Source organism: Maniola jurtina, chromosome W (assembly GCF_905333055.1).
Source record: "Maniola jurtina chromosome W, ilManJurt1.1, whole genome shotgun sequence".
Taxonomy (NCBI): Eukaryota; Metazoa; Arthropoda; class Insecta; order Lepidoptera; family Nymphalidae; genus Maniola; species Maniola jurtina.
The window spans coordinates 766-250624 of NC_060057.1; the positions used below are offsets into that span (position 1 = coordinate 766).

At 40.8% G+C, this 249859-nt stretch overlaps 7 protein-coding genes, 1 long non-coding RNA gene and 2 pseudogenes across 9 annotated transcripts; 5 read left to right on the forward strand and 5 right to left on the reverse strand.

Annotated features, from left to right (window-relative positions):
- Positions 1-18203: 18203 nt before the first annotated feature.
- Positions 18204-20571, reverse strand: LOC123879780. Its single transcript, XM_045927678.1, has one exon. The coding sequence runs from the start codon at positions 20569-20571 to the stop codon at positions 18679-18681; it is 1893 nt and encodes a 630-aa protein (XP_045783634.1). The 3' UTR covers positions 18204-18678.
- A 4182-nt stretch (positions 20572-24753) lies between these two features.
- Positions 24754-26219, reverse strand: LOC123879872 (annotated as a pseudogene).
- Positions 26220-37548: 11329 nt separating this feature from the next.
- LOC123879781 (otoferlin-like) lies at positions 37549-96951 on the reverse strand. The gene is made up of 23 exons (XM_045927679.1): positions 96748-96951; positions 85023-85369; positions 84117-84374; positions 80095-80281; positions 71689-71751; positions 63009-63093; positions 59746-59902; positions 54639-54825; positions 53907-54093; positions 53179-53302; positions 52794-53065; positions 52100-52290; positions 51014-51211; positions 49719-49835; positions 45956-46156; positions 43885-45249; positions 43662-43796; positions 42997-43439; positions 41842-42128; positions 40358-40556; positions 39455-39693; positions 38075-38354; positions 37549-37776 (listed from the first exon to the last, which is right to left on the reverse strand). The coding sequence occupies exons 1-23, from the start codon at positions 96949-96951 to the stop codon at positions 37596-37598; spliced, it is 5907 nt and encodes a 1968-aa protein (XP_045783635.1). The 3' UTR covers positions 37549-37595.
- Positions 96952-96969: 18 nt separating this feature from the next.
- LOC123879782 lies at positions 96970-100024 on the forward strand (annotated as a pseudogene).
- A 15102-nt stretch (positions 100025-115126) lies between these two features.
- On the forward strand, positions 115127-125052 carry LOC123879883 (phytanoyl-CoA dioxygenase domain-containing protein 1-like). Its single transcript, XM_045927767.1, has 6 exons — positions 115127-115281; positions 121035-121181; positions 121883-121999; positions 122191-122341; positions 123038-123283; positions 123830-125052. The coding sequence occupies exons 1-6, from the start codon at positions 115258-115260 to the stop codon at positions 124015-124017; spliced, it is 873 nt and encodes a 290-aa protein (XP_045783723.1). The 5' UTR covers positions 115127-115257; the 3' UTR covers positions 124018-125052.
- A 4006-nt stretch (positions 125053-129058) lies between these two features.
- LOC123879885 (OCIA domain-containing protein 1-like) lies at positions 129059-133459 on the reverse strand. Of its 2 annotated transcripts, none has more exons than XM_045927771.1 (6): positions 133251-133459; positions 132638-132764; positions 131947-132121; positions 131703-131845; positions 131348-131459; positions 129059-130644 (listed from the first exon to the last, which is right to left on the reverse strand). In XM_045927771.1, the coding sequence occupies exons 1-6, from the start codon at positions 133314-133316 to the stop codon at positions 130551-130553; spliced, it is 717 nt and encodes a 238-aa protein (XP_045783727.1). In that variant the 5' UTR covers positions 133317-133459; the 3' UTR covers positions 129059-130550. The 2 variants fall into 2 exon arrangements, with proteins under 2 accessions (XP_045783727.1, XP_045783726.1); XM_045927770.1 differs by having other exon boundaries at positions 131348-131473.
- A 2526-nt stretch (positions 133460-135985) lies between these two features.
- On the reverse strand, positions 135986-138182 carry LOC123879888 (OCIA domain-containing protein 1-like). The gene is made up of 3 exons (XM_045927774.1): positions 138031-138182; positions 137710-137836; positions 135986-136316 (listed from the first exon to the last, which is right to left on the reverse strand). Exons 1-3 carry the CDS (start codon positions 138136-138138, stop codon positions 136120-136122), a joined length of 432 nt encoding a protein of 143 aa, XP_045783730.1. The 5' UTR covers positions 138139-138182; the 3' UTR covers positions 135986-136119.
- A 1254-nt stretch (positions 138183-139436) lies between these two features.
- On the forward strand, positions 139437-141631 carry LOC123879884. The gene is made up of 3 exons (XM_045927768.1): positions 139437-139528; positions 139802-140461; positions 141043-141631. Exons 2-3 carry the CDS (start codon positions 140194-140196, stop codon positions 141609-141611), a joined length of 837 nt encoding a protein of 278 aa, XP_045783724.1. The 5' UTR covers positions 139437-139528; positions 139802-140193; the 3' UTR covers positions 141612-141631.
- A 57561-nt stretch (positions 141632-199192) lies between these two features.
- Positions 199193-200016, forward strand: LOC123879891. The gene is made up of 2 exons (XR_006799085.1): positions 199193-199476; positions 199599-200016. It is a non-coding gene; the product is annotated as an uncharacterized LOC123879891 (long non-coding RNA).
- Positions 200017-234784: 34768 nt separating this feature from the next.
- LOC123879783 lies at positions 234785-237688 on the forward strand. The gene has a single exon (XM_045927680.1). It carries the CDS (start codon positions 234941-234943, stop codon positions 237686-237688), a length of 2748 nt encoding a protein of 915 aa, XP_045783636.1. The 5' UTR covers positions 234785-234940.
- The last annotated feature ends 12171 nt before the right edge of the window (positions 237689-249859 follow it).

Sequence of the window (249859 nt, forward strand, 5' to 3'; positions counted from 1 at the left end):
TAACCTAACCTAACCTAACCTAACCTAACCTAACCTAACCTAACCTAACCTAACCTAACCTAACCTAACCTAACCTAACCTAACCTAACCTAACCTAACCTAACCTAACCTAACCTAACCTAACCTAACCTAACCTAACCTAACCTAACCTAACCTAACCTAACCTAACCTAACCTAACCTAACCTAACCTAACCTAACCTAACCTAACCTAACCTAACCTAACCTAACCTAACCTAACCTAACCTAACCTAACCTAACCTAACCTAACGTAACCTAACCTAACCTAACCTAACCTAACCTCACCTAACCTAACCTAACCTAACCTAACCTAACCTAACCTAACCTAACCTAACCTAACCTAACCTAACCTAACCTAACCTAACCTAACCTAACCTAACCTAACCTAACCTAACCTAACCTAACCTAACCTAACCTAACCTAACCTAACCTAACCTAACCTAACCTAACCTAACCTAACCTAACCTAACCTAACCTAACCTAACCTAACCTAACCTAACCTAACCTAACCTAACCTAACCTAACCTAACCTAACCTAACCTAACCTAACCTAACCTAACCTAACCTAACCTAACCTAACCTAACCTAACCTAACCTAACCTAACCTAACCTAACCTAACCTAACCTAACCTAACCTAACCTAACCTAACCTAACCTAACCTAACCTAACCTAACCTAACCTAACCTAACCTAACCTAACCTAACCTAACCTAACCTAACCTAACCTAACCTAACCTAACCTAACCTAACCTAACCTAACCTAACCTAACCTAACCTAACCTAACCTAACCTAACCTAACCTAACCTAACCTAACCTAACCTAACCTAACCTAACCTAACCTAACCTAACCTAACCTAACCTAACCTAACCTAACCTAACCTAACCTAACCTAACCTAACCTAACCTAACCTAACCTAACCTAACCTAACCTAACCTAACCTAACCTAACCTAACCTAACCTAACCTAACCTAACCTAATCTAACCTAACCTAACCTAACCTAACCTAACCTAACCTAACCTAACCTAACCTAACCTAACCTAACCTAACCTAACCTAACCTAACCTAACCTAACCTAACCTAACCTAACCTAACCTAACCTAACCTAACCTAACCTAACCTAACCTAACCTAACCTAACCTAACCTAACCTAACCTAACCTAACCTAACCTAACCTAACCTAACCTAACCTAACCTAACCTAACCTAACCTAACCTAACCTAACCTAACCTAACCTAACCTAACCTAACCTAACCTAACCTAACCTAACCTAACCTAACCTAACCTAACCTAACCTAACCTAACCTAACCTAACCTAACCTAACCTAACCTAACCTAACCTAACCTAACCTAACCTAACCTAACCTAACCTAACCTAACCTAACCTAACCTAACCTAACCTAACCTAACCTAACCTAACCTAACCTAACCTAACCTAACCTAACCTAACCTGACCTAACCTAACCTAACCTAACCTAACCTAACCTAACCTAACCTAACCTAACCTAACCTAACCTAACCTAACCTAACCTAACCTAACCTAACCTAACCTAACCTAACCTAACCTAACCTAACCTAACCTAACCTAACCTAACCTAACCTAACCTAACCTAACCTAACCTAACCTAACCTAACCTAACCTAACCTAACCTAACCTAACCTAACCTAACCTAACCTAACCTAACCTAACCTAACCTAACCTAACCTAACCTAACCTAACCTAACCTAACCTAACCTAACCTAACCTAACCTAACCTAACCTAACCTAACCTAACCTAACCTAACCTAACCTAACCTAACCTAACCTAACCTAACCTAACCTAACCTAACCTAACCTAACCTAACCTAACCTAACCTAACCTAACCTAACCTAACCTAACCTAACCTAACCTAACCTAACCTAACCTAACCTAGCCTAACCTAACCTAACCTAACCTAACCTAACCTAACCTAACCTAACCTAACCTAACCTAACCTAACCTAACCTAACCTAACCTAACCTAACCTAACCTAACCTAACCTAACCTAACCTAACCTAACCTAACCTAACCTAACCTAACCTAACCTAACCTAACCTAACCTAACCTAACCTAACCTAACCTAACCTAACCTAACCTAACCTAACCTAACCTAACCTAACCTAACCTAACCTAACCTAACCTAACCTAACCTAACCTAACCTAACCTAACCTAACCTAACCTAACCTAACCTAACCTAACCTAACCTAACCTAACCTAACCTAACCTAACCTAACCTAACCTAACCTAACCTAACCTAACCTAACCTAACCTAACCTAACCTAACCTAACCTAACCTAACCTAACCTAACCTAACCTAACCTAACCTAACCTAACCTAACCTAACCTAACCTAACCTAACCTAACCTAACCTAACCTAACCTAACCTAACCTAACCTAACCTAACCTAACCTAACCTAACCTAACCTAACCTAACCTAACCTAACCTAACCTAACCTAACCTAACCTAACCTAACCTAACCTAACCTAACCTAACCTAACCTAACCTAACCTAACCTAACCTAACCTAACCTAACCTAACCTAACCTAACCTAACCTAACCTAACCTAACCTAACCTAACCTAACCTAACCTAACCTAACCTAACCTAACCTAACCTAACCTAACCTAACCTAACCTAACCTAACCTAACCTAACCTAACCTAACCTAACCTAACCTAACCTAACCTAACCTAACCTAACCTAACCTAACCTAACCTAACCTAACCTAACCTAACCTAACCTAACCTAACCTAACCTAACCTAACCTAACCTAACCTAACCTAACCTAACCTAACCTAACCTAACCTAACCTAACCTAACCTAACCTAACCTAACCTAACCTAACCTAACCTAACCTAACCTAACCTAACCTAACCTAACCTAACCTAACCTAACCTAACCTAACCTAACCTAACCTAACCTAACCTAACCTAACCTAACCTAACCTAACCTAACCTAACCTAACCTAACCTAGCCTAACCTAACCTAACCTAACCTAACCTAACCTAACCTAACCTAACCTAACCTAACCTAACCTAACCTAACCTAACCTAACCTAACCTAACCTAACCTAACCTAACCTAACCTAACCTAACCTAACCTAACCTAACCTAACCTAACCTAACCTAACCTAACCTAACCTAACCTAACCTAACCTAACCTAACCTAACCTAACCTAACCTAACCTAACCTAACCTAACCTAACCTAACCTAACCTAACCTAACCTAACCTAACCTAACCTAACCTAACCTAACCTAACCTAACCTAACCTAACCTAACCTAACCTAACCTAACCTAACCTAACCTAACCTAACCTAACCTAACCTAACCTAACCTAACCTAACCTAACCTAACCTAACCTAACCTAACCTAACCTAACCTAACCTAACCTAACCTAACCTAACCTAACCTAACCTAACCTAACCTAACCTAACCTAACCTAACCTAACCTAACCTAACCTAACCTAACCTAACCTAACCTAACCTAACCTAACCTAACCTAACCTAACCTAACCTAACCTAACCTAACCTAACCTAACCTAACCTAACCTAACCTAACCTAACCTAACCTAACCTAACCTAACCTAACCTAACCTAACCTAACCTAACCTAACCTAACCTAACCTAACCTAACCTAACCTAACCTAACCTAACCTAACCTAACCTAACCTAACCTAACCTAACCTAACCTAACCTAACCTAACCTAACCTAACCTAACCTAACCTAACCTAACCTAACCTAACCTAACCTAACCTAACCTAACCTAACCTAACCTAACCTAACCTAACCTAACCTAACCTAACCTAACCTAACCTAACCTAACCTAACCTAACCTAACCTAACCTAACCTAACCTAACCTAACCTAACCTAACCTAACCTAACCTAACCTAACCTAACCTAACCTAACCTAACCTAACCTAACCTAACCTAACCTAACCTAACCTAACCTAACCTAACCTAACCTAACCTAACCTAACCTAACCTAACCTAACCTAACCTAACCTAACCTAACCTAACCTAACCTAACCTAACCTAACCTAACCTAACCTAACCTAACCTAACCTAACCTAACCTAACCTAACCTAACCTAACCTAACCTAACCTAACCTAACCTAACCTAACCTAACCTAACCTAACCTAACCTAACCTAACCTAACCTAACCTAACCTAACCTAACCTAACCTAATCTAACCTAACCTAACCTAACCTAACCTAACCTAACCTAACCTAACCTAACCTAACCTAACCTAACCTAACCTAACCTAACCTAACCTAACCTAACCTAACCTAACCTAACCTAACCTAACCTAACCTAACCTAACCTAACCTAACCTAACCTAACCTAACCTAACCTAACCTAACCTAACCTAACCTAACCTAACCTAACCTAACCTAACCTAACCTAACCTAACCTAACCTAACCTAACCTAACCTAACCTAACCTAACCTAACCTAACCTAACCTAACCTAACCTAACCTAACCTAACCTAACCTAACCTAACCTAACCTAACCTAACCTAACCTAACCTAACCTAACCTAACCTAACCTAACCTAACCTAACCTAACCTAACCTAACCTAACCTAACCTAACCTAACCTAACCTAACCTAACCTAACCTAACCTAACCTAACCTAACCTAACCTAACCTAACCTAACCTAACCTAACCTAACCTAACCTAACCTAACCTAACCTAACCTAACCTAACCTAACCTAACCTAACCTAACCTAACCTAACCTAACCTAACCTAACCTAACCTAACCTAACCTAACCTAACCTAACCTAACCTAACCTAACCTAACCTAACCTAACCTAACCTAACCTAACCTAACCTAACCTAACCTAACCTAACCTAACCTAACCTAACCTAACCTAACCTAACCTAACCTAACCTAACCTAACCTAACCTAACCTAACCTAACCTAACCTAACCTAACCTAACCTAACCTAACCTAACCTAACCTAACCTAACCTAACCTAACCTAACCTAACCTAACCTAACCTAACCTAACCTAACCTAACCTAACCTAACCTAACCTAACCTAACCTAACCTAACCTAACCTAACCTAACCTAACCTAACCTAACCTAACCTAACCTAACCTAACCTAACCTAACCTAACCTAACCTAACCTAACCTAACCTAACCTAACCTAACCTAACCTAACCTAACCTAACCTAACCTAACCTAACCTAACCTAACCTAACCTAACCTAACCTAACCTAACCTAACCTAACCTAACCTAACCTAACCTAACCTAACCTAACCTAACCTAACCTAACCTAACCTAACCTAACCTAACCTAACCTAACCTAACCTAACCTAACCTAACCTAACCTAACCTAACCTAACCTAACCTAACCTAACCTAACCTAACCTAACCTAACCTAACCTAACCTAACCTAACCTAACCTAACCTAACCTAACCTAACCTAACCTAACCTAACCTAACCTAACCTAACCTAACCTAACCTAACCTAACCTAACCTAACCTAACCTAACCTAACCTAACCTAACCTAACCTAACCTAACCTAACCTAACCTAACCTAACCTAACCTAACCTAACCTAACCTAACCTAACCTAACCTAACCTAACCTAACCTAACCTAACCTAACCTAACCTAACCTAACCTAACCTAACCTAACCTAACCTAACCTAACCTAACCTAACCTAACCTAACCTAACCTAACCTAACCTAACCTAACCTAACCTAACCTAACCTAACCTAACCTAACCTAACCTAACCTAACCTAACCTAACCTAACCTAACCTAACCTAACCTAACCTAACCTAACCTAACCTAACCTAACCTAACCTAACCTAACCTAACCTAACCTAACCTAACCTAACCTAACCTAACCTAACCTAACCTAACCTAACCTAACCTAACCTAACCTAACCTAACCTAACCTAACCTAACCTAACCTAACCTAACCTAACCTAACCTAACCTAACCTAACCTAACCTAACCTAACCTAACCTAACCTAACCTAACCTAACCTAACCTAACCTAACCTAACCTAACCTAACCTAACCTAACCTAACCTAACCTAACCTAACCTAACCTAACCTAACCTAACCTAACCTAACCTAACCTAACCTAACCTAACCTAACCTAACCTAACCTAACCTAACCTAACCTAACCTAACCTAACCTAACCTAACCTAACCTAACCTAACCTAACCTAACCTAACCTAACCTAACCTAACCTAACCTAACCTAACCTAACCTAACCTAACCTAACCTAACCTAACCTAACCTAACCTAACCTAACCTAACCTAACCTAACCTAACCTAACCTAACCTAACCTAACCTAACCTAACCTAACCTAACCTAACCTAACCTAACCTAACCTAACCTAACCTAACCTAACCTAACCTAACCTAACCTAACCTAACCTAACCTAACCTAACCTAACCTAACCTAACCTAACCTAACCTAACCTAACCTAACCTAACCTAACCTAACCTAACCTAACCTAACCTAACCTAACCTAACCTAACCTAACCTAACCTAACCTAACCTAACCTAACCTAACCTAACCTAACCTAACCTAACCTAACCTAACCTAACCTAACCTAACCTAACCTAACCTAACCTAACCTAACCTAACCTAACCTAACCTAACCTAACCTAACCTAACCTAACCTAACCTAACCTAACCTAACCTAACCTAACCTAACCTAACCTAACCTAACCTAACCTAACCTAACCTAACCTAACCTAACCTAACCTAACCTAACCTAACCTAACCTAACCTAACCTAACCTAACCTAACCTAACCTAACCTAACCTAACCTAACCTAACCTAACCTAACCTAACCTAACCTAACCTAACCTAACCTAACCTAACCTAACCTAACCTAACCTAACCTAACCTAACCTAACCTAACCTAACCTAACCTAACCTAACCTAACCTAACCTAACCTAACCTAACCTAACCTAACCTAACCTAACCTAACCTAACCTAACCTAACCTAACCTAACCTAACCTAACCTAACCTAACCTAACCTAACCTAACCTAACCTAACCTAACCTAACCTAACCTAACCTAACCTAACCTAACCTAACCTAACCTAACCTAACCTAACCTAACCTAACCTAACCTAACCTAACCTAACCTAACCTAACCTAACCTAACCTAACCTAACCTAACCTAACCTAACCTAACCTAACCTAACCTAACCTAACCTAACCTAACCTAACCTAACCTAACCTAACCTAGCCTAACCTAACCTAACCTAACCTAACCTAACCTAACCTAACCTAACCTAACCTAACCTAACCTAACCTAACCTAACCTAACCTAACCTAACCTAACCTAACCTAACCTAACCTAACCTAACCTAACCTAACCTAACCTAACCTAACCTAACCTAACCTAACCTAACCTAACCTAACCTAACCTAACCTAACCTAACCTAACCTAACCTAACCTAACCTAACCTAACCTAACCTAACCTAACCTAACCTAACCTAACCTAACCTAACCTAACCTAACCTAACCTAACCTAACCTAACCTAACCTAACCTAACCTAACCTAACCTAACCTAACCTAACCTAACCTAACCTAACCTAACCTAACCTAACCTAACCTAACCTAACCTAACCTAACCTAACCTAACCTAACCTAACCTAACCTAACCTAACCTAACCTAACCTAACCTAACCTAACCTAACCTAACCTAACCTAACCTAACCTAACCTAACCTAACCTAACCTAACCTAACCTAACCGGGAGTGCCGCCGTTGCCCACAGCAGGAATCGCGCGCGTTTTAAGTGCTCCAACGCCCGCTCCGCAAAGTTTTAATCTTTGGAAAATAGAAAAAGTGGTTTTTTCTTATCAGATTGTGAAGTGTTATGCATCAAAAGTTGCGCCTCGTTTAGGCCTTCAATCTGGCGGAAAGTGCATAGAAATAAGTTGAAAATTGGACGGGCAGTGGCCAAAAAACCAAAAAGTTTGAAAATTTTCGAACTTAAACGGCGTGCGCCGCAAAAACCAGATCGACGACATACCTTTTTTGTTGCTGGAGTCGACGAGCCTCACGGAGCCCTACAAGGCGACACCTCTGCTGGATTTTTCCTGCACCGCTAAGTGGGGGAAATACAGGAAAAACCACCGACCACGTGGCCACGTGGTCCAGGATCGAGACGACTTGGGTTGCTCCGGGAGGCCGCATTTAAAAGAAGAAATCAAGCCCCGCACGGCGACACTTAGATTTTAAAAATCGGTTAAGTATTCGCAGAGTTATTGAAAATTTTAAAAATTTCAAAATTTCAAAATTTTATTTTAAAAAATATAGATCGAGAACCCCTATTTATTTTTATTAGAATTTGTAGATCTCAATTAGTTGTACACACATTTTAAATTTCAAAATTTTCGGCCTAATAGTTTATTAGATATTAAATTTTTAAAAAATTCGGGGTTCTCACGACACTCCAAAAAAACGGTGCAATAACTCTGTAATACACCGGACCTACCGCGTGCATAGGCCTTTAGATTGTGCAGTGGTAGTTAATTAGACTGTTAGTTAATTAGTATAGGTTCTTGACAGTAGGAGGCCCCATACACCTCCAACTTTTTAACTTTTAAAACTTGTATATAGCAAAATACGTACTAACAGTGGACACTAAATTCTATTAATTTTAAGTTATTTAACTGAGTAGACTGCACACTGCTAGTTAGTCAGTACTTTAAATAAGTTAGAAATAGGTTTTAAATTTAGTTAGTTATAAGTATCTTAGGCTATCTTTTGACTGTTGGGCCTTTTACACCCAAAAATATCTCTGTCAAAACCAATTCCGACTACACAAAATTTTTTCATTGTGTAAAGGACGATTCTTTTTGATGTACAAACCTTATGGAGGCTAGTTTGTGTTGACCATTAACAAGACTCATTGGACCAGATTGATTGTACACTGATAGTTAGTACTTTAAATAAGTTAGTAATAGGTTTTTGACAGCTGGAGGCTTTTTACACCTCTAACTTTTTCAAATCTGGTTTAATTTGTTAAAAGTAGCTTTAAGTTTTAAGTTTAATTTTAATTTTGACTACAGGCCCTATACACCACTTATTCATTGGAACCTTTATTAAGCTTATTGACTTAACTATTGTAAGCGACTATTAAATATTCAATTATCAAATTTATACATTTAAATACATTGACTGGGGTACCTTTACACTACCCCGTTGACGTTGTACTAGCGGATACTATACCAGTAGTAAAGATGTTAGGAATACGCACCCCGACCAAGAACGCGTCAATGGCAAAATCACCCGAAGGGAACCCGCCGAAGCCACTGGAGGAGGCTGGATCTTCTTCGCAATCCAGCATAAGGAAAAGCGTAGGCGAATGGGAAGCGAGACTGGAAGACAAACAAAAGTCCATCTCTTCGCTCAAGAAGACAGCTAATGAGCCGACACAGAAAGCCAGCCCACCCGCCCAAAAAAGGCCAATCGCCTTCAAAATTGACAACCCTCCGGGCCCCAAAAATATCGTACGGAACCCAAGAGTGGTCGAGGCTAGAACATGCCTCGTGAAAGTCAAGAACGCCATGGCTCTTTCCAAAAACATAAAGAAAGAAATAAAAGAAGAAGTTACAAACCAAGTGGACAGACTTTACCGTCTGGTCAAAGAGGCAGAGGCGGACCACGAAGCAACCCCACCCATTAGTGCGGCTAAGCCAATTATAGAGGCAAATGACCCAGTGACTCCTCCTTCATCGTTCTCCCGCTCTGAGCGGGAGAGGGAGGTGGGGAGAGTCATTGAGTCTGAAACTGCAGCTCTCAAGAAGGTATTGGAAGAGCATAGCAAGAAACTTGCAGAAAATACCGAAAAAATGGACAGGCTGAAAGAGGCACTGCGGACTAGCCAAGAAAATATGCCAAATATCTCATATGCTAGTGCAGTGGCAAGACAGCCTACAAAATCACCACCTAGGCAAACAGTCCTCCACTCTATAGCCGTAACTACAGAGGATGAAGGAATAACGGGTGAAAAAGTACTCGATAAAATAAGGGAAGCAGTTGACGCTAAAGAAGAATGGATCAGAGTTGATAGGGTGAGAAAGGCGAAAAATAGGAAGATCATAATGAGTTTTGAAAAGAAGGAAGACAGAGACAAGGTAAAGGAAAGACTGAGGGTGAAGGGAACCGATCTCACCGTCGAGGAGGTGAAAAATAGGGACCCGCTTCTGGTCCTCAAGGGAGTCCTAACTGTAAACACTGATGAGGACATAACAAAAGCCTTGAGGAACCAGAATAGGGAAATTTTTGGAAACCTCAACGACGGGGACGACCGGATCTCAGTCAAGTACAGAAAAAGAACCCGCAATCCGCACATGGCCGATGTGGTACTGAGCGCCTCGCCTGCCATCTGGAGGCAGATCACGGTAAAGGGCAATGTCCACATAGATCTCCAGAGGGTCAGAGCGGAGGACCAGTCTCCACTGATCCAGTGCTCGAGATGCCTGGGCTACGGCCACAGTAAGAAATTTTGTAAGGAAACTGAGGATGGGTGCAGCCACTGCGGAGGACCGCACCTTAAGACCAAGTGTGCGGAGTGGGCCGCGGCCACCCCGCCCTCGTGCAGGAACTGCTTGAGAGCGAAGCTCGATAATAGAGAGCACAACGCTTTCAGCAGCGACTGCCCGATTAGGCGGAGATGGGACGAACTGGCCCGCTCCACAGTGGCGTATTGCTAAGGTTGCGCATGTGGATACGGTGGCACTTCATCTCCTCCAGGCGAATCTCCAGAGAAAGAAATTGGCGTTCACAGAGCTGCTACTCGAGTCGGGGAAATGCGGGGCGCACATAGCGCTAGTACAGGAGCCATATGTTGGTAGAGAAGGCAGGGTCTCGGGTCGGAGCGGGATCAGGGTCTTCCAGAACGTTGACAACGGGGAGGGTACGGTAAAGGCTGCAGTAATTGTTTTTAATGCGGACCTCCACGTCATACAGTACCCAAAACTCACCACGAACAACATCGCGGTGGTGGGGATCCGAACCAGCGCCTGGGAGATAGCCCTGGTATCGCTCTACTTCGAGCCTGACCTAGAGATGGACCTCTACCTGGCGCACCTCCGCAAAATCCGGCTTGAGTTGGGAGCACAAAAATGGATAGTCGCGGGTGACTGCAATGCCAAAAACATTTGGTGGGGTAGTCCCGTGACGGATCGCCGGGGAGAAGAACTGCATGGGACTCTGGAGGACCTGGGTCTTGTTATCCTTAACAAAGGGGAAATTCCCACGTTTGACGTCGTAAGAGGTGAGCGAAGATACACCAGCTTCGTCGATATCACAACGGCGTCACCCGACCTCCTGGACCTGGTGGACGGCTGGCGCGTGCGCGAAGACTTAACTACCTCGGACCACAACGGCATATCGTTTAAGTTACACCTAAAACGCACAAGACACAACTATATCAAGCACACAACACGATCATATAACACACGGAAAGCCAATTGGACCCAGTTTCGTGAGAAACTGGGTCAAATTTTGCAATCCCAAAACATTACAGTCACAAACATCCAAGACACTATCACAGCTACACAATTAGATTACATCATACACAAACTTATACAGGCGTTAACTGAAGCGAGTGAGTGTGCAATTCCCAAAATTAGGAAGAAGGACACACTCACGTTGCCGTGGTGGTCTGAGGAGCTGTCGACGCTGAAGCGCGAGGTGGCCACCAGGAAGAGGAGGATCCGGTGTGCGGCACCGATTCGACGGTCGAAAGTGGTCGAAGAATACCTGGAGGCCAGGACAAAGTACGAGACCAAAGAAAAAGAGGCTCAAACTAGGTCCTGGAAGGAATTTTGCGGGAAACAGGACCGAGAGTCTCTCTGGGGGGGTATATATAGGGTGTTGGGCAGGACGGCCAAGCGGGAGGAAGATCCACCGCTGGTGGTAGAAAACACGGAAATTGATGCCAAGAGCTCCGCCCGACTTATGGCCGAGACCTTTTACCCCAAGGACTCCGAAGAGCAAGACTCCGAGGAGCACCGACGGGTGAGGGCCCTGGCGGAGCTCACGGATAGCGAGACTCCCTCGGACCAGGGGGACCCCCCTTTCACTCATTTAGAGTTAAAGCTGGCGAGCCGTTCTTTCGACCCGAAGAAAGCCCCTGGAGCGGACGGCTTCACCGCCGACATATGCCTGCATGCGATAAACCTCAACCCGGACCTCTTCTTGTGCCTTTTCAACCGGTGCCTGGCAATCCACCACTTTCCCGGAGCCTGGAAGGAGGCCACAGTAATCTTCCTTCGGAAGCCCGGAAAGGCCACCTACACGACCCCAAAATCGTATCGTCCTATAGGCCTCCTTCCGGTACTTGGAAAGGTCTTGGAAAAGATGCTTGTCACTAGACTACAATTTCATATAGCGCCTAGGCTTAGCACACGCCAATTTGGCTTTATGCCCCAACGGAGCACCGAAGACGCCCTCTACACCTTAGTGAAACATATCAGACATAAACTAGACAGCAAGAAGATTGTCGTTCTGATATCACTGGATATAGAGGGCGCATTTGATAACGCTTGGTGGCCCAAAATAAAGGTCAGGCTGGCGGAGGAAAAATGCCCCATAAACATCCGACGGCTTTTGAGCAGCTATCTAAATGACAGGAGCGTCAAAGTCAGGTACTGTGGGGAGGAGTACGCAATAGCTACCGAGAAGGGTTGCGTGCAGGGATCTATTGGCGGACCAATATTATGGAACTTACTTTTAGACCCACTGCTCCGGGACTTGGAAACTAGTGGCGCGTACGTGCAGGCATTCGCTGACGATGTGGTGTTGGTGTTCGAGGGCGACACGGCCCTCGAAATCGAACGGCAGGCCAACGCCGCCCTTGAACGTGTGAGAATGTGGGGAGCGGCAAATAAACTTCGATTTGCGCCTCATAAGACCAATGCAATGGTTATGACGCGCAAATTAAAGTACGACGACCCGCGTCTACGCATGGGCGGGGTCGACGTTGCCTTGTCGAACGAAATCAAACTGTTGGGTGTTGTCATTGACCGAAAACTCACATTCAACGCCCACGTCGCGAGTGTCTGCAAGCGCGCGGTAGCCTTCTACCATCAGTTGGCACGAGCAGCTAAGGTCAGCTGGGGTCTCCACCCCGAAGTAATCCGTACTATCTATGTAGCGGTGGTCGAACCTGTAGTTCTGTATGCCGCCAGCGTATGGGCGCCTGCTGTGGACAGGCTCGGAATCCGGAAGCAGCTGAACGTGGTCCAGCGAGGCTTCGCACAGAAGCTCTGTAGGGCATATCGCACTGTCTCCCTGAACGCGGCCCTGTTGCTCGCTGGGATACTCCCACTCGACCTTCGCGTCCGCGAAGCCGCGGCGCTGTATGAGGCGAGGAAGGGGGTGCCCCAGCGAGAGATAGGGGATCGGGAGGTAGAGCGAATGTCCTCGGCCCTTCGGTCACCGCATCCCGCCAGTCATCTCGACCTCGAGTTCAAGTGCCTGATGGACCAGGAGCAACTTATGGCCAATAATGACAATGACTTCAATATCTATACGGACGGTAGCAAGATTGAGGGCAAGGTGGGGGCGGCGCTATCCATATGGAGTGACGCCGCCGAAACCAAAGCCCTCAAGCTTGCGTTACCGTCTTACTGCACGGTCTACCAGGCGGAGCTTCTGGCGATATGCCGGGCGGCACGGATGGCCGCAGCAAACTTGGCCGGATCTGTCGGAATTTACTCCGATTCATTGTCAGCATTGCAGACGCTGCAAAATCCAAAGGCTCTCCACCCCCTGGCGGTAGAAGCGCGAGGGTTCCTGCGAGACGCTTTGCTCCAGAACAAACGTATAAGCTTGTTCTGGATCAAAGCCCATGCAGGACTGGAGGGGAATGAGCGTGCCGACAATCTGGCCAAGGAGGCTGCTCTGAAGTCTAAACGCAAATTTGACTACGACAGCTGCCCCGTCTCATTCATCAAGCGAAGCATTCGTATGCGATCGCTTGATGAATGGAACGACCGGTACCGAGCCGGTGAAACGGCCGGCGTCACCAAAATATTTCTTCCTGATGCGGTGGCGGCCTACAGAGTTGTAAGTAAAATGGAGGTGGACGGACTCGTCACCCAGGTGTTGACGGGGCACGGCGGATTCTCCGAGTACTTGCATCGCTTCAAGTGCAAGGAGAGTCCGTCCTGCATCTGCGACCCCGGGGTGTCCGAGTCTGTTCCCCATCTCCTGTTTGACTGTCCAGTTCATGCGTATAAACGAATGAAGCTGGAACAAGAGATCGAAATTCAACTGTCGATAGGTAATATTGCGGATATCATACACGATAATAAAAAAAGGGATGTTTTCTTTAAATATTGTAAAGATATATGCACAGAAGTAAATAAGCGAAACAGTAACCTGATTGGGAACAGAGCGGACTAATGTAGACACAATGTTCCTTGTATATTATTGAATATAGTAACCAACATGTGTAAAAATTAGATCCGCTCTGTCCCCAATATCGTATTGTTAATTATTCATCATAAAATAGTATATATAAATAATAGTATATATAAATAGATGTAAATAGATATAAGAATGTAATTAGATTTGTGTAATAAAGAAATAAAATAAAAATAAAAGAAAAGAAAACACCCCCGAAAGTAGAAAGATGGATAGGAAGGGAACCCACCCATCGAGTGAAAGAAGATGCATGAAAGAAAGATCTAGTATGAAGAATGAAAGTACGAGCAGAATGTTAGCGAGAACTGGAATGAAAGAGTAGCCAAAAACAGAAAAGCAGTCACAGTCTCTGATAACGTCAGAGGTCAATGTATTTAACAATTAAAAAAAAAAAAAAAAAAAAAAAAAAAAACCTAACCTAACCTAACCTAACCTAACCTAACCTAACCTAACCTAACCTAACCTAACCTAACCTAACCTAACCTAACCTAACCTAACCTAACCTAACCTAACCTAACCTAACCTAACCTAACCTAACCTAACCTAACCTAACCTAACCTAACCTAACCTAACCTAACCTAACCTAACCTAACCTAACCTAACCTAACCTAACCTAACCTAACCTAACCTAACCTAACCTAACCTAACCTAACCTAACCTAACCTAACCTAACCTAACCTAACCTAACCTAACCTAACCTAACCTAACCTAACCTAACCTAACCTAACCTAACCTAACCTAACCTAACCTAACCTAACCTAACCTAACCTAACCTAACCTAACCTTTTTTTTTTTTTTTTTTTTTTATCGCTGGGAAATGCTTTTACGCATCCCTCCCGGAAGCAGAGCTGATCACGCTGCTTCCAGGGGGGTATGTGGGACTCGCTGACAACCAGAATACCCACTAAAACCCAGCGGGGCCGTCTGCGTCATGACGAGACGACACAGGAACGCAGTTTGCATACCACTGTGCCGTCTCAACGATACCGCCACATTACTGGACATCCCCATGGGATGCCGACGCCTTGTGTTTGTTTATGTCTTCATTTAGGGCACGAGGTGGCGCGCATATTGGCGCCTCCTTTGCCCCTGGCGTTTACGGCGTATGGGATGAGCGTTGGGATCCAGCTCTCTTTCCCTTTCAGCCGCCTCCTTCAATGCAATCACCTCCTCACAGAAGGACACCATTGCCGTCCAACAAGTCTCATTGGCGATCATCGCGTTTATCACGCTTGGGAGCGATAGATCGCTGCCCAAGATGAACGACAATGGATGCCTCTGCGGCGCCCAGGCTGTGCATTCCGCCAGTGTGTGCTGTGCCGTATCGGAGGGTGCACCGCATTCGTGGCAGGCCGGGGTCACTTCCCGCCTTGCAATCTGGTGCAGGTACTTACCGAAACACCCATGTCCTGTAAGCACCTGCACCAACCGATAGGTTAAGGTCCCGTGACGTCTTTTCAGCCAGTGCTCCAGGTGGGGCTGTATTGCCACGACAGTCAGGGTGCCCGCAATAGGGTTTTGCAAATCTTCCTTCCATCTGCTGATCAGGGCCGTTTGTGCAATGGCTCTGATCCTTTGAACTTCGTCCGGACTTGGCCTCTCACCCTGAGCCCTCAGATCCGCTCGGTACCGGTACACCTCCGCATGCACCTCGGCCTGGAGTTCCCACGGTGGGTCACCCGAAAGCAGCGTAGCAGCGGTCCATGACACTGTGCGGTACCCCCGGATATTTCGCACAGCTATTATTCTTTGCGGTCTCCGCAAAAGCATTTTGTTTTGCGGAGACAGAGCTTGCACCCACACAGGTGCCCCGTACAGTGCCATACTCCTCACAATTCCCGCGTACAGCCGTCTGCAAGTCGACTCAGGCCCTCCAATATTTGGCAGCAGTCTGCCGAGAGCTGCGGCGGCGTTGACAAGCCTGGGACCTAGCTGCTTAAAATGCGCTCCAAAATCCCAGCGTCCGTCCAAGGTTAGGCCCAGGTATTTCATAGAGGCTTTGACCTTCACGACTGTGCCCTGGACGTTGATTTGCGCATCCCGGGGTGGACCTCTGCGTGAACCATGGAATAGGAGGGCCTCAGTTTTGGAAATTGAGACCTTCAGGCCCAGCATCCTAATCCTGTCCACCACCATGGATGTGCCGACTTCTGCAAGGCGAGCCGCTGCCTCATAATTCTCCCCACGGGCAGTGACTAGGGTGTCATCAGCGTAGCACAATACCCTCATCCCCGGAAGCAGTGGACCCCGCAGGAGCCAATCGAAACCAACGTTCCAAAGGGTTGGCCCCAGTACCGAGCCCTGCGGGACTCCACTGCCTACACGGTGCCGGTACAATCGTCCATCGCTACCTTCCCAGATGACATCTCTCTCTTGAAGGTATGCCTCCAACAATCTCCTGAGATAGGGTGGCACTTCATGGTACCGAAGTGCCTCCCGTAACGTCTCAAAAGGAAGACTATTGAAAGCGTTTGCGACGTCGAGAGAGACCGCAAGGACCACGTCCCCTCTCTCTACCGCCTCCGTGGATAAGCTCTTCAGGGCATCTAGGGCATCTAACGTCGAGCGGCCCGCCCTGAAACCAAACTGCACCTCGGACAGACCCGGTCCCACCGTCTCAAGATGCGAATTGAGACGTGCGGCAAGAATCCTCTCGAAAAACTTGCCCGTCTCACTAAGCAACACAATCGGTCTATATGCCGCAGGGGAATCTAGCGGGCGGCCCTCCTTCCGCAGCAGGCACAACTTTCCATCCTTCCATGACTTCGGGAACTGTCCAGAGCGCAAGCACTTGTCAAACAGCTCTCGAAGCCGCTCCGCCAGGTATTCCAATGCTATGTGAACCACCTTACCCGGGACACCATCGGGCCCCGGTGCCGTCTTTTTGGTCCGTAAAGGCTCGCGGGCAAGGTCCATCTCCTCCTCCGTGATAAGAGGGACATCCAGAACTCTCGATTCACTCCTAGAAGGAGGGGCCATCACCGGAGGGACGTGACCCAGGGAGTTTGGAAACAACTCATCCACCAGCTGCACTAGAAGGTTCGGCTGCAGGGTTTCAGTGATCGGTGCACATTGGGCGCGAAGTTTGTTGCGCGCCATACGATAAGGGCGCCCCCACGGATCCCTGTCCAGCGTCCTCAACAGTTCATCGCGGGCCAGCTCCTTAGCCTGTTTTATGGCCAGTTGCAGCGCTTTTTTTGCTTGGCGATAGGCATCCTGAAGTCGGTTCTCTAAGTCCGGGTCTGGCCTGTTCCGCCTGCGGCTTCGGGTATACTCCCTACGGGCCCTAATACAGGCCGTGCGAAGGTCTGCAATTTCCGCCGACCACCAGTACACGCAGCGGCGGCGAGGCCGTCGCCGGGCTCTCGGCATAGCTGCGTCGCAGACATTCACAAGAGCATTGCGTACTAATCTCGCGAGTTCCTCTACACCAGTATCAGTATTATTGCCGGAAGTGGACCACCGCTGGACAATAGCCGCTTCTTTAGCCAACTCTCGGTCCAATTGGCTAAGGCACCACCGTGGGAAGTGACTTGGACTCCTGGGAATCCTTACCGATACAGATGTGTTGGAAATCCCAAAGCGGATATATCGATGGTCTGAGAGAGTCTCCACATTTTCCTCCACTTTCCAGTCGGTGACTCTTCCAGCAACTGCGGGCATAGCGAACGAGAGATCGACTATAGATCCACCCTGCTGCCGCACGCATGTATTCACCGCTCCTCTATTGAGTAGAGATAGGCCTGAAAGGAGAGCCCAGACCTGCACAGCCCGTCCTCTTTCGTCGGTGGAGGGACTCCCCCACGCCCGAGACTTGGCGTTAAGGTCACCGAGGACGATGACGCGCCCACCCGTTTGTCTGAGGACAGCTGCTCTGACTGAGTCAAGGTAGGCCTCAAACTCAGCCAGGCTACGATTGGGCGAGAAATACGTCCCTATAATGACGAATTCCCCCCATTTTGCCACCGCATAACCCGGGCCACTTTCTATCGCAGAGAGTGGGGTACTGGTATTGTTCCCGGTCACAACCACCACCGAGCCGTCTAAATCTCCCACCCAATGAGATTGGTTAGGGACGTAGTAGGGCTCGCATGCCACCGCCACATCTATTTGCCACTCTGCTATGGACTGCAGCAGAAGGTCCTGAGCCGCTGCACAGTGGTTCAGATTCGACTGGAGGAAGCTGATATGGGACAACTGGTTCATGATATCATATCAGATCCCTCCTGTGTTTGGTCACGTCCAGCGTTGACAGTGGTCTGATTTCCTGGAACTGGCCCACCCTTTGTGTGGGGAGGACTACAGTTCTTTCCTCCCATTATGTGGTTTGCAGGCAGCCCTGCATCCGCGCACACCGCACAACGTATCTCTCTCGAGCAAGCCAGAGATTTGTGGCCGTCACATCCGCACCGGAAGCACAGATTCCCCCGGTCCACCGTGGAAGGGCAGACCGGCCTTGTATGCCCAATACCAAGACATTTGTAGCAGCGCAGGGGGCGTCGCTCGAGCACGCGAACCTCAGCGGAGCTCCAGCCAACACGGAGTTTGCCGGCATCAGACAACACTTTGGCCGCCTCAACGGGACAATGCACGGTTACCCATCCCATCCCCCTGGGACCAGTCTGTACTTCCCCGACTCTTATTGATTGAGCAGCGCAATTCCCCACTCGCGCCACAGCGGAGGCCACCTTTTCCTTCGTGACTGAATCGTCGAGTCCGGTAACCCTAAGGGTCGCGGATTGGGAAGGACGAACGACGCTTGCAATACCGTCCAGAGCCGTCCGAAGTCTACTTGCCAACAATTCGGCCTGCTCTTGTGTCTGGTTTCTGGGAAGTTCCAGCAACCTGGCGCCAGTTGCAGCTCGGCTTATCCTCATGCCCTCAGCAATGCCAAACTCCTGCAGATCAACACTCTGCTCGGCCCGCTCCAAGACTTGGGAATAGGTAACACCCCTCTCCGCTGCCTCCGGCTGCAAGGTAATAACAACCGCAGCGGTCTTTGGGGAGGCCAGCCTTGGCTTAGCAGGCTTGGCAGAATTAGCCGCGGGAGTGGCTGTCGAGGCTACGGGGGCAGGGACTTTCTTTCTCTTCCCCCTTCTCTTTACAACTGTGGCCCAGTCATTGGCAGTCGGCTGAGAGTGGCTCGGACCCGCAGCAGACTCCGTGGTTCCAGCAGGAGATGGGTCAGTCATGGTGTCCCGGGTTTCTGGTTCATTCGGGGCTGCCACAGAGGAAGCGGCCGGCTGAGATGCCGACACCCTTGATCGTTTCCGGTCCGATGACAACGGCGGGCGATGCACCCTTTCGGGCAGAAGTCGCTCCTCAATTCCCGCAAACCGAGCGTCTAAAATGAGGCCCACCGAGGAAACAATGGAGGCCTTCAATTCCTCGATAAGGTCACCGCTTAGACTGGGCGCGGGAGTGCCCTTTGCAGCGGCAGCCATAGAGGCCCTCATGTCACTGAATTCCCGCCGATGAGCCTTCAGCTCGTTTTTGAGAGTCTCAACCTCACTACGTAAGCGATCGTTATCGGTTCTCAGCCGGCGGGTCTCCTCTGCAACGGTTCTGGCGGCCAGGGTGTCCACAACCTCTTGAAGCTTGTTGGCCGCGTCTTTCAGGCGCTTCACCCAGGTTCCTTTAAGGTTCCCCGACTTGGTAGCGACCTGGATTATATTCGCCACATTGTGGTCGCCGAGGGCCCGCAACTCGTCAGCACTGAGTTTGCTTGGGTCGTCTACATGGACCTGAGGTACCTCTTCGGGGTCCGATACTACCGCAGGCGTCTCCTTGCGGTACACGCGATCCCTCAGATATTGGTTGAACTGTACCTCTCGCGCTTCCTCTTTGGCCTCTCTCAATTCGGCTCTGGCTTTAGCAATGCCAGTGCTACGACCTCTGGCTGACGATCTACCGCGACTTGCAGCACCAGTCCTGGATGATGTCCTGGAGCCTTCTGAATCCGACTCTGATGCCAAGCCACTCGGGGCTCGAAAAAGCGGGCTCCGAGTCCGCGAGCCATCCCTCCTATCCTCCTCTCTACCTCTCTCACTTTTCTCTTCCTCCGACGTAAGTTTTGTTTTTGTTTTATTAGTCATATTTGTTCCCACGAGTACAGGGGAAATACGTGGTCCTTCCCTGGTGGTCCCCCTCCACCCGAGCAAGCCTTAGCGTAACTCGTCACGGGGGTCGGCCGGTACCCTGACGAGGTACGCACTAGCGACTGAACAACCCATCAGCCATGCATCCCCTCACGGTGCGCCGCCGCTTGGGATTCGGGGTGATTTTTTATAGAGGTTTTTTTCCTCGTGGTCCGGGCGACCAAGCCAAGACCCTCGGTCCCATTGTGAGGTCGTGAGACATGACCATGACCACTCCAATGGGATTACGATACGTGGCGAGGGCCGCGCAGGACTGGTACCCACACAGCCTTTTCAGAGGCAGGGTAAGTGCACACTGAGCTCGCCTTTCCCTCCGAGGGATTATCTCCCTCCACCCTCGCGTCCCATCCAATGTGCCCTCTGCTAGTCAGAGGGACACGTGGAGAAACCTCCCCCCCCTGCCAGGTCATTAGCCACAACTAACAATATCCCCGTAGAGAAATTGTTAACCATGTTACCGGGGCGCACCGGCCCGAATACTGCTCTTCCCCCCGGACGACTCCAAAAGGGACCAGCAGCACCCAGGCACACTGGGAGGTTACCTGGCTGGCGCCCCAACCTAACCTAACCTAACCTAACCTAACCTAACCTAACCTAACCTAACCTAATCTAACCTAACTCTGCCAAGGAAATTTTATCCTGAAAATATCAGCATTCTAGCAACAGAATTTACAGATTTGCTTTTCTCATAAGAGGCGTAGAGGGGGGAAATTTCCAAAGTCTTAATTTTCCTGTAGTTTGTATACAATTTTTAGTCTACACACCAAATTTCAGTCTTCTAGGACTTCGGGAAGTACCCTAGAATTACAGACTAGAAGTTTTGACTGTCAATAAATCTGAAACTATAAAAGCTAGACAATTGATACTCAATGCGTTTAATAAATCTGCCAAGGACATCTTATCCTGAAAATATCAGCGAATGCAGTCATATATACATCGATGTTTCTTATTACGAAATGTAGAAAAAGTAATATCAACAACTTCAATTTATTATAAACCAATTCAATTTATTATTTAACTACTATTATATTCAACTTATTATTATTCCAATTCAATTTCAATTTATTATTTCATAAGTCTTATAGATTACTACTTAGTACATATCTATGCTACTTAGTAATTATCATAGATATGTTAATTATTGTATTTCTCATTGAATAATATATATTATAAATCTGAGGTCTATGCAAGGTCTATGGGTCTATGGGTCTTGGGTATTTCCATGGTATCTCTATGATTTAAATAGTGTTATAAATATAAATAATAATCATAGAGGTAAGTATTATAAAATTGATCCATTTAAATAATACATCTTGGATCTTGGTACAGATCTTGACATGGATCTTGATCTTGACCTAATCTTGACAGTCAAGATTTTCTTTTTATATCTTTTTTCATACCATAATGTGCCGTACTCTAAGTTTTTATATAATATTTGAGAACATTATTATACCTAGTCCAAGATTCCAGGACCACCAGAGTTATTTATTTTCTCTGATACAAAATGTGTGGGATAATGTCACCTACTGCATATTATTTACTAGCTTGTGCCAATGCGACGACCAATATAAGATATCAGCTGCTAAAGATACGTAAAAACATTACTCACTTTTCTTAAAGTTTGAGCGCTAATTTTTAGGGTTCGTTACCTCAAAAGGAAAAATGGAACCGTTAGAGCATCACTTCGTTGTCTTTCGAGACGAGGAAACTAAACCTATAGTGTACTTCCCATTGACCGAGACATTTCTTTCATTGCCATTCCTTTCAATCATGAAACAGCACAAGTAAGGGGCCATCCATAAATAACCTCACATGAATTTCATGTTGTTATGTAGGTATGTTTCCCGAGTGTCTTAATACATATAAAAAATGTAACGAGTGATTAATTATTTTTGTGAGCTTTAAAGGTAGAAATTACCATCGACGGACAGTTTCTGGTAGTATTGAATCCCACCAAAAACATTTCATGTAAAATGTTGCCAAGACGCACAAGTTCATAATGTTTTCACTGTTAAAAAGTTATGAGATCTCTAGTAGAGCCAAGCCCCTAGCTGAGCTTAGATTTGTGCTGGCCATGGGAGCTATCCCAAGTCCAAAGTATATAGCTTTTAAATGCTCTTGACTATATCACATTTGTAACAATAAATAACAAATAACTCTACTTACAAGCTCTGATTCTACAAACCCTAAATCTTGGTTAAAAAAGTACGGCTTGGCCAAAAATAATTTACCACTGGTTCGGAATGCCGTTCCTACCGAGAAGAACCAGCAAGAAACTCGGCGGTTGCTCTTTTCAATTGTTCAATTTACAATAATATTCTATACTAAATAAGCAATTGCAGCCGTTATATGCCATATACGTACATACCCGGAACTGTTGATACGTAATAATGATAATTTGCCCGTCGCCACAATGTACCTAAATGTACATTCAAAGTACTCACTAATCACACACATTTCACACACAATCATTTTTGTTTCTCAGAAAATAGGCAAGTCTGGCGGTCCTGGAATCTTGCTCTTTTATCTGTGATCAAAATCGAGTGACGGTTAATTTCAATTGTTTTTCATTTGATGTAGAAATATTTTGGGCCCGACCACGAGGCATTTAAATTAAAGTAAAAATTACTACTTATTGTGTTACAACTAAATTAATTTACAGAAGGATGGCTAAAAATACTGAGACGCTGTGTCATGGCACCAGTAGACTTTTTCTAACGTAAGTATCCCCGTTATCTTGCAACCCTTATGTACTGAGGAGCTGCTGAGGAGTGTTTTCCTTTAGCTGTGGTTTTTGACTTTTAGAACTCTCGGCGACTTTTTGGAGCGATACAGCTGCAAAAAGATTGCGATACACTAATGATGTAAGTAATGTGAACGCCGGCCGCCTGCGGCTTCATCCACGTCGCCACGATTATATATCGCTACTATCGCGATACAGTAACGATGCGGTACCGATTCAGCATCGATGCAGTAATGACATCAAAATTCAACTTTATTTCTACTTTAATAGGTAAAGAAATGAAGATAAAAATAAATTAATAAGAATATGGTTTTATGTAGTAGGTACCACATACCTACTGTATTCAAACAACAAAAAAATCTCATGCACAATAATTAAAGTTAATTAAGTAAATAATCAAATCGATAGGTAGGTACTGCCAATTTGATATTTTCTTTTTCTTCAACGATATTATGTATAATACGTATAATATGTAATATCTTTAAAGGGAAGAATAATTCTTCCCTGACTGAAAGAGAGCAACATGATTTTCTTCAATTAGCTTCTTTGTCATTCTTTTCCCCTTACTCATCCTCATTTAAATCTTTCTCCCTCAACCGCATCCTCTTATCCCGGTATCTTTTGCAGTCCTGCATTCTTTTCCTCATCAACCCTAGTTATTAATAAACCCGCAGGCACCTAACAACAAGCAAAGAAGTAGCTACTGTTTCGGACGTCGCGAAGCATTTCAAAGACAAGCAAGCGGCTCTCCGCACCCTGCCGCTACCGGACGAGCTTGCGGGAATCGTGGAACCCGTTCTCATCGATGATTCCACGCTGGGGTTTCTGAAGAGGAGCGAGTCCAAGCTGGAGGATTTGCTGTCGAGAGGAATGTGCGGCGGGAGACGCCGCCGCCGCAGAAGTCGCTGCCGGCGACGTCGTCGGCGACGTCGCTCATGCCGTCGCCGCCGTCGCAGCTGCCGGCGTCGGCGACGTCGTCGACGTAGCTGCAAGTGTCGAAAACGGCGACGTACCTAAATCATGCGAATGATAACCGTTCCTTTATATATAACCCGGATTCGTCTTCTTACCTGTATTATTTTATTGTGTATTTTTTGTTGTAGGTATGACTTTTTTCTACTAACTAAATGATTTATTTTGAATTATTGATTTTTATGAAAACTTCTCAGTATTACTAATTCGTCTTTTATTTTAACTTGTCTGCATCAGAAGGAGAATGATGTTTTAGGGTGTATTTACGTACACAACCCCCGGCACATAAAATGGGTTTTTAAGTCGTGTGTGTCCGTCTGAGGTAATATAGCCATACGGATGTACCGATTTTGATTTAATTTTAGAAATTTGTTAGTTATGATCCAAGACCGTCTGTTTAATAATAATAATAATAAATCTTTATTAAGAGCAACCAGGACTCACTTTGTTAGTAGACAATTTTGATGCTTAAAAACTAATGTTAGTAATATAATGTTGTAGTGGAAAGAACAATTTACAATTATTGTTGCCTCACCAACACCTGAATCATGTGTTCAAGTATTGGTGAGGTCCAACTTATCTGCAAACATGTTCAGGATGCGGTTGGTACCTGAGCGCAGTCTTGTCAGTAGTGATGATGACTTGTTCCGCATTATGGCAAAGAAGTCATCAGTCCGCTCCTCTGCGAACATACCTGACGCTGAACAAAACCGCGGCAAGCCCAACAGCATCCTGAACCCGGTGTTATACTGCACCCTTAGGGTGTCTATGGCTTTCTTTGAGTAGTTGACCCACAGGCCTCCCGAGTAGAAATTTTGGCAATATGCTTTAAACAGCGTTATTTTTGCATCTTTACTACATCGGACAAACCTGCGGGCCAACATATGGCATTTTACTGCCAATGCCCTTCTCTCTCTTTCAATGTCAACATGATCCCTAAGGTCCTCCGTAACGTAGTGGCCCAAGTATTTGTATTGCGGCACTCGTGTGAGTGCAGCCCCGTTCAGGGAAATTCTTGGCTCGTATTGCACCTGCTTACGAGGGGCCTTAAAGATCATGTATTGGCTTTTGTTCACATTATAGATTTTATTTCAAGAGAGTTGGCGATCTACACAACAGGCTGACTAGACAACGTAACAGGCTTGCGACTCCTACGCTCCGCCTCAGGAAGGTCCAAAAGTCATTTGTGGGAATGGGTATAATCTTTTAACAAAATTCCTCAGCCAATTTTGAACTTGCCTTTACACAGGTTCAAAAATCTATTAAAAATATGCTCCTGAGAAAAGCATATTATACTATCGAAGATTATGTAAATGATAAAAAAGCGTGGATTTGACCTGCGATTCGCTCCAGCAATGCGCAGGACTTCAATTGCTTTTATACATGGCATAATATTGTATATCAAATATTTGAAAAGAGCAACCGCCGAGTTTCTTGCTGGTTCTTCTCGGTAGGAAAGGCATTCCGAACCAGTGGTAGATGCTTTTGACGATTCAAAAGAACTTGTAAAAGTCTAATTGAATAAAAATATTTTGAATTTGAAATTTGAATTGAATATATATTAAACCATGTTTGGCAGACTCCTGGCAGGAGGCATAGCTCCCTGATCGAACCAGCCGTGGGACCCAGCAACACCATATCATCGGCATAACTAAAGTTGTTTACACAAACGCCGTCTATCCAACACCTTACTGGCTTGCTGCTGAGTTCCATTATGAGCTCGTTCAAGTACAGGCTGAAGAGCTTCGGTGACGTCAACCCCCCCTGCCTCACCCCGCACTCCAGCCTGTATGAATCAGAGAGCTCCTTCCCCCACCTAACATTATTTGTTTGGTTTGCATACCAAAACTGCATGATTTTAAGCAACTCCCCTTGCACACATGCAGCCTCCATCTTTTGCCATAATATATCGTAAGAAACTAAATCAAAGGCTTTTGAGAGATCGAGGAAGCAGGCGTACACGGGTGTTTTTCTGCTCGTATAATATTGGGCAGTCTGTTTTAAAGTAAATATCGCGGTCTCAGTTGATAGTCCAGGACGAAAACCAAACTGAGCATCATGGATTTCAAGTGTTTCGCTCAACTTCCTGTCAAACAGACTGTCCAACACCTTAGCCATTATGGTAGCAAGCGATATGGGTCTATAGTTGGATTTATCAGAAAGGTCGCCCGTTTTATTTTTAGCGATAGGTGCCACTACAGTTTTCATCATGTTCGCCGGGATGTATGCATGACTGACGCAGAGCGAGTAAAACATTGCTAGCACCCTGGGTAGGTGGAAACCCGCGTACTTCAAATGTTCGACGCTTAGGCTGTCGTACCCAGGTGATTTTCCTCTGGTCATTCTCTAAATGGCCTCTAGTACTTGCTTAGTGGAGAAACGTAGCAATTCCTTATCCAGACTTACCTGAGCATCGAACACTCGAGTTGACGGCCCCAACGGCGATGACACCCTAAAGTGATCTCTAAACATATCGGTTATTTCTTTCTGGGTGCTACAACCAGCGACGCTCACTGGTAAGCTCGGTCGAACATTCAATTTGTTTGTCGCATTCCAAAATTTTGAATTTTTTTTAGCAGATCTGAGAGAAGCAATTATATCCATTCTTATTTGGTCTTGATGGTTTTGACACCATCTTAACCGACTTCTAAATATTTTACGGCTCTCACACATTTCATCCCACAACCTTTCTGACCTTGGTTTGTTATATAACAACCATAATTGATATTTCGACCGAGCCTCCCAGTGGGCGGCCCTGACGTGCTTGTTCCATCCAACTATAGGACCCTTCCTACCCTTTCTGCCCCTGTGGCCTGTACGTCTCAACCGCAGCATCAGAAAGAACGCTCACTATCTCTGTGTACATACTATCTAGGCCTTGTGTGACGCGCGGCGTCGCTACTATGGAATGGAAGGTGTCTCGGCTGCTGTCGGTGGCGATCGGACGGGGCGAGCGGTGACGCGGGTAACACGGGAGTGAGTGCAATTCTAGATGGTTACGCCTACTCTACTCGTAGATGTCTATGCACACTCCAGATGGCCAAGGAAATCTAGATGGCTATGCACTCTCAAGATGGCTACGCGCGAGAGGAGCAGTGTTTGTTTTTGTAAAATTCAGTTGGAACTTTTGGATAATTCTTGTACAAAGCAGACAGTGTGTGATTCAATAAATTATCGATTGTAAACCCTAAGCAGTGCGTGTTTTAATACTTGTCTGTGTTCGGCATTCGCACACATTTTTCCCCCACATGACACAAACATCTCAGAAAACACAAACCCTGCATTTAGCTGGAGGGCAAGGGTTTGCCAGGCCTGTCGTGCAGCCTGGTTCCCTAGAGGCCCTCCAGCGTATCGAGACATCGCGATATTGCGATGGGTCTCTGCAAACTCGACCAAGAGTTCGAATTGGCGCACAGAGACTTTTCTTCTTGGAGGCATCTAAATAGACAAAATATGCTTCATGATTTCGTTCAAATTGAGTGCTGAAGGAATAATTAGGTAGGTACACAATAAAAGCACTCAAGAATACTGTAATTCTATAGTCTTTCTATAGTCATAATTCAAAGTTAGGTACTACAAAACACTAATCTATGCAAAACACAAAACCGTTTAAATTCAAGTCAAAGTTCAAACTGATGTAATGTCAATGTCAAATGTCCATAGATAATAATTAAAAACTAGTCGAAGTCGTACAATTTAAAAAGTCTTACATTTCTACTACGCTACCTGTCAGGCAGAGATATTTAATTTGGCCATATAAAGTCGATATACGCTACTATATGTTAATGTTGGCCAACTGCCAAGTGTTAGATACTCGTAATTAGTTAGCCACGCATTCGATACGGAATAGAAAAACACGTATTTGACATAGGTACGTGACATATTAGGTTGGCAACATATAAACCCGCCATCTCAGATTACAAATCTTCTTTATTTTTTTGTATTGTTAAACAAAATTATTTTTCAATTATATAAGCACCATCATTATGAACAACTTGTCGCCAACGCGTTGGCAGAGATAGAATGCCTTCCTTGTAGAAGTCCTTGGGCTTTTGATTGAACAATGTTGTGAGAGCTCACTTTTCAGATGTTCTTCATCCATTAATTTTTTATTTTGTAAGTAATGTGATAGAGAACGAAACAGGTGGTAATCAGACGGCGAAAGGTCCGGTGAGTAGTGAGTACAGTGGGTGGGGAAGGACAGTCCAACCCAGTGAGATCATTTGTTCACGAGTTACTCCAGAGTAACTCTGTCTGTGCGGGGTCGGGCGTTGTCGTGTAAAAAGTAAACTTTACTTTGATGTTTTGGTAATGCAGCTGCAACATGATCTAGTTGTTCACAGTAAATAGCGGCTGTAATTAGTTGGCAAAAGCTCTCAATAAATAATCCCGTTTATTCCCCACCATATATACACTTATATAGCGCATATATTGAAAGTCGCCTGGGTCGCTTTCCGACCTAAACTAAATTCCTGAAGTAACAGCAGTCGTGGTTCCCTACGAGAAGTTTGCATGATTTGAGTCATTACATGATTGTGGCGGCCAACTCACGCTCTATTTATGTACTGTATGACGTTATTCCACAAGTTCCCGTAACAGCCTACAAGTCGGTCGAAATAATGTGGCGGGTTAATAATAAGTTGCCAACCTAATATTTTGGAACTAAATCATTTGTTTTAAATATCTTGGGCACATCCTGACAGAGCATCTAAAAGATGACAATGACATTGAGAGAGAAAGGAGGGCACTCTCGATCCGTTCCAATATGCTGGCGCGTAGATTTGGCAAATGCAGCAAGGAAGTTAAAATAACCTTATTTAACGCCTACTGCCAATGCTTTTATACGTGCCAGCTATGGACTAACTTTCTTAAAAAGTCGTTCACTGCAATACGAGTACAATATAACGACGCATTCCGAATACTCATGGGTTTGCCGAGGTATTGCAGTGCTTCTACTATGTTTGCCGAAGCGAGAGTGCCCGACTTCTATTGTATTGTTAGAGCTCGTGTGGCATCCTTTTGGGAAAGACTTCGGAGCTCTAACAATACGATACTCAAAGTTGTTTGTGAAGGGACGCCCAGCCCTATTTTTAATTATTGGTTATCTGTACACCAGGATAAGAACAGAAAATAATACCTGTGACCTGTGACATCTGAAATGAGTTTTTTAACCATTTCAGTTAGTCTTAAGTTAATCTAATGTATTAGGTATGTGAATGCTTTTAATGTACCGTATATTCTGTTGCAATTTTTATTTGTATATGGGTTTTTTTTTATGCCTGTCAATAAAAACTATTATTATTATTATTATTATATTTGTTTTAAAAGCAGGTAGGTAGTCGCCGCGACTTCGTGCGCATACACACGATTTCCATAATGTAAATTACAGATTCTACTGCTACGGCGACTTAGTGGCCGGGCGACAAGTTGAGCGTGCGTAATGGATCTACATAGTTTCATTGAGTTGGATTCATTAATATTCAAATGAGAGCCCAATTACGTTTGTGTGGAGTGATTTGACGGAGAAACCGCCGTCAAATCCTACTAATATTATAAACGCGAAAGTTTGTATGTATGGATGTATGGATGTTTGTTACTCTTTCAAGCAAAAACTACGGACTAAAGGACGGATTTGGCTGAGATTTGGAATGGAGACAGATTAAACCTTGAATTAACACATGGCTACCTTTTATCCCGGAAAATCAAAGAGTTCCCTCGGGATTTTTAAAAAGCTATATCCACGGGAACGAAGACGCGGGCATCAGGTAGTTCTAAAATATTTTGATGTTTGAAAAATAAAACAAAATTCCTTTATTAATTTATTTGAATACATCGAATGATACATTAATCGACGGTGCTACGTGCAGACACTGGATGCAACCGGCCAAAATAAGAAACCCACTTTTTATTATGAAACTCCTTAAAATTACCCATGTTACATGTAGTTCTAAACTAAAATATCGAACAATGTCAGAGATAAAAAGATCTATTTTTTTTTCTTTCGTCTGGCTTTAGAAAAATTAGCCAATGTCAAGTTTGTAGTTATTTACAATTTAGGAAAACTATATATGTATAAGTATGGACTTCGTCTGTGCCGGCGCTCGCCGACACACGCACGGCACCTCAGAGCGTTTCCCAGTCAGTTCCACCACCATCACTAAACACCAGCAAAACTCAAAACCCGGCACTTTTAACAAAAAAAACACTCCAAAAAGGCAAATCACGCGCGCCAGCAAACGCCAACACAGACGAAGTCCTAAAAAAGATCTAAACAAGTGCAAGTAATATCATTTTTAGGGTTCCGTACCCAAAGGGTAAAAACGGAGCCCCATTGATGTCACTCTGCTGTCTGTCTGTTTGTCTCTCCGTCCGTTCGTCTGTCCGGACCATGTCACAGGTCTCTAGCTCGTAGACGAAATGGGTAAACAAATCCCAAATTTTGGTATTTGGTGTAACAACGTTGACCCGAACCCAAATATTGAATGATAAATCCAAATAAATTATTTTTCAGTGTGGGCTCCCGCCTCCCATACATGAAAAGAAGCTGGAAATTATTTTTTTCTTATCCTAGCATGTGGGTTATCATTGTTTAGAGCTCACAGAGTAAAGTAGAAATATATTTTATTTATTTTTTATCTTAAAAAAATAAAGAAATTGGGAGGCATCAAAATTGTCAGTTTTAGACCATTTTTGCGACGGGGGCTCTCTCAAAAACTAAACTAGTTAGGAATATGAAATTTCGGTATATTATGTACCATTTATTACTGTATTTAAATAACAAATACTAAAAACAAGGATTTATAAAATAGTTTGTACGTTGTGACTAAAACAAACGAACATTTTTTGGGGTTTTAAGTCACGGGAAGGTCACGGGTTATTGCGACGTTCTAGCTCGGAAAAGAAATAATGTTTTCACACAAAATATGACGTACATAATTATGTAGAGACTACAGAACCCTCAGCGAGTCTGAACTCGCACTTGACCCGATTTTATTTATTTTATATTTTTAATTCGTATACATAGGTAATATTATTTACATTATACTGGTGGGCCAGTTTATCGAATTTGGGCATTTGCACTGGTCTGCGTGACGCGTCAAATTTTAATAAAATTGATTGGGGGAAAGTTGGCTAAGTTGGAGCATTTGTTATTAAATATGTTGAAAAATATTTTTAAGGTTTACATATCAATAATTTTGGGTAAGGTTTATGCATTATTTACATGTTGCTGTTTGGTGAAACTTCTCCTTACAATAATAAGTACTTATAGTGTAATATACGGGTAAATGATTGATTAAATTGATTAATAACATATATTGATTAAATATTGACGGTAAATTGACGAATAACAATATCAGGAAATGTAACTCTGCTACAATGGTGGCTTGTTGGGTCACATACTGACATGCAGCAATACAATTATTATTAACCACTCTTCAGTCTAAAGTCTGATCGCATAACATTGAGAATTGTCGTCGTTTCAAAATCATATTGGCATTGCTTAAAGGTGCCACCTCCGCGGACGAGAGAATTGTGCCGATAGTCTCGCCGCGTTACAAAATTCTGTAAGACTAACAATGAGAAATGTTTATTTTGCTAGAATATGGCAGGTACATGAATATTATTTACATTAGTCTTAAAGATAAGGTAAAATCGTATATTGCCAAGCATGGCGTGCAAAATTTATTGAATGTAGTCCAGCATCATATCTCACCTTCTTAACATAATATTGTCATCATGCAAAAATTATTTATTATTATTAGTAGACGATTCCCGCGACTTCATCCGCGTGGATTTAGGTTTTTTAAATCCCGTGGGGACTCTTTTACTTTCTGGGTAAAGTAGCATATGTCCCTCCCCGGGATGAAAGCTAACTCTGTACCAAATTTCATCAAAATCGGTCAAACTGTTAGGCCGTAAAAAGCTAGCAGATAGACATACTTTTGCATTTATAATTAGTATGGATTATTGTATATGTCGCCGCGGAGGCTTGCCCAGCTTCCAATCAACTCATCTTTATTATAAATCCCTTAAATAATGACCAAAACCACATACATTCTGATCAAATTGTGAAATTTTAAATTCAATTGTGAAAGAAGAGTTTTTGAAATAAGTAGGTACCCACTTGTTTGTTCCTAAAGTAATTTTTATGTAAAGATTAATTAATCACCAGGAAACCTATGCTAAAATATTATGATAATTTTAGGAATTGTTTTAATTTGTTTAATCTTAGTTAGTCTATTAGTTAATAAATAGCATTTAAAAATGTTTCTAAACAATGTCCTTGTATGCTTTGAAGTAAGCACTCGTTTTGTTTCCTATTTATTTTTGTGTAAATATTATTCTGTTCAAATTGCTGGAGAATCTATGTTAAAATATTGAGATAATTTTAGAAGCTATTTAAATTAGTTCTAAGCTCAGTTTACCTATTTGTTATTAAGTAAGGATTTAAATTGTTTGTTACTATCTGAACAAGATCCAATCCAAACGCATGCAATGCGATCCGACCAATAGGAGCCAATTATGGCTGTCGTTAGGAACAGCGAAAAAGAGTGGGGCGCGGTCGACTTGGATGCGTTTGGAATCATGAAATAAATTCATTAATTTTTCGAGACGCGCGAGCGACGGTTGGTAAGGGGAAACTCTGTCCAACCGTAATAAGAAATCTAGTGTTTTAGTTAGGTCTTATTATTATTAGTCTAATTTGAAACATCATACGAGTTGTAAATTAATAAATCAGTGCTAAAATATTATCAACCAAGTTGTGAATTAATATTAGTGATTTCTTACAAATTATTATAAACTAACATCTAAATTTAAATAGTGCGTTTTCTTGATTAGTAAATTAGAATGTTACATACTATGAGCTTAGTTCAGTGTTAGTTTTCTTGAGTAATTATAATCGTAATAAAATGTTCGATTGTAAATAAACCTTCGGTGCTAAATTTAATTTACTACCTACCTACATTATTGCTGTTTTAAAATAATTTATGGAGAAAGTTAATTTAATAAAATGTTTTGATTAAACCTACGGTGTTGGATAGATTTTCTACCTACCCTCATTAAATTAGGTTGAGATATTTAGATCAGTTTATTCTGATTAGCTGTTGCTGCCAGTTTCTATAATGGATAGTGATAGCAGAGCCGGTGACCCAAGTGGGGTCGACGGTTCTGCCCTTTTTAAAAATAATAATGAGACTGCTTCTGCGTCATATACATTATTTAAAATGTGTCATTAGGCAATGGCAATGGCGTGCATTGTACAACACCAGCGCGATACAATCTCCACAGGGCGATACTCGCGGTGATAGTTTGCATCGGATGTTGTCTCGGGAGACTGTCCCGCGACTCTCTCGTCCGTGGAGATAGCACCTTCACGTTCAAAAGGATGCATGGAGTATGTGAAAAAGTAAAGTATCGAGCTTGTTTATTTTTATTACAATTATTACTTTTTCACACAATATTTGAAATCAGTAGAATAACGAATATGTTTACAAGTAGCCCGGCAAAAACGAAGACATGGAGCTAAAGTTCAATTTTCAAGGTTCATGTTGCATTCATGTTGCTCAGTTTCCAGATTTGTTGAGTATGGGTTTTCAAAATGTTTATTTTCTCACGTTGGAAAGTAATTCCAGTATTCTTCAGATCCGTGTGGCGTGTGTACTTGTCCGGTTTTTGAGCTTGAATTACATTTCCGTATATTATATTGTTATTCGTAGCAGTTAATATGAAAATTGAACATTAAACATTAACAATAATAATAAATGACAACATTTCAAAAATATAAGCCCGCCTAAAAGGTTACTGATTTAAAAATACACTTTTCGTCTCATTATCTCGAAATGGCTCTTTTGTCGTTCGAAATCTGCGTGGCAAAGTCCATTGTAAGTCATTCAGAATTGGAATAAGGCAAACTATATGTATCAGGGGGCACGGCAGTGCCCGCGCCAAGACGCCGAGACGAGCCAAACTAAACAACGGGACACGAGCTAACTTTTTTGGAAGCGTTTCGTCGTATTTCAGAACTGTCATAGCTTCGGTGGTAGATGCTTTTGACGATTCAAAACAACTTGTAAAAGGACCAGTCTTATTCATAAAAATCTCTTAATATAGGTTTAAAACGTTCATTAGCTAAAATACTCATTAGGCCTATTAAACGTTTCATAACTTTCTTTATTCATAACGGTTCAATAAACCTCTCACAACTAAAGTCTCGCTAGAGGCTAGTTTCGCTTTGTTATGTTGTCGTTCTGATGAATTCATAGACAAAATTGCAAAAAAACTGGGCTCTACATAGAAAAGTGACTCAGGTGTGACATTTGTTTTCGAATTTCGGTCAATTGTCTGAGTTCTGGAGGATAGTTAGGTATTATCGTTCGGAGTTTTGTTCCGATTTATTTAATTAAAAATGGAAACAGGAAGGAATTTAGAAATTAACGTTAGATTTTATTATACTATTAAAAAAAAAACATGTATTAGGTAAAAGTACTATGTATTAGATACAGTACCTGGACATTCATGGAATAAAATCCTTTTTTTTAATTGAAAATATTACAATAAAACTTAAAGCTAACCTTATCTAATTACTATTCAAATCATGCCCATGTGGAATGGTGCCAAGAATACTGGCTGCATTTCCACGCTTGACAGCCAGGCTGATCCGTTGCGCTAAAAATGAGCCAGCCCTTTTTTTATCCAAATCCTTCTCGGTTTATGTAGTTAGGTATTGAGCTGCATCACCGCCATAATTCTTACGTTAGAAGAAATCACATACCTATGTAAAAGAATGATTACATGAAAAGAAACTTCGAAATTAAGTAGGAACTTTTAGGTACCTACTTCACGACGTCCGTCCTTAGCATCTTATGGCAGTTAAAACTTGCAACTCTAGTTAATTGCCACAACCTTTCGAATCCAGAATAAATAACGTACGAATAATAATTACAATGCAATGCACTAGAATCAACCAAAACAAAATAACCTCACTTCAATCTTGCATATCAAACAAATTATCAGCTGTTAAGACAAGACGGCGGCCATGTTGTTCTTTAATAAGGGTTTATAGTAGGGTTTAGCCTGTTATAAGTTATGGAGCCGTTATTGAACACTTTTAGCACTATTGAACGTTTATGAATAATGTTTTTGAGAACTTTGCTTATAACAAGCAAATACGAAATACAAATTTTTAGGAATAAGACTGTAATTGAATAAAAATATTTTGAATTTGAATTTGAATTCGGTTTAAATGACGCTAAAAGCTGAAATTTTCAGCTTAAGGTATCCTCAACAAAATTAAACATGTTGAGTATCAATTATCTAGCTTTTATGGTTTCAGATTTATTGATATCTGAAATACGGCGATTTCGACCTTCACTGATAATCATAAAAACCTCTTGTCGAAAAACTTCCTGAAGTCCTAGAAGACTGAAAGTTGGTATGTAGGCTAGGTATCGTGTATAATCTATGGGAAAATAATAATAAATTATGAAATTAGAAAGTTTTCCTCTCAAATCTGACTCATAATATTTAATTAAAGTTCATTTATATAGCCTTTTGACCTGTATAATTTAGTCATAGGCAATTTTATCAGTAAGCCTGTAGGCTTACCTAATATAATTAAGAAATGTTGTCAAAGTAATAGCTTATATATTTTTTTTTCATTATAATTTGCCTATTTTTAATAAATTTTCTCATTACAGTAATTATTCTATGGTTAATAATAATTAACTCTTTAAAATGAATTGTCTATCTGTCGCAGGCAAAGCGTGGAATTATACCCTTTATAAATAACCTAACTTTATTACTTGCAAACGAAACCGGAGCCATACCGAATAGTGAGAATGACAGAGAAATCTTGTAAGGTGGGAAAGAGGAGATGCGGGAAAGGCCATCCATGGGGGCCTTTCTCACTTCATATGCTCATGATCGAACTGCATACGTACTTATAGCTCTAGGCTGAGAGTGTACTTTGACTTTGCTCAGACTTAAGTTTCGGTTAAAACGAGACAGATGCCAGCGATATAGCGCTGTTTCGTTTTAACAGTATCTGAAGTCTGAGCAAAGTTTAGAGTTTGCTCAGACTTAAGATACGCTCGATAGATTACTCGGTCAGGATGTCCTTGGAGTCGGTCGCGGAGACCGCCGGAAGTATACAATGTGCCCAATCGTTAAGTGTACAAACAAAGGGGCTCTTTATATTATATCGTTAAAAAAATAGTTTATTATATTTATAATTTTTAATAACAGTATTTTTAATTTTCATTTTCGTTACACGTCACATTCTAAGTATGATTATTTTTGTATTTATTTCAACTCGGTTTTGGTTTATATCGGTATGGAAAAAATGAAGATACAAGTAAGTCTAACCTGGCCGGCGTTTTCGGCTTGCAAGAGTACAATCTTATTATTTGTGTTCGGCATATTGGTATCACATCTACTGCTACGTTTTATTTTCGTTTGTAAACACCGTTTGTAAAGGGCGAAATTCTACGATATGCCTGCGACGTATATACTATAATATTTACAATTTGTCTATCTATCATAAGTAAGTTCGTGATATGTGTAACCGTGATAAATTTCCGTCTACCCGTCAAATATAATATCTATCCTTAATATTGTTTCGTTTATATCCGTGAAAATATTAATTAGGTAGTCAATCTGTGCTTTAGTTTCGTCTATTCGAGGCGCGTCGTATATTTAAATAATAATTATGTGTCTATCCGTGAAATTTTTGTATCCGTGAGAATTTTTCATCTGTCATGTGAGGTTTTCTTTTTTTAATTACATTTTTACTATACGTGGTAATTAGTTATATTAATGTTAAAATATTAAATCCATCCTTAATATTTTTTCATTTATATCCGTGAAAATATTGGTTAGTCGATCTGTGCTTTTGTTTCGTCTGTTCGAGGTGCGTCGTCATATTATGTGATAATAATAATTATGTGTCGGGTATGAAGTCGGGCGAGCTTCACTCTTGGATTTCTAATTTTGTTTTAATATGCTCGCTCGACTTCATACCTAGGTGCATTACACGTGTAGCTAAACAAAAGTTATTTTTTACTTTTTAGTGTTTGTCGTTTTTGAAGTCGGTTTTATTTTTCTTTTGAAAATTTTTTGTGTCCGTGAAAATTTTTCGTCTGCCCATAGTTTTCTTTTTTTTTATTGCATTTTTACTATTGGTGGTAATTAGGTATGTTTAATTATAAAACTAATCGTACGAGTAAGCGATCGTCAGTACTAAGTGTTAAGCTCCGAGGAATCTCTTGATGGTGTATCCGGGAATGTTGTACACCAGCAGGAAGATGAAGATGGCCACGATGAGGACGACGGAGTACTTCACGATGGCCCACTTGTAGTTGTGCCACACGATGTAGCGGATCGACTTCAGGGGGTTCAGGAACCACATGAATGAAGCGTCCGGCCGACTGCAAAACAAGGTTCATTATTATTTGTTGATAAAATACACGACTAAGCCGTGATAGCCTAGTGGTTAAGACGTTCACCTCCTACTTGGGAGATCGGAGATTCGACGCATCTCTAATTTTTCGGAGTAACTTGCGTTATAAGCAAAAATGGACGTTCATCCACAGGTTGATGATGATGATGATGATGATAATAATTTAAAAATTTCTTCGAAACCTTGAAGACTAGGTAAAAAAACTGATCACTGAAAAAACACTATCATGAAAACTACTGATAAATTGTTATATATTTTGTCCTTACTTCGGTTTATCCAAGGGATCCGGCTCGCTCCGTCCCAGCCCAGCTGGCACTTTCTCGGCCTCCTCTATGGTCAGCAAATGGATCTCCGCCTCCACTTTGCCCGTCAGTTCCATCTCTTCAGTGTCCCGCTTGATATAGAAAGGCCACCAGCCCTTCACACGCTTCTGCTTGAAAATGTTCACCATCGGGACCGAACCATCACTGCGCAGCATGTCCAGCGTACACAGTTTTGAAGACTTGGCCCCGCGTGGGAACCGATTAAGGTCTAGAGTTACTGCCCCTTAAAAGAATATAATGAGTCAATCAACAAGTCCTAATTTAAAAAATTTAGTGTATATACCAAACGATTCTTTGCGAGTGTTCTCGCTCGCACGCTATTTAGCGTCTTTGCTTAGGTCGTTTGCGTGCACGCACGAAATACAAACAACAAACCGGGATTAAATGTAATAATTTTCAAACTTTGTGGGATTTTTCTTCGTGATTTTAACCCGACTGCGGCAAAGCCCAAAAGGAGGGTTATAATATGTTTGACATGTATGTATATCCGTTCCTATGTCTGCTTGTAACTTCTCAACGGCACATCTGATTTTGATAAATGATGCGTCATTAGATTCCTCTTGACTATAATTATTATTTATAATAGAAACATTTTTCGCCGATGCGTCTATATCAGAAATCTAAGAACAGAAGAAGAAGCGAGCTAGGAGACTTATAGGCGAAGACTCTCCTTTGATGGCGAAACTTCAAAGTCTCGATCACCGCCGTAAGGTGTCGGCTTATCGGTGTTTTATAGGATATATTTCGGAGAGTGTGCACAGGAACTTTTCGATCTTGTCCCCCCTTCATTTTACCACCGAACCGCAAGACGTCGGGCTAGTTTCCATCCTTATGTCGTCGACATTCCATCTACACGCACGAAACGTTTTGCGTCTTCATTCCTCATACGCATGGCTAAGGTTTGGAATACTCTCCCGCGATCTGTGTTTCCTACCAATTATAATCCGGGTATCTTTAAAACAAGAGTGAATAGGCACCTTCTAGGTAAACGCGTCCCATCTTAGACCACATCATCACTTTCCATCAGATGTGATTGTGGTCAAGCGCTTGCCTATAGTGAATAAAAAAAAAAATCAGAAGTGCTTCGAGTTTTCCAAATGTTTGTCCAATCTGTTATCGAACTGGTTAACAGAGATCGACATAACCACATCCTTGGGCAATATAGCGCGAAAATTGATGGCGCGAGTATCACTGGGTAGGTGCATATAAAATATTCTTAAAATATAAAAATAGCGGATTTTATGGGCTTTGAAGTGCGGGCTGAAAAAGATGCAGTGCAAATCGCAGTCGGGGCTCTTTTTGCAAACTTTTGTTACCACTTACCTAAGAAGTCATCGGCGGAAAAATGGTCCGCGTCCCAAACTTGCAGCTCGAGCCGCGCCGGTATCTTACACTCCGTCTCGTCCCACGAGAACACCGACTCCTTGCGAGAGATCACGATGCGCTCTTCGGCCTCCAGGTAGTCGAACGGGTATACGAAGCGCCAGTTGAAGTTGCCCTCCCCGGTCAGAGAGCGGTAGTGGATGTCCGTGCTTTGACAGTCTTCAGGGCCTTTCACCCACCTTCGAAATGTAAAACAACTAGTCGAATGCGAGTCGGACTCGTACAAAAAGGGCTCTTTATTAGCTTTCTTTTAAATCAGATACCGGTTAGCCCTTGACTACGATCTCACCTGGTAAGTGATGATGCAATCTAATATGGAAGCGGGCTAACCTACAAGGGGTATAGCAGTTTTCATTAAACCCAGTACGGGTTTAATGAAAACTGCTTTGAAACCTTTGGTTTCTACACGGCATCGTACCGGAACGCTAAGTCACTTGGCGGCACGGCTTTGCCGGTAGGTACCGAAGCCTCCTACCAGACCAGACCAGAAATTTAGAAATAATAAAATTCCAGATTCCAAATTCCACTGCCAGGAATTGCCAGAATTGCCAGGATTGCTTTACTTGTGCTACAAGACATTGCTACCTACCAAATTTCATGATTCTAGGTCAACGGCAAATACTCTATAGGCTTTGCTTCCCTCGGTTAGACTATACGCGGCTCATACGACCTTGTTACCGTGAACTGACAATGCACACATGATACATGTGAAAAATCTAACCGCAGTAGGTCTAAAGCGCTTGGTAAATTACTTGTTTCTCCTAGAAGGTTTCTGCGATTTGTTCAAAGTTGATTTCTTTTAAGCGAATTAAGAAAAAACTAACTTAATCATTAAACACTTGCCCTTTCACGTAAATATCCGACATCTTCTCTCCAGTGAAGAACTCATCGTCTTCCAGCACTACGTCGTCAGTGTTCCACACGATGACTCTCATTTCGTACGACTTGGGCTTGCGAGCTGAAATATCTAGCGGAGGGCCGGGCAGGGGCATGTCCATTGGAAACATGTCCACCCACATTTCAAGTCGACCCTGTTCGATTCCTGAAATGAGTTTGAAGGTCAAGGTTAGTTCCATGGTATAGATCACATTGTAGATGTTCTGTTGCACGACGACCGCTCAAACTTGCTTGCAGCAGTGAATGCACCGATAAGTCTTATTGCATTTAAGACATGTGTACGAGTGCACTCACTCAAACATAGCGAAACGGTCTTCGTCAAATAGAACATCAGCTGTAACATGCTTTTCAAGAAGTTGGCGTGGCGTTGACTGACATATTCAACATGCCATCGGGAAACGCACGTAGGTTCTCTTCATAACCTAGACCGCTACAAAGAAAGGATTTTGCAGTAATTCCAGCTGAGTTGGTTCTAAATATTTTAATGGTCTGAGAATGTCGCTTCTCAGAACTGAGTAGAAATGCATATCTGAAATGTTGTCACTCGCAGTAAGTAAACAGTGGCCCGATGGTCAAACGCTCTCGTGATATCAGAAGAGAAGAAGGTTCAAATGTTCCGATTTTTTTAACCCCCGACCCAAAAAGAGGGGTGTTATAAGTTTGACGTGTGTATCTGTGTATCTGTGTGTCTGTGTATCTGTGTATCTGTGTATCTGTCTGTGGCATCGTAGCGCCTAAACGAATGAACCGATTTTAATTTAGTTTTTTTTGTTTGAAAGGTGGCTTGATCGAGAGTGTTCTTAGCAATAATCTAAAAAAATTGGTTCAGCTGTTTAAGAGTTATCAGCTCTTTTCTAGTTTTCTTGTAGAAAAGAAGGTTAGATAACCGTTAGGTTCATAATAAATTATGTCAATAGACAAATGTCAAGCTGTCAAGATGGACGTTGCCTAAATACATAATTATTTATTTGAAAATGATGTTTTGGAAAACTCAGATACTTTGGATCGTCGGGGGTGTTATAAATTTTTAATTTACACTTGTCGCAATTTTAGATGTGTATTTGAAATTGTTTAGAACTTTCTGTAAGTGTAGGTAACTACCTTATTGAAAAGAATCAAAAGCTTAATTTGCTATAATCCGCTAAAAAAGGCAAATCTCTATGATACAATATCCAGCATGCGACATGCACCACCCGCCCTCCCACCACTAAGCATGCAGGAAAAGCCAGCCACCAAGCAAGCCCAAGTACCTCGTCGCACGTTTCGCTCCGACACCGGAGCATCCTCAGGAGATGTGCAATTGTGCATTGTAAGGTCTGTACTGGCTGGCTTTTCCTCGTTGTACATACAGTTTAGCGGACCGTAGCTACTTAAGCTTTACATTCTCTGTATATCATGGGTTCAGCTTGTATACAACACTATCATAATACCCGGTTTGCTCGGATTGTACAAGGATCGGGTCTCTATGTGCTCAGTGACGAGATGACAGCCCACGCGCGGCACCTCCTGCCATCGCCGAAGTACATTCAGAGCCATCTGCTCCTCCGCGGTTTCCGGGTTGGAGAGCAACTCGTCATCCATCGACATGTTGAACACGGCGCGGCCGACCCTGACGCGTCCGTATTCGTAGACCGGCGGATCCAGCTTGCCGTCCTTGCAGAGCTTAGCCAGGATTTGTGTGGGCTTCATAGCGTCGCGCCAGCGGTTGTAGCCTTGCCTGCAAACCAGTCAAGTGCGAGTCGGACACGCATACGAAGCGTTCCGTACCATCATACAAGAATAACACTCTTGTGAAGTAACCACAAAATGCTTGTTTTCCAATTTTTCCTATTACCTGTGCTACTGGCTGCCTTTCACGATTCTAGGTCAACGGGGAGTTTGTTATAGGTTTTGATTCCCTTGACGCGTCTGGACAGACAGACAGACAACGAAGTGATTTAATAAGACTCCTTTTATTTTGGAGAGATACGAGACCCTAAAACTAATCTAATCTAATCATTTATTCAAATTTTTGCTATTTTTACCATATTTTTTGATTATCAATAGTGAAATTTGCAAGATAATTATGTAATAAAGATAAATAATAAAGCTACGAAGGTTCCAAACACGGTGTAGGCTGAGAAGAAACACACAACAAAATTAGCCGGCTAGAATAGAAATTTTACTGACATTATTTCACAATCACTTAAACTATTTATCAAAGCATCATTAATATTTTAATGAATGCCCTAAGAGACAAGCTCTTCTAGTTCAGCCCTGGGTCAGGATGGCAGTCGTACTGTACCTACCTACTGAGTTTCACTAATAACGATGTTCTAATTTCTAGACACCGATAACAGTCGATGGTCGAAAGTTCGATGACGGGCACACACCTGTAACTTTTCGGAGCTATGTGCGTTTTAAGCAATAGAATAACACTTATTTTAAGGACGAAGGAAAACATCGCGAGGAAACCTGCGTGCCTAAGAGTTCCCCATAATGTTTTTCAAGGTGTATGAAGTCCGCCTATTGGCACTAGGCCAGCGCGGCAAACCTTGTTCACTGTGAGAGGAGGAGGAGGAGGAGGAGGTAGATTGAGTACTCACTCCTCATATTTGATGGGTAGTCCGCACGTGGCCCGGTGGCGGCTGTAGAACCGGTTCTCGAGATCGATCTTGGTCTCACCGATCAGGTCGTCAGCTCCCAGCAAGTCCCAATCGTAGACCTGGATCGTCAGCATGGAATCTTGTGGGAAAGTCGCCTCGATTTCAAAGCACTTGCCGAAAACTGGGTTGAGCTGCTTCGAGACATAGTTCTCCTTGTCGCTTATCTTTTTAGACCCTAGATGCAGAACTATATAGGGATCAGCTTTGCCGTTCAAGTCCATCGGGTGAATACCCGTAGCCTTAACGATGTAAACACGTACTAAAACATGTATGGGATCGTTATTCGGGACACCTTGGAAAAATCCATGGTTGGGATCGAAGCCCATGACTGTATGGTCATCGATTCCTCTTGGTAGTGGCCATTTGTAAACTTTAATGGCGCCCTAAAACAAGAGTTTTCCCTTTTAAAGAAGAAGGACAATTCGAGTTTAGAGAGTACGTGGAGCGTGAGTAGAGAAACGACAGGAACACAAGCAAGGGGTGAGGGTACACCAAAAGGAATCAACGAACAAGAAAACACAGAAGAGAACAAATCATAATAAGTATCGTGCAAGACGGAACGTGTCACGTCGCTGTCTGTTTATAGAATGAATACGAGAGATTACCTTAAATACGCCGACCACTCGGTTATCATCTTCGGGCTCGTCGTTGGTCTTTTTGCCGCGATACAACTCGAACGAGTGAAGCCACTCCTTGAACTCCTCGAACTCCGGTACGGCTTCGAGTTCGTGTGGGTATATCTAGATGTTAATGAAAAACAATCATTTTTTTTACCAAATTTTACCAATTTCTAACTCTAAATATTTGCTTTACGAGTAATAACCTTACCTTAGTCAAAGCCGACTTAGGAATTTCATTCTTTTTCACGAGCGTATGTGTCAAATTAGCGGTGAGTACGCGCGAAGGCCGCCGCTTGGGACGGTCGGCCTCCTGGTGCAGGCCGGGAGCTTCCTCACGCGGGGAGCCTACTTCACCGATAAACGCCTCTTGCAAATAGCCTTGGCGTTCTTTCTTATTTTCCTTCTCTCCTTCGATCATCAGCTCGACAGAGGCAAAATATTTGGTCCACCAATCCTTCGTAGTTTCATCATCATCGATAGCTGAATCCGCACTGGCCTTCCTTTTGGCGCCTTCTCCCTTCGCACTGTGCTGTTTCCGCACGGGCTTGGCTCCGGAGCCGTACGCCTGTCGTCCTTCCCGAGCCAGCAGCGGACAGCTTTCCCTTTCATTCTCCACAGCATATACATCATCTTGAATGATGCAATTAGCGCGCAAGTCCACATTTTCCAGTTGAATCAGTGACTTTTTACGTTCCTCTATTTCTCTTTCGCGTTTGCTCATCGGCGTGTAGATGTATTTGTGAATGGAGTTGATAGTGTGCGTCCCGACGAGCGTGATCCTTCCGAAGCTGCGGCAGTCTACGACGCGGATAGTGAGAGGGGGCCGGTACAGGTCCTGATCGGGGAGTTCTACGTCCATGTACTTGACCGGGTAAGCAAAGTTCGGATTACGCTTTGCATTCTGGATCACCGTTGAATATATAATGTTTCCAGCGCACTCGATGTCCACCCGAGGCTTGTCCACAGTGAGCAAATGGATGCGTTTTAGATCTCGTAAGCCCCAAAATAGCACTTCCAGTCTATATTTCGAGAGAGTTGGGCGAATCCCCATCGGCACTGGATAAACTATATCTTTTTTAACATCAGTCGGAGCTTTTCCGGTAATTTCTTTAGGTGGTGGTAGTTCGGGCAATACCGATGCGTCTTGTTTCTTAGGTATTTCTAAAAGCTCGAATGCTGCTAAAAGTTCACCAGCCTTAGAATCGCCTCTGGAGACTTCGAACCATTCGAGAGAAGGTGGGAACTGTTTGCTGTCGCATACTTCTTCGTAAGATTTTATGACGGGCCTAGCTAGAGTTCGGCCTATGTATTCGGACTTGCCCACTTTGTCTTGATCAAATATTTCCACCACTACAGTCGGTGGATTAGCTTTGATGTAGGTGACCGTGCTGTACAAGAGCACGTCGTTGAACACGATGAGCTCGTCCCACGTGGGGCTCAAGGTCTCGTCGATCACTTGAGTAGTGCCGGAGCAGTCTCCAATCATTATTCTTGCAAAAGGATCAGACAGACCCGATGAATCTGAGCCTATTAAGGACCTCGCTTGGTAAATGTAGGCCCTCATTTGAAAACTCTATAAAAACAAATACCATGTAATGACAGCTATTCTGAAATACAGTAGAGCCTCGATAATCCGTACTCTGAATAATCCGAACGCCGCTGTAATCCGAACTGCCGACTGCCCCTCTTTCTCCCTTACCGTGACCGCTGATCTTATATTTTGTTACGCAAGAGACTGACGAGTCTGGGAATGACGAGTCTTTTGTTGACAATACTTCAGCTTTAAACGTCAAGAAAATTCCTCATTCACAAGCTATATCAGCACTGAACACTTGTTTAGATTGGGCTGATGAAAATGACTTGTCTTTATCCGAAAAGATGATGCTCCGTAATTTGAGGGACAAAGCCTTTTTTTGGTCAATAAATAGAACCCGCCAAACTAAAATTGATGACTTTATGAATAAGTAACGTATTTTGTGGTTTAAATATGTGTTTTATAGTACCTGAATAAATATTTTTTGTCAAAATATATTTGCATTTTTTTTAACATACTGTAATCCGAACGCTCCGTGAGTCCGAACAGGGGTTATTTTTTGGTAGTTCGGATTATCGAGGCTCTACTGTAATGGTGTAAAGGTGCGATTCGGTGCCACGTGACAGACAGTGAGTGCAGCGGCAGACGGCGGCATGTGCGCGCACATGTCGTCGCCGTCTGCCGCTGCGGTCTGCCCTCTGCTGCTGGCACGGTATCGCGCCTTTACGTGTTGTGTAATACTCACATGTCTCTCTGCATAGAATAGCACTGACGGGGGGTGCGCCCTTAACTTTTCAGCATTTTTAATTTCTGAGCTATGTTCGTATCCTATGGGAAGGTTGTCAATAAAATGCCGCTTGTCTTGGAGGACACCGAGCCATGCGTACATGCTGATCTTGGCCGGTATGGCCCAGCCACTCGGTAAGCTTGCTTTTTTCCCGGGCCACTACGGAAGATAGGTGCATTTTGTAGTAGAAACTGCCTCATTGAGTGGTTAGCATATCGAGTGTGCACGATGAGGCTTTCATTTTTCATGGCTATGTGCATTTTATAATCCACTAATTTTGTATTACTCCAATAATTAACAGCTAATTATGTCACAGAAAATTATTGAAAGACCTTTAACAAAGCTAAGTTTGAAAGCTAATGTGATGATCGCAATCACGTCTGATTTATAGTCGCAAAGGTAAGTGTGAAGTATCAGGGGGCACGGCAGTGCTCCCGCCAAGACGAGCCAAACGGCGGCCGGGGCGCTACATACCTTTTTCTCGAAGTGTTTCGCCGTATTTTCGACCCGTCATAACTTCGGTCTGGATGACGCTAGAAAGCTGAAATTTTTAGTATAAGGTGTCCTCAGCAAATTTACCAAATATACCAAGTATCAAATATCTAGCTTTTATGGTTACAGATATATTGATACCTAAAATACGCCGATTTCGTCCCTCACTGATGATCATCAAAACCTCTAAGGTACTTCCCGAAGTCCTAGAAGACTGAAATTTGGTATGTAGACTAGAAATTGCATACAAACTACAGGAAAATTAAGAAATTGGAAATTTCCTCCCTCTACGCCTCTTATGGGAAAAGCAAATCTGTAAATTCTGTTGCTAGAATGCTGATATTTTCAGGATAAGATTTCCTTGGCAGATTTATTAAACGCACTGAGTATCAATTGTCTAGCTTTTAGAGTTTCAGATTTATTGACAGTCAAAACTTCTAGTCTGTAATTCTAGGGTACTTCCCAAAGTCCTAGAAGATTGAATATTAAACGTTAAATGTGATTAACTGAATATTCAAACTTGCCAAGTTATATGTATTTAATAACATAAAAAATATTTGAAAGCAATCAAAGCTCCTTGTACATTCTTGTAGGAACTATACAAAGACCTTATATATAACTTGGCACCTATCTAGATATCAATGCTTTTATCGGCGAAGCTTAAACCCCTCGCGGTTTAGAGAATTTGGCTTCTTTTTCACATTTATGTTTTTGGTGGGATATCATAATTTTTTGTGAAGTTGACTTTTCTTCATGTATTAAAATTATCAAACAAATATTTGTGAATCACAATCTAAGCATATAAATGAAAAGGTGACTGACTAACTGACTGATCTATCAACGCTCAAGTCATACTACTGAATGAGTCGGGCTAAATGGCATACAGGTAAATAATATTATAACGCAGCCAGCTCAGAAATATTTTTTGAAAATTCAACCCCTGAGAGGTAAAATAGAGGTTTAAAATTTGTGTAGTACACATGGGCGAGGTCTCAGACATAAGCAAGTCACAGAATAAAACTTTGAAACAACATGATGATGGAACAAACCACGAAAAGAACTACTTACATATATCTAAAAGCCCAAAAATTAAGCCCAAAAGCGATTAAAAAAATAGTAAGCCCTATCACTTGGCTGGATTTATTACGCGATAATACTCAGAATACGGAGTGAAATACAAGCCAAAATCACACGTAAGAGCTGTCAGAACTTAATGACAGTACTTTTCCATATTTACAAAGTATTCTGTGGGTGGACCGTACTGTCTTAACTGTCAAGTAATAAGATCGCCCGCGACGGGTCGGCTACCTGCTCAAGTCTTTTACGATGGGCTACTACCCCCCGCACCCCGAGCATCTAAACCTTTTGACTGACTAACATATCTAACTGTACATTTCTAATTTCAAAGGCGCTTTAAAAACCGGTCAAGTGCCAGTCAGATTTGCATACGAAGGGTTCCGTACCATCGTACTATGGTACATACGGTATAATACTATGTACTTTTTAATTTTTTTAATTTTCATAGAGATTAGCTAGGCTTTTGTTATTATAATGGCAATAGAAATATTAACTCTGACACTTTTAACTCTTTACCTATTGCAATTCATGAGAAACGTCGATAGACAGACGTGGATGTGCGAACAGACGGATGGACAGCGAAGGCCTAGTAATAGGGTGCCGTAGGTACCCTTCGAGTACGGAACCCTAAAATATGTATGATATCTATGCCGTCTCCATTTCCTTTCAAAATATTTTTTTTAAGGGTCCGTACTAAATGGTAAAAAATAATTATGGTTAATAAAGGTTTATGTATGTTTTACAGGAAAAATAAAACCAATGCTCTAGCTAGTATAGTTTTTGGTATTAACGATAAACCTGTATAAACAAAGTTAGTTTTGCGGTTTGATAACAAAAGTGATTCTTACCGTTTTACTTCTGTACTACGGAACCCTCGGTGCGCGAGTCTGACTCTCACTTAGCCGGTTTTTTCTGTACTGTCATGGGAGTGCAACATGTGCACTATTCTGATTCAAATTCCTGGTTTTTTATTACCTGTAATATGTCTGACTGCTCATTTAAATGGTGTGGTTTCACTTTCAATACGAGTATTACTTACTACCTTTAGGTAGGTACATAACTTTTATCTTCTGAGAGTTCCCTTACAAAAACATACAACCGAAATTCAATTCTGTGAATAGTTCGTATATTCTTATTATTCTACCTGTCGAAGCCGAGCAAAACTGAGGCAGGTCGTCAGTCGTCAGTATATTATAATATTATGTAGTTATAATATTATGTTATTTCCTTTCGAAGTAAATCACCCATCACTACCCATGTTAAAAAGCGATTTTTTTTTTGTTGGTTTGTCCTTCAATCACGTCGCAATGGAGCAACGGATCAATGTGATGTTTTACATGGGTATAGTTGGACCTATAGAGTGATATAGGCTACTTTTTGCCCCGGAAAATCAAAGTTCCCACGGGATTTTTAAAAATTTAAATCCACGTGGACGAAGTCACGGGCATCAGCTAGTATATATTAGATAACACATACCTGTGATATGGTCTATTATTGTTTGTTTTCAAGTAGGTAGGTACAATATGAAATAACTTTGCCTTCAATACCGATTAATTCATAATTTCTGGATTCGAACCTGCGACCAAAGCACTTATGGCTTTGGTCTAAGGTTAAGGATCTATAAAGATGAGCATAAACAAATGCGTTATTATTCATTGTGAAAGTAGATAATTACACAGTTTTACAAAGTTAAAATGTGCACCTCACCCATACTTGCTGTTCTCTACCAGCTCCACCAATAACTTTGTCGTATAATATATGACATATTAAAACATAATTTGCTATTTTCTGATTTTTTCCTTTGTATACACCTAATTACCTATCACTATACCAAATTTCAAGTTTCTAACTCACCTGGAAGTAGGTTAGGTTTTTGATGAGTGAGTGAGTGAGTGTTAAAAATGGCAGTTTTCAGACCTTAATAACTCATTAACTACAAAAGATTTTGTCATGAAATTTGGTATTCTAAGCGTTCAAATGGATCTTAATAGATATGCAAAATCACAAATGTTTAGGTTTAATAGTTTCTGAGTTATGGGGGGGTCAAAAGTGGCTTGAGATGGTTCGTGTAATATACACACTGGCCGTCTGTCGCCGTTCTTATAAGATTCTTATACGAACTTGGCTTCGACACACGACCGTGTGTCTTGACATCTTCGCACAAATGTTTGAGTCGGCTCAAGTAGGTGAAGGCGGTGCGCAGTCTGTCCTTCAGAGAATTTTTGGTTACTAGAGCTTTGAGGCTGCGCGTCAGAGCGCTGATTTGTTCCTGTTGCACAAAAGTTACAGTAATAAAAAATATAAAAAATTGAAAAATATAATCATTTTAAGCTTATTTCGTGGTTTAACGAAACTTTATACTAAGTTCCGTCAAAAGTGACGGTCTAACAGTTTAACCGATTTTGATGTTTGGTACAGAGTTAGCTTATATCCCTGGGACGGACATATGCTACTTTTTATTACGGAAAATTAAATAGTTCTTACATTAGATAAAAGTCGATATGACGGATGGACGGAATTAAAAATAAATCTAAATCACCAGTCTCTTCGGAGGCGTGGGCTCGTATCCCACCGCTGTCACCATGTTGCGTTAATGAAACGCGTTTCGGATGACTACTGCCTTTATTGTTAGACTAGCTGATGCCCGCAGCTTCGCCCGCGTGGATTTAGGTTTCTAAAAATCCCGTGGGAACTTTTGATTTCTCAGGACAACAATAGCCTATCCCTAATAGCCCGTCCCCGGGAAACAACGTGTTTCTGTACCAAGAAAAACATTTAAACGGATGATCCTTTAAAAATCCCGAGGGATCACCAGGATTAAGAAATGCGATTCCTTACAGCATCAGGGTTGAGGAGTTGGAACCTCGAGGTCAACGACAAGCTGTTTACTTGGTATAGATACCTTCAATATCAATCAATTTATAACCGATAGTTACTAAATTCTGACAGTTTTGGTGGTCAGGTTCCCTGCAGCATCAGGAATGAAGAGTTGGAATCCAAATTTTTTACGAAACAATGTCGCAAAGTTCTTCTATCGATTAAAAAAATTACGCAAATCGGTTCAGAAATCTCGGAGATTTCTATGTACATAGGTAGAAAAACACAACTCCCTTTTTGAAAGTCGGTTAAAAAAGTAGCCTATGTTACTCCCTGGTCAATCCTTTATTTGTCTGTGAAAATCCCGTCAAAATCCGTTCAGCCGTTCCGAAGATTAGCCTATTCAAACAGACAGACAGACAGACAAACAAAAATTTTAAAACCGGGTGATTCGGTTATGGTATCGTTCAAATAACCATATGAGGTTAATATGAGGTCGTTATTTCGAAATTACAGACAGACACTCCAATTTTATTTATTAAAAAATATATATATATTATAGTACAGATGGCCACAACAACGCGGACGAAGTCACGGGTATCATCTAGTAATGAATAAAGAAAAGCTTACTATTTCCGATATGCACAGCTTGAGCCGCTCCCGGTCGAGCTTGGTGTTGCCGATGGGCGGCGCGCTGGACATGCGCGCGACGTACTTGGCGCACGCCACGCTCACGGCCTCCATCATGGCCTTGGCGGCCGCCACGCAAGTGCTGTCCGGCCCTCCGTCCTGCTCGGCTGCGCTCTGAGCGTCGCACAGGCCCTCCTCCTGCGTACAACAAAGTTTTCGAAACAAAAACTGATTCTAGTAGGTATCACTACTCATATTATAATTAATAATGTGAAAGCGTCTTTGTTTGTTTATCGATTTGTTAATTTGTCCTACAATCACGTCGCAACCGAGCAACGAATCGATTTTTTGCATGGGTATAATGTTAAAGACCTGTACGGTGACACGTGCTAATTTTTATCCCGGAAATTCATAGAGTTCCAAAAGGATTTTTCAAAGAAGTTTTCACTTCAAAATTAGTGACGGTAACCATCCCTGGATAAAACCCGGGATAGGATTTTTTCTTTTAATTTATAAACTAGCGCTTGGCTGCAGACAGTCCTGACAAGTGATTATGCAGCCCAAAATGGAGCAAGCGCTTGCCTTGAAGGTGCCTATTCACTCTTGACTTGAAGGTGCCCACATTAAAAGTGGAGGGCAAAACTTATGCTGGAAGAGCTTTCCATATCCTAGCGGTTCAAATTAAAAACGGACAGACAAATCGCTTCGTACATGTCCGTGGAATCTCGACTACATACGGGGGCAGACCTCAGAAAGGTACAAATACAATCGCCTAGGGCAGATAGTGCTGATTTGCTATTTCCGAATTGACATCAATAATAAATTGTCAGTCAGCAATATGGGGCCTATGAAAACAGCACATATTTACCAAATCAGTCAGTTCTAAATTTTTTGTCTCATCTGCACCAACTTCGGACCTGGTTATTGCCTGCCGGTTAGACCTCGGAGAAGGACTGAAGGGGGGAAACTCCTGACCGGATGAACCCGTCACTAGGGTTCCGCTAGTGGTGTAATCCAAGTACCCCGTGACTCAATGTTCGCGTTTGGTTTGACGAGCAGCAGACACTTCCACTGAACAATACGTACAAAGAGGTCGATGATGTTAGCGATCAGGTTGGAGTTGTACATGCGCCGGCGGTGGTCGGGCCAGATGCTGCGCACGTGCATGCACTGCTTGTTGTCCCAGTAGGGCAGGTAGTAGTACGCCTTGTCGCTGGACGTCGCCTTCACCGCCTGCGTCGTACTCTGCCAGTACCCGATGTCAGAGGTCACCTCGTCTACAACAGATACAATACAATAACTACTCGCAAAGTGTAAGTGCATAACATCAGCTTTGTCGGTCTACAAATGTATTTATAGGCAAATTAATACTCGTGAGTATAAAAACAAAATAACTACAGTGAATCATAAAACTACACTTGTGCGTGTACTACTTTCTATACATTACACATTTTAATAAAATTTTGATTTTTGAGGGCGCCATTGTAGCACCTTGGATCCCAATGTTTATCAGTTTTTCTAATTATGTATCTTGCCTATTGTCACATCAGCTTCGCAACTCATTAAGTTATGTCGGTTACTCTGGTTCTGTAACGGATCTCCTAATTTCTGATCTGACCACGTAAAACTCCAAGCTCTCTCGAGCAAGAACTCTCTTATGAAGCCCATAGTGAGTCCGTTGGACTCGGAGCCATATATCATCACGCTCTGTTCGAAGGCTTTGGTCTTCGAGCACTGAAGAATTTTGGACCACAAGACATTACACATACAGATAAATTACCTAGATTGACCGCCAAGTCCTGGGGTCTCCTAACCGATTCGTGGTGTCCGTCTAATGAATTTCCAGCGTTACCGATACTCAGCTCGAACTGTATAGGCTTCTCCGTCAACCTCTTGTCTATCATGTTGACGTCGAACATGGCCGCGAACAGGAAGAATTCCTCGTTCTTCTCGAACGCTTGTTCGTTTATGGGAGTCACAGGTTCGATTTCAACCTGAGAAGCCGGTATCGCGACGGTGTCCATGATTTCTGTGCGAATCGATATGAGCATTCTGAAAGTTTTAAAATAAGTTAATACGATGACCTTTATATACTATATCGCACTAGATTGAGAAAATTTTTATGCGAGTTTGAGCCTTTGCTTCTTACTTGAGGGACACATTACCTCGCTCGATAGGACACTCCTTCTCCGATCCCCATGTTGAGGTCGGCATGCTGGTCCAGCAGACTGTAGTCGCGTGTGGAGCCATAGAAGAAGATATAGGCCGGTCCAAATGTTGGCAGGAAACCTGGATCAAGGTCGCATACAAACAGGCTTTACTTTGCGGAAGTGCATGATACACATTATCTTGCTGTACTTCAGCAAGATAATCTGCCAAAACAGACAAACCTGTTTGGTACAGTGCCCGGTGAATAACTTGAACATTGAAGTGCTTGGCTGCCAAATGGCGGGTCCATACCATTGGTTGATCAGTTGGCGCAGGTGCACGCAATTTGTTGATAAGTCGACTTTTCCCACTACGCCGCTTAAGATTCAAGTTTTTTGCTGAGCACTGTACAAGCGCTGATAGCCTACTCGGCGGTTCGTCATGGGTGCCTGGTATGTACTTTTAACTTTTCGGAGTTATATGGATTTAAGCAATTAAATGTTATTCGCGTTAGCGGTGAAGGAAAACAACGCAAGGAAACCTGTATGCCTGATAGTTCTCCATAATGATCTCAGAGGTCGGTGAAGTCTGCCAGTCCGCTCTTCATTAGCGTGGTAGACTATGGCCAAACCCTTCTCATTCTGAGAGAAGACCCGTGCTCAGCAGTGACCAGCGATGAGTTGATCATAATGATAAAATTATCGACTGAAGGAGCTTACCACCTATCGTGTGCGGGATGTCGTACCTCTCTCGCCGTCGTGTGAGATGGTCTTCAGGTCGATGAAGTGCGTGCCGATGGTGTTGGGGTGCACGGGGTCGTCATCGCGCAGCTGGATCTTGATGCGCTGGCAGAGCGGGGGGAACATCTCCGTGAACACCACCTGCTCGTTCCACAGCGGGTTGTTGCTGTTCTTCTTGACTGTTGTACAGCCCTGGGCACAGTTCACGACAGTTATGGAACTTGCAGTAAAACTGCAGCTTCATCTGTCAAATGTAGGCTTTGAAACGATTAGGTGGGTGACATACGTGACATCGTGAAAAAGAGACCATCTTTAATTTCACGTCACCCAGTTAGTGCTCAAGTGCCTAATATTCGATAGATGTAGATCCAGGATCAAACAGAGAGCTCCCTCTAGTTTATGGGGAATGATGGCGCGAAACGTTTCTTACATGTGGATGGAATATTGACAAGATAACGATGGAAACTCGCCCGATATCTTGCAGTTCAGTGGTAAAATGGTGAAGAGGGACAAGGATCGAAAGTTCCCGAGTAAGTAGACTCAGATTAAATATATCCTATGAAATACCGATAAGCTGGCGACCTTACGGCGGTGATGGAGACTGAAGTTCCGCCAATAAAGGAAAGTCTTCACCTATGAGTCTCCTAGTTCGACGATAGAAGGCATCCAGAGTCTCTAGTTGGTACTCAGCGGGGACATCATAAAGGACTGTAGTACTCCATGCACGCCTGTCTCACCTTCATTCCAGCGAACGAAACTTGTACGAAAGGGTCGACGAGGTCATGACTCTCGCCAGTGAATGCTCTCTTGACATTGGCTAGGATTGAGTAGTTCATCTTGGGCAGGCCGTCTGCACGGTGGATCCTGACGATGAACCGGCAACGCTGCCGCTCGATGGACACTCCGTCAGGGAGAAGCAGGTTTCTGTGGCAAGATGGCGGTATTACGCCACACAAAGCAATAAAGATACATGACGCGCAAATTCAGACCTAATATATCGACTGAGAGCGCTATACTGTGCCTCAAGCAAACTGTACGGTATTAACGGTAAAAACGCAGGTGTATGCCTGCTTTTTGGATCTGTCTAAAGCATTTGACTTGGTCTCATAACGTTCTATGGCACAAACTCAACTATGAAACCGGCTCTAGGTCGGAACTGCTGTCCTTGTTAAAGTATAGTATAATTGGTATAGTAATCAATTAAATGTGGTTAAATGGGGTAACTCTTTTAGTGACCCATATGGGTTGAGTTGTGGAGTGAGGCAGGGGGGGCTGTCGTCACCGAGGCTGTTCAATCTCTATATATAAACCAGCTACTCGAGAGGCTCAGCAAAGCGGGTGTTGGCTTATTTGGTTATTATTATATCATTATTATATTATTACTCAGTAATACTGACAGACAGTACTCGTATTTCCCCGGTTTTAAATGTCTACAATATTTAAGTAATATCGATTAGTTAGTATTCAAATGGGAAACCAATCTATAGTTCGCGACAGGTCGACATGGCAATCGGGCTATGAGGCGGAAGGACACCCCGCACACCTGTTATACCTCACCCGCGCTATTCCGCAGCAGGTTAGGTCGGGGGCTGTGCGCGGCGTCCCCGGACCCCGCCCCGATCGCCTCCTCGACTTGTCGCGAACTGTACGTTCGCATGGAGCGCACTAGGCTCACTTGATTACTTCTGATAACAAAACCTGTCTTTTTGCTTTGAAACATTAACGTTATTGTAAATTTTCTTAAACTTTCAGGAGACTGGCAGCATTACTTTCAGGAGCTGGCATACAAAGCATAATGAATAAAACATGAAATAATAAAAATTTAATGTGAAACGAAAGAAAATAGTCTTCTGAACTAGGAGAAGTATTCTCGATGTTTGAGTACTCGTAGTTGAGTTCGCTGTCGAAGCTCTGAAATAATCTATCTATACATATAATTAAAAGAAGTAGCTGGACAATTTCTGTACATAATATATTTATTTTGAAAATTGTGACTTTGTGATTGTGTCACATTGTGACATATATTTATTTTATAATTGTGACTCTACGAGTACCTACCTACTAATGTTTAATTTTCTTTGAATATGACTGTAAGTTCTTTTGCTAATTTATATATTGAATTGTTAAATTTTCTATTGATTAAAAATGATATTTTATGTACTCATTGAAAATGTATTGAAAATGTATATAAAGATAGTTAATTTTGCACGCCATGTCATGGCAGATTGTGATACGTACCTACCTACTTAAAATTTATGTAACATCTTTTTTACTTACAATCTTGCAATAAAGGAATTGAATTGAAATTTTAATCGCCGTAAACATCTTTATCGATATAGACCTCAAAATTTTTTTTTTGGAATTTTTGTCTGTCTGTCTGTATGCGCGCAGCATCACGCGAAAACTATTGAATGGATTCAAAAGAAATTCAGTAGCTGTACCATTTTAACATTATAGTTAACCAGTAGTACCTATAAGCTAGTAACTAGGGTAGTTTTTATCCCGAACATTTTATTCCATAACTCCGTCAAAGAATCGATTTTCACAAAAAAAAATTTAATAGAGGTTGTAACCTAAAAAAAAAACTTAATTTATGTTAGTCTAAACTTAAAGAGCCTCGTCATCAGTATGAAACTGTCCAGAAATTTCCATTACATTATTATTTTACTCTTGTATTCTATTCTATTTTATTTTATTTTATATTTAAGAAATGGGTGTAAAAAAAAAATTGCCTGAAAATAAACTATTATTATATTATTATTATTATTACAGTCCTCTTGGAAATTGCTGGCGTGCGGCCAGTAAAGACCCGAATACAGTCCTCTCTAACGAAAACCTTTCTTGAGTAAAGTAGCAATTTTCGAGCAAGTGGGAGAAAAATGTTTTTTCGTAGAAATGGTTCAATGGATTAAAAATAAATGTCTAATAAGTCAATGGCTATCATTCATCGTTGAACATTGAGTTAGCGAATAACCCCGCAGGTCTGCCCGCATGTGAGCTGTGTACGAGATAACTTCATGCTTCTCCGACTTTTTCTATTCTATCACAATATTTTTAGACGACGAAACCTGTTTTCACGTGTCGCTTGGCTTTGATGGTACTGTGGTAACTAACCTCGGCCGAAACCTCCCACTAGGCCAATAGGAAAACTTTCTCCCTGCGTTGCATTTCTCATTGCTGAGTATCTTGACTACTTTTCACTAAATGGTGAGAAATTTGTTGGGATAATAACGCGATGAAATCCCATATCCTTGTACGTGCAAATGAAATAATGGTTTTTTTTTTATTCAGATACAAGTTACCCCTTGACTGCAGTCACCTGGTGGTATGTGATGATGCTGTCTAAGACGGAAGCGGGCTAACCCGCAAGGGGTAGTTTTTACTTAAACCATATCCCTTTGGTTTCTACACGGTATCGTACCGGAACGCTATATTGCTTGGCGGCATGGCTTTGCCGGTAGGATGGTAACTAGCCATGGCCGAAGCCTCCCACCAGACCAGATTAGAGACTAATAAGACTACAGCGCTTACCACTGCGCCAGGAAGGTCGTCTCAAATCAACAATATATTTTTATGAAATGAATTTATTTCTTTCATGTAGGACAGCTTCAGGACAGGACGCACCGTTTGGGGAAGCAGGGTCGCTATTGCAGGCCATGCGAATCATGACTAATGCTCCCCTTTCCCCTCCAATTAAGCGTAAAGCTTGTGCCGAGAGTGGGTATGACAATAGTGCAACGGGTGGGGTTCGAACCGCCGACCTTTCGGAAGTCCGCTCCTCAACCGTTGAGCTGTCGAGGCAATCTCTCTCCACGGCTAGAGTAGGTATACTGAGGTGTAGCTTTGAGACAATCCCACAATATCTAGTTACCGAGCGCGGCCGGAGGGCTGTAAACTTGTGACAGAAGGCGATGCGACGCGCGACGCCGCGGTGACGTTTATGGAGACGTATGAACACGTGTGTTATTGATTTGCTTTTTATGTGTTTTCTACATAGATATGGTTTTCTACGTACTATTTTTTATGGTGTACATTAAATAAGTCCTCAAAAGCAAAAGTTTTTGCTTTCCAAGTTACGGAACCCTCGGTGGGCAAGTCTGATTCGCACTTGGGCGGTTTTTAGCCCAGCGCTGAGTATGCATGCATTTTGCTTTCCCTAACCCCGGTAAAAAAAATTTGCGTCTTTAAAAGTACAGAACGTTAAGCTTAAAAGCGCTTGTTCGTAACAAACTAACGGAGGCGAATGATATCGCTCAGTGACCCGTCGCATCTGGGTTGAAGCAAAACGTACAGTGAGACGACGCCCAGCATGTTTGCGGACAAAATACCGATAAAGCCGAACCGCCAAGCAATTTAGCGTTCCGGTTCGATGCCAAGTGGAAACCAAAGCGGTGTAAGTTTTAATAAAAACTGCCACAGCCTTTCTAAATTAGCCCTTAAATCTTAGACTGCATCTTCACCAAAGTAGCCCAGTCCGTCCGTTGGAGCAATCCGTCCCCGGGATGTAAACTAACTCTGTACCAAATTTCATCAAAATCGGTTAAACTGTTGGCCCGTGAGAAGCAGATAAACAGACAATCAGACAGACAGATAAGTCCCGCCTCCTGTGAGCCGGTAGGACTGCTTCGTCGACCGACTGTAGGAAGTGTGTCTTTAGGCTGTGCCGCAAGACCAGTAAACGTACAAAACGACGAGGATAATGTCAAAACCATATTGTTTACGTTTCTGTCCCTTTGAGACATCTCTACTTGCGCCCGAGCGTGTTTGTATACATTTCAACTGAGAAGAGTATCGCCAAGGACTTCTTTCTTACATTTTAAATGGAACTGTATTTATTTTGAAGGAGAACCAAGAAAATAAACATACTTAGCAATAAAACGTTTCGAGATCTTATTAGTTGTTGTAAGGGAGCGCCACTACTCCCTATCCTCCGCCTTCTTCATCCAGCCACTTCTCAACGCCCCCTTTCATCAGCCCATCACACCTGAGAACGCTTCACTAGCACGCGGTCTCGAACACTTTATAGCTCCAACTGCTTTGAGAGTTACTACTAATTTTGACATTGTTCTACTTGACTAATTATTGTATTAATTATTATATTTGCATGCCAGAAATGGTTGAATACACTGGACTCATTATATGCTATTTGTACCACCTTTTGTCAGTATTCAGCAAATAAAGAATTTGATTGATTGATTGATTGATTGATTGATTACTATAAATCGATGTACAACAAGATCGCCCCTCCGATAAGCTAAAACTTGCCTAATTCCTTCCCAGCTTGATAATTGTTTAGGCTATGTTAGTGTCTTAATTATCAATGGATATACAGCCCTAAATCTATCATTAAGTAAGGTCGGAAAAGGGATGGAAAGTTTCCTGTCCCTTTCAGTCAATACTAAATGGATAGATCAGAGAAAAAAACCGGCAAAGTTTTACCACTTTGGAAATGTCTCTCGCGCAAACTAGTTTAGAAAAAAATGATATTAGAAACCTTAATATCATTTTTGAAGACCTATTCATAGATACCCCCACACGTATGGGTTTGATAAAAAAAAATTTTTGGGTTTCAGTTGTATGTATGGGGAACCCCAAAATTTATTGTTTGTTTTCTATTTTTGTATGAAAATCTTAATGCGGTTCACAGAATACATCTACTTACCAAGTTTCAACAGTATAGTTCTTATATTTTCGGAAAAAAGTGGCTGTGACATACGGACGGACGGACAGACAGACAGACAGACAGACATGACGAATCTATAAGGGTTCCGTTTATTGCCATTTGGCTACGGAACCCTAAAAAAAAGGGTGTCTGTTATTGTCGGTCGAGGACATTCAACTCACGCTTCGATATCGTCTTCATCTTTTTCGCTCTTAGGCGGCACCTTGATGGTGTCTCCCTTGCCTATCACGCTGATGTCGCACTTGAGGTAGCCCTTGGGGCCGCCGCCCACGTCGTCGGGGTCCGTGAGCAGCGCCCACTTGTGGTAGAACTGTCGATCTGGAACAGAACAGATGGTAAACTATTCCTCATAAGCAGGGATTGCAATGTTGCATCCAGGACGTTCTTTGCTTGCTGGATCCCGCGGCGCCAACCTGCCAAGTGCGAGTCAGACTCGCGCACACGTTCCGTACTCGGGTATACAAAAACTATTATGCGTAAACATAAATAAAAAACTTTTTTAGAATGTAAAGGTATTTCCTTTCATATTATACCCCGCTTGGTATAGTTATCTTATTTTGAAAATTTAAACACATTATTTTTTTTAATGATGTTACTACAAATGTACGGTTTTCAGATTTATTCCTTTACTTGTGCTGTAAGAGCTACCTTTCATGATTCTAGCTCAACGGGATGTACCCTATAGGTTTTCTTGACAGACACGACGGACGGAGGGACAGACAGACAGTCAACAAAGTGATCCTACAAGTTTTCCGTTTTTCCTTTTGAGGTACGAAACCCTAAAACAACCGCAAAACTAACTTTTGTTTGTACAGGTTTACGGTTAATTTCATAAATACTATGTAAGTTTGAGCCTTGGTTTTATTTTTCCTGTAAAATATACATATTCGTAAATCTCTGTTGATCATAACTATTTTAGATTTTGCAATTGGTAAACTTCGAGGAAAAAGGGGGGGGGGGGAGCATTTTTAATTAACCGTCCAAAGTTAACAAACGTCTCTCGGCGTGATAATAATTTGAGGGGGTAAAGTAATTGCGCTCTGTTTTCACTGTATTATTATGAAATTGGAATGAATACCTAGCTAAGCAATGGAAACAGTTATCTGTTGCTTTAATAATATTAGTGCTATTAAAGCAAGTTTTATGCAGAAAACTAAAGTTAGTATACTAGAAGGAACTATGCCCGACATTGCAATGTTCCGGTCATTTTGAACTGGCTTTCAAAAAAGGAGGAAGTCCTCAATTCGGTGCATTTGTTTCCTATGTAGGTAGCTCCTCCACAAATACAATTGTTTGTAGTATGTCCTACATCAATTAGCCCAAGATTTCTGAAAGTTTTGCGTTTATTTTTAAGAGTAGATAAGATAAGACTTTTGACTTCTTTCAATCGATGCTCAGGTATGCATGCATATGCATCGATGTTCAGAGCAATGCATTGGAAAACGTTTAAGGGCTCTAGCTACAGAAATGATGTAAACCAGCGATCATTTGCAAAATTGCTTTTCAGCTCGGGTACTGGGATCTCAGACTAAACTATCTGGAAAATACATAACTACTGGAACGTATACTTCACTAGAAAATGACTCGTAGCTTAGAATCCGTCCAGAACAAGTCTATTATTACTGTATGTATCCGCCTACTTGCGTCTATTCTCCCGTTGTTGAGTGTAACGAGGGCTCTCTCCTTCACTCATCATCATCATCATCATCATCAGCCTGTGGACGTCCACTGTTGGACATAGGCCTTCCCTAAAGAGCGCCACCACACCCGGTCCTCAGCCTTCCTCATCCAGCCACTTCCCGCCAGCCGCTTTATATCGTCGGTCCATCGTGCTGGAGGGCGTCCCACACTACGTTTGCTTAAACGCGGTCTCCACTCAAGGACTTTCCGGCTCCAACGGCCAACGCCTCTCTCCTTCACTCGCTCCATTCAAACCAAACGTAGTTCGTCTCTCATTGGAATACTAAGCAATGGAACTTTGTAGAAACGTTCCGGGAACTAATATCTATGCCTGCGGTCTTCCAGATTTCCGTTAAAATATTCGGTTTCAAAGTTACGCGGTCTTAAAAAGTCACATACAAATCTTTGAGCCCCTGTAATTTTAAAACTACATATTTTTAGAAAAATCTAAAACACCACAGGCACAGATATTAGTTTCTAAAATATGTCTGCAAAATTTCATGGACTTTGGTTGCTTAATATTCACATGAAATTGGGGCTACGATTGTATGGAGTAAGTGACGGAGAGAGCCCTGTTGATCTGAACTTTAGTAGCCTTCTGGTGCAGTAGTGCGAGCTGTGGTCAAGTGGGAGTGGGGGTTTGATTCTTGACAGGGGTCATTTGGAAATTTCTAATTTTTAAATCGTCTTTAATCTGATCTGTGGGCTGTCGTTGTGTGCACACATACCAGGTTGGTTGACTATATGTATTGCTATGTATCGGCAATTCGCGGGTCGTAGTGCTGTTGTCGTTGTGTGCACACATACCAGGTTGGTTGACTATATGTATTGCTATGTATCGGCAATTCGCGGGTCGTAGTGCTGTTGTCGTTGTGTGCACACATACCAGGTTGGTTGACTATATGTATTGCTATGTATCGGCAATTCGCGGGTCGTAGTGCTGTTGTCGTTGTGTGCACACATACCAGGTTGGTTGACTATATGTATTGCTATGTATCGGCAATTCGTGGGTCGTAGTGCTGTTGTCGTTGTGTGCACACATACCAGGTTGGTTGACTATATGTATTGCTATGTATCGGCAATTCGCGGGTTGTAGTGCTGTTGTCGTTGTGTGCACACATACCAGGTTGGTTGACTATATGTATTGCTATGTATCGGCAATTCGTGGGTCGTAGTGCTGTTGTCGTTGTGTGCACACATACCAGGTTGGTTGACTATATGTATTGCTATGTATCGGCAATTCGCGGGTTGTAGTGCTGTTGTCGTTGTGTGCACACATACCAGGTTGGTTGACTATATGTATTGCTATGTATCGGCAATTCGCGGGTTGTAGTGCTGTTGTCGTTGTGTGCACACATACCAGGTTGGTTGACTATATGTATTGCTATGTATCGGCAATTCGCGGGTCGTAGTGCTGTTGTCGTTGTGTGCACACATACCAGGTTGGTTGACTATATGTATTGCTATGTATCGGCAATTCGCGGGTTGTAGTGCTGTTGTCGTTGTGTGCACACATACCAGGTTGGTTGACTATATGTATTGCTATGTATCGGCAATTCGCGGGTTGTAGTGCTGTTGTCGTTGTGTGCACACATACCAGGTTGGTTGACTATATGTATTGCTATGTATCGGCAATTCGCGGGTCGTAGTGCTGTTGTCGTTGTGTGCACACATACCAGGTTGGTTGACTATATGTATTGCTATGTATCGGCAATTCGCGGGTTGTCGTTGTGTGCACACATACCAGGTTGGTTCCACACGGTCGCCACGTCGAGTTTGAAGTTGCCCAGCAGCTTGTTGGCGCGCAGCAGGCGCCTGGAGTGCAGCACCTGCAACCAACAAGCAACAACGTAGTCCAAATGCCACGAAATCGCATGAAGCGATTCGCTTCCTCGTTTCTCATTCCGGCATTCCTTCCGATTTCAATATACCTTCAAGTCAAGAATGAATAGGCATCTTCTAGGCAAGCGCGCTCTATCTTAGGTTGCATCACTTGCCAGCAGGCCTGATAGTCTGATTGCAGCCAAACGCTAATCTATAAATTAAAAAAAACCAGCCAAGTGCGAGTCAGACACGTGTACCGAGGGTTCTGTAGTTCCGTTGATAGCTACCCTTTTACCTTTCATCCTAGGTGCTTTTCAATGTTAACTCTTGTAATTGGAAAAAGAATAATAATTCACAGAGCAAATGCGGTATCCATCGGGAAAACAACTTTTTTACACCTAATTGTTCATGCAATTATTTGTATTTGACTCATGCCAATGTCTAAAGTTGCCTGAATCTCGCGGTATGTCACATGTCGATCTTCCTCAATCAGCTTACGCACAGCATCAACGTTTTCTTGGGTGACTGCAGTTTTTGGACGACCTTGACGGGGATCATCACTGAGCTTGACACGTCCACGTTGAAATTGAGCAAACCAGCGATAAATTGTGGTTTTAGATGGGGCTTCATCACCAAATGCAGAAATCATCCGGTCGACACACTGTTTTTGTGTAACCACTTCGAAAGTCATAATAAATCATCGCTCTAAAATTTTCTCGAGTCAATTCCATTTTCTCAACGACTAAACAAGTTTGACAAGACCTTGTGACAAGACCGAGAATCTTTTTCTAAATAAATAAATGGTATTCGATTTTTAAAACCAAGGAGTTTTCAATTAAAAAGATTTTATTATAACAGGGACAGTGGAAATATTCCATTCCCGATACTTTTAGTGCAGCCTATGTATAAATTTCTCTCCTCGCACTTAAGACCGTGTGGCCTAATGGAAGGTGCCCACGCACTCGAACTAAACTGTAGCTGAAGTGAACGCGTACCGCGTAGCGCGTCACTGCCGCGCGTCGCGGCTGGAGAGAATATCGTGCGGGGCGCTGCCGCGACGCGCAGTTCAGTTGCAGTTCAGTTCAAATGCGTGGGCACCTTAAGGCGTCGGACTTCGGATCGATTTAGATCGTTTAGATTGCAGGTTCGAGTCCTGCCACGGTCTTCATGTTTTTCTTTTATTTTATACTTTTTGCTTTTCCGGGATAAAATTACTATTTGTTACATAAATTATAGTTGCCTATATTAATTTTCGGGACGCAAGCTATCTCTGCTCAAAATTTCATATAAATTGGTTTAACGGATGGGTTCTTAATAATCCCGTGGGAACGCTTTGATTTTTAGGGATAAAAGTCTATGTACTTCCCCAGGATGTAAGCTAACTCTGAACCTTTCATCAAAATCAGTTAATCTGTTGGGCTGTAAAAAGGTTGGGGGACAGACAGACAGACAGACACACTTTCACTATGGATGTAAGCATACGTAGCATGTAGCGCCCGCACTGTCTACGCCGCGCTACGCTGCACGTCATTTGCTTCTACTTACTACGGAATTCGTAGTCGTAGCGTGGTAGCTTGTAATTCAAAATCCGGTTTTTTATTTATTTTAATGTACGCACGTATAGTAAAATTATAATAATTACGTGTTACGGTGTTTTTGAAGTGAGAACTATAGCACGCGACAGGCCGAGATGGCAATCGGGCTCACCCGCAGCAGGCTAGCGCGGGGGACGTGCGAGTGTGCCACCTCAATCGGTCGAGCGGACAGGCCGCGACTATACAGAACAGACAACACGAAACAAAAAAACGACACTAAAACATGTAATATCGGATTTAAGTTATAGTGTTTCGTATTATTTTCACACTTTAGTCAGGCATAAGCCCTTCGTGTCATTTGTTGAAAGTGGAGTCTGTACAATGCATAGGTACAATGTAATAACAGCTGTAACAATGGAATGGAACGAGGCGGGTCGGGTTCCCCGTAAAGTTATTTGCTGAGTTAGTTTAAATTTCATGATATTATGTTAAAAGTTCAGTGTACAAAGGCTCCCCGTAGAAACATCCCCTTTCCCCCACAACAGCTAGATAGTTTGTTTGTTATTTAAAATAAAGCTGCTGTTAGTTGAGTGCTCGTGTTGCACTGATTAGTTGCGCATGATAGAGCTGACACCGCAACAATGCCAGTGTCAGTATTAATGCTAAACATATCTTCTCAGAACTGGGCGCGTTTGGAACCCTCGTAGCTTTTGCTTTAATTTCACGTACTATACTATATCATCTCTAACAAAAAGAGTACTATTGTATACCTAGTTTGAATAAATGATTGACTTTTAAAAGTTTGTTCTGGGTTTGCTTTGATAGTATAATTAAAAATGTAAAAAGTTAAACACTGAACCCGGCTAGTTGCCGCTAGATAGCGATACTTTTAGTAAAATTGATTTTCTGTCGCTTGGTGTATTATTTTAACATCGTACTATATTTATATATATTTTATCAACTCCGAACTTTTTCCTCTTTCATTTGATATCCCACTCGATACAATAGCAAAAAACATTTTTGGAGACCGTCACTTTTTTAGATGTACCTAACATCCGTCAGGTCGATTTTTTTCGTATAATATACAGTCTATGTCACCCGGACCGTAATGACGACTCGATTGACCTCATTCATCAGAATCGGCTCCGTAGTCCAGGCGTTACAGTGACAGACAGACAGACAGACAGACAACAAAGTGATCCTATAAGGGTTCCGTTTTTCCTTTTGAGGTACGCAACCCTAAAAATGAAGAAGTACCTTAGAAATTCCGGAAATTCCACCCTTTCACCGATTTTCATAAACTCTTGCGAGGCCGAGGCCAGCCAGTTTCACAACAAGGGGAAAACAAATCTTTCGCATAGTTACCGTCATTAGTTCAAGATCACTCACACTCGTAAGATTGCGCTGATGAGTGTCCACTCAGAGAGGGAACCGAGCGCGTCATATCACAACGCAACGTCAGAGTGAACTTCCATCGGGCTGGGGTTATTCAAGGGGCGGACCAACTAATTGCTAAAAGGCTGGCAACGCATCGGCGCTTCCTCTGGTGCTGCAAATGTTCTTGGGCGGCGGTAATCACTTAGCATAGAATAGAATATATTTTTATTCAAATAAACTTTTACAAGTGCTTTTGAATCGTCTAAATAACCTATCACTGGTTCGTGCTTACCATCAGATTCGTATTTAACATCTGGCGACCCGCCTACTCGTTTGCTCGCTATTTTTTATATAAGTGAAATAAAATCATAACCTTTCCTTTCGGCTTTGCCGTAGTCGGGTAAAAAGGAAACTCTCGGATTAGAACTGAATCGACATCTATCAAATATCTTAGTTGACTACAGAACCCTAAAAAGATTTCTTGTATACATTTCTCTCGCGTCGTGTTCCCCACAATCAGGGTGGGGCCGCCCCGCACATCCGCACAGCCCCCGCGCTGGCCCCTGTGCGGGATAGCGCGGGTGGCGTGCGGGCGTGCGGGGCGATTGCATACATTTTGAGAGGACAACTTAGGTTCAACGCGTAAAGGTTGTCGGGGTGGGGCCGCCCCGCACATCCGCACAGCCCCCGCGCTGGCCCCTGTGCGGGATAGCGCGGGTGGCGTGCGGGCGTGCGGGGCGATTGCATACATTTTGAGAGGACAACTTAGGTTCAACGCGTAAAGGTTGTCGGGGTGGGGCCGCCCCGCACATCCGCACAGCCCCCGCGCTGGCCCCTGTGCGGGATAGCGCGGGTGGCGTGCGGGCGTGCGGGGCGATTGCATACATTTTGAGAGGACAACTTAGGTTCAACGCGTAAAGGTTGTCGGGGTGGGGCCGCCCCGCACATCCGCACAGCCCCCGCGCTGGCCCGGTGCGGGATAGCGCGGGTGGCGTGCGGGCGTGCGGGGCGATTGCGTACATTTTGAGAGGACAACTTAGGTTCAACGCGTAAAGGTTCTCGGGGTGGGGCCGCCCCGCACATCCGCACAGCCCCCGCGCTGGCCCGGTGCGGGATAGCGCGGGTGGCGTGCGGGCGTGCGGGGCGATTGCGTACATTTTGAGAGGACAACTTAGGTTCAACGCGTAAAGGTTGTCGGGGTGGGGCCGCCCCGCACATCCGCACAGCCCCCGCGCTGGCCCGGTGCGGGATAGCGCGGGTGGCGTGCGGGCGTGCGGGGCGATTGCGTACATTTTGAGAGGACAACTTAGGTTCAACGCGTAAAGGTTGTCGGGGTGGGGCCGCCCCGCACATCCGCACAGCCCCCGCGCTGGCCCGGTGCGGGATAGCGCGGGTGGCGTGCGGGCGTGCGGGGCGATTGCGTACATTTTGAGAGGACAACTTAGGTTCAACGCGTAAAGGTTGTCGGGGTGGGGCCGCCCCGCACATCCGCACAGCCCCCGCGCTGGCCCGGTGCGGGATAGCGCGGGTGGCGTGCGGGCGTGCGGGGCGATTGCGTACATTTTGAGAGGACAACTTAGGTTCAACGCGTAAAGGTTGTCGGGGTGGGGCCGCCCCGCACATCCGCACAGCCCCCGCGCTGGCCCGGTGCGGGATAGCGCGGGTGGCGTGCGGGCGTGCGGGGCGATTGCGTACATTTTGAGAGGACAACTTAGGTTCAACGCGTAAAGGTTGTCGGGGTGGGGCCGCCCCGCACATCCGCACAGCCCCCGCGCTGGCCCGGTGCGGGATAGCGCGGGTGGCGTGCGGGCGTGCGGGGCGATTGCGTACATTTTGAGAGGACAACTTAGGTTCAACGCGTAAAGGTTGTCGGGGTGGGGCCGCCCCGCACATCCGCACAGCCCCCGCGCTGGCCCGGTGCGGGATAGCGCGGGTGGCGTGCGGGCGTGCGGGGCGATTGCGTACATTTTGAGAGGACAACTTAGGTTCAACGCGTAAAGGTTGTCGAGGTGGGGCCGCCCCGCACATCCGCACAGCCCCCGCGCTGGCCCGGTGCGGGATAGCGCGGGTGGCGTGCGGGCGTGCGGGGCGATTGCGTACATTTTGAGAGGACAACTTAGGTTCAACGCGTAAAGGTTGTCGGGGTGGGGCCGCCCCGCACATTCGCACAGCCCCCGCGCTGGCCCGGTGCGGGATAGCGCGGGTGGCGTGCGGGCGTGCGGGGCGATTGCGTACATTTTGAGAGGACAACTTAGGTTCAACGCGTAAAGGTTGTCGGGGTGGGGCCGCCCCGCACATCCGCACAGCCCCCGCGCTGGCCCGGTGCGGGATAGCGCGGGTGGCGTGCGGGCGTGCGGGGCGATTGCGTACATTTTGAGAGGACAACTTAGGTTCAACGCGTAAAGGTTGTCGGGGTGGGGCCGCCCCGCACATCCGCACAGCCCCCGCGCTGGCCCGGTGCGGGATAGCGCGGGTGGCGTGCGGGCGTGCGGGGCGATTGCGTACATTTTGAGAGGACAACTTAGGTTCAACGCGTAAAGGTTGTCGGGGTGGGGCCGCCCCGCACATCCGCACAGCCCCCGCGCTGGCCCGGTGCGGGATAGCGCGGGTGGCGTGCGGGCGTGCGGGGCGATTGCGTACATTTTGAGAGGACAACTTAGGTTCAACGCGTAAAGGTTGTCGGGGTGGGGCCGCCCCGCACATCCGCACAGCCCCCGCGCTGGCCCGGTGCGGGATAGCGCGGGTGGCGTGCGGGCGTGCGGGGCGATTGCGTACATTTTGAGAGGACAACTTAGGTTCAACGCGTAAAGGTTGTCGGGGTGGGGCCGCCCCGCACATCCGCACAGCCCCCGCGCTGGCCCGGTGCGGGATAGCGCGGGTGGCGTGCGGGCGTGCGGGGCGATTGCGTACATTTTGAGAGGACAACTTAGGTTCAACGCGTAAAGGTTGTCGGGGTGGGGCCGCCCCGCACATCCGCACAGCCCCCGCGCTGGCCCGGTGCGGGATAGCGCGGGTGGCGTGCGGGCGTGCGGGGCGATTGCGTACATTTTGAGAGGACAACTTAGGTTCAACGCGTAAAGGTTGTCGAGGTGGGGCCGCCCCGCACATCCGCACAGCCCCCGCGCTGGCCCGGTGCGGGATAGCGCGGGTGGCGTGCGGGCGTGCGGGGCGATTGCGTACATTTTGAGAGGACAACTTAGGTTCAACGCGTAAAGGTTGTCGGGGTGGGGCCGCCCCGCACATCCGCACAGCCCCCGCGCTGGCCCGGTGCGGGATAGCGCGGGTGGCGTGCGGGCGTGCGGGGCGATTGCGTACATTTTGAGAGGACAACTTAGGTTCAACGCGTAAAGGTTGTCGGGGTGGGGCCGCCCCGCACATCCGCACAGCCCCCGCGCTGGCCCGGTGCGGGATAGCGCGGGTGGCGTGCGGGCGTGCGGGGCGATTGCGTACATTTTGAGAGGACAACTTAGGTTCAACGCGTAAAGGTTGTCGGGGTGGGGCCGCCCCGCACATCCGCACAGCGCCCGCGCTGGCCCGGTGCGGGATAGCGCGGGTGGCGTGCGGGCGTGCGCGGCGATTGCGTACATTTTGAGAGGACAACTTAGGTTCAACGCGTAAAGGTTGTCCGAGAGCCGTATTTATACAAATTCACTCGAGGTAGCCTTCTAGCAACAGATCGTATGACATCGAATGAGCCAAATATCGAACTAAATATACACTAGATAAATTCATAATTTTTTACTCTTTTTGACGATTCTGATCAATTTTAAAAATAATTTGACATGATAGACTAGCGTTTGACTGCAGTCAGAGCCTGGACGATGCCTATCATTTCTGATTTGAAGGTACCGCAATTACAAATGGAGGGACAACTGATCCTCTTCATTAATCAAGATGAGTATTCACAAGTCTCCGGCATGCAAGCTCTCATACTTCTCATTAATCAAGATGAGTATTCACAAGTCTCCGGCATGCAAGCGAGACATACTTCTCATTAATCAAGATGAGTATTCACAAGTCTCCGGCATGCAAGCTCTCATACTTCTCATTAATCAAGATGAGTATTCACAAGTCTCCGGCATGCAAGCGAGACATACTTCTCATTAATCAAGATGAGTATTCACAAGTCTCCGGCATGCAAGCTCTCATACTTCTCATTAATCAAGATGAGTATTCACAAGTCTCCGGCATGCAAGCTCTCATACTTCTCATTAATCAAGATGAGTATTCACAAGTCTCCGGCATGCAAGCTCTCATACTTCTCATTAATCAAGATGAGTATTCACAAGTCTCCGGCATGCAAGCTCTCATACTTCTCCAAAATCAGTCCAATAAGAGGGGCCGTGAAAATATAAGACAGACAGATACACTTATAACACATATTACTAACCTAAGTTTGTCTATACTTGTTGATGTACACACAAGATGAATAAACTACTTTTCTTTCTTTCTTTCTATATTACCCGACAACGGCAAAGCCAAAAGGAAGGGTTATGATTTGTACAGTCTATGTACAGATATGTACCTATGTATTATGTTTCTATCAGATTCTTTGCATTCCGATGTAGCGGCTAAACTACTGGGCCGATTTCGATGGATGAAATGTCAATCGATTCTTTGTTGTGGTCCGGGTGACATATGTCTAGGCTACATTTCGACCATCGAATCGACCAGACGGAAATTCCATCCAAAAAAGTGAGGGTATCCAAAACATTTTTTTGCTATTGTATAGAATGTGGTGTCAAATTTAAGAGACAGTTTTGACTTCATACATAGTAAATATAGTACATGTTCAAATACACCGAGCGGAAGAAAAACGATTTCACTATATCTATCGCTGTCTATCGGCAGCAGTTCGCGGGTAGTAGTCTGGTTTTAGTACTGCTTATTATATTTATATGGAAGTATAGTTAGCCGCCATGCCGCCGCTGGGTAAACGTTGAATGAGCCGCGATATACCTCCTCAGGAGATCTATTGAGCGCACTTTGACTTTGCTCAGACTTAAGAGGGTTCTCTCCGTCACTCGCTCCATACAAACGTAGTTCGTCTCTCATTGGAATACTAACCAATCGTACTCAATGAATTTTTGTAGAAACGTTCCGGGAACTAATATCTATGCCTGCGGTTTTCCAGATTTCTGTTAAAATATTCGGTTTCAAAGTTACGCGGTTTTAAAAATTCACATACAAATCTTTGAGCCCCTGTAATTTTAAAACTACATATTTTTAGAAAAATCTAAAACACCAAAGACACAGATATTAGTTTCTAGAATATGTCTGCAAAATTTGATGGACTTGGGTTGCTTAATATTCAAATGAAATTGAAACTACGATTGTATGGAGTAAGTGACGGACAGAGCCCTGTTAAAACGAGACAGCGTTATACCGCCGCGCCGGCGGAAATCTGTCGCGTTATAACTGAAACTTAATTGTGAGCAACGTGAAAGTGCGCTGTATAGGTGTCAGCTTTAGTGGTGATAATGTGAGTGCACGTTCACTTATTAGTACATTAGCTTTATGGATTGCATGGCTCAGCAGATTCAAGGCAAATTTCGCATTGCGTATTTAATTAATATGAATACATTAGTTATAGGTTCAGGTAAGCATACCTACTGCCGACGTGCTACAAGGTAGGTACCTACATTAATTATTGATTTGATACGTATAATCATAATGTTATGTACTTACCGATAGTGTTATAATCTTGTCGAGAAGCATGATGGGCGGCATGTGGAAGTCGAAGACGAAATACTGTGGACAAGAGAACTAGTTAGTACCAGAAACGTATGGGGGTTTCTATACAGGAGTAGTGAGTAGCTATGATCCTACGAAGTAAGGTCTTTAAGTAAGGAAAATTATTACTAATGTGTGATAGTAATGTGTATACATATATTTAAACATTTTCAAATTAAAAATAAAACCGACTTCAAAAACCACAAGCACTAAAAAGTAATAAATATTTTTTTTTGTTTAGTTACACGTGTAATGTACCTAGGTATGAAGTCGAGCGAGCATAAAAAAACAAAAAAATTAGAAATCCAAAAGCTCGACCGACTTCATACCTAGGTACATTTACACGTGTAACTAAACAAAAAAAAATATTTATTACTTTTTAGTGTACATTACAAAAATAAAAGATTCCGACGAATTGAGAACCTCCTCCTTTTTTTGAAATCGGTTGAAAATGTAAATATAGAATAAGAAAATTAGTAAGTATGTAATTAAAAACTAGTGGTGATATAGAACAGTAAGTAAGTATAAAGTAGATATATAAACACACGTAAAATTAAGTATTGTAAATAGGATAAGTGTTTTAACTATGTATAGTGTTAAAAATGTAAGATGTAAAATAACTAGCAGTAAGATAAAATGTTATTGCATGAAATTTTCAGTAAATAAATGAAGGCTATATTATTATTTATGATTATTACACACGTGTATAGTCACGGAGTGGCCAAAGGTCAGTAATAATTGATGCATAATAACATCAGGAATACTGATCAATATGTCGATGTAAAAAGCGCTGATAGCCTGTAGTGAATAAAATGTCTGCCACCTAAATAGGAGTCTGGGTTTCGATCCCGGGCTCGACTGTAGCTAATAGGAGTTATGTGTTTCTAAGCAATTATAAAAAATATCGTAAGTAAATCTGCAGACCTGAGAGTTCTCCAATAATGCTATCAGTGGTGTGAAGTCTGGAAATCCGCACTTGGCCAACGCGGTGGACTATGCCCGAGCCCTTCTCATTCGTAGAAGAGTCCCGTACTCAGTAGTGAGCCGGCGTTTCGTTATTCCATGCAATTAACGTATGGATCAATCTGGAGCAATAAGTGGAGCAATGTGGAGCAATTATTTTGCATGTAACATAACTGAAAATTTTCAGTATTGCCGTAAATTGCTTCATGTGGTCGTGACGTCATAATTGACTAAATTGCCTGGAATTGTGGAATTCGAACCGTCAAAGAGATTCAGAAATCCTTGTGATGTGAAACAGGCGCGTCTTCATTGTAGACTGTAGAGTCTTAATTTGTAAATTGTTCGACAATTATAAAATCGCTCCGTTTCGAACTCCGCTGAAGTTTACCTTTCATCATAATAATTGCCTGTATTATTTGCCGATGGCTGGAATATAATAATGAACGTATACCGGTAGAGTCGCCGACCGACTTTCTCTCACTCACTAGCAATCCGCCCCGGCTTCGCATGGCTAGTACAAAATATGCCACAGGATTCATTTTCGGTAGCATTTTTGTATTTCACTAGCTGATGCCCGCGACTTCGTTCCCGTGGATGTAGGTTTTTAAAATTCCGTGGGAACTCATTGATTTTCCGGTATAAAAAGTAGCCTTTGTGTTAATCCAGGGTATAATCTATTTTCATTCCAAATCCATCCAGTGGGTTTTGCGTGAATAAGTAACAAACATCCATTCATATACAAACTTCTGTGTTTATAATATTAGTTATTAGTAGGATGTTTCGGTTGTGTTATACCTATTTAGTTTCGTCATCAGCATGATCAATCCCTCTCCAGCCCACTACTGAGCACGGTTCTCCTCTCAGAATGAGAAGGGTGTAGGCCATAGTCTGCCACGCTGGCTCAGTGCGCAGTGGCAGACTTGGCATACCTTACAAGGCATCTCAGGCATGCAGGTTTCCTTCGCCGGCAAAGTAAGTAATATTTCATTGCTTGAAACGCATATACTCGTACCTAACTCCAAAAAGTCAGAATTGCGTGCCCGGGATCGAATCCCGACCTCCCGAAAACAAGGGTGACGTCTTAACCCGTTCCGTACCCGATGTGTGCCCACCGGACCCTATTCTAAGTCCGTCCGTTCGTCCGTCTGTCTGTCTATCAGCGGCCTGTATCTCGAGGAAACTCTTTACATAGTTTAATTATGGCATTTAATTAAAGTTTTATACAGCTAGAAATTCTACATATAATATTGTCTTAGGATAACTATAACAAAACAAAACAATGGAGACAAAGCATTCTCCTTGTACCTAGTAGCTGTACTCTCATTGTCTGAAACGTAGCTTATTATTACTCTTAACAAGGTAGTCTGTAAAAGGTACCAGAGCTGAAGGCCTTCTCGGTATCAAAGATAAATAATGGCACATCATGAAAGAAATAACCTATTAGCCTTTGAGTTAGCTATTCTAGATCAAGGTAAAAAACCTACGAAGAGTAAATAAATAAAGAATAATTTAATTTATTATAGAATATAACACGGTATTATAGTCTATGTCAAAAATAAATTATGAAATAGAGGGTCTTCTAAAATACGTAAAATCTACGTCCTTTGTCACCGGAACATCCTTAGAAGATGTAGACTTTCACAATAAAATTGTGCACTGTGGTATTGTCACAGCTTGGATATCCAAAGGGGAAATTGCTGCCAGCATCTTTTTTTTCTAATAAAATCAAACGAGTAGGCGGATCACCCGATGTTAAGTGATTGCCACCGCCCATGAACATTTACAGCACCAGAGGAACCGCCAATGCGTTGCTGGCCTTTAAGGTATTCGATGGTCCATCACTTGAATTCCCCATGTTGTAATCTAGTGGGAACACACAACACCGCCTTTTGGATTTCGGAGCTATTGAGGCTTGAAGTGGGTAGATGAGAAAGGCGGAGGATTGTGTGTGGTGGCGCGTTCTTGGGAAGGCCTATGTCCAGAAGTGCACGCAAACAGGCTGATTGATTGAGATTTAAACCTATGAGCAGCAGTTGGTTGAAATTGCTACTTTTGCGGAGTGGAAAACACCCCGTGACATGCGATTTTTGAGTGTACCGTGTGCCTTAGAACATCAGTACAGGGAGCAAGTGAACGCCGAAAACTTGCTAACCCGTATGGTCAATGGTGTCAAGCGAAGAAGAGTGGCACAGATACGGTCAGATGCGGAGGGCATAGTGATGAGAAGGGAGGACCGAGAAAGACAAGAAAAAAGGGGAGAGAGGAACTAAAGGGTCAGCACGAAGTAACGTAATAGGTATGTCCATGCTGATCTCGTAGAGGGGGAGTAATGATGTAACCACAAATTCACGGTTTTCAGATTTATTCCCTTACTTGTGCTACTAGACCTACCTACCTGCCAACTTCTAGGTCAACGAGAAGTACTCTATAGGTTTTCTTCTTCTCTCTGGGCTGGTTTCCGCACTTAAACTCTCTCTAGGTTTTATTGACAGACACAACAAACGGACGGACAGACAGACAGACAACAAAGTGATCCTATAAGGGCTCTGTTTTTCCTTTTGAGGTACGGAATACAGTTGGTCGAGCGGCAGCTCTTACCTCGTTGTAGTAGGGGCAGTTGGTGCTCTCCTTGACGCTGGTGTAGTTGCGCACGTCGCCCACCTGCACGCACACCACGGGGTCCATGTTGAGGCCGGCCAGCTGCCGCGCCTCGATGATGGTGACGCACACCTGGAAGTCCGCCGCCTTCAGCGCCGACGTTCCCGCAGCGTCCACTATACTCATCCTGTAACTCTTACCTCGTTGTAGTAGGGGCAGTTGGTGCTCTCCTTGACGCTGGTGTAGTTGCGCACGTCGCCCACCTGCACGCACACCACGGGGTCCATGTTGAGGCCGGCCAGCTGCCGCGCCTCGATGATGGTGACGCACACCTGGAAGTCCGCCGCCTTCAGCGCCGACGTTCCCGCAGCGTCCACTATACTCATCCTGTAACTCTTACCTCGTTGTAGTAGGGGCAGTTGGTGCTCTCCTTGACGCTGGTGTAGTTGCGCACGTCGCCCACCTGCACGCACACCACGGGGTCCATGTTGAGGCCGGCCAGCTGCCGCGCCTCGATGATGGTGACGCACACCTGGAAGTCCGCCGCCTTCAGCGCCGACGTTCCCGCAGCGTCCACTATACTCATCCTGTAACTCTTACCTCGTTGTAGTAGGGGCAGTTGGTGCTCTCCTTGACGCTGGTGTAGTTGCGCACGTCGCCCACCTGCACGCACACCACGGGGTCCATGTTGAGGCCGGCCAGCTGCCGCGCCTCGATGATGGTGACGCACACCTGGAAGTCCGCCGCCTTCAGCGCCGACGTTCCCGCAGCGTCCACTATACTCATCCTGTAACTCTTACCTCGTTGTAGTAGGGGCAGTTGGTGCTCTCCTTGACGCTGGTGTAGTTGCGCACGTCGCCCACCTGCACGCACACCACGGGGTCCATGTTGAGGCCGGCCAGCTGCCGCGCCTCGATGATGGTGACGCACACCTGGAAGTCCGCCGCCTTCAGCGCCGACGTTCCCGCAGCGTCCACTATACTCATCCTGTAACTCTTACCTCGTTGTAGTAGGGGCAGTTGGTGCTCTCCTTGACGCTGGTGTAGTTGCGCACGTCGCCCACCTGCACGCACACCACGGGGTCCATGTTGAGGCCGGCCAGCTGCCGCGCCTCGATGATGGTGACGCACACCTGGAAGTCCGCCGCCTTCAGCGCCGACGTTCCCGCAGCGTCCACTATACTCATCCTGTAACTCTTACCTCGTTGTAGTAGGGGCAGTTGGTGCTCTCCTTGACGCTGGTGTAGTTGCGCACGTCGCCCACCTGCACGCACACCACGGGGTCCATGTTGAGGCCGGCCAGCTGCCGCGCCTCGATGATGGTGACGCACACCTGGAAGTCCGCCGCCTTCAGCGCCGACGTTCCCGCAGCGTCCACTATACTCATCCTGTAACTCTTACCTCGTTGTAGTAGGGGCAGTTGGTGCTCTCCTTGACGCTGGTGTAGTTGCGCACGTCGCCCACCTGCACGCACACCACGGGGTCCATGTTGAGGCCGGCCAGCTGCCGCGCCTCGATGATGGTGACGCACACCTGGAAGTCCGCCGCCTTCAGCGCCGACGTTCCCGCAGCGTCCACTATACTCATCCTGTAACTCTTACCTCGTTGTAGTAGGGGCAGTTGGTGCTCTCCTTGACGCTGGTGTAGTTGCGCACGTCGCCCACCTGCACGCACACCACGGGGTCCATGTTGAGGCCGGCCAGCTGCCGCGCCTCGATGATGGTGACGCACACCTGGAAGTCCGCCGCCTTCAGCGCCGACGTTCCCGCAGCGTCCACTATACTCATCCTGTAACTCTTACCTCGTTGTAGTAGGGGCAGTTGGTGCTCTCCTTGACGCTGGTGTAGTTGCGCACGTCGCCCACCTGCACGCACACCACGGGGTCCATGTTGAGGCCGGCCAGCTGCCGCGCCTCGATGATGGTGACGCACACCTGGAAGTCCGCCGCCTTCAGCGCCGACGTTCCCGCAGCGTCCACTATACTCATCCTGTAACTCTTACCTCGTTGTAGTAGGGGCAGTTGGTGCTCTCCTTGACGCTGGTGTAGTTGCGCACGTCGCCCACCTGCACGCACACCACGGGGTCCATGTTGAGGCCGGCCAGCTGCCGCGCCTCGATGATGGTGACGCACACCTGGAAGTCCGCCGCCTTCAGCGCCGACGTTCCCGCAGCGTCCACTATACTCATCCTGTAACTCTTACCTCGTTGTAGTAGGGGCAGTTGGTGCTCTCCTTGACGCTGGTGTAGTTGCGCACGTCGCCCACCTGCACGCACACCACGGGGTCCATGTTGAGGCCGGCCAGCTGCCGCGCCTCGATGATGGTGACGCACACCTGGAAGTCCGCCGCCTTCAGCGCCGACGTTCCCGCAGCGTCCACTATACTCATCCTGTAACTCTTACCTCGTTGTAGTAGGGGCAGTTGGTGCTCTCCTTGACGCTGGTGTAGTTGCGCACGTCGCCCACCTGCACGCACACCACGGGGTCCATGTTGAGGCCGGCCAGCTGCCGCGCCTCGATGATGGTGACGCACACCTGGAAGTCCGCCGCCTTCAGCGCCGACGTTCCCGCAGCGTCCACTATACTCATCCTGTAACTCTTACCTCGTTGTAGTAGGGGCAGTTGGTGCTCTCCTTGACGCTGGTGTAGTTGCGCACGTCGCCCACCTGCACGCACACCACGGGGTCCATGTTGAGGCCGGCCAGCTGCCGCGCCTCGATGATGGTGACGCACACCTGGAAGTCCGCCGCCTTCAGCGCCGACGTTCCCGCAGCGTCCACTATACTCATCCTGTAACTCTTACCTCGTTGTAGTAGGGGCAGTTGGTGCTCTCCTTGACGCTGGTGTAGTTGCGCACGTCGCCCACCTGCACGCACACCACGGGGTCCATGTTGAGGCCGGCCAGCTGCCGCGCCTCGATGATGGTGACGCACACCTGGAAGTCCGCCGCCTTCAGCGCCGACGTTCCCGCAGCGTCCACTATACTCATCCTGTAACTCTTACCTCGTTGTAGTAGGGGCAGTTGGTGCTCTCCTTGACGCTGGTGTAGTTGCGCACGTCGCCCACCTGCACGCACACCACGGGGTCCATGTTGAGGCCGGCCAGCTGCCGCGCCTCGATGATGGTGACGCACACCTGGAAGTCCGCCGCCTTCAGCGCCGACGTTCCCGCAGCGTCCACTATACTCATCCTGTAACTCTTACCTCGTTGTAGTAGGGGCAGTTGGTGCTCTCCTTGACGCTGGTGTAGTTGCGCACGTCGCCCACCTGCACGCACACCACGGGGTCCATGTTGAGGCCGGCCAGCTGCCGCGCCTCGATGATGGTGACGCACACCTGGAAGTCCGCCGCCTTCAGCGCCGACGTTCCCGCAGCGTCCACTATACTCATCCTGTAACTCTTACCTCGTTGTAGTAGGGGCAGTTGGTGCTCTCCTTGACGCTGGTGTAGTTGCGCACGTCGCCCACCTGCACGCACACCACGGGGTCCATGTTGAGGCCGGCCAGCTGCCGCGCCTCGATGATGGTGACGCACACCTGGAAGTCCGCCGCCTTCAGCGCCGACGTTCCCGCAGCGTCCACTATACTCATCCTGTAACTCTTACCTCGTTGTAGTAGGGGCAGTTGGTGCTCTCCTTGACGCTGGTGTAGTTGCGCACGTCGCCCACCTGCACGCACACCACGGGGTCCATGTTGAGGCCGGCCAGCTGCCGCGCCTCGATGATGGTGACGCACACCTGGAAGTCCGCCGCCTTCAGCGCCGACGTTCCCGCAGCGTCCACTATACTCATCCTGTAACTCTTACCTCGTTGTAGTAGGGGCAGTTGGTGCTCTCCTTGACGCTGGTGTAGTTGCGCACGTCGCCCACCTGCACGCACACCACGGGGTCCATGTTGAGGCCGGCCAGCTGCCGCGCCTCGATGATGGTGACGCACACCTGGAAGTCCGCCGCCTTCAGCGCCGACGTTCCCGCAGCGTCCACTATACTCATCCTGTAACTCTTACCTCGTTGTAGTAGGGGCAGTTGGTGCTCTCCTTGACGCTGGTGTAGTTGCGCACGTCGCCCACCTGCACGCACACCACGGGGTCCATGTTGAGGCCGGCCAGCTGCCGCGCCTCGATGATGGTGACGCACACCTGGAAGTCCGCCGCCTTCAGCGCCGACGTTCCCGCAGCGTCCACTATACTCATCCTGTAACTCTTACCTCGTTGTAGTAGGGGCAGTTGGTGCTCTCCTTGACGCTGGTGTAGTTGCGCACGTCGCCCACCTGCACGCACACCACGGGGTCCATGTTGAGGCCGGCCAGCTGCCGCGCCTCGATGATGGTGACGCACACCTGGAAGTCCGCCGCCTTCAGCGCCGACGTTCCCGCAGCGTCCACTATACTCATCCTGTAACTCTTACCTCGTTGTAGTAGGGGCAGTTGGTGCTCTCCTTGACGCTGGTGTAGTTGCGCACGTCGCCCACCTGCACGCACACCACGGGGTCCATGTTGAGGCCGGCCAGCTGCCGCGCCTCGATGATGGTGACGCACACCTGGAAGTCCGCCGCCTTCAGCGCCGACGTTCCCGCAGCGTCCACTATACTCATCCTGTAACTCTTACCTCGTTGTAGTAGGGGCAGTTGGTGCTCTCCTTGACGCTGGTGTAGTTGCGCACGTCGCCCACCTGCACGCACACCACGGGGTCCATGTTGAGGCCGGCCAGCTGCCGCGCCTCGATGATGGTGACGCACACCTGGAAGTCCGCCGCCTTCAGCGCCGACGTTCCCGCAGCGTCCACTATACTCATCCTGTAACTCTTACCTCGTTGTAGTAGGGGCAGTTGGTGCTCTCCTTGACGCTGGTGTAGTTGCGCACGTCGCCCACCTGCACGCACACCACGGGGTCCATGTTGAGGCCGGCCAGCTGCCGCGCCTCGATGATGGTGACGCACACCTGGAAGTCCGCCGCCTTCAGCGCCGACGTTCCCGCAGCGTCCACCACACTCGTCCTGTAACAAGTACCTTTGTTTAGCTTTATACGAGGCACTCCTCGACTGTGATCTCACGGTGATAAGTGATGCAGTCTTAGATGTTAGCGGGCTCACTTGCGAGGGCTATGGCAGTTTCACTGAACCCACACCCCTGATGCCTCTGTGAAAACAATACTTTTCTTAGTTATAATAATTAAATAGAAGGTTCTCGTCCACCCTTAGCTTTAAGATGTTCATGACGTCACATCTCATCATCACCGCACCGCACGCCACCGCAAGCAATTCCACCCTCACCCCCTGGGTGCCTGAAGCACTTCGACCGCCCGTTGTGCCAGACCCTTTTTTCCACGCACATGCAAACTGTGGAACCGACGCATTGGCGGTTCCTCTGGTGCTGCAAATGTAGGTATAATATGGGCGGCGGTAATCACTTAACATCAGGTGATCCGCCAGCTCGTTTGCTCGCTTTTTTATTTTTAGGGTTCCCATACCTCAAAACGGAACCCTTATGGGATCACTTTGTTGTCTGTCTGTCTGCTGTCAAGAAAACCTATACGGTACTTCCCGTTGACCTAGGGCAGTTAGGTAGGTCTTATAGCACAAATAAAAGATAAAATCCGAAAAGTGTGGTTAAATCACAAAAAAATATTAAAATGTGTTTCTTTACTATGTGTATTAAAACTTTTATGAAGGAAGGAAATGAAAAGGATTTTAAAGAACCTAAATCCACGCGGGTGAAGTTGTGGGCATTAGTTAGTTTTTAAATAAATACGCTTACATGTATGTAAGTAGCCTATCCGTAATAGCCCGTCACTGGGATGCAACGTGTTTCTGTACCACGTAAAAACATTTAAACGGATGATCCTTTTCAAATCCCGAGGGATCACCAGGATTTAGGAATGCAATTCCTTACAGCATCAGCGTTGAGAAGTTGTATCCTCGAGGTCAAAGACAAAGTGTTCACTTGGCATAGACACCTTCAATATCAATTTATAACCGACAGTTTCTAAATCCCATCAGCTTTGGTGGTCAGGTCCCCTGCAGCATTAGGATTGAGGAGTTGGAATACAAATTTTTATGGAACAATGTTGCAAAGTTCTTTTATCGATTAAAACAAAATTACGCAAATCGGTGCAGAGAACTCAGAGATATCGCTATACATAGGTAGACACCAAACACAACTCCTCCATTCTGAAAGTCGGTACCAACGTAGCCTATGTTACTCCTAGGCTAATCCTCTCTACTTGTCAGTGAAAGTCCCGTCAAAATAGGTCCAGCCGTCTGACAGACATTCACTCCAATTTAGATTTATGTGTAAGTATATAATTTCATTTTGATTTAATTTAAATTCTCCTTAAATTCCCATCACTATCTGAGTTCAACTAAGTATTTATTTCCACTAGTTCAACTCGTAAAAAAATAACGCAATTGAACTAGTGGGATAAGAGTCTCACTAGTTCAACGGTTGAACTAATGGGAACGAGTGCCTTTTTTGGATGTAAAACCCGTCGGGTCGATTTTTTTTTATGAAATGTAGTCTATGTCACCCGGACCATAATAACGAATCGATTGAGAACACTACATTCATCAAAATTGACTCAGCAGTTTAAACGCTACGGTGGAACACACATAAATACAAACCTACAAACCTACATACTTCAATATATACATACCAAGTAGGTATGTATTGAGGTGCGTGCTCTCGGGAACGCCAGCACGCTGATCGATTAGCTCATTGATTTCGAAATGGACTACAACAGTTTGACGACCTCCCTGGTGCAGTGGTAATGTTATTAGTCTCCCACTAGTCCCGGGGTCCCATTCCCGGCAGGGGTGTGGACTTCGGCCTTGGCTAGTTCCCACCCTACCGGCAAAGCCGTGCCGCCGAGCGTTTTATCGTTCCGGTATCGTACCGTGTTCATCCCAAAGAGGTAAGGATTTAATAAAAATTGCCATACCCCTTCCAGGTTAGAACGCTTCCATCTTAGTACGTGTTGAACTTTGTAATAATTACCAACATCTTTTGTAACACACATTATGCAAATAAAGAATTACTATTTCTATTTATTTAGACTATATCATCACTTACCACCAGGTGAGATTGCAGTCAAGGGCTAACTTGTATCTGAATTTAAAAAAAAAAGTTATAGTTAACAAAGCGCCGCTCGTCTGTAAACCCACTAAGAGATTTTATTTTATTCTTTACTTACGGCTTTTTACACTAACACATTAAAAATAGTGAGTACTTATTGTAAACATATTATTACTTAACTAAATATTTGGCGATTTACATAAACACAATATTACACGTTACAAGTTACAAATAAATATACAATGAAGCCGAAACAAACACGAAAACGACACGAAAAAAGTGTATCTAAGAAATATAAACATAAACTTTATAATTTTTCACACCACGATTCACATTCAATAAACGATTTGCTCCCAGATATTTCTAAAGAGAGATAGGTAGGTATATAAGCATACGAAGATTTTGATTTTGATTGCGAGGTGTGAAAAGCAAAGTATGCAACTTGGGGATAATGCTGTCTTAGTCTTGGGCACCCCTAAATCCCGCGCTTCACTCAGGATTCTAGATGTAACACCCTCTCTACGCTCGGGAGTTACTCTAAAATCCCTCGTTCGCTTGGGATTTATCCAGGTGCCCGTGACGTAAGACATTACATTATACCCATGTTGCATAATCTACTATTAAAATAAAGAGGTTAAAAAAAAGCCGTTGGATAGTTTCAAAGTCTGTTCAAATTCAAATTCAAAATATTTTGAATTTGAATTGGAAAAGAAAAACATGAAAAAAGTATTTCTTCACTATAAAGAGAAAGCTCAAGTAAAAAGTTTCATCGATATAATATCATGGATATATAACTTCAAAAATAAAGGACTTTTACCTATATAAACTTTCACCCCCTACTCAACCCTTTAGGATGGGATTTTTAAAAATTGTGCAACGCATATTTCTTTATTTTTAACCGAAAGCCGTAATACCAAGTTTCATAGATATAACTTGAACAATATCTCAAAAAACCGGCCAAGTGCGAGTCAGACTCGCACACGGAGGGTTCCGTACTCAAGTATTTTTTCCAACATTTTGCACGATAAATCAAAAACATACATAAAAATAAATAAAAATCTGTTTTAGGATGTACAGGTAAAGTCCTTTCTTATTTTGAAAATTGAAACACATTTTAATTTTTTTTTAAAAGATGTAACCACGAATTCGCGGTTTTTAGATTTATTCCTGTACTTGTGCTATAAGACCTACCTACCTGCCAAATTTCATGATTCTATGTCAACGCGAAGTACCCTATAGGTTTCTTGACAGACAGACAGACAGACGGACGGACGGACGGACGGACGGACGGACAGACAGACACAGAGACAGACAGACAGACAACAAAGTGATCCTATAAGGTTTTTCCTTTTCAGGTACGGAACCCTACTCCGGTTCCGTACTCGGGTATTTTTTTCGACATTATGCACAATAAATCAAAAATAAAAATAAAAACAAAATCTGTTTTAGAACGTACGTAAAACCCTTTCATATGATGGCGATGCCCCACTTGGTATACTTATGTTACTTTGAAAATTGTAACACATTTTTTTTTGTGATGTATAACCACGGAATTCACGGTTTTAGGATTGTTTCCTTTAATTGTACTATAAGACCTTTCATGATTCTAGGCCAACGGGAAGGACCCTATAGGTTTTCTTGGCAGGTACACGACAGACGGACGCACGGACCGACGAACAGACAGACAACGAAGTCATCTTATAAAGTTCCCTTGTTTCCTTTTGAGATACGTAACCCTAAAAATTGAGTATAGGTACTGACATTCGTTTCTTGTGCGGAGTGTCCGGGCAGCCGCGAGTGTCGACCAGCATCTCGTCGGAGGACGCGGAGGTCGGGCTCGCGGGGCGCCCGGAGGCCGCGCACGCGTCGGGCGCGGGCAGCAAGGCCTGCTCCTCGTCCGGGGTGACCTCCCGGCGCCGGCCCCGGCCCAGGCGGATGAAGCTGCGTACGCTCTTGAACGTTGTCCGTCTGCTTTCTGGAGGTTGAGGACCTTTTTCACTTGTCCCGGATAATCCACGGCTGTAGAAAAATATACCTATATTGTAGAGTTCCATTCGGCTTCGGTTAGTACCTAAAGGTGTCGATGGGGCCCTATTAATAGCCTCCGCTGTCCACCCGTGGATCCGTTTGAGTCTGATGAATGTTCTTCTGATCTGATGTTGTTCAGTGTCTGTGTTGAGATGGAGAACAGAACTCCTCAATGGATAAGAGCAAATTGCTCGTGATCAGTGTAATAGCTTAGTAAACAGTAGGGTTTTAACTGGGCATAGCATATTATAGTACAGTGGGGTCACTAAAAATTGTGAAATTAAAAAATTTTCAAAAGAAAAATAAAACCGACTTCAAAAACCACAAGCACTAAAAAGTAATAAATAATTTTTGTTTAGTTACACGTGTAATGTACCTAGGTATGAAGTCGGGCGAGCTTCACATTTGGATTTCTAATTTTGTTTTATTATGCTCGCTCGACTTCATGCTTAGGTACATTACACGTGTAACAAAACAAAAATTATTTATTACTTTTTAGTGTTTGTGGTTTTTGAAGTCGGTTTTATTTTTCTTTTGAAAATGTTGGTCAAATGAACTCGGTGGCTATCGTTCAGTACTGAGCACTGAGTTAGCGAATCACTCACCGTGCTTGACAGAATAAAGCAAAAGAAGACTAACCGCAGCAAGCGTTTGCCGGCAACTTTCAACTTGCGGGTACGCGATTCGTCTTCGGGTTCCATGTCAATCACGGTGTCCTTGTGCATAGAGCGTTCGATGTTAGCGATGTTCCGCTCGAGGTCGTCCAAAGGGTTCTCTTGGTCGGAGCTGACGCTGGAGCCGGCCGTGGACTCCTTGTTGGAGCTGCGGCGCGATGTGCTGGGGCGCGGCGCGTGCACGGCGGGCACGGCGGGCACGGCGGGCACGGCGGGCACGGCGGGCACGGCGGGCAGCTGCTTCCTGCTCGCGTCGTTGTCGCTAGCGATGAGATCTGGGTGCACATACAAAATGGCCATGTCTATGAACACCTGTGGACAAAATACACATATTAATAACTTTTTACTTCATTTCATTTATTTGTATAGATTGAGAAATACAACAGATTTTTTAAAGAATATAATCATGAGTGATGACTAATATCCCTCTTTTCCCTAAGCGTAAAACGTGTGCTAAGGCTAGGTATGACAATAGTCTTATGGGTGGAGTTTGAATCGCTTGCCTTTCGCATCTCAGTCATTGAGTTTTTCTCCTTCCTTAGTGGTGGTCTATGTTCTAACCTGCTCACTTTAGTGGTGGTATTATATTATTTCATAAACAGTAGATTTTTACAAATAAATGTTAAACAAACCTCATATTTATTTTAAAGTATATTTTTAACGAGGGACACGATACTTTGAAATCAATAGATATGGGGCCGCTAACGCTGAGCGTATTGCTCTCAGTATTTCAACAGGCGTGCGTCCGCGAGGTCTTAGTTCGGGGCGAAACACAATGTATTCAATACGAGTTTCATTTCCATTCAGGAAATTTCACGAGGTGTCATATATTATAATCTATGGTATTAATGAGTGTGTGATGGAACGTAGGCGGTCTATGCTCTATGGGCAGATCGTCCATGTTATAAGATATTGATTAAACCAAGCATGAACAATGGTTACCGAGTTTTATTTAATAATCTAAATCTAATACATGGCGCAGCCTATAAACATGGCAACAGGATATAATTTACCCGCAAAACTATCCTTAGTGGGAAATTTAAGTGAAAACTTTAGAAAATTCAAGCAATCTTTTGATATATATTTGGAGGCGGCGGGTTTGTCATCGGCAACGGAAGTAAGAAAAATAGCGATATTTTTAAATATTATAGGTGAAGATGCACTGAACGTGTACAATACTTTAAAAACGGATGATTTAAAGACATTAAAAGACGTACAAGAAATAATAGAGAAGTATTGTAACCCTAAAAAAAATGTGCTCCACTCGCGATACATTTTCTATAATAGGTGTCAAAAGCCTGGGGAAAGTTTTGATAGCTTCCTAACAGAAACAAAACAAATGTGCAATGACTGTGAATTTAAGAAAGGCAGAGAAGAGGCGCTCCGAGACAGGTTGGTGCTTGGGTCAAGTGACATTGATTGTCAAAAGAAAATGATTAAAAAAGGAGATCCAAACCTAGAAGAGGTTATCGAAGCCTTCAGAGTGGCTGAACTTACCAACTCTCATTTAAAAGAAATGAAGCAAGTAACAGAGATAGATGCGTTAACATTTAATAAAGTGAATAAAAAGAGGTGTTTACATTGTGGTACTAATCATCCATACGGTCAGTGCCCCGCATGGTCAAAAACCTGTGTAAAATGCAATAAGAAAAATCATTTTGCCCGGATGTGTCGTGCTAATAAAAGTATGAGTGAAGTAACTGTTGAAGAAGGGACAGAACATTACATAGAAACTGTAACTTGCAAGTCATCAGTGGACTCAGTAGCATGGTACCAAGAAGTAACGTTACCTGGACAAAATAAAATCAATTTTAAACTAGATCCGGGAGCCGATGTCAACATTTTGCCGGTGCATTTATTTGAAAAAATCACTTCAGATCACCCCATAGTATTGTCAAATACATGTGCAAAACTTGAGAGTTGGAATGGTTACAAGACACCAATTAAGGGATTGGCCACTATGGAGATAAAAGTAAATAACAAATTATATAAAGAGACATTTTGTGTAGCAGGTAATGCAAATTCTATGCCTATATTGTGTCGTGATGCATGTGTGCGTTTGAACTTAGTGAAACGAATATCATCTGTGGACACAAGTAATAAACTAAACAAAGAGGACCTAATTAAAGCTAATAGTGATCTATTTACTGGTATTGGTAAGTTTAATAAGCAGTATGACATTAAGTTGAAAAAAGACATTATTCCCACTTCAAAACCCCCATACAGAGTACCCCTTAAGCTAAGACCTAAACTGAAAGAAGAGTTGGCTAGTCTGGAGGGTTTAGGCATTATAAGCAAAGTTAATGAGCCTTCAGAATGGGTTAACAGATTAGTAATTATTGAAAAACCTGATAAAACTATTAGGATATGCCTAGACCCAAAAGACTTAAACAATGCAATTGTCAAAGATTATTGTTATATACCTACTGTTGAAGACTTGTCGACTAAGTTAACGAAATCAAAGTACTTTTCTGTTTTAGACCTTAAAGATTCCTTTTGGCATATTGTTTTGTCTGAAAAGAGCTCTAAGTATTGTACTTTTGCAACTATGTTTGGTACATACAAATTTAATCGTTTACCTTTTGGTATATGTATTGCCTCAGAAGTGTTTCAAAAATTTTTATCTGAAATATTTGGTTCTATAGATGGAGTTGTAAACTACATTGATGACATACTTTGTTATGCTGAAACGGAGGAGCAGATGAATAAAATCTTATCCCAGGTATTTAAAAGAGCAAGGGAATATAACATAAGATTTAATAAAAGTAAGTTTCAATATATGTTGAATCAAGTAAAATATTTGGGACAGATTTTTGAAAATGGTACAGTACGTCCAGATCCAGATTCAATTAAAGCTATAATGGAGTATGATATTCCGAAAGATAAGAATGATTTGCAAAGACTGCTTGGTCTTATAAACTATCTGCGCTCCTACATTCCCAATCTTGCTACTATAACTAGTCCTCTCAGAGATTTATTAAAGAAAAACACTATATTTGAGTGGCAAAAAATACACACAGACTCTTTTGAAAAAATAAAATCCATTTTATCTACTTACCCTGTTCTGCATACTTTTGACCCCAATAAAGAGATAACTATCCAGACTGATTCTAGTAAAACAGGGATAGGGTGTGTTCTGTTACAGGACAACAAGCCAATCTATTATGCTTCTAAATCTCTTACAGAGACTGAAATAAACTATGGACAGATAGAGAAAGAATTTTTAGCTGTTCTGTTCTCTTGTAAAAAATTTCATACATTCATATATGGGAGACAAATTGTTATACAAACAGATCACTTACCTCTCATTTCAATAATGAATAAGTCTCTATGTGACATTCCATCAACTAGATTGCAACGAATAAAATTGAAACTAAGCATTTACAGTATTACTTTAAAACATGTACCTGGCACTCAAATGCATATCGCTGATGCTTTGAGCAGAGCTTGTTCCACTGCTAGTGCACAACAAGACTGTGACAGTGACCTTAATGAAATAGTACACAGTGTGAATGTATCTGATGACATACTATGTCAGATTAGGCAAGAAATAGGTAAGGATCCTATAGCGTTGAATTTAATCAAATTTCATAAAAATGGTTGGCCAAATTCACACACTAAAATCCCTGCAGAGTTAAAATACTTATATAATTTAAAGAGTTTAATTTCTCTTGAAGATGGATTAATTTTTGTGGACAGTAGACTTTATATTCCAAAGTCATTACAAGACTTAATATTAAACAAACTTCATGGATGCCATTTTGGAATAACCAAAACAAAAGCAAGGGCAAAAATGTTATTCTATTGGAATAACATGAATTTGGACATTGAAAAATATATCACAAATTGCAAAACTTGTAAAAAATATTCAAATAATAACATAAAAGAGCCGATGGTCATTAGAGAGCAGCCAGAACTCCCATTTCAATTTGTCTCTATAGACATATTACAGTATGGCAACAATGACTATCTGACTCTAGTAGACCATTATTCTAAATGGATCGAGTTGCATAAATTAACAAGTAAGACAGCTGATGCTACAATTACCATCCTCAAGACCATATTTTCTACACATGGCATACCAGAAAAAATATATTCAGATAATATGCCATTTAACTCATTGGCATTTTTAGAGTTCAGTAAAGAATGGCAATTTAAACCTATTTTTTCAAGCCCTCATTACCATCAAAGTAATGGTGCTGCTGAAAGAGCAGTAGCAATTTGTAAAAATTTCTTGAAAAAATCAAATGAAACAAAGATAGACATAGAACATTTTTTATTAGAATATAGAAATACCCCAGTTCTTGGTCTCAATATATCACCAGCTCAATTATTGTTCAGTAGATTATGCCGCACAAAACTTCCAGCTAAAGATACTTTGTTAAAACCTAAAATAATTCCTGAAATTAAAGATAAATTAGTAGACAATGCATTAAAAAACAAAATGTACTATGACCGACACACAAGACCTAGGACAGACAGATTTAAGGAGGGACAAAAGGTAGTATTTAAAGAAAATGAGCATAGTAATATATGGAAGCCAGCCACCATTAGCAGAATAAATGAGAATCCCCGTTCTATAACCATAAAAGACAACATGGGAAATCTTAAAACCCGAAACACATGGTTTATTAAAACAGACAAGAGTCAAGATAGAACAGTTGACAAAGTGAGCACACAATCAGCATGGGCTCAAGTGGCTACACCAGAAGAACCAACTATATCTGTCATGACTCCTGCTGATCCTACTCCTCCAGTTCAGTTAAGAAGGTCTAACAGAAACGTTAGACCTCCTTCACATTTGTCGGATTTTGTAATGGATTAAAATTAAAATCATTTAAACCTATGTTATTATTATTACTGTCAATTACTTTACTATTAATAAGTATATATTTGTGTTAGTTATAGTATGTTAGTATGTAAGTCTAATATGTAGAATTTACTATTATAAAAAAGGGAGATGTCATATATTATAATCTATGGTATTAATGAGTGTGTGATGGAACGTAGGCGGTCTATGCTCTATGGGCAGATCGTCCATGTTATAAGATATTGATTAAACCAAGCATGAACAATGGTTACCGAGTTTTATTTAATAATCTAAATCTAATACACGAGGAAGGTTTGGTATTCTATTCTAGAATAACACATTCATACCACAAGTACATAATACTTGACCCTGAGGTCCACGAGTCTACTAGAGTGAAATTTTCTTTCTTCTGAAAAACTGATTAAACTTCTGAATTAATTAACATAATTACTTCAAATTTAAACATAATATATATTGTTTCATTTTGTTCATATATGTAAGCTTCCTTCAGCCGAATATTGCATACAAAATATAAAAAGCTTTCTTTCAGGGGACTCCCACACGAAATGGGGGGCATCAAAGTAGACTTTGAATTCGACGCTATATTATGTCAAAAATGGCTACATATTAGAAACTGAAACTTGTTTATATTTTCAATTAAATTGTACTTTAACGACAAATACTAAAATCAGATAATTATTATAAAGGAACAAAATCATTACATTTTTAATGGACATCAGATTTGTACACAATCTTACAGTAAATAATAGTGAAGTTAACTTCTTGCGTTATTGCTCTCAGCATTTCAACAGGCGAACATCCGCGATGTTTGATTCAACACAGGTTTCATTGCCATTTAGAACGAGGAAGGTTTGATATTCTATTGTAAAATAACACATTCATACCACAAGTACATCATATTAGTGTATGGAATAGGCAGGCTCCCCGGGAGACGCCGGAGTGGGTCAACTAGTGCTACATATGGGCTGTTGACCAGCGCTATGGTTTGCTGTGCTGTTACAACCAGCAGCACGTCCCGTATTGCTCCTGTTTATATATTTAGTGAATCTCGGCATGCACTCTGCAGCAGTGATTCACAGCTTTATTCCACGCCTGAATAATTGATAAACCTTGCCTTTGGGGCCGCGCGCCGGCCGTACGTTTGCCAGCCCTGAAAATACAAAAGCCGAACTCGACGCTATGTTATTGGGCCGGACTTTTGTAATAAAAACCAGACATCTACGTAAGTACTTTATAAAAGGCTTCTAGACATTATAGATTTATGGTCGTGACTGACTGACTGATGTTAAAACGCACAGCCTAAACCGCTGGTGTTCATCCTCATTATCATGATCAACCCATCGCTGGTCATCTATTGAGTACAGGCAGAGTGAACTAGAGTGAGGGAACTCTCAATTTGATCCTCGATCGACGATATGTCCGATATAAGGCTATAGAACGGGCTATACATAGCGTGAAATCAAAGAAAAATAGGCGATTCATATCTATCATATTTTGTTAAAAGTTGTTCTTGTTTATTTGCATTTATCTTTTACATGAAGCCCCGTCAGGGCGTTAGTTCCCTAACTTCTGAACTATGGTACAGGCCACTGTCCGCCACGCTGACTTCACAACACACCTTTGAGAACGCTATGGAGAACTCTCAGGCAAGCAGGTTTCCTCACGATATTTCCCTTCACCGTTAAAGCAAGCGATATTTAATTGCTTAGAGCGCTCATAGCTCATTGGACAAAAAGGTACCTAAACTTCTCAGTGCAATTCAATAGGGTTTTGTCTAAGCCCCGAAGTCGCGGGCATCATAATATAGTTAATTGTATAGGTATTAGGTACATGAATGCCCTCCCGTCCCGACCGAATTTCGGCCACGGCGACCAATTTCCATCGAGATTAGCCTACTGTGCGGGAGATATTATAGTGCGCAAGGGTGTGAGCAAACACAGGTGCTTCACGTGCTCTCCGGGGCACGGGGGTGACACGCGACCTACTTTCCTAACTCCCGGCTAGGAGGTACAGAGATTTTCTTAACAGAAAAATCCAATACCTAAAATTCTTCTAGTTATATACAGTATATACGCAGCATACGCTTGCTTGCGGATTGTCTGTGAGTCGCTAACAAAATGAAGACAGGACGGACACGACTCTACTAAGATGTCTGGAACCCGAGACATGACAATAGGGTATTACACCTTTTTTTGAAAACTGTTTTAAATTAATTCTGAGATCGTAATGAACCAGTAGAATTTTTATTTCAATTTTATAAAACCAAAAAATGCATTAAAAGCTATTTTTTATTTATGATTTTGAATTTTCGCGCGGAAACGCTCGCCGCCATGCTGTTCCGGCTCGTGACGTAACTCCGTCAGTAAACATGACACGACTGCAAAAGACCAAGTAACAAGATTTGTGAAAATAATGAGTTATAATGTTTATCATCGGTGTCTTGTGCCTGAATGAATAATACAAGTGTAAAAACGCCACAAAAAATTTGGATTCAATTGCCATGTGATATTAAAATGAGAAATATTAATATTAAAATGACAAAAAATAGGTAGGATTGTAAACACAGGTGTAACTATCGTGTTATGTATTATACTTACTGTTAGACAAAACTTGATACGATACTTACTTATTTTACTGTTTTAATATTTATCAATTCGGAAGAACAGAAATCGGGATATGATGAAAAAAATTCGCCACCATTTATGTATTTATCATTGGTAGATTTGTACTTTCTGCTTTCACAAAACCGTCTTCCATGATGCGATTTTAATAAATTAAAGGATAAAAGTCCATAAACGTGATAATATTATAATAGGTAGGTACCTTACATATCTATGGTACCTTATAACATTACAAAAGAACACAGAGCACTGAGCAGGACAAAAATCTAAATTGTTTGTTTACTATCGGAGTTACGTCACGTCGGAATCCAATATGGCGGATGGCGTTTGAGATATTTAAAAAACAGATTAAAAAAGACGATTTTTAAAATTGAATTATAAAATTCACATTGCATTTTTATAAATAAATATTGACGTTTCTCGTTTACTTTTTTTCAAAATCTGTCATAATAATGCATTTTATATTTTTCTTACATGATGTATTATAAAATACCCTATTGATGCATAAAATAGATGCTGCCTCGTTGTCAGAGCGAACTAGAGGTAAGAAGCCTTGAGTGTGTCGGTTGAGGATCCTGAGTCGATATCTTGCAAATATTAGGCTAGGGATGAATCAATGGATGAAATAAAAGAAATATAGAATGAAATACTATAATAAACCTATTATAGTACGCGACAGGTCGAGATTGCAATCCGGATATGAGGCAACACGTCACCCGCGCTACCCCGCACGGGTTAGCGCGTGGGCTGTGCGGATGTGCGATCGCCATCTCGACCTGTCGCGTCCTATAGTCGTTTCATAGCATAGTGGATATGATAAGATGTGTGTTGGATCATCGAATGAACGTTATGTTATTCTGCAGTTGGTATCGCGCCAGGGTCCATAGTTCGGAGAACCGATACACGTTGGGGTACCAGGGTGCTAGAATGCCGACCTCGCACAGTTTTTTCTGTAACACTGACTCCTAAAATTATTTTACTCTTGTCAGTGTGTTTTTTTGGAAGTCGGCTATATTTTTGGGGTTCCATTATACATACCTCAAAAGAAATAAAAGGAACCCTGATATGATCACTTCGTTTTTCTGTCAGTCTATCTGTCTGTCTTTCCATCTGTCCTTCTGGCGTGTTTGTTAAGAAAACCTATAGGATACATCCCGTTGATCTAGCATCATAAAATTTGACAGGTAGAAAGGTCTTAAAGTACAAGTAAAGGGAAAAATGTGGAAAAATGTGAAAACCGTGAATTTGTGGTTACATCACAAAAAAAAAATGTGTCCATGAACAAATTCTCATATTTTTGAAATTACTAATGTATTTTCAACGATATGAGATAACTATATCAAGTGGTGTATCGTATGTAAGCGCTGTAAAATGTAAAAGAACGGAACCCTCGGTGCGCGAGTCTGACCTGCATTTGGCCAGTTTTTTTTGTAAAAAGTTTTTATTTCTCACTCTATAGTAATTGTAAAACTAAAAAGTTAATCTCATTACAATTTCAAGTAGTCCAAGTTTCAACAAGTCCAAACACGGCTAGGATACAATATTGTCTTATTACGGAGTTCCGGTGCGATCCACGTTACTAAATGGTTCTTTCTTAGTGCAAATGCTGCACTTGTTGATGAAAACAGCTACTCGTATGTTATCTTTTCCTATTTTGAAGGTTTCCGCGGTTCCTCTAGGATCTTGTCATCAGATCCTGACATGATGCCCATGGGACCACATCAGGAGTATTATCGGATTTCAACAGTTGTATATCTACCTCAAAAGTACTTCTCTATTCAACTTCTACTACAATTTCAAGAATCCCAAACACTACCAAAATAGCTTTAAGTTTTCTATAAAATTTTAAGAGTTCCCTCGATTTCTCCAGGCTACCACCATCAGATCATGACTTGATGATCATGAAATCACTTGGGAAGTCTACTTTTAACAAAAAAAGAATTTTTCAAATCGGTCCAAGCATCTTCGATTAATCGGGGAACACACATTTAAAAAAAAAGATTCCGACGAATTGAGAACCTCCTCCTTTTTTGGAAGTCGGTTAAAAATAAATGGTTGCAATTGCGATATAAAGTATCTCAACCCTGCTTCAACAATAAAAAATAATACTTACAATCACACGATAATAAATAAAAATAATCATTGTATCGTGTAAATATCGACATCGGTGTACATCACTAGAGTATCGATAAAAATATGATCAAGTGCCACTTCCCTATTAGTGTACGTGTAAGCTTCACCGTCCCTCACCTCCAACCTGCCCCCGTAAACTGCGAAAGGGACAACTGCAGCTCAGGCTGATTTTACCTACAAAAACCTCGACCAAAACACGTTTCGTATTCGGCTGTTTCCTTCTTCAAAACTGGACAGCTATCTCGATGGTTGTTATACCATTTCGAGGAAAAGTACATCTTTGCTCCTATGTTTTGCTTTTTTGTTAAAATCTTATCAAATTTGTATAATAGTCGTCTGAACATGGCGGTAAAAACTGGCGATTTTTTCGGGTTTTCGGATTGTCATATTTATTTTCGTGATTATGTTTTGGAAAAAAGGAAAACATACAGGCACGCATTAATGAGTTCTAGATTTTTAAGAAAAAAATCATTGCTCTAGAGACATTATCCACGAAGGAAACAGCAGAATAGGTACGTTTGTATGGAGAAAAGCCCACTATCGTTCGCTCTTAACGCCGAAGTGTTTCAACTCTAAATTCTTGTAAAATCTATATGTTACTATCGTAGCCAAGATCTACGTCCCACCGCTCTACGCTGCTACGCGTCACTACGAATTGCTACGACTTTGATTGAATAATAATTTTACTATAAATAATTTTTAAAACACCGACAAAAGTTTTACACTTTTTCTTCACAAAGTATTCAAAGTCAAGTCAAAGTCAAAATTATTTATTCAAAGTAGGTACAATTGAACTAATTTTGATGGTCGGAATTGTTTTTATACGATATAGTGGTGATAATTATTAATTACGTCACCAATGTACGGGAGCTGTGGCTGTGTGCTCGACTGTAACAATAAGGTTTCCCAACCGAGCGGTGTTGTGCTCGGTAGCGCCAGCTGGGCCGACGATTGTGCGTCGAAACTTCTATATATAGTGCAATTTGGTAAACGCTCTGTCAATGCGATTGAAAGTTGCGCGTTTCTCCTTGAGTTTCCAATTAAGCTACCCGTGCTGCCATCTAGACCGCGGGTCGTGAGTTATCAGGCTGGGGTTCATGTATCGAGCGTTGTTGACTGATTGAATTTAGAAGCGACATCTTCTTGCGAATGTGGCAATCGCTACATCACTCCCCTCTGAGACGACGCCGTGGTGTGAAGCATCGAGGAGAGGTGGCGTTGTTGCGCATCCAAGGGGACTGGCGCCTGGCTTAGCCATCCAGAGAAGTGGCGTTGTAAGCTGACATCTGCTGGTGGAGTGCAGACCCATTGTACCCTGATGTGCGATGACGCTTGCTGCGCTTGCGCCGTGCGATCCCAAGGGTGTTGCGGTATGTGCGCAATAGCGTCCCTTGATCGCGTTGGTGTGCGCCGTGCGCTAGTGTGCGGTGTGCGTCCACTTTTGATCACGTCGGCTGTTGCGGTGGTGTGTGACCACGCTTGAGTTGGTTTGCGTTGATGTGTGATCCGTCTTCGATCACGTCGGCTGTTTGTGGTGGTGTGTGACCACGCTTGAGTCGGTTGCAGTGTGCGATCCGTCTTCGATCACGTCGGGCTCACCAATGTAGCGGTTGCCACCTTCACAAGATGTCGCTTCTAAAACTCAATCAATCAACAACGCTCGAAACATGAACCCCAGCCTGATAACTCACGACCTACGGCCTAGATGGCAGCACGGGTAGCTTAATTGGAAACTCAAGTAGAACACGCAACTTTCAATCGCATTGACAGAGCGTTTACCAAATTGCACTATATTATATAGAAGTTTTGACGCACAACCGTCGGTCCAGCTGGCGCTACCGAGAACAACATAGCTCGGTGGGAAATTTCCCTATTGCTACGGTCGAGCGCACAGACACACAGCTCCCGTACAAACTAAAGCTACGAGGGTTCCAAACGCGCCCAAGTCTGAGAGGTGATCCTATTAATAAAGGGGTTCCTTTTCCAAGTACTTTTAAATTCGTACGTTAGAGAAACTATGTCAAAAGCTATTGAGCCTTCCTTAATACACCGGTAAGTCGGACGAAGTGGCAGGCATCATGTATGTAGCAGTAGAGAGCACTCACCGGAACGGCGCGGTTGTTGTCGTCGACGAGCGAGTCGGTGAGCGCGAGCTGGCCGTCCGCCACGAGCACGTGCAGGCCCAGCCGGTACACGCCGAGCATGCGCGGCGCGCCCCAGCGCCCGCGCGCCAGCAGCTGCACCGTCACCACCTCGCCCGGCAGCAGCGGCGACGTCACCGGCCACTCGAACGTCTGCCGGGCACACATCATCGGCTGTGGTAAGCCATGGCCATCGCAGGATCGATGGAAGGGGCAGACGTGTTTTGGAGTGGAGACCACGTGTTGAGAAGTGCAGTATTAGCACGACCTCCGATCCGCGGGACCATGGACCTGACGAAAGGGCGGGAAGCTGATGGATGAGGAAGGCGGAGAACCGTGTTTGGTGACTCTCCGCTCTTGAAAAGATCTATGTTCAACTGTTGACATATACAGGTTGATGAACAAACAAACAAACCAACAAACAAAGACACTTTCGCATTTATAATATGGGTAGTCATTATTTTAAACAAAACCTTTATATTCGAAAGCTGTGTAATCGGCTTTTAGGAGTTTTAATTTTTAATCTGCGGTTAGAACTCACTCCATTTTGCTCACTCGTTTTTAATTTACGAGTCAAAGAATAATAAATTAAATTAATAATTCAAGACGAGACGACGAAATTCCACGTGACTTCGGCCGCGTAGGTTAAATAAAAATCCGTCTACTTATTTCTGTTTCTAATAAAATGTTTATTAGAAACAGAAATAAGTAGAAGGATTTTTATTCAAATAAATTGCAAGTAGTCATTAATCACAGTCCAGCATCGGTAATCACAAATACAGCGTCACGAGCGAACATTGGGGTTGCAAAATACTGTGCCATTATGCTAATCATGTTGAATGTTTAATAAATGTCGCAGGTCAGGCCAAAACAAAAAAGTGATTGGATTTTCGGCGGGTTCTTCTCCGTTTGGCCTAGGCCGAGCCGGGGCACGAGGGCCGGGGTCGCGTGGCGTTGCCTTCCTGCCCGGGTGCAGTGTGGGGAAGAACGCTTCCTCGACCGGGGTCTCGTGGTCGGGTGTTGGGTCCAGGGCGTCCACGCTGGGACACTACTGTTTTTCTGTCATGACTCATGAAATTTTCAGTAGCGGCCTGGAGTTGGGAAGTTAGGAAGGCAGCGATACTCCCGTGCCTCGGAAAGTATGTCGAATCGTCGGGTTTCGTACCGGGTTAGCGCGGGGGCCGTGCGGGTGTGCGGGGTGTTTCCACTCCGGTTGCCATATCGAGCTGTCGCGAACTTTACCTCGAATCCCAATTAGCTTGAATGAATCTAAAAGACTTTGAATTTGAAAATGGAATTATAAAGTTAGAACAGATATTTTCAAAGATAAAACAGGATTGAAAAACTTTTTAACCCCTGACCCAAAAAGAGGGTTGTTATAAGTTTGACGTGTGTATCTGTGTATCTGTCTGTGGCATCGTAGCTCCTAAACTAATGAACCGATTTTTTTATTTTTTTTTTGTTTGAAAGGTGGCTTGATCGAGCGAGAGTGTTCTTAGCTATAATCCAAGAAAATCGGTTCAGCCATTTGAAAGTTATCAGCTCTTTTCTAGTTCTTACTGTAACCTTCACTTGTCGGGGGTGTTATAAATTTTTAAATTACACTTGTTATTATGACTGATAAGAATAAATTACAAGTAAATTACAAAATAAAAATAATTACAAGAATAAATTTTCTCTGACGAAAATCCATGTGTCCAGGGGAGTCAGGTGTCCAATAAATCATCATGATATGTAATATTTAATATCATATGATGATTTAGAGCCTCGATAGCTCAACGGTTGAGGAGCGGACTGAATTCCGAAAGGTCGGCGGTTCAAACCCCACCCCGTTGCACTATTGTCATATACCCACTCCTGGCACAAGCTTTACTTATTAGTCATGGTTAATATCCTTTAAAAAAAAACTTGGTTGTTGACGTTGCATTCCGAACCAGAGGCATTTGACGATTTAAAAGTACTTGTAAAAGTTTAATTGAATATTTTTTAAGACCTAACTTAATATAATAATAGTATACTCGTATGTATACATGTTACGGGCAACGTGATTAACTGGGCATTATTAATAAGGACCGGCCATTATTAATAATGCCCAAGAGCGATGGGCAAAGTGATTAATTTATCACTTTGCCCGTGGTCCATGTAACAAGTCACTGTTTGAGATAGCTTGAATTTATCACTTGGACCGGGCAACCCTCCAACCACCCATGGCCCCTCCAACCTCTCGGTTATATGGGCCGAATCGCGGGAGAGCCCCCCGGTACTTGCTCTGGGCGTGTTTCCCAGGGGCGCATTCTTGACTCCCTACAAATTATTTATCTCTTCCTTGTCCCATTTGTCATTCTCCCCTTTCTGGGGCTGACGAACACAATACAAAGATCCCCGCGTGCCGCGCAGTCCGGATCCGTTCCTGTCCTTGCGCAGGTCCTCGATCACGGCTCCGAGCTGTTCCGCCTCTTGTGCCAGTGGTGCGCGAACTCCCGTAGCTTCCCGAAGTTTTCCGCCGTTGCAACGAGGTCCTGGTAGTAGACCGCGGACCCTCCTCCTCACGAACGATCCCGTCCAGCAGGGCGCGCCGGAGGTCCTCGTACTTGGACCGGGCAGTATGAATAATTCCCTACTTGTAGCCGGGCAATGTGATAAATTGGACCGCGGCCGTTGGCAGGGGCGCGTACTTGCGGGGGGAGGGCCTTAGGTTAGGTAAGGTTAGGTTAGGTTAGCTCCTCTTGGGGTGCCAGCCAAGTAACCTCCCAGTGTGCCTGGGCGCTGCTGGTCCCTTTTGGAGTCATCTGAGGGGAAGAGCAGTATTCGGGCCGGAAAAAAAAAGGTTAGCTCCTCTTCCATTGGCAAAGGAGGCTCGAGTCACCCACTGCTGGTCATAAGATTATCGATATCCATCTCATCCTCGAGGATTGGACGAAGAGGAAGCATGGAGCACTCACGTTTCACCTTGTACAGGTCCTTACGGGGCACGGGTGCTTTGGAAGATACCTGTGCAGGCTGGTGCGGAGAGCCCACAGAGGAATGCCACCAGTGCGGTAGTGTTTGAGACACAGGACAACATACGCTGGCTGAGTGCCCGGCGTGGGCGGAGCCTCGCCAGTCACTGGTGGATATTATGGGGCAGGACCTCTCATTGCCCGCCGTGACTAAATCCATGGTGGACAGTGAGAGGGCCTGGCAAGCGATGGTCTCCTTCAGCGAGGAAGTAATGACGCAGAAGGAGGCAGCGGAGCGGCTGAGAGAGGAAACCGAAAGCTCTCATCCCATGCGCCGCAGGAGAATCGGGCGCAGGCGAGCTGCACACGACCGTCGCTTGCCCCCTTGAGTAGGGCCTCCGGGTAATAGACACGGGGAGTCTGTTACCCGCGGGTGAGTAGGTCCTCGAGTTGGAAGGCAAGCCCTTGTTTCCGGCGAGCCTTAAACGGTGTTAGGGCCCCTTTTAGTCCCAGGGCTGGGCCTGCCTTGGCGGGCGCCGTTAGCTGAGTCGCAGTTGAATACGTTCGTGTCCCTGTGCCCAGCAACAACGATTGAGACGGTAAGCCGTGGGGTTTTAGTCGGTAAGAGTCCGACATATAACCACCTCGCCTCCCCGAGTGCGGTGGTATCCATGAGGATTTTCCCACGTATAAAAAAAAAACTTAGATTAGGTTCTTTCATTTAATAAACAAAAACACTACAGTTCACCTATTTTATTACTTTGACCAAGATAGGGTGTTTTAATCATATTGCCCAATTGAGTCGGGCATTATTAATACAGACCGGCCATTATTAATAGTGCCCGGACTTATCAAATTGCCCGTTACATATATAAATAAAAGTGACGAAAAGCATCACTTATAACAGTCATTGCTAAAAATAGTCTGATCGCTCAGTACAACGAGACGCTCACCTGATTCACGACGAGGATCTCATCGTCGTCCAGCAGTATGGCGGAGTACTTCACCAAACCTGCCAACAAACATACTTATTAGTTGGCCGAAATAACTCTGATCAGGTTCAAACTTTCATACTGTTCGCAAAATATAATCTGATCTTAAAACATAGACATATTATACGCGCACAAGCACTTCCACAACAACACACAAACACACACACACCTCGTAGTAGTAGCTACGTATAAAATCCCGAAGTCATTTTTATTTTTTCACCCTTAATTTCTCTTCCAATTTATTTTAAAATGTTGTACAGAGTTCATCGTTCCCACTCCAGCTGATGGAGCTAGGAAATTATTTTTTGCTTCCATTTTTCACGGAGTAAATATTAGTCGAACAAACTAGGAACCTTCGGGGAAGTAAGCAGCTTGCACTAAACAACTATTTCCTCGTTGCTGAAGTCAACAAGCTATAATTAATAATTAAAAAAGAGGCCAAGTGCGAGTCAGACTTGCCCATGAAGGGTTCCGTAGCAGCAAGTAACATCATATAAAAGTTCTTGTAGTTCGTTGTAACTTTGATCGATGTTTTAATAATAGTCTACTTACTAGATCTCGTTCAAACCAATTTTCGGTGGAAGTTTGCATGGTAATGCACAACATGTTTTTTTTATATTCATCATATTGTTTATTTATAATAAACAATAGTTATTTGTTCAACAAGATGGCAAAGTTTGTTTTTGTTGTGATTGCCTAGTTTAAATATCGATCGATAGATCTAAATATCGATTTTGAACGAAATCGGTCAATTTACAAAGAATTACAAAATGGTGCCAACTGTTTTAAATTTTGGTAACAGTTTCCTGTTTTGTGATCCTAGGGATCCTCAGATATTGATTTTGAACGAAATCGGTCAATTAACAAAGAATTTCAAAATGGCGTCGACTTTTTAAGTTTTGGTAACAGTTTCCTGTTTTGTGATCCTAGGGAGCTCTAAGTTCAAGAAAATAGATTTTAAACACTTTTTAAATTATTATCATTAACATTAAATTAAATGAAAACACGACGCGCGACGTGTACTGCAGCCCCTGAGCTTGAGCACAGGCCGAGCCGGTATAAACCGATTTCTCTCCGTACGCGACGTAGCGCCTGTGCTCACGCACACACGCGCCTCAAGCTTGTAGTAGTGTACCTATCGTAGCGCGCTTGTATGAAGCTTTGCCTCTGTTCGCTACTCTTGTGGTTGAGACTCCGGGCCTAGACAACTGTGTCGACACGACACCGCACACCGCTAAGGCGTAGGTACACCTGCCCGATTTCTATGACGTCAGTGGATATAATCGGGGGATATAATTTTTATCTACTGCCCATGCTAGCCGGGCTGATGTAGGCACCTCCCGGTACAGAATATATACTAGTACCTGTTTTTTTCTTTCGTCTGGCTTTACTCAGATTAGCCAATGTCAAGTTTGTAGTTATTTACAAGTTAGGGAAACTATATATGTACTTAGGGCTAGGTTTTCCCGGAACTTTAGGAATTTGCGGGCTGCCTCGCTCCCCAAAATTGTCGCGTACGTCCGCGCGGATATCAAGCGAAGCTAGAGCGCAGTGACCTCGTATTAGCACTCCTGATCACAGTATATAATACTACAGTAGGTACCAAGTTCAACTTTATAGATATTGTTTAAAATTATAATAGACCAAATTATAGGTAAGTCCTACTAGTACCTACTAAATATGTTTTCAAAAAAAAAAAACCCGGTCAAGTGCGAGTCAGACTCATGCACCGAGGGTTCCCTACTCGGGTATGTTTTTTTTTTCAAAATTTTGTGCGATAAATGAAAAACTAATATGCATAAAAATAAACAAATGTCTGTTTTAGAATGTACAGGTAAAACCCTTTCATGTTATATCCCACTTAGAATAGTTATCTTACTTTGAAAATCATACTAATTACTCCTTCATGAACACATTTTTAGGGTTCCGTACCTCAAAAGGAAAAACGGATCTTATACGATCACTTTGTTGTCTGTCTGCCTGTCTGTCCGTCCGTCCGTCGTGTCTGTCAAAAAAAGCTATAGGGTACTTCCTGTCGACCTATAATCATGAAATTTGGCAGGTAGGTAGGTCTTATAGAACAAGTAAAGGAATAAATCTGAAAACCGTGAATTTGTGGTAGCATCATAAAAAAAGTGTTTTAATTTTCCAAGTAAGATAACTATACAAGTCACGTATCACATTCAATTCAAAAAATGTTTTTATTCAATTAAACTTTTACAAGTGCTTTTGAATCGTCAAAAAAATCTACCACTGATAATATATATAAATTTTCAAAAGAAAAATAAAACGTATGTACGCATGGCTAAGGTTTGGAATACTCTCCCGCGATCGGTGTTTCCTACCAATTACAATCCGGGTATCTTTAAAACAAGAGTGAATAGGCACCTTCTAGGTAAACGCGTCCCATCTTAGACCACATCATCACTTTCCATCAGGTGTGATTGTGGTCAAGCGCTTGCCTAGAGTGAATAAAAATAAAAATAAATCCAAATCGGTCCAAAGGTCTTTGAGTAATCGGGGAACATACATAAAAAATAAAAAAAGATTCCGACGAATTGAGAACCTCCTCCTTTTTTAGAAGTCGGTTAAAAAGGGCTTTACTTGTACATTCTAAAACAGATTTTTGTTTATTTTTATACACAGTAGTTTTTGATTTATCGTGCAAAATGTCGGAAAAAATACCTGATGGAACCCTCGATGCGCGAGTTGGACTCGCACCTGGCCCGTTTTTTTTTTGTGATGTATTTCACAAATTCATGTATTTCGGATTTATTCCTTTACTTGTGCTATAAGACCTACCTACCTGCCAAATTTCATGATTCTAGGTCAACAGGAAGTAACTACCTACCCTATAGGTTTTGTTGACAGTCACGACAGATGGACAGATGGGCAGACGGACGGATGGACGGATGGACAGATGGGCAGACGGACGGATGGACAGATGGGCAGACGGACGGATGGACAGATGGGCAGACGGACGGATGGACGGATGGACAGATGGGCAGACGGACGGATGGACAGATGGGCAGACGGACGGATGGACCGATGGACAGATGGGCAGACGGACGGATGGGCAGACGGACAGATTTTGTCTTTATCATTTGTATAAGATTACGTAACAGAGAGGCCCATACTTACATCTCTACATGGACAGAGTATGGTAAGGACCCCCGCCTGGCCACGAGCTTCATATGGTTTGAACTTTGAATGTGCCACTGGACTTCCTTGCGTGATACTCATTTTTAGGGTTCCGAACCCAAATGGTAAAAACGGGGCCCTATTAATGTCACTCTGCTGTCCGTCTGTCTGTCTGTCTGACCGTCCGTCTGTCCGTCTATCTGTCCTGTGTGTTACAGGTCTCTAGCTCGTAGACCATAAATGAGTTAAAAACCTGAAATTTTGGGAATTTGGTGTAAAACGTTGACCCGAATCCAAATATTGAATTAGAAATTCAATTCAATTATATTGCAAGGAGTCTCCCATACACTTAAAAGCAGCAGGGAATAAGGCGCGAGTCCCGACTCGCACTTACCGGTTTTTACGTGATTCTCGAAGGCGGTAGCACGGTCATGCGGTAGCGTGCGAGACGCTACTTGACAAGGACGCTAGTAATTGTGTGCTTGAAATAACGCAATTATAACTAATCTTAACGAATTATACTTAATTATTAGGTGAGTGTAAGGTGGCAGTGACGTAATTAACGTTTTTTCAGGATTTATTTTTACTTTCCCATTAACTAATTGTTCAGTAATGTAGCGACATTAAACTTTGCGTGACCACCATTCTAAAATGAGAATAGCTCAAATACTACTATGCATTTCAACTGAGAAGAAAGATCATTGGCAACGTACCTACTTCGTACCTAACCGAAGGTCAAGCAGGTGAGAGCTGAATGAAGGAGCGATGGAGCGAGTCTTCTGGCGTAGCCCATTTAATCTACTTGGTCTTTACCTAGTTATTTTCATCATCCCCTACCTCTCCCTCCCTCTCCCTCCCACTTCCATCCACCTCACCTCACATCCCTCTCTCCATCTCTCCCCACCTCTCCCTCCAACTTCTCCACCTCCCCCTACCCAAGTTTTTAAATGGAATACTTTTCCACTTCATTGAGGTCACCTAATCAAACTTCTTCTCCCCGTCTCCTCCCATCTCTCCCGATGTCACCACGTACTTCCCCACCTACTACCCCATCACCTCCCAACCTCCTCCACCTTCTACCCACCTCCCCCCTTGTTAATCTTCCTGCCCCCACCACCCCGTGGCCCGTACCCTCCGTGTGCTGAAATATCTGACTCTAGAAAGATAACCTACGAACCTGCGTACCTACCTAAAGGACAACCGCAAAAATGGTACCAAACAATACTTGCTTTGTTGCACATTAAATTAAATGTAATTTTATTAGACATTTTTCAAGGGTTTTTAAAATATAAATAATTTAATTTTAAAATATGGGCAAACTATTTTAATATTTACCAAATAATCAGCCATAAATTGATGCTGGCGTATAATGAAACGTACATTCCTTCATTATAACTTGTTCCCTGGCATAACGTCATTGGCACCATTACAAATCACAGAAAAATAAACCTTATGGACTAAAAAATAAAGCAGACTACGCAATAGTACCAACATGACAAGTAAAGGCAGGGGCGCGGCGGTCCGTACAATAGGTAAAACTACGCAGGTCTGTACTCTGTGGCGATGTTTTGACAAATGTCAGATTGCCGTTGTCAATCTTCATTAGTCATTCGCTTGCGTACGCTAATTAATTACTGTGTATCTGTAAGACATCCGAAAAATCGTTCATACGAATCTCTCGCAGTTTTGATTTTTCTTTATAAACAATAAATTACCGAACTATTTGCTTGTCTATAACATTGACCAACGACCACAGAGTAAAGTAATCACTAATCATTGACATTGACAACTGACACTAGACAGTTGTCACATGAAGACTGAACAGTGACAATTCAACTTGAACAGACTAAATATGGTCGTTGAACGTCAAAAATAATCGATTTTCATGGTTTTTTAAAAATTAATATCTCGAGAACCCCATATTTTTGGGAAACAAAAAATATACTAAAAATTAAAGAAAAAATATATGTTCCAATAGGCCATATTTCGTTGCTTAACGCTCTAATTTATTTTAGGTACCAACCCTCTATAGAAAGCTGCGGTTGTCCTTTTACTTCCAAGCGTAACAAAACGCTGCTGCGCTGTATTAATTCGCATTGCATTACAATCAGAATTTTAGAAAATCAGTGTGCGTGCGTGCGTGCGTGCGTGTGGTAGTGCATGTGTGTACGTGTGCGTGTGCGCGTGTGTGTATGTGTGTGTGTACGCATGTATGTGTGTGTGTACGCGTGTATGTGTGTGTGTGTGTGTGTGTGTGTGTGTGTGTGTGTGTGTGTGTGTGAGAGAGTGAGTGAGTGTGCGTGCGTGTGTGAGGGAGAGAGAAAGAGAGAAAGCGCTCTTTGGGTATAGACGAGTTTGGGTACACGACAGTTAATGTTGGACATAAGTGAAAATAGCATTAGCTGTTGAAAAAAAAAAATATTTTAGCTGCATAAAATAATTACTGTTGCTGAAATATATATAGTAAAAATTCGCAAAACTGCAAGAATTTTACGTTTCTAACAATTACAACAATAAAAAAACCTTTTTTTTTTAACATATTTATGCGCAAGATAGGTACATTATTAATAACAAAAGAAATTGATAATAAACATATTACAATAATCATTTATAAAACAATAACTAAAACAAAGGAATTCGAAAATTATCGGAAACACGTGCAGCGTCGGGAACACAGAGCCAGGATTCTGCAAAATAACACGACTGAATGGCGGAATTCTACAAATACATTATAATAAAAATAAAGTAAGAAAATTTACCTTGCTTATTGTAAAATAAAGCGACAGGACTGTGCTAAAAATTGTGTAAATAACACAAAGGTATATACAAAATGATATGCACGGGAAAAATAGCAACACGCAACTTACCTCTGAAATCCAACCTCGCGAATTTCTCATTTTTACATTTCAATACTTTGAAACTGTTGATTTTCAAACTTAGCGTCATTTTGATCGGTTTAATATATCATTTTACAATTTAAAAGTCACTTTTTCACAAAAACTTTGTATCTGACCGTCATGGCGGTAAACCGCTCAAGTGTGCGCCGCCCACCGCGCCACGAGCGCTCTCCGAGACACTCCACGGTGGAATGAAGGGCGGCTTGCAGCCCAGGCACGGCTCCCCGCCCTACCCTGAGCTTGTCGTTATTCGTTACAGCTCTTTAAACGTTCCGACGCGATATCAAATGCTGATAATATCCAGCCTGGTAAGGTCATAGCCAGACTACGCTGCCAACAGTGAACCAGACTAACCAGTCCAACCAATCCACCCATCCCAAAGTCATCCTAAGCCGTGGTCCGAGCCTCACAGGAGGCGACCTTAGGAGGACGTTGACCCCGACCTCTCGAATTATTCCATCGAGTCCTAGGGCTCACCCCCAGGCGGAGCTTCGCACTCGCCACCCCTCCGGTGACGCCGTAGCGCCCAGTAGAGTTGCCTCAAAATATAATGTTATACCTCAAGACAGAGGCAACATAGCTATGATAAACAGTTGATAATGCAGAAACATTAACAGCATATAGAATTATAGAGTGCAAAATAGAATTGACCTAGCTTAGTGCAAATGCGCTCGACATTCATCATAATCGCTATATTGCATAACAAAATTGCGTTCATTATATTTCATTACTTTTGAATATCTGAGTTATACAATACGGACAGAACGCAACATAACATTTTTATGCGTTTTCTCTCTTTTGGCTTTGTTATACTTATATGAGCGCTCGATATCGCATCGGATAAGTGTGAGAAGCGTCCGTCCTGCCGGCTGCCGCATCGCACCCGGGTAAATACCTTCCCTGGGTTTCACCCAAAGCCACACGGATTTCGCAATTGTTGTTTTAATTTTACTTGTATCCATCTGTATCCGTTTAATGTAGTTTGATTGGTATGTGTAAAGGACGTGATTGAAATCGGGCTACTTTTGATTTTAGTTTGCCAGATCATTCATAGCACCAGTAGCTTATTGCAAAATGTTCATAAATTATAGCCAGTAACCTTCTGAAATATTTCCTCTTTGTATTGGTAAAACCGGAGGGAAATTCGTACATAAGTTTCTGAGATTATCTCCAAACAAAAATAAATTTTCAAAAGAAAAATAAAACCGACTTCAAAAACCACAAACACTAAAAAGTAAAAAATAATTTTTGTTTCTACACGTGTAATGTTCTTTTGAATTTTTTTTTATTTTACAATTTTTATTGGCCCCACTGTACTATAATATTCTATGATACCCAGTTAAAACCCTACTGTTTACTAAGCTATTACACTGTTCGCGATAGGGATTGCAATCCAGCGGCATTTTCAATCCAGCTGGATTTTTGCTGGATCGAAGCAAATCCAGCTGGATCCAGCGCGGATCCAGCACCTATCGATTTTTCAAAGAAATGCAATTTTTTTTAATGCTTTAACCGTAGAAACTTTAATAACTAACTACCTATATTTGTTTGTAGTTATATTGTGAGGTCCTTACCTATGAAAAAAGCGTTTTATATGGAAAAAAAAGAAAAACATTTTAAACATTTAGAAGTTAGATACTATGTATTTAATCAATCGAAGTATGTACCATTTATCTATACCTACACTTTCGCCATTTTATAGGTAATTCATTGATTCCATTGCTGAAATAATTGTGGGAGCGAGAATTAATTAAATCTTTGAATTCTTTTCAAAAAATTGTCTAAATTCCGAAAAAAAGTGTTTGTTGGAGCAAGTTTTGGGGAGTATGGCGATTGGCGGGTGTTTCCAATCACAGATCCTTAATTTAGCGACCGTTGGACGTGAAGTATGAGGTCTAGTGCTATCCTGAAGCAGCAGTGGGCTAGAGCAATTGACCAGGCTCCGTTGTTTAACGGCAAGCCATCCACCTTTTCCAACGTGGTTTGCAATTTTACACAATAGAAATCTATCGTAATCTTCGGGCTAGATCTTATGAAACTGTAGTGTATGATACGAGCACTGGCCTACTAAACACTCACCGATAGCTTTTTCTTTTCATTTAGGTACCTATTTTACTAACTTGGTAGGGCTCTCAGTTTCTCATTCTCACTAATTTTCGAAATAAAGTTACGTAGCCTATCCCAATTGTCACTTAATAGAAGTTAAAGTTATAATATAATTTCAGACTTGAGCTATGTTGTAGTTTTTTTTTTTTACTTTTAGGAATGACATTCAATGGTTTTTGCGCGAAAATAAACTTAGTTAGCTGACTTTAGCTGATTGCGGATCCGCACCGCTGGATCCAGCGACAGATGCTGGATCCAGCAAGCACCAAAAACGTGCTGGATCCAGCTGGATTGCTGGATTGCGGATCCAGCATTGCAATCCCTAGTTCGCGAGCAATTTGCTCTTATCCATTGAGGAGTTCTGTTCTCCATCTCCGAAGATATTCATCAGATCTTCACCAAATTTATATGGGACCATCTCCAAAGTATACCTTTTCAAACAAAAAAATACGTTCCAAATCGATCCAGGCGTCTTTGAGTAATCGGGGAACATACATTTAAAAAAAAAGAACCTCCTCCTTTTTTGAAGTCGGTTAAAAAGTAATTCAGCGTGGTGGCGCGGCGGGGGAATAATAATTAACTAGCTAGCGTGGACTACTACCCCTATTTTGCCCCCTTAGGGGTTGAATTTTCAAAAACCCTTCGTGTGGATCCGTCATCCGTCATCCGTCAGCTATAATCTGCATACCATAATAATTGTCAGGCCGACCGTCCAATAATTCGAGCTGCGCGTTGATGGATCAATTAGTCAGTTAGTCGGCCAGCTTTTCCCTTTTATACATAATATATTGTGTATTTGTGACAAGGAGATGTAACTTCGGACTATTAGTTAGAATTAATTCCTTGACAGGAAAAGCCCAGTGGCGGTCTTAGGGGGTGGCGAACGGGGCAATCGCCCGGGGCCTCGCTCTTGCAGGGGCCTCGCGCAACAACCCAAGCAAATTATAAAAAATATACATTTTTTAAACATATTTTTTAATTAAAACTTTTGATTCTGATCTTTAATTACTTATTAAGGTTATTAAATAACGGTAAATTAAAATAAAGTTAGGTAACTACTTCATCGCTCGGGCAATCCCCGTATTTTATTTCGTTCGTCAGTTCTTGTCACCTTAGAATTATTTTGCTTGTAGTATGAGTTACAAAATTGTTACTGGTAAGGTTTTGGTGGTTCAAACTCCCAGAAAAAGAAAGCTTAAAATAGACTAATTCTCGAATTCCTTCAGGCTTAAAATGTTGAATTCGTAAAATGTTGAATTTGCAAAATGTTGAATTTCGGAGTTGCTAAATGGTAAATCCCAAAATGTTGGATTCGCAAAATGTTGAATTTGAATTCCCAAAATTAAATGTTGAATCTTAAAAGTAAGCTTTTAATTCGCATATGCTTATACGTAATTCACAAAAAAAAAACCGGCCAATTGTGAGTCGGACTCGCGCACCGAGGCGAGGGTTCCATACTCGGGTATTTTTTTCTGACATTTTGCACGATAAATCAAATATTTCAACATTCACACAACAAATTCAACATTATAAGGATTCAACATTTTAGGAATTCAACATTTTGGACCGAGGCTCGAATTTACCATTCTCTTATTTAAATATATCGAAAATTTTGCGCTCGCTTCGCTCGCGCTTTTATATTGTATTAGTTGATGCCCGAAACTTCGTTCCCATCGATTCGGGTTTTAAAAAACGTCGTGGAAACTCGGGATAAAGTATCTGTGCGCAAGCTATCTCTGAATTATACCAAATTTTAGCTAAGAAGATGGGCCCTGAAAAGGACTTTGGCTAATATTAATATGGTTTTTTTTGTAAATAATATATCAAAAATTTCGCGCTCGCTTCGCTCGCGCTTTTATTGTATATTATTTGATACCCGGAACTTAATCCACATGGTAAGTTTTTGAAAATCCCCCTAGGAACTCTTTGTCTTTCCGGGATAAAAAACATGAGAAAAGTAGAGTGGGGTGCTTTGAAACATAAAATTTTGTTATGGCTGAGCTCGTTTATATTTCTCTTTTTTATCTGTATTAAACAAAAAAGTTGCGCTCGCTACATATCTTTCAATTTTATTGAATACTAGTTGACCGGCCCCAGCTTCGCACAGGGAGCCTATCTATTCCATAGACAAAATATGGGTGGTATTATGGAACAGGTAGACTCCCCGTGCGAAGCCGGGGCGGGTCAACTAGTTATGACTAAGAGTCTACTTTCTACTAAGCTATTATACTGATCGCGATCGTTATGCTGTTACCCGTTGAGGAGTTCCAGCCTCTATTTCCGAAACTGTTCATCAGATCTTCACCAACCTTACATGGTACCAACCTGACAGTACTATACCTTTGTAAAAAAAAGAATAAGAAGTTATTGAGTAAAATCGATAAAAAGTTTGATCCTGTATCTCGAAGAATCCTTAATTTTTTTGGAATGAAAACTACCCTATATATTAACCCGGAGCACTTTCAGTGCACCTTTCATTTAAATCCGTTCAGTAGTTTTCGCATGATGCGCGTACAGACAGATAGACTGACAGATAGACAGACAGACAAAAATTCTAAAAAAAATTGTTTTGGGATCTATATCACATCACATCACACTAATATTATAAAGGGGAAAGTTTGTATGTGTGTGTGTGTGTGTGTGTGTGTGTGTGTGTGTGTGTGTGTGTGTGTATGTTTGTATGTTTGTTACTCCTTCACGCAAAAACTACTGGACGGATTGGGCTGAAATTTAGAATGGAGATAGATTATACCCTGGATTAGCACATAGGCTACTTTTTATCCCGGAAAATCAAAGAGTTCCCGAGGGAATTCCAAAAAACCTACATCCACGCGAACGAAGTCGCGGGTATCAGCTAGTCAATAATAATACTTTCTGCGATTAAAATTTTCAAAATATATCAAATGTACAGAAATCGTCCAGTTACAGTTTTATTCTAAGTATCCAAGATTACGTTCTAGTATTGAGTGAGCTGGAAATGTGTAAATTAAAGTATTTGAAGTATTGAGTAAGGTAAAAGTAAAAAAAAACTGTGTGATACTTAAAAATTATTTCTGACTGTTTGTGCGAAACAAAACAAGATTCACGAAATGAGTTCGCGTGATCGTGATGCCGGCAGAAAAATTGAGTCAGGTAGTTCAAAAAGGAAACGAGGTATCAAAAGAAAGCAGGGAGAGCTACGTGGATCTTTCGTCTTATCATTCGTTAGATTATTGCGCTTTAATTAAAGATTTTAGTCTTAGGAAAAGCCACTTATATCAATTTTAAAATTTATCATCTCTGTATTTGTTAATTTTGTAAATCTTTTAATGTAAAATATTTTAAAACTCTATTTATTTGTATAACTTTAGCATTTCTCCTCAAACATGAAAAATACCTAAACAAACAAACAGACCTACTTTCGCATCACATACTTTTCACGAAGAACAAACTAGGGCCTCGCAAGACCTGCCGCCCGGAGCCTCGCAATGGCTAAGACCGCCTCTGGAAAAGCCTATAGGTAGACTAACCTAAACCTATTTTTTGCACAACCCGGGAATCGAACCCAGACCAAATTGAATCGAGTAGTAGTTAGTACCCAATCCACTGTTTTTGATTGGGAAAGCGTTTCACAATAAACCTTGATTTTATAAAGTGCACAGTAAAAACTATGAACCACATATATGCTTTTAAATTATGGCAGGCGTTTACAATACAGATATTATGTAGTACCTACCACCTACTGCGACCTTCAGAGACGTTCTTCAACTTAGTCGGATGAACGATGCGCGAACACACAGGTAAAATGGTTTAACAGAAACTAAGGGGTAGGTAAACATAATATTATTATGTATGTTTATGTAAATATACCTATGCTACTTTGTGCATTAACTTGTAGTATTTGCTAGCTTCATACGCTCGGTTGCCTTTACACGATCCCTTTAGTGATACGACGCCTTCTCTCTATATCTATACTCATGCCAAATTACCGCTTTCTAGTACTAAATTGTCTCTGAGCTAAGCAGACGGACGGACAAACTGACAAGTGACAACCCATCACTTCTTATGGCCCCACAAATCTCTCGGTTATAATAATGGTCGAGTCCTCGCTCCTCGCTCCTCCCAGGGGGACAGACGGACAGACAGACTGATTTAAAAAACGCACCGAATTGAGAACCTTCACGTTTTTGGGAGTCAGTTAATAAAACCAAACTCAGCCCGAGTTGGAGTTTTGTACTTATTAGGTAAGTACGTGGTTTAGCTGCAAATATATCTGTACAAATTAAACAAAGTCAAAAGTAATCATTCTACACTTAGGGTTGCCAACCCTACTAACCGTTCCAATGTCAAAAGCTAAATTTGGTACCTATCTATTTTATAATTTTTCATCTGTTGACAATAACGTTTCATCATGATTCATGATCATATTATTTTCAGCCTTGATCATAAGCCTTCGCTGAGCGCCCACACATCCGGTCCTCAGCCTTCCTTATCCAGCCTCCTCCAGCCACTGTCTTAGAGGCATTTTCATCAGTCCATCTTGCCGGAGGGCGCCTCACGCTAAGTTTACTAGCACTACACTAGCACGCGATTTCCACTGTAGGACCTTGGACTCCAACAGCCATCATCCCGAGACAAGTATGCCTTGCACTGGCGCCTGGACAGCTGATGGTTTTTTTAAAGAATATAAGCCATGCTAAGCACGACTAATACTCCCTTTTCCCCTCCAATTAAGCGTAAAGCTTGTGCCAGGAGTGGGTACGACAATAGTACAACGGGTGAGGTTTGAACAGCCGACCTTTCGGAATTCAGTCCGCTCCTCAACCGTGAGCTATCGAGGCTGGACTTGGAATATAAGAGTGACGTTATACCCTGATTTGAGTTAATAGGGAAATAAGAAGCACTTTGTACGTAGTTTTTAACCGACTGAGGCAAAGCCAAAAGGAAGGGTAGTGATTTTAGCAGTCTATGTATGTATGTATGTATGTATATGTGGGTCTGGGTATGTATGTTTGTATCCAGATTCTGTGTGTTTCACCGTAGCGCCTAAACTACTGGGCCGATTTTGATGAATGAGGTGTTAATCGATTCGTCGTAAGGGTCTGGGTGACATAGGCTACATTTTATACGAAAAAAATTGACGAAACGGATGTAATATGAAAAAAGTGGAGGTCTCAAAAAAATTTTTTTTGCTATTGTATCGAGTGGGGTATCAAATGAAAGAGGAGAAAATTCTGATTTCATAAATATTATATACTACAACATTAAAATATACCAAGCGACAGAAAAACGGTTTTACTATAATATTTCAGCGTCTGGTTTTAGTTTTCAATCGTCGTCTTAGCTTAGTCATTGAACTGTTAGGTACTTTTATAATTCTCCTTCGGATTTCCTCTTTCCGGATCTTATCGTTCTAGGAAACGCCTATAGCCCTCTCCCTAGCTCGGTGAGCGATTGAATTTGTACATCGGATTCGGGGCCACTTGTAAGTGACCACGTTTCAAGCTAGGACCGGAAGGAAAAGACGAGGAGTTGACTCTTGTCCGCAGTGTATTTATAACTAGCCGATGCCCGCGACTACACCCGCGTGAATTTAGGTTTTTCGAAATCCCGTGGGAACTCTTTGATTTTCCGGGATAAAAAGTAACCTATGTGCTAATCCAGGATAATATTATCTATCTCCATTCCAAATTTCAGCCAAATTCGTCCAGTAGTTTTTGCGTGAAGGAGTAACAAACATACACACACACACACACACACACACACACACACACACACACACACACAAACTCTCGCCTTTATAATATTAGCGCGATGTGATGTAATAGGTACCTACCTACTTTTCTCACTAATATCTTTTATCCTAGTTAAAAACAAAAGCAAGTTAGCAACCCTACATTATGTAGTTCTGAGCTGCATGTCCGTATAGCGGAATCAGCGGAATACACATCACGATTCACGAACGACTCAATGATTACTCAGATCCATATTTGCTTATCAATCTCTCAAAGCAATTCCAACGTAATTCCAATAGAGTCAGAGTATATTTTGCGTTTAATATCGATTGATTCCATACATGTGGTGTCAAAACCCGCCCCCGCTTGCGCTGCGTCATCGGGCATCGTGCGCAGACGCATCAGACTTTCTACACGAATACCTATACGACGTTATCCATCCACGTCATATCCACTTCTGGCGTAAAACATCTACTTATTCATCTCTTTGGTATTTGGCAAGCGTTGTATGACTAAACATCAATAATTCAGTCTAGAAAAAACTTGTCGACAGTTCAGATATATTCGAAATAGCAATCAGCTTTTAGTTGTGCGTCGATTTCTGCCACGATCGGTTGAACCTCAGTCTATGTAATATTATATTACGAACCAGTGATCATTACATTGAGACATTGAGGTATTGATCATGCGCAACACTATACGGAACCAGGTAGATAAATAAATCTTTTACCTAATCTATTTAACATAATTTACTTATATAATATTATGGCATAGATCTTTGGCTTTGTGCGAATTCTTTATTATTATTTTTTTGCGATTTTATTCCTATTGATATGCTTTGAGTACATAATAATTCAATGTTGATATGTCAATATTTAAGTCATGTTCGAGAAAGAACCTGCTAAACTGCTTCGTAGTTTTTTAGTGACTTGAGTTTATTTTTTAATTGTAATAATTTTAAAACTGGATCTTAATAGGTTTATTATTTACTCGCTGATGCCCGCGTACTCGCTAGCGTGGATTTAGGTTGGGAACTCTTTGATTTTCCGGGATAAAAGTTGCCTATGCCACTCTTCCCGGTCCTGAATTATTAGCTAGTAGACGACCTCCCGATTAGAAGGCGGACGTTTTAACCACTAGACTATCACGACTCCTAGGTTCTACTAAATACCGAAATAGCCAAATGTGATTTTGAAATCTGATGCAGGATACCTAAGTCAAGACTCTACCATACTAAACAGTTGCTTTTGTTTTCAAACTAAATATTACAAGTATTATATATACAATTACATGAACAAAGTAAACTGAAAAGAACTGCTAAATGTTAGACATCCACTACTGGACATAGCTGGTCTCTTGTCTTCTCCACACGCCACGGTCCATCCGGTGCGAGGTCCTTATTCCAGCACCTTGGGACCCATAATGTTTATCGGTTTTTCGAACTATGTGCCCTGCCTATATTACCACTTGAGCTTCGCAACCCGTTGTGCTATGTCCTTTCAGTTAGTTTGGTTCTCTAAGGATCTCCTCATTTCGTATTTGATCACGTTTAGAAACTCCAAGCATAGCTCTCTACATCGCCCACTGAGTGACTCTGAGCTTTCTTATGACTTATGAGACCCATAGTTAACGACCTTGTCTTGGATCCATATGTCATCATTGACTTTGGTCTTCAATTAGTATAAGTTTTTAACCCCCGACCCAAAAAGAGGGGTGTTATAAGTTTGACGTGTGTATCTGTGTATCTGTCTGTGGCATCGTAGCGCCTAAACGAATGAACCGATTTTAATTTAATTTTTTTAGTTTGAAAGGTGGCTTGATCGAAAGTGTTCTTAGCTATAATCCAAGAAAATCGGTTCAGCCGTTTAAAAGTTATCAGCTTTTTTCTAGTTTTCTTGTTACTTTTAGAGTAAAATTCCAAGGCCACCAGAGGTCACGTATTTTCTGACAAAGGAAATGTGGACGAACTGAATTACTTTTTAGAGGGTTTAGTGTCGGGGGTTTTTTAAATTTTTAATTTAATTTTTATTCAATTCATGCAATGGCAAATCTGAAAACTTTTTTTAAAATATTTTGACCATCTGTTTACCTCCCGCGGTCCAGAAAACAGTGATGAGTGATGTACCAAAATTGTGATTTTACGGTTATTTTAACTTTGACGACGTTCCACAGATGCAGTGGAGAGCTCTGTGCTCTTATAAATCTATGGGGTCCTGGGTTCAGTTACTGACTGGTAGGTACAGGATTCGGCCGTGATAGCCTAGTGGCCTATTTGGCAGATCGGAGGTTCGACCTCGGACACGCACCTCTAACTTTTAGTTATGAGCGCTTTAAACAAGTAAATACCACTTGCTTTAATGAGAAAATTGCATGCCTGAGGGTTCTCCATAATGCTCTCAAAGGTGTGTGAAGCTTGCGAACCCGTATTGGGCGAGCGCGGCGCGGCAGATTATGCTCTAAATCCTTCTTATGTCATGTAGTCAGTGGGTAGGTATAAACTTATCTCTATTTATCGGTTAGTGAGTTAAGTAATAACAACCGAAGTCAAGCGGCCTTTGAACATAAGATAAACTTCTAAAATTGAGTACACAATATACCTACCGACTCAGATACACACATACATATTGATAACAATGTAAATTGTAAGTTGTTGTCGTGACTAACCCACGACTTGTGTACTTAGTTAAAAGTTTGAATAAGTTGCACCTGTAATAAAATTGATATAATATTTTGATTTGAAATGAATTTAGTCATTTAGTCATTTATTCATGCATTCCAATATTTTATCATAATTTATAACAATAACAATTACAGTAAATGTTTAATTATTATTTTACAATGTCAATATTGGAACCCCGTTGGGGCACAGCAATTTTAGCAGAGAGACGGCGCTGTATTACTCGTCAAAGTAGTCGTTTATTTCATAATAGGCTTTTTCGATTAAAAATGTTTTTAATGAATTGATGAACGCTATATTGTTCTCGATTGCTATAATGTGGTCAGGGATTTTGTTATATATCTTTGTACACATCGAGTTGGGACCGGTACTGTGTATTTTCAGGTTGGAGCTTGGTATACGCATATTATGTTTACGTGTGGGTATTTATTTATTTTATGTAAGACAACCTGAGCCACGAATGATATTATGTCAATACTCTACCACCGATCGGTTCAGAAGGCAGCTTCTACTGAGAAGAGCCAAAAAAAACTGAGCAGTTACTCGTTTTAGAGTGCCGTATTAAGTACCCAAAGGGCGCCAACGGTATCCTATCACTAAACTTCCACTGTCCGTCCATCCGTCCGCAATGAGTAATTAAAAAATCCGTGACAAAGATTTTTATTTTTTAAATCTTTGATTTCACAAATATGCTATTAGCATCGCTAGCAATCCCGCCCCTAATACATATCACCTGTCTTTAGCTATGTATCGCTATTTTGTTTCCTGTTTTCTCTTACTGTCACGCTCATCCAGGCGTTACTTGACGACTTCACGGAAGATCAGCGCTGTACCTTGGCGTGATAAATAAATGATTGGGATCACTTAGGGGGGGATAGTTATATTATCATAATAAAATAAATTAAATAAAAAATAAAATAGCCATTTATTGTACTACCTTGTTTCTTAGTTACAAATTACTCGTTATACTTACTATAATAGTCTTCACAATATCTTAACTTATTGGTTTTTACCTACTTATTATAATTACATTAAATGTTATATTATCATAGCGTATAAATAATACAAAGTGCGTGCATTCAAACTCAACGGAAACTAGCCAAATATAGAGGGAGAGCCAAACTTCCGTTATTTTATACAAGATGAAAGTTTATCTGCGTATCGTCCCCAACACCGGAAACAACGATCGGCGACTGTAAAGTTTGGATCACGGCGGTTTTGCTAGATAACAATACAAAAGGTGTAAAAAATCTTAAGTCAATGTCTAAAGTGCAATTTTTTTATATCTTCTTCAAGACACCTTTAAACTTTTAAAGTTTAAGGGTGTCTTGCTGGGCAAGGGGTTGTTACGACTCTAATGCATCGCGTGATTTCTAATACTAATAAAATTAGTTACTCTTTTTTACCAGTTACCTCCCAAAGCCCTGCGTTGGGGACAATACGCAGAGAAGTTTTACCAGTTACCTCCCAAAGCCCTGCGTTGGGGACAATACGCAGAGAAGTTTTACCAGTTACCTCCCAAAGCCCTGCGTTGGGGACAATACGCAGAGAAATTTTACCAGTTACCTCCCAAAGCCCTGCGTTGGGGACAATACGCAGAGAAATTTTACCAGTTACCTCCCAAAGCCCTGCGTTGGGGACAATACGCAGAGAAATTTTACCAGTTACCTCCCAAAGCCCTGCGTTGGGGACAATACGCAGAGAAATTTTCAGCTTTTATAAGATAACGAAGGTTAGGCCTCTACGAACTCTTAGTCCAATACTTTATAGCCCGACCCGGGTCTCGAACCCAAGACCGATACGCAGCCGAATAAGCTGCAGACTACCACTGCACTTACGAGGCAGTCCAAGTACAGAAAGATCGATCCAATCATTTCAATCGAAATTGGTCAATCTCTTGTTTCTACAATCGGAGATGTTTGCAGTGACATAGCTAGTTGTATACTGCATAGAGCTATCAGCAGTTGGTACGACGACTTCTAAAATAGACTACAAGGTGGGCGATAGTCTAACACCTCGTCCACACGGACGCTGCACCATTCACTACAAACATTGTCTCTGGTTTGGTCTAGCCCTAATGGAATGATAGGCTTTAGCCGTACCGTACCTACTTATCGGCCATCGGCACGGCTTTGCCGATGGGTCGAGGGGGTGGCCGAGCGATTTGGCGTTACGGTACGATGGCGCATGGAAACCAATGGTTAACCAAGTACCTATCGCTTCCGGGTCATCTTTCGTCCATCACAGTGCATCATGGCATGTGCCGTACGAATGCATGAAGGGCTGACTTCATGAGTTGTATTTTAAACAAAAACCTAAAGCATTTGAGAATGTTTGCCTACCGCTATTTCCAAACACCGCTGCCCCCACGTGGTGTCTATTTTAGGCCAAAATATAATACATATTTTTAGAATCTTATTCAATTAATGTTGTTTTATGGGAACATGAGAAGTGAAATTACAAACAATGCTATCTAATCTGAACTAGCCCGCAGCGAGCCACGGCCAGGCGAAGGTCGCCCTCCGATTTCTCCACGACTTATTATGCGCTTGATATATAATGCCTAATCCACGAAAAATTAGATGTACATATTCGTGATAGGTACCCACGTACAAGACCAACAACGACGCCTGCCGCGTTAGCGTTGATGATCACGTCCAGAAAGATGTACATTTTGTCCACAAGTCATTTGGCATGCGTAAAACAGCTGCAAGGCCAACGTAGGTTACTCGCGTTTTGAAACGTAGGTAGCAGGATTCCTGTCGTAGGTAATCTGCTTTTAAGCCAAGTATGCTGCGTTCCATAGCTCTTTGAGCTTGACCTTTTGAAAGTTTCTCAGGAACCAAGTCTGAGCACTGTAAACAGTTCTTAAAGTAAATAAAAGTCGGTGTGATATTGAATACACTATGCCTAAACAATCAATAGATCATAGTTTTTGCGTGAAGGGGTAACAACCATACACATACATACATACAAACTTTCGCCTTTGTAATATATTAGTGTGATAGTGTGAAGTGTGATAAGCATCTAGATACTTACAGCAATCCTGCCGGGCCACAGGGGAGAGATGGGAGAGGGATTATACCGCCTCGCATTATAGTCGGCAGATTGCTTACTTTGCTTAGAAGTGGGTCAGTAATTACCAGGTGGTCTCATGACGACCTTTTTTTGCCGTGGGGAAATACTCATGGATACCACCGCGCCCGGAATGTTTCTGTCGGACTCTTACCGACTAAAGCCCCACGGAGTTCCGCGCCTCGGCGCGTAGCTGGCTACAGGGCCAAACTTTGCGCTACCAAGTCGGCAAATGAGCTCGATGGCTATAATTCAGTGTTTAAGACATTGAATTGGCGAGTCAGCTTGCAGGTCGTTATTACGCTGAGGCGATTCCTTTCTTGGGCAGTTTTGCGCCACAGACACGCATTCGGTTTTTATCATGCAATTCAGCTCAGGGGATCGCCGCGCCGCGCTGCCTTTGATACATTGACAAGAAGGTACATGATTTATTAGAGAGCCTAGAAAATGGCGGTGGTTTTCTCGACTGAAATGCATGGAAGAAAGCAGTTAAGTAGGTATTTGTGAGTATTTATATTTGTTCTCTGTATGTTGCTGTGTTTCATCCTGTGTTCTGTGTTTGCGCTATCTAGTCCCAAATCAACGAATATTTATTTATTTATGAGACCAACGCAAAGTCGCCTCGTCCACTAACTTTATGAGGGTCATTTCATTGTATGTATGTACGATTATGGTTGCACTTAGCTAATCTACGGACTACTCTATCCCAGTTAGAACAAGACGGCTACGTGGTGCTGGACGACTTCCTGCGGCCGGCGGAGTGCGACGAGCTGGTCGCAGCGGGCCTGGAGCTGACCAACCAAGCCTCTGACTGCACGGAGAAATGCATCTTTTCCACCATCGAAGGAGAAAGACAGGTATGTATAGTGTATACTCAACCTATGGACCCGCTCTGTGTCAGGTAGATCGAGGCATAAAAACTCAGAAAAAGGACCTCCTATCCGAGTTTCTAAGCAGTGATAGCCTAGTGGTTAAGATGTCGGTCTCCTGTTCGGAGGCTCGCGGTTCGCGGTTCAGTGCCGGGCCGACACCTCGAACTTTTCAGAATAACATCGTGAGTAAATCTGCATGCCAGAGTTCTCAAAGGTGTGTGAAGTCCGTCAATCCGCAGTTGGGCATCAGTGCGGAGGATTAGGCCGAACCCTTCTCATGCTGACTGACGACCCGTGCCTAGTAGTGAGCCGGCAACGCGTTGATGATGATCATGAGCCAAGTTCCGTTGCCGGGCCCTGCAGGCTTCAAACGAAAACTAGTCAACTATAAAGGAGAAAATATAGTCCTCAAGGGTATAGGCAAACATACACTAACAAGACGACAACTAAAGAGCTCTAAATAAAGATTTTTCATTTTTTTCAACATAATCCACTCCCATACTGTCAAAGTCCAAAGGACAGCATTCCGATACGATAGGAGAAAGGTCAGGTAAGATTAATGGCTTTACATGCTCTGCGAGGCACGGAGATAGGTATAACAAATTGTGGTTGTAAAATAATTGCGAAAATCGAAATATTTTATTTTATAATTGAATGTAATCTCATACATTCAATTTTAATTCCAGCAACTAAAGGATTCATATTTCCTGGAGAGTAATGACAAAATCAGCTTCTTCTTTGAGGCTGGGGCCGTGGGAGCCGACTCCACGCTACAGGTGGACCCCAGTGTTTCCTTAAATAAGGTAAAATCAATATACCTTTTTTTTCCACACAAAATACCCCTTCCCACCAACTCCACTAAGTGGACAGACGAAATCAAACGAATCCTACCATGACGTGTGGAAATCCATACAGGGTACCTATATCCAGCAGTGGACGCCTATATTGGTTGATGTAGATGGATACTTAACACCTAATTAATGGTAATTTACAGGTGGGTCATGCCTTACACCTGCTGCACCCGATCTTCAGGTGCTACACCTTCAGTGACAGAGTGAAGGCCGTGTGCCAGGAGTTGAGCCTCGTGGAGCCGGCCGTGGTGCAGAGCATGTACATTTACAAGAACCCGGGACTCGGCGGAGAAGGTGAGTGACCGTTAGGCATCATGATCAACCCATTGCCGGCCCACTACTGAGCACGGGTTTCTTCTCAGAGTGGGAAAGATTGAGGCACGCTGGCTCAATGCGGATTGGCAGACTTCACATACCTGTGAGAACATGAACAACTCTCAGGCGTGCAGGTTTTCTCACGATTACGAGACTTCCGCCGATTAGGAGCCGGACATTCTAACGACTAGGCTATCACAGCTTCAATTGGGCACAATGCCATCGTGGCATCGTCCGCGTCAACTTATTTTTTTAAAGTGTCGTGGTAACTTCAATTTTTTGGGATAGAAACTAGTCTGTCACTCTCCAGGTCCTTAACTATATCCATGTAACAACGATTAATCGTCGATCGTTATTCACATGGAAAAATACGTCGGTCCGTCGATCTGTTGCGACCTGATTGAAAGACAATCCAATAAATTAACCAGCAAACAAACAGACACACTTTCGCATTTATAATAATAATAATGAGTAGTGATGATGCCTACGACTGTTTGTGTGGATTTAGATATTTTTTAATGCCGTGCAAACTCAGCTATTCTGGGATAAAAAGCAGCTAATGCAAGCTATCTCTACACCAATTTCAAACGTAGAGAGAACTGTGAAACAGACAGAGCGACACACTTTCGCATTTATAACATTAGGATTGATTAATTTAAAAAATCTTCTTTACAGTAACAGCCCACCAAGATGCCACATACTTGTACACCGAACCAATACCACCAGTAGGTTTCTGGATAGCATTGGAAGACGCCACCGTCCAGAACGGATGTCTATGGATCGCGCGTGGATCGCACAAGTCCGGGGTACATAGGCGACTCATCCGCAACCCAGACAAGGAGTCCAAGCAGGCTCTGATCTTCGACAGAGGAGCTCCCGTCTATCCTCAGTCTGCCTTCACTCCTGTGCCCGTTAGCAAAGGTATGCCACTCAATTTCTCTCTCTAATCGGACGGCATTGTCAAGGTCTGCACCTAGGGTCTGAAGTGTTTTGTCTCCTCGTTTCTAATTCGAACATGTCCATGATGTTCATCAATGTGTGAAGTCTGTCAATCCGCACTTGGCCAGCGTGGTACAATTCTTTTTATTCTGATAGGAGACCTGTACTCAGTAATGGGCCGGCGATGGATTGATCATGAAAAAACTCCAGATACTAGGCAAAGGTCATACATTCGTATTTTAAAAGTGACACAAATTCGTATGTACCTACTATAGATAAGCGCACACCTGTGTAGGCTCCTGCGGTAGTGGAGCGGTGCGGGAGGCAGATTGTTCTCACAAGTTGACGTCACTGAGCTCTTACGTCACGTCACCCCCCCCCCCCCCCCCGCACCGCTCCACGCGCAGGAACCCGCTCAATTAAGTATTTTACGTTTAGCAGCTCCATGTCTACGATGTCGTAAAGGGTAGACTTGATGATAAATAACCACGGCTAATGTAAAGTACCTCATGATCTCGTTCATTGCAGGGACCTGTATCCTAATCCACGGCAACGTGGTCCACAAAAGTGCGCACAACAAGTCCTCCGCCAGCCGGCCCGCGTACACCTTCCACGTCATCGAGAAACACGACAACACCTACTCCCCCGACAACTGGCTGCAAGAGGGCAGCAACGCGCCTTTCCTGAACCTCTACACCACGCCGCAAATGGAATAACTGCTGCTTCGCCTTGCTGCATACACTGCGCTGCGCCGCATGCGCTCTCCGCCCACTCCCGACAGTCGGTGACCGATTCTTTGTCGGCAAAAATGAAACATACATTACAATCTTGAAACGCACACGTCCTATAAAAAGTTGACCAAAACGATAACGCCGGTTAAGCACTCATCCGATCCGATTCCGTGAAAATACGTTCCGAAGTAGTCATACAACTATTTGTATGATAGCTTACACACTAGCTCCGACTTCCGTCATCCGTTGAATATCTCGGATCCTAATCAGACAAGATACCCATGTCAAAGATGACCACTGAATAGCTTGGATTTGGATCAGAGATCGGATTAGTGCGTAAGCAATATCTGAATTCAGTCCGAGTTTTTTATATCCGTATTTTCACGGATCGGTGAGTGTTTAAAAGTCTAAAACCAGTCTAAAAGTTGGCTTTATCGGCCCGATTATTTATTATCGAGCTTACATAAAGTTCATGAGATCGCGTGTTATATGGCCGGCGGCAATCATATTGTTCCGCACATTTGCGGCAACTCAAATGGTAGGTAGGCGTCTCCGGAGAACTCTCTTTTTTTGGGATTCGTTTAATTCACTACAGGGAGGATATTAGTTATATTCGCTGGTCACAGAATGTTGCGTGTGCCAGCTGATTTGGAAAATTTACCTATTTAAAAATCCACAACCTTAGCTTTTTGTCCCACTGGCGGTGGAGGCGAAGAGCTTTGTGCCGACATCGACCATTTCATCTCATCTAAGGGAAAGGGGCTAGGATCCGCGCTCTGGGGTCTCCTGGTCCAAAGCTTTGATGGGCACCTTTGGCCCAGGGACAATCAAGGCCACACTTTTCGCCTGACAACGATGTTTCTCATGCTCTATAATTTTGTTGTATTTATCGAGCATAATGGAGATATAAATAAATATCTGGCTGTTTTAGAATAGCATGACTTGGAATAATCAGCGTAATAAGTTTGTATGGAGAAGCGAGTGAGATGTAAACTTAAATAAAAACGTATCGAACAGTAATTTTGTTTTCATTAATTCTTTAGCTGGTGAAATCATCTTTGGCCTGCGCAGGACGCCCTGAGTGACTTGTAGGCATTCAGTAAGACGGAATCTCGACGCAAGCGCCTCGAAGTGATCGTGCACTAATGCCACAAGCACAGACTAGGCATATATATGATCGAAGGCCACAAGACAATTCATTACGTTTAATTTTTTTGCAGGCGTTTCTTGTTGTAATCATACGTCTGTAATTTGCATGAGCTGTCAGTCGGCCGTTGTTCACCGAGAGTTGTAGGACAGATATTATAGCAACTGATTTCTAAACATAGTCTTTAGTAGAAACCGGGCAAGAGCGAGTCGGACTCCCACCCGAAGGGTTCCGCACCATCGTACAACAAATCTCAAACCAGTATAAGTTAATGACGGAGAGTGCCATCTTGATGTGATTTAGTAAACTAGTAATTATTATATTACTATCCTGGTTCTTTGTGCTAGTACCCTTAGGTTTGTAGAACCAAAAAGGCTAAATTCAGACCTCTAGGGTGAGGCGGTCACGCGTCCGGTTACCGGCTCAGCTCCAACTCTCAAGTCGAGGCTGTTATACAACTTGCCGAGGTCCTGAGTGACAAAGTAGCGTAGAAGCAGCCGGCAGCCCGCAAGACCTGTAGTGTTTTGTTACATTGGAACTTTTTAAGATTCGAACACGACAACTGCTGAATTTCTGTCCGTTTCTTCTCAGTAGAATCTACATTCCGAAGCGGTGGTAGAGTCACAGACGTAGCGTAAGAGACACTAGTCGTATTACATGAAATAAATAAATTTGGATTTGATTTTGATATCATGCTCTGTCGCAACTGGCACGCTGGAATACTGTCAATATATGAAAATAAAACATCTATGAATAATCAATCACATAACTACTTTATTCTTTTTTTACAATATTGATTTTATAGTAAAAACACAACGACTTATTTATTAACATAAGGAGTAAGAACTAAAGGTGACCAATCCACACTGAGCTATGCTGCGCTGGGCTGTATCTCTTAGATTATGATGAAGATAAAAACAAACCGCTTTGCTGTGTTTAACACAGCAAGAAGGATGTTGCAAGGCATGCTGGCTCGCTCGTCATCACACTCAGTCTTCCGTTTATCTTGCTTGCACTTTTCTTGTACATTTCACAGCATCACTAGTTTATAGAAAAAAACACAGCACACACACAGCATAGCTCAATGTGGATTGGTCACTTTAAAGCTAGGGACAAATCTAATTGTATATCGCTGCCATGTGAATACGAACATAGCGAACATGAGTCAAACCATCACTTTGTCAACCCCAAAAGTTAAAGAACCCAGAGCCAAAAGAAAACTCATACACGCAAATGACGCCTCACAAGCCTAGTACTGAAATGCGGCAATCACAGATCTCAAGAGTGCAGATACAAACAAATTATTTTCTGCAGCCAGTGTGAATGTCTGGGAAAACTATCACGGAACCGCTTTAAGAAAACAGAGAATACGGGCAAAATAAAACCAGAGGCATACACGGCAAATGCCCAAGGAAATGTTCATCTGCGTCAAAGTATACGGAAAAACGTTCAAGGCGCTGGTAGATACAGGCTCGACGAACACGGTTACAGGCAAATTATGGACCAAGTCAAGCAAAATATTAAAGGAATAGTGAAAAATTAAAATACAATAAAATTAGCCGATGGCTCTGAGATAAAAACCGACATGGTAGTCAGCATTGATCTGGAAGTAAAAAGACATGAAGTCACCTATCTACCATCGACAGAAGCGATGATCATAGGAATGCAACTTTTGCGCACTACCATAGTGTGGAAAAAACTCCTACGAGACAACCCTAGTATACAAAAGCCAGTGATCAAAAATAAAGCGACCAAGAACAAGAAAAAAAATATCAAACCATCCGTACCAAAAATTGACTTAAAACCCGTAAAAATAATCCGGCAAACATGTAATATGAAAAATATAAATAGGCAAGAAAATGAAAATAAATCCAAATCCAAAACCCATAACGAACCAATCATCAAACCGGAATTTTAATAACCTGAAGCTACAAGTCATGCAACATGATAGCAAGGATGCAACTAAAAATTCTACTTCAGTTTACCCCAATCCAAAACCCAATCCGTACCAAACACCAAACCTACCTAGAGGAGAACTTGAGAGACCAGTTTGTATGTGGTCTATACAGTGAAACTTCACGACAATATTAGATAGATATTTCATCTCATAATATTGATGAAGATGACACACAAAAAACAAGCAAATGAAATTATCTAAATAGTGTAAAAGACCTAATGTCCTAGTGCGGGGCGGGAAGCGGAGTAAGTAAATAGTAAAGTAAGTAAAATATTCTTTATTGTACACCAACAAGACAGTAATATATAAATAACAATAAAGATTTATGTACAAAAGGCGGCCTTATCGCTAAAATAGCGATCTCTTCCAGGCAACCTTAGGGTGAGGAGATAATAAAAATTAAAGAAAGGGGAAGGGGTGTACTAATAAAATAAAGTAAATAAACATAATGTATATATAAAATTTAAAATAAATAATTAAGTAAATAATAATATTACAGTAAATAAGAACGGAATAAGGATATGAATATACGACAGATACGAGGAATAAAAAGTAGAAATAAATAAATAAACACATCAGATTGAGGATAAATAGAATAGTTTCAGTTTCGTTTTGAAAATAGATAGAGATTTAGACTGTTTGATATCCAAGGGGAGAGAGTTCCAGAGCAGTATAGCGGTAACAGTAAAAGATTTAGCATAATAGGAGGAGGAGTGTGTAGGTATTTTCAGCCGTAGATTATTTTGAGAACGAAGAGATAAGGAGTGTGTGTTACATAGGTAATCAAATCGTTCTTTAAGATAAAGAGGAGTGGAAGGATTGAAGAGTATACAGTAAAGGAGATGAAGAATGTGAGTATTCCTGCGAAGTCGTATCGGGAGCCACTTGAGCTTTCGGCGGAACTCGGAAACGTGGTCATACTTTCGTAGCCCAAATATGAACCTTATACACAGAGTTTGAAGCCGCTCAAGTTTGTTCAGTTGCTCCTCAGTCAGGTTAACATAACAGGTATCAGCGTAATCTAGGATTGGTAGAAGAAGAGACTGAGCCAGCGCAACCTTAGTAGGTATGGGAAGAACATTACGTAATCTTCGGAGGGAGCCGACTGCACCAAACATCTTCCTGCTCAGCTCACTCATTTGCGGTATCCAAGATAGGGATTGGTCAAAGGTAATGCCCCGATTTTTGACTTTGTCACTATATGAAATATGAACCCCATCGAACATGACGGGCGGCAGCTGTGTTAGTGTTACCCGTGACATTAATTTTGGACTCCCGATAATGATGACCTGTGTCTTCTTTGGATTCACTGCCAGCCCATACGAGTTACTCCACTTTAAATTTGTAGATCGTCTGCATACAGGTGATAAAGAGATGATATGTGGGAGCAAATTGAATTAATGAAAGTAGAAAACAAGAGAGGAGACAACACGCCACCTTGCGGGACGCCAGCCCTTACAACAGACCAACTAGAAAATGAATCTTGAACTCGTACACGTTGTCTGCGTCCATGCAAGTAACTTCGAAACCAGCCAATTACCTCAGGAGATATGTTAAGAGAACTCAATACAGCGAGTAGAATATCAAAGTCTACGGTATTGAAGGCATTACTAAAATCAAGCAATGTCAGTACCGTAACCTGTTGATTGTCCATACCCTGCCGTATGTCATCGGTAATTTTAATTAATGCCGTAGTCGTGCTATGACCAGGACGGAAGCCAGATTGAAAAGGGTTTAGAAGATTGTTTTTAGAAAGGAATGTACTCAGCTGTTGGTGTATAAGGCGTTCAAGTGCTTTTGACAGAAAAGGAAGAATGGATATGGGACGATAGTCAGTATAAGTTGGATTAGATTTCTTAGGGAGTGGGATTATTTGAGCGTCTTTCCAGGATGAAGGGAAAACTTTGGAATCAATGGAATAGTTAAAGATGTATGTGATAATAGGAGCTATGATATCGAGGATTGGAATGATCATCTTACGACTAATGCAGTCAGATCCAACAGCGTCGGAAGAGATGGCTAAGATATTCTTCTTAACATCACTGACAGTAATTTGGCTAAAGAAAAAAGGAGGAAAATCGGGAGTTGATATAGCAGAAAGTTGGTGAATAGTGCTTAATTTAGCAGTACTATTTATAGTAGCAGAAGAGGAGAAATGTTGATTTAATTGATTTAGGTCTAAATTAGGAGAATCTAGTTTGTTTTGACTTTCCAACCCCTAAAGATCTGAGAAAACTCCACATTTTTGAAGAGTCTTCTTCCTCGACAACCGATTTATAGATATGGTGTCGTTGGCTATCTCTACACACCGTGTTGCAGCGATTACGTGCCCTGTGATATTTTTCACGATTAGCATCACTCGGGTTCAAACGAAATTTGGATTTAGCAATATTCTTTTTTTCTTGGAGTTTTTTAATATCCGCAGTGAGGTCGAGTCTTCTGGCTAGATACAGCGCATCGAGTGGAAGGGATAGAACGTGTGACGGCGAACGTGACAACTCGGCTGGGTATTATGATGTCGAAGGAGTCGGAGGCCCCAGCGGGCTTTACATGGTACGACTGACGGGATCGGACCCGGTAGTGGCCGAAGTGACCGTGGCCAATAGGCGGCTGGCCATGCATGATGATACCGTTTCGCCTATAATACTGATACCAGTAAGGACTAAGGGTATCAACTGCAAAAATTCACTTACTATTTGTCAACATCGAATAAAATTCGAATAGTATACCAGCTACTGGGAGTGGTTAATAAATTTGCGTATGAGTATTACGGTGCCTAAATCGGTCTTCGCTATCGAGGCTAAAAATGCGGCGGATTCGATAAAAATAAGTTTATGAGTACCCGGGAGTGTTCAGTGGCAACAAGCTGGGTTGGCTGCGCAGCCAGTGCGCCACGCTGAGCTGCGCGCGGCCTCTCCCGCTCGCGCTGCGTCTTAGATGACCTCAATATTATCTGCTAGAGAAAATTGCGCGCGCGTTTTCCACTAGTTTTGTCCCTGGCTTTAAGTAAAACATTCCCTTTGATCAGTCAAAAATTAATTAAAGCTTACTTTAAAGTTTGTGGGTATATTGCAGCACAACACAAGCGACCTGAAGTAACAAAGAATAATATCAACGGGTCACATGTATACTAGTTCGACTTGCAAAGATGCGAAATTCACTTCTTATCATCGAAAGCTTTAAATAGCTTTAAAATGTTTAAACAGATCTATCGAGTTGTATTTCAACTTGCACTGCACTACGTAGGACCCGTCAATGTTATCTGCCAGTATTAAGTATGTCACACACATTATTTATTTACGCCTATCCTGAGATTACACCACGCCCGGCGTAGTCTCAGGATAGGCCATCGCCAATATTCGTTTGCCCAAAAAAACTAACATGTAAATATTCCGGTCGCTTCATTGCATGTGTCTATTCCATCGTATCCCCGTACTTATTCGTCGACGATGACCTCGGAGGGTCCGGCTTGGCTCGAGCGATCGGCGGGATGTTGCTGGGTTCGATTCTGGAATGTAATTCAATTAACATTCATTACAACATACAATGACATATGGATCCGAGACATGGTCGCTAACTATGGGCCTCGGACTCAGCGGGCGATGGAAACACCTATGCTTGGAGTTCCTCCTTGTGACCAAATCAGAAATGACGACATCCGTAGAACCGACACACCTCAGCCGGTTGCGAAGCATTTTGACGTTAGAATAAAATGTTACCTGAAAAAATTTGATCTAACAAGAATCTCATGACATGTATTTAATGTTGTTAATGCGTGTCATTTTACGAAACGCATGTCAATCTACATAAAAAAAACATTTAAAATTTGTAGGTAGGTATAATTAACTAACACAATATTAACAGTACCCCACTCGGCTAATGTGTTGAACTTTTGTAATATCATCTTTTGTAACACACATTGTCCAAATGAATAATTTCTACTGTATTGTATTGTATTTACTTCATGTATCACACTAAAAATAGATGGAAGTAATCTCTTTATTCAATTTATTTTTTGTACCAGAAATTTAAGAAGATTTAAAGAAAACAGATAAACCTTGGATAGGGAAGCGCTTATCTTCTGTATAATATTTATTTGCTTTCTCGTGTGTTCCACTGAGCTAAATAAACTTTTATTTAAAAAATACGTAGCGGTGACATTATGACACTCCCGCACCGCTTGTGTGCTGCGAGCTCTCGTGAACACTCACTTGTATGGGTCCTGCCGGGCCTCGGAGTACTCGCCGCGGTTCCGGCGCCGCAGCTCGTCGTACGACAGCGCGGGCCGCGCGCTCCCGCCCTCCGCCTGCGTCGGCCCCACTCCTGCAACCATCCAGCTGTACAATCCTTCAGCAGGACGCGAGTAGAGACAGAACGCGTTCATTTAGTGTGAACCAGACAGAGAGCATTAGGCTTCCTCACATGAAACCTGTCGCACCCGCATGACCGTAAGTTATTTTTATTTTATTTTTATTTGTACCAGAAAGTTGTAACATAAAGATAAAAAGAAAGAAAAAGTGGACAGGGAAGCACTTATCTGTATAACCGGTATACAGTCACACTTACCGGACTCTTGACCGGCTCGGTAGTGGTCGTCGCCGAACAGCGGCCTGTCCATGTCCAGGTCGAGCGAGCTGCCGGGGCCCGCGTCCGAGTAAATGTCCTCGGGCGACGCGCCGAACATTGCGGGCGAGCGCGGTGGCGGGAATCTGGAACAAGCACCATTATTTCATGTAATGTTACAAAATTTAAATCTTTACCTATTATGGTTCGTGAGATATAGGCGAGGGACAGATGAATAGATACATACCCAGACCTTCCTTCCTTCTTCTCTCTCAAGAGCTGACCTATGTAGCTGCCAGGTAGTGCCATGAGCTTCTCCGCACATGCCTGCTGGTACGACAGCTTCCCCAGGAAGTAGCCCACTATCACAGCCAACGTCACTTTGGGGAATGCACCGAAACGTGGATTTGGTTTCAAGTGACCTGCAAATGATGAGCTTACACTTAAAAAAAATTAAAACTGGAAAGTTGTCTGCACTGCATCATTTCTGGTAGTTATTTAATCAAAACATTACACATTTTATTTTATAATGGCATTGAGCTTGCTTTTTACTTTGGTATTTTTAGCAACACTCTCAAGATTAAGTTATTTATGGAGGCAAGAGCCTTTAAAATCAGTCTACGCTTTTGCTCTAGACTCTAGAGCACCACAAACAAATAATCAAACTTGTGACTAATGCATTCATTTCTTGTGTTGCAGTCATGTAAAAAAGAGCAAGTTTCAATGTTCTTAATTTAATGCACATTTTGGTTGTTTTCTGCGGTATTGTAGTTTATACCTCTGTAAAATCTTGTTACATTGGAATGCTGCCTTTATAAGATTGGTCCTAAAGGTGAAAAATTAATATATTTCTTAAGAGATGACAGAACTATTCAAGAGAGTAAATTGCTTGTTTTTAGTGAAATTATTTAATAATTGATCACAACAAGTCCACTTACCTCCTTGAACACCAAAAAAAGCTGCCAGACCAAACCCTGTTCCCAGCGGCAGAGAGCGCTGGTAGAAGCTCTCCGTGTTGCACTCCTTCAGCACTCGCAACTCATCCTGCGAGAACTTGTACTGCGCCTGCACAAGCGCAGCCGTTTACTACGCGCTCTCCTGCCACTCCCGTCATAGGTGTACAAGACAATCATAGCAGCAACGCGGACGACATACCAGTGCTCACCAGTGTACTTAACACTTGTAAGTAATCAACACAACAAGTTTATATCATACAAGTAGGTTCTCAATTTTAACACTTTGATTTAGGATTTACAAGGATATTTGCAATGCCCTGGCACGGCCTCATATATTAATGTTACTTTAAGTATCCACTATCAAATGTAAATGTACACGAAAGCAAATAAATAAAATGAAATGGAGGTAGTTTCATGTAGGTACCTGGTTTATGGGAAAATGTGTTTCTGCTTAGTCTAGTTCTGTTATAAACTCGAAGCGGACACTTTTTCTACTAGATTTTGATGGGACTACACAATAATATTATCTTGTACAATAATGATCGAAGTTCTATGAAGAAAAGTTACTGAAAAATGATCACATAACCTCTCTTACCGGGTTCAATCGTGCAGGGCCACTCGCTGCGCCGTCCTCAAGTCCGAAAGCATTTGGATCGCTCATGTTAATAAAATATTAATTTTAACCTTTGGTTCATGAGATCCCTACTATATTATTAAATAATATTATTTTATTCAATAATAAATAGACTTATAAGAAACCAAAGAAACTTTAACGACCAAAAATAAAGAGCACCGACCAGGAAAAAAAAAACAGTGTTGCAAGAGTGTAAAATTAAAAATCGTTAAACTTGCTAACTAAAAATCGGGAGAAATCGGGGGGATTTTTTTCGGAATAAAACAAAAGTATTTAATATTTAATATGATTGATATAATATTATTTAATATTTATAATATATATTACATCGATCATACATTGATTACATCACTGTATATATTAATTAATTGTTTATGATTATTGTTCATTGATTAATCATTTCCGCCTTCATACCACTTCTTTTTACCCGACTACGGCAAAGCCGAAAGGAAGGGTTATGATTTTAGCAGTCTATGTATGTATATATATATATATAAATATCCAGATTCTGTATGTTCCACCGTAGTGCCTAAACTACTGGGCCGATTTTGATGAATGAGGTGTCAATCGATTCTTTGTAATGGCCCGGGTGACATAGGCTATACTTTATACGAAAAAAATCGGCCTGACGGAAGTTACATCAAAAAAGTGAGGGTCTCAAATTTTTTTTATTGCTATTGTGTCGAGTGGGATCTCCAACGAAAGAGGAAAAAATTTTGAGTTCATAAATATAAATATAGTTATTATTAAAATATACCAAGTGACAGAAACCCCAGATGGCGCCACTAGCTGCTTACAACGCATAGCTCATAGAATTTTTCATATAGTACAAGCAATATAGTATAGCAACAACGCACGACCACGGCCTTTGTATTGAATCTCAATCAAGACGATGATAGCACTAAGCACAATCTTGTATCTTTCTTTTTAGTTTATTTTACTTGCACCAAGTCGGGTTCAAGTTGTCTCATTTTTTCCGTAGTCGGGTTATAGTTTTTTCAACTTTTGTTTTACTAATTTATTTTTGTGAAAATTCCTTGAAAATTCACTCGATCATATTAAAATTGTGGCAACTTTGATTATTTTCTCACAACTTTTTGTGTGTGATTTACCTATGACTCGGTAGAAAGTTTATTCCACTGTTTATTATTTTCTATTTTTAGAATATTATTTCAAATGAGTTGAAAATTCAAAAATTCGGGTGATAGGATTGCTAAATCAGGATATTGGGAGACAATAACTAAAATCAGTAGATCTCCCGAGAAATCGGGAACTTATGCGACACTATAAAGTACAGACCATAGGCCATAAAGTATGTACATTCAGTAGAAACGGGTACAATAGACATGTACTCTGTGCGGGTAAGATTGATATAATAATAGTAAAGGTGTATTTAGGATTTAGCTCAAGTTAAAGACCTGCTCGATCGCTAGAATATGGCTGGTAAAGTTTAATATTGACAAACAAGATAAAGGTGGAAACTAAAACCCGACTGCAATCGTCTTAATAAACGCTGAAATAATAATATTAGAGTAAAATTGTTTTTCTGTCTGTTAAAATATTCGGTTTCAAAGTTTTTGTCGTACAGCATTGGTGCAATGAGATAAATTGTAGATCTCAATATCTTCTACATTTTTTTTCAAATAAATTTTGCTGTAAAATGCGTAGTTTTCGAGATAAATGCCATTCAAAATTTTTTTGAGTTTTCTCGAAACCTTGAGTAGGTGGGGGGTGGCCGACCGCACTCAAGACTTTCTCTTACCATCCTCTATCAGTCCCCCAAGTTTCGTCACAGGGTTATTTTTTTCCCCATTAAGGCCTTTTTTTCGCCAGATTGACTGAATTAGTCACTATCAAAATCAGCACCCCAGAAAACCCATAAAACGACACCCACATCTATTTTTCTAAAGTGTGCATGTCCACCATCTTGGATTTGAAAAATGACTTCACTTTTTTAATCAACATTTCTTTATTAATATTTCTTCAATCAATATATACTATATTACTCTACTTTTGTATTTGAACATGGCTACCAACTGAGCTGTAATAGGTACGAGTAGGTTAGTACTCGTAGGTATACTAGTTAGGTATACTACTATCTATTCTATACTAATAAATAAAATTGAAGTGTCTGTCAGTAATTTCGAAATAACTACCTCATATGGTTACTTGAACGGTACCATAACTGAATCACACGTTTTAAAAATTTTTGTCTGTCGTCTGTCTGTCGACTTGAACGGGCTAGTCTTCGGAACGGCTGAACCGATTTTGACGGGACTTTTACAGACAAGTAAAGGATTAACCAGGGAGTAGCATAGGCTACTTTTTTAACCGACTTTCAAAAATGGATTTGTGTTTTTCTACCCATGTATAACGAAATCTATAAAAATATCTATCCTATAAAAATTTAGATCCCAACTCCTCAATCCTGATGCTGCAGGGGATTATAGAAAACTGTCGGTTATAAAAATTGATATTGAAGGTACTCGTATCTTTACCAAGTAAAAACTTTGTCGTTGACCTCGAGGACCCAACTCCTCAATCCTGATGCTGCAAGGAATTGCATTCCTAAGTCTTGTTGATCTCACGGGATTTTTAAAGGATATAAAACCGTAATTTCTTGGAAATTACCTACTCACATCGCTGCGATATTAATTAGGCGGTCCCAGAGGTTTGTAAATAATTTACAATACAAATAAAAAGGAACATTTATTTTAAAATATTGCTCGTCATGAGGTGGAAGACTGTAGGGTTTAGGGCCACTAGGTTTAAGCCATAATTCGCAATGAAATTATTGATTGGTTATTTATGGGGGCCACAAAAGAATCTGTTACTTTAGGTTTTTCGGTGGATTTCTCTCTTTGAAATATTTTCGCATGGTGTTTCCCAAATGGCTATCGTTGGGCAGTTCTCGCAGTTTGAGTTCACATTCCGGGATGTAGCTCAACCTCCCGACAGAGTGGCCAAGCAAGGCAGCGATCGCTACTTTGGGGAACGCGCCGAAATGAGGATGTCTTCTAAGGCACCCTAAAACAAGAAGTTCACAGAAGTAACAAGTGGGGAAATAAATACTTAACTACTTAATTTGCAATTTCATCATCACGAGTCACGAGCAACCCATCGTCAAGCCACTACTGAGCACGCTCTCCTCCACCACCATGAAAAACTTCACACATCTTTGAGAACATTATGGAACTCAGGCATGCAAGGTTCCTCACGATGTCTTCCTTCACCAAAGCAAGGCGATACAATTGCAGTAAGTACAACTTCGAAAAGTTAGTCAACACAGCCAGCGTTTTGGGCACCCTGCCTCGTTACAATGATTTGGATGACATTTTTTGTTCTGTGATTTTTGTATTTAAGTATTTATTGTATTTGTGAATACTGTGACCTTAATTAAATAATTTGCAAGTATGTAATTAATAAAAATAGGTCTATGAATTTCAAGTAAATAGGTAGTGTTTTTATTACGAAAAGCATTTCGTAACTCGCACACAAACTACTACACTAGCTTAGACTACCAACAAGAAAACTGTTCGTTAGCTAAGTATTTATTATTTTACCGTTTAAACCATTATTATCCAGACCAATATTGTTATAAAACCGCACCTTAAATTCTTACTTCTATGAACTTGTCTATTTTCTCTTTTCGTGGCCGTTTTGTGGTGGTCGATCACCACGTAAACAAAAACATATTTGACTATAAGTAGGTAGGTACTTAATATTATACTAAAAAAAAATATTATAAAACTGTAACTGAATTATTTCTGTACTCACTTTACCTACATTAAAATAAGTTTACTTGTTTTGAACTTTTGAAAATTATTGGAAAGAAAATAGAGGCAAAAACCTTAGATTAAGGAACATCAATAATACAGATTTTTAACAAGAACCTTCCAGCAAATCCCAACAACAACTGTACAAAGCATGGTAGAAGTTCTCTTTGTCGCACTCGTCGAGCGCTTCCATCTCTCTATCCAATCTGTTAAACCGTTGTTCTTACCGTATGTACAAATATCGACGTGAGAGCGGAGAACGGCGACGGCGTGCTGAGTGTCAAGCAGCTCCAGCGCTTCCATCTAATTTCTCTATCCGTCTTTGTTGCTCTTACCGTGTCGTATGCCGGCGTAAGTGAGCGCGGCGAACAACGTGCTGAAAGTCAAGCAGCTCCAGCGCTTCCATCTAATTTCTCTATCCGTCTTTGTTGCTCTTACCGTGTCGTATGCCGGCGTAAGTGAGCGCGGCGAACAACGTGCTGAAAGTCAAGCAGCTCCAGCGCTTCCATCTAATTTCTCTATCCGTCTTTGTTGCTCTTACCGTGTCGTATGCCGGCGTAAGTGAGCGCGGCGAACAACGTGCTGAAAGTCAAGCAGCTCCAGCGCTTCCATCTAATTTCTCTATCCGTCTTTGTTGCTCTTACCGTGTCGTATGCCGGCGTAAGTGAGCGCGGCGAACAACGTGCTGAAAGGTAGGCAGCGCTGGTAGAAGCTCTCTTTGTCGCACTCTTCCAGCGCTTTCATTTCTTCTGGCGTGAACTCGTAGTAGCGCTGGAAAAGACACCCAATGAAATAAATACACATTGAGACCTTCAAAAGAAGAGAGAATAGGCATATTCTAGTCAAGCGGTTCCATGGTAGAAAGTAGTGGTCATTTTGAAATTCTTCGCCGCAGAGTCATTTATCTAAGAAAAAATTTTTGTCCCAACCAGCTAACAGTCCCTAAGGATAAAAAGGTCAGTTACCAGCGGATGGGTGACGTTACGGATCGGAGGACAAGTCCATTTCACTTCCGTTTCTTCGGTCTTGCAAATCACCTGCCCCTGTTCATTATTTTTTTTTGGATCAACCATTCCGTTCAACTGTGTAGGACTAGGGGTAGGCGAGGAGTACGGGGTTGAAGGGCTTAGTTTTCTGCATTATAATAATCACTAATATTTAGAAAAAACACTAAAATCAAAAAGTTGCATCGTTGCGAATTTTGACACAGTTGAAAACAGCCTATTTTTTCTCAAGTAGGCAGCTGCAGTTTCTATGCAGCCAGGCAGTTTATACATATCTATGAGTTTAAATGATTAATTTGATTTTGTAAGATCAAGATCCCAGGAACCCCAGGAGTTACTTATTTTCTGAGTAACAAAATGTGTTAGATTTAATATTGTTAGTGTGTACTTTTGAGTTTTAATACTTAGAAGTATACCTACTAGGTTGAGCCGAGGGTCAATTTATACTATATCAGATGCTAAAGGTACGTTAAAATATTACTCTCTCACTTTTCTTAAAGTCTGAGTGCTGATTTTTAAGGGTATTCAATACTGCCAGGCACTTGATGTTGGCACTAAATTTCTTTAAAGTATGCATAATCTTACTTATTAGTCTGAGTCTATTTTTTATATAATGAAATTCAGGAAACTATTTTAATACTTTTTGTAGCCAGCCAGATCAATCGCAGGAGCCAAACATTCCCCAGATACGATTAAAATGACGTTACGAATATTATGAGCGCGATGTGAACATTCGTGCACTTGCGTGTGAGCGAGTGTACATACTTTAATTACTGTTTATACTTTAAAATATTATTAAGACGTGTCATTTATCGCGCTCTCTCAATATTCAGAAAATAATTAAGTAACGTCTGGGGGCCCTGGGATCTTGACGCTTGGACTATATATAATTTTTTTTAAAGAATATTGACGTTTTGACCTCTTTGACCTTCGATCATGGAGTCCATGGTTTTGACAGATTTCCAATACAAAATCATATCTTTATGACAAAATCTGACAATAACAAAAAGGTCTTTAGGTCTTTATTCCTCAATAAATAATCATGATCGAAGAAATAATCATTTTTTAGAGTGAAACCCCTAGATAATTATACTGATTTAACCATGAACGTATTATACTATAATTATATCTCTATGGATTTAACGGTAAAAATGGGTGAAACGGAAGGTAAATGTCAAAAATTGTAGTCAACCCTCGAAATAGTGTCGTTTTCAATTTTACGTTTATCACGCGTCCATTTAACTTAAACAGCAGTTAGTTGAGATGATGAGCCCGGTTCTGGTGGTGCTCGTAGTGAGCGCACTGGCACGCGCTGGAGCAGAGCGCGGCGGCGGCGGCGACTCGCCGCACACACACTACAGCACGGAGGGCGCCGCTCGGGAAGCTGATGCTGCGGCTGAAGATTACCTCGAGCGGTCGCCTGACGCCCCGCTGTCGTTTGATTACGAAGAGGATTCAGGTTAGACCTGCAATTTCAAAACTTTTACGGCCCTCAGGATGTAGAGTTTACTTTTAACCGAGACGTGTATGTTACGATTATGTTCATATTACATGGCGTATGAAATCCATTTAGTGACTGCTCCCTGATAATTTAAAAAAAATAGAATGTTATCACTCATCACAGGAATATATTTAAATCAAACTAAACCTATTAGCACTTTAAAAAATTGTACACGTTCTTGATACGATTTTAACAAATTTTTCAGAAAAATAATATAAATATTCGTTTCAGGTAAAAGAAATAAGTTACCGGTTGAAGAAGAAGATGAAGAAATCTGGCACGAACAAAGTAAAAAGCTCAAGAGCCCTCCAAACCCTACTGATGACGATGAACTACAAAACCAGGAAGAAGCACCCGTTCTGAAACCTATAGCGAGTCGCAAAAACAGAAGACATCGAACCCGTATCAAAACTAAACAGTTAAACAGAGAAGAAATAAACTATAGACACAAAACAGCTTCAAAAGTTCGAAGACAAAAAATAGATAAGGACGCAATAGATTTTAGAAACGAGTATTATGCAAAGAATCGGAAGCCGGAAGAGTCTGATGATGTTGACATCAGAGATACCACGGAAAGAGTAATCAGAAGAAAACCACACGACCGAAGGATAAATGTAAGAAGAATGGACGTGGACGATGAAGATGATTATGATACAAAAACCTTAGATAGGGACGACCACGAACATTTCGCAAGCGATGATGATGCTGAACATCTAGATAGCCCCAAGACAAATTCTCCACGATTCATGGTCGATAGGCCACCTCGGCCTATGCCTGAAAAAGCCAAAATCAGAACTAGGAACTACCCAGAGTACGACAATTATTATTACGACATTAGGAGAGTCAACGATATGAAAAATAAATTGCCCGTCCTACTTCGCAAAACACAAGGTATGAGTTTCTTCTTATTTCAACAGGTTATGTATACGAAAAAATCCGTAGCGGCGTTTTAAAAAAGTTGAAAATATTGATTGACACTTTCACCATTGGTTCGTATATAAGTTGATTTGTCGGTTGTGTGCAAAGTTGATAAAATTTTTAGTAAGCCTTACGGCTGACACACGATATCTGAAATATTAAGTGACATTCATTGATCATTACACAGTTGTTACAGTTGTTGTAAACACTACAAAGTAATGTAGCTTAGGGCGAAGTTAAACCTATACGATGCTCGTGACTTCGTCTTCGATTTAAAGTTTTTTTTTTATATTATTGTGAGAACTCTTTGATTTTCTGGAGTTAATGATAGCTTTCGTCCATCTCCGGGATGCACGCTACTCTAATTTTTATTTTGCTACACCTCTTATAGTTCATTTTTGAAATATCTTTGATGCACACAGACGAATTCCTTATTTTACTACGGAAGCCTCAAAAGAGTTTACCTACTTCAACTCGAAGTTTTCAAAACTTTAAGGAAATAATCGTAATTGGGGAAGTTGTCAATGTTTAACAATAGGTTTGTGTGTGCCCAGCAAGCACCGTGGAACCGCCGAGGACGCGCCCCGTGCAAGACTTCACTCACCATCGCGCCGATCTTCCGGAAGCCCCTACCAGAAGCACCGCAACCACGGAAACCACGATATTCATTAAACCAACTGACGTGGCACCTGTCACTAATTCCCCGAGTGTTTGGAATTCGACGGAATTATCTTTAGCGGAAAAATCTAGGTTATCAACTCTGAAAAAGTCTCAGAGGAAGGACGAGGTGAAAAACGTGTCTTTGACGAGTAAACCCCCAGCGTTGTTGCAAGTGACGAGGTGGCTGCAGACCCTGGTGATGGCGGAACCCGCTCAACACGTTCGCTCACGAGCGAGGGAAGTGCTCGACGACTCACCCGAGAGACTCGCGAGAGCCAAGAAGCTGATGCGCCAGAAATTATTTGCAGGTACCCGCAGCGTCCACGACATTACTGACAACTGGGATGAAATGGTCTGTGACTATATCGACATTTCTTTGCTAGATGGATCTACCTTGATATACCCTAATATTGAATTGTTGTGTTTAAGTCTAATAATATATATCAGCTTGTCTTCTATATAATTTATTTGAGTTTTTATTATAATAAAATTTGCTAATGGTATTGTAAAGATGTATTCTAAGAAGTTTTACGTTTACAATAAATGCCTTTAGTGTTAGTGAATAAATCTGTTGTTTGATTTAATATCCTTGTCTATTAGAGTTTAGATTTGCATTTCAAAAGAAAATTTTCGCTTTTGTGAAGTCAATGAGGAGCACAATAAACCTTAACAATGTAGAACAGGTACGTCAAGTCACCAACAATTGATAAGTTACAAGAATCTATAAATAATACGTTATTTATTCATTTATATTTAATTATTTTTAGGGTTACACATCTCAAAAACAAAAAAGGAACCCTTGCAGTAAGAAAAGAACTCCTTCATTGTGTTTCTGACTCTCGTGTGTGTCAAGACTAGGCAAATCAAAGCTTATAGGATACTTTTCGTTGACCTAGAATCATCAAAGGACTAACATACCTACCCCATTTTACATCATGTTATTATGATTCAACAAACACGCCTGATAACGTCGGGTAGTTGTACGAAAGATGTGCCTCTAATTTTTGGAGTCATTTGCGTTGTAAGCAATTTAAATATGTCACTTGCTTTAGCGGTGAAGGAAAACATCATGAGGAAACCTGCATGACGAAGAAGTTCTTCATAATATTCTCAAAGATGTATGAAGTTTGCCAATCCGCCTTGGGCTAGCGTATGCCCAAACCTAAACCGTTCTCATACAAGGAGACCCGTGCTCAGTAGTGAGCCGACGATGGATTGATCATGATGAAGATGATATCACACTAATATTATAAAGGCGAAAGTTTGTGTGTATGTGTGTGTTGTTACCCTTTCACGCTAAAACTACTGGACGGATTTGGTTCAAATGGAAATAGATAGGCCCTACATAGGCTACTCTTTGTCCCGGAAAATCAATGAGTTCCCGGTATTTCTAAGAAAGCTATATTCCGAACAAGTTGCGGGTAGTTACTAAACTCAAGTGTACTATTCCAGCAACCACCATGCCATCAGCAAGCATCGCAGAGCGGGAACTCAAAGCGTTCCTCGGCCACCGACAGCGCAAAGCGCATCGCCTCCCCGCCACCTTCCCCCCCGACGCAGCGCACCCCGCCCTCGACGACCAATGGGTTCACTTCCTAGCCGCCAATAACGCAACAAAACAACCCTCTACGCTATATTTAACTGTGCTAGCTTTAATAAACTGCTTACAATATTATAGATAGATATTTTATTTTTTTGCTTTTGGAAATTCTTAGGCGTCCGTACTCCGTACCCAAAGGGTGCCAACGGGGCTTAGCAATAGACCAGATAGATTCGTCCGTCTGTGTGTCAGCGGGCTGTATCTTGTGAACCGTAAAAGGTAGTCACAGAATGCCGCTAGGTACGTATAACAACAAATAATAAAGTTTATCGCTGCCATGAAAATTAAAAAAAAAACTATTATTTCTTGAACGATGGTACCTATGGAACCCTTCGTATTCAAGTCCGACACGCACCTGACCGATTTTTTAAGTACCGATCGAAATTTTTAAAAATTTAAACCCTGAGCTATATTATAGGACATCGTCAATTTTTTTTAATATTTACTTTTTGAGAGGAGTTTATTCGAAGTGCGTTCCACACAAACGAAGTTTGCTTTTCGTTTATTTCAATGAAACTCAACGTAGATACGGTATAGGAGCTAATATAGTCTGTTTTGCCAGTTTTTCGATAAAATTTTGGGTTCAAATTTCCACGGGGTCAAAAAATTTCATACAAATCGGTAAAACCCGTGAATATAACCTTTATGTATCTAACTGGTAAACCACTGCAACAGATTAGTCTCTACAACGAGTCTACAACATTGCGTTCGATTGTTTACAAAATAATAGGTAGGTAGGTAGTAGGTACCTACTCAAATGAGAATTCTGACTGACTTGAGCAGCTATGATTACCTAACACTTAGTTTCTTATTTCACCAAAGGATGCCTGGTGGAGATTACTCTGAGCAATAAGGCCGCCTATGCATACAATTGTTTTTAGTTTTTAGTTTCTTTGTTTTGTGTTGGTTATTTCATGTTTTGTGTGCAATAAAGTTTTCTATGTATCTACCTATCTATTATTTTATTGGGCATATCAATGATGCCTCTTCAAGGATCATCATCACCATCATCGGCCGGCCCATTACAGTGCACGGGTCTCCTCTCAGAATGAGAAGGACAATTTTACAGGTTAGGCCATATAGCTCCTTGATCAGTCCGCCTTCGCTGTGTCATCGATTTATATTACAGAAAGTCTGCTCGTTGGTCCTACTGCCTACCTCAACTTACCTACTAACTGATAAATAGCCAACTTTAGATCTCACGTTTAATCACAACACTCTCCTCTATTATAGCTTTGGTAGAGCACGTGATTATTGTTTTTCGTCTGTAAATAATTATGTATGTTCGTGGAGCAGCTACCTATGTATATCATCATTTTAGAAGTTTATTTTATACTTACGAGTTATGACACATCACTTTGTTTTCAATAAAATTAGACAAGAATTTAGAAATAGAAAAGGCCAAGTGTATTTTTGTACCTAATACAAATACCTACAAATATAATAGTGGATAGAGTATGGTGTAAGTACGACAGACTCAAGATAGATGGAACAGTGTTACATAGAGGGCGCTGCGGGACACACGAGGAGCACGAGGCGCCACCTGGGCGCGCGGCGGCCGCTCGGCGGCGCGGCGCGAGAGGCCGCCACGGCGCGGGTGCGGCACGAGCGGCGGCGGTGGCGGCCGCGAGCGTCGGAGCGGCTCGATTTACTCATTCGCCGCGGCTCGCGCGGGCCGGAGGTCGCTCAGTGTGTGCGCGGCCGGCGTAGCCCACCGGTCGTCCGGTGCCGTTCTCGAACCCAGTCGGTGGAGCAAGTGACTAGTATGAGCGACAGGGACAGGTCGTCGCCCTCCCTCACGGACACCCCGCTCAAGACGTACATCGGCCGGCACGACGACGACTACCCTCTGATAAACGGAAACGGTGAGTGTCGCCGGCTTCGGCACCGGCTCGCGACCGTTTGCCGCAGTGTGGGTTCGATCGACCCGTCTTCCGATGGACTAGATATACCTACACCCGACATACTAACCTCCGCTGCAGCGAGCCATCGATCACTCAAAGCTCGCAGACCATGTGGAAGCACCCCATACTCCATCGCTTTAAACAGATTCCTATGGAATGTCATCGGCACTCTCGGCCCTCGTTCCCTCACTAGAGCACGAAATAGACTAGAATAGAAAAGATTTTATTTAAATAAACTGTTGCAAAGTGCTTTCAAATCGCCAAGTGAATCTACGACTGGTTCGGAATGCTCTCCTCGGAGACTCGAGCTGCAGTCGATAAACTCAGTGACATGGAACCGTGCAGTGCCAGGGAAGTGACCGTGATCCGGGAAAGGCATCCGAATACTGTTTGCGCCAACTTTGGCAGTCGCGCAGACGTATGTGAACGAGGTCATAAGACAAACTGGGTACAAACTTACGATTTTGCATGAAGGTTTCCTCGACGACACAGCTCATTCGAAAAGAATTTCAGAAATTCTGCAAAAGCCAAAGCGGGTTAGGTCATTACTGAAAGTTTTTTTTTAAATTACACGTGGCTGTGTTCCTGGTAGGCACGTCACGGAGCTGTGCGCGGACGTTTCCTGGCATGAGTTGGTGTTGTAGAGCACGGGTGGAGTCGGCGCCGCGGTGCGATACCCAGATGTTGCGGATCGATAGCCTGTGACCTTAGGTCTTCGACTAAACTTCTTCGACGGAAATACTTCCACCGACACATTCTCCTAGCCCCTGACTAAGAGGGCTTTATTCGTAGTGCACTTCAAACTAACTTAACATTGCTCTCATTTGAATACTAACCAATCAAACTCAATCTAATTTTGTAGCAATACGTTCAAGGAACTAATATTCTGTGTCTGTGGTTTTTCAGATTTGCGTTAAAATATTTTGTTATTACAAGTGTCAAAGTTACGCGTTAGATAGGTACATATCTTTATACCCGTATAATTTAAAACTAGATATTTTTATAGCAATAGATAGCAGGAGTTATGCGTTTCTACCACATGTCCAAAAATTAATTAGATTGCTTCGTTTTCAAATGAGAATGAAACTAATTACCTACGTTTGAATGAAGAGAGGGATGTAGAGTCATCTGTTATCGGGAAGACGACCTGTTTAACATCAGATGTTGATTCTCCATACTAAATAATAGACTTACATTAATTTTGGACCCTCAGGATACAATATTTCAAAAGAAACTTAAAGACTTAAATTGTAAAACAAGAGTTCTCGTTCAAGCTGACAATTTCCAGTCTCCTAGATTAGTATTCTCAAGTGCCCAGTGTCCTGTTACGTCCAGTCCCATAATATCCAGTGTCCTAAAACGTCCGATATCAAACGGTCCACTCAGGTCTTAGTAAGAAATGGGACGCCTCAAAATATCTAATTCTATTTTATGGGAAAACATCGTTCTCGGTGTTTAGCCTGCCTGCCCTCTTAAGCATGAAAATTTGTGATTCTCTGTGCATTGTTGTTATTGCTTAATTTATGCTACTCATGCGATCACCACTTATGACTTTGCATTTAAGCAAATATCTATTGATAAATTATATGAGCCAATTACGGGTGATTGCTATAGCTGTAAACTTTTGTGCCAACAGCCCTGGCTACGTACCTCTCAATCTTTCTCAAATAACTTTCTTCGTTGCAAGGCACATGATCAATCGTCAGTTCCTGCGCCTCCTTTTCCACCCGGAGCTTGTATTGGATAGGTACAATAGCTCCTTTTCCACCCGGAGCTTGTATTGGATAGGTACAATAGCTCCTTTTCCACCCGGAGCTTGTATTGGATAGGTACAATAGCTCCTTTTCCACCCGGAGCTTGTATTGGATAGGTACAATAGCTCCTTTTCCACCCGGAGCTTGTATTGGATAGGTACAATAGCTCCTTTTCCACCCGGAGCTTGTATTGGATAGGTACAATAGCTCCTTTTCAATACATATCAAGAGATACTTATGAGCTTCTTTGGATGGAGATCGAATTTTCTTTGGCATTGCTGCGACGGCCGAAGTATCCTTTTATTTATTTACTAATACCTAATGTAGAGGATGTTGTAGAGAAATCATAGCCGGATATACCAGCAGTAACCGACGCCCGCAAATTTATCCGTGTGCATTTAGGTTCTTAAAATCCGGTGGAAACTCATTGATTTTCCGGAATAAAAAGTAGCCTACTCGTATGTAGTTCTCCAAGTCTTTAACACGTTGGTCCGTTGCTCCCATGTTGCTCCGCTGCGGATTGTCCGCGTGGATTTAGATTTTTAAAGATCCCGTGGGAACTGTTTGATTTTCCGGGATAAAGAGTTGCCTATGTCAATTACAGGGACGCAAGCTATCTCGGTACCAAACATATCGGCGCAATAATGAGACACGTAATTCATAGATCGAATGACGAGTAGAATCCTCAATGACGCATCGTACGTCGTCGACGTTTCCGAACCCCACCGCCACGATAGTATTTAAAAGCGAAGCGGTCCAGCGGAGCGGCATTCTATTATCGACAGTCGAAGTGATAACACGTTGAATTTGTCTACCTTTTTAATTTATTCGGTTTAGTTTGACAGTTAATTGTAACTTTGGTTTAAATGTTGAGTTTCCTAACTTCTTTCAAATTTGTTCGTTTAAGTTTGACGGTTAAATGTAATTTCGGTTAAAATATTGTAAATCGAATCTTATTGTAAATCAAATCTTTGAAAAGAGCAACCGCTGAGTTTCTTGCTGGTTCTTCTCGGCAGGAAAGGCGTTCCGAACCAGTGGTAGATTCATTTGATGATTCAAAAGTATTTGTAAAGGTTTATTTGGATAAAAGTAATATTAAAGATGGTTAAAAGTTTGATAATAAACTGTGATGAATAATAACAATGGCGCGAGTTTTATTGGAGCTAGTTCTCCTACTCTTACATCAGAAGAAGGGATGAATCAACGCCAATTACCATCATCGCCTCGCTAATAGCAACGGCATTTCTGGATAATACTTTAGAGACATAGATTGAGAAATAATGAATAGATTTTAGCCGTTTATTTTCAAACTTCAACCCTGATGTGAAAGAAATGAATATGATTTAAAATACAACGAAGTGCGACTGAAAGCAGCTAGCGCTCATTTAGGAGCAGTAAAATCGTGGGAATGTTTGCTTAAAACCACGACACGGAGTACAGTACCAGTTTTAGAACAATCAATCCAAGGAGTATAACCTGAGTGAATTGGCATACGTATGATGTTGGATAAGTGAAATAATGGCTGAAGGTATCCAAAGTCTGGAACGTGATACAAACCTAAGATTTCAAAGATAGTTGCCGACAGAAGATGACGTGCCTGGCGTGGTGTGAGCTGTTTTATTTGTCATCATTTCATTTATTATTATCATAATCTTTATTTATTTTTCCAGTGGTAGGCCGCTATTAGAAGCAGATGTGTTTTGTAAAGCTTCACAGGTGTATTTCTTTGAAAACATTTACTTTACTATTTCGTGGTCCCAAGATGATAGTAGGCGGGTTTAAGCAATTTATCGGACTCCTGTTGTGTTTCTGGATAGTTCCGTTTTTTTTTTTTGTCTTCAAAATCGTTTTTGATTATTCGTAGATTTCGCTGTTAATGGCGAACCGTTGAATATTCTTAAATTTCACAGCAGTCACTTTGAGAGGTCATAATAGCATAGTATTTTTGTTTTTTTAAGTGATCCTTAATACCGTACTAGATCAAGGGCTTGTTTTATGGTGGGAGACACTGATCGGCAGTGTTCCTTCTTTTCAACGTTTTCTGTTTTATGGTGGAATACTATTACCAAGGACCAAGCTACTGACTGGATGTTGTGTCATATAGAATCGGTTGTTTTCTTCGTAATACAGGTTTATCGAATAACTTTGACAAACTCTGTGGTGAGCTGACGGGTCTGTGCGAGGTGACTCAACGGCTTTGGTGATTTGCTGATCATTTTCCATTTCCGTTAAAAGTATTGGCTCCGTTAGGAAGTGTTGTTGGGAAAACTAAATTGTCTTTCTTGGCCGTTGGTTATGAATATCTTTTGTAGGATTTATTCTCAGAGATTTTTAATTATTTTTTTTTTAAGTTGATATTTTAATAGTTGTTCCGCGTGTTTCTCAGACCACTGCCGCATTTGGCGGATTAAACATTTGTGGGTACATGGATTGCTCGATTAGGTATTTGGAGCCCGAATCCAAGCTATCTTAAAGACTTACTGGAACATCTTCGTATTGGCCATTTCTTTCGAGTTTCTCGTTCGGTTCAGACTTATTCTAATTACAAGTTTCGCACTTAAACGTTTCCGTGTGTTGTGCGTGCCAATGCCAAATATCAACGATACGTAGAACCGGTATCCCAGTTTCCTTTTTGTCTTAAATGATAGTAGTGAATAAATTTTTAAGGTTTCATTTTTCAACCAAGATACGAGTCTTGTAGTCATAAATTTGTTGAATGTTCATAAGTTTGGTTCATTAAGAAGGCCATTATTGTAAAGAATTTTCTACTAAGTAATTTACTTGGACGATTGACAGACAATTTAAATCAGTTTTAATAACACCACCCCATATTAAGATCAAGCTCAAGCTTTACGAGAAAGCTAAAAATGTCTAATCAAATCTTCAGTGGAATACATCAAATCACACCATAAAGCGATCCTAAAAGAGATGAAAGTACTGACTTAATCACGGCATATCTGAGGTACTTATTGTCTACTGACGAGAAAAGGTTGTCATGGGCAGAATGGCCGAACATGTTCTCAAATTATGTAATTCACCCAAGAAATCAATGAGACCACATCGGTGATGACTGACTAACAGACCTCGCTTGTTCCTGTAGTGCAATCCAAATTTTAATTTCAAGGTGTTGACGCGATTTTATAATTTAAGTGCTTCCATGTGTTCCTATTATCTACCAAATAGTACAGACCTCATAAAGAGATGTGTTTGCGAATCCAATTTTTCTCTTCTTATTGTTACAAATTTTTGGTACCAACCAAATACGAACAGATAATAACATTACAATTGTCGTGATTCGATTAAATTTACTGTTTAATAATTCCATAATTATTCAAAGTTTTGAGTAAATCGTGTTTGTCCATAGTCAATATTATTTTCAAGTGGCAACTTTAACAATATTGGCAATATCATTTTTTATGTTGGCAGTCTTGTGATATGTTTGAATCGACCAATAGCAAGTGGCGCGGGTATTTTTATGATAAAATGGCGTGAAGTGGTAGGGAGATTTTTGGGGTAGACACGCTAACCAGCGGCAGAGCGGCATTCATTACGTGTGGTGTTTCGACAGAGTGAAGTAGTGAAAGGACTTCTTGAGTCAGTACTGTGAAAGTGATTTTAAGTTGCAGTTGTAATTGGTGAGTTCGTTCCAATTTGTACAAATAATGTGAATTTACATACGTGTGGATATTGTTGGTTAGAAATGTTGATTAGACGGTTGAGATAGTAGTTACGATGGAGCCAATCTAGTGTAGCGTACCGTCGCCCAGTTACTTGTTGTTATTATAATCAGAATTCTACAGGTCGGTGATACATATCAGATCTAGTTATAAAATCCCGTGGTGTTTTATGAATTCGTAACGCTGGGTGTTGTATATATCAAAACCGATTCATTATTCTGCGGCTCTGGTCAGAGACACTTCTCAGTAGACACGGTCTGTCGTACTTACTGTAGGTTTTAGAGTTGTGGTTACCTTATGTGGTTTCCGTTGGTTGAGGTCATAGTACTAGTTGTGGTAGCTAGGCTAGATGGTCGGTTTGGGACCGGTATAGGGGTGGAAGAGCCGGTCTAGGTAGAGTTGGGGTTTTGTATTTATCAAACAATGATACAAAAAAAAAAAAAAAAAAAAAACAATGGGATAGTAATGATAAAAAAAAAGAGGATAAATATTTAAAAAAAAAAGGGTAATACCGCAAAAAAAAAAAAAAAAAAAAAAAAAAAAAAAAACAAAGAAAAAAAAAAAAAACTGATAATAATATTGTATAAAATGTTAACGTAAAAGCTGAAGTAAGAATATCCTCTGAATATGAATATTACTGAACAATAGACGTGAACTTCATCGAGTAAACCAATGGGACCAGAAGAAAAGTTTGCCACGATTAACGAACGTTTGGAAAGCGTACCAAAATTTGAAGTACAAAGTAATGTGGCCGTATCGGCCATGAGTAAACGTAATAGTACGGCAAAGTGAGGATTTGACGCGCGGACTGACGTGCTTTTATAAGTTAAGTACTTTTCCATTATTTAAGTGTAAACGGCAAGGCCAATATGAGCGCTGAGGCTCTGAGGCTGAACCAATATTAGCGCTGAGGCTTGAGGTTCCGCCGTCATCACTTTTTACTATCTTTCCGAAGGTGTAAACGTCAAGGCCAAAATGAGCGCTGAGGCTCTGAGGCTGAACCAAAATTAACGCTGAGGTTATGAGGTTCTGGCGTCATCACTTGGGGTTTCAATTATCCTTAAAGTCCATTTGATGTGTGAACCAAAATTAGCGCTGAGGCTATGAGGTTGTAACGTCATTTGTGCTTTAAGATAATTGAAATGTGAAAAAAAAAAAAAAGCAAAAAATGGTTACTGAACCGAAATTAGCGCTGAGGCTATGAGGTTCTGATGATCACTTATGTGTTTTCAATTGTCTTGTAATTCATGTGTCAACGTCAAGGCTAAAATGAGCGCCGAGGCTCTAAGGCTGAACCAAAATTAGCGCTGAGGCTATGAGGTTCTGACGTTATCACTTATGTGTTCCAAGATAATTGAAATGTGTTTACGTGAAGGCTATGAGTTAACGTGAAAGCTAATATGGGTGTCGAGGCCCTGAGGCTATGAGATTCTTAACGTAATAAGAGTGTTGAGGAACCATTTTTGATTTCGAAATTATAAGGGTTTATGTGTGTGTGATGTTGGTTTACTAATTTATGCACTTTATTGCAGAGAAAAAGGACGAGAGTAGGCGCAGGGACGCGCCTATGATCAGTATGGCCGTATCGGCGCAATAATGAGACACGTAATTCATAGATCGAATGACGAGTAGAATCCTCAATGACGCATCGTACGTCGTCGACGTTTCCGAACCCCACCGCCACGATAGTATTTAAAAGCGAAGCGGTCCAGCGGAGCGGCATTCTATTATCGACAGTCGAAGTGATAACACGTTGAATTTGTCTACCTTTTTAATTTATTCGGTTTAGTTTGACAGTTAATTGTAACTTTGGTTTAAATGTTGAGTTTCCTAACTTCTTTCAAATTTGTTCGTTTAAGTTTGACGGTTAAATGTAATTTCGGTTAAAATATTGTAAATCGAATCTTATTGTAAATCAAATCTTTGAAAAGAGCAACCGCTGAGTTTCTTGCTGGTTCTTCTCGGCAGGAAAGGCGTTCCGAACCAGTGGTAGATTCATTTGATGATTCAAAAGTATTTGTAAAGGTTTATTTGGATAAAAGTAATATTAAAGATGGTTAAAAGTTTGATAATAAACTGTGATGAATAATAACAATGGCGCGAGTTTTATTGGAGCTAGTTCTCCTACTCTTACAAACATACAAATCGGTTAAGCGGATGGGTTTTTGGAAATCCCGTAGGAACTTTTTGATTTTCCGGCATAAATAGTATAGACTACAGGCCCATGTTTAAAAATGGGTGGGTCATATGAACCACCAGGTGACGTATACAGGACGATATAAGAGCATAAAATAATAAGTTTCAGCACTATGCCGTCACTTGTAAGCTGTCCAACAGAGTGCTGGTGAGAATTGAAAAGTGCAGGTAGAGTGAGTACATTTTGGTCATATATTTTTGTACGGCATTTTTACCATCGATAGATCCATGAAAAATAATAAGAAAGCGCGCAGTGCCGTAAAAAAATGGTGCGCCACAAAGTCAGTAAATGTTTTGATTTTCTGACAATTTCCGGGGTAAATTTGGTCATTTAATTCTGTACGGCACTAGTTTCATACTGTTTCAATACAGCCTCTAATCCATTATTCCGCAACGCCGTACAAAAATCATGCGACAAGGGGAAAAAATTGAGGGTAGCAACCCCCTCTCTTTCCGTGGTCCGGGGGGTGATTTGAGAAAGTACGGCTTTGGTTCCAAAACATTATCTAGCACTCAAAAGTACTATTAAATATAATGCCGTAAAAAAATTAGTGTTCATTTGAATGTGTATCAATAATTATCTTAATTTCATGGTATACTTAATTTTGAAAGCTGTAAAATCATTTGACTCTGTACGGCAACTTTTTTTTTAACATGATAGTGTAAAATACTATTGTTATATAGTATTGCCGTTCAAAAGAAACTGTTCTAAAAAAAATTATAGATAAATACAAAAACTGAAATTTTTCAAATTATTGCAAAAGTTTAAATATTCATAGATTAATAAAATATAGCAATTTTCTACGCTTTTCCCTTGTTTTAAATAGTATTAAGATAAATAAATTAGGAAAAAATTATGCCGTACATTTTAATGCAGACCATATCTTTTAGGCTGATGAAAATGACGCTACCATTTTAAGGGTAGTACTTTATGGCCATCTGATACTGTACGGCATTAACATATTTTTGAAAAGAACAATTGATAATATGATAAAATCACTATGCCGTCTAACTGAAGTGAACGGGTGTGTATATAATATCCACATCCCCTACAAACCTTTGGACCAACGAAAATGTACGGCATGTAAAAAAATATTATCTATGCATAAAACACTTTCAAAATAAATTAATTTTATGTTGTTTCAAATCACCCCCCGGACCACGGAAAGAGAGGGGGTTGCTACCCTCAATTTTTTCCCCTTGTCGCATGATTTTTGTACGGCGTTGCGGAATAATGGATTAGAGGCTGTATTGAAACAGTATGAAACTAGTGCCGTACAGAATTAAATGACCAAATTTACCCCGGAAATTGTCAGAAAATCAAAACATTTACTGACTTTGTGGCGCACCATTTTTTTACGGCACTGCGCGCTTTCTTATTATTTTTCATGGATCTATCGATGGTAAAAATGCCGTACAAAAATATATGACCAAAATGTACTCACTCTACCTGCACTTTTCAATTCTCACCAGCACTCTGTTGGACAGCTTACAAGTGACGGCATAGTGCTGAAACTTATTATTTTATGCTCTTATATCGTCCTGTATACGTCACCTGGTGGTTCATATGACCCACCCATTTTTAAACATGGGCCTGTAGTCTATATAGCCTATGTCCGTCCCCGGGATATAAGCTAACCCTGTACCAAATTTCGTCAGAATCGGTTACAATGTTAGACCGTGAAAAGGTAGCAGACAGACAGACAGACACACTTTCGTATTTATAATATTAGTATGGATGATTGGAAAGGGCATGAAAACAATTTAGAATATCTGAAAAATTATACAAATAAATGTAAATTAAATTAGAGAATACGGCTTTGAAGAGAGATAAATACTATTAAATAATATGCATGAAGCCAAAAAAGTTAAATATAGTTGGAAAACAGGCAACACAAAAACAGACGAATATTTTCAGTCAGCTAATATTTTGTAAATAAATGTCTCTGGCGTAGAGAAGCTTTGCTCATCTCCTGAGGCGTTTCATAATATTACATAATAATTAAAAAAGCGCTGGTAGCCTAGTGCTCAAGCCGTCAGTCTCATGGTCGGGGTGGCTGGGGTTAGATTACGCACCTCTACTTTTCGGAGATAGGTTAATGTATAAAATAGTGGCACGAGTACCTCTCCGGTCGTGTCGGAATTTCGTGCCAACGTGCTATGAGAGTGAAGGAATAGAGACTGCACCAGTTTGCGCACACTGCACTATAACGCGCCGCAGAGACGCGTGGCAGACACTCGGTCTGGAGGACATGTTAACCCGCAATAGTTTCAACCGAATTCCGAGCGGGAAAAAGCTAGTTTATAATAGTAGTGTGGAGTTTATCGGTCGGCATTGGGCTTAGGGCTCCCTCCAAGGTTGGCGTCACAATAGCCTCGGCGCTGGCGCTGCGGCGCGCTGCCCAGTGGCTGGACGAGCCCATAAATAATCCACAGAATAGTTTAGTTTCGACTCGACACCAATATAGATATATTTAGCTCAGCTTCCGTAGCGGAATCGTTGAATATTCCAATGTGCTTCTGACATTCCGAGGAATCTAACGTAAACACGCAGCTGCGCCGATTGTTCCAATGATCCAATTTGTACGTATTGTTATCACTTTGAACCTATTGGGACCTAACCTTCATTTGGGGTTTATTCGTAGTGCGCTCCAAACAAACGTAGTTTGACTCTCATTTGCAACCGATCACACTCAATGAAATTTTGTAAATACGTTCTATGCCTCTGGTGGGAGGCTTCGGCCGTGGCTACTTACCACACCACCAAGGGCGGATTGACAGACTTCACACACCTTAGAAAACATCATAGAGAATTCTCAAACACGGTGTTGTTTTTCTTCACCGTTAAAGGAAAGGATATTATCCTTCCTCCGAAAAGTTAGAAGTGTGTAGTACTTTCTTACAAGACTGCCCAAAAAAAGAAGTGTAACGTTTCAGGATTCATGTATGTATGTGAGTTTTTTATTCCACCATAACTTCTAAATGCCTGAACAGATTGGAATGTATGGAGATTGGTCAAATTTTTACATCATCCCGAGTGACACTGGCTATAAATTTTTCAAATAATTTCAATGTGACGGCTGCAAGGAACTAGGAAGTCTTTCTACACACATCGGGTGTGTCTGGTGCCATTTTCAAATGTGATAATTCTACTTTTTAGTTTATTTTTCGCAGGGTAGTCGTATTTCAAAATTATTTTCTTTATAATTATGACTTGTTTAGACACTATGAACCTTAGGTAGTAAAGTTGTAACACTTGTATAGCCAATATAATATAGCTCTCAATGAACTCTCAACGCAAAGGCTGCCACGTGTTGGCCCTGGATGTAGTGCTAAGTGCAGGATTCATTCTACAATACAAAATAATCACAACCACTAGTATTTGGTGTGATTCGTCTGTGCTATCTGATAAGACGTGTTGAAATCGTCCGTCCGTACGTAACTACGCACGCGTCAAGGAGTCATACCTCGATAATATGGCAGACTGATTACATTTGAGCCACATGAGCTGGGACAAACACGACGCGGGACGAAAAGATATTCATTATTGAGGTGTATGTCTGAGGAGCCCGACGATGCCACGACATCTCAAACAAGCTGAGTATCAAACAAGACGATATTGCCCGCACTGGTGTACTAGAATTGTTTTAGTACATGCACCTAATGGCTGAATAAAAAAAATACGCAGGTCGTCACGACCGCGAGTACTGTAGAGTCAGTATCAGGAGCGCGCCTGCCTCATATCTATACACTTTGAACATTATAGTTGGTGGGCAAATGGAAGCTGAAAGGATATTCCGAACGTTTTCAAGCAGTGTGTATTAGAAACGTGGAAGCAATCACTTCGTGCGAATCCGTAGAGTTACAACTAGGTAAGAGGGCAAAAGCTGTGATAGCCTAGTGGTTAATTGGACGTCGGTTTCGGGATTGGAATTCGGGAGGTCCGGGGTTTGGTCTCGGTCACGCACCTCATACTTATTGGAGCCATGTCCGTTTTAAGCAATTGCTTTTGTAGTGTTTAAATGATTAGTAGTGAGCCGGCGACGGGTTGATGAGAACGGCACCTATCAATGTTACCACGACGAAAAATTAAAATGGAACCGCGTTCTATGTGTGTTAACCTTTAAATTTCTTGAATGATGATTATTATTATACCTACTTTTGTAATTATATACTGCAAAGTGATAATTTTATTGCGTATTGTAATCAGACTTTTTTAGGGTTACGTATCCGAAGATTGCCAACGGGACCCTATTAGTAAGCCTCCACTGTCCGTCTGTCCGATGAATCCGTTCATCTATTCGTATTGTCAGCGGGCTGTATCTCATAAACCGTAAGAGGTGGAGAGTTGAATTTTATTTACTGATGTGAATTTCTTTGGCCGCTAGAATAAATCAAAATGGCAAATTAAAAAGTACATAATAATGTAGTTAAAGTTTATTTTATAACCTTCCGTGTACGTCCAACTCACACGTGGAAGGGTTTATTTTTGCTTTATTTATATTTTTGTTGCGGTATTTGGCCTAGTGACTTTATAATCAAACAATCAAGAGTAATGTATTTAAAGAATTAAAACACGTAGATACATAACGTAATACGAGAATTATTATTATTTTCGCGAGAAAAATTCGCTTAAATCTATACATATAATAAAATTGTAGAAAAGTGGTGTCTGTACAATGGAAATATATAAAAAAAAGTAGCAGGGGTTGTTATTATATCGATGCCGAACCCGAAATTGTAATTAATTTTTTTTTTTGTCTGTTTGTCTGTGTGTTTGTGCACGCTAATATCAGAAATGGTTTATTCGATTTAGATACGGTTTTCACTAATATATTATAGTAAGCTTCACTTAACATTTAGTGTTTATTTCATGTCAATCGGTTCATAAATAAAAAAGTTATGTCAATTTAAAGAATCACGGCGAACATTTACAGAGAAGCATTACTAAAGTAAATTAAAGTAAAGTAAATTTTTAGCTACCCAAACGACGGTATATGTAATTCAAAATATGCTGCCCGAAAAGTCACTATTCCACGCGAACGAAGTCGCGGGCACAGCTAGTTACTCATAAAGCCCGCTCTTGACACCACCGCGACCGGTACAGCTCGCGGCAGTATGATAATGTACACTTAACTTTTCCTTAGCTGATATCAAAGATAAACAAATAGCGGAAACCTTCTCAGAAGATAACAGAAACTATTCTTTCTAAAACAGGTGACTTTTTATGCTGTTTCCGTTACCTTTAGCAGTCCCCCGACTCAACAAGCGCTTGGATTAAAACTTTACTAATCAGATTAACTTATAAGGCATACTTACTTATTATTTTTTTACTATTTAGAGGTTTTAGTGTCGGGGGTTTTTTAATTTTTATTTCAAATTAATAATTGGCTACAATCGGACTTGCTGGCAAGTGATGACGCAGCCTATGATAGAGCACGCTAGTTTAATCAGTAATTTTGCACGATAAATCAAAAACTATCATGCATAAAAATCTGTTTTTTTTAGAATATACAGATAAAGCCCTTTCATATGATACCCCACTTGATATAGTTATCTTACTTTGAAAATGTAAACACATTTTAATTTATTATGGCGTATTAAAAAAAACTACTTACTAGATCTCGTTCGAAGTTTCGTTGGAAGTTTGCATGGTAATGTACATTTTATAATTTTTTTAGTTTTATCATTCTTTCATTTTAGAAGATACGGACACACACACATACACACACATACACACACACACACACACTTTACAACTTTGGAAGTGTCTCTCGCGCAAACTATTCAGTTTAGAAAAAATGATATTAGAAACCTCAATATCATTTTTGGGGAACCCCCAAAATTTATTGTTTTTTTTCTAATTTTGTGTAAAAATCTTAATGCGGTTCACAGAATACATCTACTTACCAAGTTTTAACAGTATAGTCCTTATAGTTTCAGAAAAAAGTGGGTGTGACATACAGATGAACAGACAGACAGACAAACAGACAGACAGACAGCAAGGGAAACTGATGCCGGGATCCATATCGCAAAGTTTGAATGAGAAACGAGCCATGCCAAAGAGTAATAAATAAATAAGTGCTTTACTATTGTTAAAATGAGTGGTTCATAGTAACCATGAGCTAGATGCTCTCTTAGTCGTATGTCATAATGGCTTATTCATCGGCTCAGCGTCATCGTGCGTCCAGGGTTATCCCGGCCACAGCTAGGAGGTGTCCAGGGTATTCCCAGCCCAGTTCGAGGAGGCCAGATGTTTCCCGGCCCACCAAGACGCAGCAAGACGAAACTCAGCATCCAGACCTTCAGATCTGATGTCAGAAATCACTTCTGTCGTAGACAATTACGACGGCGACGAATAATGAAATATATTTCATGGCATATAATATATTTCTTAGCCTGAGCATAATGATTAATGACTAAAAATAAAATGCACGATAAAGATCACACTAATATTATAAAGGCGATAGTTTGTATGTGTGTGTGTGTGTGTGTGTGTGTATGTTTGTTACTTCTTCACGCAAAAACTACTTTACGGATTGGGCTGAAATTTAGAATGGAGATAGATTATACCCTGGATTAGCACATAGGCTACTTTTTATCCCGGAAAATCAAAGAGTTCCCACGGGATTTTTAAAAAACTACATCCACGCGATCGAAGTCGCGGGCATCAGCTAGTTCAAGATAAATATTAGAAAACGCCTTGGTTGATTTGAAGACAGCTCAAACCACTATGTCTCGAAACTTAATATTTTGCAATCAGTTCGCTTTATATGGTAGAATCCCAAAAAATTCATACAAAGTTAGGTAGTAGGTTCCCGAAAGTGCCAACGGGATTAATACTAGCTTCCGCTGTCTGTTCATCTGTAACTCGGATTCTATCGGATCTGAAATTGTCACAGAGGTTGTTATTTTCACAAAGGGTATATTTCTATTGCCGCTTTAACAAAAAATAATAAAAACCAAGATGATGCATTCCAAAAAGTACATAGTGTCATATCTTGTAGATCGTACGGAAATCTTCGACGCGCAGAATCGCGGGGAAACTCGCGGACGCCATGTGAAGTGCCGGCTTAACAGGGCTCTCTCCGTCACTTACTCCATACAATCGTAGTTCCAATTTCATTTGAATATTAAACAACCAAAGACCATGAAAACCACAGGCATAGATATATAAAATATTTCTGCAAAATTTCATGGACTTTGGTTGCTTAATATTCAAATGAAATTGGAACTACGTTTGTATGGAGCGAGTAACGGAGAGACCCCTATTAATAAATTGAGTTAATGGAATATTGCGCTCTTGCGTTCGAATCTGAGTTTGTGAAAGCCGATTTCATGATTTTTTTTTACTTCACAGCTCATATTATGTATTATTAGTTTATGCCCGCAACTTCGTCCGCGTGGACTACACAAATTTTAACCCCTTTTTTTCGACTTGTAGGGGTTGAATTTTCAAAATCCCTTTCTTAGCGGATGACTGTACGCCAATTATGACGTAGCTATGCATGCTTTCAGTCCGATCCGTCCGACGCGACGTTTGAATTGTGCGTTGATAGTTCAGTCAGTCACCTTTTTCCTTTTATATCTTTAGATCTTTGAAATGGCTGGAACACACAGGTACAGGTGCAGGTGGACAGAAACTGTCCCTCCCTCTCCGGTTGTTCCTTCATTACTGAAGATCGTAATTCTGACAAGATCCCGAATCGAATGGATCAACTGTCCTATTTTCTTCTGTCTGTAGAACTACCACAAATCAGGCTATTCAGTTGGTAAGACCATTTTCTTGGTGAGCTGCCTCTACAGTAGATAATAGGTATAATATAATAATAAAACCGTTCAAGTGTGAGATATCAATAACTTTAACAGTTATTGAAGTAATCGATTACAGGTCAAGTCAGACAGACAGACAGACGGATGGACGGAGGAGAAAGTCGAACTATAAGGATTCCATTTTTACAATTTCGATACGGAACCCTAATAAGGGTTCCTAGCTTTACTATGGAATTCTAAAACATCCAATGCCGTCTCGTCTCCGCAGGTGGGCGTTGCGCTTAAGGTAGCCACTATATTAATATCGTAATTGAAGTAACCAGCATTAATGGTTTGCGGAGTGTTGTCAATTATCATTTATCAGCAATTATCTCGGGTTTATCTGTTACCTATTCGATAATGCGCAGTACCTAGCCCATATTTCACTGGGATGCCGTGCGGACTGGGTCACTGAATATTAAGAGAGCTCAAAAAACCGGGGTCAGTCTAGTGGTTAGGATGTCGGTTTTTTATCCCGAGAAGTCGGGGATTCAATCCCGCACACGCACCTCTAACTTTTCGGAGTTAAATATCACTTACTTTAACGGTAAAGGAAAACGTTGTGAGAAAATCTGCACGCCTAGTGAGTTCCCTATAATGTTCTTAAAAGTGAGCGAAGTCTGCCAACCCGCGCTCGGCCAGCGTGGTAGACAAACCATGGAACTATTCGTGTGCAAATCCAACACGCACTTCACTTATAAACTAGTTAGGTACTAGCTTAGCAATGTCAGCGCGGGCCAGGTTAGCTTATACTACGAGTAGGTACGCACGACGTACTGCCAGCGTCCCAGTGGGATATGGCCGCTGTACGTAAGCTGATAGCTACTTGGACGCAAACACATATTTCCTCCTTTATTTGCCATGTTACTATAAGGGGGAAGGAAAAGGTCTACAATACGTGTTGCGTTGTTTTCATATATCTTGCTACATTTTTAGGGTTCCGTACTTATAGAGAACCTTCCCGTTCGCCTAGAATCATGAAATTTGGCAGGTAGGTAGGTCTTATAGCACAAAAAAAGCGAAAAATCTGAAAACCGTGAATTTGTGAAATAATTTAGTATTTTCAATTTTCAAAGTAAGATAACTGTACCAAGTGGGCTATCATATGAAAGGGTTTTACCTGTTAATTCTAAAACAGATTTTTATTTACTTTTATGCCTAATAGTTTTTGATTTAACGTGCAAAATGTCGGAAAAAATACCCAAGTACGGAACCCTCGGTGCTTGAGTCTGACTGGCACTTGGCCGGTTTTTAAATTGGAATAATAAACGTGAATTATTATACCTAACTAAATACGCAAAAAGCGGTGCTAGTCTAGCCTAGCAGTTTTAACTTTTAAAATGTCGCCCTTCTATTCGGAAGGTCAGATCGGCACACACCTCTTATCGCGTATAAGGACTGTGCCTCTAACTTTTCGCAGTTATGTGCGTTGAAAGCAATTAAATGTCACCTGGTTCAACGGTGAAGGAAAACAGCGTCAAGGAATCTGCATGTCCGAAAGTTCTCCACAATGTTCACAAAAATGATGTGTGAAGTGTACCGATTCGCATTTGGCCAGCGTTTCAGACAATGGGCTAATGTCTGAACCCTTCTCATTTTGAGGAGAGACCCATTGCTGTGTGTTAATTTGTTCATTTCATCAAGGAGAGCATGTGCCAAGTTTATGATATTGTCAAGACTCTACGAGGATAAAATTATTTTAAATTTCAAGTTTCTGTAACTATTAATAACTATATTTCCGCTATAAAATAAACTTAAATCTAAATTAAAAACGAATAACTGTAACTAATTAATATTGTTAGTCATTTGGAGCAAATGGTACTTACACCCGTTGCGCTATTGTCGCACGCACTTCTGGCACAAGCTTTACGCTTAGTTGGAGGGGAAAGGGGAGTATTAGTCATGATTACCATGGCAATATTCTTTGTAAAAAACCCTTCGTCGGCCCACTCCTGTGAAGGGTGTAGACCATTAGTCTACCAGACTGGCCCAGTGCGAATTTGCAGACTTCACACACCTTTGAGGACATTACGTAGAACTTTCAGGCATGCAGACATTACGTGCTGTATGCGACATTTTCCAAAAATTACGCATTATATCAATTTGCGATAGGTACTTACATTGCATTACATACGTTTCATTTCATTTTTAACCCCCGACCCAAAAAGAGGGGTGTTATAAGTTTGACGTGTGTATCTGTGTAACTGTGTGTCTGTGTGTCTGTGTATCTGTGTATCTGTCTGTGGCATCGTAGCGCCTAAACGAATGAACCGATTTTAATTTACTTTTTTTTGTTTGAAAGGTGGCTTGATCGAGAGTGTTCTTAGCTATAATCCAAAAAAATTGCTTCAGCCGTTTAAAAGTTATCAGGTCTTTTCTAGTTTTCTTGTAGAAAAGAAGGTTAGATAACCCTTAGGTTCATAACATGCAAGTGTCAATTGACAAATGTCAAGCTGTCAAAATGGAAGTTCCCTGGATACATAATTATTTATTTGAAAATGATGTTTTGGAAAACTCAGATACTTTGGATCGTAGGCGCGGAATAGTCCAAGAATATCGGTTCAGCCGTTTGAAAGTTATCAGCTCTTTTCTAGTTACTGTAAACTTCACTTGTCGGGGGTGTAGAAAATTTTTAATTTACACTTGTACTAAATCATTACAATAGACTTTACACTCTACTCCTTCGTAATACAATGTTAATCTTAAACGGAAACTTTAGTGACTGACTTGTGGACTCACCTTAACCAAAGAGGCCCACTCTGCATTTTTATTAGGGTTCCGTAGTAAAACCCTTTTATCTGTTTGTCACAGCCATTTAAACAATAAACTGCCTAAAATATCATTCACCAGCAAAACTTTCTAAATCCACACGACTTAGGAGTTCAATCTTGCAGCATCAGGGTTGAAGAGTTGGAACTTGGAGTCCAAGCATGAATCGTTGCTTGGTGCCTACAATATTAACTCACTATGAGCACTTCCTGAAACTTCATAACTTAGGCGGGTAGTAACCCTGCAGCATCAGGATTAAGGAGTTGGATCCAGGTTGTTTTATGGCACCACCACGAAAACTTCTACAACATCAATCGGTCCAGAAACTTCAAAAAAGTCAGTGTATATAAAAAAATACGGGCCGAATTGAGAACCACCTCCTTTTTGGAAGTCGCTTAAAAATAAAATAAAACTTACGGTTCACGAGATAGACCCCGCGACGGAAGGACAGCGGGGGCGTAAGGGACTCTAAAGTTTTCAGCGAGTAGACGTCTACGGAACTCTATCCGTTTTCTAACACGTACTTGACCAGTTATTATTTCTAGGTCAATCGGTTTGAGCCGCAAATTGATAAGTGTAATCAGTCATATATGTACAGATAACAGTGTATGTACAGCGCGTCGCGACTAGCGAGCACCACGCGTCGCTAGTCGCCCTCGCCGCACTCGCCCCACTGAACAACACTATTTTTATCATATAATAATCGACACCTGTAGGTAACTCATTTATACACTAATATTATAAAGGCGAAAGTTTGTTTGTATGTGTGTGTGTTTGTTACTCCTTCACGCAAAAACTACTGGATGGATTTGGCTGAAATTTAGAACGAAGATAGATAATATTCTGGATTACCACATAGGCTACTTTTTATCCCGGAAAATCAAAGAGTTCCCACGGGATTTCGAAAAACCTAAATCCACGCGGGCGAAATCGCGGGCCATCGGCTAGTGTTAACTATAGGTAGGTACAAGATAGCTCTTAAATTTTTTGAAAACTATCCAACATACCCCTTCCAAGTTAGTCCGCTTCATTCTCAGACTATATCATCAGCTGAATTTAAAAAACGGCCAAGTGCGAGTCGATCGCGGGCACCGAGGGTTCCGTACTCGGGTATTTTTCCCGACATTTTGCACGATTAATCAAAAACTATTACGCATAAAAATAATTAAAAATCTGTTTTAGGATATTCACGTAAAGCCCTTTCATATGATACCCCACTTGTTATAACTTTATCTTACTTTGAAAATTGAAATACATTTTAATTTTTTGATAATGTGACCACAAATTTACGGTTTTCGGATTTATTCCTTTTCTTATGCTATAAGACCTACCTACCTGCCAAATTTTATGATTCTAGGTCAACGGGAAGTACCCTATAGGTTTTCTTGACAGACACGACGGACGGACGGACGGATGGACGGACAGACAGACAGACAATAAAATGATCCTATAAGGGTTCCGTTTTTCCTTCATAAAACCTAACCCAATGCGGGCATAGTTTTATCCAACGGTTGATAATGCTTTTTATTACCTACTTACAATATCTCAGAGAGTCTCAGATTAGAAATGAGGAGAACCGAGTAACCGACATAGCGCAGCGGGTTACGAAACTGAAGTGCAACTCCCGAGCTACTAGTGAAGCGCAGTCTTAGAACTTGCAACCCCTCAGATCCGTACCTGGCCAGCGTGGTAGACCATGGCCAAACCCCTTCTCACTCTGAGAGGAGACCTGTGCTATGTAGTGACTGTCTAGTGAACCAGCGTTGGGAAAGATAAGATTGCCAGAAACTAAGATTCGATGTTCTTCCTCGCATGTGTAATATTATCTATATCTATATAGGTATAAGTTTCAAGTGACAAATCATTTTAATTTTGCTGATAACACAAAGATAACATGCCGAAACTGTGACGTAGTAAGTCAATAACGTGAGTAGCTCTCTACCAGAGCAAGCCAAGCCTTCCACGGCAGCTATCACAGATGCTTTATAGGCCCAGTATGAGATGTTAATAAAAGTTTTTGATTAAAGTGAAAAATTCAATACGATCCACCATTTCTCATTTAAATACACATTTACAAGTGCTTTTGAATCGTCAACTGAATCTTCCACCGGTTCGCAGCCCGCATTTACCGACAAGACCCAAGTAGGAACATCGCAAGGGGAAGGGACGCTATTCATATTTACTTACACCATGATTTAAAGTAAATCAGAATATAGCATACGTTGGCAAAGTCATAAGTCTAATCTCGTTGTAGTCGCTGTGCTGTGGTGTTGTAATTGGTGTCGTTCATCATTTGGCTCGCCGTCCGTCAAAATCACGATACACTTCTTAATATAAATGTCCAATAGAATGCATTCGATGGCAGTTGCATAATCTGTGACGAGGGCATTCCTACTCGACAGACAATACTTGAGCTAGACTAAACAAACCTTCGTCAAAAACATCCCAAACTCCGGAGTAATATCACTTCTCCATATAGCATATGAAATGTGAGGGGAGCGTGCTTGGGATCGAACCTCGACCTCCCGAATACAAGGCAGACATCTCAACCACTAGGCCATCACCGCTCATACTGGAGGCCCGTAGTCATTTTTGATTTGATCAAGTAGAGAAACTCCAAGCATAGCCCTCTCCATCCAAATGAATCTGAGCTTTATGAGGCCCATAGCGACTGTTTGTGGTTTTAAGAATTTGCTCTTTAACCACCAGCTATTTTTAGTAGATTTAGATATAGAAATATTACTATGGATTAGAATATAAACTTCTTGTGTCTTAAGTAAATTGTATACCGGTTGAACAATTAACGTATAGAAAATAATGCTCATTGAAATTGTGAATAGTAATAAGCCAAGTAAGTAAAATATTCATTTTGTTCGGAGGTCGACCACGCGTGCTGGTACAGTGTACTCTACACTCTCCCACCGGGAGAGACCAGACTGGACTGTTAATTACAACAATTATTATCAAACAATTCCCGATTCTCGTACGATTATTGTAATGAGTGCAATCGAATTGCCATGGGTACCTGTTCGAGGTTAGCTCACTTACGTCTAAGACTGTATCATACCTTAGGTACTTACCACCAGGTGAAATCGCAGTTAAGGGCTAACTTGTATTACGAATAAAAATAGGTCTTTCCAAAAACGCAGAGGCAGTCATTTTGTCAGTCTAGTTTAGTATATCAATGACTGCCCCTATAGGCTCATCATCACCATCTCAACCCATCGCCGGCTCACTACTGAGCACGAGTCTCCTTGCAGAATGAGAAGAGTTTAGGACACCACGCTGGTCAAGTGCGCATTGGCAGACTTCACACATCTTTGAGAAAATCATGGAGAACTCTCAGGCATGAAGGTTTCCTCACCATGAATTCCTTTAATTTCGATAGCGATATTCAATTGCTTTTAAAACATACTATTCTGAAATAATGTCCTGGTTTGATGTTATACATGATGGCTAGCGTATAAGAAACTATAATTTATTGACGCAGTAGTCACGTTTGCCTCTTTTAGATGCAAATCTTTGTATTGAAGCTAGGGTTGCCAACATTTTTCGGCTGATCGTAGTATTTTTCAGAATAAGCCACAAAAAATATAGTAGGTACGTTTTAAAATATTTTGAATTTGAAATTTTGAATTTTGGACCACTTATTTTTATCACGCTTGACCCCCTTTAGTATAAACTAAGGAAAACTAAAGCATACCTGTTTTTGAACCCTAAAATCAGTACTGGTGCGTGCCCGCGTTCAATCCAATCGAAATTGAATCCGCAAGCAGGGCTTTGTAAGCCTTATTTATTGAGCCATGAAAAAACGTTACGATACGAAGCTCTCCACTCTTAGTATGTGTTAACACATCTCGACCACGCTGATAGATTTCGAGCATCGAAACACTATAACATCAAAGTTAAATGGACCTTTAGAGAAGTAACCCTAGTGCGTTCGTCACCCTTTTCATACAAACCAAGTTTAATTCCTAGTCGAATATCAACCAATCAAACTTAATAAAAAATTATATACACGTTTTAGAAACCAATGTCAATGTCTAAGTCTTTCTATAAATATGTGTAGTTTTAAAATTACATGGGCTGACAGATTTATATACAAATCGTTGAGCCGGGTAACATTGAAATTGACACATTTTTTCAGAAATCTGACAAAACCACAGACACAAATATTTGTTTCTAGAACCAACGTGTCTAATTTCGTTGAGTTATATTCAAACCGAAACCAAACTACGTTTAATATGGCAAGCGCTGGCGAGTGCGCTAGGGTACTACTTCTCCTGATGTTACAATATTTCTCACGTGATTCTCTATCCCAACGTATTACGCTGATTATTCTGCTTTTTGCTCTGCCTGTAGACGTATGAATAATCGATACTCGAAATCTTTTGACGCTGTCGAGATGTGTAAACTTGTACTAAGGGTTCTGATTATTCATGGGCACTGGAAATGTGAAACAGTTGCTACGATTTACTTTGTACGAGTATTGTTCACTGTTGGCTCCAGTCCAACTCAATCCATCAGCCTGCATGCGTCCACGGCTGGACACTAGCTTGCTGGAGAGCGCGCTACCGCGGTTTCCAACTTCCCCTTCTTTCTTGTCTCGGGGCTGCGTTGCCTCTCCCCACCGAAGTCTGCTCTCCAGACATCCAAGCTCGCTCCAGAAGCCGAGTGACCACCTTCCTCGTCCACCCCCTTCCCATCACCTCAGCAGTCATACTTAGCAACCATGTCTCGGACTGACAACACGCACTGTCCGAAGACAATCACTGAGGAATAAATGTATGTAAGAATTGCTCGCTAATAAAAATAAAAAAAAAAGTATATGACTTGGCGATTGACTAAAATGGCACTTACTCAAATAGGCCAAAAGAATGACGACTTCGTTTCCGTGCTCCCATAGTCTGGTTGCAAAGGTTGGCGGCGCGGGCGCAGCGCAGCGTGAGAACGGTACAGACGGACGGTATATTTAGCCACCATCGTCCATCAGTCGACGATTTATATTTGAGCTTTTCACATGGCTATTGTACTCTTCATGAGATCTTATACGAGTACCAAAAGCGTATTCGTGAATCACTAAACATAACAAATGAACTACGTAGTACCATTCACTGACTTTCATTTATATTTTTCCAATAATATGGTGTCTAATGGGCGCCAGTAGGTTTTACCCGTAGGGCGCCATATTGTTTTTCATTTCACTTTAATATTGTTTGTATCACTTGCAGGATTAAGTAAATCTATTAGTGCAAGAAGCATCGGTCCACGCGTTTGATAGAGTGCCACGAAGGAACGCACTGACATTATATTATCATAGAGTGATGAAAACATAACCACTCTTTTGCTTTACACAGTCGAGTAAATAGGTACCTGTAAGTATTTCGTTGCAAGATTGCATCGTTGCAAAATTTTCCAAAGCATAAAATATTCCCCACTTGAAATTAGGGCATCATGGGAGATGTTTCCAATTCACCATGAAATAGATTCAACTTGAGTGCGAGGAAAGCGAGTCAAGTGAATTTCATTTTGCGAAGGAGGAATCGTATCCTAGCTCGCTGCATGCGTCGTACAAATAATAAATATTCGCTTCCTCGTTGCCGAGACATACCTAGTCTACTCTAAGTATCCATACTAGCATTATGAATACGAAAAGGTGTCTGTCTGACTGCTAGCTTTTCACCTCCCGTCCGTTTAACCGAATTTGACGAAAGGTACTGAGATATCTTGCATCCCGGGGAAGGACATAGGCTACTAGTTATCCCGGAAAATCACCGTGCCGGATGAAGTCGCATCATTACATATAATCACTGTCACCTTTGCCTATTTAGATTAGATGGAAAACTGACAAAATGTATGTTTACTTTAACCGTCAGTCTTGCTGCTCATAATATACAACTCTGACCGACGTCAACGACATGTCAACTAGGCTCCGAAAATCTTAGCCCTCGAAGTTGGTCAAACTGAAGTGATCGCTTTGGTGGTAATAGCCAATGGGCGTCCAGCTTAAACGATATGAGTTGGATTGCTTTTTCTATAGGTAATATTGCCAAACGAAACCTTCCCAACTCCTTCCTTTAGGTTTCGAATCACGTCCGAGCGAAAACTTTGCGTAGAATACAAATACAAGTAATTTATTTACAAACATAATTCGTGATAACTCACTCGATGCAGTTCCGTCTTTACCATAAGAGTACGGCCGGCTCGGAGAGGGCCCCCGGTCTGATGGGGCCCCGAAAAGCCAAATCTCGGTCCCTATGTTTTTATCCAGTAAAAATCAATACAGAAAAATAAATTAGTTTTTTACAATATTCAGTCCACAGAGCCTTCAAATCTTGAGAAGTTCTTTAGTGAAATCTGACTTTTGTTTAGTACATAAGAGTCAGTTGGCTTTGGAATTGGACGCCCCTGTAAAGAAATTTAAAGATTGCTTTATGAGCTGTTACCTTCCCATACAAACTACCGTCCTACTTCTAAGAAGCGCTTTAATACAATAAGTAGTTTCTGACTTATCGCCTAAAGACGTAAAAATTTTGAAAAACTAATGTTTCTAAAAAAGAACTCATAAAATTCTTGGTCCTCATTACATTCAAAGATATTTCATCTGATTCCTGCGGGAGTTAAATCCGCGATATAAAATAACACAAGCCGGTGACATTATATAGTACCGACTCAGGCTTCCGACCAGCTTAGTCCGTCGCTGCTAAAAGCGCCTCAAACTTTGCATGACCGAGGGCCCCTGCGTGGCCTAAGGCGGCCCTGACTCGATGTCCTACTTATACAATGCAGGAATGCGCCGAATTTTAAACAGGTGCAAAATATACATTGCGATAAAAATACCTTGCACAGGAATGCAGGGCCTGTTATTGCATGCAATAAATAATGTACACGACGATATTGTTGATTTAGTCGGAGGTTTATAAAATTCCATAGATGCGAGAGGATCTGGGAATCCTTCCCATTACTATCGCAAGAAAATTCCTGTCATCTCTACCCATATTAAAAATGCAAAAATGTGTTTGTTTGTTTGCACTTTAATCATGCTGCAACGTAGCATAAGATGGGCGTGATGTTTTCATGGATATAGAAAGACATAAGCTACTCACGGAAACTCAAACAGTTTCCTCGAGAAAAGCTCGCCTCAGGTCTGGAAACAATACCCTTCCGTACTCGTGAAAGACAAACAAAACGCGTAGAAAGTGTAAGCTTGGCTCAATGTAAATGTCACAGTTAAACTAACCGTGCTCCAATAACTTCGTGACGTAACTCCGGCCGGGTCATTGGCACGTGTCACTCCCATCACCGACCCATCGCCGGCCCACTACTGAGAACAGCTCTCCTCTCTGAATGATAACGGCGTGTGCCATAGGCCGCTGTATTGACCCGGTGCGGATTGGCCGACTTCACAAATCTTTGAGAACATTATGGAGAACTCTTAGGCATGCAGGTTTCATATGATGTTTTTTTTTTTGCACCGTTAAGGCAATTATATTTAATATGGAATTCAGAGAATGATTGTGTTTTGGCATGTGTATTGTGTATATTATATTTATAAGCAACAAGTGTAAATTAAAAATTTTCAACACCCCCGACAAATCATTTTCAAATAAATAATTATGTATATCTAGGCAACGTCCATCTTGACAGCTTGACATTTGTCAATTGACACTTGAATATTATGAACCTAACGGTTATCTAACCTTCTTTTATACAAGAAAACTAGAAAAGAGCTGATAACTCTTAAACGGCTGAACCAATTTTTTTGGATTATAGCTAAGAACACTCCCGATCAAGCCACCTTTCAAACAAAAAAAACTAAATTAAAATCGGTTCATTCGTTTAGGCGCTACGGTGCCACAGACAGATACACAGATACACAGATACACAGACACACAGATACACAGATACACAGACACACAGATACACAGATACACAGATACACAGATACACAGATACACAGATACACACGTCAAACTTATAACACCCCTCTTTTTAGGTCGGGGGTTAAAAAAATCGTAATTCATACACTATTTGGAATATCTGAGAAAAAAAAATCCGTTCGTAGCCCAACTATCAGTTTACATAAAAAATATACTATTTTAAAAAGTTGGCTCGTAAGTGTGTATTGAAAAAAATTAAATGTTACCAAAGCAAAACTCTTGTTCCCAAATCGCCGTATTTCAGTTTTCCGTCGTGTGCAGACGGACTAATACTTACTATGTGCTCGATATTAGGGTAATTGCGAGTGCCAGTCGCGACGCAAGCGGTTATCTCTAACTGCAGTTATCAGGACCCTCGACCCTTGTGATTTGCCGACATTGAATCGTTGCCTACACTCATTGCTAACAAGTACCCAGTCCAATCTGAATTTGCAACGTGGCGATCTGCGCAGATCATAAACTAAGGATTCTAAATCTATTTTTTCTTTTTATGTAGGTCACTATACGGAGAAGTCAGGCATGCAGGTTTCCTCATGATATTTTCCTTGTATACCTAAAGTAGGTATAGAAGATTCCAAACACGACGTTTTTCCGTAACTTTACCGTCAATATCAATATTAGTTAACTATGAAATAACTTGTTTAGCTCATACAATGTCGCTAATCCCTGAAGAGGTGGCAATTTTGATCGCTCTACACACAAACTGCATTTTGGGCATAGTTTCGGTATAAAACTTTATAACGTATAAATACATACATGCTGATATTGACAAAATTAACTTTGCGATAACGACTTTGGCAGAGTGGCCGGACCTACACAGGCAGCTTGAAGTCATGCGAAGTGTAATAAATAGATCATTATAATTTCCAACAAGTGTAAATTAAAAATTTATAACACCCCCGACAAGTGAAGGTTACAGTAACTAGAAAAGACCTGATAACTTTCAATCGGCGGAACCGATATTCTTGGACTATTCCGCGCCTACGATCCAAAGTATCTGAGTTTTCCAAAACATCATTTTCAAATAAATAATTCTGTATCTAGGCAACGTCCATCTTGACAGCTTGACATTTGTCAATTGACATAATATTATGAACCTAACGGTTATCTAACCTTCTTTTCTACAAGAAAACTAGAAAAGAGCTGATAACTCTTAAACGGCTGAACCAATTTTTTTGGATAATAGCTAAGAACACTCTCGATCAAGCCACCTTTCAAACAAAAAAAAAGTAAATTAAAATCGGTTCATTCGTTTAGGCGCTACGATGCCACAGACAGATACACAGATACACAGATACACACGTCAAACTTATAACACCCCTCTTTTGGGTCGGGGGTTAATAAAACCGAACGACATGCACCGGTCAAGTTGCGTTGAATAATTTACGCTATATCATTTCACTTGTCCAACTGTAGCACTAGTAGACCGATTCGATCGGTCTATATCCGATTCTGCGGGTACATTGACCAAGGGGTCATTTCGAATATGTGAAAATATATTGATGTACATACTAAGCAATCAAAACTAAAATTGAATTGATTGTGATTTCTTGCCCTCATTGCATCGTGGATGTGCTTTTATACTTTTTCCACGTATTGCGTTGTTGTGACAAAGTTTACTGTGCTATGTTTATATGCTTGTGGCTGGGCAGGGGGGCCTCAAAGTATTTTTTGCGAGTGACACAAGGCTGATTGAGCCATCATATTGGGACTTTAAAATTAATGTTAGGATAGGTAGGTACCTACTGTCAGAATAAACTGCCAAATGCCAGTCAGTTACAACTTACGACTGCTTACGACCCTTGGTCACGAAAGGATGTTATAAGTAGGGCCAACGCATACAGGTGGATTGGGAAGGGTCCTTGCTGCCTAGCGCGCCTTTATGCCGCCGAAGTATCACTCAGCCGGTGTGCGTTGTGCTTTAGAGGACATTTTATTTATGCAATAATGGCAAGAGCGAATCGCTTTACTTTTCCCGGAAGGCTATTGTAATATATATAGTATATAAAATGCTTTTATAGCGACGCAAATGAACAATAATTGCTGGTACACCACCCTACTAATGTTTCGTTGGTGTAGCGCTTGGCATACCTATTGGGCTGCAATCCTGGTTTATGTCGTGGGTGGGGCAGAAAATTAGTGGTAAATGCTGTCAAGAACGCACCTAATAGTCCAGCACTGAGAATCGCCTCGAAGAGTTTATAAAGCCGACGTCAGTCTTGCGCTTGAACTCTCTCCGGTCTTGTCTGATTACCGTCCCATCAGACTATGAGAGTGAAGGAATAAAGAGGTTACACCTGTGCTTACATGTGTGTGTATTTTCCTGTGCGACCGGAATACGGTCAGTAGTTATTTACTGTCCATTTATACAACTTTTTAACTCAAACGTGTGGTTTAATTGAGTTTCTTTCTGTTTCAGGTATGTATGAAGATAATAATCAGTGCATTAGTGTGAGTGAGTGATTACCAAACTAGCAATTCAGGACTTAAAATCTTGAAAAAGTTGACCTTGAAAACTCACACATACCTAGAGTTCCGTAAAAAATCTTCGGAAATAACGCGAGTGAGGGTTTTTGACGAAAGGTTGAAGATCCTGTGATGACATCTAGCTTGTGCGAGTAAGTTAGTTGGGCACAGCGTGTGGTACCCGAGGAGTGCGCAGACCAACACGAGGCGTGACCATGGCAGCAGCGCGGAGGACAAGCAGTCATTCTACGAGCTCTAGGGCCTTAACAGGGCTCTCTCCGTCACTTGCTTCCACTCGCTTCATACAAACGTAGTTCCAATTTCATTTGAATATTAAGCAACCAAAGTCCATGAAATTTTGCAGACGTATTCTAGAAACTAATATCTGTGCCTGTGGTGTTTTAGATTTTTCTAAAAATATGTAGTTTTAAAATTACAGGGGCTCAAAGATTTGTATGTAAATTTTTAAGACCGCGTAACTTTGAAACCGAATATTTTAACAGAAATCTGGAAAACCACAGACATAGATATTAGTTTCTAGAATATGTCTGCATTTCATAGACTTTGGTTGCTTAATATTCAAATGAAATTGGAACTACGATTGTATGAAGCGAGTAGAAGCGAGTGACGGAGAGAGCCCTCTTAAGGCAGGTAATAGTGAAGTACATCGCCGGGGCTCTAAGTTGCCCTGCGCCCCACCAAGGTAACGCGGCCTCCGCCTTCTGTCGGTACCTGGGGACGGACGGCGGCGAACCTTCGCCCACAGCACGGAGGCCCTGGACCCGACACACGCAACACCTCGAGGCTCTAAGCCAAGAAGGCAGGCCGTAGCTTATAACGGCCAAGGAGGCTATGTCTTTAGGCGCGTCCCCCGGCTTGGCCTGGCTACTGCTGATACCTCAAGAATTGTTCGTATGAGTTCGAGCAACCTAATCTAGTAATTGCATGTGGAAACCGCCACGAGCTTATTAATATAATATCAAGCGGTCGATTTCAAGGAACCACTTTGTACTTCATGTCGCGAATTGCTATCAATTTGAGTTCTTAGATTAGTTCATGTCATGAACTACTTACGACTAGGTAGGAGAGCCTCAATAGCTCATCGGCAGCAGCGAACTGAAACCTGAAAGGTCGGCCGTTCAAACCCCACCCGTTCCACTATTGTCGTACAAGTACCTAGCACAAGCTTTACGCTTAGTTGGAGGGGAATGGGAAATGTCAGTCATGATTAGCATGGGTAGTATTCTTTAAAAAAAGTACGGATTTGCAGTCTTCACACACCTTTGATAACATTATAGAGAACTTTGACCGAATAGATAGGTACTTATCATCAGTTACAATTACAGTGTTTACGCAAAGTTGGTCTACAATTTAATGAATTTAATGACTACTGTATCATGGCCTCGGACGTATTTAGGAAGACAAAATGAACCGAGTCTAATTTACTGGACCAATTAAAATAAACAAAACGTATTTTGATGCAAAATTTTGCGATTTTGCAAGCTTTTTACTTGTAAACTATAATATGACGTATAATATCACTTCACTATCATCACTCGCTTCCCGCTGTCTACCTCTATGTATGCTTAGATATTTAAATTAAAACTACGCAATGGATTTTGATGCGGTTTTTTAAATAGATTTTTTAATATTTATATGCATAATATAATAGAGAAACACTGATAATTTTAGAGGTTTTTAGTGTGATGATGTAAATAAACACACTTTTTTGCGCTTACATTGCAAACGCTAGCTGAACCCTACGAGATAGATCGAATAATGTAGGTACTACAATATTGTACACATTAAAAAGGTCTACAAAAAGTCCGCGATGGTATCTATCTCTGGATAACCCACAATAACCATTTTTTATCCTTTACTTTTTACCAGAAATAATGGATTATTTTTTGACGTGGCTGCTAACATTCCTTTAACCATCTCTTTACCACAAGTGTAAATTAAAAATTTTCAACACTCCCGACCAGTGAATGTTACAGTAACTAGAAAAGAGCTGATAACTTTCAAACGGCTGAACCGATTTTCTTGGACTAAATAACTTGGACTAATTAACTTGGACTTGGATCCAAAGTATCTGAGTTTTCCAAAACATCATTTTCAAATAAATAATAATGTATATCTAGGCAACGTCCATCTTGACAGCTTGACATTTGTCAATTGACATAATATTAAGAACCTAACGGTTATCTAACCTTCTTTTCTACAAGAAAACTAGAAAAGAGCTCATAACTCTCAAACGGCTGAACCAATTTTTTTGAATTATAGCTAAGAACACTCTCGATCAAGCCACCTTTCAAACAAAAAAAAACTAAATTAAAATCGGTTCATTCGTTTAGGCGCTACGATGCCACAGACAGATACACAGATACACAGATACACAGACACGTCAAACTTATAACACCCCTCTTTTTGGGTCGGGGGTTAAAAACACTAGTCACTACTCATGTGACACTAGTCACTGAGGATACTAGTGGTAGTCTATTTTTCTCACATTTGTTGCTGTTTGGACGAAAATTTTTGGTACATTCATCCATGGAAATATTATAAGAGGTATTATAAATGTGAAAGTGTGTCTGTCTGTCTGTCGGTCTGCTAGCTTTTCAAGGCCCAGCAGTTTAATTGATTTTGATTTGATAATCACACAACGGACGGACGTAGGCTACTTTTTATCCAAGAGGACCATAGATTTCCCACGGAATTTTTAAATGCCCATCTGTTTAATCTATTTATATAGGTACAGAGCTGAAGTAGCTTGCGTCGCGGAAATTTACATACCTAAGCAAATTTTTATTCCGGAAAAGCAGAGTTTCCAGTCACGCGATTTAAAAAATCCTATATCCACGCGGACAAAGTCGCGGGCATAAAATAAAATCGTCAAATGCTGCCGGAATAATTTTTATAGCGAGTAAATAATACATTTCTATAGGATCTGAACAAAATCAGGGGGCACGGCAGTGCCCCCGCCAAGACGAGCCAAACGGCGGCCGGGGCGCTACGTACCTTTTTCTCGAAGTGTTTCGCCGTATTTTCGACCCGTCATAACTTCGGTCTGGATGACGCTAGAAAGCTGAAATTTTCAGCATAAGGTGTCCTCAGCAAATTTACCAAATATACCAAGTATCAAATATCTAGCTTTTATGGTTACAGATTTATTGATACCTAAAATACGCCGATTTCGTCCCTCACTGATGATCATCAAAACCTCTACTCAAAACCTCTAAGGTACTTCCCGAAGTCCTAGAAGACTGAAATTTGGTATGTAGACTAGAAATTGACTACAAACTACAGGAAAATTAAGAAATTGGAAATGCCCCCCCTCTACGCCTCTTATGGGTGAAGCAAATCTGTAAATTCTATCGCTAGAATGCTGATATTTTCAGGATAAGATGTCCTTGGCAGATTTATTAAACGCATTGAGTATCAATTGTCTAGCTTTTATAGTTTCAGATTTATTGACAGTCAAAACTTCTAGTCTGTAATTCTAGGGTACTTCCCGAAGTCCTAGAAGACTTAAATTTGGTGTGTACACTAGAAATTGCATACAAACTACAGGAAAATTAAGAAATTCAAAATTTTCCCCCTCCACTCCCACGTATGGGGGAAGCAAATTATTTGTAAAGTCTATCGCTAGAATGCTGATATTTTCAGGATAATATGTCCTTGACAGACTTATCAAACGTACCAAGTATCAATTGTCTACCTGTTATGGTTTCAGATTTATTGCCATTCAAAACCCCTCTAGTCAAAAGTTCTAAAGTACTTCCCTAAGTCCTAGAAGACTGAAATTTGGTATGTAGGCTAGGGATTTCATTCAAACAACAGGAAAATAAACTTTACCCAGTCTGTACATTTAAAAAATGTGTTTCCTGAAGTCCTAAAAGACTGAAATTTGATATATCTGCTTTAAAATTGAGTTGCAAGATTCCACCCAAACAAACATAGTTACATACATTGCAAGTGGAATAAAAGCTTTTAAAAAAAGAGGTAACGATAGAGAGCGGGCCATGAAAATGATGTAGGTACCTACAAAAAATAGATCCAAAAAAAATCTAGGGCACCTGCCAAAAAGAAATGAAATCCCACCAAAAACATTTCATGTAAAAAGGTTGCCAAGACTCACAAGTTCATAATGCTTTCACTGTTAAAAAGTTATGAGATCTCTAGTAGAGCCAAGCCCCTAGCTGAGCTTAGAATTGCGCTGCCCATGGGACCTATCCCAAGTCCAAAGTATATAGCTCTTAAATGCTCTTGAGTATATCACATTTATAACAATAAAGAACAAATAACTCTACTTACAAGCTCTGATTTTACAAACCCTAAATCTTGGTTAAAAAAGTACGGCTTGGCCGTTTAATGTTCGTGAAACTATTACATGACATAACATATTATATTAAGGTCATAAGGAATAGTTTGTTCGACAATTACTAATTTGTATTATACTTCATGATTGTCGCACAAGCGATTCCGGGCTTAAATGTCATATCAGATAAAAGTTCCACGAACATTAAACGGCCAAGCCGTCCTTTTTTAACCAAGATTTAGGGTTTGTAAAATCAGAGCTTGTAAGTAGAGTTATTTGTTCTTTATTGTTATAAATGTGATATACTCAAGAGCATTTAAGAGCTATATACTTTGGACTTGGGATAGGTCCCATGGGCAGCGCAATTCTAAGCTCAGCTAGGGGCTTGGCTCTACTAGAGATCTCATAACTTTTTAACAGTGAAAGCATTATGAACTTGTGAGTCTTGGCAACCTTTTTACATGAAATGTTTTTGGTGGGTCAATATTCACGCAGAAGAGTTCGCGGGCGCGAGCTACTCATCAAATTAACTTTCCATACATTTTTATAAAACAGATTTCGCTATCGTGAAATTTAAAAGCCGATATCTTTTTACGAGAATTTGAAAGCAAAAATATTGTTGTTGCTAATAAGATTAAACCATTTTCCAATATTCCCACACCGGTATTTTGGTGCTGTGAAAATGTTCGCGAATTCGGAGAATATTTCCCTACGTGATTTCTACCAATAACAAGAAATAGTTGGAAAACTAAAACCCGACTACTCGTTCGTACCGGAACTCCAAAATACGGCATGGCTTTGGCGAAACTGCGTTAATCTTATCCACGGCCGAAGCCTCCCACCGGAGCACACGAAGCGCGAGTCGGCCTCGCTCTTTTAGGGTTCCGTACATCATTATGAACATCATATTTTGGGTGTATGAAATATTACATTAATAGAGCTCCGTTCTTACCTTTAGTGTACACTAAGCTCCGTGTTCCGTACGGAACCCTAACAAAAACGAAATACCTACCACTCACGAGTGACTGACTAGCTAAATATGAAATCTCAGGAACTATAGAGCCTACAAACTTGAAATTCAGAAAATAAGTGCCTTTTGAGTGTTAGACGCCAGCCGGAAAAACGGTTTTCGAAAATCCACCCCTAAGGGCGTGAAATGGGGTTAGAAAGTTGAAAGTCCTGTTTGAAGTTAGAGATAACATAAAAATCGGCATCTAGGCTATCAGCTTTAATTATTATTAAAAACCTACATATTATAAGTTATTTTGTAAAATCCTCCGTAAAGGGTGGTAAAATTGGGGATGAAAGTTTGTATGGGAAAGTTTTAATATTTTATTGTTATTATTAGCTCGAAAGGAAAATAGTTTTTTGTAATCGTAATTCGTAGTGTGATCGGAGCCCGTCGTCGACGTAGGCGCCGCGGCGTAGACAGCACGTAGACAGAGATGCACGTACGGGTTCGGCCTGTAGAGTGTAGGCACGTCCCGCTGTTATTCTGCCGATAAGGTTTCAAATCAGGGGACTGGCCTCCTCCCTTGGAATATCGCCAGCCGCCATGGGAGTTGACTGTACAGTGTTTTTAGGGTTCCGTATCTTCAAAGAAAAAAAGGAACCCTTATTACGATCACTTCGTTGTTACAGGACCCGTCGAGGGAATCGAAACCTATACGGTCATTCCCGTTGACCTAGAATCATGTTTGGCAGGTAGCAATACCTCCTACCTAGCAGTAACACAAAGAAAAAATCCGAAAACCGTGAATTTTGTGGTTACATCACAAAAACGTTAAAGGCGAGCCGGACTACCATGCGAAGGGTTCCGTAACATCGTACAAGAAATACCTAACACTTTTTTTTTGTGATGTACCTAACCCAAATTCACGGTTTTAGATTTTTTTTCCCTTACATGTGCTTTAAGACATTGCGAGATTTAGAAGAGTAACCCTAAGATTTCCTTAATATTATTCAGCCTGGTTCCTACCTATCTACGTGAAAAATCTATTATATTATTGTGGAGAGGCATTGGCAGAGTTTCAAAGCTGGTCACCGGGAGGGGGGGAAGCAGGGGTGTCTAGACTAACTTCCGAACATGCTAGGAGCTTGAATTATTTCTTTTTAAATCCATACGTAAAAAGTGGGTCTGTTCTGTGGGTCTTTATAGCATTCGTATCTCAACAACGGACGGATCACCGCATACAGAATGGATCAGAGGGGTATTAGTGGAGTAAACGAAGCATTTTCGTCGGAAGTCCTCAGAAACAGCTCCGATTTTGATGATTTTTTTTTTTAATTCTTGTTTTTTTACATTATTTAAAATCAAAAACGTTTTGAAGCGGGGAAATAATTTTTAGTATTTTTTTATCCATATGTGCGATATTTATACATTAAGTCCAGAAAAACGCTACCTTCTCTTTGAGAAGTTGTAGAGGAGGTCAAATGCTACAAATGACCTCTAAACACTTCTGGGCAAAAACCGCCCGTTTTTGAGTTATTGATCGTTTTCAAAAAAATACGTAGTTGTTTCTTTTAAAATTCATTAAAAAAAAGTGAGGCATATTGCCGACTTTTTATTTAATTTCTAAGTACTAGACATCTCAATTAATAATTGTGAATTCTAAAATAAAAATAATCTTTGTAGGTTCCCCGATTAGGGATCCAAGACTGTACCAGTTCCATAATTTCTATCGGGTTACTTTGCCGAAAATGCTATTTTTTTTAAAGTTACAGAAATTTTTGGCCTGCAAATTATTTGCAAAGCTTCTACACATTCTCAGCTATCTAATTATGTACAAAACTTTAAAATAAGTTGAAAATTAGCTAAAAAAACGATAAAATAATAGCACAAGGAAGAAATTTCTTAACGCTTAAATTTTAAACAAATCGGAACCCTTATAGGGTTCCGTTTTTCCTTTTGAGGTACGGAACCCTAAAAACCTATATGTAATTACTTAATTAATATCATTTGCTTTATCGGTGAAGGAAAATATCGTAAGGAAACCTGCATGAGTGCCCCATAACATTCTCTAAGTTGTCCAAACAGCGCGCTTGCTCAGCGTGGTGAACTTTGGCTTCAATCCTCCTCATTGCGAGAGGAAACCTGTGCTGTGTTGGTCGTGGTGGTGATAATTGACTGCACTAATTAATTCATCTTTTGTTTTCTTCGATAAAGATAATTAAGTAGTTTATTTAAATGATTAATTAAACAATCACGGATATACACAATTTTAACATCAATAATTAAGATATAAGCGGCCCACAAATTATTTAAATTAAAGCGATGATACTCGTTTTAAATTGATTTATTAATGACTATTGAAAAATTATTATTGACTATTATGATAAATACCTTCTGATGAATAATACATAAACGAATATATATACCGCAGAGTGTTTGTCTATACTACAATCAAATTGTCAGATTTTAGTGATTGGGTAACTAAATAGTGCCCGGCCTTTGCCCGGCAGACTTTGCAATTCGACTTGACGCCACCTATTGGTACGTCGATACTCGATGTTCACAAATCTACCCGGAAGTGTCAACTACAACTTTACAAAGTTTCAAATCAATTAACACTTTAGTTATCTTGTAGGTGGGGCAGACTCGTCAGATGTCCGTAACAGTTCCGTACCTACTCGTCGTTTATCATAACACTCTAGTAGGTATTTCTACATTATCTATATTCTATTAGATAAATATAATATTATCGGCGCCATATTCCTCATTGCTGAAGGGCGTGACTCCTTGCAGTAAATAAAGTATCTTCTATCGTCACTCACGTAATGACTTCGACTCGCACTTGACCGGTTTTTAAGATTCCGTACCCCTAAAGAAAAAAGGAACTCATATTTTTGTGTAACAAACATGAATACTATGATACACGAATCTAACCATATTTGACACCTCTATACGGAACCCTTCTTGTGGTAGTCGGATTCGTTTTTATGGTTCCGTACCTCAAGAGGAAAAACGGAATCACTCATAGGATTACTTTGCTGTCTGTCTGTCTGTCTATCTGTTCGTCTATCGTTTCTATCAAGAAAATCTATACTGTATATATCTATATCTATACGGTACTGTCCGTTGACCTGTCAATCGTCTTTCTCAAATAGATAGGTCTTATAGCACAAGTACCTAAAGAAAAAAATCCAAAAACTGGGAATTTGTGGTTCCATCAAAAAAAAAAAAAAGATTTGTATTCTCCAAGTAAGTAAATCACATCAAGATGGCACAGTCCGTCATTAATTTCCAGTGTTCTATATAAAAGTGTTAGATTATGGCTTCTACGAGGTACGGAACCCATCGTGTGCGAGTCTGACTCGCACTTGACCGGTGTTGCCCTTTGACAAGGTGGAATGTTTACAAGAAGCTCATTCGATGGTATTTGAGTTGTATTTGGCAGGAAACACCGAATAACAAATAAGAAACGTTGAGCAAAAACGGTTGGTGCGAGTAGATTGGATGTCGACCACATAGGAGTGCCAGCGTTCAAGGTCTACGATAGAATTCTGAAGGAGGAACAAGGTATGAGGTTCCTGAGCACATATTTGATGTACAGACAGACAGGCCGATTAGTGGCGATCGAATTTGGGATCTTCTCATGTAAAACCACTGCGCCGGGAGGTCGGGAAAGCTTACTTTGACGAATTTTTGTGCCAAAAATACAAAGTACGACATGCTACCGAATGCAATACTCGTATGTCCAACAAATTCCAGAATGGGTTGATTGGAATCTTTGATGTTGGTGACTAATCAACTTTTACGCACCCGGCAAAAAGTAAAAACCGGCCAAGTGCGAGTCAGACTCACGCACTGAGGGTTCCGTAACTCGGAGAAATGTGTAGATAACTAATTTAGATTATAACTAAAACATTCCTTAACTTTTTAATTTCATTTTTAGGGTTCCGTAACCATAGAAAGGAAAAACGGAACCCTTATGGGATCACTTTGTTGTCTGTCTGTCCGTCCGTCCGTCCGTCCGTCTTGTCTGTCAAGAAAACCTATAGGGTAATTCCCGTTGACCTAGAATCATGAAATTTGGCAGGTAGGTAGGTCTTATAGCACAAGTAAAGGAATAAATCCGAAAACCGTGAATTTGTGGTTACATCACAGAAAAAAAGTTATCATGCAAAATATTTAAAAAATACCCGAGTACGGAACCCTCAGTGCGCGAGTCAGGTTTTTCTTTACATGGATGGCAAATTTGAAGGCGCCCTAAGGACGAACTACGGAGAAGGATTGTGTTATGTGGACAAGGCTTAGTTATTTTCATTTGTAAATAAAGTTGGGCAAACATTACATAAAGAATTCCAAACAAGTCTATAGTAATAGCACATTAGTAGTTAAGTTACTGAACAAAGCAGGTGTAGGGATGGACCCACGTATGGAAGGACAGACCGTTTTTGGTTTACCACTTTGCTACGGAATCCTATAAACGCGCAGGATATCCGCTGAATTCAACCGGACTTCGAAATGTCAGACGTCCATCGCAAAATTGGAAAACAAGGGAAATGCTGAATTCGATATTTGAAAACCTAAAAAGAGAATTCCAGAATTATTTGAAAAAGCGTACCTATATAATATAGCTATAGTACTTACGATGCGCTTTTTCAAACAATCTTGGTTTGTTTGGCGTTCAGTGTCGGTTTATCAGTCCCCTCACAGTTGCAAAACTACTCATTCCTCACCATCAACCATCAACCCATCGCCCACCTATTAGTTATCACTGAGCACAGGTTTGCTCTCAGTATCAGGAGGGTTTGACCTCAGTCCACCACGCTGGACAAGTGGGGATTGATAGACTCCCCCTTTGAGAACATCATGGGAAACTATCGGGCTTGCAGGTTTCGTCACGATGTTTCCCTTCACCTTTACGGTAAATTATATTGCAATGCTTAAAACTCGCAGAACTCCGAAAATTTAGAAATGAGTGAAATCTGTGGTGCGGATGATTGAAGGACAGACGGACTGAACGAAACATTATGGGTAGGAACCTTGTTTTACTACGGAAGCTTACTCTTTAGCGCGAGTAGGTCAAGGGTCGATAGCTCGGGGCTCGATCGAATCCCTTTGCGATTCGCGTGCTTCTGTTGCACCGGCGACCACGTGACCGGAGATCGCCGGTGACTCGAAGACTCACTGCCTCACACTCTATAGCACATAAACTGACATGTAAATATAAAATGTCGATGTACTATGCACATTTGCACAATATTGAAGACCAAAGTGTTCGAACAGAGCGTGTTGCCAGTATGACACGGATTCGAGACATGGTCGCTACCACAGATCTCGTAAGAAGGCTCAGCCATTCAGTGGACGATGGAGAGAACTACGTGGGGAGTTTCTCTACGTGATCAAATCAGATACGAGGAGACTGGTAGGAGAACCAGAGTGAACATAGCCAGCGGGTAGCGAAGCTGAAGCGACAATGGGCAGGGCTCATAGTTTTAAAAACCGATAGACGTTGGATTCTCAAGGTGCTAGAAGGGCAACCCCGTAACGTTAAAGCAGCATTGAAAGACCCCACTGGGTGGACGGGACGACGGGAGCCGCTGGATAACGGTGGCACAAGATCATGACGTATGGAAGTCCCTATGTCAGTATCACATTGCCCCCCCCCCCCCCCCTCCCCCATCGCCGTCAATCCCCTTTCTTTCAATTCGCTCAACAACATTACCTAACCTGAAACCGTACAAAGTACAAAATGATTTGAAACTCCTAAATGGGAATGCTTAAGAGGACCCATTTACGCCATGTATTTTGTTGATCATAATACGAACGCACGTACCTCCCTCCCTCCCTCCTCTCTCCCACTCCGTGCCCAGTTCCCGAGGGTGGCTAAGGTGGCTACACTTTTGGCAATTCAAAACAAGACAAGGATTACAAGTGTAAATAAAAAATTTATAAAACCCCCGACAAGTGAAGGTTACAGTAACTACAAAAGAGCTGATAACTTTCAAACGGCTGAACCGATTCTCTTGGATGATGGAATCTACACAATGAGACCTTTCATGTGATACAAAACTTGTGGAGTTTCTCTGCGTGTTCAAATCAGAAATGAGATCTGTGTCACAACAAAGTGGTCCAATAATTTTCCTTTTGAGGTATGGAACCATAACCATAAAAATGGTTGGTGCTGCATGTTTGGGCCTGTCCCGCGGACCGCGTGGCGCGTGGCGCTCCGCCGGGGAGCCCCATCGACCCAATTTGTCGGAGCTTGCAGACAGCGGCGCGCCGCCCGCCGCCCGCCCGCCTGCAGGCCGTGTGTCTTCCGAGACTGCACAGTGATTGTACCCACTTACTAATGTTAGGCTGCAGCGGAGCGTATGTAGTACCAATCAGATTGTTCGAGCGACATCGGTACAGACAGAACACTAGGGGCAGCGCTTCCAACATCAATGGGTACAGACGTCGAGCTACACTGACAATATGTCTCGTTAAGCTGGCGTAGCAGCTTCTCTTAACACGGGAGCCGAGCCAACACTGCTGTCCTGTTCAGCTAAATGTATCCGTTCATATTGATATGTATAGTAGATAGCACTTACTAGATATCCGGGACTTCATCCTCCTACAATTGGGTATTTTCCTACTTTTCAATTTGATGAATATTATTACTTTATTATAAACTAGGATAAAAATAATGACGTACGCTAAAAAAATATTAAAATCCAACAAAGATTTACAAAGTTAGAGGCATTTTAATTTTGGAGTGGGAGGGTCTTCTATTCCTTTCTCGCAAAACGAAAATTTGTATGAAACCGCAGGAAGTTACTATGGCATTAGCAGAAGTGACGTCAAAATGCTATTATCGCTATCTCTGTCTAATCTGAAATATTTAAATGCTTATAACTTTTTTGTTATTTGATCGATTTAATTAGTTTTTTCAGTTTACGTCATTATTTTTATCCTAGTTTATAATAAAGTTATAAAAAAGTTAGAGTAAAATACCCTATTGTGTTTTGGAAAATCCCGTGGCAACTCTGATTTTCCGCGACAGCGTATGTCCATTCCTCGGGATGCAAGCTTCTCTGTACCAAATTTCATCAAAATCGGTAATGGATGGGCCGTGAAAAGCTAGCATTTATACTTAGTATTAGTATTGATCAGAACCATATATAAATGCGAAAGTGTGTTGGTTTACTGGTTTGTCCTTGAATGACGCCACAATGGAGCAGCGGATCGGCGTAATATTTGCATGGATATACCTAGATGCCTGGACACTGGAGAGAGGCTACTTTCATCCCGGAAAATAAAAGAGTTCCCACAGGGTTTCCAATCCTAAATCCACGCGGAATGAACGTAAACGTTTAAGATTCGGTTTGAGATGTTCACCTTCGTTACTGTAGTTTGTAGTAGGAATAGGAATACCTACTATGATAAATCTATGGTAGGTAGGTATCTATGGTAGTAGGAAACAGAATTTTAAATTAGTATCCTAAGAAGTGATACTTGTCTACTCAAATTGCGGTAGATTGCACATTGCGATGCATTGACTAAGCGGTCGGCAAACAATCGATTTTAAATGAAATAAAATATCCATGTAATCAAGTATCCAGTTAACCAGAGAGATGTCATAGAGTAGAGGAGCGTTCAGACTTGAAATAGCGCTCCACAATGATGTGCGTGTGAAACTAATAAATACTTTTTCACCTCTCTAAATCAAACAGGGCGCCTTTGCTGCCCAAAACCACAACAACAACAAAACAAAGTGAGAATTATTTTTTTGAATTTAGCACGCTTTGGATTGGCATTTCTTCAATTCATCGTCACAAGAAACGTTCGGAAATGTTGTATATAATATTTCATACCCCATACATTTTATTTCGACGATTTATTTTAACTCTCTATTTTATTATTTAAAATACTTACTTTTTGTTAAAATGTGTTTTAGACTTTATAATTCTGTAATACAACATTAAACATAAAAGAAAATCAAAATTAAATAATTAGTATATTTTATTTTATGATTGACACAATTCCGAACGCAGATTATTATCAAGGAATAAAACATGGCGGGAAAACAAAAGAAAAATTGTCTATGAGGTCTTCAAACTTAATAACTACATACCTATCTAATTTCTTTGTAGATTTGTTATAAAAGTTTAAAAAAATAACAATATGAGTGATTCTAGTGATAATTTAACACCATCAGTTATTAAAGGAATCAGTGTCACTGTCTAACGCTGAATTAAACTTTCTTCCGGAAAAGTCGCGTAAAAATACTTGAGCGCCTTTGAATTATTTAACGATTGGAAATTTGCTAAAGGTGTGAAGATCTACTCAGAAACTGGTTTTTTTAATCATATAAACACGTAATATACTTACAAGAATGTAAGAATTTCTTAGTGTTTCAATAAATAATTACTTTCCTTACATCTTGTATTTTTTCGCTATTGTGGTCAAAAGTTGTATGTATCACACGATAGCAATTTTTTTGTTTCTTGTGCCTTTAAACCCCTCGCTACACTCAGGATTCTAACTTAGAATCACTCGCTACGCTCGAATCTTTCACCCGCTCGGGGTTCAAACTAGGCACTCGAAGCAAAAATGAATTTTGCTATCTTGTTGAACAAATAACTATTAAGTGTGTAAACGTAACATTATCACGCTGAGGAAGCTCACTTTCTTTGACACTTGCAGAGAAGAGCCCAATTCTCATTGCCAAGTTTAGTTTAAAGGAAGAATTGAAGGCAAAAGGGCTCAAGTCGCCAAAGATGCGAATAGTTGGGACATGTAAGGGAGTGGACGAGGCTCAGTTGCCCAAAACTAAAGAGGCGGATTCAAGCGAAGAAGGCGTGTGATGATGGTGATGAATATTATAAGTTTATATTGTTAACTCGGTACACTCTACGTAGGAACTATGAGTAGGTACATTGCTGGCAATTCAACTGTACATTTGGCTATTGTATCGAATGGGACGCCAAATGAAAGAAGAGAAAATTCTGAGGTCATAAATATAAATATAATACAATATTGAAATTTGTCAAGCACCAGAAAGCACGACTAATGCACTAGCATTCAGGCTAAGGCCATTTTGCAGGACTTTGTACGTTCTAGTACGACAACTCGTTGGCGCGAACGAAGATAATTGCCAGTTTCATTTAAGCGCATTTATTTAGTCTCATGTTTCCGTCCTCCTCTACGTAATTAAAATTTCAATTTGTTTTTAATTAAAGTACTTAATCAATAAAATAAAGTAGGTTTGCTAAAGGATTTTTGCAAATTATTATTTATTTATCGATACATGAGTCCAAATAAATAAATAATGTACCTTAAATAAATATTTTGAAATCTGAATGTTAGCGTTACGTGCGACTCGCGGCATTTATGTACTCGTAAGTTGATGGTAGTATGTCAAAATCCTTCGCGCAAGTGTAGATAACAATCGTACGGAATGGACGTTGGAGTGATGCGCGAACGCCTGAGGAACAAAAGAATCCGAAAATATTTTTTTTATCTAAGTATGATGCTTGCGATTTTGTCCAGGTGAATAAAAATTCCGTAGGAACTCTTTCGTTTTCCGGGACAAGACGTTAGCCTATATCCTTCCCAGGGCTGTGCAAGCTATCTCTTTGCCCAAATTCATCAAAATCGGTTAATGAAACAAAGTAAGTTAGGTGGTGGTTAAGTGTAGCTAGGGTTGCCAATGTCCCGGGTTTCTCCGGATTTGTCCTTGTTTGGCGAGCCCCGGGAAGCGTCTGGATTCAGTTAACCACAGAGCAGTAGCGCTTGCAAAATCAATAGAGTTAACATACAATAAGAATTTATACGGAATTTATACGATGGAAATACTGATAAATTCCAAAAATCTTAGAATTTGGTTTTTTTCTTGAATAATGAGAAAAAAGACTGTACTTTTTTATTTGACTAACTAACAACATTCAGACTTAAAAATATTTAAGTATTTAAAAAAGATTTATAACTAAAAAACATAGCATGAACGTTAATTATAATAATATAATTGGTCAATTTACTACTGCTAAGTTTTTAAATAAAAAAGTTAAAGGAATTTTTGCTTTAAAAATGCATAGTAACAAATTATAATTATTTGATTTAATTCGTGAGGTAAAACAGAATAAACTGATTTTATTCGCGTTGTACGTTTGAAAAACTGGAGATTCCGAGCTCCTTGTGCTAAATGATTTTTCAGATGGCAACCCTACGTGTAACACTTCGCTGTCATGTCAACGGGACGCGACACCTTCCAGTACCAAAATGATGACTCAACCCACCCGGAGGCGTTATTACCCTCGATAGACAAAAAATGTACGCATTGTGAGATTATGGTAATTTAAATTAATCTAAAGTGATTATTTTTCCATACTGTCCGCGGCAGTAGGTTGCGTTCGGGTCTAACTATGACTAGCTGTTATTTACCCACAATTTGGCAAAATAGATATAATTATATGATTATGATTTTATTATTTTGTAATCAGACCTAATGCAGTGCAAATCGCAGTCGGGTTTTTTGAAAACTTTTTAAGTTAGGTACTCGTTCCTTCGTGGCCGTGCTCCGACGGGCACGCCCCGCGCTGCGGAACGATCGCGTCGGTGTACGCGGCAGCATTGACGCTCGCTAATCGAGTTAACACTGCAGGCGACTCGGCAACAGCGTCACCGACATGTAGGTCAGACATCCATGCGGGTCTGCCGGCGCCGCCATCTTTGCTTACCAGCGTAATGCGATCACACGAACAATAGGAATCTCTTCAATGCAAACAATACTCACTGTTGTGACTGAAGCGAGCTGCCCAGGACTTCGATTCGGGGATCGGAACTCAAATTACAAAAATTAAAAACACGACTTCTCTGCCAAAAAAAAAAAGAACTAAAAAGTATTAAACATTCACATTTGAAAATGAGTGATGGAATGGGAACACCGATGGGATGCAAAACAGACGATGGACGTAATTTCGTCCGTGTGGATTCGCCTAAGTTTTCTGCGGGAGAACGTTTGTATTTTCCGAGATGAAACACTTTGTAAAGGTAAGCCAAATCCGTTTAGCCAAATTCGCTTAAACGGGTGGGATCTCAAAATTCCAAGAAACTCCTTGATTTGCCAGGACAAAATTAGTATGTATCTCCCTCGAAGACATAAGCTCTCTGAACCAAGTTATGAAAACATAACAGACAGACCGACTTTGCGCATTTATGTAGGTATGGATTTGGCATAGAAAGTTAACGTTGGATAGCGACGATGATGAAAAACGTATTGTCATACTCGTGATTTTAGCCGGGCAGTCCATCACTGCCCTACAATATATTATGTAGGTATGTTATAAATAGCTTCGTGACTCGGAGCGCTTCCACATAGCGACATAGCGGCAAGCCACGCCGGCGCCGCGCGAACACGTACCCCATGGCGACACTTCACAGTCTCACCTGGTGAAAAGTGATGATGCAGTCTATGCAGCGGACTAACTTTAAAGGGTTATGGGAGTTTTATTCAACCCATACCGTGTATCGAAACGCTAAATCGTTTGGCGGCACAGCTTTGTCGATAAGGTGGTCACTAGCCACGCCCGTAGCCTCCGCCAGCCAATGTGGAAATTATTAATTGTAAATTGTCCCTGCTGGGGATTGGAGCAATGCCTCTTACTCATAACACTGCATAACATATCATATGGCTAGCACACACATTCTACATCATTACACTACAGTTTAGCATTTCGTCACAACTTCAACAATTCAATTATCTACTATTGTTGTGCTAATGCTACAGCTCTCCTTTAAACTCTACAATGTGAACTAAGTCATATTTTCCAGTTATGAAATCCCGGTGAGCGGGTTTGACTCGCAATTGGACGTTTTTGTGCACGATGTAGGCTTTAATGTTATTATGTATTATAGAAGCAGGTGTTATTTTCCGGAAGTCCATGATATACAAGGAACCAAAAGCTTAATTTGCTATAATCCGCCAACCAACGAAATCTGTATGGTGCAACGTGCAGGAAAATCCAGCTACCAAGCAAGCCACACGTACCACCACCCCGCAGCACCACACAAATCCCAAGCCACTCGACGCACGTTTCGCCCCGACACCGGAGCATCCTCAGGAGATGTAGACCTTACAATGCCTAATTGCAAAGCTTCTTGGCAATTAGGCATTGTAAGGTCTACATTTACATACAGGCTTTTCCTGCATGTTTATCAGTGGGAGGGCGGGCGGTGCATGTCGCACCGTACAGATTTCGTTGGTTGGCGGATCATTCCTTGTATTTAATGTTATATACCCATTCTTGCAGCAGTGTGACTTACACGTCTGCACGATAATGTAATAACGAGACTGCCTTACGTGTAATGGGATTTGGTCGCAAACTTGACACGAATCGTTGCGCGCGAACCGGCGACATCCGAGCCTTATCGTAGTGCAGTAGGTAGGTACACTAACCAATGTGGTAGGTGCATATTTTGTTGGTTCCAAAGTTCCTACTTGTAAAAGTTTATTTGAGTAAAAAATATTTCTATTTTATACTATTCTAGGCAGGACCAACGTTTTTAGTAAGTTTTTATTTGGGTTTTATGTCAATTAGTTTGAAAGTTTTCCAAATAGCAAACCTTCAAAGTTGGCCAACCAAGCATTGTCTTGGGTGAAGTTAGACAATGCTCGGGTGACCGACTTTGGTTGTTTGGTTGGACACGTAATATAATAAAAAAAATGAGACGAATTGAGAGCCTCCTAATACATAAATGTATCAAACGCATCAAATGCGTTTAGTGTTGACCATAGATACATATCTATGCTGTTGACGAAGAAAACATAATTCGAACTAACGGTTGCCTGCGACTTCATCTGCGTACAATTTTTGAATATCCACGAACTAAGAAATTAATTAATTGCTAGTAAAAACCGCAATTTCGTACTGGACTTTTTGGAACAAAGGAGTTGACTGTTCCTTTTTTAGGGTTCCGTACCTAAAAATTAAAAACGGAACCCTTGTTGGATCACTTTGTTGTCTGTCTGTCTGTCTGTCTGTCTGTCTGTCTGTCCGTCGCTCGTGTGTATCAAGAAACCTTTAGGGTACTTACCGTTGACCTAGAATCATGAAATTTGGCAGGTAGGTAGTTCTTATAGTACAAATACAGGAATAAATCTGAAAAGCGCGAATTTATGGTTATATCATGTGAAAAACAAATTAAAATGTGTTTCAATTTTCAAGGTAAGATAACTATACCAAGTGGGGTATCATATGAAAGGGCTTTTACCTGTACATTCTAAAACAAATTTTTATTTATTTTTATGCATGATAGTTTTTGATTTATCGTGCAAAATGTCGGAAAATTACCCGAGTACGGAACCCTCAGTGCGCGAGTCTGACTCGCACTTGGCTGGTTTTTTTGAAAACTTTCTGTATTATCTATAACTGTTTCAAGCCAATATCGACCCGGCCAAAGTCAGTTTATACTTTATAGTACCTACCTATACAAACATGAATCATGAGTATTGCCGTTTACTTTCATAAATATTTCTTACAATCTACTTGCAGTGGGCAATATAGCCGCTTGGTGAAGTTTAATTTGTTTCATGAGTCAAAGTTAAAGTTTTGAGTGGTAGTTTGATGCTCTGATTCTTGTCAACATTAACTTTACCTAACGTTAAAAACGGGGTTTTTTTCCAAATTGAAAAATAAATAAATAATCGCAAGGTTAGAGACATACATTATAAAATGAAGTAGGTATATGACTTCACAACATACAAAAGTACCATTGTTACTAAGTACCATTAAATACCATTGGTATATTAGGAAACAACATATAAACGCCGTGACCTTGGATATTTTACTATCATCTTTTTAATAGTACCTATGTACGTAATAATAACTGTACCTATCTAAATACGTAGTCTTAATGTAAACGTATGTAATAATGGAATCAGGCCCAATTTCGCCCAGCAAGATAAGTCACAAATACTCTAATGCACGCCTACCCACCTAATTAATGATAAGTAGGTAGGTACTTATTATGATTTACTAATATAACTACATGCATAGATTACTCATAAGCAGGTAGGTACATTTCGCTCACAACGCCACCATTTGATAACCACAAAAGATAATAATTATACTGATGGTTTGTCCATCGTAAAATCAATCAGTTAAGACCATAGACATACAATTTTCGCTTCGCTCAAAGACTGACAAAGCGTTGGAGCGAGAGGTAGTCAGATAAGACCCACTGCCGCGAGCGAAAGCGAGATAGCGAAACAAGATGCCAATAAGTCATTGTTTACGTGAGTAACAGGCCGTAAGATTTCAGCCTGTTCCAAGTCGAGGTGATTTTTTGCATTTACTAAATAATTTTACGATTAAAACGTAAAATCTATGTCTTGCCACCATGGTGTCTTGTTCAGTGAGCGAATGTGACGTTACAAGACGTTATAATCCGCGTAAATACACGTTTCACAGGTAATTACTGATTATTTATACTAATTGTTTATAATCATTATTTCATCATTTGTTGTTTGAAAATTAGGCAAAATAGCTATTGGAAGCTTAGATGATAGGTTTCCCTTAAGACTTATCATCAAATTACATTGCTAAATGAAGAATTTTTGGATATTTTGTGTAAAATTTAAAAACGTTTGTTTACGATAGGGATTGACAAAGTAATGACGTCACAAGTATCGATAGTCGATAATTGTGTCTACCGGTAGGTTTGATGTGATAGGTTTCATGTGATGTATATAAAATACAAATTTAGGGATTGCAATGCTGGATCCGCAATCCAGCAATCCAGCTGGATCCAGCACGTTTTTGGTGCTTGCTGGATCCAGCATCTGTCGCTGGATCCAGCGGTGCGGATCCGCAATCAGCTAAAGTCAGCTAACTAAGTTTATTTTCGCGCAAAAACCATTGAATGTCATTCCTAAAAGTAAAAAAAAAAAACTACAACATAGCTCAAGTCTGAAATTATATTATAACTTTAACTTCTATTAAGTGACAATTGGGATAGGCTACGTAACTTTATTTCGAAAATTAGTGAGAATGAGAAACTGAGAGCCCTACCAAGTTAGTAAAATAGGTACCTAAATGAAAAGAAAAAGCTATCGGTGAGTGTTTAGTAGGCCAGTGCTCGTATCATACACTACAGTTTCATAAGATCTAGCCCGAAGATTACGATAGATTTCTATTGTGTAAAATTGCAAACCACGTTGGAAAAGGTGGATGGCTTGCCGTTAAACAACGGAGCCTGGTCAATTGCTCTAGCCCACTGCTGCTTCAGGATAGCACTAGACCTCATACTTCACGTCCAACGGTCGCTAAATTAAGGATCTGTGATTGGAAACACCCGCCAATCGCCATACTCCCCAAAACTTGCTCCAACAAACACTTTTTTTCGGAATTTAGACAATTTTTTGAAAAGAATTCAAAGATTTAATTAATTCTCGCTCCCACAATTATTTCAGCAATGGAATCAATGAATTACCTATAAAATGGCGAAAGTGTAGGTATAGATAAATGGTACATACTTCGATTGATTAAATACATAGTATCTAACTTCTAAATGTTTAAAATGTTTTTCTTTTTTTTCCATATAAAACGCTTTTTTCATAGGTAAGGACCTCACAATATAACTACAAACAAATATAGGTAGTTAGTTATTAAAGTTTCTACGGTTAAAGCATTAAAAAAAATTGCATTTCTTTGAAAAATCGATAGGTGCTGGATCCGCGCTGGATCCAGCTGGATTTGCTTCGATCCAGCAAAAATCCAGCTGGATTGAAAATGCCGCTGGATTGCAATCCCTAAATACAATATAAACACTAGGTACTTTCCAATAAAAGAAAAGAACGAAATAAATATTTTCACTATTTTTTATTTTATTTAGCGTGACATAGATTTCATATACAGGGTCCCATCCAGGGTATCCAGGGTAACCCGTACATTACTGTATTTAAGTGCTTATCGGGGAGGTCATTAGCTATGAATTGAGTGCCATATATACTATTTATTTTTATTAACTTGTCACTTAGACATTATATCAGAGTGTTATTGTAATTAATCAAATTAAATTTACTTGCACCCTTTAAAAAAATAAAGGTGGAAAACCAACAAATTCCGGTAAATTATATGAAAATCCCAAAAATTGCTCTATTTCTCAAAAAAAGATTTTTTTAAAACGTCTTTTAATAGTTTTCTATCGAAATATCAATAAAAAATGTTATAAGGGGTTAAAATAACTATAAGTATCTCAGAATTCATTAATAAATTATTTATATAAAATATTAAAGTCATTTCATTAATAAATAATAATCTGTTACCTAGCTTTAGCTTTGTTACTATTTGTGTATTTGAAATGTATTTGATTTTTTAAGATTATAAGATGCTTTTTACTTCACTTCGTTAAACTAACTCATTAGTGTCCTATGATTTCGCCAGTAAGACTATCGATAATGTAGTGATTCGCAAAAAAATCGAATCACGGAATTGTAATAAACAATTACGAACGACATCTACCGGTCGCATAATACATTACTAGGACAAAGAATTTCTGACATTGACAGACTTCAACGTCAACACTGATTAACATTCAGTGCCATCTGTCGGAGAATAGTTTACATAGACTAATCAAACAATGACAGTTTTTCTAGAACATTCTTTAAAATAAAACTACTCATACAATTTAGCGACCTCTAACGACAGATAGCTTTCCATTTAAAAATAATCTGTCAAGACTATTTAATTAACCATATACGCTAGCGACATCTGTCGATCAATAGTCTTTCATTCTGGAAACTTTCCCGACAAACTAATAACATTTCCTGTATCCAGAACACTCGAGACTACACCTTATTTCCGCTAAATTCAATATAAATAAGCAATCCTCCTAGTTCAGGGACATTCCTAATTTCTATTACCTGCAATCACTACGCAGGAGTGAAGTGAAAGTAATAAATAAGTGTAGTGAATTCTGTGTAACCCTGGATTAAGGTTGGTAACTGTGATGTTATTAAATTATAAGTTTAGGCTAATTGTTTTGTACTCGTTTAACCTAACCCTTGCGATAGGATATTTACTAACAGAAACTGTAAACTCGTTCCATCACTTTTATATTATACGACCTGCACTTGGCTCAGACGACCCAAGGCTCATCTAAAGTTATGGAACGAGAGTTTGAGCAAATCATTTAAGATTGCCTCTCTCGATTCCAGGGTTCCTTCTACCAGGAAGCTCTAACAGTTACACTGAAGCCCTGCTATTAACCTGACTGCTACCACACCGGCGAAGTGTCTACCAACTTCGTACCGTCTACCCAAGCCACGCTGCACACTGCTGTCGAGTAGCCTACGCACAAGCACTGAGCCGCCGCACCGCAGCGCCGCCCGAGCATCGACGATTGTCTGACGCGTCTGCGAGCCTTCTGCGAGCCCGTGTCTGCCCCCGGCGTCTGACCAAGGCCAGTTGTCTTCCTTCGGACAGTCAGCGTATCTTCATGCGTATGCGATTCTCAATTAACTACCCTGTGATTGTAGCTCGTTACCTACGGCCGCTCCCGACTGAGCTATCTATTAAGTTTATTTAAGTTCCACAATAATGGAGCTATTTAACCTAATTGTATTAACTACCCTGCTCTCGTACCGCGTACCTATTAGTAGTTTCATCATTTAGTTTCTTCAATTAACTACCCATGCGATCGACCGCGTATCTAACAACCTATTCATTTTCCACATTAGGACCCCTGTCCAAAAGCGCGACAGTGGCGCCCACTCTAATTTTTGTGTCTCTTATTGTGGAATAAAAAAGGTGCCTAATCACAGTTCACCCACAGGTTCGAAATCGCATAGCATTAACATACGCTGACCGTAACAAAGTGTATGGTTACGAGTATATTTTGAAATTTTTGTGTAAAATTTCAGGATACACTACGTGTGTATATTTTGTACTAATTTCTATATTTTATATTTTGTGTAACACAGTTACCAACTTTTATAAGTGTTCCACTAATCACTCCTAACTTCCATTTTACTTTACACACATTCACAATGTCTTACCCAACAAAATACCTATCTCTTCTAAAGAACGAACTCAATCATGCAGTCATAGCAGACCTAGACGGTAATAATTTAGGCACCTGGCATGTCAAAGACATAAAACTAACCAATTACAACACTCAAACTTAAGATTATGCATCATTTTCTATATAACATTACAAACCACCTACTAGGCATAATTTTTAGAAATTAGACTACATCTATCCACTAAACTCATAAACTAATTAATCGATTCATTAGCTAATCACCCTAATCTCAAATACCTATGAACGTAAATAAAGCCGCGAAAAGTGCTATCAAACAAACATGATCATTCCATGCATCTAGATTCAAAAAAAAAAAAAAAAACCACCGATAAACAGTGTCCACGTAATGTACAGCAGTCAACTCAAGTTTAACATCACGCGATATGCATGAACTTTAAGGTTGGTTGTACACCGCGTCGCGCAATCTTACGTTCATCAAAACAAAGTAGTTAGAACCGGTACACTATACAGATACCTACACCAGTATCTAACATATACTCACCTATTACATTTAACTAGACATAACTACAAACTCAGTAAGTTATGTACATCTACCCTCAACCTAAACAACTAATGTACCAACCGCTACATAAAAATCACTACTTATTCCACAGACATACCTTGCGAAGTCTAAAAATAATATTACTATAATGCTAGATACACACTAACGTGCTGATGACCTAAAAGTCAGTACAAAAATTGGCCTTCACCGACCTAAAAGGTGAATGCTACGCCTACACTAAGGCACTACTAGTACACAACTAATTGTATTTTGCTTACCTAAAAGGTGAAATACGTCCATATCTTAATGACCTAAAAGTTAAGATATCCTTCTATAACAAGTTGTTAATCCACTATACTAAACAGTGAAAAGACAACTACACCGATTATTTTTGGACTTTGCAACAATCATAACACCTGCTAAACATGAGAGCGAGTCATGGCAAACAAACGCGATAACTCTGTACACTAGGACGCGATGAACCACTAGTATGGCCACCGCTTTATGAATGACTGAAGAATGTTCGGATAGTACGAAAGATGAAGCATGACAAGGTTAACTCGAACTTTAGCGATATTTAGAGGTAGTGTAGAAGGATTTTATTAGATAAAATCCTAACCTAAAAAGGGGAATATGTAGTGATTCGCAAAAAAATCGAATCACGGAATTGTAATAAACAATTACGAACGACATCTACCGGTCGCATAATACATTACTAGGACAAAGAATTTCTGACATTGACAGACTTCAACGTCAACACTGATTAACATTCAGTGCCATCTGTCGGAGAATAGTTTACATAGACTAATCAAACAATGACAGTTTTTCTAGAACATTCTTTAAAATAAAACTACTCATACAATTTAGCGACCTCTAACGACAGATAGCTTTCTAGTCAGGACAACTCTATTTCACGCACACATTTACGTTTCATTTTTTGTAACACCGTTAATCTGTCACTGTTAGTCTTGTAAGTCTTTGGTTAAGACACGGTTGGACATCGGCCAAGCGCTCACATAAATAAAAAGTAACTCTACTGACGGTAAGTACTTCACCCGGTAGTTAAGCGTTCCTACTGTTCGACAAATTATTGAATTTGTGCATGGCTCGAACAAGATAAACTTCAATACTAAAACCCAACTACTCCTATTAATAAACGTTGAAATATAGTAAAAAATATGTTTTAGTCGTTTGGTATATTTTATTAATTTATGAACTCAGAATTTCTTTCTTTTTCATTTGACATCCCGCTCAATACAATAGTGGGATTTAACATCCCACTTTTTAGGGTTCCGTACCTCAAAAGGAAAAACGGAACCCTAATAGGATCACTTTGTTGTCTGTCTGTCTGTCAAGAAACCTATAGGGTACTTCCCGTTGACCTAGAATCATGAAATTTGGCAGGTACAGTCGACTGCAAAAGTCCATATAGAATAAGTAAACAAGTTACCTTGCATGCAGTCTGTCACGCACACACTTGCACTGTAATATTATACAAGTCATTCAATTTGTAAGCCTGAGAGTAAGATCTAAAAATTCATATCTAAAGCAAAAGAGTTGAATGGCGCAGCGCGGGGGTACCCGGACTGCAAACGCGGCTGTTTCTGGTTCGAATCTCGGGTCCGTGTAAGCTTTTTTTCTGTTTTTATTTTTTGAGTGATACGTTTAGACTTATAATAACTTAAGTGGGTAGTTTAAAAAATCGCAGTTACGAAGTTAGATGAATTATGGTTACCGAGTACCGACGTCGTTACTTGCAAAGGCTACAATATTAATTCATGTTGTTTCTTGAGTCTTGAAAACGTTTTATTTTACTTGTCTTCAAGAATAATGCAGGCTAATGTGTATTGTTGATACATAATCTCGGATACAATATTTTAAACTTGCAATGAAACTGATTTCACCGTGAGTATTGTTTTTATTGTTAGATAACGTGTATTAGGTTAAGAAATTGTGTTCATAAACATAGCATTACATAAAGTTTTGTGAGTAAATAATACTCGAATACTCGAATACTCGAATAAGTGATCGAAGGAATATCCATAAAATTTAGACAAGATACTTAGTAGGTTAAAGTGTTCTTTTATATTAATCTCACTGTTTGGTTTTTAGTGGATCACCGAAAAGCGTTGGGTGTCGCGCCACGAAGAAGAAGGTAATTTAACATCTAGACCGCGAAGTGGCCACCCGCGTCATAATAATGATTCACAGCGGAGATCTATGGTCGAACAATATGAAAATGTTGTCCCAAACATGGAATCTGGACGGATATCTGTCAATATGTGGGGCTGGATTAGTGCCGCTGCACCTGGTGAACTAGTGTCAATTGCAGGGCGCGCCACAGCTGCACATTATGTGGAAGTGTTACGTGACAGCATGTTGCCGACTGTGTGATGTGTGTATCCGGTTGTTAATATGACACAACTATCATTTGTGCATGATAACTGTCCTGTGCATCGAGCACATAATATAATGCGTGATTGGCTTAATGAAAGCCCAGACATAACTATTATTCCCTGGCCAGCAAGATCACCAGACGGGATATGCGAAATGAGAGGACTGCAGAGGAATTAGAGGCTCACTATATGGAAGTATGGGAGAATATTAGAAGAACGGATATCTGTTTCAATATAGTCGGATCCATGCGGTGGCGCTTGCTTGCTTGGAGGTTATATTAAATACTAAAACAATTTATTTATAAAGTTATATCCATTTTACTTTTTAACTCTTTAAACATAGAACATAAAGTATTTTCTTCTCTTAACTTATATTATGTTAATAATATAGGTAATATCTTACTAAAATTAACAGACAACAAAAGCAGCGCCACCGAATGATTACTAGTTTTTGTAAGGTTTAGCTTCAATTTTCTTTTCTTTATGAAAACGATTACTTAAGCTATAACCTTTAAAATAGATTGAAAAAAAAAATAGGTAATATTATCTATTTATTACTTTTTAGCAAGTGTAAAAAGATAACAATGAAAAAATTACAATAAAGTCGATTATCTAGTAAAAAGTGTTTTTTTCTTATTTACTCTTTTTATAATATTAATAAACAATAATTATATAAACAAAAAGTCATTTTATTAAAAACTAAAAAAAATTCAATAAGAGATTCGAGCCTAGATCATTTGGAGCTAATGCATTGTGAGCCGACTATGTTACTACGACACTGAGAGTGAGTGTACGCAGAGTTATGAAATAAACAATCACTTAAAGTCAGATAGGTCGAGTAGGAATAGAAATATTTTAAACTTAATGGTTGTTGTCTTAAGGTTGCTATTGAGGACATTTTATGGAAGTATTCAACTGAAATCGTTTGAACCTTATGTAGTTTACTTAAGGTTGACAATATTATTGACAGTTAATATTTATTTGTGTGAGTGAGCATGCAAGTGATTCAAAGCATTGCTTGCTGCACGGTTTTAGCCTTTAAGCTATGTATGGACTTTCGACGTCGACCGTACGTAGGTCTTATAGCACAAGTATAGGAACAAATCTGAAAACCGCGAATTTGTGGTCACATCGTTTAAAAAAAAAATTAAAATATGTTTCAATTTTCAAAGTAATCAGGGGGCACGGCAGTGCCCCCGCCAAGACGAGCCAAACGGCGGCCTGGGCGCTACGTACCTTTTTCTCGAAGTGTTTCGCCGTATTTTCGACCCGTCATTACTTCGGTCTGGATGACGCTAGAAAGCTGAAATTTTCAGTATAAGGTGTCCTCAGCAAATTTACCAAATATACTAAGTATCAAATATCTAGCTTTTATGGTTACAGATTTATTGATACCTAAAATACGCCGTTTTCGTCCCTCACTGATGATCATCACTATTCAAAGTCTGTAATTCTAGGGTACTTCCCGAAGTCCTAGAAGGCTGAAATTTGGTATGTAGACTAGAAATTGCATACAAACTACAGGAAAATTGAGAAATTGGAATTTCCCCCCCTCTACGCCTCTTATGAGAAAAGCAAATCTGTAAATTCTGTTGCTAGAATGTTGATATTTTCAGGATAAGATGTCGTTGGCAGACTTATTAAACGCACTGAGTATCAATTGTCTAGCTTTTATAGTTTCAGATTTATTGACAGTCAAACTTCTAGTCTGTAATTCTAGGGCACTTCCCGAAGTCCTAGAAGGCTGAAATTTGGTATGTAGACTAGAAATTGCATACAAACTACAGGAAAATTGAGAAATTGGAATTTCCCCCCCTCTACGCCTCTTATGAGAAAAGCAAATCTGTAAATTCTGTTGCTAGAATGTTGATATTTTCAGGATAAGATGTCGTTGGCAGACTTATTAAACGCACTGAGTATCAATTGTCTAGCTTTTATAGTTTCAGATTTATTGACAGTCAAACTTCTAGTCTGTAATTCTAGGGCACTTCCCGAAGTCCTAGAAGGCTGAAATTTGGTATGTAGACTAGAAATTGCATACAAACTACAGGAAAATTGAGAAATTGGAATTTCCCCCCCTCTACGCCTCTTATGAGAAAAGCAAATCTGTAAATTCTGTTGCTAGAATGTTGATATTTTCAGGATAAGATGTCGTTGCCAGACTTATTAAACGCACTGAGTATCAATTGTCTAGCTTTTATAGTTTCAGATTTATTGACAGTCAAACTTCTAGTCTGTAATTCTAGGGCACTTCCCGAAGTCCTAGAAGACTGAAATTTGGTATGTAGACTAGAAATTGCATACAAACTACAGGAAAATTAAGACTTTGGAAATTCCCCCCGAATTCCCCTCTACGCCTCTTATGAGAAAAGCAAATCTATAAATTATGTCGCTAGAATGCTGATATTTTCAGGATAAGATGTCTTTGGCAGATTCATTAAACGCACTGAGTATCAATTGTCTAGCTTTTATAGTTTAAGATTTATCGACATTCAAAACCTCTAGTCACAAATTCTAGGGTACTTTCTGAAGTTCTAGAAGACTGAAATTTGGCATTAAGTAGGAATTTCAACAATTATGAACAACAGATAAATTAAGAAATCGGGTCCCCCTTCATCCCCTCGTATATGAGATGCATATCTGTAAAATCTGTTGCTCGAATTCTAAAGTTTTCAGGATAAGATGTCCGTGGCAGATTTATCAAACGTACCAAGTATCTGTGTTTCCTGAAGTCCTAAAAGACTGAAATTTGGTATATCTGCTTCAAAATTGAGTTGCAAGATTTCACCCGAACAAACATATTTACATACGAGTACATTGCAAGTTGAATAAAAGCTTTTAAAAAAAGAGGTAACGATAGAGAGTGGGCCATGAAAATGATGTACCTACAAAAAATAGATCCAAAAAAATCTAGGGCACCTGCCAAAAAGAAATGAAATCCCACCAAAAACATTTCATGTAAAAAGGTAGCCAAGACTCACAAGTTCATAATGTTTTCACTGTTAAAAAGTTATGAGATCTCTAGTAGAGCCAAGCCCCTAGCTGAGCTTAGATTTGTGCTGGCCATGGGACCTATCCCAAGTCCAAAGTAATATAGCTCTTAAATATTCTTGACTGTATCAAATTTATAACAATAAATAACAAATCACTCTACTTACAAGCTCTGATTCTACAAACCCTATATCTTGGTAAAAAAAGTACGGCTTGGCCGTTTACAGTTCGTGGATTTTTTATCTGAAATGACATCTAAGCCCGGAATTGCTTCTGCGACCATCACGAAGTACAATACAAATTAGTAATTGTCGAACAAACTATTCCTTAAGGCCTTAAAATATGTTATGTCATGTAATAGTTTTACGAACATTAAACGGCCAAGCCGTCCTTTTTTTACCAAGATGTAGGGTTTGTAGAATCAGAGCTTGTAAGTAGAGTGATTTGTTATTTATTGTTATAAATTTGATACAGTCAAGAATATTTAAGAGCTATATTACTTTGGACTTGGGATAGGTCCCATGGCCAGCACAAATCTAAGCTCAGCTAGGGGCTTGGCTCTACTAGAGATCTCATAACTTTTTAACAGTGAAAACATTATGAACTTGTGAGTCTTGGCTACCTTTTTACATGAAATGTTTTTGGTGGGATATAAATATACCTAGTGGGATATAATATGAAAGGGCTTTACCTGTACATTCTAAAACAGATTTTTATTTATTTTTATGCATAATAGTTTTTGATTTATCGTGCAAAATGTTGGAAAATATACCCGAGTACGGAACCCTCAGTGCTCGAGTCCGACTCGCACTTGGCCGGTTTTTTGCATCAGCTGTAACCGCTACTAAGAATGATTAGGTCCTTTTTTCCGAGAAATCATAAAGTGCTCCGGACTCGCACTTTCATTTATTTTGCATTTTGATGGTGACCATTTTCATTTTTAACCCTCGACCCAAAAAGAGGGGTGTTATAAGTTTGACGTGTGTATCTGTGTATTTGTGTATCTGTGTGTCTGTGTATCTGTGTATCTGTCTGTGGCACCGTAGCGCCTAAACTAATGAACCGATTTTAATTTAGTTTATTTTGTTTGAAAGGTGGCTTGATCGAGAGTGTTCTTAGCTATAATCCAAGAAAATCGGTTCAGCCGTTTGAAAGTTATCAGCTCTTTTCTAGTTACTGTTACCTTCACTTGTCGGGGGTGTTATAAATTTTTAATTTACACTTGTGTTATTATTTTTCGTTAAAGCAGCAATAGGAATAGTCAAATTCCGTGAAAATTTCAACTCTGTGGCCATTACGGTTCATGCGATACAGCCCACTGGGCACTGTCAGACAGATAGACGGACAGACGGACAGCGGAGACTGAGTAATGGGTTCCAGTTGGCTCTCTTCGGGTCTGGAACCCTGAAAGCGAGAGTCGCGGGCATCAGCAGAGAGAGTGCAGAGAGTCGTATAATTAGACTGTTGAAGTACGAGGGTCGTGTTATTTATATCGACAGATGTAGGAGAGCCGCGCGCCAGCGACGACTGCCGCAGTGCCGGCTGCCGGTTAAGGACGTCTTTGCAAAATGAATAGGTATCAAAATTGCACTACTACATAAGCACACTGCCCACACGCACACAGCTGCGTCAAAATGAGTGAATCGACTTGATTTTGATACTTTTATATTTTTATTTTATTTTATATTTGGTCATCTATTTTTTTTTAACAGTTTTTTTTTTAAATATGTATCTTGACAATAATACAGTAAGTAGAACAGTGCCTACAGACTAAGGGTCTGATGATGAAATATTTCACCATGACTTCTTGGCAATGAACAACATTTCCATGCTTATGAAATTATGAGCTCCTACTATGACTAAAATAATCTGAGAAGGATAGCATTACATTACCTCCCGACTTGATGAAATTGAATACTTTGGAACCTACTACTGGAACTCAGAGACGAATAGAGCTAGGTGTTTCGAGTTTGGGCTCATTTTCTTAGTCATGATGAGATCTTACCTCCGGATTTGTGGAGTGACCTGATGGTATACCTCGGAAGTCACTATTGGAACTCGGAGACGAATAGAGCTAGGTGTTTCGAGTTTGGGCTCATTTTCTTAGTCATGATGAGATCTTACCTCCGGATTTGTGGAGTGACCTGATGGTATACCTCGGAAGTCACTATTGGAACTCGGAGACGAATAGAGCTAGGTGTTTCGAGGTTGGGCTCATTTTCTTAGTCATGATGAGATCTTACCTCCGGATTTGTGGAGTGACCTGATGGTATACCTCGGAAGTCACTATTGGAACTCGGAGACGAATAGAGCTAGGTGTTTCGAGTTTGGGCTCATTTTCTTAGTCATGATGAGATCTTACCTCCGGATTTGTGGAGTGACCTGATGGTATACTTTGGAAGTCACTATTGGAACTCGGAGACGAATAGAGCTAGGTGTTTCGAGTTTGGACTCATTTTCTTAGTCATGATGAGATCTTACCTCCGGATTTGTGGAGTGACCTGATGGTATCCTCGGAAGTCACTATTGGAACTCGGAGACGAATAGAGCTAGGTGTTTCGAGTTTGGGCTCATTTTCTTAGTCATGAAGAGATCTTACCTCCGGATTTGTGGAGTGACCTGATGGTACACCTCGGAAGTCACTATTGGAACTTGGAGACGAATAGAGCTAGGTGTTTCGAGTTTGGGCTCATTTTCTTAGTCATGATGAGATCTTACCTCCGGATTTGTGGAGTGACCTGATGGTATACCTCGGAAGTCACTATTGGAACTCGGAGACGAATAGAGCTAGGTGTTTCGAGTTTGGGCTCATTTTCTTAGTCATGATGAGATCTTACCTCCGGATTTGTGGAGTGACCTGATGGTATACCTCGGAAGTCACTATTGGAACTCGGAGACGAATAGAGCTAGGTGTTTCGAGTTTGGGCTCATTTTATTAGTCATGATGAGATCTTACCTCTGGATTTGTGGAGTGACCTGATGGTATACCTCGGAAGTCACTATTGAAACTCGGAGACGAATAGAGCTAGGTGTTTCGAGTTTGGGATCATTTTCTTAGTCATGATGAGATCTTACCTCCGGATTTGTGGAGTGACCTGATGGTATACTTTGGAAGTCACTATTGGAACTCGGAGACGAATAGAGCTAGGTGTTTCGAGTTTGAACTCATTTTCTTAGTCATGATGAGATCTTACCTCCGGATTTGTGGAATGACCTGATGGTATCCTCGGAAGTCACTATTGGAACTCGGAGACGAATAGAGCTAGGTGTTTCGAGTTTGGGCTCATTTTCTTAGTCATGAAGAGATCTTACCTCCGGATTTGTGGAGTGACCTGATGGTACACCTCGGAAGTCACTATTGGAACTCGGAGACGAATAGAGCTAGGTGTTTCGAGTTTGGGCTCATTTTCTTAGTAATGATGAGATCTTACCTCCGGATTTGTGGAGTGACCTGATGGTATACCTCGGAAGTCACTATTGGAACTCGGAGACGAATAGAGCTAGGTGTTTCGAGTTTGGGCTCATTTTCTTAGTCATGATGAGATCTTACCTCCGGATTTGTGGAGTGACCTGATGGTATACCTCGAAAGTCACTATTGGAACTCGGAGACGAATAGAGCTAGGTGTTTCGAGTTTGGGCTCATTTTATTAGTCATGATGAGATCTTACCTCCGGATTTGTGGAGTGACCTGATGGTATACCTCGGAAGTCACTATTGGAACTCGGAGACGAATAGAGCTAGGTGTTTCGAGTTTGGGCTCATTTTCTTAGTCATGATGAGATCTTACCTCCGGATTTGTGGAGTGACCTGATGGTATACTTTGGAAGTCACTATTGGAACTCGAAGACGAATAGAGCTAGGTGTTTCGAGTTTGGACTCATTTTCTTAGTCATGATGAGATCTTACCTCCGGATTTGTGGAGTGACCTGATGGTATCATCGGAAGTCACTATTGGAACTCGGAGACGAATAGAGCTAGGTGTTTCGAGTTTGGGCTCATTTTCTTAGTCATGATGAGATCTTACCTCCGGATTTGTGGAGTGACCTGATGGTATACCTCGGAAGCCACTATTGGAACTCGGAGACGAATAGAGCTAGGTTTTTCGAGTTTGAGCTCATTTTCTTAGTCATGATGAGATCTTACCTCCGGATTTGTGGAGTGACCTGATGGTATACCTCGGAAGTCACTATTGGAACTCGGAGACGAATAGAGCTAGGTGTTTCGAGTTTGGGCTCGTTTTGTTAGTTATGACGAGATTATACCTTGAAACTTGTTGGAGTGCTCTGAAGGTATACTTCAAAAGCCACTATTGGACTTTCGAGTCGAGTAGAGTTAGATGTTATGAGTTTGAGCTCGTTTTGTAAGTTCCAATAGTGACTTCCGAGGTATACCATCAGGTCACTCCACAAATCCGGAGGTAAGATCTCATCATGACTAAGAAAATGAGCCCGAACTCGAAATAGCTAGCTTTATTCGTCTCCGAGTTCCAATAGTTACATCCGAGGTATACCATCAGGTCACTTCACGAATCCGGAGGTAACATCTCATCATGACTAAGAAAATGAGCTCAAACTCGAAAAACCTAGCTCTATTCGTCTCCGAGTTCCAATAGTGGCTTCCGAGGTATACTATCAGGTCACTCCACAAATCCGGAGGTAAGATCTCATCATGACTAAGAAAATGAGCCCAAACTCGAAACACCTAGCTCTATTCGTCTCCGAGTTCCAATAGTGACTTCCGAGGTATACCATCAGGTCACTCCACAAATCTGGAGGTAAGATCTCATCATGACTAAGAAAATGAGCCCGAACTCGAAACAGCTAGCTCTATTCGTCTCCGAGTTCCAATAGTGACTTCCGAGGTATACCATCAGGTCACTTCACAAATCCGGAGGTAAGATCTCATCATGACTAAGAAAATGAGCCCAAACTCGAAACACCTAGCTCTATTCGTCTCCGAGTTCCAATAGTGACTTCCGAGGTATACCATCAGGTCACTCCACAAATCCGGAGGTAAGATCTCATCATGACTAAGAAATTGAGCCCAAACTCGAAACACCTAGCTCTATTCGTCTCCGAGTTCCAATAGTGGCTTCCGAGGTACACCATCAGGTCACTCCACAAATCCGGAGGTAAGATCTCTTCATGACTAAGTAAATGAGCTCAAACTCGAAAAACCTAGCTCTATTCGTCTCCGAGTTCCAATAGTGGCTTCCGAGGTATACCATCAGGTCACTCCACAAATCCGGAGGTAAGATCTCATCATGAGTAAGAAAATGAGCCCAAACTCGAAACATCTAGCTCTATTCGTCTCCGAGTTCCAATAGTGACTTCCGAGGTATACAATCAGGTCACTCCACAAATCCGGAGGTAACATCTCATCATGACTAAGAAAATGAGCCCAAACTCGAAACACCTAGCTCTATTCGTCTCCGAGTTCCAATAGTGACTTCCGAGGTATACCATCAGGTCACTCCACAAATCCGGAGGTAAGATCTCATCATGACTAAGAAAATGAGCCCAAACTCGAAACACCTAGCTCTATTCGTCTCCGAGTTCCAATAGTGACTTCCGAGGTATACCATCAGGTCACTTCACAAATCCGGAGGTAACATCTCATCATGACTAAGAAAATGAGCCCAAACTCGAAACACCTAGCTCTATTCGTCTCCGAGTTCCAATAGTGACTTCCGAGGTATACCATCAGGTCACTCCACAAATCCGGAGGTAACATCTCATCATGACTAAGAAAATGAGCCCAAACTCGAAACACCTAGCTCTATTCGTCTCCGAGTTCCAATAGTGACTTCCGAGGTATACCATCAGGTCACTTCACAAATCCGGAGGTAACATCTCATCATGACTAAGAAAATGAGCCCAAACTCGAAACACCTAGCTCTATTCGTCTCCGAGTTCCAATAGTGACTTCCGAGGTATACCATCAGGTCACTCCACAAATCCGGAGGTAAGATCTCATCATGACTAAGAAAATGAGCCCAAACTCGAAACACCTAGCTCTATTCGTCTCCGAGTTCCAATAGTGACTTCCGAGGTGTACCATCAGGTCACTCCACAAATCCGGAGGTAATATCTCATCATGACTAACAAAATGAGCCCGAACTCGAAACAGCTAGCTCTATTCGTCTCCGAGTTCCAATAGTGACTTCCGAGGTATACCATCAGGTCACTCCACAAATCCGGAGGTAAGATCTTATCATGACTAAGAAAATGAGCCCAAACTCGAAACACCTAGCTCTATTCGTCTCCGAGTTCCAATAGTGACTTCCGAGGTATACCATCAGGTCACTCCACAAATCCGGAGGTAAGATCTCATCATGACTAAGAAAATGAGCCCAAACTCGAAACACCTAGCTCTATTCGTCTCCGAGTTCCAATAGTGACTTCCGAGGTGTACCATCAGGTCACTCCACAAATCCGGAGGTAATATCTCATCATGACTAACAAAATGAGCCCGAACTCGAAACAGCTAGCTCTATTCGTCTCCGAGTTCCAATAGTGACTTCCGAGGTATACCATCAGGTCACTCCACAAATCCGGAGGTAAGATCTTATCATGACTAAGAAAATGAGCCCAAACTCGAAACACCTAGCTCTATTCGTCTCCGAGTTCCAATAGTGACTTCCGAGGTATACCATCAGGTCACTCCACAAATCCGGAGGTAAGATCTCATCATGACTAAGAAAATGAGCCCAAACTCGAAACACCTAGCTCTATTCGTCTCCGAGTTCCAATAGTGACTTCCGAGGTATACCATCAGGTCACTCCACAAATCCGGAGGTAAGATCTCATCATTACTAAGAAAATGAGCCCAAACTCGAAACACCTAGCTCTATTCGTCTCCGAGTTCCAATAGTGACTTCCGAGGTATACCATCAGGTCACTCAACAAATCCGGAGGTAAGATCTCATCATGACTAAGAAAATGAGCCCAAACTCGAAACACCTAGCTCTATTCGTCTCCGAGTTCCAATAGTGACTTCCGAGGTATACCATCAGGTCACTCCACAAATCCGGAGGTAAGATCTCATCATTACTAAGAAAATGAGCCCAAACTCGAAACACCTAGCTCTATTCGTCTCCGAGTTCCAATAGTGACTTCCGAGGTATACCATCAGGTCACTCCACAAATCCGGAGGTAAGATCTCATCATTACTAAGAAAATGAGCCCAAACTCGAAACACCTAGCTCTATTCGTCTCCGAGTTCCAATAGTGACTTCCGAGGTATACCATCAGGTCACTCCACAAATCTGGAGGTAAGATCTCATCATGACTAAGAAAATGAGCCCAAACTCGAAACACCTAGCTCTATTCGTCTCCGAGTTCCAATAAAGACTTCCGAGGTATACCATCAGGTCACTTCACAAATCCGGAGGTAAGATCTCATCATTACTAAGAAAATGAGCCCAAACTCGAAACACCTAGCTCTATTCGTCTCCGAGTTCCAATAGTGACTTCCGAGGTATACCATCAGGTCACTCCACAAATCCGGAGGTAAGATCTCATCATGACTAAGAAAATGAGCCCAAACTCGAAACACCTAGCTCTATTCGTCTCCGAGTTCCAATAGTGACTTCCGAGGTATACCATCAGGTCACTCCACAAATCCGGAGGTAAGATCTCATCATGTCTAAGAAAATGAGCCCAAACTCGAAACACCTAGCTCTATTCGTCTCCGAGTTCCAATAGTGATTTCCGAGGTATACCATCAGGTCACTCCACAAATCCGGAGGTAAGATCTCATCATGACTAAGAAAATGAGCCCAAACTCGAAACACCTAGCTCTATTCGTCTCCGAGTTCCAATAGTGACTTTCGAGGTATACCATCAGGTCACTCCACAAATCCGGAGGTAAGATCTCATCATTACTAAGAAAATGAGCCCAAACTCGAAACACCTAGCTCTATTCGTCTCCGAGTTCCAATAGTGATTTCCGAGGTATACCATCAGGTCACTCCACAAATCCGGAGGTAAGATCTCATCATGACTAAGAAAATGAGCCCAAACTCGAAACACCTAGCTCTATTCGTCTCCGAGTTCCAATAGTGACTTTCGAGGTATACCATCAGGTCACTCCACAAATCCGGAGGTAAGATCTCGTCATGACTAAGAAAACGAGCCCAAACTCGAAACACCTAGCTCTATTCGTCTCCGAGTTCCAATAGTGACTTTCGAGGTATACCATCAGGTCACTCCACAAATCCGGAGGTAAGATCTCATCATGACTAAGAAAATGAGCCCAAACTCGAAACACCTAGCTCTATTCGTCTCCGAGTTCCAATAGTGACTTTCGAGGTATACCATCAGGTCACTCCACAAATCCGGAGGTAAGATCTCGTCATGACTAAGAAAACGAGCCCAAACTGGACACATCTAGTTCTTCTAGTCTTCAAGTTCCTGTCGCAGCCTTCGAAGTTCACTATCAGATCACTATCATGCTCAAGAAAAAAATCCAGCTAACGATAAAATGTGATAATAGGTACATAATATTATCATTATTATCTTACCTTGCCAAAATATCAGCACAATCACGGAATAAGTACCTATAAATATCAGTTAGGGTTTTGTCGAACTATTTTGTGTTCGTACAGCGATCTTTTCCACATCAAAAAATTATAGCAACCGACGCAGAGACCACCCACGAAGGCGGCTGGCCGCTGACTGATATAATTTTGAAATCATACCATTGCCTGCCCAATATCAAAATAACCCTTAGTGCACTGTATTAAGGTTTGCGGTTGAAGCAAAATACGTGAAAAATTTATACACGATGTTTTTATTTATTTTTATACTATTATTAATATAATAATCCTATATTTTGAGGTGCACATTATGTGCTAACGGAAAATATTTATTAGAAGAATAAAATCCGTACGTAAACTGAGAAAAATGTACCTAAACTTGACCCTAAATCGTTAATTCTGCGTGGAAGAGGTGAAGGAAAATCGTTCTTATAGTATCAAAATTAATGATTTTATCAAAAAATTACTCGATCTCTGGAGATAAAGGACCAATCTATTTTTAGCAATCTGTAGTTCCAATTTACTTAGTATATTTTAGCCACAAAGCGTACCGAAAATCTATACAAGTGTGCAAATACGTCCTTAAACCGACTCAAGTCTGAATGACTCGCGCACCATTGAAGCGTGGACTAGTACCAGTGTTGCTAGCCGAGGGGCATTACCACATATTAAGGCTTTTTCTATTGCAAGATAGATTTGGGCTTCGATGAGGTATAGGTTAGTGCGCGCTTGCCTAGAAAATGCTTATTCCCTCTTGTCTTGAACTCAATAAATGCTTAAGCATTTTATTTCTAATATTGTTAGCAGCATTGCCTTTGCTCAGTGTTTAATTTAAAAAAAAACTGAAAAAGTGTGAGTTGGACTAGCACACGAAAAGTTCCGTACCATCCCATCCCGTATTTTTAATATTCATGTCGACCATTTTGAATTTTTTATTATTTGTTATGGCAATAGAAATACACGCCCTGTGAAATTTTCAATTCTCTACCTTTTACTGTTCATGAGATACAGCACGCTGACAGACAGACGAACAGATGGACAGTGGAGGCCCAGTGATAAAGTCCCGTCGGTACCCTTCTGGTACGAAACCCTATCGCCATTCGCAGTAAAATATGAAATGAAAAATATTTCCAAGTAAACCAATCTATAGCGCTCTAGCACTGCTTCAGAAAGCAAATTCTACGAAGAAGCCGGTAAGAAACTCAGAGATTGCTATTTTCATGTAAAATGTTAGACATAGTAAGTACATGTATTAATAGTTTCCATGTAGCATGTGGAAGTTGTCCACGTGCTGTACTTCCTAGCCGGCTGGAAGCTGGGCTGGTTTCCGCATTTAAGTGTTTCCGTCTGTTGTGCGTGCGTTGCTTTTCCCTGTCGAAGTCTTCACTCCAACACAGCACTCCAGGAGCACGTGCGTCGGTGTTTCATCGACCTCCACGCGGGCCCTACACAGAGGACTGTCGGTGACACATATAACGAAAAGGTGTTTGTTTAGTGGGCTATCATAGTCCACTAAACACCTTTTCGTAAGTAGGGGCAAGTAATAACAAGGCACCACCTTTTACTGTTACCTCTGTCCAGGCGGAGTAGTTTGTTAGTTTGTCGTTGTCTGTCAGGGAAAGCTTCATTGGCTTGCCTGCAGTCTGTTGTGTTATTGTGTCGTTATAACGGTAACGGTTAGCACTGGGAGGCGGCAGGGGCAGCGATGGCAACACCGGCACGCTGCGCGCGCTCGCTCTATTTATACCGGTCCCGTGACCGCGCGGAGTGGAGCTTGCTTACACCGCGTGATCCGAGCGCGGCCCGCAGAGCATGACGCCCTGGCGCAGTGGTGCACTGGTGCTAAGCACCGTCCCGACTTCCGTTCCCGGCAGTGGCAATTCGACAATTTGTATTTTCTCAATTTCCAAAATGGAGCGGAAACGTGGACACTGACAGTCGGCCTCGTCCACAAACTAAAAGTCGCTCAGTGAACGAGGAAATTCGCAGAAGAACAAAAGCGACCGACATAGCTCAAAGATTAGCAAGCTGAAGTGGCAATGGGCAGGTCATGTCTGTCGCAGAACCGACGGCCGATGGGGCAGACGTGTTCATTGGTGAAGACGGTAGTGCGGGTGAATGAGGAAGGCCTATGTCCAGCTGTGGACGCATACAGGCTGATGGAATGGAATAGAAAAGAAAATAATTATCACAATTAATGTTGTCAATTGTTGTTTTTTAGCATAGTTAATCAATCATGATTAATATTCTCCTGTAACGGATGAGGATCGAACCGCTTTCCGAATTCAGTCCACTCCTGTAACCGTTGAGCTATTGAGGCTTTCTCATTCATTAGCTCGTCTCCGGCTGAGACACGTGTTCGCGAGGGGAGACTGATCACGCCCGTCCTGTCGCGAGAAGCGACGTCAATTAAACTAGCCCGGGAGCCCGTGACGAATTAAAAAGGTGCTTTATACAAATTATGAAAATTTAATTTTCGATACAACAATTAATTTAAAAATCCACAAAAACCACTATTCTTAATTTTTTGAGGTTTCTGTGTGCAGTCGGCACTGGCTGCCATATTTTTAATTATGGCTTGTTTAATTTTTTTAAACTCGTAGGAAAACTTTTGCTACTTATTCTACATCAAGACTTGCAAAAAAGACGTGCAAAAAGCAGATTCTATTGAGAAGAGCCGGCAACAAAGTCAGAAGTTTTACAGAATACAAAATGTGACAATATGCAGAAGTATCAGGCATGCAGGTTTCCTCCCGACGTTTCCCTTTAGTGTACCTAATCATGAATACGAAGTAAGTCCACCATCTCTCGGACAATGATTTCCCGCGAGCGCTGAATTAAATAATGTCGTTTAATTGCTATTGAATGCGTTCTTGACCAGATCCAGCAACTCCCGTGCGGAGTTGCTGGATCTTCCATCGGGCGCGTCCCCTGGGTGGTGGATAGGGGAATGCTTCCCAGATATGGGTGGTACCGGGGAAATCAAATACCCGGCGCGAACCAAAACCAGAAGGCATGGGCGTGCCTTTAGTCTTGCAAGACGCGGCCTAGGGGACTTCACCCCGACAGAAAAAGCAAGCTGTGGTCCAGCAAAAGATGAAAGCGAATAGTAAAGTTAATATACCCCAGGTGGGTACCGCAGCTGGTTCACCCTGCGGAGAATCCCACACTGAACCTAGTTCAGTCAGCCCTGCCGTTTCTGGGGAGGGCAACTATCGCTTTACACAAGGAGGTAATAATACAGACACGTGGGAAGAAAAGCAGAAAAAACTAGAAGAGCTCATAAACCCGTTCGCAAGAAGAGACTCTATCAGGAGAACGCCACCAGGAAGCGAAAAACTAATGAGTCAGCCATCAGAGGAAGATCAAATCGAAGACACGGAAGAACAAAAGGATATAGATTCAAGAAAAGAAACCCCAACGACAGAAGACCGACCAAAGAAAAGGAAGAAATTGTCAAGCCCCATCACACTACAACTGAGAGAAATTCAACCTTCGATAGAACTAACTAAACTGAAGGCAAGAAGCGACGCACTTAATCATTTTACAAAAGACAACAAAAATGTTCATAAAGAAATCAAGAAGTTCGCTATGGAGATTGGGAGCCTGGTTAACCAGGCGATCACAAGACATAAACATGACACGTATAGAATCCAAGAATTACAGAAAGAACTACAGGAGTATAGAGAGACACAAGAGTCCAGATACGTTAAACTAGAAAACGAACTGCAAGAACTCCGGACAGTATATGAAATGAGATTCCAAGGTATAGAAAATAACAGAGGGGATAAAGAATATAACTGCTATAAATGCTCTCTACAGGAGGATAAATTTAATTTAAACAAGTCAAAAATAAACAACTATGAAGAACTTGCCGAGGTTATTGAACAAGACTGGAGTGAGGATAGCTTTAAAACTGTTCAGACCGATCACGGGGACTTGTTTAATAACACATTTGAAAACGTTGTATATTTCTGCGATGAAAATAAAGAAAGACAGACTAGAATAGGGAAAAGAATTCTAAATAGACATCCGGAACTGCTGGAGGTAGAAAAGATAGTATGCAATGGTGGAAGCTATACTAGTATTAAGCAACACACTATATATAAAACTAAAGAAAGCAATTTCGCAAAAGAAAAGAATATTATTGCTTTCTTCTACGACCCATCAAAACAAGACGACCAAACCCAACGCGATGTTTTTCAACTGTGCCAGGAGTTAAGAAAACTGAGCGAAGAATACGAGACACGGAGAATAACAGTTGTGGCTCCCCAAAAAATAAAAGCAGGAAATATGAAAAAAATACTGGAGGCCACATTTCAAGGATCAGAGTTTAGACTAATGCTGAGAATAAGAAAGGAAAAGAATGAGCACAAAGTGAGGAAGAAAAATGCAGAGGACAATAACATTATAGTAATAGAAAACGAAGAAACCACCTACGCTGACACAGTCAAAAAACTCAAAGATGGCCTAAAGGACAGTGATACTCTAGAACATATAAAAGGAGTTAAAAAGACAAATTCGGGAAAGGTTCTAGTTAAGATCTCTGAAACTGCGGATAAGGACGACGTTATTAATAAGCTAACGGAGAACTGCAAGGTAACGGTGCATAAAAGGATGAAACGAAAGTTCCTACATATAAAAGAGGTTGATGCAACCACAGAAGAAGAAGACATAAAGATAGCAATACTGAATACAAGCTTAATTAACAATCAGGATCAATTAGAAGTCAAAGCACTACGCCCAATGAAAAATGGAAACCAAATAGCCACAATTTGGATGGAAGAGGCAGATTGCAAAAGGTTCTTACAGTTAGAGAAACTAAGAGTAGGATTAAATATATGCCAATTACAAGAGAGAATCGAAGTACTAAGATGCTACCGCTGCTGGGCGTATGATCACAAGGCAGCCCAATGCAGAGGAGAAGATAGGAGTGAGAAATGCCTGAAATGTACCAAAGATGGTCACAAAGCAAAAGACTGCAACGAGGAATCATTTTGTCCAAATTGTGAGGAACGAGGTCACAGAGCCGGAAGTGGTACGTGTAGAGCTTTCCAAAAAGCCCTAAGACTGGCAAAGAGCTACATAGGCCGGAGAAACAAAAATATTCCACGTTCACAGTCCTCCAGATAAATGCAAACAGGAGTATAAGCGCACACGATATGGCTAATGTAGTTGCAGCTGAGAGGAAATGCGACTTCATCGCTATCAGTGAACCAAATGTAAATAAGTGCAAGCTTAAAGGAAAGCATAGTTATAGTGATTCCAACGGTGATACAATGATTCTAAATTTTAGCAAGACATACCAGGTCAGATCTTTCCGCTCTGCAGATTGCTTTGTGTGTATAGAGACTGCGGACATCGCACTCTATACAGCGTATATATGAGCCCGAACAAATGTTCACTAGAGGATTTTAAAAACCACCTTGGCAAAATTGAACAGGACATACTAGAAGTACACGGGAAAAGTAAGAGAATTATTATAACAGGAGATCTTAATGCAAAGCATCCCTGCTGGGGCGGAACGCACACAAATAAAAAAGGAGAGGAACTGCTCGAATGGATATATAGACTGGACCTAGTTGTCCTAAATGATGGCAAGCAGCCCACCTGTGTTAGACAGAATGGAAACTCTTTCATAGATGTCACAATTACTAGTGGAATGCCTACAAAAGAAAAAATACTGTGGTCTGTTCTAGAGGAAGAATCTATGAGCGATCACAAATTTATCTTAATTGACATACACAGGACAAGAAGAGGGAACAAACCTAAGTTTAAATATGGAAAGACAAATCTAGAAAAATTCAATAAAAACTTTAGGAGTGAGATAGAAAAGGGAGAAATGAACTATGTACAATGTGAAAAAGCTTTAAGCAATGCATACAAAATTAGTACACCTCGCATAAAATGTGACGATGACTACATGCTCCCATACTGGTGGAATGAGAGTGCACAGAAAAAAATTAAAGAGACAAGGCAGAAAAGAAGGCAATTTCAAAAATGTAGAATTCCAAATGAAAGGGTAATACTGAAAGAAGAATATAGAATCTCTAAAAAAGAGTTAAAAAAGTTCATAGCGGTAGCAAAAGCGACAGCTTGGGACAATATGTGCAGAGGGCTTGAATCTGACATATATGGCGACGCATACAAAATTGTGAAAACCCAAATGCAGATCCCAAATCCAAAAGTTTGTCTATCTATAGAACAAAAAAAGGACATCTTCAAGAGCCTATTCATAACCTCTGTATATGCGACTAGCCCGACAAAAGAAGTGATCCAAAATGTAGACTTTCAAAGCGTTGCTTTTACCCAGGATGAAACAAGTGATAGCGCCAAAAAAATTAAAATAAATAAGGCCCCAGGACCAGATGCTATACCTGCAGAAGTAGTGAAGTCGGCTATCTGTAATAACTTAGAATACTTCACCTGCCTTTTTAACAAACTATTAGAACAAGGAAGCTTTCCTGATAGCTATAAAATTGCAAAGCTCGTACTGATTGATAAACCTAAAAAATCTCAGAACGAACATACGAAGTATAGACCCATCTGCTTAATAAATGTAATTGCAAAGACATATGAGAGACTAGTGAATATCCGGCTAACTCAGGAGATAGAAAAAAGCGGTGGACTGCACAAGAATCAGTACGGCTTCAGACCCGGCAGAACAACTGTTGACGCTGTTGAAGAGGTAATCCATGCAGCAAAAGAAGCTAAGCATAAAAATTTATGGAATTCCCTAATTCTGATCGACGTTCGAAATGCTTTTAATACGGCGACATGGTCGATTATAATTCAGAATCTAAGGGCTCGGAAAATAAATAAATACATAACCAATGCAATTGTGGACTATTTTATAAACCGCCACATCCAACTGGACAGTAAAGTCAGGGTAGAGGTCACTGGTGGAGTGCCACAAGGATCAGTGTTAGGCCCCACCTTGTGGAATATCCTTTACGATGACGTAATGAATATAGATGTCCCGGAAGGAGTTAAGCTGGTGTGCTACGCGGATGATCTGGCGATTTCGGTGACCGCGAATGATGCATTTGAGATGGTGGTAAAAGCAAATGAGACACTACATGCTGTCGACCTGTGGATGCGACAGAATAAACTGGAGATCGCACCAGAAAAAACAGAAGCCATCATCTTCAATAGGAGGAAAAATGCTCATAGCATACATTTTGACTGTGGAGGAACAGTGGTAGTCCCATCATCCAGTGTTACGTATTTAGGAGTCAAGCTGGACTGGGGGTTAAACTTCGGCCCGCACATAAAATCTGTCTGTGCGAAGGCTTCTAGGACCGCAGGGGCCCTATGCAAGTTACTCCTTAACACGAAGGGCCCAAGTGACAACAAAAGAAGAACACTGGCAATGGCTACCCAGTCGATAATACTATATGCTGCGCCTGTGTGGGAACCAGCAATGAAGTTCGCAGTGCACAAAAGGCAAATACTAAAAGCACAACGTGTGCTGGCGCTCCGAGTGTGCTCTGCCTATAAAACGGTATCCACGGATGCAGCGCTGGTACTGGCGAACTTAACACCCATCCACCTACTGGCTCTGGAGAGAACGGAGACAAGAAACACCAAAAACCCCGAACAAATTAGAGCCGCGAAAAAGGAAACCCTCGCAAGATGGCAAAAAGAATGGGATAACTCGATTAAAGGGAGATGGACACATTGCCTCATTCCGAGTCTGGAAGAATGGACTAACAGACAACATGGCCGACTATCTTACCGATTGACGCAATTTTTAACAGGGGACGGGGTTTTTATGGACTTCCTCGTACGTATCGGAAAGAGTCAACACGATACATGTTTTTACTGCAGCGAAGTAGATAACGCCATGCACACCATATTTGTCTGTGCGAAGTGGAAGACGGAAAGAGAAAAACTGGTGAATAAAATAGGAGACATTACAGCAGAAAATGTAGTTAAAAAGATGCTAGCAAAAGAAGAGAATTGGGTTGCTGTTGCAAAGTACGCCGAAGTAATCATGAAGGAAAAGGAGGAAGAAGAGAAAAGGAGGGAAAGAAGTAGATGAAGGGACAAAAGTGTTGTGCTGTGTTTTAGGCTGCGAGGCGGGCACACAGCCAACAAGGAGACAGCAGGGGTTTTAGCCGGTAAGAGTCCGGCACTACCCAGTGGGTGTCCATGAGGATTTCCCCTGCTGTATAAGAAAAAAAAAAAAAAAAAAAAAAAAAAAAAAAAAAAAAAAAAAAAAAAAAAAAAGAATGCGTTCTTGAAACTAAACCTACAATTTCATTGACGAAAACTCTACTACTTACACTCTGTCCTTGGACTAATTAATGCCTACATAATATTTCTCACTCGCTATCATTTCTTCTGTGTCAAAACTATGAAGCGGAGTGTAGAGCTCGTGATATGCTCGCGAGGATGCTCCGGTGTCGGAGTGAAACGTGTATGTGTGTTCTAGAAAGTATGTGTGGTGTGGCGTGTATTGCTTGCTTTTCCTGCTTCTTTAGTGTGGGAGGGCAGGTGATTTGTCTGTTTTAGAGTATTAAGCCTCAGGTTCCTTCGCGTCCGACTACTAGCCCTGACCCTGACCTCAATAGAGCCCCTTGCGAGCCGGACATCATTACAATATCTGCAGCCAGGTCACAGGAAGGTACCCCTCTGTCTCTCCGCATCGTTTTCCTCATCGCTGAGGGTCATGACTCAATTTTTATTCATCACAGGCACGCCCACGCCGCGCCATTATCAGATACAACGGTTCCCGCTCTAAGGCTTGCTTTTGAATCCTAAACGGTCGGTACCACAAATATTAGATCCTTGGTTTATTTTTTAATTTATGGACTGGCGCTTGGCTGGAATCAGACCTCCTGGCGAGTGATGCAGTGCGTCTGATAATGCCTATTCACTGTTGACTTGAAGGTATTGACAGTGGAGGGGAAAACTTGTAACTGAACTAACGGGGTCCTAAGAAACTCTACCCTATTTTTTCTTCGGATCTTTCTAAAGATTACATTTTAAAATAATTTCTTAAAAGTGGCACGTGTATCGTATAGTGGTAGGACCCCTTGCGATGTTGTGTCCATAATAAACCAAGAACTTTTAGAGCGTCGGAAATAATGAGTTCATCAGACTTAAACGACTTTACGGAGTTAAAGTATTGAAAATGTGTAGTTGCGTATAACATCTCTCATGCATTCGGTCCAAGCGACCATATGCCAGTGCTAGCTGAGTTCGAGTATTGAAAATGTGTTGTTTGTGTATGAATACTTATTTAGCATTTGGTCTGATAAGACTAATGCTAGTTCAAGAATCAAAAATGTGTATTCTCTCATAGGAAAGTATTAAAATATGAAAGGATCATGAGACTGCTCTTACAAAACAACACTTCATATAGAGCCCTACTTATTAGACGTGTGTGTGTGAGTGTGCTTCTTCCCTCGTAAAGGAAGAAGTTGTGTGCGGCATCATTCGCTCCAGTTGGCGTAAAAAGGGTTTAGAGTGAATGATGGTACGTAGCTCCACCACGCCACGTACGGTGAGCTTCTGCCTTCCCTTGGTATTCCATCGACATACTGGGACCCTCGATAAATCAAGAGATCAATATGGCACATAAAATACCAAAGAACAGTAGCCCCCCCCCACGTCATCATCCAAATAAACAGCGCAGCGTATGCAAGCATACTTTATGAAGTGGTGCGTGTGTCAGATCAAGATGAATTTATGCCTATATCTATTATGCTAAAATTGATCCAATCGTAAACTTAGAGACTGAACTAAATATTGGTTATTATGTTTGGAACGGAACGTTATTATTCCGTGACAGTTTCACTGCCAATGTGCTGCCATCAAACAAGAGTATGATATTGTTATAATGTCTTTTATTATTCATCATAGTTTAATTTGGTATCTAGGAATATGACAATATGTAAAATATTAAGATGCAAATTATCAATACATATCACTAGTTAATTTATTGTAAAATAAATACTGTCAATATACTAAGATTGACATGATACTACTGGATTTAACATTTATCATATAGTAGTCAATAGTTATTATGTAAAATAAGGAATAAGAGAATATCTAAAATATTATGATGTTAATTATCAATACATGTCACTAATTATTAATTGTAAATTAAATACTGTCACTATACTAGGGTTGACATGATACCGCTGGATTTGGTATACAGTTGTCAATAGTTATTATGTGAAATAATATGTAAACCATCGATTTATTATGTAATTAATTATTATTGTCAAATTAACAATATGTAAACCATAAATATGTGTTGTTGATGATATTATTATGTTAAATTAAATATTGTGTTAGGTTGGTACATTGTACCAACCTTCGAATAAATATTAAGATGGACGTCACAATGGATTCCCGCCTTGTTTGCGATGGCAGTGTCTATAAAAGTACCTTACCTCGACGGAGAGTGGTCATTCTGGTGTAATAATTCAGTCTACGACATTCTTGTGTTAGTCTTGTGATATAATTCAAATAGTAAAGTCAGTCTGGTACAAACGGTGAAGTTCTTGATGCCAGAGCAAACAAGGGCGGCAGGTTATACCAAAGTTAAGTATTCTTATATTATTTTATTATAAATTGATATTGATATAATTGATAACTATTTGCTGGTTATAACTGATTGTTATAAATGTGTACCAAGTATGTTTTGTAACTATTTATTGTATGTTGTAATGATTTTTAAAAGACGTGTGTCGTGGAGTTTCTTTGCCCTTTCTTCTACACGACGAAACACCTTTGCGAAACGGGCGGTAGAGTCATCTTTAAATAAATAGATCTATGCTGAACAATACAATAAAATACAGATAGATCTATAAAGATTAAAGTGAGAAAGATATCTGAATAAACGACTAATTATTATTATTCAGCTTGGTTTGTTTTACTTATGTGTTTACTACCTACCCTCTCTTCGTAATTAATTAACTTTATCTATTGAAGTGAAAGTATAGGTTAGGTTTTTAACTTATTTTATTTTAGAAAACAGTTTAGGATTTTTACATTTACTAAATAATACAGTAGTTGCTTTGCTTGATTTTAATTGTTAAATGATTCAATATTTAGGCTTTACCTGACAAAATCATAGCTACCTACAAGTTTAAATAAAAGATAGATCATAACTTTTATTAGTCATCATTTAAGCCCACTATTTAACCCAAAAAATCTCACATCAGAAGTGGGATACGATAAGATTTTGTCTTTTCAAAATACTAATACTTTTCAAATACTTTCAGTAATCGTGGATGCGGCCTCTCCTCGAAACGACAGGCTGCTGCCTGTCGTCAACGGCATTTGAGATTCGATGGCAGAGAGTGGTGGACAACCCTGTCGTCAGTGGCACTTGGTGCTAGTGTAGCACCGCTAGTTAAAACGTCGCTTCGTTGGTGAAGCTCAATGCTACAGCTAAGTTCTAGTGTTTATTTTTTTAGTGAAGGTGGTTACAAAAGTTTTAGTCAATAAGACAAATATAGATTAAGGTAATTTTACTTAGATTAATAGCAAAGCTAGTTAGGCGTCAGATTGGCCGAACGATTTATTTAAAATGTATTTGTGAAATAATCACAAAATTATAATACTCTGTCAAAGCAAAAATAACAACAAATCAGTAGATTTGCTTTTGAGAATAATATCATAACCATTTACATCAGCTACAAAACTGAACAGACTGTGTGAATTTTCTAAATTATGATTTACATAACCTAAGCATTAAAAAAAAAAACCTATTTTATTTTACTTTCTTTTAATCTTTGTCACTCAAGTATATATTTTTGTCTCTCTTCAAAGAACTTTACTTAAAATTATTCCCCTTAAGTATAGTTTGATTTCTAACCTTATTAATAAAATATCCTTACTGTTTTTATCTTTAGCAAAACAGTCAAGTACATAGATACCTAATTTTAATAAGTTTTCCTACTAATAGTAATACATCCATTTTATTTTAGAAATACCTACATTATAACATTTTATAATTTTGTTTTTCTCGAGTTGTTTTGACAAAGGAAGGAAGGGAGAAATCACATACTATTGTATGTGAAAATAAAGACGATGTTTTTTCACATAGCAAAAGATAGGCACAATGTTTTATAACAACTAATAAAACAAATTCTTTAATAATCCAATTTCGGCCTGACGTCTAGCTATCTTAGTTTTCATGGCAGTAACATTGACATTGAATCTTTGAATATTAATTGTGTTACGAATGACATAATCGTATTTATACATAACTTCTTTTTATACGTTGTACTTTGTTACGAATAACATCATTCTATATATTTTTTTTTTATGTCGGTATTTTACTACCGCAGTTGATTTAATTTCACTGGATACAATGTTCTATTTTCCTATGTACTTCGAGAGCGAAGTACTTATCAGAATGGCCGAGCAATATATAAATATACTAATAATCTAAATGCTAAATGACACAAAGAAAAAGAAAGAAAAAAAGAGAAAGAAAAAAAAAAAAAATTTGCAATGGGGAAAAATATTATGGGACAAATTCCGAATGGGACAAGTGTTTATATTCCCGAAATGGGACAAATATTAAAATTCCCGTATGGGACAAAAGTTGGGATTCTCAAATGGGACAAGAGGAGTTAGGTTAGTTAGGTCTGCCTGGCGCTAATCATTACTAGTACTAAATTTTTTTGGTCTAGTAATGTTAGATGGCTTGTGCGGATCAGTGCTAGTACTGTGATCTAGTTCTTGTCCATGGTACAAGACCCATTTATGGGGATGGCAGACAGTTAGGTAGGTAGTTAGGTTTGCCTGGCGCTAATCATTACTAGTACTAATGCTACATTGTTTATTTTTATTTTTAGTCTAGTAATGTTAGATGGCTTGTGCGGACAAGTGCTAGTACTGTGATCTAGTACTTGGCCATGGTACAAGACCCATTTATGGGGATGGCAAACAGTTAGGTAGGTAGTTAGGTCTGCCTGGCGCTAATCATTACTAGTACTAATGCTACATTATTTGTTTTTATTTTTGGTCTAGTAATGTTAGATGGCTTGTGCGGATCAGTGCTAGTACTGTGATCTAGTTCTTGTCCATGGTACAAGACCCATTTATGGGGATGGCAGACAGTTAGGTAGGTAGTTAGGTTTGCCTGGCGCTAATCATTACTAGTACTAATGCTACATTGTATATTTTTATTTTTGGTCTAGTAATGTTAGATGGCTTGTGCGGACAAGTGCTAGTACTGTGATCTAGTACTTGGCCATGGTACAAGACCCATTATGGGGATGGCAAACAGTTAGGTAGGTTAGGTAGTTAGGCTGCCTGGCACTAATCATTACTAATACCACAAAAAAAAAAAAAGAGAGAAATTGGTTTAGTAATGTTAGACGGCTTGTGCGGACAAGTGCTAGTACTGTGATCTAGTACTTGGCCATGGTACAAGACCCATTTATGGGGAGGCAGCGGTTAGGCCAGTTAGTTAGGGCTGCTGGCACTAATCATTACTATTACCAAAAAAAAAAAAAGGGGAAAACTGGTTTAGTAATGTTAGACGGCTTGTTCGGACGGTGCTAGTACAGAAATATGTACTAGACGACAGTCTAGTACAAGACCCATAATTTTATGGGGAGCAGCCAGTTAGGGACTGTTAGGCTGCTTGTTCTTTTACTCAGTTACTAATAGGTTAGCTGTTAGCTTATAGATCTTTTTTTAGCTTACAGACATATTTTTTTTTATAGCTTACAGATATTTTTTTTATATAGCTCACAGATATATATTTTTTTTATATAGCTTACAGATATTTTTTTTTGTAGCTCAGCTAGGCATTTTTTTTCTTTTCTTTCTCGGCCCCTTTATATGTAAGGTCTATATTTATGCTAAAATTTATCTATGTCATCTCAGAATGACTTTTATTTCTATATGCTAAAATTTATCTTTCCCTATGTACTTCGGGAGCGAAGTACTTGTCAGTCTGGCCGTGTCAGATCAAGATGAATTTATGCCTATATCTATTATGCTAAAATTGATCCAATCGTAAACTTAGAGACTGAACTAAATATTGGTTATTATGTTTGGAACGGAACGTTATTATTCCGTGACAGTTTCACTGCCAATGTGCTGCCATCAAACAAGAGTATGATATTGTTATAATGTCTTTTATTATTCATCATAGTTTAATTTGGTATCTAGGAATATGACAATATGTAAAATATTAAGATGCAAATTATCAATACATATCACTAGTTAATTTATTGTAAAATAAATACTGTCAATATACTAAGATTGACATGATACTACTGGATTTAACATTTATCATATAGTAGTCAATAGTTATTATGTAAAATAAGGAATAAGAGAATATCTAAAATATTATGATGTTAATTATCAATACATGTCACTAATTATTAATTGTAAATTAAATACTGTCACTATACTAGGGTTGACATGATACCGCTGGATTTGGTATACAGTTGTCAATAGTTATTATGTGAAATAATATGTAAACCATCGATTTATTATGTAATTAATTATTATTGTCAAATTAACAATATGTAAACCATAAATATGTGTTGTTGATGATATTATTATGTTAAATTAAATATTGTGTTAGGTTGGTACATTGTACCAACCTTCGAATAAATATTAAGATGGACGTCACAATGGATTCCCGCCTTGTTTGCGATGGCAGTGTCTATAAAAGTACCTTACCTCGACGGAGAGTGGTCATTCTGGTGTAATAATTCAGTCTACGACATTCTTGTGTTAGTCTTGTGATATAATTCAAATAGTAAAGTCAGTCTGGTACAAACGGTGAAGTTCTTGATGCCAGAGCAAACAAGGGCGGCAGGTTATACCAAAGTTAAGTATTCTTATATTATTTTATTATAAATTGATATTGATATAATTGATAACTATTTGCTGGTTATAACTGATTGTTATAAATGTGTACCAAGTATGTTTTGTAACTATTTATTGTATGTTGTAATGATTTTTAAAAGACGTGTGTCGTGGAGTTTCTTTGCCCTTTCTTCTACACGACGAAACACCTTTGCGAAACGGGCGGTAGAGTCATCTTTAAATAAATAGATCTATGCTGAACAATACAATAAAATACAGATAGATCTATAAAGATTAAAGTGAGAAAGATATCTGAATAAACGACTAATTATTATTATTCAGCTTGGTTTGTTTTACTTATGTGTTTACTACCTACCCTCTCTTCGTAATTAATTAACTTTATCTATTGAAGTGAAAGTATAGGTTAGGTTTTTAACTTATTTTATTTTAGAAAACAGTTTAGGATTTTTACATTTACTAAATAATACAGTAGTTGCTTTGCTTGATTTTAATTGTTAAATGATTCAATATTTAGGCTTTACCTGACAAAATCATAGCTACCTACAAGTTAAAATAAAAGATAGATCATAACTTTTATTAGTCATCATTTAAGCCCACTCTGTAACCGAAAATCTAACACGTGCCACTTATGATCCCACGTTGCAGCCGAAGCTGAAACAGCATTTTTATAGTGGTGCCCTCCCACTACAGACCTGTAATAGGTTTCAAGGACGGGTCAGACTCACTGCGGGAATATCCACAGGCCTTAACCCGACCTTCAGTATATATGCATTAGCGTAATTTTGTATGGGTATGTTATTGATATTGGATAATCACCACAAGGCAGTTAAGCATTCCAACGAATGTCAGAATACAAACAGAACAGCAGTATTACCTGCCCTCTGTGGTCAGTCCGTTATTAAAGCACATTAGAATCATCTCAGCAAAGGATTCACAAAGCGCCCAAGACACTAGAGCTCTCCTCACTTAGGATTCACAAAGCATTAAGGGCACTAGGGTTCTCCCTCGCATAAGTTTCTTCCAACGCGCTCTGTTATATGTCAGATAGGCAATACCATCGCAAGCCATCTCAAGCAAGGATCACCGAACATCCGGAGGACACGCGGTTCTGAACCCCGCCTGAGCAGCCACGTCGTCAACAGTTCAAACATAAATCGCTTTTAGATCTTAGGAGGCATCGCCCCTATACATATATATATATATATATTGTATAACAAATATATCTGTGTAATCAAAGTGGTCCCTTCTATTAGAATATTTGCTTAGAGTGTTTCTCTCTGTTTGCGCCACTCCCTCTCTCTCGCACTCCTATAAACCTAAATTATCCATCGCACTCCGTCCCTTCGCGCACATTCGAAAACTCACACGCAAGATTCAACGCCAGTCGCTAAAAAACGCTCTCGCCGGTCGACCGTGCTAAACCCGCATAAATAAATAACTCACGCTGTTCTACACGCAAAAATCGAGCCAAAATAAAGTGAAGTGCTGTGCTGTGAACCGTAATTTTGGGTAAGATCTGGCGAAATCACAAACACAATCTTTATGATAAATTATGATACTTTTATTTCATATTTAAATTTATTAACTTTTACATTTGTATCAAATAAATGTTGTTCCTCTTACGTTAGTATATTTTCGAATGTCGTCGTTTTAAAACCACTCTTACAGGTAACCTATCCACGTTTATTAGCCACTCCCCTTTTTATCTTATCGTTATCGGCCAATCCAAATTGCACAATGAATAAACTTAGTGACTAATATACAAATCATCAAGCTCGTTTAACAAATCATCTAAGTAATAAAGATGTTTTCATCTTATATATTGATTACAAATATTATCCTTTATTATGCTACAATTCATCAACTAAAAACTATAAGAATTTTATATACAGTATGTTTATCGATCAGATGTTGAACAACTTCAGCCAATCAATGACGCCTTCTAATATGATGTTATGATTTGTTATGATTTGAGTGGCGCCAACTATTTAATCAGTAACTTCTACACGTTTATAGATAATTAATATGGGCCAAGCTTACAGCTCGGCCATCCTGTTTTAAGCGAGTCTCATCGCTTTTAAAAAAAATTAAAACTCTAGTAACATGTAAACTTCACAACCAAAATGACAAAGACTTAGTTCAACAAAACAAAAAAAAATTAAGATAGTAATTAATTAAATTAATATTCTTGCTAACCTTAACTAGAAGGAATATACAGTTTTATTGATACATTGGTATTGATTATGATTGCAACTTAATTTTAGAGCACTCGCAGCAACCCTTTCCATCCGATATAATTAGAAAATAGCAGACAAACACAATTCAATTCCAAACTATTTACCCTCGCAACTTTACCTGCCAGTCTACAGTAGCACTCAAATTTAGCCTTTAATCTAAATTCATTTTACTGTTCTCTTCCGCTAATATTAAAATAAAAAGATGCAGACACTCTAAATTTATAAATAATTTTTCAAAAATTATAAAGATATCAAAAATTGCGAGACCAGCAGCAACTAAAGGAGGCCTCAATTTAATCAAAGAAGGTAGGTATATGCATAAAGTTCGAAGTATCAATTATAACTCACAAGCCAATATTTTACAGGAACACTCAATAGAGATTTGGGGATGAGCATGTAAAACTAATTACTAAAAACTACTTTAAAGGGTTTCAAGTATCTCAAAATAAATTGTTAAAAGTTCTGTTCCAACTAGACTCTCCTCCCCACTAAAGAATTATATAAGAAAACTGATGAACTATATTATATAAGTCAATTATACAAATTCAAAATATGTCTATTTGTTAGGAAAATACTATTAAAGTCCGTACATACACGCATCACTTTAAAGCTAAATCTCATAAATATGGTACACAAAACGAACATACCTATTATGCTACAATTACATAAAGCTAGGACTAATTATGGTATGAAAACTACCTAGCTCTACTACATAATGTACTTGCCGAAACTCATACTGGAGGAAAAATCTTTTACAAAGTTTAAAGTTTAATCAAACAGTGTCAAACACCATAGATATCTTAGCTAGATGTAGGTATAGTTTGTTAACGAATATAACGTGTTTTGACTTTTTATATTATTGTATAGTCACCATACCTTTAAAGATTATGTTTTCTTCTATATTTATATTTAGAATCGGGAGCGATTCTTAATATGAATATGTGTAAGTGAACTTCTTGTCCTTTTGATAAAATAAACTCTTTAAACTTAAAGTTAATCGCCGCCAGTTCTCGATTTAAATCACAAAACATTTTCATACACTTTCAACGCAATAGTTTTACGCACATTTCTTCTTCCCTTGTTATTGGAAAATCGCGGATTCCGAGCCTTGGCGCGTCTCTCTTCTACCGGGATACATATATGATTGTCCTTATTTCCCTCCAGATCCAAATTTTTAATGACCCTTATCCTAGGGTCCACCTCCTTCCTCCTATAGGACTTTTTGTCCATAGCCCGTAACCTCGGGGCTTCCGACCTTTCCTTCCTTGGGACTTTGTGTCCCTGACCCATACCTAGTTTTGGGTCATTCCTTTCCCACATTTGTTCATTTCCAACATCCTTGGATCCTGCAAACATAAAACACTTTGAGTAGACCGTTCATTTAATTTTGTTTCATAAGCATCCATCATAATACAATCCGACCTAAGAGAAGTAATTTTACTTGGTAACCTAGAAAACCTATTATCATTATTATAATTTAGTTTTCTCCAGTTCCGTACCCCTCGAAGGGTGCCTACGAGACCCTATTTTCTAAACCTCTGCTCTCCGTCCGTCTGTCCGTCTGCACGTGCGTCACGGCCTGAACCGTAAACGGCGTATCGTGAACCGTGATAGATAGAGAGTTGAAAGGAACGTGATTACGGATGTATGAAAATCCTATGCCTGGTTGCTTCCAATTCAAAGTTTTTCTTTTAATGTAGATTACGCTTCCCATATTTCTTACAATTACCTATTGTTTTTTTTTTTCTAGCAAAATCCACATTCTGAAGTACTAATGGACAATGTTAAACAAACGCCAGGGTACAGTAGTTGCGTCACTTGTGCCTCTTAACCATATAATATCTACATGCAAAAAGAATCTTTGATTTATAATTTCACGTGATACTTATATATTTTATTTTAGCCATAATATGCACCATATGGCGTACTTTGTCGTTTCGAGTAACATAAGCAGAACTACCAAATTCGACCCTGGGAACGACACAGTCGCGACTCGCCGCCGAATGATACCTATTAGTTTATCATTAATTCCTTTTCATAGAGAAAAGCGATATCAACATAATAGCAGGGAAAAAATGAAATAAATATTCCGTTCGATACATCTCTATTCTCTACGACATCAAGAACTCTATCACAAGCTGATCGATCATAAAGACTAGAAGAAAGTAGGTACCTTATACATTATTTTATATGTTAACCGTAATGACCCGCATCTGTTCGATTTTCCTTTATTCGTTTCGTAAAAGATTCATCCTCGTACGTCCATCATCATCATCATCGTCATCTACATCGTCATCATCATAAGGTCACTGTTGAACATAAACCTTCCCTAGTAAGCACCACACGTACTGTCCTCAGCCTTCCTCATTCAACCCCTGGTTCCTATTGATACAAACCACTAAACCCCCCCCATCAAATGTGTACCTGTCTACATCCATCCATCATACCCAAATGCCGTGCTGGTTGATGTGATGAGCGACAAAGTGTTAACCTCTTCAATACGTCATGGAACTGTAGGAATAGCCATGGAAGACCTCCAAACCGAACGTTGATATTTTGTGTAAGTGGTCCCACGAGTCAAAAAAAATATTCTTGTCCATAAAGGAACAAGCCACGATATAGATTCTTCTATCGGAACTTAAATATTCCAATCACTGCATGCATTCCAGCTAATCAGTTTGCTACTGTATATTTGAAGTTGATAATAAATAAAAATGTTAGCTTAATTAAATTCCTATGATAATTCGATTTTTGGTGCATCAACCAGCTTCACCTATTATGTAAAATTAAATATATATATTTTTTTAATTACCGGCTGTACATTTTAAACTAACCTAAGCAAAATATACTTTCTTACTAATAACTTAATCTTAAAAATTTTCAAGAGGATCCTTCCGCCTCAAATTAACTCAATGATAAAAATGAACAGGAAACTTTAAATGTTGTAAAATCCAGTCAGTGCTTCGTACCTTGCTTTATTAATCCAATAGGTACTTCTTTGGATTTTGTCAAAACAAAATACTTTTACTTGTTGAGTGTATAATAAATAAATAATGTAATAAATCAATTAACTGTTAAAGCTAATAACTTTTACAGAAAGCGAACCTCATGATATCTCTTATGAGTTTTAAGCGTAAAATTACCACGCCGAAAACAAAACATGAGCTGACAGTATTCTTATTTGATATACGTAATCCAGTAATACTATATCTATCTACATAATTCGTAAATATGTATGTATAGTTTGTAAGTTACTATTTCACTTTATGCTGTTTCAATGCTTTAAGTTATTATTTTTATCTTTGTCTCATTTTTTTAGTTTAGCCTCATTCTATTTTTAAACTTACTATTTCGCTATAATATTTACAAGTAACCTCATCGAAGACTACACGGTCTTCTGATAACCCAACAAGCATTTATCCAACAGCTATCGCTTTCACCCGAACGGAGGTTCCCTGAAATATACTGAGATAACAATACCTAGTTGACACATGGATGTACAAGAGCGACAACAAGCTATGACCCCCTCTAGTCATAACTATATCTTTATGATTGTAACATTTCAAACAGTGAAAGTATGTATAAACGATTTCGTCCATAGGACATGCGCTCTAAAGAATGTTAATATAATTATCAGCAACTAAAAGCTTGAAGAAACTAATAGGTACAACTTGTCTTTGAAGTATGAAAATATGCACATTTATCAAGTATACCAGTTCATCAAATATTAAAGTACGCATTTATAAAATGATAACTCACTTATTAATCAAGATAACTACCTGTTTATCAAACCTACCCTACCAAATATAAATAACTACTCACCAAATGTAATACTTTATAACTTAAGTAAAAATATGAAACAAATGTGCATCAACCACATACATACACTCTTCAAATTCATCCATTTATCAAAATGTTATATAATATAACCATTCACCAAATCCATTATATACTTAGTTCATTAAATAGTTTAGTCAAACTTTACTCCACTTGCCACGATTGCAAATTTTCAAACCAACCAGTTTCAACCACTGTGCCTCCAAAATAATCAGATGCAAACATTGCAGCTCATCTCACTTGATAATGCATCCCTCCCTCAGAAAAACAGGCATTAGGAATGTCTTTCCAAGACGCGCGAGAGACAGCCACCGTGGCTTTTCGCGAGATTTAATCCAAATTGAACTAATGCCTAAATAAATGATTTAATTAGAGGGCGATTGCTTTTGCAACCTCTAACCGTCCAATCAAACACCGAAAGTATTCAATAATCCGAGACGTAAATAAAAACCCGTCAGAACACCGTATTTATAAAAAAAGAGACAAGGAAAAGATTCCTCCTCGCAATAGATCGCGTGACATCCAACAAGTGAATTATCGACTTTATTACACAACTTATCCTCAACATGTTTTACATCATTTCCTACAATTGAAATCTTTCTATTTTAAATACCCTAACTACAACTTCATAATCCAACCAAAAATTACACTAGATTTATCCCTCGGTCCCACATCTTTAATGCTTTTTTTTTCTGTTTGGGTAACTAAAACAAAAAAAATATATATAAAAATATATAATAAATATAAAAATATATGTTATAAAACGTTGTCAAAGCTTTCCTGAACGCGCTAAATAAGCAAAAACATAAAATCAGGCGAAATGACAGACCAGCCGAAAAACCTTCAATGCTTAATCAGCCTAAAAAAAAAAAAAATTATGATCAATATTCATATTATTATCATTAGATACTACCGGCGCTCCTAAGCGAAATTTATAAGGCACCGCATTTCGATTTTATCAAACAGACTGATCAATTTCGAGAGCACAACAAACGTGGTTTCCTGAGAGTTTTGTTAACTGAATGCATATCGAAACTGAACTATCGCGAAGCGAGTCAAGCGAGCGTGAATTTTTTTTTTTTTTTTTTTTTAAATATATTTCTGGGATAATGTCATGCCACAAACGCGAGCGTAGTGCAAAGATATTTGCCTAAAATTTCTTTCGTACAACAAAGAAAATAGTATTTTGGTAGTAGGTACTTATTATCGCGCCCTGCCCTAAGGGCAGTACTGTAGGTATATTACCATTAAAAAAAAAACTTACTCTAATTTTAATAGAACATTTGCCAGGAATTTAACCCGCCAAGCGATGTTAATCCAATAAAAACAAAATCATATTGCATTTAAATGCGGCAGTACACAGTTAATTGCGTGAATACAGGTAAAAAAAAAAAAAAAACCCCGCTGCCCATATACTATACCTACCTACTACTCGTAGTACTCAAATTATTGTGCCAGTATTAAAAGTAAATTAGCTGTTATCTAGCGTGGTAGACTACGGCCTAAACCCTTCTCATTCTGTGAGGAGACACTTGTTGCTCAGTAGTGGGCTGGCCATGGGTTGTTCATGGTGAGCTGTTATCAGCAAAGTTATGTTTGAAACTCAAACATTACGCGTTTCAAGTGGTAAAAATAGATAAATGAAAACATTTCTCCTCACTTTTGTAAAAAAAAACACTTATTTATGCACCCCGTATTTAAAACTATCTGACTACCTACCTACCATAATTTTAAATTTAGTTAAAGAATAACCAGATAAGTTAAACCTACTTTTACACCCATTTTAGGATTTATATTTCTCAAAATGCTCAATTTATTAACCCTGGTCACTATTACTTTATTACAACGGATCACCTTCATTTTTATCAATTAACATTTTATATCCCCCATCACTTAGTAACCATTACAAGTAGAGACGGATTATTTCACTGGCAGGCGTAAAACGAAAAGCTATTTCATGTAACTTTTTCTACCTTATCCCAAAGCGGTTTACAAAAAATAATAATTTCACAAAACAACATTCAAGATGCCCAATGAGTGCTGTGTGATAATATCGCGTCACTGTGTGCTAGAAAAAGGAAAACATCTATCTATACAATGTGTCTAAATTAATTAAAGGTTTTTTGAGAACTTTTCCTATCAGCCGATAGATGGCGTTAGTTGAATATTACTTCACGCTAAAATGTAAGCCCATAGGAGCCATATATTGAGATAATCATATTTTTGTCTCGAGCAGCAACAAGAGTAGTAAAGCAGCAACAAGAGTAGTAAAGTAGCAACAATAGGAGCAACAGCAGCAGTGAAGTAGCAGCAATACAAGAGTAGTGAAATAGTGTATTAAATAGCAATAAAGGTGTAAATCAAAAGTGCAGTGATGTTTAAATTGTGTGCCCTATAGAATAACAACAGTGAGTAACAAATGCATTAAACATTATGGTGCCGAAACCCGGGAATAAACTGTAAGTAATAGAACTTAAGTTAATATCAGTGAAAAAAGACTTAGTGCAAATCGTGTTGAAAAAAGACTTAGTAAAAATCGTGTTGAAAAAGACTTAGTAAAAATCGTGTTGAAAAAGACTTAGAAAAATAACGCCTGTGAAATAACTTAGAAAATTACGTCTGTGAAATAACTTAGAAAAATTACGTCTGTGAAAAAACTTAGAAAAATTTCGTATTTGAATAAACTTAAACTAAATTTCGCTTCGAAAGGACTTAGAGAAAATCGTCGTGTAAACACATAGAAAAATTTCGATTTAAATTAACTTTGAACTTTTACTTGTGAATAAACTTAGAGAACTTTTTAATCATTTGTGGACTTAGTCTCTGAACGTAATAGTGACTTCGTTTTTAGAACTTAAATGAACTTTGAAACTAATAACTGGATGATTTTATAATGCTTACACTATCAAGTTTTAAGTATTTTGGACATTTTTAAATTATTTCTGTGATACAACTGGACTTTATTTTTTGTTGAACATTAGTATTGTGTTAACTTAGTACTTCAAAAAATTACAAATAAAAATGAATCCGCTAATACTTGTTCAAGAAGATCGTTTTGAAAACTTAATGAAGGCTGATAAAAATTACAAAAAGACACCTAAAGAGAGACTAACTAAGGGTTACAGTGAATCTAGATTAGAATCCTTAGAAACATTGTGGAGCGAATTTAAGTTGGATCATCGACAAATAGTGGCGCAGGCTACTAAAGACACAAGAAAAGATTTAGCATATTTTACAGAAGATTTATATGAGCAATTTGAAGAACTTTACACTACCTACAAATCAATGTTAAAAAATAAACTCGAGCAATTTAAGCCCACAAAACACACTGAAACTGTGTCAATATCTAACTCTGGATCATGTTTAGCGCATAATGAAGTACATTTACCTTTGATTAAACTACCCTCATTTAGTGGAAAATATAATGAATGGCAATCTTTTCATGATTTATTTGATAGTTTAATTCACAACAACAGCAAGTTAAAGAGTGTTCAAAAACTTCATTACTTGAAGAGTTGCTTAAGTGGAGAACCTGAAGTTTTATTGCGCGACTTAACTATTACTGATGCAAACTATGAGGAGGCGTGGTTGCTATTAAAAAGGCGATACGACAACAAGAGATTCAATTGCAACGCTGTTCTTAAATCATTATTTTCCATTAAACAAACGAGTCATGAGTCGGCTAGTGCACTTAAACTTATTCTTGATACAACATTGAGCTGTCTGAAACAATTGAAGAACTTGGGTATTGATGTCACATCTTGGGATTCAATTTTGATATACTTAGTGGTTTCTAAATTAGATATTGAATCTCATAAGCAGTGGGAAATCCAAATGAGCCATTTAACACCTGAGGAAATGCCCAAGTGGAATCAACTTGCTGAGTTTTTAGAAGCTAGATTCCGAGCGCTAGAAATGATTGATACTAATAAGGCCAAACATCCAGTTCAGAGTAACCATGCATCAAAACCCAAATCATTTCATACCACACTTGATAATCAGAATAAGAAAGAGCCAGTTTGTGCACTATGCGAAGAAAATCATCACCTTTACGCTTGTAAGAAATTTGGTGTGCAACAACCAAAGGAAAGACAAGACTTCGTACAAGCCAAGGGACTTTGTTTTAACTGCTTAGCTCCATTTCATTCAGTGAAAAATTGCAGGCTAGCAAAATCTTGTCAAAAATGCGGGCGAAAACATCACACATTATTGCACTTCAACAAAGAAGCCAGAGACCAAGAAGGCTTTATGAGTACTACTGAGAACTTACACCTTGACACTAACAATTCTGAGAAACATGCGCAATCATCAACTTCGTTGGGAACTGAGACGAGAATCATATCTAACTTTGCGAAAGAGAAACTACAACCCAACGAAGTCCTACTGGCAACCGCGCTTGTTAAAACTAGAGCAAAGAACGGCTGTGAGCACCACATTAGAGCTCTTTTAGATCAGGGCTCACAGGCGTCATTCATCACGGAAGCTACAATTCAACTGCTTGGACTTAAGCGCTCACCAGTCAATGCGTGGGTGTCAGGTCTAGGGCCTGGTGGAACGAGAGTTAAGTACATGGTTTCTCTCCATGTCGAATCACGCCAGAACCCAGAAAAATCAATCCAAGTAGATGCATATGTACTGAGATCATTTTCGTGGGTACTTCCGTCGAGTAATCTTACATCACCTGACTGTCTAGAATTTGGAGATTTAGTTCTAGCTGATCCAGGCTACGCAACTTCAGGTAAAATTGATCTTTTGCTTGGAGCTGAAGTGTACAGTAAGATATTAACTGAGGGCATGATCAAACATCCAAAAGGTAACTTAATTGCACAAAACACCATTTTTGGATGGATAGTAACCGGAGAAGTATCGAATGATACAAATTCACACAGTAAAAGAGTAGTTAACATGCACCTCAAAATAAGAGTAGAAAACAAACGTAAACAATTTCCGAAGATTGAGACAGAGCTTATAGATAGTTACCACAAGAATCTAACTAGAGAAGAAATTAAATCACAAAACTTACCAACGAATATGAGTGCTAACGATGGGCGGTACGTTGTGCTGCCGTTAGAGAAAGAATCACCTGATTGTGAAGAAAAACAGTTCAAGGCTTTAAAGAGATCTCATTCTATAGAAAGAAAACTAAAGAAAAATTCTAATTACTATGAAGAAGATCAAAAAATTCAGGAAGAAGATATCACTTTAAATTCAAATATAGAAATCATAGAAAAGAATAAAGAGACAAAAGATTCTGCAGCAGATATTGTCCATCAACACGCTGAAATAAGGGAAGACAAAATGTACGATCAAGTGAAAGTACATGAAAAAGATACAAAATATCAGCGTTTACTTTGGAAACATAATTCTTTTCAGCCAGTTCAGCACTACCAATTACTAACTTCAAAATTTGCAACAGTTTGTGAACCTTATCTAGATAAAAAGTATTCGGAACAAATAACTAAAGACGAAGAACATAATTTTGCAATCGCTGTAGAAAAGGGTTCGGAAATGAAATTTAACGTTGACAACCTTGTGGCTACTCATGGTTCTAGAGAAGAAGCTGTAGAAGGAGTTATTTACATAGAAATGAGTAAGCTATTAAGAGTATTAGAAATACACTTCCAAAAATTACATGTAGTAAATTTAGAATGGGATGACACAATAATAACGAAAGAGCAAGTTAGAATGAAGAATTTTAAGATACTGAGAAAAATTCAACTGATAGATAGTTTTAGCCGAGAACTGCATGCTTCAAATAATACATCTTAAACAGCTCATGCCACTGGAGACCAAATTCACATGAGTTTGATTACTGCCAACATAAAGATTACATCAATACAAAAGAAAGTAACTACTGTAAGATTAAAACTTTGTGATAGATTTCTGGTTGCAAAGTTAATATACGAGTTGGTCCTAATTTTAAACGTATTCAAATATTATGATCTTCACGTTTGGAGTGACTCGGCTGTGATATTGACATGGCTGAAGAGTTTGCCAAATTATTACACGAATTTCATAAACAACCGAGTCTCTGAAATCATCAACATAATTGAATACAGACAACGAACGAAAGTTCGTATAATTTATCCTAACAAACCAGACATCTCCACACACAGAGCAGAGAAAACATCCAAGAATTTAGCTGAAGCTGAAACGAGAAAAGAAACAGAGAACGAATTACTATCAACTAAAATCTTAATACTACCAAGAGAGTTATTTACACTAACTAAAAAGAAAAATGAAAAGAGAAATAAACTAAAAGTTCCTATAACTATTGATAAAATGAAGATTTCGCTACCAAATCACTTGAAAGAGTCGGAAGAAATAGAAGATTACGACGGCTCAAATAAGATCCTAAAACGAGGTTATGTACGAAAGAAAAGTGCGATCTACCCTCTGCACTCTTTCATAAATGAAAAAACACTTTTGAGAGCTACTAAATCAATAACATTCCTAAAGGTACGCTACGACAAGAGACATCTTATCAAGTTGATTGTAGAGGATACTCATGAGAAAACATTGCATAACAAACCTCAAATGATACTGGATCTGTCACATGAGAAATATTGGTTTATAGAACACAAAGATGCATCAGAGAAGCTGAAGAAAAGAATATTATCACTAGCATACAATGATTTAAAACTTATTTTACAAAATAAAATAAAAAATGTGCAATTGTTTAAAAATTCAGAGTTTAATCAAATCAGAATTGTGCCATCTTATCTAAATTACTTCAAAATGTTATGTATATTGAAGTTGTCATGATGGGCGGCTCCCACTCTATCTAAAACATTTCTAGTATCAAAGTGATATGTATCCTTATAGTTGTCATGATGGGCGGCAGCCACCTCATCAATAACATTGTTAGTTGAGTTTTATTTTATCATAACATTTTGCGAGATTAATCTAAATCTGTGTTCAATGTCTTTGTTTTTGATTGTTAGCTTTAATTAGTTGTAATTTTCAACACATTGTTTGTTAACAAGTTAAATTTTAGTTAGTCATTTAGTTTGTGCTTTGTTTGCAACGTCACAATGTACTGAGTTGTCAAATCAATTTACTTTATTTAATTGTTCAGTTCACTTATACCTGGTTGTATTTTGCTTTGCAGACAATGTTAAACTTAATTGATTTTATGTCGTTTCTCAATCTAAATACGTCATTCATTGTGTACTTACTAACTAACAATATCACTTTGTTTTTAGTATCAATTTCAGTGTCATTATAGTGCTAAGCGAACTTAGATAATGTGATAGATTTCACTTGTCTTAATCGTTAAATCACCTTAGTTGAGTAAACAACTTAACATTTGAATTGTCAATACAATTGCTTTGAGTCGTAAATTTCACTTAAATGTTAATTGATTATTTAAAGGACAAGTCCTTGATGGGCGGTATGTCTAAATTAATTAAAGGTTTTTTGAGAACTTTTCCTATCAGCCGATAGATGGCGTTAGTTGAATATTACTTCACGCTAAAATGTAAGCCCATAGGAGCCATATATTGAGATAATCATATTTTTGTCTCGAGCAGCAACAAGAGTAGTAAAGCAGCAACAAGAGTAGTAAAGTAGCAACAATAGGAGCAACAGCAGCAGTGAAGTAGCAGCAATACAAGAGTAGTGAAATAGTGTATTAAATAGCAATAAAGGTGTAAATCAAAAGTGCAGTGATGTTTAAATTGTGTGCCCTATAGAATAACAACAGTGAGTAACAAATGCATTAAACACAATGAATGCAGCAAACGATTGAACCTAAATCCAGAAATTCACCTTCCGTAAAACAAAACCACTATGTGAAAATAAATCCCTATCGTAACTCTTAACCAAACTAATGCGGCACACGATTACAAGTGTGAAGATTGAAATACCACGTTCCGTGAGATATTCACCTGTGAAATCATTTAATGAGAAATAAAACCCCGGCAGGACATAGTAGATACATCCTGAAAACTATTTAAAAGTAACAATAACGCCCATCATTAAGTAAACCACACTTTTTATATTGTTTAACACCATGTTCACTATCTATTCCATTGTACCCACGATACAGGATAACCTAGTGCGGGTACCATCAGACACAGGAAAATTGTACAAGACTGTATTTTGTAAATAAACATTTTTCATTTTTCATTGTAAAATAAGCCTTCTAAATACCTCAATGTTATTTAAACCACAATTTGAAGGTCGATCGCATTTGTATAACCAATATACAAGATGAATTATAAAAATGTGGGTAATTCTAGGTATCATAACGTTATATAATTTCCATTCCAACTCGGAGCAAAGCTTTTTAACAAAATGATAACTAAATGTAGAACAAACAAAATGAAAACCCACACAAATAAAAAAAAATTACCATTAATAGGTATCAATAAAAATAAAATCATGGAAAGATCCTACCCGTTTATCCAGAAATCCTTTGATGCCATGACTAGGTACTTTGATATATTGAGGCCCAAATATTGGCCTTGTGCTCCAAAATGTCTGTGGTCTACTAGACCTCCACTTCTTTCTCGTTCCTCTGTATATTTCCACTTGTTTCTCTGAGTCGTGAGCGTGACAAGAAAATATTATATTTTCTTGATGTCCCTCTTCTGACCTTTTGGGTAAGGTCTGGCGAAATCACAAACACAATCTTTATGATAAATTATGATACTTTTATTTCATATTTAAATTTATTAACTTTTACATTTGTATCAAATAAATGTTGTTCCTCTTACGTTAGTATATTTTCGAATGTCGTCGTTTTAAAACCACTCTTACAGGTAACCTATCCACGTTTATTAGCCACTCCCCTTTTTATCTTATCGTTATCGGCCAATCCAAATTGCACAATGAATAAACTTAGTGACTAATATACAAATCATCAAGCTCGTTTAACAAATCATCTAAGTAATAAAGATGTTTTCATCTTATATATTGATTACAAATATTATCCTTTATTATGCTACAATTCATCAACTAAAAACTATAAGAATTTTATATACAGTATGTTTATCGATCAGATGTTGAACAACTTCAGCCAATCAATGACGCCTTCTAATATGATGTTATGATTTGTTATGATTTGAGTGGCGCCAACTATTTAATCAGTAACTTCTACACGTTTATAGATAATTAATATGGGCCAAGCTTACAGTAAGAAGGGAAGACTGAAGATAAGAAGCGGGCGAAAGACCATCCTGTAAGTACTCCCTTGTTTCTTTTGTCCAGCAACAAGCCACCCGCCGCCATTACTCTAAACCGCCACTCGAATTTTTCCCTGCCTCAAATACCGCAAACGCAACCAAAAGTTTGGTCCTTTACGAACCGGATGGATGGAACCATTTCTTAATAATAATATTCAATTTTGGCCACAAATATTGGCCACTTCAATCTCTTTATAATATTTCACGCAATTAACGCAACGCAGGTCCTTCGGTAAAATCTCTTGATTAAAGTATACTTATACTTATTTCGCAATACTTACTTATTTCGCATACGCAAATTACAGGGAAAATCGAGTGTACCTATTTATTATAGTATTAATTACTACGCAACGCTATATAGAACGATATTAATATATCGTATTTGTCGGATCGAGCCGAGGATTGTTTAAGAATTGATGAAGGCAAGTGAAGATCCTTAGGGTCTGCTTCGATCACTAGGCGATCTTCAGACGTGTTAAGAACAATACTTCCGTTTACTGCATGTCACAACTACCAGCGTAACTAGGTAAACCTAACCTTACCTACCTAGACCGGCTCCTCCACCCCTTACACCGGTCCCAAACCAACCATCTAACCTAACCACCACAATAACAACTCGTTTAACCAACAGTACCACTTTAGGTAACCACTACTCTAAAACCTACAGTACGACAGACTATTCCTACTGAGAAGTGTCCTCGGCAACAACCGGACGAATAATGCCTCGCTACGCACAGCGTGTCTGTTTTTATAGTCCAACGACGATAGTGGGGAGATGACGTAATGCTCAGTGAGCAAAGTGTTGACAGCTAAAAGTCGGTACCGCCGACATATTATTAAAACTAGAAAAGACTTTCTTACAGTGCAATATTTACAGTGCAGTAGGTGCCTATATACAGCGCAGTGCATTTAAATCGAATCACAAAACCTAAATTAGTTCGCAAAAAAGTTAAGTGAATCACATAAGTTATAAATCGAATAGGTGAATTCCGTACGCCAGGTTGCTTTTACTTACCTACATATCATAATTTTATTGCCAACCGTAGGTACGCCGTATTCTATTCAGAATGGAATAGGTACATGTTGTTTACGCTAACGAGCGACTTCAATAAGTTTATACCTACTTGTTCTAAGGCGTGATATTATACTCGCTTACCCACTTAAGTATAAAATTAAATTTTTACCTACGAGTACGTGTCGTATTAATTGAATCGGTAAGTAAGTACGTACTTTGTTCTCGTAAGCTGGATATTTTATTTCTATCTACCTACTTGGTTTCATTTTATTATTCACTTTACGTATTGTATATGAATTGAATACCTACTTTGTGCCGCGGTTAATCTCGAGTTAAAAACATGTCGAAGGGAGAATGTTCAACCCCGAAGGTGAGTGCAGAGGTGTTAATTTTGGAAGCTCAGGTTGGGGCTTATTTTGCAAATATGCAGTCTATTTATAACGCATCGCAACATACGAAAAGTGAAGATGAAATTAAATACTTTTTGTCGAAAGCCGCTAATATAAATAATTTACGCACAGAATACATAAACCTTGTTAAAGATTTAAATATGGCTCGTATCCGCAATAATCCAGAATATGTCGCGAATTTTCAATCTTTAATTGCATTCGAAGATCTGTTTTCGTCCGTTCAATATAAGTTGAATGAATGTGCGCCTTCCACATCAACGCCGAATAATTACCCAGTTGTGACGTCATGGAAGCCTAAAGTAAAATTGCCACCCATAACTTTACCTAAGTTTAATGGAGATATAAAACAATGGACTATCTTTTATGAATGTTTTAATACCACAATACACAAAAATAAAGAACTCAGTAATTCGGAAAAATTACATTATTTATTAGGCCAACTCTCGGATACCGCCTTGACGTCCATAGCTGGAATCGAACCCGCTGGAGAAAACTATGAGCTTATTTACTCAACATTGGTGGATAAATATCAGGATATCCGCGCTTTAGGTTATAGCTATCTAGATCAAGTGCTTAACTTTAAACAGTTACAATCATCGCATAATTTAAACTCGTTTTTAGATGTTTGTGGGACATCAATCGCAGCGTTTGAAAAGTTGGATATAAAGAATAAGGCTGACTTTATTTATTTAGCTTTAAAAAAGGTAGATAAGGAGACTGCCCGCTTGTATGAAAATTATATACGCTCTGAAAAAGTACCTACTTTTGATAATTTTATTAAATTTATAAAGGAACAAGCTAAAATTAATGATAGAATTCCTGAGAACTCTCATCGCACGCCAAGTGAAAATAAAAATTGGCGCCAACGCACAATCCCTTCGCCACGAAATATACCCTCTTCAAGTACATCTAAATCATTTGTTATTTCGGTTGATAATAAGAATCAGTGTTGCCCACTTTGTAAAACTGATACGCACAAACATTTTTACCGCTGTCCTAAATTTTTAAAATTGACGCCGCAAGAACGATATAAGGTAGTGAAAGCTAGCCAATCCTGCACAGTTTGTTTGTCATTCCTGCATAAAAACCGGTTATGCCGTTCGGAGAAATCCTGTTTTACCTGTATGAACCCATACCACCACACTTTGCTCCATATGTCTAGTCCAAACGAAACTTTTGGACATAAGGGTGATCGCACACCTGCAGATAAGGGTGATCGCACACCTGCGGACCCTTCGGATACAAAATCACAAAGTCAAACTGCAGTCTCGCTTTGCTCACTTAATACTAGTATACCAATGCGCACAACCGTTTTGCTGGCAACTGCGTGCGTCCGCGTTTTAGACTCACGTGGGACAGAAAACACTCTCAAATGTCTTATTGACAATGCATCGCAACACAACTATATAACAAATGATTGTGTCAAACGCTTAAATTTACATATAGAGAACCTGACACATCCCGCGTCTGTGAACGGGTTTGGGGGTACCTCTAGCAAAATTAAGGGTATAAGTCGCATAACAATATTTTCACGCTTTAATAATAAATCATATTCGCTCACGCCGTTGATTGTTGACAAAATCACAGATCACTTACCTACATCGCCAGTAGAAAGGTCGCTGCTCAACTATTTAGAGAGCGTACCACTCGCAGACAATACCTATCACCTTCCAAGTAAGGTTGATATGATTTTAGGCGCCCAAATGTTTACGCAAATTCTGCTATCAGGCCGCGTTGCGGCTCCGCCTGGTATGCCTCACGCTTTACAAACCACGCTTGGATATATTTTAATGGGCACAGCCCCGCTAACGCAATCAGTTTCCCCTTCGCAAACGCAAACGCTATGTGCTATTACTAATGAACGCTTAGATAATTCTTTACGCAACTTTTTTGAATTGGAGGAGGTACCTTCCCCCAAGAGTAATTTTCTTAGCCCGGAAGAACAAGAATGCGAAGATATTTATAAAAATACGACAGAACGCGATTCTCACGGTCGATATATCGTAGCTTTGCCGTTTAAGTCCGACCCTAGTGTGTTGGGTAACGCTTCGCTAAACGCAGAAAAACGCTTTAATTATTTAGAACGCAAATTAGAAAAATCACCTTCTTTACGCGACGCTTATAATAACATTATTGATGAATATCTGGAGAAAGACTACTTGAGTCCAGTAACGCAAACTTGCTCTGACGTACAATACGTTATTCCGCACCACGGCGTTCAACGCGACGATAAAGTTTCTACTAAAATCAGAATCGTTCTGGATGCTTCTGCTGTTGAAAATGACACAAGCTTAAACTCGCTATTACATAAAGGTCCTAATTTGCAATCGGATTTATTTATGCTATTACTAAATTTTCGCTTATTTAAAATTGCTATTTGTGCAGACATCAAACAGATGTATTTACAATTAAAAGTTCATCCAGAATTTTATAAATTTCAAAGAATTTTTTATCGCTTTTGCAAAGATGATCCTTTGCAATTATTTGAATTTAAACGCGTATGCTTTGGCCTCGCTTCAAGTCCCTTTCTTGCGCTTCGCACATTAAAGCAGTTAGCTGAAGACGAAGGCAAAAAATACCCGTTAGCTGCTGCCGTAATAAATGCAGGTCAATTTTACATGGATGACGTCATATGTACAACGCACACCGTAGAAGACGCAATTGAGTTGGCCGACCAATTATCGGAAATGTTCGCAGCGGGTTGCTTCGATTTATTAAAATGGTCGAGCAATTCATCGCAATTTCTGGAACATTATACTAAAGAACTTTTGCATCCTTCGCTTGCTATTAGCTTTGAACCCGAATCTAGTCAGAAGGTTTTAGGGGTTAAGTGGGAACCTCATAAAGATTTGTTTACTTTTGACTTTGCACCTAAAGAAATGAAATGCACTAAACGCAACATGTTGTCGGTCATTGCTCAGTTATTTGACGTTCTCGGATTTGTAGCACCTGTAATATTATTCGCAAAATTACTAATTAAAGAGCTTTGGCTTTTGAAAATTGACTGGGACGAGGAGCCTCCCGCACATATTGCACAAACTTGGCTAAAATTCCAAAGCGAGTTGCACATTTTATCTCAAATATCGATACCTAGACATGTCGGTATAACGCAAAACTGTGAAATAAATTTAATTGCTTTCTCGGATGCAAGTGAAAAGGCTTATGGTGCAGTCTTATATATTCACGCAAGCACACCAGACGGAATCGTTGTTAGTTTACTCTGTGCCAAGTCCAAGGTTGCACCAATTAAAACAGTATCGCTTGCTCGCTTGGAACTATGTGCAGCTTATTTGCTTTCTAAGTTGGTACGCGCTGTGTTGACAAATTATGGTTCTCGCATTACTATTGCTCGCACATACGCATTCTCGGACTCGACAGTCGCTCTCAATTGGATAAATTCCAGTCCGCATAAACTAAAAACATTCGTCGCTAATCGGGTATCGAAAATTCAAAATAATCTAGCCCCGGAAAACTTCTTTCACGTTTCTGGTAAAGAAAACCCAAGTGACTGTTTGTCTCGTGGTTTAACTCCCGCTCAACTTGCTTGTCATCCTTTATGGTTTAGCGGCCCAACTTGGATGCGCGAAAGCTGTAAAGATTGGCCCGTTAAGCAATTCGCTCCAGATTTAAACGATTTACCTGAGACTAAAACAGTCGTATTAAATAATGTCTTACCAGAAAAGCCTCTTACATTGACTATCGCGGAACGCTCGTCCAATTGGTCGAAATTGCTACGCATCTTTGTGTACATTTTACGTTTTTCTAAACGCATAATTACTCGCGGATTAATAACCGCAGAGGACTTAAATGCCGCTGAATTGTTTATCATTCGCTCGCTTCAAGAAGTTTATTTCTCTGAATATATAGAAGCCTTAAACAAAGGTACGGCTTTACCGCGCGCTATAAGAAAATTACGCCCCATATTAGTAGACGGAATTATACGCGTTGGTGGACGTTTATCTGCCTGCAAGGATATTTCGTTTGATCATAAACATCCTATTTTGCTTCCTAGCAAGGATCATATTGTTAATTTAATTATCGAATACGTTCATCGCATTAGTTGTCACGCGGGACCGCAACTCACATTATGTTTATTACGCAAGAAATATTGGATCCTGTCCGCACGGAGAATCGTCCGCGCTCGCATACATGCCTGCGTTCCTTGTTTCAAAACTCGGCCGACACCTTACCAGGCACCGGTTATGGCTGACCTACCTGCATGTAGGTTGGATATTTCTAAGCCATTCGCGCATACTGGAATAGATTATTGTGGCCCCTTTTATTCAACACTCGCTAGAGGACGCGGTATAAAAAGTCACAAAGCTTATGTTTGTGTTTTCATTTGCTTAACTACGCGAGCCGTTCATGTGGAGGTCGCACCTGACTTAACTACGGAGTCATTTCTAAATGCTTTGAAAAGGTTTCTTAGTAGAAAGGGCCCGATTCAGCGGATCTGGACGGACCACGGCAGTAACTTCGTTTGTGCTAAATCCTACTTAAACGAGGTTTATGAATTCTTGAATACAACTTATGATAACGCCTAATGAACTCGCAAATAATCGCATTTCGTGGACGATGATTCCGCCCAACGGCCCTCATTTTGGCGGGGGATGGGAATCGACAGTTAAATCCTTTAAAACGCATCTATTTAGAGTCATAGGTTCACAGATATTGACTTATGAAGAACTACTTACGGTGTTGTGTCAAATTGAAGCTTTGCTTAACTCGCGACCACTCGGAATGCTTAGTGAGGATCCAACGGAGCCCTTACCAATCACGCCAGCTCACTTTTTGAACACAACACCTCTCCAAGTTCTGCCAGCTGCAGACGTCGCTAACGAAAATTCTCGCTTACTCTCACGCTTTTCGCTTTTAGATAAATTAGTACAATCATATTGGAAACGCTGGCGAGAAGAATATTTACAAACGCTACAGGTTCGAGCAAAATGGAATACGGAATCTCGACCAGTAAAAGTTGGTACAATAGTTTTAATCAATCAAAATTGCGCACCACTGCACTGTCCGTTAGGCAAAGTCGAGAAAGTCTTTCCAGGCCCAGATGGCCGTATTAGAGTCGCTTTAGTTAGAACAAAGAATGGTACACTCGAACGACCTGTAGTGCGCTTATGCCCACTTCCTGTTGAGCTTAATAATTAATCTTTTCTAAGTTACGCAATTTATATTTTTTAGTTTCTAATTATTACTATTTAGTCTCTCTTAGATAATTAATGCTCAGTAAGGTTAATCGCTGTCCTAGTCATGGATATTTTAATGTTATATACTCTTTATTCAATAGTGTTTTCTTGAAACAACGTTTCAAGGGGCGGGAGCTATGTTTGCGCCACTCCCTCTCTCTCGCACTCCTATAAACCTAAATTATCCATCGCACTCCGTCCCTTCGCGCACATTCGAAAACTCACACGCAAGATTCAACGCCAGTCGCTAAAAAACGCTCTCGCCGGTCGACCGTGCTAAACCCGCATAAATAAATAACTCACGCTGTTCTACACGCAAAAATCGAGCCAAAATAAAGTGAAGTGCTGTGCTGTGAACCGTAAGAAGGGAAGACTGAAGATAAGAAGCGGGCGAAAGACCATCCTGTAAGTACTCCCTTGTTTCTTTTGTCCAGCAACAAGCCACCCGCCGCCATTACTCTAAACCGCCACTCGAATTTTTCCCTGCCTCAAATACCGCAAACGCAACCACTCTCCAAGCACCAACTTGTTCCGTGTTATCAACTCAGTATCTATACTAATAAATAAAATTGGAGTGTCTGTCTGTAATTTCGAAATAACAACCTCATATTAAGCTCATATGGTTATTTGAACGATACCAACACCGAATCACACGTTTTTAAAATTTTTGTCTGTCTGTCTGTCTGTCTGTCTGTCTGTCTGTCTGTTTGAAAAGGGTAATCTTCGGAACGGCTGAACCGATTTTGACGGGACTTTCACAGACAAGTTGAGGATTGACCAGGGCGTGACATAGGCTACTTTTTTAACCGACTTTCAAAAAGGGAGTTGTGTTTTTCTACCTATGTACATCGAAATCTCCGAGATTTCTGAACCGATTTGCGTCATTTCTTTTTTAATCGATAGAGGAACTTTGCGACATTTTTTCATAAAAAATTTGGATTCCAACTCCTCAATTCTGATGCTGCAGGGGATCTGACCAATCCCCGCGGGCGAAGCTGCGGGCATCAGCTAGTTCCTTAATATAAACTTTATGTATCGCCCCAGTACAGAAGTTAAACAAATTAATTATCTCCGCGCATTACGACGTCCACACAGACACCGCCGCCGATGCAAACGCACGCGGTCCCGCTGTGCGAGTTACGTCGTTCACGTTTTGATTTCGACTCTCGAGCGCTAACGCCCGCGCACACATCATTCGCGACGCAATTCGACCTCAGTCGATCGCGCCGCTGCATCACCGACATGCCAAACGGTGTTTGCCTCTTTTCGAAAATGCGGACGGCCCACATTAAAATTGAAACGTCGAAAGGAATTAATTTTATGTTCGTATGTGTAAGTACATCTCTACAAGTATTCACTGACTTGATTTTGATAAAATTGAAGCAAAAATTATAATACTATCCGTCCGGTCCGTTTATTGCGACAAATATGTCTTAAACTCATTACACAAAGGGTATACCACATTGTTCGCGCCGCTAGGATGTGTGCGTACCTATATATATGTGTCGAGTGACGTGCCGCGTATAAAGTGCTCAAATGAGAACCCCGACATTCGAAATGCGGCCAGAAAGACAGAGACGCGCGGCCTGTGCGTCCACCATGTTACTTATTCTCAATTCTGTACAGTAGTAATAAAATGCCTTTTAAACAACATTAGTTGTTATTCGAGCTTGTTCGACACCTATCCTGAACAAGAAATGGCGACCGTGACAGGACCTGCAATTTCGGACAACGAAGTTTTGGCGAAGAAATCCACTCGTATCTAAAGTGCCACGCGTCTCCTCATAACGGGACTACGATCTTCGAGCCGACTTCGATCGAAGACTTGGATCTTGTGATGTGTCCACCTATTCAGCCGACGAGGTCTACAGCAGTTTGGAAGATCGAGAACCGGCAAGGATCATCAAGCAATGGACGTGGCCTGTTAAATCGAGTGAGCCAGTTCCTTTTCTTCGTCCCTAATTTGTCCCCTTCAGTCTGTGCAGGCAATGAATTTAGACCCTAAAGGCATAAAATATTTTCTATTATGTGCATAAATCAATGTAATAGTGAATATTAAGCCTACATCTAGTCTAATTGCATATAGAATCTTTAAAATCATTAAGATTACCCATCTATTTTATGGCTGTGCA

What these genes read in the sequence shown, in the direction of transcription:
- LOC123879780 (XM_045927678.1), bottom strand. Translation starts at nt 20,571, where the DNA reads ATGACTAATAAAACAAAAACAAAACTTACGTCGGAGGAAGAGAAAAGT.
- LOC123879781 (XM_045927679.1), bottom strand. Translation starts at nt 96,951, where the DNA reads ATGTGTGCCCGGCAGACGTTCGAGTGGCCGGTGACGTCGCCGCTGCTG. An exon ending in GCCGGCAAACGCTTGCTGCG is followed by an intron (nt 84,375 to 85,022) that starts GTTAGTCTTCTT and finishes ATTTTTCTACAG; the next exon opens with CCGTGGATTATCCGGGACAA. An exon ending in TCGGATATTTACGTGAAAGG is followed by an intron (nt 39,694 to 40,357) that starts GCAAGTGTTTAA and finishes TACATTTCGAAG; the next exon opens with GTGGGTGAAAGGCCCTGAAG.
- LOC123879883 (XM_045927767.1), top strand. Translation starts at nt 115,258, where the DNA reads ATGCGCAACACTATACGGAACCAG. An exon ending in GCAACACTATACGGAACCAG is followed by an intron (nt 115,282 to 121,034) that starts GTAGATAAATAA and finishes ACTCTATCCCAG; the next exon opens with TTAGAACAAGACGGCTACGT. An exon ending in CCATCGAAGGAGAAAGACAG is followed by an intron (nt 121,182 to 121,882) that starts GTATGTATAGTG and finishes TTTTAATTCCAG; the next exon opens with CAACTAAAGGATTCATATTT.
- LOC123879885 (XM_045927770.1), bottom strand. Translation starts at nt 133,316, where the DNA reads ATGAGCGATCCAAATGCTTTCGGACTTGAGGACGGCGCAGCGAGTGGC. An exon ending in TTTTTTTGGTGTTCAAGGAG is followed by an intron (nt 132,122 to 132,637) that starts GTAAGTGGACTT and finishes CATCATTTGCAG; the next exon opens with GTCACTTGAAACCAAATCCA. An exon ending in AAGAAGGAAGGAAGGTCTGG is followed by an intron (nt 131,846 to 131,946) that starts GTATGTATCTAT and finishes TGCTTGTTCCAG; the next exon opens with ATTCCCGCCACCGCGCTCGC.
- LOC123879888 (XM_045927774.1), bottom strand. Translation starts at nt 138,138, where the DNA reads ATGGTTGATCCAAAAAAAAATAATGAACAGGGGCAGGTGATTTGCAAG. An exon ending in GTAACGTCACCCATCCGCTG is followed by an intron (nt 137,837 to 138,030) that starts GTAACTGACCTT and finishes TGTCTTTTCCAG; the next exon opens with CGCTACTACGAGTTCACGCC. An exon ending in TTACGCCGGCATACGACACG is followed by an intron (nt 136,317 to 137,709) that starts GTAAGAGCAACA and finishes TTCTTGTTTTAG; the next exon opens with GGTGCCTTAGAAGACATCCT.
- LOC123879884 (XM_045927768.1), top strand. Translation starts at nt 140,194, where the DNA reads ATGGACGTGGACGATGAAGATGATTATGATACAAAAACCTTAGATAGG. An exon ending in CCTACTTCGCAAAACACAAG is followed by an intron (nt 140,462 to 141,042) that starts GTATGAGTTTCT and finishes GTGTGTGCCCAG; the next exon opens with CAAGCACCGTGGAACCGCCG.
- LOC123879783 (XM_045927680.1), top strand. Translation starts at nt 234,941, where the DNA reads ATGAATCCGCTAATACTTGTTCAAGAAGATCGTTTTGAAAACTTAATG.